A 288,358-nucleotide genomic window follows, 5' to 3' on the forward strand; every position below is an offset into this window, starting at 1 on the left:
GCAGCAGGTTAGCAAGCAAGATGACAAGGATGTCCCCTAAAGAGAGGGGCAATGGCCCGGGAGATTGATGAAATAAAAGGGAATTGATCAAGTAAAAAAAAGATTGAGGATAATATTGAAGATGAGAGTTACGAATTGGAATGAGAGGAAACTAGAATGAGGCTTTTTCTGTGGGATTGGATTTGTAGAGCATCCAGCTGATAACTTTAAATGTCATGTGTCTATATTTGCCTTATACACATAGAATGTCCCTAGCATGTGCACAAATGAGTTCTAGTGTTTACCTCTAGGGAATAAAATTGAGCGGCTGGGGCAGGGGATACAAAATTACTTCTCCTTCTTGTTCCTTTACTGCTTTTTAAATGTTGTGACACATGCTCACAGTGCCTGTACTAGAAGTTTAAATATTTAAACATTTAAAAAAACTATTAAATATATATATATATATATTTTAATTGGCTCTATTTCAAATCAGAGCATTAGAAGTAGCAGAGACCTTAGAGATTTCCCAGGCCAAATTCCTAAGCCCTCAGCGTTATAGAACCATCTGGAGTAGTCTGTTACAGTGGAAAGAGAGAGGACTCAGATTCACATTCTGATTCTATCACATGGTATTGCAGTGTCCTTGGACAGGGCACTTGCCTCTCTGAGTCTCAGTTTTTCCAGCTTCTCTCACTATAGCGCAGAATACGAAACAAGGGCTCTGGGGTCAGCCTGCTTGAGGATAAGTCAGCTTCACCTTTTCTCTATGTGATATAGTTTGGATGTTTGATCCCTCAAATCTCATATTGAAATTTGATCCCCTGATAGGAGGTGAGTCCTGGTGGGAGGTGTTGGGTCATGCAGGGAACCTTTCAAAAGGGCTTGGTGCCCTTTTGCTGAAAAGAGCCTCGCACCCGCTTCTTGCTCTCTTATTCCCTCATGCAATGTGACATGGCTGGTCCCCTTTGCTCTGTGTCATGGATAAACTTTCTGAGTTCTTCACCAAGACCAAAGAGGCAGCAGATGTGGCAATTCTAAGTAAAGCACAGAAGCAGGCTGCCCTGAGGACCACCAAGTGTGTTGGGGTATGGGCGGCCTCAGGGCCAGCACCTGGCCAAAGGCAAAAGAGGCAACAGAATAAGTAGAGGATTGAGGAGCTCTGTAACATATGTAAACCTAAGCATGAATGCCTGAGAACTTCGGGGGAGCTGTGCGCCTGTTTAATTCTCCTATTGACCACAGTGAGACATTGAAATAAAAAAATAAAGCCAGGTGCATTAATCACAGCATTTTGGGAGGCCAAGGCAAGAGGATCACTTGAGGCCAGGAGTTCAAGGGTAGTTTGCACAACACAGCAAGAACTCATGTCTATGAAAACAAACAGACAAATAAATAAGCATATTAAAAAACAATGTGGCTGTGTACCCAGATTGCCTTCACCATGACCAACTAGTCTGCTCCATTTAGAGTCCTGGAAAGAGGGAACCATGTGCAGAAAGAAGACAGAAGCACTACTTAGTATCCCTGTGTAGGATGACAGGAGTCGGGGTCAATTCCTCCTTGCAATCATGAGTGGGTGGGGTTGGGCAATTAACTTTGAAGGGGAAGTAAACGCTGATCTCCTAGAGGTATCTTTTTGGTTTTCTTTTTTTCTTTTTTTTTTTTGAGAAGGACTCTCACTTTGTCACCCTCAGTAGAGTACTCTGCCATCATAGCTCACAGCAACCTCAAACTCTTGGGCACAAGTGATCCTCTTGCCTCAGCCTTCCAAGTGGCTGGGACAGGCATCCGCCATAACACTGGCTATTTTTTTAAAGACGGGGGTCTTGTTCTTGCTCAGGCTGTTCTTGAACTCCTGAGCTCAGGTAATCCACCTGCCTCAGCTTCCCACAGCACTAGGATTACAGGGGTGAATCACCACACCTGGCCTTCATAGAGGTGTTATAATGATATCACTACACACTGGTGCCTAATAAGTGCTCAATAAACACTAGCTACTGTTAAATAAAAAATAAAAATGTTTTGTCACCCATAAAATGTTATACAAATATTTATATTATATAATTTTTTTAAGCACTAACATTATTAGATCCTGGTTCTTGAGGCTCAGAAATCCAGACCACTTTGCAATAAGCCACCCTGTGCTTATTTCATGCACTATTACTTTAAATTGAACCCTTTTTCAATAAACTGCATTATATATACTTGTTCATAAACAATATTTTTGTGCATGGGTGCTGTGTATCTTTCAGATATTTCCATAATACACACACACAATGTAACATAGAAACATAGATTTTTCTTTTAAAGAGCAAAGCTTCAGCAGTTTCTCTTGAATTTTATTCTGTCATTTGACTACATTATATTTCTGATATTCAATTTGCACTGAGTACATTATGGACTTCTCTGGGGAACAGAAAAAAATTTTCAAGCAAATATAAAATGCTTTGATAAATCAAAACAGGAGAATGAGATTTCTGTTAAAAATGTTCCAATCTATTTTGAGAATTGAAATAAAGCTCTGTCTTTAACATAATAAAGCTGTTAACTGAAAGGCTAAACAAAATAATAACTTATTTCTTACAGAAATAAGACATAGGGATCATTTTAAAAGATTAGTTATATGAAATATAAGGAAAATCTTGCTATAAACTAATAGTTAAGATACTTAAAAGTGGTTAAGTCTGTACCAATTTAAGTTGGCAATAACTGTAAATTTTTTGGAATCTATATGCAACCACTTTTGAACTAGCCATCATGTCTCTTATGCTGAAAAGTCAATCATGTTCTAAATATCATAAAATCTTACCTTACCTCTATGAGAACAGGGGCCTTAGCTGGCCCATTCACAGCTGTATTCTCAGCAACTAAAATAATATCAGCCACAGCAGGGCTCATTAAATGCTTGTTAAATGAATGAGCAATATATGTAGACATTCAGTGATTTAAGAAATCCCAATAATTAAAATGTCAAATATAAAAAACAGATAATTGTGGAATGACAATTTAAAAATACAAAATGATTCTGTGGACTTGCAAATTTGGTCCAGGTCAAAGTGCAGTGAGACAGAGATCTGAAAATCTCAGCCCAGCTCACCAACCAGCAGTGTTCAGCAAACCACAGAACTATGCCATTTCACTTCTCTGAGTTTCAGTTTTTTCTTCACCACTAAAATGATCAAGGGCTGGGGGATGTAGGGATGGCTGAAACTAATGGTTCCAAGGGTGCTTATAGTTCTAAAATTCTACAACATGAAATAAAGCCCTACTCCTAAGGCTTTTATTGGTTTGTATGTTACTCATTTTTACTTGAGATAAAAACAAAGAAACTTGTAGCTAAATCGCTCACAATTGGCAATGTGGTAGACACTGTGGGATGTCCTTCAAAACTTGTTCTCCCTTTCTTTCTGTGCACAGAACTAAGCTACATTTCCCATTCTCCTTTGCAGTAATGTGTGGTCATGTGTCCATGTTCTAAGGAATTAAGTGTCAGCCAAAGGTGTGCACTAGTTCCAACGCTGGCTCATAAAATCTCACATGTATTTACCTTCAAATTCTTGCCCTTCTAGCTCTCTAGAATAATGTTCTTCCCCACCAACACACACTCCCAGAGTGACTTTCAGTGACATGTGTTGAATATGGTGGAGCCACCATCAGTCTGAATTCCTAAACTACTTCATGTAGTAGAATGCCTTTTCCCTCTCTTACCCCAGAAAATTCGGAAGACAATTCTCCATGGGTCTCCCATTTTTCTGCACATCCTTTGAGTAAAAGCATTGAATATCTTTGTTCTGGACTATCTTTTAAAGGATTCTTATATAATAAAAAGCCTTGACATGTAGATAGAGTCTGCCTTAGAGTCAAATATCTAATTTGTTTATTGTCCGGAATAATAAAAAATAATATCTTTCTCTGGGGCAAAATATTCTTGAAGCTCATTATAAAAATTCTGGGTTTGCCAAACTCAAGTATCACCAGGGACACCCCATATCACCCCTGTGAAACTTGAGGGATATGAGGAACTGATACAAACATGAAACTTATGTCCATTGCTGTGTCAAGTAATAAACTCATTTGTCTCTGACCCACGAGTTTCGTGTCTTCTGCCAACTTCCTTGAAACTGTGGCAGACTAACATGAAGTAGGCTTGCAAGTAGGAGTACATCTCAAACATTCACAATTCTTGACACTCACTCACTTTTCCACCCACAAAAATCCCTGGACTCTTTTGTGAACAGCTCGCTACATTTTGGGTCTGTTTTTATAACCAGAACAGCACGAGTCACATTCCTACTTTTAAAATTAATAAGATATTAGAATAAATTACCTTATATTTGTCAATTAAGAAGAGGAAAATAAAGGATATCAGTCTAATAAATGAGTTACTTGAATTAAATGAAGATTTAAAAAATATATATATCAAAGGGTACTGCTATGTTTTAAATATGTGTGTATCTTCAGCATTCATATGTTGAAACTTAATCCCCAAAGCAATAGTATTAAGAAGTGGGACCGGGCGGTGCCTGTGGCTCAGTCGGTAAGGTGCCAGCCCCATATACCGAGGGTGGCGGGTTCAAACCCGGCCCTGGCTGAACTGCAACCAAAAAATAGCTGGGTGTTGTGGCGGGCACCTGTAGTCCCAGCTACTCAGGAGGCTGAGGCAAGATAATCGCTGCAGCCCAGGAGTTGGAGGTTGCTGTGAGCTGTGTGATGCCACGGCACTCTACCAAGGGCCATAAAGTGAGACTCTGTCTCTACAAAAAAAAAAAAAAAAAAGAAGTGGGACCTTCAGAAGATAGTTAGGTCATAAGGGCTACGCTCTGATGAATGAAATTAGTCCCTTTATGAAAGAGAGCCTGTTTGATCCTTTTTGCCCTTTTGTCCTTCACCATGTGGAAGGATATAGAAATGAGGTGTCATCTTGAAAGCAGAGATCCGATCAGATGCCAGATCTATTGATGCCTTAATCTTGTACTTTCCAGCTTCCAGAACTGTGAGAAATAAATTTCTATTGTGTATAAATTATCCAGTGTGAGGTGTTTTGTTGTAGCAGTCCCAGTGGACTAAGACATGTACATTAGTCCTATAAGATATCTGGTGAAAAATAATTCCTCATGTTCAGATATTTTGATATACATGCACCGTTTGATATCTCATCCTCCTCCCTGGAGAGTCACAATGCACATTAGTTTATTAAAGATCCTAAGAAATCCTATGGTAAAGAAAATTATTCACATTATTTAATCAGCATAATTTCCTACACTTTTTGGGTAAACTCCTATCAATATTCTATGAAATGAGTGTTCCAAGGAACATACAAAAGGAAGTGCAGGTTAGATCCCTGCTTAGGTCCCTTTGTGCATCTGTGATCCAAATACCCAAAAATAAGAAACACATCTATTCATTTATTAGACAAATGTGAATATACTCATATGCTTCCTAAGTTAAATGTATAAACTAATCACTGGGGAATCCAGTTAAACATGTAGATTCTGATTCAAAAATCTTACACAAGGCCTGCCCTCCGATTCTGCAGTTCTAAGGAGTTCCCAGCTGATAGCCATGTTGAAGGTTCACAGACCGTCTTTCGAGTAGTGAGTTTCTAAACAACACAAAATATAAAAAAATAAGATAGTCACCCTGGTGATGATTGCTTTAAGACATACAGTAACATACAGATAGGGATATGTTATTACAGATAAGTTTTAATTATATATTTAAAGAAACATGGTTCCAATTTGTTGCTTCACATTGGTGATGATTTCAGAATTTCTCAGTGCTGCCCAATAAATTCAGGAACATTTTTATTTAGCAGAAAACTGACTGGGAATCAGTTTGGGATTCTGCACTATTATGAAGCCTGTTCCCAATTTACGCATTTGAGAGTCTTCCATAAAGATACTGGAAAATAGTTTGTGATTCAACCCAGAAGAAGTTATTAATCTGGTCAGATCGTTATCTATGTGCTTTGGACTCGAGATGACTAAAACTTTTTCTCTCCAGGAAAAAAGGTTGTTTTCTTTCTTTTTTTTTTTCCCCCTTTTGTTTTCTCCTAGCTCAGATTTGAACTTTCCCCACCTACATTTCCAGAATCATCTTCCCCACTTTACACTAACAGTATTGTAGCATACTTTTTTTTTTTTTGGAGTTTTGGCCGGGGCTGGGCTTGAACCTGCCACCCCTGGTATATGGGGTCGGCGCCCTACTCCTTGAGCCACAGGTGCTGCCCTTGCAGCATACTTTTTTTCAAGAAAATCTAAAGACATGTGAGGTCAGGTAGAAAGGTTTTAAGGAGACAAGCTTCCAGGAGCATACAAACATCATATTAATGAAATTACTTCCAATAATAAAAATGAGAGAAAGTTTGGCATGTGCTAATTAAAGAGTTTGATACCACATATGTGTGAAGTTATTTCCAATTATGAGATTTGAGTCCAATAATGAATTCTTTGAACCTGTTTCCAAAGTAACATATTTGGTTATATATAAAATTTCATACCAATCCCTAAATAAAAATAATTTGCAACCTTCATGATACGTGAGAGGAAAAATGGTCAAAGATTGCATGCTCTCAATGAAAAAGTTTAAAACATTCACAACTGTAAGCAGCTGGGGAAAATTCATGATGTAAAATTAAATGAAATAAAAATAAAAGGAAGTGTATCTTTCCTATAAGTAGACAACAAGAAAATGAAGGAATTTTAGTATGTGGGGACATAAAATCATGAGTAAATGTCCCTTACACTTAGATTGCTGTTAATACCATATTTCCACTATTACTGTGCATTGCATTATTTAAAATAAGTTTATTAAGATAGTTCTTGCTAATGGATCTGTGAAAACACAGTTACCAGTTCTAACAATGGGACTTGGAAAATATCGTATTTGTCCTTGGTGTGTGTCACACTTTATGGGGGCAAGACATGATTGCAAGAGTGACTTTACCTAACAATTGCAATCAGTGTAACCTGGCTTATTGTACCCTCAATGAATCCCCAACAATAAAAATAAATAAATAAATAAATAAATAAAATAATGTTATGAAAAAATAAATAAAATAAAATAAAAAAGAAAAGTAAATGCAAAGAAAGACATTGAACTGGGAATGCTTATTATAAAGGAATTATTAAAAAAAAGAAAATATCGTATTTATTTTTTATTTATTTATTTGAGACAGAGTCTCACTATGTCATCCCCGGTAGAGTGATATGGCGTCACAGCTCACAGCAACCTCAGACTCTTGGGCTTAAGCAATTTTCTTGCCTCAGCCTCTCAAGTAGCTGGTACTACAGGTGCCCGCCACAATGCCCGGCTATTTTTTTGTTGCAGTTGTCATTATTGTTTAGCTGGTCTGGGCCAGGTTCAAACCTGCCAGCCTGGGTATATGTGGCCCGTGCCCTATCCACTGAGCTACGGGTGCTGCCTGTTGTTATTGTTTTTAATGTGTTGGAGTAGAAGAAATGTTTATTGATTGAAACTTTGTCAACTTTTTGTCTGTAATGTGTAAGATTAAGCTATACACAAGGAAAAGTTAAGAAGCCTAGCAGGAGACAGATGGCATACCCAACTGAACAGCTGAGGGGAGTTTAATAGACTATTTACAAAGGTAAAGGTTTAGAGTCATCAGCAAGAAATACGGCAGCTCTAGGGTGAGGGGCTAGCAGGGAGCTGTTGTCATACTTGGGCCAAAAGGGGCAAGGAAGAAGATGGAGCAGTCCAAGGAGTCCAGGTTTGGCTGCTGAATGGAAAAGTCCCTGAAAGGAGGCAAGCAGCTAATATACAGCATCCTGACAGGGGCAGCCTAAGGAACAGATAACCCAACCTCACATTCCTGATGCATCCTAATCATAGATCCCATCCAAAGCCTAAGGACTGGGCACCTGGTTGATGCAGGTCAGACTCCCAGGCCCAGGGCTGAAACAGAGAAGGGTGACATGTAGATAGGAAGAGACATGAGAGTGATAAACAGAACAAGGGAGAGGATATGTGCATTTATTCAGGGGTTCACATAGGGTTCAGGTTAAGGGCTTGAGGTTAATGCTAAGGAAGAAAAACAGGGCTAAACATGCAGAGCATGTTATATACATGCTTATTTCTCTTTATGTGCAAGAGTGGCCATGCTGTGTCTGCTTGTTTGAAGTAAAATGTTCCAAGACATCCCCCACACTCCTTTGCATTAATAGCCAATGAATTTCAAGGAGAATCTTATCAGACCTTTATTTAAATCTCTTCTGATCATTGTACTGTTGGTGGGATTGCAAACTAATACAGCTTCTTTGGAAAGAAGTCCAGAGAATCCTCAAAGAACTCAAACAGACCTTCCATTTGATCCGCAATCCCATTACTAGGTATCTACCCAAAAGAAAAAGAATAATTTTATTACAAGGAAATTTGCATTAGATTGTTTATTGCAGCTCAATTTAGAATTGCCAGGATGTGGAATCGACCCAAGTGCCCATCAACCCATGAATGGATTAATAAACTGTGATGTATGTATACTATAGAATACCATTCGGCCATAGGAAAAGATGGACCCTTTACATCTTTTGTATTAATCTGGGTAAAGGTGGAGAACATTCTTTAGTAGAGTATCACAAGAATGGAAAAGCAAGTGTCCACTGTATTCAATGCTAATATAAAACCAGTTAACAAACTAATACATGCCTGCACAAGAGGAAAACTTAATTTAATTCAGGTTGTGGGGAGGGGGAAGGAAGAAGAAAGAGTGGAAAGAGGAGAAAGGAGGGAAATGATGGGTGTGCTCTCATCTAATGGGCACAATGGAAAGGTATATGGCAAACCTCCTGGGTGAGGAGCACAACTACAATAAGGACGTTACCTATCAAATACAAACATTGTAACTTAATCGTTTTTACTCTTGTATTAATCCAAAATAAAAAATAAACTTAAAAAAAATAAATCTCTTCTGATCACACTTTCTTGTGGTAGATTTTACATATGCGTGTATATATGTATATATATATAATTAATAAATCACCCTTATGCCTTCATGGAGATTTTTTTGACTTCCAAATTCTCCCTCCAAAAACCTCCCTTCCTTCCTTCCTTTCTTCTTTTTCCTTCCTTTTTTTTTTTTTTTTTTTGCTAGAAGTGTAAGGTTTTTTTTTAAAATTTCAGATTAATAAATACAATATTTTAAATTTCCTTTGGGAGGTTACCTCACCCCCAATCTCAGATCAGGTGGTTTAAGATGTGATCCATGCTTAGGATACCAAAGCCCTGAATTTCCTTAGCCATATTGACTTGTTCAGAGTTGGGTACATGAGCCAGGTCTTCCCTAACATCAAAAAATTACATCCCTCTGGGCACAATGATTAAGTTAGAGATGAGCATAAACCCAAGTTAATCCAATCATAGTTAGTTCTAGGAAGGTGTACCAGTGTCATTTCTGCTGGGGTGACTAAATCTATAGGGCACCAAACTGTAGTTTAAGACTTCAGCCAATGAATGTAATGCTGAGAAAGTTGAGAAACTGAGGCCTGATAACGTTGATTAAGTCCTTGGATCAAAATTTGCCTAAAGAGATGGGTACTGATCTTTCAGGCATATTAGCCAATTTATTCTTCTATTTACTTATATGAGCTTGAATTAGGTTTGCTATCACATGCAATAAGGGAGTTCTAAAAAATATATTTCCTTGCCACATTTAGTCTTACCACCTAGTTCTTCTGAAAAAATCTCCCTATTGATCTCTCTTTTGATCTAGCACTATCCTGTTAAAAAACATTTAGCAATAAATCTTCAGTGCTTAGCTTGACAGGCACAATCTGGCTTCTGCCTTAACTTGGCCGGCTTAGGCATGTGGCTTAACAGCATGAGGCCAACTGGAAGGAGAAAAGTTAGGACTTGGATGGGAAGTGGTCAGGGTGCCATGCATGGCCTGCCTGGGAGAGGGCATTTGTGATGTCTGGGAATAGTGCCCTGTGGTAATTTCTAAAATTGGAACTAAATAAAATGTAGAAGATTAGAGACAAAAAAATATTTTAGAGACATAATTCTGGGAAATCTTGATCATCAAAATGTGTCAAGATACTACAGCTCAAGGGCAAAATGAGTTTCCCTCAGTCCTTTGGTTCTTGAACCTGAATGGAGGCAGCCAGCCAGCCATGTGGTTGGGTCACTAGAGCTACCCTGGAGAGCACCCATACTAAGCCCCACCTGGCTGGCAGGGGAACGAGACCACTGCTAAATGCACAAATTCTGTTGATATTCATTCAAGCAGTCAGATGGTCCTGAGCCTGCCCCTACGAGATTTCAGTTGCTTCACCTGGAGAAGACACAGTCCTGGAAACAAGGTAGTTGCTAACAGGGGCAACCCACCTTCCAACAGTGGGGTGGTATTGTGTGCATTGGCTTAGAGACTACCCTAGACCTGGTCTTAAGTCCCACATTCACCACTAGCTAGATGTATGTATTTAAACATCCTTAGGCAGATGTTTAAATTATCTGTGCCTCAGTATTTTCACATGCAAAATAGTTATTTCCTAAGAAGTTAATTGTGATGATTCAATGATAAATATGTATAAAGTACTTAGCACAGAGTTGGTTACTCTGTAAATGCTGTTTCTTATTACAGTCTTGCACTGCTGAGAAGCTGGAAACACCATGTCTTCTACTTAGCAAGTTCTCCCCATACACATTTTCTCCCTCATTTTTTCCCACTGAACTTCTACCCATCCATTAAGATCTAATTCGTAAGTCACCACTTTCATGACACCTTCCTCTCAACTAGATGGAAACTCTCCTTTAGCTTGCTCTTTGTAACAGATAGAAACTGCACATAGGGCAGCAATTCTTCATCCTGGCTGCATATTAGAACCACTTAGAAATCTATTAAAAATATTGACACCTGGGCCCCAATCCCAGAAATTCTGATTTAATTGGTCTGGGGTGAGGCTTAAGCATCAATATAGTTAAAAAGCTCCCCAGGTGATTCTAATGTGCAGCCAAGATTTAGAACTATTGATGGGCGAATAAGCATGTTCTTAAATAAAGTTTATCAATGAATTCAAGCTAAGATATTAATGGCTTAAAGTTTTAATAGACTAACCTTTAGAATACTTGCATTTTTATTAAAAGCAATGCAATACTATGCTCCAAGAATACAAAGGTAAATAAGATTTTTTAAATGCGTAGGTTAAAGGAAGGAATCACAATTTAGCTAGGAAGATGCATATAGAATTATAAGTATAGAACATGATATTTGAGTGGTTCCCTAGAAATGTATCAAAAATATTTTAGGAGCACAAACAGGAAAAGCACACTTATTTGGAGGTGGAAAAAAAACAAGAGGAAAAGGACTTCAAAACATGGATGACATTGAGCTGAATGTTGAAAGGTGACAACAGGTTTGCAAGGTCAAGGACCAGAAGGTTTTCCAGGTCATATGTGGACGTGTCAAAGCTTATGGCTCTTTCCAATTCAGATGCCTTCTTAACCCAAAGAATAAATTGTTAATAGAGGGAACTGCAAACATGGTGAGAGGATATCTTGAGGCAGGAGGGCTATTTCCAAAATCACACTTAAATTAGATGACTGGCTACAATGGACTAATTTCTAGCTTGAGTTAGTTTTTGAAAAATGAAAGAGGTAGGGGTAGTAGCTCCTGTGTGTAATCGTAACGCTCTGGGGAGGCAAAGGTGGGAAAATGGTTTGAGCCCAGGCATTTAAGCTATGATGAAAAACAAACAAAAAGAATGAAAGAATTGCATTCTAAAACCAGTTTATGGAAGGATGGATGTGACAGGGTTCAGGGATAACTGAACCAGGAACTGAATACCCCTAAGGTTTTGTTCTTCCACTGTCCAGAAGTTGTTTGTCTCTAGATGTCAACGTCATTGTCTTGTTTTGTTCACGCTGTCATGGCTGATGTCAGTTCCTAGAGCCACAGATTCTCACCTTGCCCATCTTTGGAAGCATTTTGAGGATCTGAATTAGACCTTGTCTATTCCTAGACCAAGCACAAAGGATGAGGATGCCCATTTTGAGTCAGGTGCCCATTTCTGGCCAATCAGTCTGATCAAGGAAGCAGAGACTATGGACAATTGTCGGCCTCCATTCAAGTAAGTCCTGTTATTGAAATAAGTGCTCTTAGAAGACATGAGGTGAGTGCTACTTGTAAAAGAATGGAAAAGTGTTGGGCAGATCTTAGAGATAAATCTCTACCATAATATATCTCTTGGCCACCCATCTAGCTCTCTCAATGCTCTCTTCTTCCCATTTAACACATTGACTGCCATCCATAAAAACCAAACTTTTCCTTAGGACCATGGTATTTCATTAGGAAAATAGAATAAAATCTTTAAAAATAAAATGGTTCTCTTTAAGTTAATGAAAAATTTTTGGCAGGGTTTTGCCCAGGGGGCCACCCTTCATGTAACATGTATGCTACAACATGGTAGCATCACTTGCCTGCTCACCACAGGCTCCCAACATGTGTTATATATTCTTCATGAGGCCCTGAGCTCAAAACTAGCATGAGTTAAATATAACTCACAAGGAAGTTGATGTATTAAATAATTTCTCAAATGCCTCTATGGGTGACTGATTATAAAAATAGCTCAAATTATCCACTTTTCCCTCTATCCATGCCCTTCTGTATGAGACTTTACAAATGACTTCCATAAAGAGGTGGAGTCTACTTCCCCACCGCTTGAATATGGACCAGAATTGTGACTTCTATGGCCATTAAAATGGAGCAGAAGTGACAGCAGGATAGTTCTGACCCTTCTTTGAGAAGTCTCATGTTCTTCTGCTCTTTCTTTTAAAATCCTGTCACCAATTTTAGAAAAAGACCAGAACAGTCTGATGGAGGATTCATCCTGTAGACAGAACCAGATTGTTTTAGGTAAGTCCATTCAAGACCAGCCAGCCACCAGGCAAACCACCAACTAAGTCACAGACACATGAATAAAGCTCAGCCAAGATCAGCCAAGCCCAGCCAAGACTAGAAGAACTGCCCAACAGAGGCACAAACTCATAAGCTAAGCAAATGGTGGTTCATTTAAGCTACTAGACTTTGTGGTTGCATGGTAGCAGAATTTTTGTGGAAATACATAACCAATATAGCCATAAAATGCTATAATCCACATATAACCACTGATACAATCAGCCCACCTCAATGCTAAAAGCTTGATGTTCCGTATCACAGGGTGATTTCTGCTCCTGTTCATTAGATGCAAATGTGACGTTTTTGAAAGTAATATTTAATGATGACAGAAAATCAGGATAAGACAAATCCAAACTTTTACCTTAGAAATGGGAAAAAGGGACACTGTATGGAGAGCAATGATCCATGCCACTGATCCTTGCTCCAAAGTGCTCCAATTTGCTTTTGGACTTGCCCTTAGGCCCTATGCATGTGTGCCCTTTGCAGGAGGGTGATTCCAGCCTCCTTAAAAAAAAAAAAAAGTGCAAAAACTATCCTGCTGGCCAGGGATAATAAGATAAATGATGGCTTTAGTGGGTCTCATTGGCATCTATGTGTTGAATCATTTCCCTGGCAATATATTTAGTTCTTTAATTGGCCAATCTGGTAGCTCAAGTTCTGCCAGCTGGGTGATTTTCTTCAGCAGCAACCTTGAGAGACGGGAAAGAGGCTTGGAAAAATTTAAACTTTAGCCATCCAGTTTACCTACAGCTGGTGCAGGAAATCCCAGTGGGCTAGGAATTTGCTTGGGGCATAAATAATTACAGGCTGCTGTATTCGGGTTTGGAATTTCTCCTACAACATCACAACTGCCTAGTCACCAAGCACCTGATATTTGAACTAAACGTAATTCTCATTCTTTTTTCTCCTTTCCTGTATCTGCTTAGGTCTTAAGAAAATTAGGTCTTCGCCTCGAGTTTTGTGAATGGGAGAGTGGGTAGAGAAGGGAGGCAAAGCTAATCTGACCCCAACCCCAGGTAATTCTTGGGAGAAGCCCAGAAGATCAGCCTTCCTAGTTGCCCTGGCTTTTCCCAGTATCCCAATTCAGCTTAGGCTGAGACATAGACTTTTGTAATTTGCCAGTACATAAATGCCAGACATTCGGTGGTATAGGACTGCTCCTGAAGGACAGAATGAATTTGCTTAATAAAACTCTTTCTTTCTGCTTTCAGCATAGGCAAAACATGTCTTCCCCTTGCAGTACCACACTGAATGCCTTGAGAGGTAGCCCCGAGACTCCACTACCGTAGCATTTTTCTAACACGCTCTCCAAAACTTCAGCCTTGATGGGCATGTGGTTTGAATTTCAAGAGACCACAGTTTACACAGTGGTTCTCAACCTTCCTAATGCCGTGACCCTTTAATACAGTTCCTCATGTTGTGGTGACACCCAACCATAAAATTCTTTTTGTTGCTACTTCATAACTGTAATTTTGCTACTGTTATGAATTGTACTGTAAATATCTGATATGCAGGATGTATTTAGGCAACCCCCGTGAAAGGGTCGTTCGACTCCCAAAGGGGTCACGACCCACAGGTTGAGAACCGCTGGTTTACAGTGTAATGAATCACACCAAATCTGCCTTAACTACTCAGTATTCCTACTATAATCACGGAAGACTGTTTTGAGAAAGGGTACTCTTTCTAGAACATAAGCATTCTGGACAAACAAAACAAATGCCTGATGATTACAACTCCATATCAGTGTTCTTGTGTTGTCTCTCTGGGTAGCTTGGTAGGGTCTGTGTGCAGTGCTGCCTTGCTTGAGAGAGATTCTGAGGCCATGTCTGGACTGTGAGAGAAAGAATGCCATGATTAGTTATGTCTGCAAAGTCAAGAGATAGAAAGTAACGAGATACATGTTGTGTTTTGCCATTCTTGTTCTATCCCAGTTAAGCTTAGAGACCAGTTCTATTATGTGGCCTTTTCTTTATGAAATAAGAATTTGAGAATTTGATAAGCATTTGAGATAAAATTTGAGAACACTCTAACATGAAAAATAATCACCTTAACTTCCTGGTAGAATATCTTCACTTTTCAAAAAGTAGTTCACGTGTATATATAAATCAACATTGTCCACAGAGCATATTGTTTACACTCCAAATGTTATAGTCACCCTCAATTAAAATTGTTGCATACTTAAGGTTATGTGTCTTTTTCTTTTTAAACACAAATTCAGATAATAGGTGAACATTTTATATTCTATAAAAAATAATACCGACCTTTTGAGGCTCAGATATAAAATACCTACTCTACCTGTTTCTCAGTCTTGTGAAAATGTTAAAATACTATCAAAAGTTATTTTTACTGCTTTTCACTTTGAACACTCTAATACTCTATGTAAATTACTTTTACCACCATGTACTTTCAAAAAAATTTTGTTCAGCTACTTAGCATTCATCCTTTTTCCCAGAGTGCTCCAATCTCCTTTGAGGGTTGTCTCCAAACACTGTGAGTGTGACCAGGGCAGAATAGTGATTACATCATCCCCATCCACAAAAAATAGGGCAACAGTGGAGGCATGAGATCCTGCTTCCACTTGTTCTCTGAAATTGCTAATACACGTATGAGGCATGTGAGAAAGTTCACAGAATTTGATGCTTGTTCCCAAGAGACTGGCTCTATAGCAAAAGTCCACTTTAGGAGCAGATGTGGTTGTAGCTTAGTAGGGGCTGTGACGGTGGCAGCATCCTGATCCTGACTTGACCATCGCTGGGGGTGCTATATTACCCCTCCTAATGCCTGGCCTCCTTGTCTTTTGCTTTCCAAGTCACATTTTCAGTCTAACAGTGAAACTTTTTCTATACATTGTCTTCTATGAATCCCTTCCCCATTTTATATTCTAATGCATTTACTGCTCAACTCGGCAATAATTTCTATTACAAACGGAACCCCCAGTAATGCAGGAGTAATGAACATGGACCCTGTGTCAGGGTCTTACATATTAGGCCTGCAATGTTATCAGGTCTTCACTAAATAATTGTTCAATAAAAGAAAGACTGGAATACAACTGGATCTCTATACTATTATTGCTGATGCCAGTGCAGGTCCAGACAATATCTGAGTTCAAGGGAGGAAAGACCATGCCAGCTAGTTCTGTCCTCTTTGATGAGAGAACCAAAAATCTTCCCTAGAAACTGTTACCCAGCAAACGTTTTTTACTCCTTCTTTAATCCCTCTTGCCAGCCATTAGGTGGGGAAACCACACATCTCACTTGGAGCTGCTGGCTATCTTGCCACCAAAAGATATGAGATTCTATAAGTAAGGAGAAAATGAATGAATTAATATTGGGTAGATAGCTAATGATGTCTGTGAGAAAAAAACTAATAAAAATGACAAGAATTCTGGCCCTCTGAGAGTTAAAACCTGTTACGGTTTGGATGTGGTGTGTTTGTCCTCACTAAAACTCCTGTGGAAATTTCATCCCCATCAGAGGTTGGGCCTTGGTGGAAGGTGTTTGGGTTATCGGTGTGGATCCCTCATTAATGTTTTAGTATCATTCTCAAGGTAGTGAGTTCTCCCTCTCACAGGATGGGATTAGTACCAATCAGAGTGAGTTATTACATGGCCAGAATGCCTGTTGGGTTTCTCCCTCTTCACACATGTCTATTTCCTCTTTCACCTTCTCCATCACATTCTGACACAGCATGAAAGTCCTCACCAGAAGCCAAGGTGATTCCCTCAGATATCTCAGCCCGCAGAACTGTAAGCTAAGTAACCCCCCCCACCACCTTTTTTTAAAATAAATTATCCAGTTTCAGGCATTCAATAGTAGCAATACGAAGGAGACTAAGAGAGAGACTATGGGAATTTGGACCATGATGAAAACAGGAACACTTCTAGTGAACATGCCCTTGGTCGCCATGGCCCACCATCTCTGTCTCCGACCAAGTACAGATGTCTCTGAGGTGACCTGCTAAGTCTGAAGATGGATCCTTACTTTCATATACAACATGTAAGCTCTGATTGGAGAGGAGGATTTATTTATTTGGAGGAATCAGACGTACTATAGCTGGCCATAGTTTTATAAGCCTAGAAGTTTCTACCTGAAGGCAATGATGGTCCTAAACTGTCCAGAACAAAAGTCTCCAGTCTGTGATGTATTTTGTTGTTGATGATGCAGCCAACTTTCCTGCTGAATCCTTCTCTGACTTACAAGGGCCACTGCAAAGTCCTGACCTGGCCCTGGCTCAGCCCTCTATGATATAACATTCCATGAGACCCCGCTAACCCAGCAATGCCCCTTGCCATGATGACCTTTTTCCATGCTCCCTGCTTTTGACCACAAGAACTAAACACTCCCATTCTCTGCCCCACTAAGGCTCCAAACACTGGGCCTGAGGAGTAGCTAATTGGTTTTTTACAAGCCTAAAATAATCCAGACATTTAAATATTGATGTTCATTTCTGGGTAGCTATAAACACAAAAGGGGGCAAAGAGCATGTTTAACTGCTTCTTCTCATTCAATAGCACCATAATAATGTTCTTTAGTCAATAAGCCCAGCTTTATAAAGAGGTAAGTCATTTGAATGAAAAAGATGCTCCAGTGTGCTCTGTGTCATGATAGAGTTGTCCATCCACTTGGTGTTGTCTACTCTGTTCATCCAGTAGCTCCCCCCAACCCATTTGTCACATTTTTTGACACAGGAGGAAGGCTGTAGAAACCCTGAGTCCTAGGCTGAAGAAAGAATAAAGAAAACCATATTTAATTCCCAAGGAAGCATTTCCCAGTAGCCAATGAAGGAGAGACCCTGACATGCAACTCCAGACCAAGACTGAAAGACTATGGTGCCACTGCCTTCCTCTCCTCAAAGCACAGAGGTGAGGGGACACACGGCGCCAGGGGTAGTCCACTGAGCCACCATGTGCAAGAAGGACCCACAGTGTCATTTCTATCCCTCTCTCAGTCCTGTTTGTGTCCTTCAATAGCAGCCTCCTATGCTGTCCAGTCAGATCCTCAAAATGCACTTGCCTGTGTATCGCTTACATTTGCCTTTTGTTTCTTGTGTTATTATATATTATTTGTTGAAAACATACACCAACAAGCAGACAATAATTTGTCCCAAAGCTGATAGTTCCGTTTTCACTTGTGTTCGACTGTTATCATTAAAGGCTTATAATCCATCCACAGGATCTGCTTTCCTTCTAAACCAGGATCAAGAAATACTATCAATTGGCCAGGGGTGTGGTGGCTCATGCCTGTAATCCTAGCACTCTGGATCATGTGAGCTCAGAAGTTCAAGACCAGTCTGAGCAAGAGTGAAACCCCAACTCTACTAAAAAAAAAAAAAAAAAAAAAAAAATTAGCTGGACGTTGTGGTGAGTGTCTATAGTCGCAGCTACTCTGGAGGCTGAGGGAGGAGGATCATTGGAACCCAGGAGTTTAAGGTTACTGGGAGCTAAGCTGACCTCATGGCACTCAAGCCTGGGGCAACAAAGTGAGATTGTCTCAAAAACAAAAAAGAGGGTGGCGCCTGTGGCTCAGTCGGTAAGGCACCAGCCCCATATACCGAGGGTGGCGGGTTCAAACCCAGCCCTGGCTGAACTGCAAACCAAAAAATAGCTGGGCGTTGTGGCGGGCGCCTGTAGACCCAGCTACTCAGGAGGCTGAGGCAAGAGAATCGCTTCAGCCCAGGAGTTGGAGGTTGCTGTGAGCTGTGTGATGCCATGGCACTCTACCGAGAGCGATAAAGTGAGACTCTGTCTCTACAAAAAAAAAAAAAAAAAAAAGAGATATATATACAGTGACAGTCTTAATGAAAACAGTATTCTTTGGTTCCATTAGTATTTTAATACAGGCCACAGAATCACAGTTTGCTAATTTGTGCATAATTGAAAGTTGGTCTATTTCTCACAAATTTTGTGTTATCTTATTGTTATAAAGGATTTTATATTATTACATTTTAGGTTCTACACTTCATAAGGGCAGTGTCTTTATTACTTTGGGATCCTACAGTCATGCATTTATTGCTATTACCAATCAGACATAGATAGAACATATAGTTTTTTTCCTTTTTGTACTAACTGGTAAACATTCACCTAAGTTGACAGCATAGAAAAAAAGAAATCACTAAATTTATTTTAATAGCCCAGAAAATTTCATCATCTTCATTAATTTTTATAGTATTTCTACCTAAACACTCGGTCTATTTTGTAAGAAATGCTCAAGTCTTTTTAGATTTCTGCTTTTGCTCCCTCTCTATTCTTCGCCAGGATGGCTTCCGGGTATATTCTAGTAGTTGGGGCTTGATGGCTTTGGGTGGTAGTGGGGAGATAGGCCCTCAAGACAGCACAGTCTACTCTGGATCTTCATGGAGTCTATTCCAGAAGATCCCTGGGCTGGGGAACTAATGACTATAGATGATAGCTTTCCTTCCAGGAAGTTCTCATGGGAACTGATCCTAGAACCTGGGACTAGGGTAGGTAATTGTCAGTCGTCTCTTTCTGTTTGATCTGGAGCTAGTCATCTCCCTTGTGTCTTACTCCTGTATTTCTCTTTACTGGTACTGAGGACTCCCAGTAGATCTGGGCCCAGCCAATCTACTTGGCAAGTCTTCAACTGTTGACCCTAACATAGTAACTACCCTCCTTCTAGAAAGTTCCTGCCAGACTCTCCCTTAACTTTCAAACCCTCTTTGGATATTCTAGATCTCATTTATGCTTCAGAGAAGCAGATAATGGTTCAGAAGATCAGCCTGTGCCTCTCCTTGGAGTGTATGTGAGTTTACTTTCCAGTGGCCATTCTTGGTTTCTGAGTGCAGTCTACAAGGCTCTATTCACACAGAACCCCAAGTGGAAAGGTGAAGAGAAGCCACTTTCTTCCCCTTTCTCTTCAACTTAGCACATTTCATTGAATCTAAGATGCCATCGATTTTAAGATATACCATTATTCTATGCGCTCTCAAAACAATCATAAGAGGAAGCTATGACACATCTTGATATATCTTGATTTCAAAGACAGAAAAGTATGAAAATATATGTATATTAAATGAGTGAAATGATTTATATGTCTAACATACATTTCTACCCAAAAAACATTGGCCCCAAGAAGAAAGATGGCAGCCTGACCACGACTAGCCTTCCTTTCTCCTGTTTTCTCCTCCCCACAATCCCTCAGGCCACAGAGAAAAGGCTTTGGGCTTTCCATTTCTTTCATTGTATCTTCCTGCTGTCCCAGGCAGCATGCTTCACTGCCTAGCTTCTTGGAAGAAACTCATCTAGTCAGCCGTGCCCAGCTCATGATAAGGTGATTCTGGAAACTCCTTTCTGTTTGGACAAAGACTAGGTTTCAAGACTACATTGACTTGTGACAAAATCCCCTTTGGGACATGAGAAATTGAATATTAGCTTTTCCCCCCTCATTTTCTTTTTTTTTCTTTTTTTTTTTGTAGAGACAGAGTCTCACCTTACCGCCTTCAGTAGAGTGCCATGATGTACACAGGACTCACAGCAACCTCTAGATCTTGGGCTTCCGCGATTCTCCTGCCTCAGCCTCCCAAGCAGCAGGGATTACAGGCGCCCGCCACAACGCCCGGCTATTTTTTGGTTGCAGTTCAGCCGGGGCTGGGTTTGAACCCGCCACCCTCCGTATATGGGGCTGGCGCCTCACTCACTGAGCCACAGGCACCCTGAGGCATGGTTATTAGATGCTTCTGACTGGAAAGTTCAGTTTAAGAAATACAAAACAAACAAAAAATCGAAGCACATTAAAATATTACGAAAACTTATCCTTTTCATTTTTATTTTCCCACTAGACCCAATGTGGAACAGTGGGCAAAACTGGCATACAGTAAATTCTAGCTGAGAAATGTAGGATGAAAATATTTCTACTTTTTCTTCTAGTTTGCTTTTTTAAGTACCTCTGGAGGTAAAATTTATGTCATTGACATTCTTAATAATTTTCCACGAAAAAACTAAATTGGGCCTTGTTTTTAAAGAACCAATAGGAGAGTAATTGACATCTTTGTTATTTTCAAATTGATAGTATCTCTCCAGCTAAAAATAACCCTGAAGCTCTATATACTTTTGTATTTCTTTGTGTTGCAATCTTTGGACGAGGAGTGAACATTTGGTTCTTTTTGTTATTCTAGTTTTAATATCTGATAGGCAGAAAAGAGATTACATGTGAAAATTGTTATTATCTTGTATAAATATGACTTTTTTATTATTAATTCGGAGCAGGCCAAAAGAAAAAATCCAGGAGCAGGCCTTGTTGTAACTTAAGGGGTTTTATGCTATTCCTGAGGATTTTTCTTCCTGCCATTCTTAAAAAAAGAAAGTTTACTGAGATGCCTTGTGAACTAACAGGAGTGGCTTCTCTGGACATTCATCTTTATGCAGGACTTAGCTGTCTTCACAGGGAACAAGTGCGTCATAAGGGCCTGGCTCCTTGTAGGTCTGAAAAAACAGATGACAAAATTTAAATATAAATTTAAAGCAATTGGTAGGTCAATAGTTGATAGTACTATAATAAAAGTATTTAAAAGAGACCATAATATGATTTAATTGACTTGTAAATAAGTAGCTGAAAGAAGTGAAAAAACTTTCAGAAACACGGAATTTTTCCTTCACAGTTTTTTTTCACCAAAGCCTATTTCTCATATTTTTAGTTGCTATGTTTTAAGTATTTAATTGTGCCCTAAAATATGATTTTTAGGGAAATTGTCATATATCTTTATGCATTTTGAGGGCTGATTTTTACCATATTTGGGCAAAAGTGTGTGTGTGGGTTTGCAATGTAGCCCTAAATGTAAGCCTGACTTTAATGTGAAAGCCATCAAGAGTAGAAGCAAATGAGTATGGCTGAAATACACTTTATAGATGTTCCTTTTGTAAACTGATGATGAGTTAACTTATTATCAGTTTTGCAAACTGATCTTTAGGATCCTAAAATAAATGCAAAGTTTTAGTTAAAAGATGTTGTAGGTATGGGAGGAAGTACTTGAAGGGAAACAATCTTTTTATAGTAACCAACTGTTAATGGCTTGCTCTAGCTGCAAGTATGGGTCAATATTTCCTCATCGTTTTTTTCTTCTGTTTGTAGTAGGTCCTGTGCCTTACTCTGAGAAGCATTTCTCACCAGCATGTTAATAGAACGCAGCACACAAAAAAGGGCCAGTGAATCTGTTTGTTACAGTCTACTTACTAAAGCTATGGCTACAATACTCCAGTGCTGAAGTCAGTGAAAAGCCATCATCCAAACATAATCCAAGGAAAATGCAAGCTTATACAGCACAAAGATGCTTTGTTTAAGAATAGCAGAAATTTCCAGCAACTATCTGGAAAAAAAAAAATACAGGATGGGCGGGAATATAATCAAATAACAAAACAAACCCAAACTAAAAAGAGAATCTTTACAAAATAGCACAAGGACACTTTGTTTTTAAGTGCACACAATGAATTTTAAAGATCTTTGTTCAGAGGGAAATAAAGTATTATGAAGGACTGACACATTTGATGGATGGATGGTTTCTGAAAAACCACATTATCAATTACTTTTTCCTTGTTTGGCTCCAGTCCAGTAATTTTTATTTGAACAAGCCACATGCTAGCATGGTTTTGATTGCAGGAAGTGACTGGTTGCTGTTAAAGGATACTATTTCACTGATGAGCTTATCTCCTCCTCCCCCCCACCCCTTTCTGATGGGACTCTGATATGAAAGGCACAGCTTCAGCTGTTATAAACAGAGTCAGGGATTGTTTGATAGACCCACCCGTGTTTTGCTTTCAGCCTTCTGTGGTACAATCCAGACAATGTATTCGGCAGGGCTTCAGAAAACAAACACTTGAATTTGGCTTATTTCTGTTCTCAAGTTTGATAGGAAATTTTGATTTCTCTAAAGTATAGGTCTCTCATAAATCTAAGTTTGTTAGTAAATGCCAGTTATGAATATTATGTTCTTTTTTGCTTACTATCTCAAGTGAACCTTAGGAGGAAAAGGATCTCTATGAATAGTCAACCTTTTAAAATGTATCAGGAATCTTCTCGAACAATACAGGGCCTTGTTCTAGTTTGGCTTTTTAAATTTTTATCTTATCAAAACAAGTATCTTAGAACAGCCTTTATTAGTGTAAATATAAGAAATACAACTAATTAAGCTATATTAGTGAGTACTCTCAGTTTTCCTTTGTAATTAAGGAAAGATTTGGAAGCAGTCATCACTGGTCAGGAAATTATGAAATCAACTGCTGACACTCATAGGGATGTGTGTATGTGTATTTGCTACTCATGATAACTTCCTTTATGATCAAAGTTTTTGCATGCTACCATGCCTGAAACTTGAAGTATTTCTAAATTCCTAGGATACCATGATAAATACAGGCTTCGGATAGTTACTTAAGTATGTTTCACAGTTCTATATTTTAAAGACTAATTTTAGTGAATATTTCTCTGTTGAGAATTAAAAAGATAAAAGCTTAGAGAATGGGCCATTTGTTTATTCATCAGAACATGACAACAATTTGAATATATTAGAATTTAATCATGTTCGATGGAGGAAATACAAATTTAGCAACCATTTGTTGACTCACTGGTTTATATCAAAATTCTTCCAAAGAAGATCTCATAGCATAGATACTGTATAAAAAAATGTATTATTAACCACAGTTTATTCTCTGAAAATAAAATGAAGAAAACAAAAAACATTCTGTATCAAAATTATATATCTAACTGTTTTATTCCTTTCTGGTGTAAAAGAAGATGTTTTGGAAAACAGCAAAAAACCAAAACCAAAACCAAAAATCCTTCTGGAGAAAAAGTCCTGGGTTGGAATCTTATTTTGTAATCTGCTGCTTGGGTGAACTTGGACAAGTTAGGGAACCTGCCTGTGACTCCATGAACTAACCTGCAAAAGGAGATGGGAGATTAAGGTATTATGTTCAGTCATTTTTATATAAGAATCCTAGCTACTGATGGGGCTGATTATGTAATGTATAATCAAATATATACAGGTCCTTTGCAAGATATAACAGAACTGTGTGTGGCCACGTTCATGATAGAAATAAGAGCCTTTCCAGCACTCAGCCTTTATTCTTACAATGTCAAGACCAAAATTACATGTCATTTTTTAATCACTATTTAAATTTCTAGTTAAATTGGTTAGTACTCTACTTGGCAATTCTTCCACCCCAACCTTGCTTTTATATATATTTGGTTTTAATAATTAGTAAAGTTCTAGTTCTGCATTCAGTAGCTTTACAGATAATAAAAATTTAATTAAACTTACTTTGATGCAACTTTGATTATAAATCTTCCTAACCATTGCATAAATAATTCAAAAATGTATGCAACTAACATACTTTATTCAACAAAATCTCAAGTTTTCCCCATTGTCAAAAGCTACGTGTTATTTGCAGTTATGATAGGCTCTTGTAAACATTCTGCTCTAGAACTAATAGAAAATGTACCATTACCATACCTTTTGCCAGTGGAGTTGTTACTATGTTTTTATAGCTTAGAGGAGATCGCTGAATCTGGCTAATTTTCACTACATGATTCACATGTTTACTGTTCTCAGAACAAGTTGCTAGAATGATTCTGCCTAGAAATCTAAATGTTGTATTAATAAAAATGTTTCTAAATTCAATTTTCGATAAATATCTATCAATTCTTTTACATGTTCAATGTCTTATTAAAATAAATTTATGACAAGTGTCATCATGATAATTTTCCAAATGATTAATTATGTCTTAAAAATTTCAAAGACTCTCCAAGGATTTAAAAATACACTGGTTTCTTTCAAGAAAGTGTTAAGTACAAGATTTCTTAACCTTACACAGGAAAAAACAATCTATACTGCTATTTACATCCTTGATGAAAATTATTCTTGGAGATTTTAAGCTTATTTTCAGCTGATTTCAGCTCTCCTTTTAAAAATCTTAATTTTCCTTTAAGTTTTCACTGGACAAATTACAAAAGGTGCCTCAGTTTGGATTACAAATCAATAATGAAGAATAAATGAGTTATTTTTTCCCTTATCTCTTTCATATAGATGTTGCAAAAATTAATCAGGTTTGGAAATCTACCCTAAGCTATAAAAATGCTACACGGCATCAGCTATACTGGGAAAAAGTAAGCCAATCACACCAGTTATAGATTTCGCATGAGGTGAGAGGGAGAGTTACCAGGCTGCATGGTAGCTTGGTGGCCTCTGCATTGGAGCAGTTCAAAGGGGACGATATAATCAATGAACAAGGACAGTTAAAATTCTACTTTCTTTGTGTGCTCCTCTGACTTAATCCCCTTCATCACCCCAATCTTCAATAAAAATGTTCATCAAATACAGCTTGTGTCCACGGTATAGAAAAGTAATGACTGTCCGGAAATGGTAGCCTGGCATGGAAAATGGACAGATGAGCAAGAATCATACAAGGGAAATGAGGCTTTCATCAGAAATAAGAAATGACAGAGAAATAGAGATATCCTCCCCCTATTCTCCTCAAGATTTCCTGGACCTACGGAAAAGATGTTGGGTTTCTGCCTGCACATGAGGTGATGATAAGTCATTCTTTTTTTTTTTTTTTTTGTAGAGACAGAGTCTCACTGTACTGCCCTCGGGTAGAGTGCTATGACGTCACAGCTCACAGCAACCTCTAACTCTTGGGCTTATGCGATTCTCTTGCCTCAGCCTCCCAAGCAGCTGGGACTACAGGCACCCACCACAACACCCAGCTATTTTTTTGTTGCAGTTTGGCCGGGGCTGGGTTTGAACCCGCCACCCTCGGCATATGGGGCCGGCACCCTACTCACAGAGCCACAGGCACCACCCGATGATAAGTCATTCTTATTTAAAGTTATAAAAACAAGGAATCTAGTCAGGCTGGAAGATGAAAACATCCAATTCCCTGACATACATTATACTGATAACACCTTTCTATATATTTTCCACATGCAAATATTCTAGAGTATTAAATTATGTGTGTTATATATGGCTATACATTTAGATTGCAGAGTTGGTATGTACCTCCATTTATACATACACCTGAGCCAAGCCCATTACTTTGCTCTGAGTTACGGTTTCCACATTTGCCAGATGATCACAATAATACCTGTTCTTCCACCTAACAGGGTTTCGGGAGGAAGGAAGAGGGAACCTGGACACAAAGCATATGATTATTGTGAGGCATTCAAAGGCTCTTGTGGAATAAAAAGTGGAATGTGAAAGCTCAAGCTTGATGTCCAACTTGTTTGGTTACTGATTGTACAATTTTCAAGAGGCCATTGGGTTCTCTGAACCTCAGTTTCCTCGTCTGTAAAGTGGGGATTATAATATTGACCCTGCTTATCTCTTGACGTCTTTCCATATCATTAGATGTAATAATATGTAACAGCACTATGTAAATGCTCATACTCCATGCAGAAATAAGGCATCAGATAGTCTCTCTTGGAGACATATTTAATAAAAATCATAATAAAAGCATTCCAATTTTATTCTATGTAAAACCAAGTGGCAGAGACAGAGGGTGTTTCCATGAATGAAAATTTCCCAGAATATCATAGTCTTTTCTAAAAGTAGTAGTGCACTGGACTAAATATTACACTGTGAATGATGGCTCATTCCCATTATTTGACAAGGATTGCTATTAAAGGAAGTCATGTGATTTACCAGAATTGTTCCAGGCTACATAATATTGAGGACAAGTCCTGAATTGAATTATAGCAGTGGGAGTCCACATACTCGCATTAAGCATATAGCCCTTTATGTTTAGATCACTCTGTAAGACAATCAATTTTCAACAAAATGCTTTTGCAGCCTCATACCCCCAAATAATCTTCATCCCAGGAGTTCATTTCTTTGGGAGTATTAAAAGGGGAGAAAAGAAAACATCATCAAGCTTAGTAGGTGATCCTGTATCAAAATCCATTCCATTATGAGCAGTTCATCTCTGAGATGATAAAACATTTTTAGAACCACAAATGTTTGCATTTAGGGGAAAAGGGTTTAGAGATCATACTCACTTCCCTTATGGATGAGATCGAGAAGGTCAAAGGGACTAACCAAAGGTAACCAAATCATGGTAGATTCTGAACTGATCCCCAGTTTGGGTGAAAATAAAACTCAACTTTCAGAAATTATTTTCTTGTATAAAGCAGTGTGGCATTTAGTTATACTTTCCTACAGTGACCCCATTCCCACACCAGCAGTGTTTCTCCTGTAGTATCTGCCCTGCAGGCTGTTGGGATCGTTAGCAAGAGTGGGAGCCTCTGTGAATGCACAGCAAGAGCAGCTGCATGGGTGTGAGCCCTGCTTTAGTTGGCAGTCAAAGGACTAGAGCATCAGCACTGTTTGATCTCTTCTGAACTCCCTTATCCAGCCTTTAGGAACTGTGAGGGAGGAGGGCGGGAGGGAGCAGGACTTGCCTGTTGTAGCCATGGAAATCTCAGTTTCAGCTTTTGCCCAGTAGTAGCTGCAACACAGTCACCTCCCAGTTTCCCTTCCACCCCCATTTTAGCAATAAAACATCTGTTCCAAAAGGAGGAAACCAGGGAGGTGGGTAGGGTCGTGCTTAAATCATATACTTTAATTGAATATTCACTTGTGGCATTCAGGGTTATGCAAGGTATTAAATGAAAAGGAGTTCTGATCTTTGCTTCAGTACTTACAGGCTTTATAACCTAAGTGAATAGTTTCTGAACCTCAGCTGACCAATCTTTAAAGTGGGAATAATGATACTTTGTTTGCTTAAAGGGAGAGGAAGGGAATAGAAAAGCCTCTGAAGTGTCCTTCTAGATTCAAATAAGTTGAAGATAATGTAAGCTTTTCTCAAGCAAGGGAGTCATTTTTAATAGTGCATTTCTTAGATATGATTTGCTTTATCAGCTTAAAGTATAAATCAATTCACTGCTCCTTTTAGCTATTCAAGACAATTGTTCAGACAAGTATAAAGTCTAGGGTTTTCCTCAGGTCCCCATAATTATTTCTGACATTATGGGGAAATAAGGTGAAGACAAAGGGTCCTTCCTATAAAGACCTTTCTTATCCTCACACACTCAACCATTTATCCTAAACTGTCCCATCTCCATTAGTACTTAGATGACTAAGCCAAAAGGGGATTCCTATCTTTAATCAAGAGTTATTTCTGAATGAGAGAGACCCATACTTCCCACTTCTGAGCCACAGCTAGTAAGTTTGGTTCACTGGTTCAGTCTCCTGTTGACATTAGGTGAGTTCTAGATACTTTCTTCCCTGCACACACACACTACCATGCCTGCGAAGGAACCAAAAGACCTCAACAATGTTCTTTCTTGCCCGAAGTTAATTAGGGAGCATTCGAGGGGTTCAAATAAAGTAGCACTTCAATAAAGACAGTTATTTTCTCCTGGAAGCCTCTTTAATGCTTATTAACATTTTTGTACCTCGTAGGCAAGTCAAGTCCACTCCCCCCCCCAACCCAAAAGCCGTGTGTACCCACTTGCCTTTTATCCACCAAGTTAAGAAGGGACATCCAAGCACAAAGATGGCTTGGCAATCTCTACTACTCAATAGAGGCAGCTGGCAAAGACAAAGCTCTGTTTCACCAGACAAGTTTACAAATTTTGTATTCTGACACTGATATACTAAGTCTTTTAAAATAAGGAGTAGGCTGTACAGTTATCGCCATCTCATCATAGATGACAGGGTAGTGGCAACTTGAGTTTACTGAACAAATCAGCTGCTGATCTAGAAATGGATCTGCATGTCCTTGATTCTCTACGATCATTGCTGTTCTTATTGTATATTCAAAACAGAACTTGACATTTCAGAATTTTACTCAAATTAAAATTGGCAGTGGTAATGCCGAAGGGAGATGTGTGTGGGAAGGGTACAATGTGTCTCCATACTCTTCATCACTGTTCCCAAATAAGAACAATAGATTATTCTTTAATATGAAGAAGGATACTTTCTTAATCTTAGGTCAAGTGTGAATGTGGGCACTTTAGGACCACTCTGACATTTGTAATGATCCTGTTTCTCTGCTTATGAGCCTTTCTCCCTCCACAATAGCCTTCCTTTACATTCAGGATAGGAAATGAATGCCTTTATAGGCATAAGAAGTTCAGTGTGACCAAGACCCATGGATACCATGAACAAGTCTTTTAAAAATCCTCATATTCACCAATACGTCCTAAAATGGGACCTTTGCAGCCACCTGAAAATTGCTTCTCAGTGATTTTTGCCTTCGGTGGCTCTTTCTTGGCTTTTAGGCGTGGTTTTAAATGTCACTTCCTCTGAGACCTCTCATCTGAACTAATTTCACCCCTCCAGTCACGACTGCATATAATTCGATGTGTTTAACTGTTTGTTTCCCTCCATCAGAATATAAGCCCCAACAGGGAAGAAACTGGTTACACTATTTATTATTGTATCCGAGTCTGATCAGGAGAGAAAAACAGTAATTTGAATAAAGAAAGTTCAATATAAAAAATTATTGCCATCAACAGAGGGATTGGTAAGAGGTAAAGAGAACTCTAAAGAACATAGAAAGCAGATATAAAGTGCAAGTAACCAGGCTCAACGGTAAGGCACCAGCCACCTGCACTGGAGCTGGTGGGTTTGAGTCCAGCCCCGGCCTGCCAAACAACAATGACAACAACAACCAAAAAAATAGCCAGGTGTTGTGGTAGGCATCTGTAGTCCCAGCTACTTGGGAGACTGAAGCAAGAGAATCTCTTGAGCCCGAGAGTTTGAGGTTTTGTAAGCTGTGACACCATGGCACTCTATCCAGGGTAACATAGTTAGACTCTGTCTCAAAAAAAAAAAAAAGCAAGTAACTCTCCCTAAGGCTGAGAAGAGGACCCCAAAAAAGAGTCCCCCAAACTCAGACACTCTAGGCTAGCTGTGATCCAGATCTTCCTGGAGAAGACACAACTGTAGCTATGAATATCAGATGGACGCTGCTGGAAATCTGCCTTCTGAAATTTGCTAGAATCTACACTCCAGAACTTGTTGGGAATCCATTCTCTGGGGTTTCAGAGAAAGCTATTCAGGGAGATACTTCATTAGAGGTACTTGCTCCCAAACCAACTAACTGGTTTTAAAGGTGCTGACTGCAGGGGGCTGCTGTTTGCTACCTTTGCTGTCGGACCCCATCATAAACACGAGAACTGGGAAGCAAAACCCTTTTCTCCTGCAATGTCTCTTCAGTGTCATCTATAGATAAAGTTTTTGTATCAGCTGAAAAATATTTAAGGGGCAGGCAAAGAGGTTGAATTTGGAACTAAGAGCTGATAAATCAATAATAGTCAAATTTATTGCTACATTTCCATATGCTGGCACGTAGTAGATATTAAACAAATATTCGAATTAATAAATGATTTACATCACTTTTCACTTCAAAATTGGATGTTCCAAGCCTGCTTCCAACATGAATGCTGTTGCTGAGCCTCTCTCATATGAAAACTCTAGAGCCCTCCACTCTGTGCTGATGATAAGACAGGCCCCCAAATATCATCACACCTTGGCTCAACAGTTTGTGAGAAGTTCAATGAAAGATGCACAGAAAGGAGAGGAGAAAATTTGTTTCTCAGTGATTTTTGCCTTGGATGGCTCTTTCTGGGGTTGACCCACAAGCTCTACCTACTGTCTATGTTGGGGCCAGGGCTGGGTCACCAGTTGCTTCATTTGGCATATTTCTGAGATACTGTGTGAGTAATGTAGATCTGCCACAATGAGCAAAATGTGAAACATATCCAAGGGCTGTACTTTAAAATTATACTTAATAAAAAATAAACAAACATCCTGATTTCCTTAGCTACTTTTCAGGTGACATAAACTATCAAGAGAAATTAGAAGAGAGGCCTTTGCTACAAGATATTTGATATTTCTTAACACAGTAAAGTTTTCCCTTTGTCCATTGACCCTTTCAATAGCTTTTCAGGTTCTATACTTAGAATTCTCATTTTCTGTCCTGGAAAAAACTACAGAATTTCAATAAATGTGACCCAAATGATGTAGAAGCTTTCTAGATGGATACAATGTAGTGCTCATTAATTAATGCTATCAAGAAATATTTACTGAGCATCAACTATCAGACAAAGATAATGCCGGACATCATTCTGTGCAATTGTAGTGCAACTGTGAACACAACCAAGTCTATTCTTATGGAACCTGCTAACATTCTGGCTAAAATAGAGAACATGGAACTTCCTACAGAGGCACCATGGATAATATAACCAACAACTGAAAAATTCCAGTAGGAGTAAATAGCCAACCTTAGAATAAAACGTGATGGTTGTTGGTGTTTAGAAAAATTCAGTGTTCTACTATAGAAATTGTATTACTCAAGTCTTCTTTTGATAGAACAGTGCTGTCCAATAGATACATGTGACTCACATAAAGTAATTTTAAATTTTCTAGGAACCAGGCTAAAAAGCAAAAAGCAGCTGGATGCAGTGGTATCTCTCTGTAGTCTTAGTTACAGGGGAGGGTAAAGTGGGAGAACTGCTTGAGCCTAGGAGTTTGAGGCCAGCTTTGCAAAATAAGGAGGCAATTTGCGAGAAGAGGAAATTCTCTCACAAATTAATATAAAGAAACAGATAAAATTAATTTTAGTAACATATTTTGTTCAATTGATTCAAAATATCTCAACATACAATCATTATAAGTTATCGAGCCATGTCACTTTCTTTTTAAATATCAAGTCTTCAAAATCTCATACAGATGTGTACTTACAGGATATCTCATTTTGGACTGGCCACATTTCAAGTGCTCAATAGCCACATGTGGCTTAAGTATGGGACAGGAGAGGTTTAGAAAACTGCCAAAGTAGTTCTCCGTCCTCTTATTTGGGGGTCGGAGAAGAAAATATTTGCTGAATTGAAACATTCTGTGAACTGTAGTTCCAGGTTTGTAGCATGAAAATAGAAGCAGGTGAAGACCACCATAGCCTTTCTTTGCACAGCCCTCCACAGCGGCCGGAACGGAGAGGTTAAGTTATTGATTCATCTAGTGAAAAGATATCATTAAAAACAGTTAGTTTTCAACTAACGCTGAATCAAAAGCACTATCTCACCCAACATCTCAAGTTAGAGTAGGCAAAGGACGCTTAAAAATAAATGTCTAAAACCCAGTCCCAGACCGTTATGTTAGCCGATCTTCTTTTTTACTTTTCTCTAGTTAGCAGATCCTCTTTTTTATTTTCTCCATCCCCAAAGGCAAGAAGCTCGCTAGCGGCCTCCCCTAGAACTGAAGAGCTGCCTCCAGCTAGACTGGGACTAAGGATGGAGGGGCTGACAGTGTGGCCTCCCCTATTTCTCGGGCCCGCTACCTAGGGATGCTGCCTTTCTCCTCCCCTCGGCCCAGATCCCTCCTTTCCCAGCCTCTGCCCCACCATCTCTCCTGGCCCGCGTGGCCCCCTGCTCTGTTACAACAGGGCTAAAATTGGCTTGTTCTTCCAAAAAGCGGGAAAAGAGGGGCAGTTTTCTTACTGATATAGGGGAGGGAACATCCCGGCGCGCGCACGGGTCAGGCACCCTTTGGGGCTGCTCTGGTGAGGACCAACTGTCTGCGGAGTTTGGGTGGCCCCCTCCTCCAAGTTTCTTTGGAAATAGAGAGACCCCTGCCCTCAGGCTTTCGGCATCACCCGAAGACCCCACAATTACGCCCCCACGACCCAGAGCTGGAGCGTCTGGACAGCTTTTCTAACGTTACCTGGGGGGAGAAGGCCCCGCTTCGGGGTTAAATGGCAATCACAGCCCCCTAGAGGTTCGGAAGGACGTGCTCCCGGCCCAACTCCGCGGCCTCAGCCCCGGCCGTCATCTCCTCGCTCCATCTACGGCTCTAACCAAGACCAGGGGCCCGAGTCGGCGTTCACACGGAAAATTATGCCGGCTCCAGCGGCGCGTAAAATTGATGTGAACCGAACGAAGTGGGATCAGCGTGATCCTCCCTCTCTTGTCTCAACAGGGGTTTTGGAGCGTTACACAAGGCCGAGCTTGTCTCTTTAAGGAGACATTGGACCCTAATTAGTCCGCATTCCTGGCGCGGCTGCCGAACTAGGGGCCAAGGGTGTTTGGGTTAGGAGGGGGATGGGTGGAAGGACCAGACTCCGAAGATCTTCTAACCAGCCCCCAGGCTCACCGCCTCCTCCATCCTCTTTATTTTGCCGCCACCAACACCTAGTTCTGAAGATGCAGCCGGGGCAGCGGCAACGGCGCAGCAGCCGCAACCCTAAGCCCCACGTTACTTTGATTGACAGCTGAACAAATGTTTCCTCGGTTCGAACGCTCGCGCTAAGGAACGTCAGCCAAAGCGAAGCTCCGCCTTGGGCGGGCCATCTCCGCCCCGCCTCCTCTAACTCCATTTCGTTTCTTCATTGGTCGGAGTCACGGGCGACGCCCGGCCCCCACGTGGGATTCAGCCCGGTTGGCTCCTCCCCTCTGGCTTGCCATTTGTCAGCAGTGAAATGATGGGCAGTAACACAGAACGGCGATTAATGTTCAGCCATCTCTGATTGGTTGCTGGAGACGCCTACAGAGACTAGAGTGGGCGGGGCACTTGGAGAGCACGCCGGAACCGTGGCGCAGCCCGACGGTGATTGTAGTCAATCTGGCCGTATTCTCAGCCACGGTCGCCAGGAGCGTACTACAACTCCCGGGATGCTCCGGGTTCCCTCCACGGACGGTTGTGAATATGTATCAGAATGTTAATGATTAGCTGCTGCTAAATTTGGTCAAAGAAGTCACCTACACAGAACGTGTTGTTAGAGCTGTTCTGAGCGGGTGTTTGGGCTGTTGGCTGCTTTCTTCCCCCTCTCACACACTTGTATATTATTTTGAGGTGGTGTTCGCAGAGTTTGAAAGGAGAGAGAATTAAAAAAAAAGCCGCAAGCGTTTTCACTCTTTTATTTTTATAATCCCCTTCAATTTGGGGTTAAAAAAAAGACAAGAAAACAGGAAGGAAGAAAAATAAGGAAATGAGATGTGGTAAAAGAAGCTAAAAGGTGCCTTTTAAAAGATCGTTGCTGTGAAGTGAAAAATCTCCAGAGAAACCAAAAGCACCGCCGAGACCTCTTCCGAACCAAAGGAGTTTGTGTTTGCTTTTAGGGAAGAAGAAAGATCATTCATTCGGAGGAATAACAACCAATTAAAAGACAAATAAAAAAAAGTTTGGAGTGGGACGAGAGCGAGAGAGCGGCGCTGCCGGCGGGCGGTGGGGCAAGGAGCTCTCACTTTCCGGGCCGGCTGAGCGGCGGCCGCGGTGCTGGGTTCCGCGGGCGCGCCTCGGCGGAGCGAACGGCGGAGCGTTGCCGCGGGAGACGCGAGCCGGACAATGCCCGCGGCGGGCCAGTGACGCCCGCGGGGAATGCGGAGCTGCCCGGCCGCCGGCACTCAGCCGCCGCCGCGCGTTCCTGCCGCCCGCGTCACGCGAGACCCGGCGGGGGCCGGGACCGTCCGAGCCACCCCTCAGACCCTGCCGGCCGCCGCCGCCGCCGCCTCCTCCTCCTCGGGGCCATTAAAGCCAATGAGCCGCGCGCTTCTGCTTAGCGCAGCCAACTAAATCGGTTTGGATGATTCGCGACCTGAGCAAGATGTACCCGCAGACTAGACACCCGGTGAGTGCGGGAGGCGCGGGGTCGCCGGGCGCCCGGGGATTCCCCGTGTCGCCCCCCACCCCGTGCGCGGAGTTGTGTCTTTAGGCGGAGGGGCGTGGAGAGCGGCCCGAAATCGGCGCCCAGCTCCGGGAGCCAACCGCCCGCCATCGGCTCCCCTACCCCTCGCCTGCCCCCCCGACCCCGGCGCGGCGGCACTCTCAGAGGGGGGTGCGGGAGGCAATTGAGTTGTAGCCATTTTCTTATTGTTGTCTTTGAAGCTCCTGAAAGCCAAGTGGTGCCGTTTGCGTTCCCCGCGCCGCGACTGGGGGGGGGGCGGGGGTGGCAAGCTATGAAGGAGGCGCGACTCTACGCCGGGGCAGGGAGGGCGCCCTCCGCGGCGGCGCTGCTGGGTTGGCTGCGGCTGCTAAGTGCGGGGCGCCGGCCCCTTGCGCCGCGGGTCCCGGGGGCGAGCGTGCGAGCGCAGCAGCGACCCGGGAGGGTGGCGGCCGCGCCCCCTCCCCCTGCCTGACCGCAGCCCGACGCCATGGCGCGGGTACCCCCGACCAGCCAGTTTCGATTCCGGGTGAGGAGGGAGTGGGCGCGGCGCGCCGGTCCCTGAGCACCCGCCGTTGGCCGGGGGCGGGAGCCGGGACTCGAACCCGCGGAGTCCAGGGCCGCGGGCGGGAGCACGCTGGGGCCCAGGCCACCCCAAAGCCAGCCCGGACTTGGGCTGTGGGGCGAGGGGAGCGGGCGGGAGGCTGGAGGAGACTTTTAATCGCTTTTTGCCTGCGTGCGCGGTGACCACCCCCTGCTCCCCCTCCCCCGCTCACACCGCGTGGTATGTTTTCTTCATTTCTCTGCTACGCCTGTGATGTGGGCTAATTAAATATTTTATTGTTGTTCTTTAGGCACCGCATCAGCCTGCTCAACCCTTTAAATTTACAATTTCCGAATCCTGTGATCGGATTAAGGAAGAGTTTCAGTTTTTACAGGCTCAGTACCACAGGTAACGATATTGACTTTAGCTGATCCTCCTGTTTGCTTAGCTCTTGTCTCTCACATACACATGCAAACACCCCCCCCCCTTTTGAGCTACCCCCACCCTCCGTGGGCAAAAGGGGCAAGTAGAGGCCTTTTTTTCTTTAGGCAGGTGTAAAGAAATTACGCATTTCTATCTTCTCCCGTAAACTGAAAAAAAAGGCAAAATAATCGAAACTGGGGAGAGACTTGGAAAACGCTGAGGCCAAACTTGAGATACTGATTTATTACGGCCAGGAGAATGGAAGGTTGGGAAGATTCTGGGGCCTTTTGACTTCCTTGGTTCTTTATTACTCCGGGCATGATTCCTTCTCACTTCTTTCTGCCATTCCACTGAAGAGCTGAAAGCCCTGGCAAGTCCGAGGGAGCGTTTTTCATTACTTTTGTGCTGAAAAAATGTTTTTGTCTTAGGGGCGATTATTAGCCTTAGAGTGCCTGTGAAACATTTTTCTTTGACTTTTTCCAATGCATAATTTTTATTTCACAAATGTAAGAACCAAAACAAGCCACTGAATCCTATCGGCACTTTGCCCCTGGGTGATGGTATTCAACTTGTCTGAATGTTTGGAGGGGGGAAAAAACAAGACATCATTCATAAGACAGGCAAGATTCACATTTTCATTAATCTTTTCCTAGCACGTTAAAGAAACAAACTCCCTTGTGACCTTTTGGGGTACTTATTTGTGCTGGTTTATGTAGTCATTATTAACGTTTATTTCCTTGCTTTATTAAGTGAATTTAGTGAATACTAATTCTGGATGAAGTTCTGTAATTAAATTGACTAGAGGGTTTATTTCCTTAAAACTTAAAAAAAAAAAAAAAAAAGCAAAACCTAAGGATCACACATTAGATCCTTATTGAAAGGGCAAGTCCAGGCTGGTTATAATTACCCCTTCCTCTGTCTCTTTCCATAAGGACGGTGGTATTTAAGATTGTATTACAGATTTGGATTGTTGTTTGTAGGGGAGGTTTAGAGGAGAGAATGTATGTTTGGAGTTTAAGGACGTAAGTTATGGTCTGCACTATACTTAGATTATTTTATATCTTGAACAGTCTGAAACTGGAATGTGAGAAACTGGCCAGTGAGAAGACAGAGATGCAGCGGCATTATGTCATGGTAAGAAAAACGGTGTCACAGATTCCAAGTGCCTATTAGTTTGGGATAAGAAAAACAAGAATACATTGAAATTGCTGGAGGCTCCAGGATAGATCACAGTCACTCTGCTCATGCAGTTGAGGTTGTGGGAGTGTATAGCAACCTGTAATTCTAGAATGTTATAACTTGTCTTTGACAAGCAGCTTTTGATTTGAATTTTCAGAAAGTTCAGCCACATTGGGTATGGTTTTCTCTGCTTTGTTTTTACAGATTGAAAAATAAAAACAACCTCATTTATGTTTTGTTTAGTCAAAAGCAAAGCGTTTTTGTGTTAGTGGCTTTCTTTGTTGTTACGTTGCGGTTGCTCCAAACAATTTTAGCCACATAATTTTTCTGTATATTGTTAAATTTTAATGTGTCTTAGTTCTTTGAAACAATGATGAGTAAGAAGACACCAGACCTTTTTTCATATTTTTAACTCACTCTTTGTGTTACTATTACATTTATATTTGTGTGCTTGTTTTCAATCTGTAGTGTTGGGTTAGTTTGAGGAGTGTTACAGTCTCCTGTGTAACAGATTTGTTATGCCAGAATTCCTACAATGCCAGTTTTACTGCATGGTTAAAAAAATCCAGTCTGCTTTTATGGAAGTATTATGGAACGTATTTTTAATTGTTCAGAGAGGCTCCAGAGTAACTCAATTCATTCATTTTGCTTTGAGTATGTGAATGTGAGCAGTATGCTAAAAATGAGAAACTGCATTAAGTAGCATCACCTTTCTCAACTGTTCTTTGAAAATGTCAGCATTTGTATGAGACCTTTTTTTTGCCATTAACTTGCCCGCTGTGCCTAGGAATTGGAGTCCCTATGGTACAGAATTTTCAGACTCTTGATTCTTGTGCTTAGGGTTTATAAGGACAACTGCAGGTGTTAAGACTACTGTGTTTCAACTGAATTTTTTCTAAGTTTTGTGAGTTATTTTCTTAGAATCTGTCTTAAAGTGGCTTCTGGTTTATTAGACTTCAGATGATGATTTGGTATGCCTCTTAACTCATTGGCTTAGATATTATGCTTATTTTGGTTGAGGAGAGCTTTTATGTTTGTTTTAAATATACTTGGTGCATTTTGAACAAACTAGGGAAATTGATGAAACGCACAAATTTAATTGCTTTTCCTTCTTTGACAGTATTATGAAATGTCCTATGGATTGAATATAGAAATGCATAAGCAGGTAAGTTATTATTTCTTTGTAACCGTTTTAAATGACAGTAATAATTGCTGCACTTTTTTGTAGTTTTATTGTGCACATTGTTGTGACTACCTGTGCTTAAAAAGACAAGACAACTGAGAAATGCCATTGTTTTCATGTGTGTCTCCTCATTTTTCATGTTATTCTAGTTTTAATAATTTTAAAATATTTCAAGAAGTCTGCATATTAAACTTCGTACACTTCCAAAAGCAGGAAGCTAAATTTTAAAATAATCTTGTTTTGCTTTTGAAAGAGTTGCTTATGTATTTTTAACATTTCAAACTTGTCTCATGAAAGAGTTTTCTTGGAATATATTAAAAAGTAAAACTAAATTGTGTGGAGATTTTATTGGCTTGGTGTGAAAGAATGGATAAAGGGTGAGCTGGGAGGATCAAAATGACATCTGTGGAGCTACAAAAGAAATTCATGTAAAATCCTTGTGCTTGTCTCTTGAGGCTACTTATTTGGGTCTTACCAGGAACTGTAACTGTTACTTCCAAAATTTGTACAGAATAAATGAGCTTGATGGGAGGATGTGATACAGTTCAACACGGGACCTTGAAATCTAGCAATTCGTTCAGGGAAAAAAGAGAGAAAGAAAAAAGATTAATTAGAAAGCATTAAGAGGTATAAATTCAAACTGCTGTTTTTTTTTTTTTGTTGTTGTTGTTTGTTTGTTTTTGCAAGAGACAAAATAAAATGGATTGGCTGTGTTTCCTAGACAGAAGAATAGCCTATATATGTTCATGTACATATGCATATGTACATGTATAAAAAATACTTTTGGCAATAATAATTCCTCTAGGAACAGTTTATTTTTAGTGATCTCTTAGTGGAGTGCTTTAGTTCTCATCAACCATTTCGGAATAGGTGTGTGTCTGTGTTTGCCCGCTGGGAAAGAGACAAGGGAAAACTCACTGCTTTCATCCCTTATTTACGTTCAAGGTGGATATCATTACTTTCTAAGTTGAAATAGTATGATAGGCTGTTACTAGTTACAGATTCCTTTTTTGGGTATAGTTATTCACCACAGGCCCAGAACACAGCCCGATAGTAGATCTTTAAAAGGTGACTCTTAGACAATAAAGGCCACTTGATGGCTAGTACTGGAAAACAAGTTGGAAAAAATGAGTCTTTACTTAGACTGATGATTTTTTTATTTCAGATACTATTTTACTTTGTATACAATTTGGTTACGTCAATATTAGCATTACAATATATACTGTGAATCCTGTCAAATTCTTATTTTGGCATCTTTGTCATTTCTTTTTAGATTAGTAATATAAATGTCTCCTGCTTAAACAAAATCCATTCACGCTTACAGATGGACACCTTATAGAAATAAGTTACATGAGTGATACTGTTTGTTAATTATCCTTATTACATTTAAAATTAGATCTGGATCTTGTTCATATTTTCTTGTCCTCACCCTACCTTCTGAGATTAATTAGTGGCTTTTTAAAGATTAGATGAGATGATTAATGTCCCTTTATTTTTCCTCCTTCTGTATGTTTTTTACCCTAAACACATGGTTTCCAGTTCTCCTTGTACCATCTACATTTCTAAGATGCACATAGCTTTTATTTGGCTGTATATATTTTTTGGGGGGGAGGGGCTATGTGAGATCCCTTAATTTTACACATTTTATACCTCTATAATTCTGTCATCTTCTTGTCCAGTTGGCCTCAAATGCCATCCACTTAAAATTGAGAAGAGTACTTTTTCCCTTTTTTTCTCTTGCTTTTAAATTCAATCATATCAAGAATCCTGAGGGCAGTTTATCACATTATGAAATACAGACAGCCCTGCAAACCACCTACTTATTATATTTTCTTTTCTTTCTCCCCCTTAAGCACAGAGGCATATCTGTCTTTATTTGTTTTCCTAGGCAGACGGCCTTAGTTCCTCTTAGTCTCTCTTCCAGATGCACTCTCTGGATACCCTTGTAATGGAAAGCAGCAATAATGCAGGGAAGTTGCCCTGCGGCATAATTGGGCCTAGTTCTCAAGATCGGGTTAGGCTTATTCACTTATTAGATTTGTGTCTCAAAGGGTTCAAGAGTAGGAGTCCCCGGAGTCCTTGGAAGTACCCTAGTAATTGGTAGCCCTGATATTTGAAACCTTTGTGTATTTTTTGGTAAATGCTCTTGTTCTTGGCTGTTGCCAGCCACAGTATTTATTTTTAGAGAAATTTTTCATTGGAACAGAAAATGATGGTTGCGATCATGACTCTGTGACTTAGCAAATTGATAAAAGGATAAAAGTATGAAGCAATGACAAACGGGGTAGGGGTCAGTGTTTCTCCCTCCTCCCATTTCTGTGTGATGCTCATCATCACTCACCCTGTGTTGATGCTGATGGAGAACTATAAAGTGAAACCTATGGGGAATTTGTCATTCCAAAATGAAAGCTAATGTAATTAGTACCAATTAAAGTACATTTAGTAAATTGGATTTAATCTTAATTAAGCCTGCATAATGTTGCCAATTTTTAACAATTATGTTTGAGAACATAATTAATTTAAATTTTGGTAACTGAGTAAATAGCATTAGTCTGGTAGAATTAGTGGATTTTTTTTAAAGTGGAATTTGGTGACATGACATGGAATTGAAGCATAAAATATGAGTCTAATTTCTGGTAATCTTTAGTAGGATTGATAGAGGTGAGCAGATGAAGTTGGAAAAAAAAAGTTAGGATGGAGCGTTCTAGGCTATAGTGGGAATTAATGTTTTGCTACTGTGTCAAGTTCTAGCACAAAAGTAAAGATGGTACAAATAGGACATGATTAGAAAGGACACCCATTTTAGTATGATGCCTTCAAAATGGAATTCAAAAAAATGAAAGAATATTGGCCTTTATTCACTAAGGATTAGGGTATGGAAATTTGTTATTTTTGTTTTGGATAGAACAGTTGGCCTAGGGTTTAGTTGTTACTTTTTTTTTTTTTGCTGATTATTTAAAAATACAGCCTGGCTTCTAAATGGGTCAGTGATCACAGGCAGTATGGGGTGATGTATGCGGTTGACACCATTACTAAATACTGCTTATTCCCATCCTTCACCTGTAATGCTGTAATTAGAGAAGTCCTCCCTGATAGAATCTGACAGCAGTAGTTATCACTCTAAAACGTGAATATTGGATGTGGATTAGGAGCAGTAGGTATGTGAATTCAATCTGTAAGAACTATACATGGAGGCGAATATACTAGATTTTGAAAAGAGGAGAATGAGAACATTCTATGTATATTCTGTAACTGAAAGTCTCTTTGCTTTTACAAAAATATAGCTTTAGTATTTGAATTTCAGAAATCATTAGAAAATTTTTGAAATCTGCAACACAGTCTTAAAGTGACTACTGCACATGTATGTATAAAATGTTCATGTGTACATATTTATATATGTGCATGTGTATATATAGTATTTTTTTTTTAATCAAAGCAAGAAAACTGTTTCACTCCAAGCCATGTAAATTTTATCATGAGATTAGGGCCACCACCATTTGAGTGCTACTAAAATATTAATTGAATAGAAATGAAAGGGCCTTGCCAACTGATAGGATATCATAATCATAGCCTCTTTGGTCGATGGTAAATGATGATAAATGACATTAGGAACCTTTTAGCAAACTGTAATAACTACAAGGAGGGAAGCAGTATGGATTTGCATTATATCTGATACCCTCCAGTACCAAGTGGATTGCCAATACTGCTTGTTTAGCATTTTCTAAGGGCAATAGGATATTGATTTCTGACTTACAAGGAACAGCTCTATTTTCACCATTGAAAAGTATTGCAGGTTGTTAAGAAGAAATTGACTTGAAGAGGCCGACTGCTGCCCATCATGGAGCAAATAAAGCAAAACTGCCGAAGCATGGTGGAGCAGCGAGACAGGCCCTCAGCAATTTGTTGCTATTAATTTACCATGCTCGACAGCAAATCAATCGGCATCTACTTCATCTGTTGGAGAAAATGCTGTCCAGGGCAGATAAAAAGCTCGGCATGGTACAGAGAATAGACTGGATTGGCCAAAAGGAGGCTGCAGTTAATGTGTAAATAAGTGGAATCAAGGCCACTGTTGCAGAGGAAGCTGTTGTTAATTAGGTTGGTGCTTTTTAGTGAACTATTTTAGAAAGCAGCCTAGGATTTGGAGAGTAAGAAGAGATTTATTTTGAGGTTAAAGTAATATATGACTGCATGACATTCTAGCCTAAAGTTTACTTGATTCTAGGGTGCAATAAATTTATCTGGGGACACTGCTTGCAATGGGATTTGTTTAAAGTTCTGTTTAGACCAGATTTCCCTGAAGGTAACTTTTTTTGAACGTTACCAGTTTCTTGTACATCTTCTATCTTACTGTCTGTGCTTAGATTTGGAAGAGTAGATCCAGTAGTGGGTGTTTGAGTATGTAGTCAAAAATGTATCTATTGTATTCTTTCTTGGTGGCTGCTCCCCCCCCCCCCCCCCCCCCGAGATATGGGCGTGATTGAACTCTTATATAATAATGAAAGGGAACCATAATCAAAGGTGGGATATTCTAACTAATCAACTAATGGACCAATGAAAATTTTGCTGATAGAACTTTCTTTTGAATCTAAAGGGGCTGAACAATGGTGGATACTGCTGGCCTAGAAAATCTCAAAGAGCGATTATAAGTAAAATTTTGATGACTACCTAGACTTCAGATGCATTTAGGAGATTGTGTGTGTGGGGTCCTTGTGTTTTGTTTTTAATGACAGTTTAAAGCCACCTTTTCTAACTTTGAATTGCGTATGAGCTGGTGATACTTTATAATTTTAAAGCCAAATGGAGTTTCTTTTTCTTTTTTTTTTTTTTTTCTTTAACCTTTGCTTCTCTGATTTGGACATTTGGGATAGAAGGACAACTTCACTTTACTCCTATTGGTTAAAGTTAAATGTATGTAGATTTTAAATTATATTATTATTTTTTTAACTGTCAGAGGGTCTGGCATCAGGGCAGTTGATAACCAGGTGGCAGGACCCAGTGAGGTGTCTTTTGACTTGTTATAGCACCTACAAGAGACACACATCAGGAGGATGAAATTTAACCTTTTAGGTGTATGTATTTGTTAGAGTGAGTGTTTTCTGAATACTGTGAGTTTTTCCTTTGTCCCTTTTCACTTGTTGGCTTTTTGTCTTTATTTTGAGGTACCAAAGGGGACTGTCTGTAGATTTTTTCATTTAAAGCAGTGATTGTTGAGTGGAATTGGAAATTCCTTCTGATGGAAGTAAACGTTTATTATGTGTGTATCTGGCATGTACTTACGACTAATGTGGGCACATCGCCAAAATTCTTAACCTTATTTCTCACAGTGATCCTAAAAGATAATCTGTCCAATCAAAAGGTGATTGATTAAACAGGGTCAGATCTGCACTAGGTGATAAAGCTAATAGGTGGTGGATTCTGGACTTTGTATAAAAATTTACCTGGGAGACTGTCTCCTATGAGATAGGTCTGCCCTGAGATAGAGATTCAGACCCCACCTCATCCTGGGAGGCTACGATCTCTGTGAGTTTGTCCTTCAGTCTCTAAACTTTAGGCTCATACCTGGAACTGCTTAAGGGTGGTGGGGGTTCTCAGCAACTGTCTAGAGTCCAGGGCTGCAAGGCTTAGCCTGGGTTTTCCATCCAGACTACTTTCAGTGGGTGAGAAAGTAAGGGTCACTTTCACTTGGAGTCTCCCACATGTGGGCTAAGAGAGTAGCTTGCTTATCAAGATGGAATGTGTTTCCTCCCTAGGCAACCTATTTCACATTTGCTTACAAACTTGCTTTTCTGTTTAACTTTTATCTTTTCTTTGTGGCTTGTAAGACTAAAAGCCTGAAGACAAGGGCCTGTTTGTTAATCACCATCTTGAGAGTTTTTGAAGGGGGAAGCTGAGAGGGGAAAATGTGATGTTTTGTGGCCTCTTTGTAGTTCACAAAAAGGTTCTTAGATGCAGGAAATCACACACAACTCAAAACTTTTAAATGAAGGCAGATGTTTTGCTTTTACTGTTAAAAGAATTTCTGTGCAGCATTCAGACAAAGGGATAGTTTCTTCTCACTGCCCCTTAATCCCTGCTGGATATTTTGATGGGCAAAGTTCTTAGCACCTAGGTAGTATTATTTCAAGTTGAGCTGGGACTAATGGACCAGATGAATGAAACTTGTTTATTTAGGTGTTAGTAGAACCCCGGTGAAGGAGATGGTACAGGCACCAGCCCACTGTTCTTCACATTCTTCATTTGGTCTTTCCTTTCCTAGAATTTTATTTATTTTCTTTTTCTTTTGCACTATAGAATAAATAGAGGAAACCAGTTGGGATTAAATGTTAGACATTGCATTTCTTGTTAGATGTTGCATTTAGAATTTGTGTTTATTTTTAATGAAGAAGTTGTATTATCTTTGATGTGACTCAGTAGTCTGTTTTATCATTCCAGAACTATACTAAAGTATTCAGTGGCTAGAAAAAGAGTGAAAGGGATGTGATTTCTAGAAGGCACGCTCCTTGATTCCTCTCCATACCCTCTTAAAAAAAACAAAACAAAACAACTCACTAGCATTCCAGCAATCATGGCCGATCTAGAGGCCTTATACATGCTAAGTTATCATTTTTGTACATGGAGCTGTTGGAGAGAAGCAGGAAGCAGCACATACAGGTGTGGGCAGCTGAGTACGCTGATAATGACAATTTGCAAGGCTAGGACTTGTTTGAAGTAAGTATACTGCAAATAGAGGCTATGAAATTATTACTGGGGGGAGGAGGAGCTCAGAAGTTGTAGTCAAAAGTGAAAGTTAGAGCTGTTTTGACTTTGCCTTAGTAACAGCTGTCAGTGGTTGTTTTCTGTCTGTAAAGAGGGATTTAGCTGGCATTCTGCACCACAAATCTATATACCCTCTCTGTTTTCACTGGAATTGACCCAGTGTTTATGCCAAGCTGTTGCTATTTCTGTATCACTGAGCCAAAATTTACCCTTAGAGAGCTGCAGAGTGTAACCCTTATTCCATGCAAAGGGACTAATGGGCAAGGTGTGGCTTTTCTTAGCTGGCTCATCAAAGAAGCAAAAGGCATTCATTAAGGTGTCTTGGGTCACCTTGTCAATCTTTTTGAGGATTTGCCCACAAATACCTCAGGAGTTGTGTATAGAGGGGGCTTCTCCATTTTGTGGAATGAAGGGATGACTTTAATCTCAGCACAGGACCAGGCCCCTCCACAATCTGGACATGCCATGGTGCACTTGGACCTTTGCAGGGCCCTGTTGCTTGCAGCAGCCTAGGGAACTGAGAGGTTGGAGGAAGGGGAAGGGATATTGGCTTTCTTAGCATGCATTTTTACTCATTATTGTAATTAGGATTTGTTTATTCTTATTTTCTAACTGTCTTTTACTTCTGAAGGTTTGTGGATGATTTCGGTTACAGAATCTGAAAATGGAAGGAAATGTAACTGGAAAGAATAGTTGTAGTGGAAATCATAAGCGTTAGTACTCCGTAACACCCTTTCTTTGCAGAGAGCTTAAGACATTTTATATGTTTTCCTTAATCTCTCTGATGTTCTGTAAAGCAGGTAGCAAGCTTGGATCCATGTATTTATTTAAATAGCTTCTGTCAGTGGAGTACCCGACAGTTTGCCAAGCAGTGTCATTTCACTGGCCTCCTTTAACAGATGACACTGAGGCTTAAGGGCTTAAGAGACTAGCCCAGTGTCACAGTCAGGGAGGATCAGCACTCGGGTAGGGAAACCAGAGTTCACTCAGGTCAGCGAATGCACTGGAGGTCGCATAGTGAGTGTTGCTGGCAGAAGAGGAAATAGTAGGTTTTTTCTTGACTTCCCTTCCAGGGCTCCCTTCGCTGACCACACTGTTTGCAAACAGCAAATAAATGCTTCTTTTTGTGATGGCTTTTGGCTTTTTGCAACATGACAGGCATGGTGATGCTAGTGGCAGTCCAAGAGTGTTACACTGTCATCTCTCTTGAGTGATCTGATCTTTCTGTGTTTAAGTACAGCTCCAGCTCCTCCCTCTTCTTACCTCTACTCTTGTAGTGCCCATGTCCTGCTCAAAGGGAGTCTAGGATCACTGAATTAAAATATAAAGCCAAGATCCACTTTTAGCATTGTGCTTAATAAAACTGGCTGTCCCTCATTCCTAAGCTATGCTATGCAAGCAGGCTATACTAGCTACATTCTTGTTTATTGTCTGTCTCCCTTTCCTGCTAGAATGTTAGCTCCGTGAGAGCAGGAGCTTTTATTTTCTGATGTTGAGAACTGTTCCTGTCTCATAGTAGGTGCTGATGCTCTTGGTATGCTTGGTGAATGAGGGAATACTCGCAGTTTTAGCTAGCTAAGAATATTGTGATTTTTTTATATTTTTAAAGGGTATATTTGGATTGCGGGATAGATAACAAATCTGAACCTGCAAGCATACTAGTAGGCCTGTGTATATAGGTTAAGTTTGTAGAAAAATGACACATAGGAAGAGGAAGTAAAACTAACTGAACCTGGCATACCTTTCAGGAACGAGTCAGAGTAAAGACAAGGTAAGTGTTTTAGCATGTTGAGTCTGCCTTTTTTTTTTCTTCTTTTTTTTCTGTAGAGACAGAGTCTCACTTTATGGCCCTCCAACTCCTGGGCATAAGTGATTCTCTTGTCTCAGCCTCCGGAGTAGGTGGGACTATAGGTGCCCACCACAACGCCCGGCTATTTTTTGGTTGCAGTTCGTGCAGGGCTGCGTTCGAACCTGCCACCCAGTATATAGGGCCGGTGCCTTACCGACTGGGCCACAGGCACCGCCCTGAGTCTGCCTTTTTAAATAGGAAAAACGTGACTTCTTTCCAACTACATTTGAAATTCAGTTGGAATATCTCTGTATCATTAAATCAGTATGTATCTGAAGAATTCTTTTACTATTAATAGCTCTGTGTACGTGCGATTTGAATGATGGTGAGGAGATACTGATCTTAAGTATACTTTGTAGTGTGTTTAGCTAAGTTCCCTCCAGATCAGTAAAAAAATGACAAGCTTTGAGTTCTTAAGGGACAAGGAACTTTGAAAAAAAATCTTAGTTTTTGTATTTGAGGAGATAGTATAATGTTGAAAGTAAAATATTAACAGTAAGCAAGTTTAGTTTATTGTGCAGGTATTATTTCACTTATTCTTACAGTAACTTTAGGAGATTGCAATATTATTTTTATTTCCATTTTACATATGAGGCTGGGACAGAGCCTAAATAACTTGATTGAGATCAGCCAGCAAAATAGATCCTTGGTTTGACTCAAGGTCAGAACACTGGTATAATTATTTCTGCGTTATTCCAAATGCTATGTTTGGAATACTTTACTACCAGCATCATCTCTTTACCTCCCCCCAAATATTTGACTGAGTCTAGTGCCTCAGGTTCTAGTTTTGGCCTTCATAACAGCCAGCTTTGTGGTATTGCCCAGTACCTTACTTTCTTAGGGTAGTACTTTTCTCTCAGGTTAAAATTAGCTAATTAGTTCCCCCAGTCTCTTTTAGCTTTGACCTAAAATGACTGTGATTGGTTTATTGCCTTCTGTGATCCAGTGAACAGAAATTGAGACTTCCTATCAGTTTCTTTTTTAGTCTCAGAAAGTCCCTTTTAACACTTATTTTCAGAGTTCTTAAAATCCAAAATTACCTAATGGAGCTAGGAGTAGAAGTGTATATTTATAAAGTACTTTATATTTTACAAGGTAATTTCTCATCTATTTTTTTCATGTAAGCCCTAATAATGTTGATAAAGCATTCTCCCCATCCTATGGATTAACATAATGAGACACAAATGTTAAATGACAAAGTTTCACAGTTAATTAGTAGTTGGTCCATAAGTCACTGATTTTCTTCAGACCAGCATTCAGGCCAAAGTTATGTTGACACAAAAGTAGAGCAGTTATCAGAAAATGTGTAACATGAAAAAATATATAAAATAAACTATAATTCCCACTAGTATTTTATATTATGTAATGTTAATTTTGTATATATAAAATGATTAGGTTTTGTATATTTCCTTTGGCATATATTAGAATTTTAATCACATGATTTCTGACATTGTATGGATTTTAATGTGATTCAATAATTTTCTTCCAAGATGTGTGAGTAGATATGTAGTTGTCTATTACCTGTGGTTAAATTAGCTCTTGGGGTTAGTTACCCTTCCAGAATCCATTGTAGGTGGTCAGTTTCTCTAGCTCAGATAGAAAGCATGTCTGTAAACTGTGACTTACAATGAACTTGATATCTGAAATCCTTAGGGCTTTCTTACCTTGTCCCTTCAGAGATCCTTTAGTTAAGGAAGTTAAATTCATTACACAGAAATGATTTAATCATAAATAAAAGAAGGGAGATGTTTAATTTTGGCCTTTTTGAGCTTTGAATCAAGGGCGTAGCAGAGATCAGGTTTCTTCACTAAATGTTCCAAAATGGAAGAATGTGTTTCATTCATGGCTGTACTGTTAGCACCTAAAATGATCCCTGGAACATGGTATAGGAAATGAATAAATGAATGATGGAACAGCTAATGGCATGGTTTAATTTTTATATTTCACTGCATTTTCTCCAGCATGTCACATTCTCAGTGTCATCTGCCTTCATTTAAACCTTGTTTCCCAGGCCTTAAGGTGGACCTGGCTATTAAAAAGTCCTAGGTAGGCAATCAGAGGTTGAGAATTCTTACCCAGTCTGCCACAGGTCCTTGAGCTGGTAGTTGGCATTTTTGAAATTTAGAAGTGGAGTTCATGCCAGCTGGTTTATTTCTAAGATATCTTTAAACTCTTAACATCATATGATTTTAAAATGAGCATCCCTATTTTCATTGCTTGGTACTAGAGGCATACCATTATATTTAGTTTTTAAGGTAATTTTTTATAAGAGGAAATACAACTGTTTTAGTTTTCTTTGAAGAACTTTGAGCAGTGTTAGGCTGTTGTAGATAGCTAAAATAATCTCAATATTACCAATGTTTCACAATCTAGAATCATCTGCAGTGTTGCTTTTTTGATAGTTAGGGCCTCATTTACTGGTCTTTCTGCAGACACAGAGGGGGTCACTGACTACATGGAGTTACAGATATTTCTATATGTATGTATCGGGCAAATGTTGGTTGTAATAATAAGTTAAGCAGTTAGGTTTTGTTGAGCACCTACTGAATACCAGGTGATGCACTAAATGCTACAGATGCATTAATTTGTTTGATTTATAAACCTTTGGGGGATTATCTTCGTCGTATATGAGGAAACTAAGGAGAAAAGAAGCTAAGACATTTCCCAGAGTTATATAGCTGGTAAGTTACAGAGTGGGGACTCAAGCCCAGGTATTGTGGCTTCAAAGCCCACAATCTGAACCATTGTTAATAAGTGCATCATAAGTCACTGTTTTATTAATAAGGTAAGATTTATGTTTGTTTTTGCTTTTTAAATCCCCGTAGTCTGCTGCTGTTTTGCACACAGTGAACTTAATGTTATAATTAATAACAGGTCTCAAGGAGTCTTAACTTGGGTTGGGTAGGTTTTTTTTTTTTTTTTTTTTTAAAGCACACTAGGTTAGTGGACCCATTGGTACATCTTTTATCACAGATTGTGCTATTAGTCCATTGCCTGATTGACCATAGGCTTCCAGATACTTTTGTGTTTCTGTCTATGAGATTTCCAAAACAGGCAGTGTACCTTCTTTTCTAACAACATGGGAATGTCAAGAGGACTGTAAACTTTTTGAGTGCCTCCCTGGGGTGGGAATATGCATCAAATTCTTGGATGAATTTGAAAGGATCTGTATAGTCCTTGAATTCATAAGCACAATTGTCTACCTTTTTCAGGGGGGAGCAGAATCCATTGCATTTACTGATCCAGTGAGGAAGCTGAGACCCAAATTAAAGAGCTACATGAGTAGTCTCAGACCAGGGCAGCTCCTTTTGCTCCAGTATCTTCCAGTTGTCACAACTTGGGAGCTCCTCCTGATACCTAGTAGGTAGAGGTTAGGATGCTGCAGAATACCTTATATGCATAGGACAACCCCTATATAACAAAGAATTATCATGCCTGGGTGGCGCCTGTGGCTCAAGGAGTAGGGCGCCGGTCCCATATGCCGGAGGTGGCGGGTTCAAACCCAGCCCCGGCCAAAAAAATAAAATAAATTCACTGTTTAAAAAAAAAAAAAGAATTATCATGCCTACAGTTTCAGTAGTGCTAAGGTTGTGAAACTCTGCTTCAGAAAGAGGAAAATATTGTTAAATTCTGTTGCCTTTTTATCGCCAGGTGAGTTATACATTTGGGCATTGTTACCTCTTAGAGACAGGCCAAGAATCAGCACCATTTTCCTTCTCTAGTCAAATCAGCATGAGAGAATTCTTCAAACCATAGTTGTCTTTTCAGATTTTTTTCTTTCTTTTTTTATGATGATAAGCAGAGTAGGGCTAGTGGTAAGTTGTTTTTAAGTCTGAATGGGAATATTTCGTGGTCTTTTGTAATCATCTTTTTTCTGATGAAGAAGTAAGGGTCCTTTCAGGTGAGAGAGACCTTTCATAATTAAGTTCAGCTCCTTGTTGGAAATCAGCTTGATTTCCACCAAAAATATCTAAAACGTTGCGATGCTGTTGTTATACAAGACAAGATTTTTCATTGGAGGTACTGGACTGGGAGAGATTTTATTGATTAAGTGATTGAGACAGAGTCTCACTTTATTGCCCTCGGTAGAGTACCCTGGCATCATAGTTCACAGCAACCTCAAACTCTTGGGCTCAAGTGATCTTCTTGCCTCAGTCTCCCAAGTAGCAGGGACTATTGGCACCTGCCACAGTGCCCACTATTTTTATAGACAGAGTCTTACTGTTGCTTAGGCTGGTCTAGAATTCCTGAGCTTAAGCAATCCACCCACCTTGGCCTCCCAGAGTTGCTAGGATTATAGGCATGAGTCACCATGCCTGGCTGGGAGAGATTTCTTTATGTGAGACCTATTTGTCTTGACTGCCCATTCAATAGGAACTAGAATTCACCTTACTCCTTGTCTAAATTTTTCAGAAATAATTGCCTTCATTAGCTTTCCTTTGTCTATGCTGAGCATTCTCAATCATTTCAGCCATTCTCCTGTGACATTGGTTTAAGATATGTATTATAGACGGGGCCTCCTCAGAATTCAGCATGACACCTTGGCCTCATCCATCTCAATGGAGGGATAAGGGCAGATAACACTACAAAATAGTTCCCTTCACTTATTTATCCTTTTGGTTAGTACAAAGTACAGTGTACTTGTCTTCGTCCAGTTCTAATCACTTAACCTTCGTCTAGGTTAAACAAAAAAAGTTTTTTGGAGTTTTTAAGTGGTCTGTGTCCAAAACATGAGTTTTTTTTTGTTGTTGTTGTTTTGTTTTTGAATGCATGAACACTGATGGGTGAACCTTAGTTTTACTTGGGTTTACTTTTTTCCCCTTCAAATTCCACTGTGCTGTGAATTTTAAAACAATTATCCCTAGCCCTACTCTGCTTATCATCATGAGAAAAGGTAGAAAAAATCTAAAAAGACAACTATGGTTTGAAGGATTCTCTCATGCTGATTTGAGAGACTTGAGTGACTATTTTTGTAAAGACTTTTGATTTGGGGGGACAGAACTGTTTTGAAATGTGGCTTTTTACCTTTAAGTATGTCTACCTTGGTTAACCTCAAAAGAAATTATAGTTGACCTAAAGTGGCCAATGGTGGCAATTCCATGGTAACTGACCTGATTGAACATTTTGGGGGTAAGTTGTGGAAGAGAAAATGCTTGTTTGGGCTTCTTAATGGATAAATGGTGTTCTAAAAATTCCATCCTGTGCTTCTAAAGGTGCCAGGAGTATGGAAGTAATAATTTGGCAGCTCTACCTCCTGTCAGATTTAGGAGAAGCAGAGTTAGGCTTAGTGCATTTATGTACACAAACCTTTCTTTCATAATATGAAAGCCTGATAGGCTCATAGCAAGGACATACTTTAACTAGATCTAAGCAGAAGATTTTCTTACAGTCTAAGCAAGAATTTTTAGGTTATTTTATATCCAGTTTAGGATTCATATTTGTGAGATGGTACTCGTGCCTGCTTCCCAAATTGGATTTATAAATCCCACTTCTTCTCGGATACTTGATTTTACATTTTGGGGTCATGATTTTGCTGCTTTCTTTTTGTCTGTTCAAGGCTGACCCCCAAAATTAACTCTAAATTTAAATATTTAGCTTCTCAAATTGAAATATTTAGAACTATACTTACAGAGGTTAAGAAGATTATGAGCTAAATACTTAAACATGAAAAATAACTTAGTCCTTATGAAGTTGTTTGTTTTATTTTTCACTAGAAGGGGCTTGGTTAAGAGACAGTAGAGCTGGACACCACCCAAGGAAGGCAAAGGCTATAATGGCTTTTATTCTTTCATTGAACAAATGTTAATTAAACTCATACAATGTTCAGAGAGCTTTGAGGTCTAGGTTGCTATGAAAGGTACAGGCTTGCCTCTATGGAGAAGCTAATCTTTTTACATCATTTGGACCAGTGTGAACAATACAAGGTAGTGTGTAGTGATAAAACTTTTATGACACAGGTAGAAAAAAAGGGAGTCTTTTTGGCTCTTGGGTGATTAAGGATATTGTTACAGAGGAGGTGGGAACATTTTAGTGAAACGTGGTGGGGAGCACTTAGACAGGATAAAGGAAATGGGGGGAGGACAGGGAGAATTCCAAGTGGAAGCCACAGAGAAAGGAAGCTGCTGTGCATGTTTGGGCTGTGCTGTTTCCAGCTTTGTTAAGGGATAGATGAGAGGATACTTGGGAAGATGGGTTTGGGATGTATTGTAGAAGGTCTTGATAATGCTAGTTGTGGTGTTTGGGATGTTGAAGAAAAAGAAAAGGAAGATTAGATAGCAGGGCAGGAGCTATATTATTCTGTCCTGTTTTTTTTTTTTTCCTAGTGCCTCATGTAGTTTATTGGTAGTTATTATCCACATTTCTATAAATATAAACATTCTAAGTGACCATCACTAGTGCAGGTACATTTAACATATGAAAGCTCCACAGGAAGCTACTTCATTTTGTTTGTAACAAGAATCAAGATTCCAAAAACTCAGTTGTGCCACTAAAATAACCAAAATCCTACTAGCAAAGTGAATCTCTTCTGGTGATTTTCAGAACTGTTGGCTTTACACATACAAAGTATGCTGATTTAATAATATCATACAGGTAAGAATAAGATAAAGGTCTTTCCTCCTCATTGAGTTTTTACAATTCCAATGTAAACAGCACCAATGAATCTTCATAAACAGCTTTGCTACTATCCCCTTCATTTTCTGTCATCTGTGGTACTGTACCATTTCTTCCTTCATATAGTCAGGACTGGACAGTTATGTAACAGTCTTAAATTTGTAAACAAAAACTTAAAGCTCAGAACACACATTACATTTTCATTCCACAGCACATTCAGTGTTCTTTATAAAGCTTTTGCTCCTCCCAACACATTACAAAAATATATGAAAAACCATTTATCTGTTTTCATCCAGCAAATATTAACAAATATCTCTTAACTGGAATATTTTAGAGATCATATAATTCCATCCTCTTGACTGAATTCATCAATTGCTTTCTTCATAAATCCATATGCATTTATTAGTTTACATGCCCCTATTCACTACATAAGTAAATTATTTTAGGTTCTTCAAGTGAAAGTGCTTCTGACAAACTATTTCTATAATTGCCCTAAATCCCCCAAAGAAGTTGTTTTAAACCTGTGTAGAAAAATGCATAGCTATTTCTAAAAAGACTACACACCAAAACATGCTTTGTCAGGATAACTAAACCATGCACTTGAATATACCCCAAATATCTTATTTTCATTAAGGTTAGGCCAACTTAAACAATGAGAATCAAGATATATCATTAAATTATTTGATTCTGGAAAAACATCAAAAATCATTTGGCCAAATTTAAAAAAGTAACACCCTTCCTCGTCCCTTATACAAGGGTTGTTTGGACCAATGTGATCAATATAACTGCATTTATATTAATCTACCTTAACATTTCCACTCACTAGCATTTTACCATAACATACAAATCCTCATATCCAATTCCCTTGCAAAGGTTTCCCCGCAAAAGATATAAGCACAAAACAGTAGGCAGATACTCTCCAAAGTTTTATTTCACTAACTTCAGGTCAAATTTCCACAACTGTGTTCTGGTCAATTTATTATCCTTGCTTGGCTTCCCAAAAAGGTAGTACCAAAAGACTTGTAGGTCAGGGAGAAAAGACCACTTTAAGAAGCCCTGTGTTTATTCATCTTCCCCAAGGCAACAGAGTTGAGCATCTGATTGTTCAACAAAACAAAGCTTTAATAGCATCCAGGAGGGCAGACGGGCAAACCAGACTGTAGACACTCTTCAATTTGTCAAAATCAAACCAGAAAAAACCTACTCCACAGATATAAAAGGCTGATATTCATCTTTTCTTTTTCTGCTGTCGCAACATTTTTCTTCTTTTAATTATCATATCATGTAGTTTCTCAAGTCCTTCATTTAGTCCATCTCCTATGATTGCACAGGTAGGCTGCAAATGCCAAGGAGTTGATGAACTCAGTTCACGCATTGCTAACAATTTCTCAATTTCTGAAAGAGACAACGAGTTTCTCAAGTCTTGTTTGTTAGCAACTATAAGTACAGGGACTCCCTGATTTTCTGATATCCTAGTTATTTTATGAAGTTCAGTTTTGGCTTCTTCCATCCTCTCGACATCAACAGAGTCCACAACAAACACAATGCCATCTGTGCATCTGGTATATGACTTCCACAGTGGCCTTAATTTCTCCTGACCACTTACATCCCAGAAGTGAAAAGTGACTGTTTTAGAATTTCCTAAGGTTACCTTAATTTTCTCAGTGTTAAACCCTTTGGTAGGTACAGTATTTACAAATTCATTGAACTGCAGCCTGTATAAAACAGTTGTCTTTCCAGCACAGTCCAAACCCAGAATAACAAGGTGGAAGGACTGAAATGAAGGCAAGCTGGACAGGATAGAAGTCTGATCTGACAGTCCATTCCCCATTTCCAGCTGCAGTAAGTGTCCCAAATTGAAATGCTTTCTTCTTATTGCTTTAGAACTTCTCTTCCTAGGTGATCAGCTATAAGACTTCTGGCAAACCGTCCTTGCCTCGTTCGAGCTCAACGTCTCTCAGCCGCTTGAGAGCCGCGCTGACACCTGTCCGTGGACCAGGCCTGGGCGGTAGGGGGACACAAGTCACCCCTGCCAGGGGCGCCCTGCGAGCGCCGCGAGCCAGCTATTCTGTCTTGTTAATTCATCCAGCAGCTGGTATGAGGCCTACGAGCAAATGTTCGGTGAATGTTGGTTGAAATGGTTTGAGTAGAGGGGGACATGACTAGGGAGGAAAAGAGTTGAGGAAGTGAAGTCTGAACTAGATAGGGGCACAACAGTAGGACTGCAAAGGAGAAACCCCTGTGACCTAGCAGTTCATTGGATTAGGAGATTGGAGATGCATAGGAGAAAAGACCTAAGGTGTTGACCTCTGCAAGGAGGTGAAATAATGATACCATTTATTAACAGAAGAAGGGATGTCTATGGCAGAGAACTTGGTGTTGATTGTGCTGCGGGTGTAGTGACTAGGGAGAAGGGAGTGAAAGAAGGGAGAGGAAAGAATTGAGTTTGTTGCTTTTTTTGCCTTCATACTATATAACCTTTCTTTCATCTCTCCTGCTAAATCAGTCCTTCTGCCAACAACGTCAAGGATTCTTTTCAACAAGACCTCTATTTGTGCCTCTATTCTATACCCAGACCACAGCTGACTTTGCCAGGTAGATCTTTGTGGGCAATGGTTTTAGGAAATTCTCATTTTAAGGAAGGCATTTGGCATTTGTGCGCATATGGGAGAGTTGCCGTGAATCACTTTGCTTGGTTACTGCCAGTGGAGTTTGTTAATTATTTGAATTTTGACATTTTTCCTCTTTAAAGGATTTTTAACATTATACATTTGTATAGAATCCTCTAACTTCCTCCATTATTAAAATTTTTTGCTACAGTCATTCTTTTCTTCCTTCTGTTTCTTTTTAATTCTTGTATCATTTGGCCAACACCTCCAGACAGGTTGGTGATTCCGTGCCCTTTTTTGTGTTGAGAAATTTCATGTAAACATAAGGCTGAGTATGTAATTGTTTTGAGAAACAACTTTGTTTCAAAAGAAATAATTATTCTTATTGTTCATTATGTTGCTGATGAAACAAACACTGAAATTATAATAGAAGCTCCAGTCAGTGTGAATTATTTGTGTGTGGTTAATTTTCTTCTTTCCTCCCCCCCCAATGTGAGGCACATTCTGTATTTTAAACCTTTACTCCTTAAGACACTTGTCTTAAGCTACCTTGGTTGAGTATGAGAAGAGAAATGATAGCAAGGAAAGTTAAATAAACATGAAATTAAAAAGGCCATAAAGAGTACATTTTGGTAAACCAAAATATCACTTGGTGGCATAAAGCCACAGATACATTCCAAAAAAAAAAAAAAAATGCGGAAATGTGGTTTTGCTGTTTGTCTTGCAGTCTGTTTCAACTGTCAGAAACATACGTTGCTTTATGGGATTTTTTTTTTCAAGTCTGACCACAGGTTTTAATTTCCTTCATTCCACCCACACCTCCTACCACACCCCCATGTATCTAGTGCTAATTTATGGGCAATTTGAATGTAATGATATAATCATCATCCAGCAAAAGGGTCACGTTTGTGGCAAAAGTTTCTTTCTTGGGTGTGCTAATTCTGTGCTTTTGGAAACTCCAAAATCAGAACACAGCAATTGTCCTTATTCTTGGACTTTTCAGTCCAAGATTTAGGTCTTTAAGAGGTGGTTTTGAAATGTTTTTTTTTCCCCAGAAAAATATAATATTAAAGAAAATGAATATTAAATAATGTTTTAGAAAGCATAAAAATCACTGAGGGTTTCTATCACTGAACCCTAACTGCTGCCCCAAAGCTAAGGTACCACTGTATCTCTACCATAGAGATTATGCTCCCCCTCATTGAAAAATACTGGTTGAGGGTAATACATAAAATAAATAGTACAAAAAAGTATATGGTAATATGAAACCATAGATCTTTAAAATGAATTTTGATTTTTGGTAACTTGGTGGTTTCTTCAACTCCTTATGGGCAATAAAATCCTAAGTATTTTTTAGAATCTAGTCCTAATTCAGCCAGTAATTTCCTGTGACCTTGGTAAATCATTTAACTTCAGAGTCTCAGTTCGTCATCCATAAAATAAAGGGTAGGACTAGATCAGCACTTTCTATAACATGCAGGTTCTCAGGCCCTCTAGTCTGGGACCTGGGCATTACTATTTTATTTTTCTTTCTTTCTTTTTTTTTTTTTTTTTATTAAATCATAGCTGTGTACATTGATATGATCAAGGGGCATCATTCACTAGCTTCACAGACTGTTTGACACACTTTCATCACACTGGTTAACATAGCCTTCCTGGCATTCTCTCAGTTACTGTGCCAAGACACTTACATTCCACATATACCCTTATAAGATGCACCACTGGTGTAATCCCACCAATCCCCTTCCCTCTACCCACCTCTCCCCTCCCTCCCCTCCCTTTGCCTCTTTCCTCCGTTCCCCCCTTCCACCTATTCTTAGGTTGTAACTGGGTTATAGCTTTCATGTGAAAACTCTAAATTAGTTTCATAGTAGGGTTGAGTACATTGGGTACTTTTTCTTCCATTCTTGAGATACTTTACTAAGAAGAATGTTCCAGCTCCATCCATGTAAACATGAAAGAGGTAAAGTCTCCATCTTTCTTTGAGGCTGCATAATATTCCATGCATGGTGTACATATACCACCATTTATTAATCCATTCGTGGATCGATGGGCACTTGGGCTTTTTCCATGACTTAGCAATTATGAATTGGTCTGCAATAAACATTCTGGTACAAATATCTTTGTTATGATGAGATTTTTGGTCTTCTGGGTATATGCCCAGTAGAGGGATTACAGGATTGAATGGCAGATCTATTTTTAGATCTCTAAGTGTTCTCCATATCTCTTTCCAAAAGGAATGTATTAATTTGCATTCCCACCAGCAGGGCAAAAGTGTTCCCTTTTCTCCACATCCGCGCCAACATCTCTGGTCTTGGGATTTTGTGATATAGGCTAGTCTCACTGGAGTTAGATGATATCTCAAAGTAGTTTTGATTTGCATTTCTCTGATGATTAAAGATGATGAGCATTTTTTCATATGTCTGAAGGCTGCGCGCCTGTCTTCTTCAGAGAAGTTTCTCTTCAAATCCCTTGCCCAGCCTGCGATGGGATCCCTTGTTCTTTTCTTGCTAATGCGTTTGAGTTCTCTGTGGATTCTGGTTATTAAACCTTTGTCGGAGACATAACCTGCAAATATCTTCTCCCATTGTGAGGGCTGTTTGCTTGCTTTACTTACTGTGTTCTTAGCTGTGCAGAAGCTTTTTAGTTTGATCAAGTCCCAGTAGTGTATTTTTGAAGCTGCTTCAATTGCCCGGGGGGGTCCTCCTCATCAAATACTGGCCCAGACCGATTTCTTCAAGGGTTTTCCCTGCACTCTCCTCTAGTATTTTTATTGTTTCATGTCTTAAGTTTAAATGTTTAATCCAATGAGAGTCTATCTTAGTTAATGGTGAAAGGTGTGGGTCCAGTTTCAGTCTTCTGCAGGTTGCTAGCCAGTTCACCCAGCACCATTTGTTAAATAGGGAATCTTTTCCCCACTGAATGTTTTTAATTGGCTTGTCAAAGATTAAATAATGGTAAGTATCTGGATTCATCTCTTGGCTTTCTATTCTGTTCCAGACATCTACTTCTCTGTTTTTGTGCCAATACCATGCTGTTTTGATCACTATCGATCTGTAGTATAGTCTGAGATCTGGTAGCATAATTCCTCCTGCTTTGTTTTTATTTCTGAGTAATGTCTTGGCTATTCGAGGTTTTTTCTGATTCCATATAAAACGAAGTATTGTTTTTTTCAAGATCTTTAAAGTATGACAGTGGAGCTTTAATAGGGATTGCATTGAAATTATATATCACTTTGGGTAGTATGGACATTTTAACAATGTTGATTCTTCCCAGTCATGAGCTACGGTATGTTTTTCCATTTGTTAACATTCTCAGCTATTTCTTTTCTTAGAGTTTCATAGTTCTCTTTATAGAGATCTTTCACGTCCTTTGTTAGATAAATTCCCAAATATTTCATCTTCTTTGGCACTACCGTGAATGGGATAGAGTCCTTAACTGTTTTTTTCAACTTGACTATTGTTGGTATATATTTAGGCTACTGATTTATGAATGTTGATTTTGTAACCTGAGATGCTGCTTGATCCTTGATGCTTCCTTGATCCTTGATGCTTCCTTGATCACTTCTAAGAGTTTTGTAGTAGAGTCCCTAGTGTTTTCCAGATATACAGTCATATCATCTGCGAAGAGCGAAAGTTTGATCTCTTCTGACCCTGTATGGATACCCTTGATTGCCTTTTCTTCCCTAATTGCAGTGGCTAAAACTTCCATTACAGTGTTAAAAAGCAATAGAGACAATGGGCAGCCTGGTCTGGTTCCTGATCTGAGTGGAAATGATTCCAATTTAACTCCATTCAATATGATACTGGCTCTGGGTTTGCTGTAGAGTCTCTTATCAGTTTAAGAAATGTCCCTTCTATACCGATTTTCTACTATTTTCTAAAATAGTGGTTCTCAACCTTCCTAATGCTGCTACCCTTTAATACAGTTCCTCATGTTATGGTGACCCCCCAACCATAAAATTATTTTTGTTGCTACTTCATAACTAATTTTGCTACTGTTATGAATCATAATGTAAATTTAGGCGACCCCTGTGAAAGGGTCGTTCAACCCCCAAAGGGGTCGCGACCCACAGGTTGAGAACCACTGTTCTAAAAGCTCTCAAGGTGATTCCATGCACAGGAGGGTTGAGGACCAGTGAACTAGAGTAGTGCTTCTCAATTCTTAATGCGCATACAGACCACTGGGGAGCATGTTGAAATTAGATTAATTTGGGAGGTCTGGGTTGGTGCTTGATATTTTCCATAAAAAGCTCAGGTGATAATTGATGTTACTGGTCTACTGACCACATTTTGAGTAGCAAGAAGCCCGAAGTGTCCAGATTTTCTTCCGTTTCTATGTTATTTCTCATCTGCATGCTATAGTTTATGTAGTTCTTAGAAGTCCATGTGCTGCTTGGATGAGGCCCCAGATTTAGACGTTAAGATTGGTAGTATGGTATCTGCAAAACCTCTCATTGCTTATGTTCCTGAGTTTTGGGTATTTGGAACAATTCTGCATATTGAAATAATTTTAATAGAACCTTGCTTTAGGTAGCCTGACAACTCTGGCTGGTGGCGGGTGGGTTGTTAACATTTCTACAGAAAAGAGGGTTGGTTTTAATTTTTCCTTCCTTTAATCACATAGACCCCACTTTTACAGATATTTACACTTTCAAGTTGTCTCCTTTCTTACCTTCAATAGGTACTCTCCCCATATTAACCTCTAATTCCTGAGTAATATTTTGGGGTAAATGGGTAAAAAACAATCACAAAGTGCATTTTGTTTTCATTTTGTTTCTCACTTGAGCACATAAGTTTAAAGCAAGCAGAACTCCCCCAACTTATTATAGAAATAATATTTTGTTCTGGAAGAAGCTCAAACATTTTGGCTATAACATTTGTTTAACCCTATACTTTAACCCTACCTACTCTTTGGAAATTGTTTTTAGAAATAAGATAAAAAATAAAAATACTAGTTAAAATTTGTGGTCCTTTGTTTTTGTTGGCTGCAGCATAGCTTCAGATTAACAGGCATCATGACCTAGTGGGAAGACCCCTGAATGGGTGTTTCGAAGAACTGATTTCTGGACCTTCACTTATTCTTACGTAGAGTTTTATAACTTGTTAGTAAACCCAGGAGGAGATTAAGGTATGTTCCTTTCTTAGCCCTGAGTTGGAGAATTTTCTTGCTTTGGAGGAACATACCCATCACCTAGTCTAAAAGTCTAAGGCAATAAGAAATTATAGTTTGCAATTTAAGAATGTTGCTTTGGAGCAGTGCTGCTCAGAGTGTGGTCCATGGATTGGTGCAGCTCTGTGAACTATTTGGTAAAGATGAAGGATGAAATAAGGCACTCGGACCGTAATGAAGGATGAAATAAGGCACTTGGACCAGAATATAAATCAACAACACTTCTTCATTCATGGTGAAACAAAACAAAACCCCCCCACGGAGCCTAACTAATGAGTAGTTGATTCACATTCTGGCTTAAGCCCATTACCTTCTTACTGATTGGTAGCAGTTTGGGAACTGGCTACTTTCTGTAGCACTGCTTTAAAATATTAAGCAAAGGGTTTTCAGTGTTTTGTAAGTTAGGAATTGACTCAAGTTGAAGTTCATATAATAAAGGAAAGTATATAGTATAACTTAAAAAGAATTAATTTGAAGGCAAGTTAGGGTAAAGATAAGCATCAAATTCAAGGTGGTATGGACATGTGTAAGAGAGAGAGTCAAGTCAAGGCAGTTGACTCAGATTCACAACTAAGAAGTTCCAAGAAGCACTGCAGTTTATGCTTTTGGTTAATGCAAAATTTGTTTACATTTTTCTGAGTACTTCGAAATTGTTCTCTAATAAGAGTGATTTTTATTTCATTTTTGATCATCTACCTAACGGAAAGAATGTATTTCTGTAAGTCTCAAATAACTTTTATTCCATAGTCTTATATTTTAGGACTGTGTTATTATCAGAGAGGCTTTAAAAGTAAGCCTGACTCCCCACCCCCTGCCTTGTGATACTCTTTACTACTATATATAAAATTTACTGCATCCAGGGCAAGTATCTGTTTACCAAGAAAAGAGGAAGAGAGATCCTTTACCAATAGCAAAACATAAGTACTGAGGATGTTTTTTCTTGGTCACAGTGCAAGGAAGTAGAGAAACAGCAAATTTTCTGGGACTGGGCCTGTGACCTTACTCCTTCCAACAATGGGAGGCACTTGCCCTCTTAGCCTCCATTTCCCCCCTTAGATCTGTTCTCAGTCATCTCATGAGCCTTGCAGACCTTCCCCTGAGTAGTATAAATTAGTGAGGGATGCTTTCTTAATTGAGATACAGTAAGAGCCCTAAGCTTGAATCAATACCTAACAGTACAGCTACTCAATTTGTAGCACTATCTAATCTTAAAAGAACTGATTAGCTTAAGGACTTTTATTTGTAATTCTACTCTCATAAATATTTCTGCCAATTGAATCTGGGGTAGCTGTTCTTCCCATTTCATGATTATTGAAACAAGAGCCCAGAAGCACTTGGGGGTTTGCTTAAAGTCATAGTTTAGTTAGATTAGTAACTATGGAGTCACACTGGGATTTAGGACTGCAGGGTTGTGTTATTTATAGTATCTGTGTGCTTTTCAGAATATTTTGTCAACTTAAGTCTAAGTTCTTCCCACGACTTTCCATAACTGTCCCTTAAACAAACTTTGACCCAAGCTCTTGATTTTCCTATTTTAGTGCATGGTAGCACCTTCACTAAAATATCCATTCCTTATATGCTGGGATCATGGATTCTTTACTCCTCTGGTTGTCTAAATCTAGTGAAGCCACACCTGCTGATGGTTCTCGTGTAGTCTGTCACCACCACACCTGCTGATGGTTCTCCTTGTGTAGTGTGTCACCATCACCTGTCACTCTGGGAGTTGTGTTGGCCTCCAGGCATTTTGCCCACAGTCTTTGCTTTCACAGGGGCTCAGGGTACACTTCTATATCTGACTTTTGGTGTTTGGTCATTATTCAGGGCCCTACTCTACTCTTGGCAATTTCACCATTATTCCCAGCATGGCTCTTGTCTGTTCATTTCCTAGGTAATCTCATTCACACTGTTGAGTAGATAGATGAATCTCATTTTTTTCTGCAATCCAGACTTCTCTTCTGAGAGTATGGTATGTCTTCATTTCCCCTGAATGTCTCTTAGTTACTTAAACTCAGCAGGTCCTAAAATGACATCCTCCTCCACAAGCCTGCTCAGCAACCCCTAGCAGAGGAAATGGCAGCACTGTCCACCCAGTTTCTCAGAAACCTGCTGGGCAACAAGTGATTATTGCCCCTCCCTCTTATTCATTAACCACACCTAGTAGTCAATCATGAGGTCTTCTGGAATCTACTCCCAGTTAATCTTGCCTTTGTTTACTTCTCTCCAGCTATCTAACCACTTTACTCTTCTTTGACTTTATCCGTAAAATGGGGACAAGAGTGTAATTCTCTTAAAACTGTTCCGAGTAAACTCTCTGTGAATGTGTGAGGGTGGTGATCGTGATCATGATAGGAGCATATTTATAATGAGTAATGCAGTAGTCTTCTGACTGGTCTAACCTGGATGCAGACCATCTTGGTCCACTAGGCTCTTCTGGATCTATTCTCTGGCCTCCTTTTGTGCTACCACTGCCCCTTTTGCTTTTTTGTTCTTTGAATCTGAATGGTCCATGCTGGTGCAGCAAACTGACCTGCTTTGGAATGGCCTAGCCTTTTACCTTGACCCCCTCTCCTCTGTCTGTCAGACTCATTTCACCCTCAGTTACTCAGGGAAACAGTCCTCTGCTAAGCATTTTAAAATACCATGCATTCTATATTTGTTTCAGTGTCTGTTTTCCCTGATTATGAATTCTGTAAATCTGTCTTGTTAACCCTAATGTTTTCTCAGGCTGTGATGAAGTACCTGGCAGAGTAGTAGACAATTACTGATAATTGTGAGATTAATATGGCACACATATTACTGACTCTTCACGCCAGAGTTTCCTCTCCCACCCCTACCTTTCTGGGGCTTCTCTGGGTACCACCCAGTGCACTTGCCACATGATGTCTGTTATTGTGTTAATTTCTAAATTTGGTCTTCTCTCCTACTAGCTTATAAACACCTCAAGAGTTCAGGCCAACTCTGCGTTTACTGCTCTTTCTGCCACAGTTTCTAGCTGAGAGTTAAGAGCCAATACCTGAAAAATGTCTTATTGCATTTCCTAAGTCTGAGGGCACTTTGGGAATTCATTTTGTTCCTATTCTGAAATTATCTTTCATCCTCCGTCTTTCCTCTTGTGGTATGTCTTGTGGTTATAAATCTGTTCTTTACTTCCACAGTCGTTGAAATAAAATCAGTGAAAGGGATGGAGGACAGAAATGCATTATGGTGTCTTGACTTGTCTTGTATTTAACATCACTTCCCTAGAAATTGTCCTTGGTAGGTCCTTGCCACCTTCCAACTAAAGTTCAAACTCCTCCTTAGTGTGGTAGTAAAGACCTTCCACAGTCTGACTCCAGTGAACCCTTTCTGTTCATATTTTCCACTGTTTTTTATTGTGTGCATCCTGTGCTCTAGCTTAATGGTTTTCAATCCTGCCTGCACATTAGAATCATCTGGGGGCCTTTAAAATAAAATAGTGAAACCTGGGTCCTCCCCTGGACGATTGTGAGTTAGTGGGCCTGGGTGTTGGTGTTTGTGAAAGGTCTGAAGCTGTGGCTAGAAACCCCTGATCAGCTGGCTGGCTCAGTGTTTACCACAGAATATCAACTCAGAGTTTTGAAGAGAAAAAGTCCAGTAGTCAAAGAAGTTTTAGTAATATTGCCTTTAATTTGCTACTTTCCAAAGATGTGGAACACTATATATGAAAGGTCCTGAGATGTTCCAACAGAAAGGAAGGCTGTTTAACTTTCTTCAAGGTGTGTGAGGTCCTCTGATCAGGGACGCCTTTATGTGTATAATACTTATTAATAATGTCTGCAAACTTTTGTGTAGAAGGTGTTCTGGGAGATGGTATTTTCAGCTATACCTCAACTTTTAAATCACTTTTTTATTTGTTTTTCTCAGGTCATCTCATCCAAGCCAGATATTTCCACCTTAGAGTTCTCGCTTAGACCCTCCATTTCATCTTCTTCATAGCACTTCTCACTATCTGAAATTCTTCTTCATATGTTGTGTGTTTGCTTCTGTCTCCCTACCCTTGTGATGTGAGCTCCAAGACGTCAAGGAGTTACTAGTCTTGTTCACCCTTGTGTCTCCATTCAGCACCTCAAATTGTCCTAACAGTACATGTTTAATAAATATTTGTTGAATGGACAAAAGCTGGTACATACATTCATGGTTTGGGCTTTTTCTAAGGTGCATGTGTTTAAATATTTTAAACTACTTGTACAATTTAATTTTAAAAGAAACTTGAAAATTTAAAAGTAAAATTTAAAAGTGAATAGAAATGTAGGATCACAAATGATGACAATACTTTCCTCTATTTATAATTTCCTCAACCTGTCTATTAAAGGTATTAAAAAAGAAGAAAATAAGCAGAAGTAGGAGTGAGCCTAGTTATAGGGAAAATGCAATTATTTTTATGATTATGGAGAGCTCTCAGTCTGGTACATGATTTTTTCTTTCTAATTTCATAGCCAGCCTGATCCAGGTAGCTTCCCTTCACCACCCCACCACCCCTTTTCAGGGATCACATTTGTGTGAGGATTCAGTGAATGGTGGAAGATTTTTGTGTAGGGGGCACAACCCCAATGACCAAAAAGGAAAAAAAAGAAACCTGGAAAGAATACTTGAAGTAAAATTTTACTTATTATTAGAACCATCCTATTATGAGAGTATTCAGATAAGTTTGTCAAGATGGAGGGAAGACATATTGTGTATCATGACCCATATGTGGGGTCCTAAGTCAGATTGCCTAGTGCCCACAGATGAAGGAACAAATGATGATGTAGCATGTCTTGGACCTTGTTTGGAAGGGATTTGAATGGTTTGTTCTCTTTAGGTGTCCTCATGCTACAGCTGTCCTGAGCTACAGCTCTGACTGCTGTAAATTTTTAGCAGGCTAAATAAGTATGAACTGGTCTGCACATACTGTAGCATCTATAATTCCTGATACCTACTATACCTTGAATTATTAGGAATTGCTCTTTTATTTCCTGTGAGCCCAGCTCTGTTGCATGAGTAGGGCCTTTCCTTGGGCTTTTAAAATTATCAGTTGGTTTACTCAGGACAGATACCATTGTAAAGATTTCTCATGAACTCTTAAGAGATTTTTCATGAACTCTTCCCATGATTGTGCAGTGTGCTCTTCCTGTGCCGTCTAATCAAGGTTCAGTGAGTCAGGTGATCAGCATTGTGTGGGTCAGGTGTAAGTAATCTCAGGAAGGAGGTGGAGCTGCATCTTCTTTATCGCATTTTACAATAATCGTAATAACCTATCCTGCTAAGGTTTCAGAATGAAATCTTTAATCATTTACTCACCAGTCAGGAATTGTCTGGAATGAGTTGCATTTCCTTTTCTTGCCCACTGTGATTATTTATTCTTTTTTGAACAGCATGGTGTGCTAAATGTCAGAAAAGATGTGTGATGGGAAGTTAAATAAACCAAATCAGGATATAAGCAGGTTTTCCAGATGGATATTTCTTTATGCTTGATACATTGCTGTGCTCTAACTTTAGGCATACCCTATTTTTGTCCTTTCCTTTATTGTACTTCAGAGATACCTGTGTTTTTATTACAAATTGAAGGTTGTGGTAAACCTGTGTTGAGACATTTTCCCAATAGCACATCATCATCTCATGTCTCTGTGTAACATTTTGATAATTCTTATAACAAACTTCCTCATTATATCTGTTAATGGTGTTGATGTTACTAGTATGAATGTTTTGGGGCACCATGAACCATACCTATAGAAGATGGTGAGGTGCTGTGTGTCTTCTTACTGTTGCACTGACTGGCCATTCCCTTGCTTCAAGGATCCCTTTCATGGTTTCCTCTCCTTCAGGTAAGGCCATGCTAAAATTGGAAGGATGCAGGGGAAAAAATGCTGAGGAATGTGAGGTAAATAGAGATTTAATGAAAAATAGATATACCAGAAGTAATCACGCAAGGAAGCTTTAGCCTAATCTAAGCAGAAAGACCAAAAATACAGCATAGCTCTCAATGTAAAAGGTTGTTTGTTGCTTTTCTGAAAATGGGTATCCTTGATGAGAACTTGGTCAAGACCATAATCTCTTTTATTCCTTTGTGCAAATGCCCTCAGTAGAGCACTGTGGCATCGCAGCTCACAGCAACCTCCATTTCCTGGGCTTAAGCAATTCTCTTGCCTCAGCCTCCTGAGTAGCTGGGCTACAGGTGCCTGCCAGAATACCCGGCTAATTTTTTTTTTTGCTGTTTGGCTGGGGCCAGGTTCGAACCTGCCACCCTTGGTATGTGGGGCCGGCGCCCTACCCATTCAGCCACAAGTGCTGCACATGCACAGAGCTTTTGCTATAATGCTTTGTGAAATAAGTCTTGATATCTGAAATAAGTCTTGAATCTGTTCTTTAAGAAGTTGATAGATGGCCTATTAAATTGCTTCTTATAATTGTTTTACTCTAGGCAGTAGTAAATATTTTTTACAAAGTAAGCACCTGAACTTAGGCATCTGGTTTACCAGCTTGCTAGCAATTCTGCCAATACCTTTGGTACGAACCTCTACATCTTCTTGTTCCACTGTGGTTTTACAAAGAAATTTAAATTAGTTTTATCCATTATATATTTTTATCTCTTTTATAAAGTTGATTTTTGAAAACAGGATGAAAGCTAAGTTGTTAGTTCAGAGAAACAGTACTACTTGGATATTTTTCTTCATATTCAGTCTGGATTTTTATTAAGTCAGAGAATTTCTCATTAGTTCTTTAATCTAGGGTCAGATGGGATCACTTCCAGAAGTTGTAGTTTATTTAAAAAATTTGGAACAAATCAATGAGCAAATCAAGATAATTTATTTAAAAATGCCTGTGGCTCAGTTGGTAAGGCGCCGGCCCCATATACCGAGGGTGGCGGGTTCAAACCCAGCCCCGGCCAAACTGCAACCAAAAAATAGCCGGGCGTTGTGGCGGGCGCCTGTAGTCCCAGCTACTCGGGAGACTGAGGCAAGAGAATCGCTTAAGCCCAGGACTTGGAGGTTGCTGTGAGCTGTGTGAGGCCACGGCACTCTACCGAGGGCCATAAAGTGAGACTCTGTCTGTACAAAAAAAAAAAAAAAAAAAAATGATAGTCTTGGTTTTGCAGTGATGAAGTGAGAGAGAAGTATTTTTTCTAAAAACGAATTTCAGGCAAAATAAGCAGGCATTTTTGTCACTTTTTAAAAGTGTTTATATGAAATGGGTATATGTGAATATATACCCATTGACAAACATTTAATAAATAGATTTATCTTTTTAAAATAAATTGGCATAGAAACTAAATTTGCTGTAGAAAACTAATGGTGAAAAGTTATTCTTGAAGAATGTTTTCCTGAAACTAATTGCTCTTTTTTTAAGTTGGCTGCTGAAATGGTTTCCTAATAATGTTTTATTCTGTTTTATGCCAACAAAACATATGTAGTAATATTCCTATTTTGATGAGAGTCTGAAAACCTCCCCAAACTCTTTTTTAAACCAACAATTACTCTTGATACTTCTCTTAGATTACTAAAATAAAGCTTTCTCTCAAGTTCATTACATTGTTATAATAAAATTTGTGGGTTTTTAAAGGAAAGCATATAAGCAGAAATAATCTAAATAAAAATTAGATTTTTATTAAATTAGATCTACATAAGGGAATGTAATTAAATTCAAGTATGGGCTTAACTAGTTTTTTTTGTCTTATTTGAGTGACTAGTGTAATTTATTATAAGTGATATGTATTTGATATTGTGTCCTTTAGTATTTACTTTTTAGTCTAATGATTGAGTTAGGGCCTCCTTTTCAAAGCATGATTATTGACTTCCCATGATGTGAGATGGTTAATAAATTTTCCAGTGATTCTTGAGTGTTAAGTGTGAAGAAAACAGGGATGAAAGATTCTTCTTGGTGTTTTGTTTGTTTGTTTTCTTACTAACTGGTCATGTTAGTAGTCTACTGTCCATCACCAGTTTAGAGTTAGCTTGTTGATATTCATGTGTCAGGTATTGAGTGCATAGCTAAAGTATTTTCATAAAATATCTTATTTGTTAAGTTATCCTTTTCTAAGATATTTTGTCCAAACTGAGTTTCTTTTGTAGCAGGGATGGTCATCATTTTTATTGGAGACTAGTGTAAAAGATGGGAAATTATAGAGAGAGGAAATAGGATGGTAGTGAGTTGAGGGTACAAAAATAATATGTGTATCTTTTTTTTTAAATATCCTGTGGGAAGGGGAATAGAAGTGTCAAATACAAGTGTTAATGTATTTGACAAAGTACGGCTGCCAAAGTGACCTTTGTGTTATATTTTGACATGAACAGTTGTCCTTTTATTGGGGCCATTCATGCTATTTTGGAATATCATAGGTATCTAAAGGCAATAGGTTAGCAGTGTCCATAAAGCATGGGATGCTATTATAACATCTAGTAACCCTAACAGCAATATTTCAGAATTGCTGCCTGTTTAAATGGGCTATCTGTGAATGTACTTGCTCAGGGATGCATGACCCACATCACCTATAAATTTGATTGGAAGCTACAGTGCTGGCATAGGCTGATGGATAGCAGATTAGAGCTCTGATTAACCATGTGATTCGTATACTGGGAATATATTGTCTAAGCACGTTTCATCAAATGCAATCAGAATTTCAAGTGGTCAGATGAAATTCTAATGTGTATTGTGGCTTTTCCTCCCCTAGTGCTTTTCCTCCTAGGTTGTTTTTTTCCCCCACTTTTTTCCCCAAAGCTGAAAAATACTTCTTTGATGAATCTGCTCCTTACCCTAAAGCTGTCTGTCTGTTATTCATCAGAAAGCAGGTCGCAGTTCAGTGAGCAGAAGAAAAGATTTTAATAGAAGCTGTGCCAACGGCTGTAATGCATCATTTTAGGACCCTAATTACATTACAATGACAAATATCAATGGTGACAACAGCAATAACCTACATCCTTTAATGGCTGTGCTGGAAAAGGAGTTTGGGCCCCACGCCATTAGATTAGACTCAGTTTCAAAACATAGGCCATTGGAAGAGTGTGTGTCCACAGTGTTACTGGCTGATGGCTGGAGCCTAGGGGAAAAGGCCTGTAAATAAATGATGTCTCCCTAAAGCTGGGTCCTGTGGGACAAAAGAGGCAAAATTAGATGACCATGGAAGCAGCAGTGTTTCCGAGGCAACTTTAGCTTTCAAAGTGAGGAATGACCTGCTTAATTTTATGAAATCACACACATGTCCTACCCCCCTGCTGCCAATTAGCCTGACCATGAAAATCCATTGGCATGACAACTTCAAGAAATTAAGAAGTCTTTTAAACAAAAGACCTTTAAAGAAAAAGTTTGAAAGATTCTTACCCTCCTTTTTCTGTTTTTTTTTTTTTTTTTTTTTTTTTTTTTTTTTTTGTGTTAAGGTACATGAGTTAATAAAAAAGTTTTTCTTTTTTATTTAGTTTTAAGAAAATGTAGTGTTTTTTTTTTTTTTCTTTCTTAATAGTCAGACTTAAAATAGCTGAGGTTCAAAATTTTGGTCTTTTATTTTGCCAGATGAATAACTTCCTGAGAGTAGTTTTTATTGCCTTAGATTATGTAGGCAAACTAAAGAACTCAGTTTTCTTATGTGCCCACACATTTTTCAACCCTCCTAGCAAGGGACTATTTTATTTATGTAAACAACATAATGAGGAAAATATGCTTGGCAGATGGTTCTAAGCATTAGAATCATCAGTTTGGTCTGCCCCAAAGTGTCTCATTATCTTTTATTCGCTCCCCCTCCACCTCTCCCTGCAAAAAGCTTAACAACCAAAAGCCTTTCAGACTCAGTGCTTTCAGCTTAGTGAATGCTACTCTATTTTCCTAGCTCACCCTGGAATTTCACTCCATAACCACTGTGGTATGTTCGTCCAGGTGGTTTGGTGATTCCCATTGCAGCTTTTCATGGTGGTTTAAGCATTCTTAAAGGATGGCTAAATGCTCCATGGGGCCAGTGCAGTAAATTAAATCAGGTCAGCACAGTTGGGTCCTTATTCACTGCTGCTTATTGGTACTGGGTTTTTGTCCATCCTGTTAGGAATGTAGGCTGGAATACAAAGCTTAGGTTTTAAACTTCATGGTGAATTTGTGTTTTCTTTTGGCTGGCAAAGTTTTTAAGGTGCTGGCATTTAAAAGATTGCATAGTTACAAAGTCAAGAGGGTTGCTGATGAAAGAAGGAAGTCTAGATTGCACAAGTAGAGTGTCACTGTCATTCTGGTAATGACTTAGCAAGAAAAAGAGCATTTTTGTCTTCTCATAAAATGAAGAACTGACCCTGGATGGAATGTATTTTAAGATTGTTTCAAGCATAGTATTGCTTTTATGTTTTCTGCCTTTCCCCATTCTCACCTTTCCTTTCCTTCTCACCTGATCATTAAAATGTGAGCTATTTTGTTATGTATGTGTATGCAAAACAGTGTTTACGTATCGCAAAGTATACAAGGTACTATCTGAAAATAAAAATTAAGATGAACATTGGTAAAGCTCTGGGTAGCTTTTTAAAGAAAATATACATTGTTGGTTTTCCTTTTTTCCTTTTTTAAAAACTTATAGCATCCTATTGGTATTAAATTTGTATACTTCCAAAAATTATTAGAGAATAGATTGTTATCTGACATTGTTGGGACTTTTGTCACTAGAAAGATAAGTTCCCCAGGACAGTCTCCAGATACATACAGAATGTTTTCTGCTAAGTGTAAGATTTTAGTATGTCTCAACTTCTATACGTCCCTATACGATGGGACAGATTTGGAAACTTCTACAGTGAAAGAAAACATCTGATTTCCCTACAATTTATATTTAAGAATTTGAATTAGGTAAATTATTTGGATTGGTTGGGTGCAGTTATTTCAGGTGGTTGGGAATGTGAGTGTAAAATTCCCGTGCCAGTGTTTTCCATGCAAAGACCACAAATATAAAAATTCAGAGTTATTAATTGAAGGAGTTAGGTTATAGGGGAGAATGTATTTTTTACTTATCTAAATTCTTGAAAGACTTAGGAGACTTAGGGTTTTGTGCAAAACAAAATCGCAATGGACAAGGGTCCTGGTCAAAGCTTTTGAAAACTGATTTCCAGTCATGAAAATTAATATTTTTGATTGCCCTGGTGCTTGAAGGTTAACTTCTAAAGATGAAAGTTGGTTAATAAATTGTGCTGTTAATGTGGTACTGTTTTCACTACCTCTTTTTGATGGACTTGCTGATGAGATAGTTTCCCTCTTCCTTAGGAAATACACTAGCCAGATTAAAAAGTGTGTTTTAATATCATCCTGTTAATATTTTGGGAATCCGTAACCAGCTGACTGTTCTCTTTATTGCTTTCCATTCTTTTTGTTTGTTTGTTTTCTTTTCTCTTTTGCAGGCAGAGATTGTCAAGAGGCTGAACGCTATCTGTGCACAAGTCATTCCTTTCCTGTCCCAAGAGGTAAGGTGGTTGATTTCAGATACTGGACCAGAAGTTACCCATTTTAGTAGTTTTGCAGAAAAGAGATTGTGGAGCTGACTCTCTGGCATTGTCAGTCTCTTGGTGTTTGTATTTTACATTTCTAACAAGCAGTTCATTCCAACTTCTCCAACATTCCAACTTCTATAACTTATTACCATTCTGTGGAATATAATGTAAATGTTTATATAATGAAATACTGTCTAACGGGCTAAGCAAAATTCAGTTGTTAGAATATTTTGTATGATGTAGTGTTGCTCACAATTATGCTTCTTTGTCATAATGGCACCCAATAGAGTAGCTTGAAAAACTGCTAAGAAAACAAGAGCTTATTCTATATTTTTGTGCCAGGCATTGAGAGTTGGCAGAAGACCTATCAAATAGCCAAGCTTACATAGTAAACAAACTAATGTAACTTTTGACTGGCCATTTTAAAAAAGTTAATTATTATAGATTAAGTCTTTATATTGCTTGTGCTTTTGGGAAAAGACATGCAAAATTGGATTCAGTGAATTCATTTTTCTGAGTGTCAGTTTTCTCAAAATTAGGCTTTGGTGGCAGGGGCCTTTACCCATTGCCGAGGCCTGGTATGCAACTCACTGATTTTCTCTTGCTCACCACCAGGTGAAGTGTGCACTGTCAGTAATGCACACAGATGGGAATGAGGAGATGCATTTCTAGTGTTTGGTGAAATTACCCCCCATTCCGCTTGCTTGCTTTTGGTAGGTAAAAAGTTTAGAGGAGAATACTGGAAAAAGATAAGTTTTGCTTATACATTACTGAATCTTTCATTTGTTCAGTTGTATGATCAGTTGTATGAAGGAAGATGGTAGTGGAATATCTGCATGCCTTGTAGCCATAGTGTTGTTCTGTGGACTGAGAAGGCACAGAGGGGCTTTCCTCTCACCCTTTCAGTTCTGTTGAGTGTGTTGTGTCACTGCTTTTCGGAGGAGCAGCTCTTTACCTGCCTACCAAAGGGCATGTGCTGATTTAGCACACAGCCAAGCCAGTATTTGAATATGTATTATAGATGTGAAGATTGTATATGTAACTTATTATTTGGTCTGCAGTGTCAGATTGGAGTAAACCATACGTACCCTTCAGTAGTATGTAGTAAGTTTTACTTGTGACTAGATTAGTTGGCTTGGTGAATCTAAGGGTATATAGGGTGTAATTTGCATTTCTTTAGGAAGCTTGGTTGCCCTTCACCTGATCCACACCAGCTGATCCATACCAGTATGTATTTATTACTTTAAACAGCCCTGTGTTATGGAGATGGAAAATGGGAAGAATGTGTAATCACAGAGCTGTAAGCAGGCTGGGGGATTATACCCTTAAGGTGGCAGGGAATAGTTTGAGTTATCTCTAGGGTGGTATCAGAGTTGGCCTTTGTAGGCACAGACCCTTGTATATATTCTCTGGGGCAGCTTTTTCCCATGGCATTTCTGAGGGATCTGTAGGTTGTGTTAAGAAGTGGAAGGAGGTCTTGACGTTGGTGAGATGCTGATTTGCCAATAAATCATTTTCCCACATGAGTTATGTGGTATGTGTGAGCAGACCCAGTAGGAACAGGATATGTAATAGTAGTGGTGCTGTGCAAGACTGGGCTGGAATTAATTAGCTAAGGAAGTTGTATATACCCTGTAGAGGAAAGCCACAGGCAGACAGATACTGGCAACTCCTTTCTGCTTTAGGCTGGGAGGATGAGTGTCATACTGTTCACCACTTAACTATTCATGTCTCTTACACTGATGTTTTGATCGAAACCCTTGATTCATATGCAATGAACTATGTTATGGTTCTCTCAGTATTAATTATGTATATATCTTTTCTTTGGGCTTAACTTACTCTTTTTCAGGTTTCTTTGGGGGGTGTGTGTGTGTGTGTGTGTGTGTGTATCTTTTAATGTGTGAGCCACGAACATGTTTGCTCTCGTCAAATCAGGGCCTCTCTGGTGTTTTATCTGAACATTGCCCACCTTGTTTCCTATTCTGGGCATTCTCTGAGCATCAGACTCCTTGCTTCTTCCCTGAGGCCAGATGGACCATAATCTGGAGGGAGGGGAAAGAGCAGGTTATTAGAGGAAGACGAATTCTATTTCCTGTCTCTTCAGAGGCATGGAAAATCACTCTTGCATGGCTGTGAGCATCACTGTGTGCCAGAACTGAAGGCTCTTAATCTGATCTTTTAACACTGGCTCTCTGTGTGATAGCCTTACTGCCAAAACGGCAGCTGCAGCATTAGAATTTATTTTAAAAATACTTTTATTTAAAAAGTAAAAGATTCTATGTAGAAAAGAGAAAAATATTCCATGAAAACTAGTACATAAGCTGTAGGACAGTATGGTTGGAGGGATTGTGAACGTCTGAAGTCAGGCTTTTTGGAGTTTGACAGGAACCAGAGGTAAATTTACCCCCATTTAGGTGAAATCTCTTTTTAATTTAGCCCCCTAGTTTTGATTAATATACTTGCTGAACATTGCTTATGTTTAGTTTACTACATTATCTAAACTTTAAAAGAAGAACATGTATATAAAATACTAAAATGATAATTAAATTTAGTTTTAACTGGAAGACTTTGCTTTTTTAAGAAATGAGTTGTATAATTGTAGCTCAGAAATACTTGAAGTGTGTCTGTATATAAAAATCACGAAAAAAGTATTTTCTTATTTTTCTAAAACATTTTTTAAAAATTGCAGCTAATATACATGTTTATGATGTGCCATTGCACTCACAACTGCGTTCAGAGTCCTAGGCATTTTACAAAAATATTGCGAACTTGTCATTAAAAGTGAGTAACTATCTCTTAGGGTTCTTAGAATTTCATAGGATCCTAATATCAGAATTTAGAGAAACCTCATGAAATCCTCTTACGTCTGACCTGCTCTTTTTGTCTCACTCACTTTTGGACTTTTAGGAATGGGTAAGACTGATATATATATTCTAATGCTCTCAAATTTCATCTTCAAAAGGCAAATATCAAGGTAGTAAGTGGGAAGTTCTTTTCTTTCCCAATTTGGGTCTTATTTACAGGGGAAGAACTATAAATAATCAACTCTTGAGTTGGCAGTTCCATAAACAAGAGATGCCAGGACGATGACAGTTGGATCTGGGTTGAGTCCTGGCCTCCCTGTTACAAATTATGCTTATTCTAAGCTGAGTGACCTTTAGCAGTAGTTTGCCTCTCTCAGCCTCAGTTTCCTCATTTGTATGATGAGGTTAATAATAGCGTGGAGTGCAGCTTAGCACAGAGTGAACACCTTCAGCACCTTCAGTGGAAATGGAGCTCTCAGTTTCTTCTTGGGTGGGCATAGAACCAGCCCTCCCTCTCTTTTCTGATTTTATTTTAAAAGAATGTGAATTAGCCGGGCGCAGTGGCTCACTCCTGTAATCCCAGCACTGTGGGAGGCTGAGGAGGGATAATCGCTTGAGCTCAGGAGTTCGAGACTCGCCTGAGCAACAGTGAGACCTCGACTCATGAAAAAAAATGGAAAAACCCAGCCGGGCGCCCCAGCGAGCCCCTGTAATCCCAGCGGCTTCCGGAGGCTGAGGCAGCGGGGTGCCTGCAGCCCGAGTCTGAGGTTGTGGTGAGCTGCCACGCCCACTGCACTCTGCTCAGGGGCATAGGGCGGGACCCTTTCTCAACAACAACAACAACAACAAAGAACGTGAATTGATTCTCTAATGTCCTTAGAAAGGAAAAAAGTATTAAATTAATACTGAACCTAGGCTGGGTGTGGTGGCTCATCCTGCTGTAATTGGAGCACTTTAGGAGATTGAGGCAGGAAGATGGCTTGAGGGTGGGAGTTTGAGATCAGCATGAGCAAGAGTGAGACCCGGTCTCTACAAAAAATAGAAAAATTAGCTGAGCATGGTAGCATGGGCCTGTTGTTCCAGCTCCCACAGAGGTGGAAGCAGAATAATCACTTGAGCCTAGGGGTTGGAGGTTGCAGTGAGCTATGACAATGACATTGTACTCTAGGCTGGCAAAGCAATACCTTGTCTTAAGAAAAAACAAAACCAAACTCTGGATTCTGAAGTATATCTAATAAACTATCTTAGTGGATCTGCCTGCCCATGCTCCCCTCTCCCCCCACCTCGGCAGTTTCTGTATGATACAGCTTGTAAAGTCTTAGACCTTATGGGTTCTCAGTAACACTGAAGGTTGCCAGTAAATTCTGTTTTGCTTCTGGTGTCCCAATAACAGCCATCCCCACCCCACTTCCAGGAACATTCCTATATAAGGGAGATTTTAATGTGGATAAGAAACTTTGTGTCACTATTATGCCCTGACAATAAAGGGCAGCATTTCTGCTAATTTGGAATTGGATCTGCTCTGCTTCTTCACTGGCTTTGTGTTGGGAAAGTTGCTCTTTCCACGCCTTGGTGTTCCTATGGAATGGAGAGAATAACTTCATCTTTATAATCTGTACTATATGTATTAAAATGTAAAGCAGTTAGCACAGTAAATACTGTTTTCCCTGCCCCTTTCTTTCCTATTACACTTGCAGGTAAATGGATTGTATTTTGTTATTTTGAGTCCTAAGACATTTAGGGAGGAATGACTTGGTAGGAACTGAGAAGAGTTAAAGGTAATTTTTCAGATGAGGCTGGCTAGCAGTCTTCCTGTGGAGATAGCTGAGACTTGGAGCTTTGGTGGCTGCTTCCAGCAGTGTCCATCTAGCTCCACATCATTTATCTTTTAGAAGCAGGGGAATATTTTATTCTTTTGGCAAGCCAATCAGTATTTATCTTAACCTATTAGATTCTGTGTTAAATATTGGGCACTAAGTTGAGGACCTTTTGGAGGACAGTTGTAGTTTCTTGTACTCTTATTTCCCTATAAAGTTCATTTCTAAAATAGTATGTGTTCTATGGTAATCAAGAAGGTGTTCATGAGACCTTTGAAAACCTCAGACTCTTAATAGGCTGTAGGTCAGTAGGGGAAACTTTTATTGCATTATAGATGAAAATGTATAGTCTCATTTTTCAAAAGCGTGTTGTTCCAATACCAAAGAACAGAACTCATTGGAAGAGGCAGTGCTAGGCAATAGGCAATGTGATAAGAGCTGGAGGTTGGCCAGACTCAGGACCAAATCCTGGCTTAGCCATTTGCTTTCTTTCTAACGTTGTGCAAAATACTTAGCTTTTTGGTCTGCAGTTTCCTTACCCTTATAATGGGATACTTGTCCTGCAGGGCTGTAGTATGAGAGTTAGTGATGATAAAAGGACCTAGCTGAATATTTGGCTGCTTTAACTGAGATTAAAGGAACAGTAGGTTAATCAAGATAAAAACTTGTTTCTCTCTCACAAAACAGCATATAGAAATGTGTGGCTGATTTGGTGACTGTAGAATATCCTCAATTAAGGTTTCTTTTGCATTGATACCCGTTATCACTAGCACCATCTTGTCCTGCTCCAGCTGGTGAGAAGGAGAAAAGAGAGGACAAGTTCTTTTCCTTTTGAGGGCATGATGCAGAAGATGCTTACATTTTTGCTTCCTTTACTATGGCCAACACCTAGTTACCTGCCCACAGCTAGCTGCAAAGGAGATATGGAAATGTAGTCTTAGCCTAGTGACCGTTATTTGCCCCTAAAACTTATGCTAATGTAATAGAAGGGAAATTGGGGAACAATTAGCAGCATATGTCTGGATGAACTCTGCATTGCATCCAGACATGGTGCTATATGCGTAAGGTATAAATAATGGCTACTATTATCAACTGTGTAGCTTTACATGACAGATTCTAGCTCCAACTATATATAACTAGCACATCTTGTATTTTTCACATAAAATATAAAATAATGTATAGTTATTGTTAATAGAAACCTCTTCCTTACCATCCAAATTTTGGAGACAAGTCACCCACCAGGAATTATTTATCATTCATACATTCACAGGGCATGGAAAGGAACCCACGTGAATAGTTATGGGCTCTGTGGACTGTCTATATTTTGAGTTATCATAGTTATGCCCGTATTAAAAAATACAAAGCATAAAGATTCTTCAAGACTTCTCTCAATTGAAGAATGAAGTATGGCCTATCATATTATATAGATTTGCTGGAAAGAAGATTCTGCTTGAAGCTAGAAAAGTTAAGGCAAATCCCTTTCTTGTTAGTGGTCTTTGTTTCATCTCACATCTAAAACATACTCTTGTGAATATATTGTCCTCAAATTGGAGACAAAATTTTTGACAGTCTCCCTCCCTATGAAATCATGGAAGATGTGTATGTTACTGTTGGCTTTGTGGCATTTTGTATCTCTAAAAACTTAGCTTAACTTGATTGTTTTGCAGCTTCAGACTTGATCTGAAGTATGGTTCCTTAATGACCAGGGGCTTCCTAATGCTCATTTATTAAACCCATGGTCATTTTTACCTTTGGAGAAATGGCATTCATTGTTAACCTTGTCAGCAGAAACAACTTGTTTGTAGTCATTCAGTGCCAAGGATAATGGAAGTTCCCCTCCTCCCCCACTCCTGTAATTCCATGGAGAGGTTTTTTTTTTCTTTTTTTCTTTTTTCTTCTTAAAGAAGTTATTTAAAACACAATTACTTAAAACAGAAGCAGAGATGCATAGAGGCTGAGGGAATAGCCCTGTAGGCTAGTCCTCACCATGACCGTGTGGATTACAACTAATAGGGCCCAGACTTAAAAGTGAAGAGAGCTGTTTTTTCCTTGTATCAGTTATTTATTTTAAGAAAAGAATCGTTTAATAAATAAGAATTCAAATCATTCTTTTTATAAGATTTAACAATAGTTCTCTGATTTTTGGAATTTTTAGAGTACAAAGGGAAATTAGGGGTGAAAAATTTAAGCCTTCTATTTTTATTATTATGTTTACCTAGAGAAAAGGGACTGTTCAGACTTGAAGGCTTTCTGGTGTAAATTTAAACCTAAAACTTGATTCTTATTGCCTTGTTGGTACACCAAGTAGTATTTGGGACCAAGTAGCATTTTGGCACAAATACTACATTGCATTGAAATGGTAGAAAGTAATAAATAATTACATAATAGTGATAATGCGAGTTTATTTGAATTGCAATTCCAGTAGGCTAGAATAGCTAGTGATGATCAAGTGATAAATAAATTTGTTTTTTCGGTGCCATGAATTTGGTTCTTGTAGTCTGATAGAAAGTAACACACACACACACACACCCCGTACTATGTTATTATGAAACATGGGTGTATCTCAGATGCTGTTTATTTGGGCACCTTGGGTTACAGTGGTGCTGAATTGCTCTCTACCACATTTTGCATGTATTAAGAAATAGAAGTTGGAAAATGTGATCAGTCACTTTAATTTTGTGCCTGAGGGAAGAAATGAACAAAATACAGTGGGTATATGCACTGGTGGCAGTATTATCACCTAATAATGGCACCAGGTTTACTCATTTATTAACTTTGGAAGGAATCAGTGGCTTGTGGTAACATGGTTTGATGTAGGAGAGCCTGGCTGAAATCAGAGATCCCCTGATAAGCATGTAGTGGCGCTCCTAAGACTATCTTCACACAGCATTCATTAAGTGCCAGCAGCCTGCACAGGGCACATCTGCTTCCCAGTGGGGCCGTTTCTTCAGTCTTTGTAATGTGTTATGAAAACACTTGCATATTGAAAGAATGTCCTGAAGTGAATAATATACACGGATTGGGGCTTCAAAGGATTTGGTCCAGTTTTCTGATCTTCACATTAGGTATGGGCATGGGTAACTTTTCATTTAAAATTTTTTTTTTTCTCATAATATGGGACAAACCATCAGAGAGAATAATCCTGTTCCATCATCCTTAGTTAGCTTGTTGTACGTGACCATGTGTTTTGGTGACAATTAGCTGTTTGGTCAGATCCATGTGGTAGCATCATGGCCTGTTTGACCTGAGGAAGTGAAAGATGATTCTCCGTAGGTAGAACTTTTTTCTATGGGTTTAAGCTTGGACCTCCATCCAAAGTCACCAATGCCAATACTTGTCTGTATATGTCTTAAAAAATTAATGTGTGACGGGCTACGCCTGTGGCTCAAGGAGTAGGGCACCAGTCCCATATGCCGGAGGTGGCGGGTTCAAACCCAGCCCTGGCCAAAAAAAAAAAAAAAAAAAAAAAAATTAATGTGTGTTTGAGGAACTGACTCATTTCTTTGACTTTCAGTTAGGTAGTGATTAGGTTATTACTGGAGCTAAGCCTTAAAGTATTTTGATTGTATAGAGCTGCATTGTGCAATACAGTAGAGGCTGGGTAGATTTAAATTAAAGCTAAAGTAAAATTAAAAATTAAGTTTCTGAGTCACTCTAGCCACATTTCAGGTACTCAGTATCTACCCATAAGTGGCTAGTCGCTGTCATATTATTAGCACAGATGTAGAACGTTCCCCATTGCCAGAGTTCTGTTGGGCAGCACTGAGCTTTAAGATCTTGCTGGACATACCGGTGAATGATGCTCTGTCCCATATGAGAATGAAGGTAAGGTCAAATGGCAGGAAAAACTTGGGCAGCATTTCCCAAAGTGTGCTTTAATCCCGTGTTATACAGCTAAAATTGTTTTGGCCGCCGTGTATATATATGTTTACCCCCTTAAGCTTTGCAACTCTGAGAAGTCCTGTAGTTTGCTTCATTAAAACTGTGGGGTTTTCATCTATTGTTTGTGTTTGCTTTTTAGTTAATACTTAATTTCTTATGGGACTAACATGTCTTTAGAATACTGTTTAGGAAAGGCTGACTGACAGGTATTGGGGTAAATTTAAAGTTGATTTTTGCCAATAAACTCCATAGAGATGCTGAAAAAGTTGTAGTACGATTTTAGCCTGACTTACCAGAAGTGGAGTGACAATTTAACTTGAATTTGACAAGGAATATTGTGTTCCGGACATAAGGTGCACAACCACAACCAGGACAGTAGTTGGAAGGATGAGTGGCCTAGAGCCAGTGACACAGAGAAAGTGTTGAGTGACCTGAGGGTGTTCAACTTGAAAGAGAGAAAATTGAAAACACACCTTATGCTATTTTCAAATACTTCAGTTGAAATTCTCAATCTGTAGAGGAAAATTCAGAGACAAAACTGGATCTAGTGGGAAGAAGTTTTAGGGAGGTAGATTTTAACTTACTGTTATGGCTCATTGTCCCAAAATAGAAAAAGGTTTGTCTATGAGGTAGTGAGTTCCCTTTTCTCAGGAGGTGATCAAGCAGACTGACTGATGAGGGTGTGAGAGGGGAGATTTCATCCATTGGATAGAGTAGTGACCCTTGGCCTGTGGTTGCTACCGTACTTCTACCATCTTGATCTTCTCACCCCAGACAGCATTTAGAAATCTGATGCATATGGAAATATGAAGAGTCTTTTTATTTGTTGGTAGTTAACAATGCTTGGGGTACGACTGGCATCTGGGTGTCTACAGGCACTTTCTAGTTCATAGTGTTTCTAAGTGACTTTTTATGTACATATGGCTGTTGGTTCCTATTAGTGGATGGGTGTTTGGTCCAAGTTCAGTCTAAAATATCTTTCACCCTAGAATATTTAGCCTTCTGTTATTCCTTCAATATGGTTTTCTTCTCTGCCATCCAACTTCTTATTGTTCCTAGAACCATGTTACTGAAATGCAGGACTGATAGTGCTCAGCTGCTCAAAAATTTTTAATAATGCCTGATTTCCTACCAGGATGAAGTCCAATTTTTGCATGTCATGCAAAGCCCTTCACTGTTTGGCCTCTTTCTGCCTTGCCAGCTTTCATTACCTGCTAATACATGCTTTTCCAGAGTATACCCACTGCCATACTCATGTGTGTTCAAGTATTTGCCTTTATGAATACGACCTCTACTTTAAAGAGTAAAGAGTAAAGGCCCAGTATGGTGGCTCATGCCTGTAATTCTAGCACTTTGGAAGGCCAAGGCAGGAGGATCGCATGAGGCTAAAAGTTCGAGACTAGCCCGAGCAACATAGCGAATACTTCATCTCTACGAAAAATAGAAAAATTAGCATGGCATAGTATTGTATGCCTGTAATCCCAGCTACTCAGGAGGCTGAGGCAATAGGATCACTTCAGTCCCAGGAGTTTTAGGATGCTGTAGTTACGATAACACCACTGTACTCTAGCCCTAGCAACAGAGCAAGAGAAAAAAAAGAAGATTTTTGCTGGCATGTCTTCCCATGCTCAGGAAGATCCTACAAAATTCTACCCTGCCTGTCTCTGATGTGTACCCTATCTGCTCTACTCTTAGCCACATAGACATCTTTTCTCCTCTTTTATAGAGGCAATATCTTTCTCCTTCAGGGAACTTATTCAGTCTCTTTCCTCTGCCTGGAATTCTTTTCTTCTCATTCGTCATCCACAGAACTCCTACAGATCCTTCAGATCTCAGTTGTCAGGTCATTTTCCTTAAAGAATATTCTCTCAGCCCCAAGATTAGATTCTGGTATTTTCCTGATAGCAAAACATCCTATAATTTTCTAATGGAAATTATCATCCAGTTGTAATTATGTAGAACACTGTTTTTCTTAAACTCTGTGAGATCAGGGTCTATGGTTCCTTGCTCTAATCTCAGTGCCTGTCTCCTACAGTGCACAGTAGGTGCTTAATAAATGTTTGCGGGAATGAATTCAAAACCCAAAAACTTCCCTGATACCCCAGGAAATGTGCTGGTGATTTCCTCCCAAAACCTCTCCCGGTATTTTATGTCCTATCTTCCTTTGTTGTTAGATATACTTTATGTCTGTGAGAAGTCAGAGCCATATATCTTACTTGGTGTCTCCACATGTTGGGAATGTTAATTAATGTTCATCATAGGAATCCCAGTTCATTTCATATACATACCTTTGCTACTTACTACTTCACTACCCCATCAATAAGGGGAATATTTAAAAAAAATTCTAAGTTTTAATATTGTTTCTTATTACTGTTTTTATTGGAAGTGCTGCATCTGTTGCCTTGCCCTAAAGTATTGGCATGGCAGATATTGTCATCACAATCCCTTCTGAGAAATGTATATTAAACACTCTACACATTAGTGATTTACTAAGGTCTGTTTCTCAGCAGGCTTTGTTTGACTTACCATGAGCTTATATTGTTTTAATCTCTTGTAGAAAAAAGTGTTTTCAATACTTTTCCTGAATAAATGCCAAAAATAACTTGATGATGATGAAAGTAGGTAGGCGGGTGATTTAATGTACAGAATTTCATTTTACTGACTTTTTTCCCCAACCACGCTTGCATTCCTGAAATCATGGTATTTTTAAAAAGTCATTTTTATTAAGGTATAACTTAAATACCATAAAATACACTCATTTTAAGAGTACAGTTCAATGACTTTTCAATAAATTTAAGAGTTGTGCAACATCACCACAATTTGGGGGGGTGGAATTTGGTTTTATTTTTTAATTTTTTTTTTTTTTTTTTTTTGGTCTCTTTTAAATTCACTTCTCTCCCTTTATTCTTTATCTGGCATATTAATATGACATTAGTGGCATTTTTGTTTGGTGCTTGTGGATCATTCGAACAGGGTACTGTATCTGAGTTTGGAGCCTAAGTAGAGTCAGAAGGGCATGTGCACTATTGCCTTCCCCAGATGGGCTGGGCCTCAGTGGTGGCCACCACTCCTGGTACAGTGGCAGAGGATAAGCAGGAAGTGGGAAAGGAAATAAGATGTGGGTGGAGTGGGAAGAGAGCACCCATAGGGAAGGGGAACAGAAGGCAGACATAGTGGGAAAGCACTCGTAGTTCTAACAAGATGTGAAAAACTTGCTATATTTTTGAGTCAGCTTATTTGTTAAAATCTAAAAATGGAAAAAAGAGGTCTCCTGGGTCAGTTTATGAGAGTACTTTGGGCTTCTTGCTTGAGTGTTCATTTTTCTCTTGTGATCTTTTGCCCGTTCTTCCTGTCTTAATTTTCACACCTTACCTGCTCTGTGGTGTCAGTATTACTGTGTGACTGAGTGAGCAAGGTTAGGGTGTTTCTGGTGCTTTTAGAGCATGCAGGGGAGGAGGTGTTGTTTGCCTTAGGGAGCTTCTGTTCAAAAGGTCCTTAAACAGCAAATGATTCATGGGTTGTAAGCAGAAATAGGGAAGTGGAATTCTGATCTGCAGGTAAAGATCAGATGTTATATTAGCCCGGGGCCATTGCCATCAAAAAGAAGAAGCTGAATTGTGACTTCCATTGTCATTTTAGCTTTTTAGCAAGAGTTTCTTCATCTGATGTCAGAGTTATGGCTCACTGGTAGGTGTTTCTGGTTTTCTCAAAAAAGAAAAAAATTACACTTGATTTTAATGCCAAGCTGGAAAGATATCCCTGTAGCCTAAGGCATATTTGCCCATTTTAGCAATTGGAATCTAGTTTATGAAGTGAGTGTTGAATAGTCTTCATGGTAGAAAGGCCCTGAGTAGATGTATTTTCTGTGTCTCTATCTCTTTGAACAACTGCTCTTTGAATACTTAATATAAAGTAGGTAATATTTCAGTAATATTGGAGAAATGGCAGAGTAAGAATTTAAATACTTGTTGAATGAATGCATGTGTGAATGAATGATGTGCATGTTGGATGTGACTGCATGTGGCGCATGTGGTCCTTTTTTAGCAATTTTTTAGAAATTTTGAGCAGCCATTCTTGAGTATTGGAAAGTAAAACGTGGAAAATCTCATAAAAATTTCTGCCCATAATCTCATTTTGAGTATGAAATAAATCCTAGAGTCCTACATGTTATCTTTTTCTCTGTTTTCCAAGTATTGCTATTCTTTTACTAGGTTTACTGAGATTCAGGTTGTTCTTAAATCTACACATGAGCTCTGTGTTTCTCACATAGTAAATGCTCAGTAAACATTTTACATGGTCAGGCTAGCTTTAGGGAAAGCTAAAGTTACTATTACTGGCTATTTTATTGACTATGTCTCTCTATTCCTACTAGTATTTCACAATCTCTTAGGATTTTTACTGTATTCAGAGCAAGAGAGAAATGCATTTTTTTCACTCTGGCAAGTATTTTATTAAGGAATAAGAGGATGGATGGAGAGATCTAGAAATAGAATTTGGGATTGTTTCTTATACCTATTTTGAAAAAAATAAATTTCAAAGTATATAGTTTAATGCTCAAATTCTGTTAAAAACTTTTAAATGCAGTAATCTATTAACGTTTTTCTTTCCTGTTTATCATAGGCACAAAATACACACTTCTATTAGAAAACCAAATGTGAAAATATCACATTGTAGATAGCTAATTTAAAGCTGTTCGTTTCCCACATCACCTCCCCAGTACCCCTACACACCTCAGAGATGGAAATAGTGGTCACCCTAGTTAATCTTAGTAGCTATATATTTGACAGTTTTGGAATGATGACTAGGTGGTTAAAGGGAAGTTCCACATTTAACTGTTAGCTCTTTGTATGTATTAAGCAGTATGATAATTCAGCTTTAAGTTTACTTCAAATAAATGAAGAAAGTTAGCTAACTTTCTCAACTGAGATCTATCACCAAATAAGACTCTTCAGCCACAGAGGAGTGCTTGTTCATAGTACAGTCCCCTTGGTTCTTCATTCACTAAACCTCGTTGAAGGAAGCCATTAAAGAGACCTATTTTAAACCACATTTAAGGTCTATAAATTAGAGTGCTCAAGTGTGTTTAGTTGAGAATAATAGTTATATTTTGAGGGGCACTTGTTCGTGCACTTGTGTATGTCCAGATGTAAGAGAGTACTGCCATGCAGAGACTTTTGTGCTACTTAAGTTTTCCAATATTACACAAATTACTAACATCAGAGCTCAGTCTTCTTAGAACTGCACTGTGGATGGAGGGATTTTTCTATATTATTTATCCTAGTTTTTCTAAAGAAAAAGAACTTGTAGGTTTTAGTTTTCCTATTATTGCATTTAAAAGAAATACCTGATCTCCTTAACCTTGAGCTGTACATTTTTGATCTCTTAAATATGCAGCCCTTGATGACAAGAATTAAAACATGAACTACACCCGTAGTTCAGTGATTAGGGCGCTGGCCACATACATCAGGGCTGATGGGTTTGAACCCAGCCTGGGCCTGCTAAACAACAGTGACAGCTACAACAACAACAACAACAAAAAATAGCCAGGCATTGTGAGGGTGCCTGTAGTCCCAGCTACTTGGGAGACTGAGACAAGAGAATAGCTTAAGCCCAAGAGTTTGAGGTTGCTGTTAGCTGTGATGCCATGGCCATGGCACTCTACTGAGGGTGACACAGTGAAACTGTCTCAGGAAAAAAAAAAAAGAAAAAGGAATTAAAACATGAATACTTTGCACATTTCTAGAACAAACATAAACCTTGAGTTCTTTATGTCCTTTCAAGGTCTCTGGCTCCTTTCCCAAATATCAGGAGAAAATTTAAAAATAAGAACTTTCAAGAAATAATTTCAAAAAACTCTTTTATGTACATGGCAAAGAGAAAAGGGGGTGGTAGATACAAAGAAAGCAGGTGGGATGAGTTGTGTTTGGTTTGTTAGTGTTAGTGGAAGATCTTTGGTCAAAGTGTACTCCTGACCAGAAAGTGAAATTTAAGCTGTTGTATGGAAGCATCCTTCATGGGCTTTCTCAGCCCAGGGGTGGGGAACTTTCGGCTTTCTGATGTCAAGATTGTTCATTTTTAAGCACAAAGGAGGCAAGAAACTCTTCATCTTTCTCTCCTGCATCTCTCTTAATAAAAGGATTTGTTATGTAAAATTTCGATTCCATCTAAAGGTTGCACTTAAGGACCTATAAGGCTACAGGCCTCAGATTCCCCAGCCCTAATTGGGGCTTGCATTTGGAAATCTGGAGACCACACCAAATACTGTTTTGCATGTAATTGAAGTTAGAGGACATGTTAGGAAAAGCTGTTCTTAATTGAGTAGAAAACAAATAATTGTATTCTGTTTCTGATCTTCATTTATAGCACCAGCAACAAGTGGTGCAGGCTGTGGAACGGGCCAAGCAGGTGACCATGGCAGAACTGAACGCCATCATTGGGGTACGTGGCCTTTCCATTTTAGCTTTGATCTTAGTGTTTGTCATCAGCTCTCTCGCTCTCTCTTTTTAAATTTTGTTCTACCGAAGAGGCAAAAAGCAATAGATACCCACAAAGTGAAATTAAACACTTTGCTTTCAATCTCATGTGAAATTTAATGGCTGCCTCAGACACCTTGGATCACGTTCTCACCAATTTAAGTTGATGTGTTGCTGAAAAATCTCCCCTAAGGAGGCAAGATAGCTCTTTTTCATAATATTTCTTTCCTTGGCCATCAGCTTCTGTTGCTAACCTAGCCCAGAAAAAAGGATACAGATTGCCCTGATATTAAAAAGACCTGTTTTCTTTCCTTTCCCCAAAAGATTATATAGAGAATCTGTCATTTTTAGTGAAATGTGTATTTTCACATCTCCCCTGCTACTGACTCTTCCTCCCTTGTGATGAATGGTTCTTATGGCTTAGTGTCCATTTGAAGTAGAAATAATAGATGAACTATACTGTCTTGCAAAACCAGTGCCCAGTTAGAAAACCTTTCCTGGCAATAGTAGCATTGATGTTGCATAGAAATATTGCTGGAATTCCTGGATTTGGACAATCAGTCCAAATCCATGTATATATTTGTTCTCTCAGTTAAAAATAACGTGTAATCAAATAATATGGTAAAACAAATACTAAAGATGAGAAATCTTAGCTGTGATGAGCACAATGCTCCCCTTTCTATCGTGCAGATAGTTTAAGCAGTTTCTTAGGTTATTCTAATGAAGACACTACAACTGTACATTCCTCTGTCTGCCATCTCCCAAATACTTTTGTGTTTAGGTTATACACAAAAGTCTTTTCTCTTTTTTTCTCTCAATGTATCATACACACTTTCAAATGCTAATTATTTCATTTACTTTCATTAAAATTCAGATTGCGGTGTGAAGATGCATGTAAGGGTCGCCTGATAATCAATCTGAAGTGAAGATATTGGTTCAATTATGCCTCTATCTTTGAACAAGGAAATCAGAACTCTAGGATCACTACTGAGAGTGAGAGCGCTATAGTCTGATTGTAGCTTGTTTTTTAATAGGCTATTTAGAGTTCTATTTTTGTCCCTCTGACCACCAGAAAAGAACTGGTAGCAAATTAGCAGATGTAATAAATGGAAAAGAATAATCTTTATTTCATGCAAAATGCCCCTTGGAAAGAAGAGGCTGAATCAGAACAAGCAATGCAGAATCAGGCATAACATTTGTTGTACATTTTTTGTTCTGAGTGGAGGTAGGAGTGATGTTAGAGAGGGATGCATTTAGTTGACAAAGCCATATCTATGCATGCACCCAGCTGTGTTTGCTTGAAGTGTGTGCACATGTGCAGCCTGTGCATGTGTCGTATTCACATTGGGACTGTAGATATATTTTTTGTTACCAAATCTCCTGTAGTACCTTTCTCACTATACTGTCTGCTGTTGGAGAGAATGTGCACAGTGACATCTGATAGGAGTGCTTGCTCAGTTACTTCTAGCTTAGTGTTTATCATTTGTAGGAACAGCTAAAATACAGATAGCCTTCCTACCTTATGTCTGATTGGCAGCCTTTTTAGGAAAACCATGGGTTTTTTGTTTCTTTTTTGAGTTTTTTAGTGACTATACATTGGAGTGATTAAGCTAAATAAAAAAGATTGTTTTGTTTTGCATGTTGCTTAAAAATGTATGAGGGAAGATCTGAAATCAGAGCAAGTTCCCTTCATCACATCAAATAATTTGTATACTGTTTTATATCTATTTCATTCTATATGCTTTTTTTGAATGGGAGGGCAGATTGCTTTTTTCTCAGGGAAACGGTAATTTATTAGACTGTAGCCAAGATACCCAGAGACATATTATGTATATATGGATTTATTATTAAAATAAAGCTTATTTAATTTTGTGACCTAAAATCTTACTTGAAGAACTAACTTAATAGAGCTGCTGCTATCATAGCAGCATGTACTGTAGTTGGTGGGTCTGGTAGGAGTTCCTACCTATTTGTGCCTGAACAGAAAATGGAGCCAAAAGCACATAATCTGACTTTGATGAAAAATAGATTGCAGAAATAGGAAAACCAACCCAAACTTAAAGGGAACCATGAGCCAGGTGAGAAGAAAGGGACACAATTTGCAACTCAATTGAGTTTTTGCTGTTGAGCTTCTCTTTGTCTTTTTCTACCCTGGTGCCTGTGTCTAGTTTTCAGAGTGGCAATGTTGTGGTATTTTAGATGTACCGTGTGTTGTTCTGTGTCACCTGGGCATGGCTGCATTGCGAGGTGGTGGTATTTTGACCTGCTACCAAAAATGATGAGAGCTTAGTTTTAGATTTTTGTTACTTGATTTTTAGAGTATAGGTGGCAATGATTTGCTGCACTGATGGAATGATAGTTTCCCTCTGAGAGGCAAAAACCCATCTAAGCCCCTGCAGACCTTCATTTATTTATCACTACATAATGTATCTGTTTTATATGTATGCACACCATCCAGACAAGAGCAAATGTGCCCAGATTTAATGAAATCTGATGAAGCACCTTTTTAACTCTGCAATATTATTCTACCTTCATTGGTAAATGAGCCAAAGCAGTGATCCATGCAGTTTAAATGCAAAATGCTGAAGTGAGCCCGAAACCTGGAGAGGCGGCTGTTCTCCTGACAATAAGCTAGTTGTGTTTAATGGAATGAAACACAGTTATAATGATTTCTTTCACAGGTCATGTTCAGTTTAAAACTGTTGATAGATTGAAATAAGTTAAATACCATTTATCTTTTATTTATAAGGAAGAAAACCAGGAAAATTCCTATGTTGTTTTTTATAGTTGATATTTTGTGTGTTGTATTGAAATGGTGGTATTTCATATTTCCTTGATGTTTTTTGAGGGGAATGTTGTGTATCTAGTTTGATTTTGTCATGTGTTCTACTAGCCACTGTGTTTTTAAATTAGAGTCTCTGCAAGATCACACTGTTGGAACAGCACACAAATTGTAGTTTTAAATCAGTAATATGATCTAATTAGAAATGATGTTTTCATTTCCTGTATTATTAAATTGAGTCATCTGACTATCTTAAAATGCTTTTTAAATCCATTACACTATATAATCAGTGCATGCTGTGTGAATGTGGTTATGCTTAATAAAGGAGGCAAACTTGGAACCTCCTAAGAATTTCACCAAAGAAACTACCATTAAGAAAAAAAGTTTTGGTATTGGGAATATTGGAAAAGAAAATGTTTGGCTTCTGAAAATAGAAAATATTGTTCCTTTGGAAACCCTCTAACTCACTTTTTAAAGCTAACTGTTTGAGAAGGAAAAATGATAGAAATGTATGCATTTAAAAAAGTAAACCCCTCCCCCCCAAAAAAAAAAACACCTTAAGAAAAAGGTATGCCATGGTGTTCCAGGAAAATGCAGTATAGCACAAGAAATGCTGAACCTCAATTTTTAGCAGTGACATTTTAATGATAGGAAGTCTGCAAAATTATTTGCCATCAATTGTGAAGGCAATAACAAGCCTTGGTGGTTTTTCACACTCTCTGTGTTAAGTGCTTTCAGAATGACAGCGTAAACTGTGTTAGAGAACTCCAAGGAAGTAAAACTGATTAAAATGTTCATGCTTGAATGGTGCTGATGGAATAGTTCATTTGGACTTTCTCTACCTCCTGCAGCTCAAGCTGAAATATTAAAATTCAGTGGATTTAAATCTCTTTCCTCTCAGCTCAGGAAAAAAACATTACATTTTAATAGGTTTTAAACCCATAATTCATTGGTTTGGAGCAGTACTATTAAATCTATTTAAATATTACTTGTATTACTAAGGAAATGATTTAAATGGCTTTTCCTTTACCATTCTTTGTGTTTGAGTTAGTTTTTTTTTACTTTTTTAAAGACAGTACCTTCAGGGTTTGTCTCCCTCTCTTAACATTTTGTTTATTGTCCTTGTCATATGATTGAACCTTAAATTATATATTTTCCAGATTGACATTCTGACAGAAGGTCTTACAGTGTGACTGTTTTAAAAATCAAGGTCTTACAGTGTGACTGTTTTAAAAATGTATGTACTTTTTTTTCCATTATAGATTTTTAAATTGCAATTTTAAGTTTCAAAGGCATTTGGATAAGCCATTTTAGTTAATTCCTCATCTTCATTATTAGCCATTAGGCAAAAACTGAAAGGTATAAATTTATGTTGGGATATATAAAAACAAAACAGATATGTGCAGGGATACGATTTACAAGAAACACAAAACTGGAAATAAATAAAACTTCAATTTTTTAGCAAAAGCAAAAATTCAATAAATATCCTAGAGCCATGTTTTTATCTCTAACAAAGGACTACCGCCCCCCCAAATGGTATGTTTTGTGGGAGTTCTGCTATTATCCTTTTTGGGTATAGCTGTCCCCATAGTAATGAAGCAGTGTTGTACACGCCCCAGTTCCTTTCTCTCTAGTCCTTGCCACTACACCATGTACTACACCATGTGTCCCGTGGCTTGACAGCACCTTTCCTTGCTAAATGCTTGCTTTCCCCTAGTACTTTGTTGGAAGGCCTTTGTGGGAGCCCACCTTTCACTTAGTTATGCCCAGCCCAAAAGGATGAGGGAATTACAGCCCCACTGGGTAACTGTTTCCACAGAGAAGCAGAATCAGTGGAATGTTCCCTGCCTGTCTCATGGTTAGAGAGTCTTCAGGTGCTTTTTACACTAGCCCACGGAGAGTCTCAGTAGAGTGAGCTCAGCTTCCCACAGTACTGATAGACTGGAGAACACATCTGAGTTTAGTTTCCCTCTTCAACTCGTTCACTTTCCCTAGGCCCATACTCCTATTCTAGGATCATTTCAAGATTACTTGCAGCCAAGCCCCGTCTCTTCTCTTTCTTGGCTGTGAGAGGATGGGGAGCTAAGACAGCCAGGCTTTGATTACATAGGCCTTAGGCTCTTTTATGGAGGCTTCATGGGTGTAGGTAGGTAGTTGTGGTTGCATGATAGCTAGAATCATGGCTTGTTTTCTGATGTAAGTTCTCTGTGTAAAACACATTCTTTAACAGCTCAGCTTTACAACTCAGTTTTCATGTTATTTTTAATATAAACACTTTTCAGTAAACCCACAGTTGAGCTTCCCTTTTTCTATTTCTCCCAACTGATTACTATTGTTATTTTTTAAACATATGTAATACAGAATAAAATAAAAAAGAGTTATGAAATAGATTTGTACTTTATTAGATTGTTATTTCAGCATTGTTATTGTCTTAACTGAACAGTGTGTGTGGAGTTTGAAGGCTTTATGAAATACACCAGCCTCCGGCTGCATCACAGCTTATGTGGTGGGGGTTGGGGAAGGAGACTGGCTTGAAGGTGTACTCTGGGTTTTGCATGTAGGGCTTTGCTCACCTGCAAAGCAGTTTTGCATCACATTTGTCTCATCTTCTGTTGGTATGCCCATCCCTTCACCCTTTAAAAAAAATGGTTCATTTATTGTAAAGCAGGGGACTCCGTTATTGAGTGATATAGTCATAATCTAATCTTTCTGCTACAGTTTGATGAGGCACTAAGAGTAATTTCCATTCTCATAACAAGACTAATATATTTAAGTCATTTTTCAGCTCTGCCTCTACTTTAAAGCTCCCCAAAAAACACTAAATAAGGAACAGGATTTCTTGTTTGTATTAGTGGTGTGTACTCATTTAATTTCTATTACAAAGCTTCTCAGGAAGAAATTTCAGAAGCCAGTCAGTCCACCTCTCTGTAGAACTGGTGCTAACCTGAAGTAACACTGTTTCTCTGTATGGAGAGGCGCTGTCCTTCCTACCATGAATGTACTTCCATAGTAGCCATAGAGTTTAGTATGTAGTGTCAAAAGAATTGCATGTGTCCTGGTGAATGTATCTGGCATAACTTAAGGCATGTGGGCATTGGTTTCCACCGAGAAGAAAGTAGTTTCCCAGATCTATGTGTTTTGCTCAGCAGGCTGAGTCTGTGCTGAGGGGTGGGGAACTATTAACTCAGAGAACCAGGTTCCAGTCAAAGTAGCTTGCATGCTTGCAGATCCAGATTGCTAATATCCTTTTATAAGTTTCCTTGTTTGTCTGTTTTTTGCTTCTACTTTCTCTCTGATGACTTCCTCCTAGTAGTGTTTCTACATACGGCAATACCAATTTGTGTTTAGTCAGAGACCTTTTTCTTTTCTTTTTTTTTTTGTAGAGACAGAGTCTCACTTTATGGTCTTTGGTAGAGTGCCATGGCATCACACAGCTCACAGCAACCTCCCAACTCCTGGGCTTAAGCGATTCTCTTGCCTCAGCCTCCCGAGTAGCTGGGACTACAGGCGCCCGCCACAATGCCCAGCTATTTTTTGGTTGCAGTTCAGCCGGGGCTGAGTTTGAACCCGCCACCCTCGGTGTATGGGGCTGGCGCCTTACTGACTGAGCCACAGGTGCTTCTTTATGGAAAAAGGAAGGGGAGGAGGAAGCATGGCTGTGAGAGACAGGCCTCACTCCAAACAGGCAGCTAATACTTGGGTGAAGTTTTAAGAATTTTTGTGTGTTCTCAAAGTTCCCTAGAAAATCAGATTGGGAATACTTCCACCAGAAATACATTTGTGGTCTTAAGTGTTCTTCTAAGGACCTTTGTGGAAAGGTTAGAAGAATCCTTTATTGCATAGGAAGAATGCTTTATTGATTATATTTACTCATTCATTCATTCATTTAGGAGTTAATTTGAGTACTTTCACCAAATCCTATTAAAGGGGAACATTTTATTTTTATATTGAATGATGTTTTGAAATGTATTCTGAGATTTGATTCTCAAGGTACATTTAAATCATCTCATTAAGGTTTGGGTAGTCATAAGCTTTCTAGTTTTACATTTTACTACACATAATCAACTTTTAATCAGCACATTTTAATTTCAGTAAAACTTTACTTTCCAAGGAAGACAGGGTAAAAAGAAACAGTTCATAGAAGACATGATAAAAATAAAGCTGCATACATTTACAAATTTGTGTGTTTTATATTTGCAGATGTTCTTTCAGATATTTGGAAATAGGAATCAGGAAATACATAGTCATTATTATTATTATTATTATTATTACTATTTTTTTTTTTTTTGAGACAGAGTCTCAAGCTGTCGCCCTCAGGAGAGTGCCATTGCATCACAGCTCACAGCAACCTCAAACTCTTGGGTTTAAGCCTCCCAAGTAGTTAGGACTATAGGCACCCACTACAATGCCCGGCTATTTGTTGTTACAGTTGTCATTGTTGTTTAGCAGGCGCAGGCTGGGTTTGAACCTGCCAACCCCAGTGTATGTGGCTGGTGCTGAAACCACTGCGCTACAGGCACTGAGCCAACACATTCATTATTTATATTCTTTTTAAGTTAGATTTATTGAGACATTATTTACAGAAAGTAAAATTTACGCTTTCTAGTGTATAGTTCTTTGAGTTTTGACAAGAGTTATTGTGTAACTGCCATCACAATTAAAAAGCAGAATACTTCTCTCCCCCAGCCTCAATTTCCTTGTTCTTCTTTGTAGTCAATTATTTTTTCTATCCCAGCCTCTGGCAACCACTGAAAATGTTTTTTCTCCCAAAGTAAACTTTTTTGAGAATGTCATATAAATAGAATTATACATTGTGTAGTCTTTTGGCTTTTCTATAAATTTAGCATAAGGCATTTGAAATTTGCCCTTTTCTTCTATCAGTAGTTAGATTCTTTGTATTGCTAAATGGTACTTTATTGTTTGGACTAACTCATTGAAGGACTGTTGAGTTATCTCCAGTTGGGGAGAATGTAGGTAAAGCCACAAGAAATATTCATCTATAGGCTTTTTTTATAAGTGACTATAAGTTCTATATATGTTAATTCTAATTCTTTGGGGTGGTTAACTAGACATGAGACTTCTGAGTTATGGTAAATGTATTTTTAACTTTCTGAGTAACCAACCTAATGTTTTTCAAAGTGACCATACTATTTTGCAGTCTTAGTACATGTATGAGAGAATATCCTTTGCCAGCACTTGAGGAATTCTTTTAGCCATTCTGATGGCTACATAGTGGTGCTCATTATGGGTTTTTTGTTTTGTTTTGGTGGTTTTTTTTTTTTTTTAGAAACAGAGTCTTGCTCTGTTGCCCCAGCTAGAGTGCAATAGCCTCAGCCTAGCTCACAGCAGTCTCAAATTCCTAGGCTCAAGCAATCCTCCTACCTCAGTCTTCCAAGTAGCTGGGACTACAGGGGTGGGCCAAGAAACCTGGCTAATTTTTCTGTCATTGGTAGAGATGGGGTCTTGCTCTTGTTCATGCTGTTTTGCACTCTGGAGCTCAAGGGATCCATCCACCTGCCTGTCAGTATCCTAGCCTCCCAGAGTGCTGAGATTATAGGCCTGAGCCAGGGGAGCTTGCTCATTGTGTTTTTGTGCATTTCCATAACAACTAAGGATGTTGAATGTGCTTATTTGCCGTGTCTCCATATTCTTTGATAAAGTGTTCAAATCAAATCTTTGCCCCCTTTTTTTTTTTGAGTTTTGAGAATGTTTAATGTTCTGGATATAAATCCTTCATGTATTTTGCAAATATATTTTTCCAGCATGTAGTTTAACATTGATGAAGTCCAATTTATGAACTTTTTTTTTCTTTATAGGTTTTAGGTTTGATGTTTTTTTCTAAGAAATCTTTGCCTAGTGAAAGATTTTTTCCTTTTTTTTTTTTTTGATAGAAGTTTTACATTTAGGCCTATGATCAAATTTAATTTTTGTTTATATTGTGAGATGTGGGTTGAGTTGCTTTTTTTTTCCCAGATGGACATTTCAGTTGTTATAGAACTTAATTGTTGCAAAGACAAATTGGACTGCACTACTGTTGGAAAATCAATTAACCATACATGAAGGGTCTATTTCTAGACTCTGTTCTGTTCTTCTAAACTGTTTGTCTCTTCTTTCACCAGTGCCCCACTGTGTTGAATTACTATAGCTTTTGTTATCAATATTCTTCAGTCCATTTCACACTTATTCTTTCTTGTCCTTGCTTGCCTTTCCAGTGCTCTTCAGAACTTTGGGCTTTTATTGTCAATATCCTAAAGACTGGCTGATGAATAAGGAGAAAGAATCTAAGCTAGATCTAAAAACTTTCTCTCATCAGAAAAGGTGTCTGTTCTGCACCAGACCATTCTCTCAAGATTGAGTGCATCTTCCATCTCCCATTGGCCAAAGCACCATTTTTCCTGCAGCCTCTTCCCAGTAGGGCAGCTTCTTTCTGTATTATCTTCGAATTATCTTTCTCTACTTCATTCTGTACACAGCAGCTAGAGTGATCTTTTTCTAAAATATAAATTAGATTCTGTTGCTCCTCTGCTTAAAACCAGGCCCAAGCATGGTATCAGGCACCTGTAATCCCATCTGGTTGGGAGTTTGAGGTAGGAGGCTTGTTTGAGCCCAGAAGCTCAAGGCCAGCTTGGGCAACAAGGGAAGACCTCATCTCTTAAAACAAAACCTGATGACTGCCCCATTTGCTTAGAAAAACATCTTGAATTTCTAGCAGTGGCTTACAAGATTCTTCCTGAGCTGACCCTTTCCCTTCCTTACTGACTTCATGTAGCGCTCACACTTTTCATTCAACTGTCCTTAAACCACATTGATCTCTTTCTTCTGTCCTTGGGTCACCTCAAACATGTTCTCAGCCGAGGGTTTGTATACTAATTCTGTGCTCTGAAGTGCCCTTTTTCATGTTCTGACACCGTCTTCTTTATACTTCAAAGTCTTAGCTCAGATGTTATCTCCTGAAGAAAGACTTCCCTTGACTATTACTCCCTCTTTATGTAGGGCTTCACCCAGTTCATTCTCTGTCCCATTAGTCTGCTTTATTTTCCTCATAGCACTTACCATTGATTTGTATGTCACTTTCCCTTCCCCGGCCAGTGAGACCTGGGTCCACTTGGATAGCTCGGTGCCTAGAAGGTGGCTCATCATTTTTAATAGATAATTTGTACAATAAATATTCAGTAACTGTTCAATAATAAACCTGCAGTAATTTGTTTATAATATTGTTCAGTAAATGCTTTTTAAATTAATAATTCTGTACTCTGGGTAATTTTCTTATTTGGATTTTCCCCTACATTTTTGAGCCAAGATTAGAGAAGGAAGCATGGACTGGTAGAGAACACACAGTCACTTGTGTGTGTCACTGGGTGTCACTTGTAGTATGATATTAGGAATTTCCTTTGTTTCCTCATTTGTAAAATGCAAGGCTGGAACTGGTAGCTGTGCTACATATACGTATATCTAGTCTAACACTGTATGATTTTTGTAAGCCTGTTTGTTTTGATGATTGCAGAATTTTTATTTTACAACTTGGGATCCTTTTTTGTCACAGTTATTTTTCTAGATTTATCACATTTTTAGGCTTATATTCTTTTCTATAAAAGGGTAACTAAAAATAACAAGGCTTATTGAGTATATATGCTCTGTCAAGTACTATACTGAGCATTTACATACATTATTTTGTTTACTCTTACATCAACCCCCTGTAGAATGAAATATTGTCCCACCTTAACAATAAATGAAACCAAGGCCCAGAAAGAAATAAGTAGTTTTCTGAAGGCCACACAGGAGGAAGTGGCAGAACTGGGATCCAGACTTGTACCGACTTCAGAGCTCACACATTTAACCACTATGCTACCCTTGTCTCTTATTTGTTCTCCTGACTCCAGGTTCTTTTTTCTTTACCACTGGGAACAATATTGTCTTTATCCTGAGATCAGCTGGTAGGATTGCCCAAGGGTTAGTGTTCAGAGCTCAGTGTTGGGAGAAAAATGGAAATCGTGTCTGATGCACATGCTAATGTGACAGTACTAATGAGGTAGCCTAAATTGTCTGAATTATATTAGTTCCATATATTGGTTAGATACTCCTGACTCATACTATGTTTTTTCCCACCTATAGTATCTTATTCTTATGTTTAGGAACCGAAAGTTGTCATAAACACCACTAATAAGAGGCAGGTGTTTTAGCCCTAGATTCTTGGATCTTCTAGGGTTTCACGATTGGGCAGTGGGCAGTCCATTAGCTCCCTGAAGTATTTGCAGAATTGTGTGTGTGTGTGTGTGTGTGTGTGTGTGTGTGTGTGTGTGTTGTGAAGTGGGAGTAGCAATGGAATATCACAGATTTTGGAGAAGAAAGTTATCTTTCAGATTCACAAAGTGTCCTGTGACACAAACAAGTTTAAATCTGTCTCTTATTTAAAGTACTAAAATATTTTGTAGGAGGCTTGTAGACAGCATTTGTCTGTAGTAGTGTAAAGACACATTGCTGAATGGTGGTTCTGAAACCTGGAAATCAGGAGTTTAATATGCCTGTTTTTATTAATAATTATTGCCCAGGGGTCATCGGTGAGAGGGTTTCTTGATTAAGTATTGTTGGTGGTCATCTAATTGCAGGAGAATCACTGGGAGAAGAAGACAACAAAGGACCCCTGCCAGGCCACTACTAGCCAATCAGAGGGGACATAATAAGTTAAAATTCAAGGGAATTGCCGTTATTTTGTGGGAAGTCTTATCTTTGAAATTATTCCATTGCTGTTTGATGAACAGTGTATTTTTTCTCTGCTATCATTTCTCCATTTTGAGAAAAATTGTCTATCCTACTTGTGAATCACAACTATTATATTTCACGGGATATTGCAAACTTAAAAAGAGATGTTAACCTAATGAGTAAGAATTAGAGCTGAAGCACCACACATAAACCTCATAAGAAAAACTAAAAAATGGTACGTTTTTAAATCCTTTTATGGTTAGTCCCTTGTAATTCTCGTGCTTTTTTTGTTTTTCTTAGTAGATTCATTAAAAAGAGGAGAATTTATCTTAGCCCAGGTTGTCTTCTATGACCAGCCAGGACAGTGCCTCTGTGGTCTCAGAGCAGAGTGGCAGTAATGTGTATTTTTATTTCCCCAGGGTGTTTCTGGCTTGACTCAAAGCAATTTGTAGACACAGCTCTGCACAAATTAATATCTGGGAGAAGAAACCGTTGATGGGAATGAGATGGTCTAAGTAGCTATCTACTTGGATTGAAAGCTCAGAAGTTGTTTGTGGGTTTCTTTTGGCTAATAGCTTCAGATCGGTCTATGAGCAGAGATTGATGGCGAGGCAGGAGCTTTGTTTGTTGGTTCTCTTCTGTAGGCAGTGCCTGCCTTCTGTGAAGGCTAGAACATTCCAGATGCTCTTTCCAGTGTTCCATGAGCCATGGGCACATGACTCTATCCAGTTCAGTAAGATACAAGAAGTGTTTTTCTCTTAACAGAAAGACCATAGAGACAAGTTGTCCTCTTTTGTGCATTTTAATAAGATTGTGTGAGGATATGAGGTAACGTGTGGAGCTGTGGCAGCTGTCTTGAGGTAAGGGAATGGGATTTGAAGGAGGCCACAAGAATCAGAAATTGACCCAGAGTCTTGATAAGGCCAATTTACCCAACCTTGAACTTTAGTGAGAAACAAAAATATTATTCAGTCCACTTTTTGTTTAGGTATTATAGACCCTGCAAAAGTTATATTTAACTGAGATACAGTCATGTGCCAAAGGATGATTTTCTGATGATTTTTTTAATGGAACTGAAAAACATTTATTGCGTAGTGACACTTTAGCCTTCATATAACTTTATAAATGTAGTATAGCCTAATTGTAGTCTTTATATCTGTAGTGGTAGTGTTCCATAATGTAGGACAGCGGTTCTCAACCTGTAGGTCATGACCCCTTTGTAACAATGAAAATATATCCTTCATCTCAGAAATTTACATGAGGATTCATAACACTAGCAAAATTACAGTTATGAAGTTACCATAACAGTTATTACAGTTATGAAGTAGCAACGAAAATACTTTCATGGTTGGGGGTCACTACAACATGAGGAACTGTATTAAAGGGTCATGGCATTAGAAAGGTTGAGAACCACTATCTAGGCCTTCTACATTCACTCATGACAGCTTCAGTCCTGCAAGCCTCATTCATAGTTAAGTGCTAAATATAGGTGTATCATTTTATCTTTTATGCTGTATTTTTACTCTCCCTTTCTATGTTTAAATATATTTAGATATACAAATACTTACCATTGTGTCACAGTTGCTTGTAGTATTTAGTACAGTAACTTGCTGAACAGGTTTGTAGCCTAGGAGCAGTAGGCTATATACTTTATAGCTTAGGTATGTAATATGCTTGTACCATCTAGGTTTGTGTAAGTACACTCTACAATGTTTGAACAGTGAGGAAATTGCCTAATGATGCATTTCTCAAAACAAATCCCCATTGTAAAATGGTGCTTGACTATGTATATAATTGCTTATATGTTAATATCATGATGACTTTATTGATATTAAAATATTAGAAACAATCTGAACACCAGTAATTAGGGTACCACTTAAATGAACTCTCATATCCATAGAGTGACATACTATGTAGCCATTACAAATGATATAGTCAAGGAATTACTTAGGGATATGGGAAAATATTCTTGATACGTAATGAGTAAGTGACAGGTTAATGACAAGATAGCTTGATGTTATTTTTGTGAAAAAATGCTTACATCTGCATTGAAAAAGTACTGGATAGACCCACCAACATTGTATTAGTAATTTTTTTGGCTGGTAAGATTATGTTTGACTTTTGATTTATTTCCAGTCTGCTTGTCTTCATTGAACATACAGCTTTCTTAGTCTGAAAAACAAGTTCAGGGTGGCCCCTGTGGCTCAGTCGGTAAGGCGCCGGCCCCATATACCGAGGGTGGCGGGTTCAAACCCAGCCCCGGCCAAACTGCAACCAAAAAATAGCCGGGCGCTGTGGTGGGCGCCTGTAGTCCCAGCTACTCGGGAGGCTGAGGCAAGAGAATCGCTTAAGCCCAGGAGTTGGAGGTTGCTGTGAGCTGTGTGAGGCCACGGCACTCTACCAAGGGCCATAAAGTGAGACTCTGTCTCTACAAAAGAAAAACAAGTTTAAGAAATTATAATGGCCATTCCTCCTCTCTTCTGCCCGGTCTAAGCAAATGGTACAGCCATCTACCTAGTATCTGAGGCTGAATTCTACGAGGTACCCTGAATTTCTTCAGTGTGCTCACTCCTCCTTTTTTTTCCATAACCAAGTCTTTACAATTTAGTCTTCAGAATACCACTCACTTCTTGCTGTTTGCAGCCTATTCTGCCACAACCTAACCTATGTTATCATTCGTTATTTTTTGGTTTGACCCCTTGCATTACCTCTCAGCTTGTCTCCCGCCTTTCTTCGTGCAGGTCTCAGATCCAATCTCCACATAGCATTTTGAACTTGAAAAGTACTTACATATTCTAGCTAAAATGCTTACTAGTTTTTGTATAGGCCAGTGAAATAAAATACAGAATTCAGAAATAGATTCACTCATAACAGGCTGGGTAAACAGATCAGTGAGGAAGAAGACAGACACCAGGAAATAGTATTGGGGAGATAGCTGGTTATTCTTATGGAAAAAATTAATACATCTCATCTCATACAAAAGTCAATCCTAGGAGCCTAAAAAGACAGAAATTTAAAGCTTTCAAATAAAACTTTTATCTTGGTAAAGTAGGGTTTCTTAAAAGGATCACAGAAAGCTCAAGCTTTATTTTATCAATGAAAAGATTGATAGTATTTATTACTCAGTTGAAATGAAAAGCATTTGTTCATCAAAAGACATCTTAAAACTAGAAGACAAACTAGAAACTGGGAGGAGATATTTGCAACACAAACCTCCAACGAATGATTATGATCCAGAACATATACCAGTTAAAGAGCAATGAAAAGATCAGCTCAGAAAACAAAACCAAGAAACCTGACACCAACAGTCTAGAGCTCTTTATTATTCTTAAAAGTCAAAAACCCTTAGTGTGCATGATTTGATTCCCAGACTACTCATATTCTACCAGGCTTCCCCCTTGCTCCCTGGGTTCCCACCAGGCTTCCTCTTTCTTCACTGGTCACAGCAGGTGCCTGTTTTGCTCTGGGTCTTTGCAACTGCTTTCTTTTGCTTCTGATCCTTTTCTTGCAGCTCTCTGCAAGGTGGCATCCTTGGGTCTCCATTCAAAGATCACATCCCCAGAGGAGCTGCCTCCATTTATTCATATGAATGAATGATCACCTGTTACAGGATGATCTCCCTAGATCATCCTGTTGAGAAAGGGAGATCATTGATGGGTCAGGAGGTATGGTACAGCCCCCTCTGGATGGGTGAGTGGGGGGGCTTGTGCTCCATTTCTTGGTGCTTAATGCTGTTTCCACTGACTCTCACCTTGGATCTCACACATGAGGGTTTGACCTGGATTAGTGTACTTCACATTGCAGCCTATGAGACTCAGGAATGTACAGTGAAATAAGTTCAGTGGGTCATACTCTGTATTTTATTAAAGAACAAGATATGGGGCTCAGCACCAAGTAGCACAGTGGTTACAGCGCCAGCCACATACACCGAGGGTGGTGGGTTCAAACTGCCTAGCCCAGGCCAGCTGAACAAAAATCACAACTGCAACAAAAAATTGGCCGGGTGTTGTGGCCGGTGCCTGTAGTCTCAGCTACTTGGGAGGCTGAGGCAAGAGAACCACTTAAGCCCACGAGTTTGAGGTTGCTGTGAGCTGTGACACAACCGCACTCTACCGAGGATGACATAGTAAGACTCTGTCTCAAAAAAATAAAATAAAATGAAAAACAAGATGTGGAAGAGAATAAAAATTAGTGTTTTGCATACAGTAGTATTTGGTATTGTTTATGAAACTTTTTCATGTACATGTATATTTCATGCATATACTCACAGGCACACACAACAGCACATACGTAAGTTGTGGTCAAAGTGTTGGAACGCAACTCATCCACATTACTTCTGAGGTTCATTCTACATGTGTAAAGTTCTAAGATCAAATGCAGGGTTACTAAAGAACCTAAAGTAGATAGGCTTTTTAAATGGCCGCTTTACTTTTTTTATTGTTGTTTGTTTTTTTAGAGGCTGGGTCCTGCTCTGTTGCCCAGGTTGGAGTACAATGGCTATTTACAGGTATGATCATAGTGCGCTACAGCCTCAAACTCCTGGGCTCAAGCAATCCTCTTGCCTCAGCCTCCCAAGAATTTGGGAGTACAGGCATGTTCCAACCAGCCCAGTTCACCTTTACTTTTTAAAGTACTCTGAATAACTAAAGAAAGCTTTCCTGATCATAGTCCCTTAGCTTTATGACTTTAATGACTAAAACTCTATGTAAAAAAAGAAGTAGTGGTATAAGATGTTAAAGTCTCTAAAAAATTTCCTTAAATATCTTAAGCCTTTGGGAAATTATATTAGTAAACTTCAGATCACATAAAATGCTAACAGGATCATTAAAGGAAAAGTTAATAAATTCGGGTTTTTGTAATTTTTTTTTGGTCTTTTTCATGCCACCTTTTCTTTTATGTTTATGTGTTAAACTTCAAATTAAGACAATGGAACCCTTGGCACAGGTCTCATGAGATTTACTTGCTATGCTTGTTATTTGCCTTCCCTTGAGATCAGTCCGAAGATCAGTCCAAGATCTGTAGTTTGTTTAGCTCGAGAAACTTATACTTTCAGTGATAACCTTTCTTTGGTTGCTATAAATGCATGTCTTTCCCTTGCAGTAAATCTCATGTTGTTGTCATGGGGAATGAGTTACAGATAAGCTTAGCTTGAAAAGTTTCTTCCTTCGTTCTTTTTATTTTTGCTTGTTTCTGCATATTCACTGAAACTTTTGTTTTTGCTAGAGATATTTGTTAAAAGAAGAACTTTAACAACTCCCATGTTATTGGCAAGAAGGGCACATCTTTATTTTCCCTGTCCCTCCAATTATAGGGTAGTTGAAGAAATAATAAACATTGTACTTACTCATCACCCAGATTTACCAGTTAACATTTTGTTGTGCTTGCTTTTTATCTATATGTATATGTGCACAAAAATGCACACACTTCTGTTTGAAAGTAGGAGGTAGTCATGATATTTCACCCCTTAACACTCTTGTGAACAAGGGCATCTTCCTGTGTCGGCACAATACTGTCAGCACAACCCTATATCCACTGGTACAGTTCGTAATCTTACGTCTCTCTTTGTCTACAAATGTGTTTGATAGCACTTTTTTCTTCATAGCATTTTTTTCTCCAATCCAGGATTCATATTTAAAAATTGCCTTATTGTCATGTTTCTTTATTCTTTTCTCTAATCTACAGTAGTCCCCCAAAATCACCATTTTGCTTTTTTGTGTTGGCATTTTGATGATTCCAGGCCAATTTTGTGGAATTTTCATAATCCATATTGGTCTGATAGTTTCTGATTATTTTCTCAAATTTAGATTCAGGGTAAGTATCTTTAGTAGGAATACCACCTACAGTGTAGTGTACTTTCAGTCATATCACATTATTGCAAAGCTACGTGATCTCTGGGGTGATAACTTTGACAACAGCTATTTACCCAGAGGTTTTAGCATGTATTGATGAGTCTGTCTCAGATCAATCAATATATTTGGAGTGATGAAGTAGTAAATTTTTAATTATTTCTTTCTTTTTAAATTAATATTCTGTAAAGAGCTTCTCCTGTCTTCTCCCTTCCTTCCTCCCTCTCTATATGAGAATGTGGATTCCTGAGACTTTTTCCCAATAGCAGCCACCATTTATTGAATATTATTTATCAGTCACCATGCTAAGGATTTTTTTTTTTTTTTTTTTTTTTTGTAGAGACAGAGTCTCACTTTATGGCCCTCGGTAGAGTTCCGTGGCCTCACACAGCTCACAGCAACCTCCAACTCCTGGGCTTAAGCGATTCTCTTGCCTCAGCCTCCCGAGTAGCTGGGACTACAGGCTCCCGCCACAACGCCTGGCTATTTTTTGGTTGCAGTTTGGCCGGGGCCGGGCTTGAACCCACCACCCTCGGCATATGGGGCCAGCGCCTTACCGACTGAGACACAGGCGCCGCCCCCATGCTAAGGATTTTTAATGCACAATGTCATGTAATTCTCCCAGCAACTTTGGGAGGTGAATTATATAACTATTCTCATTTTTCATGTGAAGAAAAGAAGGCTCAGAAATATTAAGTGACTGGCTCTTGCTTAAATAGATGGTAAAGATTCTAGACTGGTGGCTTTGATGGCACATCATTGTGATGCTTCCCAAATGTCACCCAACATCTCCTTTCGCAGACTCAGCCCAATACACAGACAGGAGCCAGGTCAGCAGAAATGTTTATACTAAACAGTGTCTCTACACACCCAAGGTCGGGAAGGTACAGCTGGGTCCTGAGCCTCCCCTGTGCTTACTTAGTGCTTTGCTTCAGTCTGTTGGCTCTTCTTTCCTGACTCCTACCAAGGTCTGCTGGGTCCTCCCTTACTTCTTTCTTCCTTGGAAAGATCAAAACACACATGCCCAGTTCACACAGCTTAGCTGGCTGGTGGAGAAGGGTAGGTCATGTGCTTGGGAGCCAGCTGGCCCTGGACTGTGATCTGTTCTCTCATCCTTGGGTCCAAAAGGCCCCACAGAACTATTTTCTTGGGATATCAAGAACTGGGTATGTTGAAAACTTTATTATAATCATTCTTTGCGATGCTGAAATTATCTCATTTTGCTATTGGGTATCCTAAAAATTGGCTTGTTCTCCTTTTCACACTACCCATTAGTTTACACAGCTTTCTTGCTTTCTAACACTACATGGAACATCTTGCATTTTGTTATACTTAGACCAAGCTATGGGCATTAAGAATACTCATTGGTGCTGGGATGTTGCTGCTTCTAAGGAACGTGCATGTTTTTTGAGGATTCTTCTGCTATTGAGAGCTTAGTAACTGAGTTGTGTTTGGGTATGAATAAGAAAACCTCTGCTTGACTTTAAATCCAGAGATGCCCAGAATTCTTAAGGACATGGTGAGGCCACAACTGTGCCCTCACCAGGTCTTGCTTGGTTATTGATCAGTTAATCCTTGGTCATCAAGCAGTTGAGAACCTTCCATTAAAAAGAATTCCTCTTTGGGCAGCGCCTGTGGCCCCATATACCGGAGGTGGCGGGTTCAAATCCAGCCCTGGCCAAAAATTGCAAAAAAATAAAATAAAAAGAATTCCTCTTTTTGCTGACAGAAAGACATTTCAAAGATATTTCTTGTGAACTCAGTTTTCTAGTAGTCCTTTTCTGTCCTTTGTGCCAAACTTGAAACTATACAGAAATAATTCTTTGTTGCAGAAACTCTAGTAGAAAGCTATTAAGAGAATTGAGACTGTGTCTACAACCTCATTGCTGTATATTTTCAGTCATAATTGCTACTTTTTAGAATTAAATTAATTATCTTAATGGAGTACTTGTCTAAGTTTAAAGTTCACTCCATTTTAATGTTTATTTTCTTGAATGGCTCATGAAGGGAACAGAAAGAGGAAATATTTTGTATTGTGGTTTGCAATAAGAGAGGTTTGCTTTCATTTTTTAATGAAATACGGCACCAGAAGTTAACAATCACCTAGGAAGGTTATTGAGAAGGATTTTCCCAAAATACATATTTTTCACAGTAGGTTTTTCTCAGTTATGGTTATAATGGAGCACATTTACTTTAATTAATTGGTGCTACAGTCTGTGCCCTCTTCATTGATTATTTGGCTTGATTGTTTCTTGCAGTCTTTTTTTTTTTTGTTCCTTCTAAAGTCAATATTTTTTAACCTGCTAGTTTGCACTTAATCTAGAGTTGTGATTTATCTTAAAATTGTTTTAGTAACAAATCTGTGTTGTACTGTGTTCTCTGAATATACATTTCCCTTCCTTTGGTCTTTAGGAAGCAAGAGGTTTTATGTATCTCGGTGTGACTGTAAGATGAAGCAGTAAACCTTTGCAGGTTAATTGCTCTGTAATTAACACAGATGGGGCAGAGTTCAGAGGACAGTGTTAACCTGTTGGGAAACATCAGCAAGCCTCACCCTCTGGTAGGGCAGTGCTTTGGGTTATGCTACTCTCAGCTCCTTGAATAATACTCAAACCTTCCACTTTTTCTAGGGAGTCTGCTTTGAATTTTACTTTGTTGATAATAAGACTACATAGAAATAATTTTTTATGAATTCTTGAATGTTATTTGAAATTTGATTAAGGTTTGTTTTTTTTTTTTAATGGAGCAAAGGGTGAAGTTCACTTTAGCCATTGATGACTTAACTGCTTTTATTTAAAGATGGTCTCTAACACATTTTTCCAACTAATCATTTTGAGTTAGAAGTACATCTGCCACTCAAATTCTAAGATAGTTCCTAAGGTGGAAACATGTAAAAAGCCTTAAAAATAACCACTAAATACAGAAAGTGGTCTGATTTATTAATGTAAACCTGTTTTTATTAATGTAAACCAGATTTTTAAAAACCTGTTATAGTATATCAGTATATCTGTCTCACATTTTTATCATGCCTTTTGGTGACTAATTTCATTTTATAGATTTGTATTTATAAAAACACTTGATAAAAATGACCTTTTTTTTCGGGATCTCCTTCGGAGTATGCCTTTTCTGTTTGATATGTTATATTTACCACAGAGGACTTACAAAAACAGGTTTTTTGTATCCTCTCTTTTCTCTCTTAAATTAAAGGCACATTCTGTTAAAGAATATGCTGGCAGTTTGGTTGTTGCCATTCATGAGATTTTTAAAAGTAATTCGTAATTTTAATATAACAAATGAACAATTTAAAACCTCTCTAAATGCAGTGTGGTGTCCTGGTTTGAATTCTAGAATAGAAAAATGGCATAAGTGGAACAACGGGAAGTTAAAGTCTCTAATTTGATTCATAGTAATGTACCGGTGTTATTTTTGATTTCTCATAAATTCTGTGGTTATGTACAATGTTAACATTAGTGGAAGCCAGGTAAAGAATATGTGGGAACTCTTTCTTTAAATGTAGTAGAAACCTACCTTATCAGAAGCTTTAAATGTATGGACCTTTGACAAGAGTTCGAGTTCATTAGTTCAGAGAAAGTTCAGTGGTAGTTATATTTAATCTTATTTAACTCATAATATTAAGAATTAGAAAGTTAAAAGACCAATAATAAAAATAAATTCATCCTTTTTACATGGGGGTACTAAGTTCAAAGTTTGATTGCTAAGATCAGTTCTGCTTATTTTAGATTATTCTACTTACTTTATTTCTTCTGGCTTCATTTTAAAAGATTGAAGCATTATCTGAAAGAAAATAGAGCCAAAATTCATCAGTTTATACAATTCGTCCTAATAATAGTTGTTTCTATCTATTAAATGCAAGAAATATCTAGGCACTGCAGGAATTTTAAAAGAAATAGCTCTAATTAAAGGGGTATAGCATGTCGTACAGCGTGAGTGTGTGTGTGTGTATGTATGGAAAAAAGTTTTATTGACTTGGGTTGTTAAGTGTCATATAAATGGTATTGGGCTCAAGTGCTGTCAGAATTTAAGAGGCAGTGGTAGAGATTAGTTTGAACCAGGGTGATTAGGGATGTCTTCACAGAGAAGGCAGGCAGGAATTTAGCATAGAAGGATGAATAGAATTTAAACATGTGGAGACAAATGAGAGAGGACTCTAGATGAGGAGTTTAGATATCTCATTAAATAGATGGTGTTATGGGCAAAGAGTAATAGCGTGAGGGTGTATCTGTCTGTGTGTGTGTGTGTGTGTAAAGGAGGGGCATCATTGGTCTTTGAAAGTGAAGGCCCCGGATTTAACCTAGTTACAAAGAAGATTGGCTGTGTGAATACCGGGATATGTACATAAGGCAGTGGTGAAGAGGGCAAAAGATGGTTATTTTACTCAAATTTTACAAATATTTATCAAGTGCTAATGTGTACAAGGCGCTGTGTAGGGGCAGCGGAGGACATAAAAAGTGATTCAAATATAGTGGGAATTTTATACCCCCCAAAAGTGCTGCTTCAAGTTCTTTTGATGTTAGATGGACAATTCATCTTAAATAAAATGTTAGAGACAATGGTATTAAGCATGGAACAACAAAATCAGTACTGAGAACAACTGAAGAAGAGGGAGAGAGTTGGAGAATTGAAGGAGCAATGACAGAATGGAAAAAAAGGTGGTGCTTCCTGTGCAGGTGGGGAGAGGTAGACCAGCCTTCAGAAGGAAAAGGACCCTTCCCTCTGACATGGGCAAAGGGAGGAAGAGGGTAAGTTTTATAGCTGTTTTGAGGTAGAATAGAAGCAAGTAAGGATGCCAGGAAATGTTTACTATGAACATCATGTGCAACAGACAGACAAGGAATGTATTTTTTTCCCTTTGAAAAGTTCCTGGGCTAATGGAAAAGTGAAGCAGTTAGTGCTTATTTTTTATTCTGTAAGAGAAAAAGAATAACAGCATTATTAATAATACATCATTGAAGGTATTGGTTTTGGCTGAAGTTGTTTTTTTTTTTTTTAATTGTATAATGAAGTCAATATACAGTAGAACCTCCATAGTTGACCACCTCCCTACACTAACCACCTCCTTAAGTTGACCTAATTTTCATTGACTGGACATGTACCACGTGTATGTACCAGCACAGTACCTAGGCCATAAGGCCTAGTTCCTTATGTTGATCACCTCTGTATGTTGACCAGTTTGTTACCCCCTTGGGTGGTCAACTTACAGAGATTCTACTGTAGTTTTTTGATTATCAAGCTAATGTGTAGATGTTTCCGTGCTTAGACTCAGCTAGGGTTTGCCAGATGTAGACTCACAGAACTAAGAATCTAGGAAAGGAGGTACAAGAGATGTTTATGCAGGTTCTTAGTAATTGCTTGCCTGTTGAACACTTACCCAAGGTAGAAGTGGCTATGTACCCAAACTGTGCATGTGAAATATTAGGGGAATTTAAAGAAGATAGAGAATTGGAACAATTTTCTGGCTATTTCAGTTGAGCAAGATTTTGAAATCAGTTTGCCATATGTTTATCAAAAGTCACTGTTATGTTTTCTTCATAGATGTTATTTTCTACATTTACAAAATATAACTGTGTGCTTATTCTTTTAAACAGTAGAATTAGGAACATATTTTTGGTCACTTCCAGGAAGAACTACCTTATTTAAAAACTATCCATTTAGAAAAAGTTTTGGTAGGACTTGAAGGAGATACTTGGGGGGAGCTATCTGGATATGTACCACCCTTTTCCATTTTACATGTGTAAACGTGCTTTCAAAGTGTTTGTACTTTATTGACTATATTTTAAGTACATGTAGCCAGAAAATAGCAGAAAAGAGCTGATTTGTACTTTGATTTTTATAGTCAAACAAAAGAAGACATGCAGAAGAGGAAGAAAAATGTAATTTGGAGAGGAAGAAAAAAGTTAACTTTTTCTTTTAAGAATTTTAAAAACCACATTTTAGAATCCTTATTACTAGAATAATTTTTTCTTTTTTCTTTCTTTTCCGAAAAGCTATGTTGTGAACTCCTGCTTAGAAAGAAAATGATAGAAGTCTGAAAAGTGATTTATCTAAAGGCAATAACTAAAATTCAGTCACTACAAAAGTTAGTCTAGGAATTACTCAGCACTTGTTCTTCTGTACTATCATTAAGCTGGTTTGAGTTGTAGGGATTCCTGTTGAGGGATATGTCTGACTTCCCATCCTCCCTTCACCACCTCCTCCTCTCTTCCCACTCAGAAGAGGCAACAAGGCCTGCCCACAGCGTTTCCTGTAGCAGGGTCGGATGCAGCCTCTGCTGAGGTCAAGCACTCCCATTCCAGCCTCTTGAGGGCTTTCTGTATGTGTTGCCAGTGTGCTGGTAAAAATGACTTTAAACTCTTGTCAGTGCAGTTACTGGTGCATGCATCACAGTCCCACTCAAATAAACCTGTCACAACATAGAGTCGGCCGCTAGAGAAGAGTACAAGGGCAGGCCTCTAGCTTTTCATTCAAGCATCACTAAACGTGCACAGAGTGCCCAATTATTTCAGCATTATTGAGCAAGCCTACAGGAGGACCCAAGCCTTGCTACATTAGATTTTCTTTAGTAATTTGCTCAAGTACCTCTGAGGACACTTAAAGGGCTTAAAAACGGTGGCTGCAACCAGTTTCCTTTTCTGGGTTGTTAATTCAGGTTTTCTCTTTCAAATTAGCTCTCACTGCATGCTGTGCAGTGGTTCTGGGAGAATTGTTTAACACTAATTTTCTCAATTTTCAGCTTTTTTTGTTCACCATAACTGCTTTAACAGTTATTCACGTATATTTTTCGATTAAGAAGGTATGATAGCCAGGACTTGTTTTCTTTTTTGAGGCTTTATTAAAGAAACCTGAATTTCAACTAAGTTAACTTAGATAATTTCACTATTTAAAAATTAAGTTTCTTATAATACATGTCCAAAAAACCCCAAATTTAAGTTAAGAAAGGCAGCATTTATTCACTATGCATTTCTTTTCCTTCCTACCCCTCCTTAAAAACATATGTTAAGGATAAATCTTTCTTTTTTGAGTGCTGGGTTTTTTTATCATCTGTTTGAGTCTCTTTCTTATTGGGGTGGAGGAATGTAGATATAGGGGACAAATTCAATATCTGTGTCTAATTTTTCACAGCAGCAACAACTCCAGGCCCAGCATTTATCACATGGACATGGATTGCCTGTGCCTCTGACTCCACACCCTTCGGGGCTTCAGCCTCCTGCCATTCCACCCATTGGTAGCAGTGCTGGGCTTCTGGCCCTCTCCAGTGCCCTTGGAGGTCAATCCCACCTTCCAATTAAAGATGAGAAGAAGCACCATGACAATGATCACCAAAGAGGTGAGTGATTCTCTTGGGATGTCAATCTGAGATTAACTACGTGTTGCTAAGGGTTGGTTTTGGATGCCATTATTTATTCTCTTAATTTTAGCAATGACTAAGCAAAGGATTTCCACTGGAAGGTAAAGTTAATTATCGGGAGCAGTCGTTTGCCAAAGGATGATGCCTTAGTGGTTGGCAAGAGTTAATGCACACTCCAGAGGCAAGAGGCCCTGTTTCCTGGTTGTTGTTGCCTTTGGTTCCTTGTTACCATGTGTGTTCCCCAAGTCTAAATTGGTAATAAAATCCTATAGTGCTCTGTTTGAAATAGTGTGTTGGGTGAATAGCTAATTTTGACCAAATTAATTTTGGAGGGAGATTTACTGATAAAGGCTCACTTGTTATATGACTAACTCAATTATTATTTATAGATCAGATGAGACTATATAGGGCAGTAAAAATCTCACAGGTAAGAAAACAATTTCACTTGTCTTAGTAATTGAGAAGGCACCAGATTGTTGATATCTATTGGTATAACTACCTCTTTCACACCAAGTCTGTTTAGAAGCGTTAGATTAATAAACTTCTTCCTATAAGACCAATGCATGTATTTATACAGTTAATTGATTAAAAGGCCAGTTGTGCTCCTTGCAGGTAGATTCCTACCACTACTAAGGTAGATAATGGTGCAGAGACGTATTTGATGTGACTGTATTACTAATATGGTGCTTGTTAATCATTTTTATTAGTTAATAACAAAAGCAAATGAAGACATTTCTCCTATCATTCCTCTGTGGGAATTTACTTAGCATGTGGGTGGTTCATTGGTTTGAAGGGTGTGGTTCATAATTAAAAGCACATAGCTATTACTGTTTCAGTATCATTAACATGAATTATAATCTTGGGTCAGTGATTTTCATCACATAGGCAGAAATTTCCCATCTCTAATGTTAAGAAGCACTGTAATATTTGTTATCTGTTTATCTTAGTGCAGTGGTACAGAGTTGATACATGATTATCAACACTTAACAAGTGGGACAAGTCTGTGAGGAACATAAAAAATACAAATGTCCAGCTTTGGTTTTTCTGAAATGGTATCAAAGGTAGACTGGTATTTATCTGGTAAAGTAGTATCAATAATTAACTTCACAGCAGAGTTCACATCTGTGAAATTTGTTGAACGGACATCAAGTTTGATAAATGTATGACTCTGTGTAAACTAATTAGTACTTTTCTTTTTTTCTTCTTCTTCCCACCATTTTAATCTGCTTGTGTTGCTGCCGTTTTGCCTGTAGACAGAGACTCCATCAAGGTAGGAATCACAATTCACAGAGAAATTGTTTACGAGGGCTGTATATGATTTGAATAAGTCTAGTAATGGATTTTTTCGAGATTTAAGGAATGATTTTGTGGGCTTTAATAAGTAGTGGTTAACTGTGGGTTTTTTTAAATTACTTTTAAATGTTTTGGTTGAAATTTTGGAAAATATGGTCTCATTTTTCTATCAGAAATCAAATTTGTAGAGCAAGGTAGAATTACAAGATCTGGATTACATAGCTCATTTTATTATATTTTGCCATGTGAAAAAAATAATTGCTTTTCTTCACCTACGCAGCGGCTATAAGATGATAGTGAAATAAATCAAATTGGTTTATAAGGAAATGCATTTGTTTCATATTTGGAGAAACAATTCTATCTTCACCAGAAAGAATTTTTTTTTCCTTTGTCACCCTTGGTAGAGTACCGTGATGTCATAGCTTACAGCAACCTCAAACTCCTGGGCTTACGCCTCTCTTGTCTCAGCCTCCCAAGTAGCTGGGACTGCAGGTGCCCACCACAATGCCTGGCTATTTTTAGAGACAGGGTCTCGCTCTGGCTCAGGCTGGTCTGAACCTGTGAGCTCAGGATACCTGCCTCTGCCACCCAAGTGTTAGGATTATAGGCTTGAGCCACTGCACCTGGTCCAAGAATTGTTTTTTTTAATTAAGAATTCTTTTTTTTTTTTTTAATTAACATATTGATTTCCAGTATAGCAAGTTAATTCTCTTTAGGTTTTACTGCCCTCTGTATCTTTATAGACAAGTTGTAGGGAAAGAGGAAAAGTATGTAGGGCCTAATGATTTGGGTATGCTTTTGTAACACCAGAATGAGATGTGCTAAAGATACGTGAATTTATTTAGTAAGCAAATAAGAGAAACCAGCTGCCATGACAGGAAATGAATGAAGTATGAAAATTACCATGATTACTTTTGAGCCAGGCACAATGTAAATATGACATTGTATTATGCATAATTGCAGTGCATATGCCATTGTATTATTTACTGATTAGAAGGAAAGGACACTTTTCAAGCATTGGCCAAATTACAGATGCTGTTGATTTCCTTTTTTATTTTACAATAGTTGAATGTTTTGGAGCATAGTTATATTTCTTGGAATTTTCAATGAAGCTATGATTATATGAAAACTAAAATCTTCCCCTGAAACCACCTGTGCTGTCACTTGTGAAATGCCTTTTTACTCCTGTCCTTTCATAATAAAAGAGAATTGAGATTTTTTTCCTTAGAGCCCTTAAATAAGGAGAATAAAAATTGACTATCTACTTTACTCTTCAAGAATGAATCTTTGTAATTAGGAAGGGCGTCTGCACTCTCATGTATGTCAACATTTATAGTAGGAACTGCGCACATTGCGTTATTTAATTATTCACTTACAGTTTTGTATTTTTTTATAATATGCATATCAATACCTAGATTAAAAGGCATTCTTAATCAGAGTGTAGTAAGTATTTCACTTAGGAAGTAGTAAGTAAATGCAATGACCAGCATTAACTGATAACAGCTCTTGGAAAGTCTGTCTAGTTATTCTGAGGTCATAATGTAAACATTCCCTGCCTTCCTGTTATAAATACATACCTTTAGGCAGGCCAGTGAACTAAACAAAAGCCTCCTCTCATGCCCTACTTGCAGAAGACTGTGAAAATATTTATACTTCAGTGTACACTTTTGTGTCAATTACATTTTTTTATTCCTTTACAAAAGAGTAGGGTGTATTTGAAATCATCTATAATCATTCAGGGTGAACCTGGAAATGAGAGTCTATATAGCCAGAAGCCAGGAGAAAAACAAAGAATTAGAGGCAGATAATTTTGCCTTGATTTATTATGGAACGGTAGCTATAAATAGACATGGGGGGAGGGGGGTGGGCGTCCATTCTCAAATTTGAAGTTAATTTGTGGCAGATCTGGGGCTGTCCTGAGCTCTGCATGGTGAAATAGTCCGCTAATTTTTTGAAATGTGTTCTGTGATACTCCAAGAAGCAGTTAGTTACATGTTCCATCAATTGTCCTCCTCTTAAGTGGTTCCTGGTTAAGAGGGACTTTTTATGACTGTCTGCTGTGTGACTCTAGATGGTTTTTATCAGTCAGAGCGTGCCAGTTGCCTGCTGCTGGAGTTGGGCTTGTATGAAGTAATTTATTCATGCAAGATAATGCTCTTTAACATTTAACAGGTAATGAACGTGACATAAATTTCCTTCTTGCTTTTAATTTTTCCCTTTCCTCTTCTAATGTGCAAACAGGCAGCTCTGGTACTCTAAATAATAAGTAATTTTTGGCCATCTGTCAAAAGGAAATTTCAATACAAATTTAAATTAATGGTGCCTGAAATTTTTTATAGCTCCTCTAAAAGCCTCTAATGTGCAGAAAATTCTGAATCTTCTGGTAGTAATTAGTGTTGCATGTAATGAGGATGTGGGCAGTGTTATACAGCCCCAGTGTAACATTTTGATATGGTAGCAAAATTTTGATTTATACAAGGTTGTGGATGGGTTTAATTGTGAGAAACACTTTAAAATGTTTTCTTGACGTTACAGATTATTAAACAGGGCAGACTTTGAGAATATCATATAAAATAGAAATTTAAACTTTCTGTAAAGATTCCAGTAATTAAGGTGCTTTACCTTTAAATGACAAGTAAAATTAAAGAAATTTACTTGCTGAAGTGTTGAGCCTTCTGACTTCTTTTTCTTTCTCTTCCTGAAAGTTCTGTGGCCTCTAAATCACATGCTATTGGCTTTATTGATCTTGTTTTCTATAGCTTCTGTATCCAGGTTCCTAAGCCTGTTTATTTGTAGACTTGTATCTGAAGTTTTTCAACAAGAGTGGAGAATGTAAATATGGATCTAAAGAAGAAAGTGCTGTAGGAGCCCAAGAATCAATTTTCTTGATTATTGGAAAGTAGAACTGTGTGTGGTATAGGCCCATTGAAGTAAGAAGCCAGGGCACCTGCAGCTGCTCTCACTTGTCACTTGGCTGTCCAGTGTGGCTCAATGTGCACACCAGTAAGTCCTGCAGTTGAGGCCTGAAAACAGCAAGAAATACAGACCACCCTTGAAGATAGGGTGGAAGAGCCCAAAGCTAGCTCTCCAAAAGGCCCCCCACGAGGTTCCCCTTTCTGTTTCCTAGGTGGGTTTTTTTTCACCTATTCTTTCTGGAGTGTTTAGAACATTTCTCTTACCCCTAGAAAAGGCATAGACAAAACCAAAGAAATGTTTCCTAAGGTGATGGAACCTTCCAATTGCTAGTCCCTCACACTGAGGGCAGAGCAGTAAAAAATGGTTGGCTCTAAAGCAGTGACAGAGAAGACATTGCCACTTGCTGCTGAGAGCTTCCCACTTGCTATGGGTTCCGGTTCATGAAGCGTAATCAGCTGCTTTGGGTCACTGGGTTCCTCACATCACTCTCCAGTTTTCATCTAAGTGACTGAATGAGGGTAATGATTCGGAGCTGCAAAGGTCAATTTGCCAAAAACTTTGTAGGAATTCAAGGCTAAGAAATTAGTCTTATTTACCACCTCATTCCCAAATGTCTACATAATTCCAGCATCACATAGCACAAAAACAGGCACCAAAAATCAAGACCAGTTTAAATATAGACAGCAAAATTCACTATCACCAGATACTTATTAGCTTTGTGGCCTCCCCCAGGTTGCTATTATTGTGCGTGCTTTATTACTTTGTAAGTCCTTTTTATGTGTCTACAGGGTCCTCCTGTGTTTTATTCTGAGTGCAATAACATTCTCGTCAGGTCTGTGAGAAATTTGCCATTTTTTATCTGTAATACATAGCAGAAATACAAACATTTTTTCCCACTCCAAGTGGTGGTGTTTTTATTTTTGTTATTTCATTGGAATGCCTTCCCCAAAGTGCTGTATGTATCACCGACGAATATGACCATTTTTAGTAACTTGTGCATTGCCAAATTGATCTCCAAAAGCTTTGTACCAATTTAAAATGCCAAACGCAATATTTGAGTGTATTTCCATCCACACAATCCAACAATATTGAACTTTATAATTTTAGTAATTTTTGTTAGTGTGATGAAGATGGATATTGAGCTTTATTTATTAAATTTACATATAATTATTTTTCAAGCTAAATGCTTTTCTGTAGGTGTGCTTTTTCTCTTTTGTGAATTCTTTGATTTTGTCAAACTGGCTTTCATAATGATCTGTTCATTATTTGTGTTTAAAGGAATGCCTTTTTATTCTAGACCTGTCTATATAATTTGGTGTTTATTCTTCGTAAATGACTAAAACATCATACATTGCTTTTCTCCCTGAGTTACTCTGTTGGCAGTAAAGGTTTATCAGTGGAAAAATTAGAATAAGGTTGTTTTTATGTTCAAATTGAAGTGTATGATTCAGGCCAAGAAAGCACTTTTGCCTCATTAGTTGGGTGTTACAGGGGACAGTGGGGTTTTTAGCCTGAATTAACAGAATGATTACTTCCTATTTGCCACTTCGCTTTGCATGTTGAGAATTAATGGTTAAGGTTCTTTTCCAGGATCTTGTGTAGCCTATGTGACTTTCCCTATAGTGCCACCAGTTTTTATCTGTCTCAAAGAGTATCAGTCTAAAAGGAGTGTGCATTTAATATAATATGTTTAACCCTTGGGACTGTCCCATGTGGGAGAATGGTAGAGAGAAGCCACTTGAGGAAGTAAGGGGCCAGAAAAAGAATAGCCATGTGGCCCAGGCAGTTTTGTTTTTTAACACTTCCTTCCTTTAAACACCCCTTTAAGCTAGGAAGGTTAGCCTTTGGGACAAAGCTTGGTGGGATAAACTTGCATTACTGCAGACTTTGGAAGCACACATTGTAAAAAAACGAAAGTATAAAATGATAAAAGGCTAGATTAAAAAGGGAGAATGAGAGGAAATCCATAAAACACTGAAAAGAGTATCGAAGCAAACAAAACAGTGGACTTCCTTTATCTCCTATTTTCACTTCAGTCATTAGCAATCTAAGAAAGAAACTAAGTAAGGGCAGTGAGTTGGACACTCCAATTTACTCACTCCGACCTATGGAATAATAAGGTTGATCCTTAATATCCACTCCCTCACACTGATATTCTTTGAGCCAACTCTCACTAAATGTATAGTTCCTAATTTAGATTTTACTTATGAAAATAATAGTTGTTATGCTTGCCCTTACTTCATATCTGAGAAAAAGTTCACAGGTGCGAAGGTACTGTCAAAGGTCACATTACATAGTGCTGTCCTCAAAAGACTTTCCTTTGGGTGATCCTGTTTTACATTCATTGTTATTAAAAATTCAACCATACTCTATACAAAGTATGAAGAATTGTGCAAAGGACCTCCATACACCAGCAACTAGGTACAGAGCTACCAATATTTAGCTACATTTTTATCTATTCCTTTTTCTTTGCTCTGAAGTATTTTAAAGCAAATCCCAGGAAGTTTGCATTTTGCTTTTAACACACTTCAATATGTAAAATGAACACATTTCTCTAAGTAATTTGCTTTTTTAGATGACCATAAATCAAACTTGTTTGATTATTTCAAATAATTGGTTTACTGGAAATGGAATTTGAATAGATTCCATTGTACTTTATTGTGATTTTTTTCCAGATCTCTGTTAATTTGAGAGTCTCTCTTGCTTTTTAAAATTTTCGCTGTGCTACTGCCTAACTCTACTCCCTTCTCAAACTAATTCTTGACTTGTGCAGTTCCACAAAGATTAGGATTCTTGCCCTCAAGAAGCTAAAAATTTAGTGGAAGAGAACTTTATTGGGCCAAAGGGAGTCAGGGATAACAACCAGAGGAAATAGATGTAGTTAATACATTTTATATTATTTTTAAGCTGTATGCGGTGGCTCATGTCTGTGATCCTGGCATTCTGGGATGCTGAGGCAGGAGAGTCACTTGAGCTCAGGAGTTTGAGACCATCCTGACCAAGAGCAAGACCCCCATCTCCACTAAAAATAGAAAAACTAGCTGGGCATGGTGTAGTGCTAGCTACTCAGGAGGCTTAGGCAGTAAGATCTGTTGAGCCCAAGAGTTTGAGGTTGCTGTGAGCTAGGCTGATGCCACAGGCACTGTAACCAGGGCTACAGAGGAGGACTCTGTCTTAAAAAAAAAAAAATAGGGCAGCACCTGTGGCTCAAAGGAGTAGGGAGAGTAGGGCGCTGGCCCCATGTACTGGAGGTGGCAGGTTCAAACCCGGCCCCTGGCCCAAAACTGCCCCCCCCCCCAAATATATGTATACATATGTTATGTTTTTAAAGCCTATCTTAAGCAATACATATTTGGATGGAGGATTTGTATTTCAAATACATCATAGTCTGTGTTTAAGGGTTAAATAAAGGATAGAAATGTAGCTCTTTATTGATATTTTTAAATACTTATAAATATTTTCCTGTCCTGATTATTGGTGAAATTCTCTTCACTGCCCATCACCAACAGGTATATGCAAAGGTAGACTTCATTCTTTTATCCTGTTCTCTCAGCATAAGAAAAAGACTTTCCCTGGTGTGATTCATCCTGAAGTGTTCTTGACACCTGGAGGAAGCACACTGATGAGCAGAGTTTAAGACATTCTTCAGGAGCTTGTCCTACGTTCTTTAGCAATCCTCTCTACCACTAGATAGTTGTTTACCAGTGGTCTAGTCACTTAACTTTCATGGATATCAAGGATGTTGGCATTCTTTAAAGCATTTGAAATATATGTATGTAGTTTCTTATGTGTTATTCAGTCCTGTTACACATTTGTTTCAAAAATGTATAATATTTAGAAATACAAATCTTACATCATGCAGTATATTTGCACAATGAAAGTGACCATGCCCTTGGGGTCAAGTAAACACAATGGCAGTTGTATTTCATTTGGGAAGTTGAGTGGTATGGGGTAGTTTGATGTTAAAAACATGCTGTTCAAGCATTTTATGCTGTAACTCTTTCAATTTCCCAAATTAAAGTAGTAATTTGAAATTGTTTTCGCATTACTAGTGCTTTCTAATTCATTGTAAAGGATTTTATTTCTACATGTATTTTATTTCTGAGTTACCTTATCAAAGAATGAACAAAAACTCTATTCTTTGGATTGATCATGCAGTAATTTGTTCAGTATTAATTGATACCTGCCTTTAGGCATGTCAGCTGTCTGAAATGTAACAGGTGCCCTAATTCCAGAAAATGTGTTGTAATTGTTTGTTTGTCGAGCAGATGAATAAATATCTTTAGGGCACAGCTGATGTTTAGGGCATAGCCGGTCCTCAGGTGGTAAGCATGAATGGATTAATGATGTGACTCAAGGAGACACGCTTGTGCTTGTTTTGCTGTAACCTCCTCCATGATTGCTGAAGCAGAACAAATATTAATTAACAGGGGCGGTCTGGTTGTCAGGTCGGCATTCTCCTGCTGATTAGGCAAAGGTTGGTTTAATTCTTTTCCTCTGTAAACCAACCCTCATAGTAGACATTTTCATCCTGATGTTTAATGACGTTGATTTTCTTAATTAGGATGCATTTCATCTCTTGCAAAAGTATCATGCCATAAAGTTTGAATGTAACATTTTAAAAAATTTTAGAGGGGCTCAAGATTTATGTAAATGTTAAAACTGGCACTTGAATTTCAAGAGCATTTGTTTCTGAAAATGTAGATAACTCTTCCAGTAGAATTATTCAAAAGAATTATTCCACTTAGCTTTTTTTGTATTTTTCTAGTAACACTAACCCATTCTTAGACATTTATAAAATCACCCAGAGAAAACTTAATAATCTTACTTCTTGAATTATTTCTATAACAGTTCTCTCCTACTTAAAGGTCTATGGTGGTTTGAAGTAACTCAGTTATCTTCTGGATTCAAAGACTCTTTACACTTGGTGATTACCACTAGTAAGGGCTGTAATTTTGGACTTGAAGAGTTATCTCTAATTATTACCATGGTAATTGCCATGTGCCAAGATTATACAGAATATGGGGTTCATGAAAAGAGTAGTAGAAAGAAAGTGGGCTGAGTGGTCCTTTTTGAATTTTTCTTTTAAATACGTTTGCTGCTGAATGAAATAAAATCATTTCAAGACTAAATAATGCTATGTTAATTTAGCAAATCAAGATTTTAAATGTTTTTTTTTTTTTGTAGAGACAGAGTTTCACTTTATTGCCCTTGGTAGAGTGCCGTGGCGTCACACAGCTCACAGTAACCTCCAACTCCTGGGCTTAGGCGATTCTCCTGCCTCAGCCTCCCGAGTAGCTGGGACTACAGGCGCCCGCCACAACGCCTGGCTATTTTTTGTTGCAGTTTGGCCGGGGCTGGGTTTGAACCCGCCACCCTCAGTATATGGCGCCGGCGCCCTGCTCACTGAGCCACAGGCGCAATACTTAGTTGTTTTTTGAATCTAAATATTAAACAAAATAAGTCACGTTGCTTTAACTTTATCAGATTGTTCATTATTCAGAACCAATTATTTTTATATATAATAAATTCTGCTGCTTTAGATTTGAGGCTGCTAGTATTATGAGACATTCCTATGTATTTGTGATAGTTGTAATTGCTAGGTAAGTGCCTGCCTCTTCTTACTCCTGGGTTATATGGCGCTTCTAGTTTTGCTTCACTAGAAACTAGGGCTCAGCAACATGCATACACATACAGTGTGCTCATGTGCGGTCTGCCTTTCTTGCTTCAAACTGCTTAATATTCCATCTCCTCTGCAATCTCTAAATGTTCATAAAAATCTTACATTTTCTTTCACTACCCTCCCCTTTTATTGAATTGCAGGCAGTGAGGTGGAAGTTAAAGTGTCTTAAGTATTCTTGTTGTAAATGAACTTTCTAAGATATGGTGATAAAGGTGAGTATAAGGAATTCTTTTTCTTAGAAATGGACTCATGATTGAATTGTATCGTATCCTGAAGGATTTTTGAATCTTTTTTTTAAATTGCTACTTTTCCAGTTGCTGACTGTTCCAATTTGAGGGGAAGAGGAGAGGGCTGGTGGGGAGGGGAGGTAAACAACTTAGTGATGCCTCCCAGTGAGAGAAGCCAGTAGGCAATTTAATAACACCTTTTATTTATTTCTCCGTATAGCCATTTTAATTATTCTAGAAATTTTTGAGAATTCTATTTATCTTTTTTCAACTTCTGTTTTCTTGAGTGACATTTGGCCTTTTGAACAACAAAATAAAATTGGAAATGCTAATGTTTTGAGCCAACTAAAGAAGGAAAAATAAAAATGTCACCATGGTAACAGAGCTGCTTTCTAGATGGTTTCCTAAGATATGCCTGAACTAGAAGCAGATGTCTGATTTGAGAATCTTGCCTCCTTCAATGTAAACAAATAACTTCTGGGCAGGTGTTGGAAATAATATGGAAATCCTATTAAGGGGCCCCAGGTTCCTGTCAGTCAGGAAGCCCACGCCACAAAAGGGCTGGTTGTTGCATAAAGGAGCAGAGCAAATTCTCATTAGGCTTGAGCTTTTCCCAGGAAATGATTGTCTCTGTGTGTTCTTTCTCCTGTGAATCTGAATGTAAGCTGTTGCTTCTATTGATCTATTCACTGGCTCTATTCTCCTTCTCTTCATTCCAGATCCTCCCTGGCCCCCACCAGCCTGGATTCTCCCCCTCATTCATCCTTTCCCTTTACATTAATACTTGATCTGTGCTACTGCTCTGAGAGTTGTGACATTTGTGATTTTAACCTCTCAACCTGGGTGGGGATGGGAGAGGAGGGGAAGCTAGTCTTATTCCCTGCCCCTGTTTTACAAAGACTGACTGATTGGAATCAACACAGCAAGCGGCAGCAACAGTCATGAAGACCATTCTTATACATTTACTTGAAGTTATTGTAGTTTTATGAATTAAGCAGAAACTAAAATCATGAAGAAACTGCTTTGGGGGAACTTCTGAAAATGCACATAGTTGTCTGGTAAGCCTGTCTATAGCTGCACTATTCAATATGGTAGCCACTAACCACATGAAGCTATTTAAAGTTAAACTAGTTAAAATGAAATAAAATTTTAAAATCTAGTATAGCCATGGCACCAGCCACATGTGAAGTGTTCAGTAGCCACATATGCCTGTAGAAACTCCCATAGCAGTGGAGATACAGAATATTCCCACCACCACAGAAAGTTCTATGAGATGGCACTGTTCTTTTTTTTTTTTTTTTTATTTTTTTTGTAGAGACAGAGTTTCACTTTATGGCCCTCGGTAGAGTGCCGTGGCATCACACAGCTCACAGCAACCTCCAACTCCTGGGCTTAGGCAATTCTCTTGCCTCAGCCTCCTGAGTAGCTGGGACTACAGGCGCCCGCCACAACGCCCGGCTATTTTTTTTGTTGTTGCAGTTTTGGCCGGGGCTAGGTTTGAACCCGCCACCCTCGGCATATGGGGCCGGCGCCCTGCTCACTGAGCCACAGGCGCCGCCAAGATGGCACTGTTCTTCTGGGAGACTCTGGCCAGATGAGACTTGCTGGTTTTGCTGCCATCTAGTTAAAACTTGACTCCTGATACTCCAAAGCCAGATTGCTCTCAATGCACAGAAAACAAGCCCATGTATGTATTCAGTTTTGTAGATTCTTTTCTGCCCACGAGTGACTGTTATGGTCAGCTGCACTAATATAGTAATCTTCAGTTGTACATCTTTTTTTTTTTTTCTTTTTTCTTTTTTGGTCACAGAACTGGTTGAGCAGTTTAACATAGGTCTTTTCAAAATGGACCCCCAAGAGATACATTTTAATGTTTCTAGGTAGAAAGTTATGGCAGTTTGTGGGGGAAGGAAAAGTGTTTGAAGGCAATGCATAACGGTGCTCTTTATAATACTCAGAAGGTTAAATGTGGATAAACACAAAACAAGGCTTCAGAAAAGCCACACTATTATTATGCAGCATTTCTTGCACTATAGTCCCCAAGACGCACTTCATAAAGCCAATAAAGCGCACACTGGTGGTCTCCTGTTGCCCTAGCAACGGACCATGGGACACAGTGTATGTGAAATGCATGAACATCTGTGAATTAATCTTTTTTAGTTTGTTCTTTTCTTGGCACTGATTGGGCCACTCGGGCTTGTGCCTGTGACACTGCGTGCGGAGGGGTAATCTGCAGCAGTCCCCAGGGGCTTGCCCTAAAGTGGATGGTGGAATGGAAAGTGAAGGGAGATTTATCCCAGTAGTGCATTCAGCAGTGGAAGGATTTAGCCTGACAGTACTCTCTGCAGGACGTTATTAGCTTACTTTCTGGTGCATGGGGAAATGAGTAAAAAATTTTATAGTAAATCTGGGCATTATTGGGTTTATTGGGCTGCCCTGAAAAAATAATCTGCAGAGAAAATTGAAATAATCACTTGTGTTTGTACTACAGTTATCAGGACTTGAAAGCTTTCTGAGTTATTCCACATCCTTGCCCCAGGCCCAGCCCCAACCCCAGCCCTAAGGATTATAACCAAACCATATTGGACTGTCATTACTCTGAGACTCTTGAATAGGATGCACTGGCTAGAATCTGTTTTGATAATAAAACCTGGTAGTAACTAACCTACTCTGACCTTGTTTAGGGAAATTTTTAAGCTGGTGAGATTTTGGCTCTTGGGAGAATAGAGCAAATTATAAGTAAATACACAAGCATTCAGGAACAATACCTCGATTAGTTATTCCTGACCCCTGACCACTTTGATCCTGCCCCCCAGGCCATACCATCCCTTGCTTCCCCTTTTTTTGCTGCCCTCTCCTAGACATTAGCTTGGCTACAGACTTTGTGTCCAGTTCGTCCTTCAGTACCAGATGCTCACTTGTAAATGTTTTACTCACCTTGTTATTTTCAATTCCCTTCTCTTCCTTTTTTTCTCCTCCCTCCATCCTTCCTTAAGGGCCAACCTCCTTCCTTCCTGAGGAGGAATGAAATAAGAATATTACATATGAAATGTTTCACAGTGGATATAATCTACGTGGTATTTAGGTAAAAAAAAAAATTAATGAATGCGTTTAGACAAAAGTCTATGTTACATTATAGCCTGTTTGACTTGTCATTAATATTGAAGGGCGTTTAAGTAGAGAGGGCTACTTGTCAATTCATATGTTTTCCTTTGAATATTAAAAAGGCAGTTATACCTCTAGAGCTGAGAGATTTTCCTGATTTTCTCTTACATAACTAACCAAAAATTACTGTTTTAATGGTTTCTGACTTTGAAACCTATTGATACTGGTGGAAGAACTTCAAAATTGAGCAGTGCAGTCTAAATAAAATATTTAAAGTTAGTAGGTATTGATTGGATAGCTGGAGGGCAGACAGGCCTTACTGACTTTGGGGGTACATAGTAAAGATTCGATACAATCTCTTCCCTCAAATTTTCCTATTAAAGTATGGAACCTGAGATATGCTGCCTTCTGAGTAGAATAAAATATATTAATGGATCATTCCTCTTCATTTCTCAGAGCTTCCGATGAGTCCTGAATTCTTTAAAAATGTGCATATAAAACTAGTTTACGATGACTGGAGGACTAGCTCTGACGGCTGTCTTCCCAGGAAGCTGCCAGGGCTGATGTGCAAATACATGCAAACATGGAACCTTTCGCAAATACTGACAGTAATGCCAGTGGCAATGTTCTGTAGACTTCCAATCTTGAGATACGCCTTTTACTCTAATACAAAAGTATTTTGTAAGAATCAGGAAAACAATTGGACTATAGAGCTAAAAAAAGTATCATCTGACTTGTCAGTAATTTAAACACCCTCAACTGCTTTACATACGGTTTCTGACATAAAAATATTTTGTTTTTGCTCTTCACATTGATGATATTTTCTTCTTTCAAGCATTCTTTTTTTTTTTTTTTAAGTTACTTTCTGGTTACTAGAAGCCAGACTCAGAAATAGAACATTTACAGGGATCATTACAGATCTTTAGAAGGAAGTAGAGTTCTCAAATTGTCTTTTTCATGTTCTGGACTGTTACTTGTTTTTATGAAAGTGCAATTTTTTTTTTATGTCAAAAACTAAAAAGTTTCAGACTCATGGTAAGAATTAAAAATTACATAGTAATAAGTGGCAGTAAACTAGCTGTTGTGAGAAGAGGGAGGGAGTATGAATCTCTGCTATTTCCCTTCATCTGTATGGCTAAAAGCAGTTATTTGGTGATCTTGATGTTCTTGTGTGCTATAGAAGGAAAGAGAATACAATCTGGAAGGGAACAGGTCACGAGCGTTTATTTTGTTCATGTCATATCCCTATGTATTAGTAGAGCAAACAGCAATAATTCTTTTATTTTTTTAACTCGTATTGTGTTTGAAAGTAGAAATAATCCAGGTGTGGGGGCTTACACCTATAATCCTAGCACTCTGGGAGGCCAAGATGGGAGGATCGCTTGAGCTCAGGACTTGGAGATTAGCCTGAGCAGGAGTGAGACCCTGTCTTCACTCAAAATAGAGAAAACTAGCGAGGGTTGGTAGTACATACCTGTAGTCTCAGCTACATGGGAGGCTGAGGCAGAAGAATCACTTGAGCCCAAGAGTTTGAGGTTGCTGTGAGCTATGATGATCCCACTGTATTCTACCCAGGGCAACTGAGTGAGATTCTGTCTCTTAAACAAAAGGAAAAAAAGGTAGAAATATAATCAGCACTTTATTATTATAGATGTGTAGACCTCTAAGAGTGAAAATGCTTAAGGGAAAGTTGTTCTTGGCCATTTTCTTATACACATTATTTCAGTGAAACATTTGGTGCTAGAAGTGTTTTCAGCATTTTAAGACAGATGTACCCAAAACTGTACCTATAACCAGCCTTACTTTTGGTCTACCCCTAACATGCACAATGTCAGTGAAAGAATCCAAATGAAGGCCCTCATGCCATATGCCTAAGTATTTAAAAGTTATAAATCCAGTTAGTAAATATACCTTCATGATGACCTGAAAGACCGGGTTTGAATTTATAATAAAATTAGTAGGCCATTTAGAGTTCATTGCTGAAACTAGTGGGCCCGTGCATATTTTCTTGTAGACACCCTAGTTCTTACTTCAAAGCTCATTGTGTATCCTAATGCCTGACCTCAGGTCAATTTGCATCCAAACCAGCAGCCTGGTCTACCCCTGAGAAACTCCAGGAAGAGAACTGGGTAAACTATGGAAGTGGGCCTTTAGGCAAGGAATTTCAGAGTCCCAGGTATCCAGCTTATGGTATACAGGAGAAAGGCAGAGGCTGTATGAGGCATGTTCACTTGATCCCAAGGGGAGAGGCTTAGCTGGCCAAGGGCCTGGGCCCAAGTCGGGGCCAACTTGCCAGGCTGCTTGGTTTCTGTCAGGTTTTACAAGCTGCACTTTTAAGAGAAAAGCTAGGGTAGTGGGGGCTTGGTACCATTAACATTTTAAAATAAGTTTTTCTTAAATAAATGTCAATTTTTTTTATCAGAATCAGGCCAAGGAATTCAAAAATATGAAATATATACAAGAGCAGCTACTTTTAAACTGTGCTTTGCATCCTGTGTACTCATGTCTAACTAGACTTTTAAAATTCCATAAAAAATCCTAAGTGCATATTATAGCTATGGGAAGTACTTGCAAAAGTAAGGGAGGGAGGTGACTTTTAAAGTTCAATAAGGTAGCAATTAGTGGACAGGGGATCTTTGTAGTCAGAACTTTACAATTAGTTTCACCTCCAACCTTGTCCATAGTAAAGCTTGAGCACTAGTGAAAATGCCAGGCAAAGGGTTAGACCTAAAAGGATTAGTTGTGAAGATTTGGTTTTCTTAGACTAGAGATTATCACTGGGAACTAACTCGGGTCATGATTTCTGTTTTCCTCTGCCTTTGTTCCTTTTATAGCTTCTGTGGTCGGACAGCTGGAAGTGCTGCAGAAATATTTGAAGAACCCTGTTCAGTAGTTTATATGGAAAGTTGTTGAATAATTCACATAACAAATGATTAGACAAGCTCTTGTCCATCTGACTGAATTATTCTACTTGTTTGCCAAAGCAACAAAGGAAGAGAACAGCGTTTCCTCCTCCAGAGGGTATACAGTGGCGGAATTGACCCATCTAGTTATTGGGTTTCAGCCTTTTGTTGACATTGTTGTAAATGAAAGCAGCCCAGACGAGCTCTGAGCAGCTGGGCTGGATAATTGTGAAGGATTCATGCTTGTTGCTGTTACCCCCAGTGTTTGCAGTGGGTTGTTTGCTTTGACTTTTGTTGAACTGTTGACAAAAGCATTAGATACAAATGGGAACAAATAAAGTGGTGAGATGCCAGGAGGGCTTGGCAGGAGTAGTGGTTTTCATTCTGACTTAAATGGGGACAATGTTGGAACTTATGGAGGTGGGAAATGGAAGGTGTATTTTGTGTGTATATAGCCGTTTTCTAACACCAAACTGGAAAATGGTTTGGTGCTTTCATGGCTTGGCTCAAAGAGGTGAGAGAATCAAGGAGGCCACTCTGTCTTATAACCCTCAGAAAGCAACACTGTATTTATCATGCCTATCAGGTAGATTGTTGGCCAGAAATTTTGTAATAGAAATAGTTGATTTCTGGATTCTCCCTCTTTAAATAAATTTTAATAATGGAAGTATTTTTGGATTGGGAAGGCGACAGGCATAACATTGAGGTGGAGAGGATTAAGAATAGTATATGCTAAAATAGTATAGCTAACAAAATGGAAGTCATCTACTGGAACGCTTTTAATTTGGTTTAAACAAAATACTCTTTTGTATATTCAAGTGGGGAGTAGCTCAGCTGTTGTGAAGCCAGAAAATTAATGGCATTTTTAGTGAAATAGCAAAAGCATGTCAACAACAGAGCTGCAGATGATAATGTTGGCATTTTATTCATGAGGAATTATCAATGCAGGTTACTGGACAACATAGTGTGACTGAAAATGATTGAGTGTTGGAGAAGCCTCTGTCCTTCTGCTCTATGATTTCATTTTGCATTTTGTCTTCCCCAGGCTTCATTTGTACGTATATTTGCCCTATCACAAAAAATATAAAGTCATCCTGGCTGTGAGCGTTTTATGGGTATTTTTCCCTTTAGAATGTCTCTAAACGAAAGTTCCCTTTTGAGTATCAGTTCAGACTGTGGAGTTTGTTTTCAGCACACAGATGGTCAGTAAAGGTGGGTGGGCTTCAGGGTAAGGTTCCCCTGAACAGTTTATATAAATAGGTATGTGGTAGTTGTCTAAAAGCCAGAAAAATTCACCTCAGCACAATAGATGGAAACTGTCACAGAATTTGCCTTCCTGGCAAATAAAGGATTTGGAATAAGTAGTGGGGCCACAAAAATTTTTTTAAAAACATGGGCAAGGATAGACAGAAACTATTTAGGTAGTTAAAATGCCCATTGGGACAATGCGTTTCAGTGATAAGAAAATTGAAGACAGTTTGCTAAAAATATAGCGAAATGGTTAGAAAAATTAAGTCATGTCATTGTGTTTGATTTCCAATTTTGGGCCAAAGCATTCTGGGCACTATCATCACTAAAACCTTTTGCTGGTGTTACCTCACGTGTTGGAGCAAGGAAGAGGTTGGGGGTACCTCTTCAGTGCTGTTGTCCAAACTCATCTATTGGATTTCTTTCCTCTCCTAGTGACAAAAAGAATGGATTATATACCTTTGTATAATTGTTCTTTGGTTCCAGTATTTCATGTGACCAAATCTTAAGGAATTGTAGCTAGAAAGAGTAGGAATTAACTGAGGTTATGAAAGTCTTAATCTTTGCAGTATCTGGTAATCAAATTGGGAGGTTGCTATCGGAAGCAGGGGCATGTATTACATTAGCTATGCTCCTAAGTTTACTAAAAGGAAACAAGATGAATTCCCTGCATGTTTCAAACGTCAGGTATTTTGCTTGTTTCAAAACAAGATAGGTGTTAAAGGCTTAGACCTGAAATTCCTATGGAAGAAACTCCTGAAATGACTAGCATTTAATGAGAATAAATGCATTTATGTGATTATGCATTTGATAGTTCTTCCAGGGTTTAGTACTCAAGGGAAAAGAGGTGAGGAAATCGTGCAAGTTATAAAACTTGAAAAGACAACAAACAATAGGCAAGAAGTTTATCATTGTTAACAAGCCAGAAAAAAGAGAGAGACTAACACTCTACCACTGGACTCAACTCTGCATGACTGTACAATTATGATAGACCCTGGACAAAAAAACACAATAAAAGGCTCACACATGAAAGGAATGAATTCAAGAGAAATTTACTTATGCCAAAACAAACCGGATTAGTACACTGTACCTGCAGGCAGTGGCCAGGGCTGTAAGAGTAAGCACATTTTGGAAAATACCTGTTTTGCAGACCCATATGCCTCAGTCCTCCTTTCCCACTACTTGAGCAGCTATTCATGTTTGCTGTGCTTTTAAAGCTGAAATAGCACTCTTGTAAAGGGTGACTCAGGTGGCTCTTTGCATACTGTGTTTAAAACACGTTTCTTAAGATTGGGAAACTGGCACATGTTGGGACCTGTCTACTTTTCTAGATGTGACATTCTGTGAACTCTGGACAGACTATAGGCAGAAGGCGGTGCGGGAAAACTGGAAGCCGATGCTCTAGAGATAGATGGCCTGGGTTCAGAACCTGCCTTCTGCTGTTCACCAATCTCGTGACTTTGGGCAAATTCCTTCTCTGTGTAACATGGTGTAGTAAAAGTTTGTGACAGTGTTTATTGTTACCTTTTATTTACTGTATGATATGGGAAATTTGAAAATGATTTGGTTCAGTTTATCCTTTGGTGGGGTTAATATTTAAATTAATATACATTCCAAGAGCAAACAACAGACTGACAGCAAAAAGAATCCAACTAGAAATGTGCTAGACTCTGGGGAAAATTATTCTGGGATTAAAATTTTGCTGCAGAAAATCTACTAAATGGATCTTGTACATGCAAATGGTTGAGAATTAACTTGAACTGATCTCAGCATATATTTAATTCCACTGGGAATTTTGTGTTTAGGGATAGTTCAACCTTGGCTGAGAATGTGACTTTTTATGTATTTTATAGCAAAACCACTTGCCACTCATAACAGATGAAATTGGAGACCAAACAGAAAGAACCCCATGGGTTCATGTCAGTCTAAATTCTGGTTTTAAAAGACATTACTTGCTACGCTAGCATTATGTGCTTTTGTTGGTAGGAGAATCTAATAACTACCTTGACAAGCACTGAATGAGTGGCCTGAGGACTGCGGTCTCATGGTTTACCTTATGTTTTGCAGAGAGCCTCTTTTATTTTCATGTCAGATTATCTGTAAAATGGACTTCTCCCTCCAGTGCTGTAAAGCATAACAATTTCAGCGTTCCTCTAATTGTGTGGGGAGAGGGAGTATACCCAACAGATGCTCGTTGAGCAGGAGAGACTCTTGCTGCTTTTCATTATTTTACTACTCATACACCTAATCCCTGTCAATAAGGTTGGCTGTTTGGGGAAAGAACACACATCTCTGCACTATAATACTGATTTATTTGTAGCTCCTTTTCTTTGATAACTCCCTTGAGTTATCTTGGGAGTTTCATGAGGCAGCCCGTGGGTATATACGGGCTCTGGCAGAGGTGCATCTAAAGGGAAGAAGGTGTTTGCAACATTCTGGATGCTGAGGGACAGCAGATGAAGCTAAGGACTGTACCCCGTCCCCTGCTCAAGAAATGAATGCTTCTCATAGTGTGACCCATGGCTGCTATGTTTTCAGTTGAAATTAGCCTCAGTTTCTCTATAGAAAAAGTTCATCTGAAAGATTTCATAATGACCTATGCTATTCCATGCCATTGGAATAACACTTTGCCTTACTTTGCTTATTTTTTGTTGGTGTGTATGTATCCTTGGGGTGGTCTGTTCTCTGCTACATAACTGTCTTCCAGAGCTGTAAAATGAGAGAGAGCCAAGAGGATCTAATTTCTAGAGAATTACCTTGTCTGGATATGTAGGGCCATCTTACTGGATGATCTGTTCATGTGAGACAGAACATGGGAACCATCAGGCCATATATAAGGACAGCCCATACTGACCAACCACCAGACCTTTGTTTTTAGAAAAGCAGTATCTCTGTCCAAGGCCCAAGAAGCCTTCATGGGGTCAGCTGTGCTTGAGAATTCTGTTTGTTACTTTTTACTTACTCATCTACCTGGGATACCACTTCTGTGTGCTTGTCTTAGGTTTAGAATTTGATTAAGAGGGATTCACATTTCTCTGGTTATCCAACCTAACAGCAGTTGTGTTTCTTTGTAAAGATTTATTTTATTTAAAAGAGAAAGGGCAAGAAACATACATTTCTCTAGCTTAAAAATCCCTAAGAGGAAGGACTAGATTAGTGAAAACTTTCTACAATCACAGTTAATAGTTCTATTAAGAAACAAGTACAAGTAAGGGCAGGTGGGGTATAGAAGACTTTCAGTCCAGGTACTCAATTAAAAATGCTTTTAAAATGTAATTCCAATCAATGTGGATAGTCTCAGAACATAGCAAGGTGTGTGAAAACATGCTTTAAATGTCAGCAACCAATGAAAAGGGCATGGTTTCAGAAGCCCTGCTATAAATTATGTGCCTTTGGCTCTTTCAAGGATATAGCGGGATACATCATTGAAATATTCAAAACAAATACCAGAGAGAATTGTACAGTCTTTCCATTCTACAAAGAATGAAATTTTTAAAGAGCTAGTTTTGTTTGGCCTAAGATCTTGGAATTTTTTTTATAGTTGTTAACATCATTTGTTTTGGGAGATGCACAAATCAAATCTGATTATAACAAATACCATTACAACAAAAATATTCCTATAACCAAACAATTGTAGACCCCAACCAATGGTCCTCTTACTTAAAACAATATTGAATGTACCCTAATTACATTAAGGTAAAATAATACAAGTTAATCTTAATTGCTTTTTCTTTCATGATTTATTTACGTCTTGGAATCCAGGCAGATGGGTAATAAGTGATTTCAAAAATGTTTGTTGACCTTAGAAGTATGCTGTTGAAAAGTGTAGTTACCTTTTAAAGATTTTTTTTTTTTTTTTTTTGCAGTTTTTGGCCAGGGCTGGGTTTGAACCCACCACCTCCAGCATATGGGACCGGCGCCCTACTCTTTTGGGCCACAGGCGCTGCCCTGTAGTTACCTTTTAGATTGTTTTCTGCATAAGTTCATGTTGAAGTATTTGCTTTCATGGGAAGAATTTAAACCAAGTGTAATGACATTGTCTTGGTTCCCTACATTGCATATTTTAGTTTCTCTTATTTTTGTACTAGAACGTTTATCATGTATTTAATAGAATGGTTTTTCTCTAAAGAAAATATTGAAGTAGTAGCATAATTTGCATTTTACTCGTTGTCAGTCACCAAAGCCACAAGCCACAATTGGCTCAGATATAGCCAATGTGAAACAAAACACAGTCTGGAAATACAGTGAGTGGTCATTGCCACATCTGAGTAATTTTTGATCTGACCCCTAGTGGCAGTTGCTTCCGATCCTGCCTTTACATGCCTTACTCCAGTAGTGTGACTTTGTAGAGCAGTTTTGGTTAGTGACTTCTGTTATTTCCAGGCCCAATTCCTTCATCTTAATTGTCCTCACCTTTTCATACAACATAAACCTCAGGCTTCTCTCTCTCAGAATCAACTCCTCCCTTGTAGAACAAGGTGCCCTTTGGTTTTGTCAGTGTATGAAAATCACTGGAAAGCTGCTAGGTATAGAGTGAAAAGTATGTATTCTGTAGCCACTGCCATAGATTTTTGAGACAGCTCTGCCACCTGCTAGCTTTATGATCATGGAGGAGGAGGAGGAACGCCATGGGTGCATTCAGTCTGGGCTGACCAGCTCTTTATAGCCACCGTTGTTTTGTCATCTTAACAGCCCACTAAGAGCTTACGGACGAAGAAAGTAAGACACAACGAGACTAACTTGCCCATGGGCACCATGGACACCCTGAGCATAAGTGATGAGCTAATAAGAATCTAGTTAGTCTCCAGAGTCCATCCTTGTCATCTCCATTCTGGGGTCAGTTTAAACCCTCTTCTAGATGTACCTTACTTGGGGTGGGGGAAAGTATAGGAGACACAAGGAACCCCAGCAAAGGGCCTGCCACTTGGGAAGGTGCTTAATATTATATCAGCTTCTTCCCCTTTCTGTCAAATTAAAAAAAAAAAATGCAGAATAGGTGGATACTGATTTTGTGTATTTGTAATAGTGCTATTGTTATGTATTCTTTTTGTGTGACTTCTCTGTCGCAAGCCCTTAAAATGTAAACTTATCGTGTGGGGCGGAGAATATATAATACTTCATATTCTGTGAACTTCCCAAAATAGTTGTTCAAGGCCTTTGTACTTGACACCATTTTGGTGTGTCCTGTACACACTTTTGTGTTAAATCTGTCAAATCCAACAGATGTAGTCTTCTCTTCTGCCAGCTCAGAAGCTATTATCTGATTAATTAAAATACATGCAGGTGAAAATCTGACAAAGACTTTGACTTGTAGTTTCATTGGTTTGTTGGAGGTTAATATGAGTACTCTTAGAATAATAGAGCTCCTTAAGTTGGGTTAATCAACTGCCATTTATTGATAATACTTTATAGAATAAGAACTGCTTATCTGTAATCATTTATCTTTTTTTTCCCACTGTGTTGCCCTTGGTAGAGTTCCATGACATCACAGCTCACAGCAGCCTCAAATTCTTTGGGCTTAAGCTATTCTCTTGCCTCACCCTTCTGAATAGCTGGGACTACAGGCATCCGCCACAAGGCCTGGCTATTTTTGGTTGCAGTTGTCATTGTTGTTTAGCAGGCCCGGGCCGGGCTCAAACCCACCTGCCTCAGTATGTGGCCAGTGCCCTACTCACTGAGCCTCAGGGTGCCGAGCCCATTTATCATTTTTAAATGAGTTCAAACTTTCTGTTCTTCCTTAACTGATAAACATATAGTCATGCTTTCAGTGTTTTGGCTTTTGTTCCCTCTCAGCTGTTGTTTAGAGATTTATGGCATTGATTGAGTAGGGACCACTTGTGTACAACACTGTTTTGAGTTTTTCTAGTCCTTCCATTTCCTCCCTCCTCTGCTAATACCTCCTGGCCCATCAGAAAAGGATATCTTACTACCTTTAGAGTAGAACAGATGAAATGGTTGGGTGGCAGTCACAGAGGCAGTCTTTATTTAAGTGCTGTATCAATTTGTGAGGGCAACTTAAAGAATTAAGTTGAGGACTGCATATGGTGGTTAATTTGGAGCCCATGGCTTCACAAAAGCAACTTTGAGATGATTTGTGAATCCACGTGAATCAAATCTCATTTATTCTTCATTTAACCAGCCACCAAGACCATTAGGTAAAACAAAAATAGAGCATAAAATCAAGGTATCCTTTACTTCCTGAATGTATAGTCAGTAATAGTTATTTGTGACTGGGGCTTAATCATTTTCAACATCCCTCTTTCTTTCACTAATCATTGTCAGGGCAATTCTGGTCAGTCCTTTTACTTCTCTTTTAGACAAAATTCTCAGCTTTATGTTAGGGGGCTAAAGTGAGGGGAGAGAGGATATCTTAGAATCCTATACAGGTTTAGTATCCTTTATCCAAAATAGGGACTAGAAGTGTTTTGTTTTGGACTTTTTTTCAGATTTTGGAATATTTGCATTATACTTACCAAACAAATACCCCAAATCTGAAAATCCAAGATCCTAAACACTAATGAGCGCTTTCCTTTAAGCATCATGTCAGCTCTCAAAATTGGATTTTAGAGCATTTCAGGTTTCACATTCTTGAATTTGAGCTATTCAACCTGTACCGCCACTTTGATCTGATTGAGTAACAGGCATCATGCACGATACTTACAGCTAGATTGTCCTGGTAGGGTGGCAGTAAGGGATTGATACTCATTTTATACTCCTGCCGTATTTGAAGGTCTATTAATTGCCATTAATGCGTGTTTTAGATAATCTAATCAATGGGCTTTCCCACTGTTTTTGCTCCTCAGAGTCTTTCTGAGGAGTTTTGCTATCACCGAAACTATTTGGGTTCAGAATTATAACTCGTTGAGTGTGTTTTATTTTATTTTTTTGAATAAAATATATAGAAAGAGAAAAAAGCCAACGAGGGATATAGTAGAAAGAACACTGGACTGGGATTCAGTTGATCTACTGCTGTCATCTGACCTTGTACGTGCCCTCTCTTCTCACTGAGCCTCAGTTTTTTCCTCTGTAAATAGCTCAGATTGCATGAGTGACCACTTAATGTTCCTTTGAGCTTAAGAGTTTATGATGTATTATATGATGAACCCTATAAAGGGTTTATTTAATATTTAAAAAGCCTTAGTGTATTAGTTTGAACTAAATGTTATTCTATACTTTCAGGTATTATGAATAAAATGTTGATGCGCTCTGTCATGTAAATCAAAGATTTATTCAATAATTTTAATTTACTTTTGTTTAAAGGTGTTTACCCCCCAGCCCCCCACCCACCCATCCATGTTTTGTCCATGAATAGATCTGGGTCAATTCACAGTATTTTGTAGACTAGAGATAGATGACTCAGCAAGTTACTCAGTTTTCCCAACTAGAGTCTTTTTAATAACAACAACAATAGCTATTTCATTGGGTTATTACAAGATTAAATGAGAAAATGTGTATAAAATACCTTCTGGAGTACTTGGCCTTACAGGTAGTCGCTGACCTGTATTATAACCAAAGTAGGTTCTGTAGGTTTGTTCCTAAGTTGAATATGTATGTTTGAACAGGTACATTTACCTATTACTTGTAATAGCCTCTGATCCTAAGTTTGAGTCGTACATAAGTTGGATGCTTGTAACTCACAGACTGCCTAATAGTCAATTCTTGGTAAATGTATTATGTATTCAAAATAGTAATTCTGGCTAATTCAAAACACTGCTTTGCATGCTAAAAGTTGTAGTTTCTAGCATTAATTAGCTTGTGGCATCTTCATGATTTTCTGTCTATTTGGGGATGCATCCATGATAGAAATAATAATAATGGCCAGGCTGCTAGAGCACCTTAAGCACATGTCATGGGCCAGGCATTGGGCCATGTGCTTTGCGTACATTATCTCATTTTTAGGGTATCCTTTCCTTTTTCATTAAAATGTTAATTTTAATTACCTTAAGTATTGGACTATGAACAGCAGGGACAAGATGCTGTGGTTAAAAACTTAAAATTTTTTTTTTTTTAATTTGCAGTCATAGTCCTGATAATTTGCTATATAGTCATTTATTTATTAAGTTTTTGAAAGACAACATTTCTGTATTTTGAATTTGTATGTTATCAGAGATAGATTTGTTTTAATCTTTTGGGAAAAAAATTTACATTGAGCCTGTACTGTCTCAAAAAGTTTATATATTGCATCCTCAGTGTTGTCCTGAATTTTGTAGGCTTGTCATTTTTACATCTATAAAAATACAATCAAATTGTGGATGCCCTTTTACTTACAGAATCAGAAGTGGCCAGCACCAGAGGTTCTTTACAGTTATCAAACTCTGAAACTTGAGGAGAAAGAGAACGAGAAAGATTAACCTTGCTAGGTGCTCTTGATGTGGTTTTTCTTTTTTCGAATACTATTTGTGTATAAAGATGAGTATCCAATTAAGTAGCTTGTTAGCAAGCAAGTAGTGACTGATGACAGTTGCTAAACAAATTGCAAACTAACTGTTTTATGTTATAGACAGTCTCTGTGTCTGTTACAGAAATTACTAGGTGTGTGATTGTGAAATATATGAAATGAGGCAGAAAGAAATTGTGCATATTCTTTTCAAACATGTAGGATACCAACGTCCACAGAGAATGATCTTTATCAGGTCATCTGTGTGAATCTTGTCAGTTCACTAATTAGTTTCTTGCTTCCCTTGTTACCCTAACTCTGTGTGATGAGCCTAATGCATCAAGTCCAGGAATAATATGTAGACTTTATATATGTCTTATTGCGTAAATGTCCATGTTTGTTAATAAAATTCCATCATAAGCTTCAATTGGAAGTGATATGCAGACTCAGTTCTAATCCTAGGTTCACCTCTTCTACTATTGAGACCTTAGACAAGTCCCTTTACCTGTTTTTACTTAGTATTTAACCCCAGAATATTTGGACTAGGAGTTCTCTAAGCTTGTGTGTACATCTAAAAATTAAGATTCAATCTGGGGGAAATTATGTATTGATGAAACAAATGAGTCTTAGATATACTTTACTTTGGTGAAAGGAAGTTACTATCAGCTAACTCAACAATGTTGTTTTGTCCTTTATGTTTAGGTGTATGAATGAAAACAGCCTTTAAACATTTGTTACATTTTGATAAAGAGCTTGCTTTGTTTGATAAATAGTTCTTCCAATACAGTGCTATACTGAAAGCAAAGGTCAATTGGATATAGGTTCTTTCTTCATAGAGTGACAGGGTGTACGTACTGAGGTCAGAAGACCCCTAGCTTTCATATTTTGGGTGCTCAAAATATGAGCCATATGTTCATTCACGAACTGGAGATCTAATGGCCACATTGAGGACATTCTGAATACTATTCTAAGCACATACTGACTTTTCTAGCCACCTAACCATAGCTGTTCAATGTTTCAGTGGACACCTTATTAAGAAATACACTCCACACTTTCCAAGGATTCCTTACCTACCTTTAAGATATACAGAGGGTGACAAATACACACACACACACACAAATAGTTTAAGCCAGGAAAAAAGCTGTATTAAAATTGTAATAATATATACCAATAACAAAAGTTGAATACAAGTTACATTGAGCATCTCTTATAATTGCAGAAGTCAAACATGACTTAAGTATTACAATTTTAACGTATTTTTTTCCTGTATTAAAATGTGTATACATTTTTGGACACCCTCCATATATATGAATCTCCCTAAAAGTGATATGCGTGTGTGTATATTAGTTTGTTTTGCATCTAATTTGGCAACAAAACTGAACTTGGCCAAAATTAACTATAGAAATATTAATGTTTGATTATAGACTGCTGTCTCAGACTCTGCTAAAGTAAATGTATCATATTGCTTTTCTAAAATTTTCAAAATGCTGAACTCCAAAGCACATTTGGCTCTGATGGATTTCATGACGTGCGTTCTCTAGGTTTAGCCTTGGAACTTTTATGTTTATCTTATCTCTGTCTCTTGCATTGAAAAGAGGTCAAAGACCTTGCTTGTCCTTTTCATCTTTGAACTTTCTCTGTAGGTACTCCTATGCAGGTACCTATGAGGATGTTGTTATAGTAATACTCTTGAATAGATGAGTGAAGGGAGGGAGGAATTTTCAGGCAACTGCTTCAAGCCAGTTAGCCAGCATTTTCGTATCCAATGTTCTAGGAATAAATGAAGCCATGAAACTCAGTTACCTGATACCTGAAGTTATCAAACAAGTTCGATTCCCTGCATTTAAAATCATGAAATCAAAGTGCACAAGCATCTCAGAATGGTAAGATGACTGACTATTGGGCGGAGTTGCAAGTCACACTATGCCCACAATCATCATCTCACCTTTCTTGGGTCTTACTGAGAAGAGAATACCAAAAACGTGATATGATCATTGTGGTGTTAGTCTTTGGATTGTTAAGAATGTAAGAATATACCGCATTCTCTTGCACTTACATAGACAAGGGGGTGGGCAAACTATGGCCCACAGGCCAAATCTATTTCTAAGTTGTTTTTGTATGGGCTGTGAAGAATCGATTTAAGTTTTTAAAGAGGGTTAAACAAAATGAAGAAAAGAATATGCAACAAAGGTCTTAAGCGGCCTGCAAAATCTAAAATAATTATTATCAAGCCCGTTACAGAAAAAGTATGTCAACCTTTCATATATAGACCATTACTTTGATTCCTAATGTTACTCCTCCTATCTTTAAGATTAATTCTTTCCTTCTTATTATCCTTTGTCTCCAAGACTCTGAAGACTCTGTCGTCATCCCCCATACCCTATCATTCTTACAGCATTTATGTGGTACTTTTTTTTTTCCCATGAAATAATAACTCTAAAAGATGCTTCATATTTCCTTTTTTAAATGGGCTCAAGGGGAAACTTAAATGAAGATGAGATATATTAAGTTGAGCATAAACATGAAGTTGAGAACTATGGAGAGAATTGATAATAGAGCTTCCATGGTGCCTATCCTGCTTTTATGAAGGTACCGTTACTCTGGTCCCTTTATCTTTGAAATTCCTTGATTCACAAATAGTATGCACTTTTTGAATACTAAGAATTAAGTCACAAATGACTCGGGAAAATATTATGTTATAAAGAAACAGTATTTTTACAACAACACATCTAAATTACATAAGGTTAATATTGCTGACATTCTTGTTTTATTTTTATTATGCAAATACATCCTCATTCTTTCAAATGCACATTTTGGCTTGTGAGTATCGTTCACTTTTTTTTAGAGCAATTTTTGTGAAACCCTGGGTAAGTCACAAATGTGTTTTCTAAGGTGAATTCTGTCATGGAACCAATGCAACCCAGAGAGCTTGAAATATCAAAGAAGTGTTTGGGAAGGATGTGGCTAATGAATGCGCACAGAATGTGGATGGTTTGAGAAGTTCTCCTCTGGTGATTTTAATCTTAAAAATGAGCCTCATGGGCAACCTGAGACCAAGGTGGATACTGATGAGCTGAAAGCTATAATGGAAGTGAATCCATTGCAACGTATGTGTGAGTTTGCAATAAGGTTTGATTTTACTATTCCAACGATATTGGACCATTTGAAACAAATCAACAAGGTAAAGAAGGTAGACAGATGAGTTCGTGAATTACATGAGTGAGAAATCATCTCAAAGGTTGCCTTTCTTTGCTGTCACGACATAAAGGCGAACCATTTCTGCACTGTTTTATGTATGATGAAATATGGATCCTTTTTGATAGTCACAAGTGTTTGGTGCAATGGTTGGATAAAGATGAAGTACTGAAGCAGAGTCCAAAACTGAATATTCATCAGAAAAAGCTAATGATGTCTGTGTGTCTGGTGGTCTAGCATTGGTATTATCCACTACAGCTTCATGAAACGTGGTCATTTGATTACAGTGAATGTGTACTGCAACCAGTTGAAGGAAATGATGAAGATGCTTACAGTTAAGCAGCCAAGATTGGTTAATAGAGACAGGCCAGTTCTCTTGCAAGTCAGAGCTGGACCACATGTCTCTTAAACATGTCTCTGTCCTCCACTGTATTCACCAGACCTTGGACCACCTGTCCAGCACTTCTAGGCTTTAGATCACTTCTTTCAAGGAAAAATACTCGATTACAACAAGCTGTGGAAAAGCCTTTTGTGATTTCATTTCCACTTGCTCTCTAGGCTTCTTGCTGCTGGCATAAACAAGCTACCATTATGGTGGTACCTTGCCCTGGTGACAGTGAGACTGCCTCAAAAGAAAAAGAAAGATGGCAAAATCATGTTGATTATTTCGGTGCATACTTTGATTAATTGTACTGATTCTTATTTCAGATATAATAAAACTTTTGAAGTCAGGCATTTCGTATTTAATGACCTAAATATCAATGTAATTTAGGAATCATGAGCCATTCTGTTTTGTCTAAATATTTTAGTTACATCAATGTTGTCTTTTAATTCATGAATTAGTAAAGTATTTGTAATCTCACTGACCTCGTCATATTCTCCATATTTTATATTAGGTATTAGTGAAAATCAGTTTAAGTCTAGAGTCAGAAATCCCATATTCTAATACTAGCTTTACTCCTTTCTGCTTGCGTGACCTTAAGATATCAGAAGTCATAATTCCACAGAAAGACTGAGAACCAGAAGGAGTGAGATTACTTTTTAATTTACTTTATTTTTATCTTTGCTGATGTAGATGACTTAAGGAGTATAATGTATATTCTCAAATGGTTCTATCAGTAATTTCAGTGAATAATCTTTTCTAAAAGCTAATGGTATAAACTGAAAAACATTTATTATATCTCATTAATCTCTGTGTTGGCTGTAGGGGAAGTTCTTCCCTTTAGACTGGGCTTGATATGGGCTAAACATGACTACAGTCAGCTAGGTGGACTTAGAAGGTCTTCATCTTGATTGGCCTGGCTCTCCCTCATCCATCTCTTGCTTTCCTCTAGCAAGCTAGCTAAATAAAGATGGGTTTTTTAGCAGTAGCACAAAGTCCAGAAGCCTCTCTTTTGCATCAAGTTTGCTATTATACTATTGGCCAAAGCAGGTTGTGTGTCCCAAGTCTAGCGTCAGTGTTAACAGGGCATTCTAGGGAAGTGTGAAAATTTGTATTCATCACTGCAGTCAGTTTAACACAGTGGGCTTAGAAATAGAGGAAAGGCTGCCCAAACAAAGTTTGGAGCCTGGTATGTACATCATGGTGGGGCTATGTTGATATGAATGCCTTATGTGATTTCATTTGCATCCTCTTATTCCTTATCACTGTACTAGAACCTTGGCAGCCTCACCATCTTCCTGCTTCATAAGAAATAGCCCATGCACCAGTATGCACCTAGGATGTTTAAAATAACACAAAGAAAATTGTTTCCAAGACAACTTTGATGAAATTTCAGCATTCCCTTGGGTTCTATACCCACGTAAGAAACATTGTTATCTTCATTCATGCTGGGTAATTTGTATACTGCAGTAGTTTGTTTGGAAACATGCCTGTTGTTCTTTAAAATATGCTTAATGCTAGATTAGAGAAGAGTCTTTTTTCTGTTTATGCAAGCTCGTTTCTAAAGCATTTAAAATAAAAAGCTTGGGCATGTATGGTATTTAAAAACCCTTCACATGATGTTTTTAAAACAGATCAATTTCAGCATTAAAATGCTAGGAATTCAGCCAAGGAAAATTCAACTTGAATTGTATAGCTGTAATGATAATGTATTATAACCATCTTCTTTGAAAGTGATTGTAGCAACAGAGTTGAACCTGGTGAATTACATAATTTAAGAGTGTTTGCCAGAACACTGTTGTAGGGGGATTATTCAAGCCTTTTCTAAACCAAAGCAGAATGAAACATAGATTTTATTATAGGTACTTAAATCACAAGAATAGTCATTACAAAATATCTAAAGTTAACTTATTTGAATTGAACAGAAGGTCATATGTCTGAATGTCAGTTATCACACTTAACTACTTGGCAGAATATTAGGATGTAGGAGAGCATGATTTCTGTTTTTAGCTACTTTGGCTTGTATGAAAAATGTCTTGAGTTTGCTTATTACTTACCCAAGAAGTATTTTCAAGTCAGAAATAATTTTGTGATTGAGACATCATTGATTTCAGAAATTGACTCTTAAGTACATACAGTCAGCCTTCTGTTTCCCTGGGTTCCACATCTGTGTATTTAACCAAGCATGGATTGAAAATACTTGAAAAAATAGCAATATAGTAAAAAAATACAGTATAACTATTTACACAGCATTTACATTGTTTTAGTTATAAGTAATCTTAGTAAAGTACAGGCATATGCATAGGTTATGCAGATGCTATGCTATTTTATGTCAACTTAATTATCCTCAGATTTTGGTATCAGGAGGGGAAGGGGTGCCTTGGAACTAATCCTCTACAGATGCTGAGGGATGACTATAATGAAGAATATTTATATATTTATATAGCAATCACATCACTTAAGCATATTGATTTTTTTAGCTTATTTATTTATTTAATTTTTGAGGAAAAGGCTCATGTCTTCTTAGCCCTGTGTTTCAAAGGACTACGTTGCATGAGGAGATTTATGGGTCTGTCACTTCCTGTCTGTTGATGTCTTCTCTGTGTGAAGGGCTTGATGCAGAGAGTATTTTTTGAGGGTCAAATTTGTCATTTTGCAATATACTTTCCCTTTGGAGAAGTGCTGCAGGTTGAATTACACTAGTACTTCCAGAGGTAGAGATAGGAGGTGAGATTTCAGCATAAATAAGAAAGGGTGGAGGGAACTTTGGTATTGACATCCTAGCTTGACACCGAAGCTACTTGGATGTGGTAAGAAAGTCATGAAGAACGAATAGTGGCTGAGACACTTCAGTGACATTGTCATCCTTACTGGAGTGGGGGGGGGCAGAGAAGTCTATAAACATTTCTAGTTGAATCTCCTTGTGAGCAAGAACACACTACTAATGGCTGATGATCAAAGCTTTGAGCCAACTAGTTTCTAAACATTATCAAAACATTTATGTTAGCTTCTGTTGTGGGTTGAATTGTGTCTCTCAAAAAGATGTGATAAAGTTCTCATCTCCAGTGCCTTCACATGTGACCTTATTTGGAAATAGGGTCTTGGCATACATAATCAACTTAAGGTGAAGTCATATTGGGTTGGCCCAAAAGCCAATGACTGATATCCTTATAAGGAGAAAGAAAGATGAGAAGATAGAGAGGAGTCATAGGAAAGAGGGCCCTGGGATAGGAAAGAGGCAGAGAGTGGACTTACACTTCCATAAAGCGAGGAATGCGAAGTATTGCCAGCAATAAGCAGACCATGGAGGAGGCGAGGAAGACTTCTAGAGCCTTCACAGAGAGCATGGCCCCACCAGTGTCTTGATTTCAGACTTCTAGTCTCCACAACCACAAGAGAACGAATTTCTGTTGTTAAGCCATCTAGTTTGTGATAATTTGTGAGGGCAGCCCTAGAAAACTTAATATAGCTCCCAAGAGTGAAGTTTAACTCTCTGTTTTGTTTCATAATCAGTGAAGTACTTGCTGTGTGATGCTAGATACAGTGAGCATCTGCGTGTAATGAACCACAAAACTGTTAACCTGTTAAAAGCTTATGTTTTTTTCTTTCAGTGCCTCCCCTTGTGTAGGCACTATACTTAGGTTTTGAGGATACAACGGTGAGAACAGAGAAATGTCTGCCCTCATGGGACTCACATTTCACTGGAGAAGAGATGAATTAAATTAAATGATCAACAGTGATGATAGGATTGCCTCAGTTTACGTTTATGTAGCCTACATTCTTGTTCTCCTCCTGAATTCTGCTTGACCTTTGGATCCAGCCATGGTGATGTAGGGAGCTTTCCTATGCCCTTTCCTCTCTTGTGGGCTTGGGTTAGCATGGCCACGTATGGTTGTGCAAAAACACAGTTCAGTACATGATGTTCACATAAATAGTGCTTCCTGGAGTTGTGCAGTCTGTATCCTGTGCAGTCATATGTGGTGGCCCCATGGATGCAAATTGTAAAAAATCTCTCATGTGGAGACCTTGAAGCTTTTCCTTCTTTGAGCTTAAAAAAAAAAAAAAAAATTTTTTTTAGTGTTCATTTCATCCTTCATGTTTTAGGGAACTTACAAGTTTATGCATGTTTTATAGAGTTCTTGATGGATTTGAACCCAGATCTATCAGCCCTAATGAAGCAGGCCCCTCTTTTGTCCTCATTTCTTGATGTTGCCTCACTGCTCTGTATATAGGTTGGTTGGTTTCCATAATTAACACAGGTGTCTTTTCCTGTTTTCTCTTTTAACATAAGTTGTTGAAAATCAAAGACTTGTCTTCATGTATCAGCCTTTTGTGACCTTGAATGAGTTACTTCTTCCCGTTGAATTCAGGTTTCCTCCCATATAAAATGCTTCTCAAACTTAATGAGCATAAAAAACACACATTTGGGTTGCAGTGAAGATTCTGATTGAGTTGGTCTTGGGGATGGTGCTGGGATTCCTCATTTCTAATAAGCTCTCAGGAGATGCTGCTGCTACTGCTGCAGGACACGGACCACACTCTGAGTAGCAAGGGCTAGCTGATTTCCCCGGTCCCTCCCAGCTAAAGATGAGAACTCCCCTTCCTTGCTCAGTAGAGCCTGTGTAGCTGCTGGTCTGCACATTCCAGTATTCTCACCATCCCTGAGAACTGTGTGCCAAGGAAAGGTCAAAGTACACTTGGTGCTGGCAGACAGTGCTTGAAAGGACCTGCTGTCTGCTATTCTTGTTTTGTAGCTTGGCCTTTTCCCACCCCAACTCGCCCCCAGACTGAAGCTGAATCCACTCTTTAATGCATAATTAGAATTAGCCTTCAGGTTACGTAGTTCCTCTTGTGGCTCTTTGCCCTGGGTGTCTCCTACTCCTTCATCTCACAGTAATGGTAGAGTTAATACAGCCCTCGTAACTATGATTAAATGCCTCAGTTCTTTTGCTTTACGTGGCGTTCTTGGCCACTTAATTACACTACATTAAATGGTATGTTGTTGCTGTCAGTGCAGTTTGATTGCAATGTGGATAGCATCTTTGGATATTTTGAAAAATGTTTTTATATACAATTTGAGCTTGTAAGTAGAAGTGCTGAGCATGCATAAATGCATTTTAAGAAATTATTTCTTTATTACTGTTTAGTTGAACTGGTGGTGACACTAAATATTGAGGCTTTGATGTTTTATATGGTTTTCTTCCCCACTAATTAACTGCACTAATGAAGTTAATTGTGGAGAAGAATGTTGTATAAAACATCAAAGTCCTGATGTTTAATCACAACTTAAAAAGAAGTTTTATACTCTTCGATTGCCAAATACATTCCAATTAGTTGAAGGAAGGTCAGAAATTCTGTTTTCCCCCTTTTGGTCTTCAAAGCCTTTCCAGACTCTTTTCCAGTTGACCATTGGTTTCTTGAGCCTGAATGTTAATCTGGACAAGCTGACAGTGGCATGTTGAGGACAGAATTCCTGCTCACAAGCTGTAAACCAGTATAACTGAGAGATTCAGTTTCTGCAAATGCAGTGATGTACCAATGGGAAGTAAATGCAGCTTGGAGTAATGTTTTTTTCTTGTACCTCCTAATTTTATTGGGAACTTAGAGCTACTCCACATTTCTATGTTTCTGTATTTTACTCTTCTAAGCCTCTTCTAATGTCTCATGGACATAATTTCCTTAATGAATTCAGACTACAAAGCCAAGGATACCTGTATATTTAAAGGCATATATATATGTGTCTTTTCAAGGTATATGTAAGTGGGGGCTCTGCAAAGTTGTGTGTCAGAATTCCTAAATGACCAGTAGTTGAGCAATGACAACAAGAACTCGTCAGGTCATGTCCCTGTGGTATGTGTTATATTAATCTTTACTTTTTTTTTTTTTTTAAATCAAGCAGAGTTTGCAATAGCAATAATGTAATGCAGATAAGTAATTATTGTAATTGACCTTGGCAGTGAGTATCCTTGGCTTGTACCCTGGTTTGCTTAATACCTGAGGATGGCCAATTATCTCATAATGCCCACTTTATTGAGGTTATTGTTTTAATTATGGCACTCAAAATATATCACTGTGTCAGCATCGTAGTTACACATGGGAACACTGCACTCAACATTCAGAAATGTGTAAAGAGCATCTAGCCTGGTTTGATTGAATTTTTTTCTGTATCCCAACTCCCAGGATTTTGAAATGTGTTTCATCCTGGCATGATCACCTGCAGAGAGATAAAGTCTCTCTCTGATGTATAGCTGAGCTAATTGTGCCCTGGGAAAGGGCTGGAGGTGCCTAGTGCTAATAGGTAGGCAGGCCTAGTTGAGTAGGCTGTGGAGGTTCTCATTCACGGAGGCAGTGGCTTGCTGGTGATCTGACTATGCCTTAGGTTGCAGGTTGTCAACTAGAATCACCTGGGAGCTCTTAAAGTTGCACACATCCTGTCCCATCCCTTCCATCCAGAGAGTCTGACTTAATTATTCTAGGGTGGGTCCTGGATGAGGGGGTGGCTTTTAAGCTTCACAGGTGATTCTGATGATACAGTCAGCCCTGAGAACCAGTGCCCAGTCCTTTGAATCATTTGTTCCCTCCTGGTTTTTCAGTATTCCAGCCATGACTTCATCTCAAATGACAGGACACCTTTTGGGGTCTTTATTGCTGTGTGCCTTACTCTCCCTCTGTTTCCTGTCAGACATACCTGGCTGCTTCACATGCCTGAAATCGCCTTAGTCTGGGTTTGGATCCTGTTAATGCTTATTCTTTCTTCCAAGCAGTTCCAGATCTACCTTTCCTATAGGAAGTCTCAGTGGATAAATCCCATTCTTCATAAACCTGACAGTACTGTTTCTTATTCACACTTTATTATGGTCTTATAATTCAGTTTCAGGTTGATCACATAAATATATTGTTCCCTTTTTTTATGTGTTTTTTTTTAAGATTAGCATTTATTCTTTAGCATCTATAATATTTGGTATACCACTTTGTGGAAATTTAATTTTGGTTCATTTGATCAGTAGTTATGAACCTTCCATTGGTTTTTCCACCTTCTGTGATAACCCTAGAGGAGACTGTTCAAATGCATCATGCATCCTAGGAGTGAGTCCCTAAAAATTAGGAGCATTCTGTGGGAGAGCTAAGACTCTTGCCTTTAAAAAATTAAGAATGAATATGAGATTGCAGATGCATGAAGATGGCATCATTATGTTGACAGACTGGATTGTGTTGTAACTTTGTGCACACATGCACAGATGAAGTGAAGTGAGTCACTCAGACCTCTGTTCTCTCTCTTAAATCCATCCTCTTCTTCCAAAACCTAGTATTCCTTTAACCTGACCCTCCACCATCTCCTTCTAGACCACACAGCAGAGGCACCTCCCTGCTTCCCCCTCCAAGGTTCTGTTGCCAGCCAGGCCCACTTAAACCCACACCAACAGCATGAGTAAAGCAGGGGCACCAAAAGCGAAAGCTCCGCAGATTGGTAATTTTGCGTTTTTAATTTTGGCATACATGTAAGGTTTATATTGTATATTTGCTGTTGTTTTTATCTTTAATTACAGAAGATAGGAAGTACATAATGTCATCTTTTTTGTCTTTGTGGGTGTTTAAAATTCTTCCTCTAATTCTAGCCTTTCTCTAATGGAACTTTTTAAAGATCTCTGAGCAATTTTTTTTTTTTGGCCGGGGCTGGGTTTGAACCCACCACCTCCGGCATATGGGACCGGCACCCTACTCACTGAGCCACAGGTGCCGCCCTCTGAGCAATTTTTATAATGTGTATGTTGTCTCATCACTCGCTTTCTGTGGCACGTAGGCTGAATCAGAGCCCTCTTCACCTACAGGCCTGCATGCCCTGGGCCCCTCTTCCAGGGTTGTCCCTGGTGCTCTCCCATCTTGCTTGACAGACCAGCCAGCTTGCTCTCCTGTTTGTCTGGTATCACTTCCAGCTTTGCCCTTCTTCGTTGCCCATGCGTATGTCAGTCCCTTTGTCCAGAACATGCTGTTAACAGGTTGCCTCCAGCTTTTGCTCAGGGTGTCAGCCAGAATGTTATCTTTTTGAAGAGGCCTTTTCTGACCACACTGTCACTAGACTCAGTCTTGGCATCTTGGTTATCTCCTTTGCAATACATTACCATTCACACTTATTTTATTATTTTTTATTGTTATTAATAACTTAGTTTATTTGTATGTCTTCTAACTAGAACCAGTGCTTTATGAGGGCCTTTTTATTGCGTTTCTAATGCTTTAGGTCTCAGAAGAGTACTTGGCAAATAGTAAGGGCTCAATATAATAACCCTCCTGCTTTATTATTAATAGGGGACTTTGTGGTGTGTGGCCCTCCCCCGCATTAGTTTTGAGGCCCGTGTTCACTTTACAGTCATTTGTCAAATTTCAGTGAGGTGGGAAGACTACAATTCCTAGTCTTTATTTTTTTCAATTTTTTTTTTTTAATTTGAGACAGAGGCTCACCTGGTTGCCCTGGGTGGCGTGCCCTGGTGTCTTAGCTCACAGCAACCTCAGACTCTTGGACTCAAGCGATTCTTTTGCCTTAGACTCCTCAGTAGCTGGGACTACAGGCACCCACCACAAATGCCTGCCTATTTTTAGAGATGAGGTCTCACTCTTGCTCAAGGAACCTATGAGCTCAGGCAGTCTACCTGCCTTGGCCTCCCAGAGTTCTAGGATTACAGGCATGAGCCTCTTCACCCGGCCTCAACTCCTAGTCTTTACTTCTATCCCCATAACTCAAGGTTTCTAGAAGGGACTTTTGAGATAGTTCCTACAAACCTGAGAAAGAGCAGAACTTCTAAAGAGGACACCAAGCCAAGAAGGCAGGAAAATGCCCAGACTTGAAAACATGCAGACTGAAATGTTTCCTTCTTCAAGCTCTTCCCCAGAGTTTTTAGGCTTGAAGAAGTCCCATGACTTTTTTTCAAAGGCAAGGAGACAGGTGCAGCAGCTCTTCAGGCCTCCATCTGCCCAGGTTGGATTGCCACAAAGGCTTGGCCACTGTCTTTTAGACTGATTGCAGAAGTAAGCATGAAAGAATGATATGTTTTGCCACTTCATGTAGTTATTTAATTGTCATGACTCTGTTTGGGTCAGTATAACAAAATACCATAAGCAAATAGCTTAAATGGAAATTTATTTTCTCATAGTTCTGGAGGCTGGGAAGTCCAACAAAATGCCATAAGCAAATAGCTTAAATGGAAATTTATTTTCTCATAGTTCTGGAGGCTGGGAAGTCTAAGATCTAGGAGCTGCTAATTAGGTGTTTGGTGAGAGCCTCTTTCCTGGTTCCTAGGTGGTCCTTCTAGCTGTTCTTCTATGGTGGAAGGGGCAGAGAAGCTCCTTTGTGCATCTTTTATAAGGACACTAATCCCATTCTCGAGGGCTCCACCCTCCTGAACAAATCACTTTAAGGCACTGCCTTCAAGTATCACTCCCTGGGTGGTTAGGTTTCGACTTACGAATTTAGGGGGTTGAGGAGACTGTCATTCAGACCATAGCAATAACAATGTAAGATAAATATCCTTATCTCCATTTTACGGGCATGAAAATTGAGGTCTTCAGGGATTAATTTGCCAAGAGTCACTACAGCTGATAAATGCTAGCCCTGAGGATTGAAACCAGAGCAGTCACTCACTGTAGAGCTCAGGCTTATTCTATTCCATCCTTTAAGCTCTGGACTGTGCAACAGTAGTTGGAAAGCTGGTGTCTTACTTGTCTTTGTGTCCCCAGAGTGTAGCATGTTGCCAGCACAGAGTAGCCATTCAGCTAAAGTTGTAGGATTCCACTGGTATTATAACACAGACTCCTTGTAAAGTCTTTGTTATGCTACAGATAAAGGAGTAAAGCCTCATTTTCTGTCTGCCAAATAGCATTGAAAGTCCTTGGCTGCAACCCACTCTATTCCCAATGGAAAAAAATCTGTGGGTATCTGTTTTAGCAAACTTTGTCAATGGCTCAAATGTCTGTGATACGACATTTGATTAATTCTGTGTTCCTGGATGCTTTCTTGCACGCATCAGTTTGTGGGATCTTCTGCATCTCTATTACTATGCCCTGTAAGCATACAAACTGGAAGAGGCTTGGTTGTTGGCTGCCTTAGCAGAGGGGCTGTCTGTGACGGAATGGTGCACACACGTGTGGAGAAAGACAAGAACCCAAAAATCAGACCTGTGCATTGAATTATTTTTATCTGTATTAATTTGGCAAACACTTAATGAATTGTCCCTGCATTATAAAATGCAGGATGTCCTTGGAACCATATTTAGTATTAAATATCTGAAACATACCATTGAGCTAGTGTTTTTTTTCTTTTTAATAAAATAGTGATTGATCAAATATTGTTTCACCTCATTTCTCTTTGTGGTGAGTGAGAATATTTTCTTCCAGTCCATTTTCAGCATGTTGTTGTTACCACACCATTTAGCTCAATGCCAAATTGCAGTTGGCTCCATTCATTTCTGTTTACTGAGAGGCGCTGTAGTGATTAAATGTCACTGGGTACACTGAGTATACAAAAGTAATTAACCTAAAAGGACATGTTAGAATAAGGGTCAACAACCTCTTTAGCCCATAACACCACCAGCAAGACAGAATATTGACAGAGGTATTGCTGGCAGGACAGCGGGTGAGAGTGGGGGACAGGATGCTAGGGGAGACTGAAAAAGGGGAAGGAGAGCAGGAAAGGTCACAGAAGCAGGAGCCACGGGCCAGTGCTCGCAGTTGTCTGGGATGGATGGCAAGTTGAACAGGGTCGATTATATTTTAGCCCTCTAACCTATGATAATTTGTGGAGGGGGGCAGTGAGTGATAAGATCACAACTCTTACCTTTCAACATTTCAGCACTGGTTGGTAGAATGCTCTGGTTAGAACAGGGTAATTTTGACATATGCTGGGTAGATCATCCTGTTCTTCTCTAGAATTTTAAACATTTTGCCAAAGCCTCTTAGATTGTTAGATCTAGTGTCCTATGAAAGCTACTGCCTAAAATATCTGTAGAATGAAATGATGTTATATCACTGAGTATCTGTATCTCATTTGTTTCATTCCTGAGTGGATTAAAGTCACTGTCAGTCACAACTGATTCTAATGCTTTATGTTGCTTTACATGATTTACCTAAAGCTCTAAGTAGTCATCTATGATTTTAAAATCAACCAATGCAAACAAACCTTCCCTTTCGTCGTTTTAAAACAAGCCCCCTTCCAAGAACAACTCACTTAAATATTAATGATGAACCTTAAGACTGAGGTTTATCTGCCTCATATTTGGCTTTATCTTTTATCACCTGTGTGTGGTAACTTACTACCCAGTTAAAAAAAAAGGTGGGGAGGAAGAACTAAGGATGTTTTTTCTTTTACCACATGTCTCTGGGGGGAATAACATTTCAGGTCTCTAGTGAGTAGCACAGAAAAATTGCTGATGCTTGTATTCTTCTCTGGTGAGTCTGTCAGACAGAATTCCTTCAAATCCTGCCCTGTCAATGGCCAGACCTCAGTAATACTTATTTCTCATGGTCAAAGACACTGAGGAGTGTGTGATGAGAGACAAGGAAAAAGATAACCAGTTGACAACTGCCTCCCTCATATGGAAGATTTATTTGTTTTTGAATAAAGAAAAAAATTGGTGGCCTTGTTAACATTTATTTAACAATAGGTGTTCATTGCATTGCTCTTTGCATGTCCACCCAAAGGCTAACCCTGGCACTGACCTTGAGGGAGGGGCCTGCATCCTGGATTGGTAGGGGTTGGAGTAGTGAAAGGGACCACCTTTGACTCTTCTCTACCCAGTAACATTCTGTTCTTTGTTTCAGTTTTGTTGTTTGCACGGTTTCCTCTTAAAGTCTTTTCAGCATAGTCCTGAAAATTGTCATTAACCTCTCATTTTCAAAATTGCCTCTTTGGAAGGTTGCTCACCTCCTTTAGTATGCCTATGTATACCTGCACATGTGTCTGTCTGTCTGTCTCTCTCTCTCTCTCTCACACACACACACACACCTGTTATGACAGTTATAGTGAGCGCTAAAGATAAAGAAGACATGGTAGTTCGTGCCTTTAAGAAGTCTCAGTGTCATGAAAATAATATGGGAACAAGTAAGAAATATGAATCAAGTTTTGTAATCATTTTTTTTGTTCAGTTACTATTAATGGAGGCAACCACAAAGTGCCGAATTTACTTGGTGATCAAAACAGGCATAGTCCCTGCCTTCAAGGAACTTCTATTAAAGTGGATGAGTCAAGCAAGTAACCAAAATAATGGCCACAATAACAATGCCAGGAAGGAAGCACACAGGGCCTATGATGGATTTATAGGAGGTAGCTCCTTAGATAGCATCACAGATAAGACTTTTTTGAGGATGTGACATTTTAAATATAATAGCCTCTCAGAGCATAGGAAGAGAGAGGGTTCTTGCAGAAGCCTGCATTAAGGCTCTGAGAGGTGGACACGTTTACGGTGTCCAACACTTTGAGAAGGTGACTTTCAGATGAGATTGGAGAAAATAGGCAGGGGCCAGATCAAGCCCACTACTTATTTAAGTGCTAGATGCTTCTCTTAATAGATGTTGAGACTTCAAGAACTTATAGACCTGCATTGTCTAATATGATAACCAAAGCCACATATGGCTTATTAGCAGTAAGATGTGGGTTGTCCACAGTAAGATGCACTATGAGTATAAAATGTACACCAAATTTTGATAAAGACTGAATACCAAAAGAAAGATGTAAAGTGTCTCATTAATAATTTTGATATTGGTTACATGTTGACATTTTTGCGTTAAATATATGATTTAAATTGTACTGTTTCTTTGACATTTTTAAAAATCTGGCTATTAGAAAAAATAAAATGTGATTTTATTTCTGTTTATCAGTGGCATTCTAAAGAACTCACTTAAATATTTTAATTAAGAACCTAATACCAATGGTTACGTAATTTATCATTGAAAACTATTTAACCATTTTGTGATGATATGAAGAAGACTAGGAGTGCCAGATTAGCAACTTAAAACTGTTAGGCAGTCTCCCTTTAAATTGATATGTTGTCATGTTCTTCTATGTTTCTGCTGAATTAGCCTCAAACATTATGTAGCGTATATTTGCATGTATAATGCATAAGACATAAGCATAAGCCATATCAATATCAGATTCTGTGGAGTGAACACTCTGTGGAAGAAAAAAATGTTTAACCTTTTAAATAGATTAAAACAGTTTACCAGAGGGAAAAAATAGCAACATGAAAAGACTTTCTTTCCCAATAAATTTTAATAGTTACTAAAACGAGGATTCTGGTCCATTAAGAGATAACATGCCAAGTCTTAAAGCTTAGTCACTTATTTTCCTTTGGAACTGCTACCTTACTTCAACTTCTTTCAGAGCAGCTGTTAAGAGTGTGTTGATTGTTTAATTCCAAAAAACACAGTACAGAAATCAGTTTAAAGCCAATTCACCTTCCCAGAAAAACCAGGAAGGAAATTTTCGCCCGTCATTCCTGCTGTCTTGTTTTTAGGGCAAACTCATGTACTGCATCATACTTGCCAGTGAGACTTAGTAACATTGGGTTTAAGGCAGTAGTTGTGTAAATAGATTAGGATATATTTTATAGTTACTATATTGAAAAATGACAATCCTAGAAGGTGTCTGGTACATGTGACTATAATTTAGACTGAATCAACATAACAAGACTTAACAGAATTGGTATTAATGAGGTCAGGGAATTCTTGGTGAATGTCAAAAGCACATAGGAGTGTTAGGTTCTTCAGACTTTTAGGAAATCTATTGGATTGAAGGGCATGAAATGGCTTTGGGGAAGTTGGATGGTTTAAAAGATGTATGCAGTACAAAGTTGTGTGCACTTCGTAATTTTTATTACATTTTGTGATGGACTGTGCCATCTCTAATAATCAGGAATTAGGAGTGAGATAACTTGATTAATTTAGCTTGTGATTTGGGTTTTCCTCTCCATCAGTGGTAAGGGGGTAGATTTCCCCTCTTATTCACCTGGTAGCGTCCTTTGTGGCTCGCAGCTTGGGCCACTTGCAGACTGGCTATCAAGAGGGAAGCTGAGCTTCCTACCTAAGAATCAGCCCTATATATTTGGCATCAAAGCTTCAGATTCGCATCAGATTCTAACAGCTCAGCTTGGCCAGCTAAAGTAACTGTATTTAATGAAATTTCTGGGGAAGAGCCAACAACTTTATTCCAGGAAGGGGAAGTAACAGTCTTGAAACCCCAAGAGGACATTAAGATAATGTTCTAATTTAAAATCTATTTTATTGATACCTTATAAATTATTAGGGCATTTTATCCTGCCCAAGTAATACATAATACCATGGCTATGAAAACAAAACATGCATGACTGAATACCCAAGTACTATATTTTCCACAATATGAAGGGAAAAAATTATGTAGGACTTACATATTCTAAGTATTTTGACTTACAGAGCACTGAAAAATATAGTGTATATTTCATCCTTCAGTGTATGTATTTCATGAAATGTTTCATGTGTTCCTGTGCTTAGTGGGTTGAATACTTGTGAGTAAGTTCTTGAGTGAAAATGAAGACTTAAGAAGAAGTTCATTAACTTGTCCAAAGTCATTACATCCTGATACTGAACCCAGGACTATCTGACTCTCATACTCATACAGCATGACCATTATAGGTAGACACTGGCTTGCTTTTTAATTATTCTTCCATCAGTTTCTCTGGTTTGATAATATTTTTATTATCTGCAAAATAAATTTATTATTATTTTTTGAGACAGAGTCTTAACTTTATCACCCTACGTAGAGTGCCATAGCTTCACAGCTCACAGCAACCTCAAACTCTTGGGCTCAAGTGATTGTGTTGTGTCAGCCTCCCGGGTATCTGGGACTACAGGTGCCCGACATGACACCCAGCTATTTTTAGACCAGCCTGATCACTTTTCAGGCTGGTCTCAAACTCTTGAACTCAAGCACTTCACCCGCCTTGGCTGCCCAGAGTGCTAGCATTGCAGGGATCAGACACTGTGCCCAGCCTAATAAATTTATTTTTGACTCAAGTTTCTCTTACTAGGAGAGAAGCAGATAAAAATACTAAAGAATATATTCAGGTAATGTTATAGAAAGTGAAATATTTATTAAGAATAGACTCATTACTTCATATGGAGATTATGTTAAATCTTCCTTTAACAAGGGCAGGTCTTCATCAAAGTCCCACTTATTATTGAAGGTGAGTTTTGATTGATGTTAATTTGTAAAAAAGCAACTTTTGTGAAGTTTATATACAGTTTGTGCTCTTAATGACCTTCTTAAACAGGTTATATTAAAAAAGTTATTGTAGTGAGCAGTAAACTGATACCAGTGATTGGCTAAGACCCCTACCATATTTAAATTTTTCACCACCAGCATCCTATAAATTTTAAGTTAATTTACATAAATTTTCAAGTGTTGAGTCCCTTTGTGCATTTTGACCAAATAATTTTCATCTTAAAGTTTTTATATTTAATTTTTTCCAATTGAGATATTCTCTGTTTATCTCTTATAAATGAGATAGTTATATGTTAAAATGTTTTTTCTGTTATAAAGAGCTGTATAAATGCAAATAGAAACATTTGCCATAGTATGGTACAATAAAATTAACCAGAAATGCTGCTGGGATATGGTACTATGTTCATTTTGTGTACATAGGTTTGTTTGTTCAGGGTATTACTTTTACTTCAGAACTTGCTGAAAGTATTTTTAAAATTTGCTTTGAAGACTAGTGAACATGATTGACTCTGCATAAGTCATGATTGTAGAGCTCATCCTCCTGAAGGTCAGTTTTTCTAGTAGGAGGAATGTGTGGAGTCCCTGCTTATCTTTGTCAATACCTTTGACTTTCTGAATTCAAGAAAATCGCCAGTTTTCATTTCAATTTTAGGCATAGGTCTTTTGTTTTTCTGAAGGGTTGCAGAGAAATTGAGATTAAGGGCTTTAGTTATGGGATCAGTAAAGATCTACAGTGGTCATTGTCCACCTGTATCTCTGTTCTCCCTGCTCTCACTGTCATAAACAAACTCAGTTGAAATTGTCCTTGACTCAGACTGCTGAGAATTTCTGTGCTGAATGACCTGTAGTTTGAATAACAATACAATATATCATCTAAACTGAGCTGTTCTTGAGAGTGAAGGGAAGTTCGGACAACAGGTGTAGAAAGGGTAAACCAGGACCTGCAGTCACCCTAGCCAGATTTTCATGGTGCCCTCTGCCACCTCATTATCTCTTTCATCAGTTTGAGAATTGATTTGCCCTTTGTTACCAAGTAGATAAGGTTTCTGAAGGCCACAGCTGATGAGCATAGCAAATGAGTTTTAGGCTTCTTGATCATGCTTGCCTGCTTGACCTTTAACATGTTCTTCCTGGTCATTATCTTATAAGTGGCTGGGAAAGTCTGAGCACTGCACCTTGGCCAATGGAAAGCAGAATTAGCATGATGTGCATTTGAAATCAAATTGGAAAGTCCATTGTGGTGGTGGTATTTATAGCCCTGTCTCAGTGCTATATTGAACCATAACCTTGTTGTGATTGTCAAAAGAAGTGTTTTGGTTAATAACTGCTTATTAAACCCTATCATTATGAACCACCTGAATATGGATGGTGAGGGGAAACAGTATGCAAATGTCTGGAATAGTCCTTAGATGAGGTTTAAAATAGAAAATCCCTTAGAGCTCACCACTCATCATCCCAGTCTCTGTAGTAAACAAAATGGGCTGGACTGCAGGTTAGAGCATGGAATGAGTTGCTGTTGCTGAGGGGTGAGGCTGTATGTCTGGAACTGTGGCTTCTCCTTTATGTGGATTATATTTCTATGTCCTTAAAGCAGCCCTAAGTGAGTGAGGACTGGGTGCTGTTATCCCAGACTAAGCAATATCCCTGCAGCTATACAGCTATTAAGCGAAGGACTCAAGACTTAAACCCAAGCAGTCTGACTCCAGAGAGATGCTCTTGCCTGCTATTAAAATCTATGCTCCCTGTTATTAAAATTAGCTAATTATAACAACATTACCTTCTTTGAGGAAAAAGTGGTTACTTTATGGGATTGGTCATCTTTTATCTTGAGGTGGCTGGGGAGTAAAGGTAGAGAGAGGGCCTGTGCTGTCCCTTTCAAGTTGCTTAGAATTATCAGTTTTCTATCTGACTTCAAACTAGGGTCTGGAATTTTCTTATTTTAAAATGAGAATCTGGGGCAGCGCCTGTGGCTGAGTGAGTAGGGCGCCGGCCCCATATGCCAAGGGTGGCAGGTTCGGACCCAGCCCCGGCCAAACTGCAACAGAAAAATGGCCGGGTGTTGTGGCGGGCGCCTGTAGTCCCAGCTGCTCTGGAGGCTGAGGCAAGAGAATCCAGAGAGAATCGCGTAAGCCCAAGAGTTAGAGGTTGCTGCAAGCTATGTGATATCATGGCACTCTACCCGAGGGCGGTACAGTGAGACTCTGTCTCTACAAAAAAAAAAAAAAAATGAGAATCTGATTTGTTAAATTAGGAATATCTGTCTTTAAAGTTTAGTTAGGCTTTCAATACAATAAGACTTAAAAAAAATTATTATTTTTTCCTTGTTTTTTTCTCATTTGTTTTTCCCCCTTTTTCTTTAACTGAATACATCTACCCTGTTCTTTTTTTAATGTGCCAGTATGAGTATTTACTTTTTCATAATACAGAGCTTTACTAAACATTCACATTCATGATATTTTGCCTTCTAGGGATCAGCCGTTCAGCCATTGCTTATGACTATGATTCTTGATTCATAACAGATTTGCTAAGATACACACAACACATGCATGCACAGTAATGACCAAAGACTTGTGTTTAGAGTTATAAGAGAAATAAAAATGCTTTTCTAGTAAAAGTATGATTTTATCAGTATTTATTTAATTCCTCCTGTGCACATGCCCAGCAGAGATCCAAATGGACTTCTGGTGACAGAATGGTGGACTTCTGAGATTCATGACGAGAGTCAGTGCCAACTCCAATTTGATTCCAGAGCAATTACGTTATTAGAACCTTGCTGATTGCCCTAGTACCATTGTGCAGCTTAACCTTTAATGCTAGTGATAATTAACTACTTTATCATTCTACCAGGAAACTCCAACATGTAACTCTGTTCTACAGTAAAATTTAAAAGTGCTGCCTGCACAACCAAAAGCAGCCAGTTTAAGAAAAATAAAGCTATTTTGTTGTACATGTGTGCTAGTAAATAAGTATAAAAATCTACATAGGCATTACTATTTAGTATTAATTTTCAGAAATTCATCATTGTTTAGAGATTTTGAGCAATGTGTAAATAACTTTCAGGAGAGTATATCAGAATCATAGTATTCAGATAGTTGTTTATCACCTGCATACAGTTTTTCTTCTTTTTGTAAAATGTCAAATTAGTTGGATTGAAGACAGCTAGAGGTAGGTAAAGGAATAAAGGTGAAGAAGGTGCTAAGCTTGTCATATTACCAATTTCAAGGATACCACTGCAAACTCTTACTTTAGGGATTATTCATCCAAGTGACCCTCTAAAAAAAATGTATCATCTGAATTTTGGATTAAGGTTGAGAAGTACAGAGGGGATATTCAGTTCTTTGTGTTCAAGAACATTTCTGGGCAGTTCTTTAATGCTCACTGTGTTGGGTGCCCCCACTCTCTGTGAACCCGCCACCTGAAGTGGGAATGGCCTTGTAAACATAGTGATAAATTTATTGCGAGTATTTCACTTAATGGGACAACAAAATGTTAAGGGAACAAAGAGGAATGAGACGTTAAGTCTTTCAGAAAGCATCTGAGGAATCTCTGAAAGGTGACATTAGAGCCAGTTCTTAAGAAGGGCGAGCTGGATTTCAAAAGATGGATCTTAAGAGAATGGGCATTGCCATAGTCAGGAGAAAAGGCTAGAGGTGCGATGAAAATACGTGGAGCTTTCGGGAACACCAGCACACAATGCCCTTGTAGGAGACAAGGCCAGGGCTCTAGGCTGGGGTGTGGAATGAGGACTTAGGAAAACAGCCATTTTCCCTCTGCCGACAGTAGGAAACTGTCCTTGTGGAGGAGGAGTGAGAAGTGGCCAAATCTCTCTTTGGGAAATATGAATTCAGAAGTGAGGGTAGATTGTACAGGGGAGAAAATAGAAATGGGGTTCTGGCACAAAATAGGTAGTAGCGCACAAGTGATGTTTTCACACCTTGTTGCAGTGATCATAAAAACCTCCTGTGTTGGGTTGTGTTCTAAAAGTGAAGCAGAAGCGTCGAACCAAGCATTGTGGCTTGGGAATAAGGTTGGGAACCAGTGGAAACATACAAAACTCAAGACGTAGGTCACTTTATAGAACTGTTTGGCTTGTAATATTTTGCTTTCATCTTCAGCCTTACTAAATAAGCCTGTGGTATTTTTTGCAACTAACTTTAAGGTTAAATGTTTAATGGGCATAGTTATAGAGTTCGGTATATACAGTTTCCAGAGTATTCATATAAAATTGGCTAGCACAGCAGGCAAAGGTTTAGAGACCCCCCACCGCACCCCCCGCCCCAAGCTCCAGTAGTGGGCACCTACTCACTGGGTAGGTGAGTCCTTTCTCCCCGACTAAGCTCCTACCTGTGTACCTTGGGAACCGAACACTTATGTCTTGGTAGCTGTACAAATCAAGATGTAGAAAATGTCTCAATTTTCCTCTAATGGTGTGCTTTGAACATGTAGAGATGCCCCAAAAGAAACTGGCATTATGGTTCAGGGAAATAAAATGGAGCCAGATATTCTGGATGTTGTACTGTCTCCCATAGTTCCCTAAGAGGCCCTTGTAGACTTTGTATATCTTTATAAATGTTAATTATTAACAACAGATAAATATAAAGCAAATAATAATCTCAAAGAGTTAGACATACAAGAAACAAAGTTATACATGAGGAAGATTATTGATTTGGATGTCAAAGATGTTTTGGTGGAAATTCTTTGTTCTTCCTAGAACTTTTTCCTTAGACATTTTATCTTTAGGTATTCTTTCTACTGCTCTTTCTTACCCTGGGCTAGGTTAATTTCACACTTGGGAGCCCTGCCCTGGTGCCCTGCCTTAGTGGCTTTGCTACTCAGGCCTTTGCTGTCTGCTCTTCAACAGGGCAGCCCTGCTCAACCCAGTTCCCCTCACACTTAGCTGTTACTTAGGTCTTCCTTCTTGTCTGCCTGTAACATGCTAGCCACAGTTAATCCCAGTTTTCATTGGTGATTTCTTCACTTCTCATCCATGACTTTAAACTCTTGCACCATCTAAATGTGCCAGTTACCATGTGGCCTTTATGGCAGGCATACTCTCTGTGCTTCAGATAGGTAGGTCACCATGTGGCCTGAGCTGACTGTGATCCCAAGGGGCCTGCCCTGTCTTTCTCTACTCCCTGGCCTTATGGGGTTCCTGGATTTCTAGAACTTAAAAAAGAGCAGGCTTGTGAAAAAAACTGTCAGAAAGGAATAATGTTCATTTTTGCAGTTGTTTTTCTTGCCACTCTGCCATAGGCCCTTAAACTGTGGGGCCGGGCAAAACCTGTAAATATGACCTTCATGTCATATGACCACCATTTTTGATTGCTCAAATTCCCAAAGACTACCTCTCCTTTTCCATTGAAGAATTACTGTTTATCTCTTACGCTCAACTGTATTCATAGTTCTCTGTAGAAGCTTGAAATACTGGCTTCCCAGCTTTCTAACAGTGCTTCAGCTGTATCATGCAAACATGTCTTTGGGACCAAACTCCTTCTATTCTGAGCTTATACTCTCCCTGCCACCCTTTTTTATTCCACTCTTCACACTATCCCATCTCTTTGCTTCCTCTTACCTTGTTAATTTTTTCCCCATTCCTTTCCTCCTTGTCTTTTTTTCCTTATCTTTCTCTGTACCTTTCATCTCCTCCCATTCTCCTGTCTCCTCTTAACAGTTTTGCAGTTGTGTACTAAAGAACAAAAAGGAAAGAGTCTTAAGTAACTAAAAAAGTCACTCTATTAAAGGGGTGATAGTTTCTCAACCCTGTTTCACTTCTAATTCCAGAGCTCTTCAGTATCCCCATCAGCCAGTTTCCGAGGTGCTGAGAAGCACAGAAACTCCACAGACTACTCCTCGGAGAGCAAAAAGCAGAAAACTGAAGAAAAGGAAATTGCAGCTCGTTATGTAAGTTCATTGCCTTGCTTTTATTAGCAACCATTTTGCCCTTTGTCTATTACCAGCCAACACTAGAACACAGGATGACAACATCCTTAAACATATTTATTGCCTTTATAGCTCTATCTCCATTGGTGAGCTGAAGTCCAATGTGTATACAGGTGCATGTATATGTGAGAGAGTAGAGTGCTTCATCTGGTAGCTAATAAAAGACATGGACAAGTTATTATTTCTATAACAGTGGTTCTCAGCCTTCCTAATGCCGCGGCCCTTTAATACAGTTCCTGTGGGTCACAACCCACAGGTCGAAAACTGCTGTTCTATAGTATATTTTCTCCCTCCATATATTTCAAAGTAGTCTAATTTTGTGTTTAGCTGGAAATGTTAAGGAAAATGTAAAATCATAGAAAATTTGTTAAAAAGCCTAGATGGATTCATATGCGTCAAGTTTGGTAGAATATAATTTCTAAAGATATCCAGATTGTCCCTAGCATGGCACAAAGCTCATTTGTGTTGGTTTCTGGGCAGGTCCCTGAGTGAAAAGGGACAAGTTGGATGGGAGTGGTATGGACACAGGTAGGCTCTGCTCATCTTCCTTTGCTGGGGGGCTTAGGAGGGCTGCAGACCCCATGAAAAGCTGGAAATCTGGATTTTTACCTGCTAATTTTAACATTGTGTCTACTAACTCAGTTTTTAAAAATACTGATAGACCAAACCACACCCATCTGTAGGCTGGATTTATCCTGGGCATGCCAGTTTATAGCCTCTACTCTAAAGTAGAGTAAACAAGCCATCAGTTCCAATTTTTTAAACTCAAGGTTGTAACATTATCATGTGGATTAAAGAAGAAAATAGTATGTTTAAAGTGTTTTAACATTGTTTGGTACAGTTCATTTTCATAAGATGAGGAAGAAATCTGAACTTACCTAGGGGAAATATGACTAAAGATGTGGTATTTTGTGGGGAGAGGAGGTAATGCTTCTCGCTTCTCAATGCAGGACAGCGATGGTGAGAAGAGTGATGACAACTTGGTGGTTGATGTTTCCAATGAGGTATGTTTGTGGCTACTTTAATTTCTTGCTCTTATCCAGCTGTAACAAAGACCAGTGTCCAAACAATTAATATTTAAAATGTTTTCTTAATTTCTTAAAGGGACTCACTTTTTATTTACATAAAAAATTGTTTATTACTGATTGTGTAAGTTACTGGTCCTTTTTTGTTGCGGTTCTTTTCTGTGAAGTATTTTAAGTGTCCTTCTTCTGTCACAGTGAATGTATACCAGATATCTGTGGTCAGCCTGCAGATTTTATTGACAAGTAATTTGCAGATTGATGGGGGTTTGGTTTCAATAAGTACTATAAATATTGTAGCATTTTCTTGGGCAGTTTCAGTGAATCTTATCTATTCCAGAACATTTTGCACTGCTAAGCTATTAAATGCTTTTAGGCTAGAGATGTTCACAGTCAAGGACCCCAGCATTGTGAATGTGCTGTGCTGCATTACTACCCATGATGTTCCTTTGTAGGATCCATCTTCCCCTCGAGGGAGCCCAGCACATTCCCCAAGAGAGAATGGCCTGGACAAGACACGCCTGCTCAAGAAAGATGCCCCAATTAGTCCGGCCTCTATTGCATCTTCCAGCAGTACTCCTTCCTCCAAATCCAAAGAACTTAGCCTTGTAAGTAGCTCTTTACCATCTTTCTGAGTGGTGCCCATTTTAAGATGATGTTTGGGTTTGATTTTGATCTTAATTTTTTTTTAATTTTTCACATTTTTCTCTAAGACTTTTATGTTTATGTTTGGTATTTAATTGCAATATTATGCTTGGAACAGAATAAGTTTACTAACTTGTCAGTTACAGGTATTTGTTTTGTGATACTTTTTGCTATGATAGGAGAGGGATCTTTCTTAGTAAAGATGAAAAATGTACACTGAGGTTACAGAGATGGATTTGTTGCCTGTGGTTTATGGTAAATTTAGTTTGGGGCTTAGATATGATTTTGTTGCTAGCTTTGTTTGAATTACCAAGCTACATATGACTGTAATAATTTTCCCTTCCTATCTAAAAAGTAATCTGTCATTTACAAGCATCTACCTTGACTCAGACCACAAATCACAAATGCAAAATGAGTCAGGATAATCTCTCTGCACCTTCTTCCTCTGTGGCTATCTAGTTAATTGCATTTTTGCATGGTACATCTTCTTTTATACTCAACCAGTTATTTTCTTGTAACACAGCATCTTAAAAAAAGGCAAACTAGTTTTCAAATAACTTCTGGAATTCACAGTTAAAGGAAAGGAAACCTCTCAATTTGTCTGCAAATTAAGAGGGAGCTCGATTAAGTTTTTTCCTTGTTGTTTTTTCTCTTGGCCTTCTGGCCTTCTTTTAATGACACCTGCTGTGTACTGAGTACTCCTGATAATTCAGGGTTGGATCCTTTTTCTAATGGGACCTTTTTGACCAGGAAGCCTCTTGTGATGTGAGCAATCTACCAGGAGCCCAACATTAAGCTGTTCAGTCTTTACTAAAGACAGTCACAGTCAGAGAATCAAGGTTCGTCATCCTCATTCTTCATCTGTCCGACTTGGACCAGTTTCCTAGAAATGAAAGGCCCACGCTGAAGAACCTCTTTTCTTTCTCTTCTTTTTCTTCTCCTTTTTTCCTTTTCTTTTTTTCCCCCTTCTTTATCTTTTCCATGTTTAGCATTATTATTAAAAGCATATTCTAATTGTTGTTGTATTTCTTTATATCTCTTATTAGAATGAAAAATCTACTACTCCTGTTTCAAAGTCTAATACCCCTACTCCACGAAGTGATGCGCCCACCCCAGGCAGTAACTCCACTCCCGGATTAAGGCCTGTACCTGGAAAACCACCGGGAGTTGACCCCTTGGGTGAGTAAGAAAAATTTATTTCTATATATTTGTGGTTCTGTTTTCAAAGATTGTAAAGCAATTTAAAGAGTGCGATAAAGTAAAAGTAATGACAGTATTGAATGCTTGTTAGGCAGAGTTGCTTAACCTGAACCAAGTGTCTGATACCAATCCTGTCTGACACATGGTGGGTGGTCAGTAAAATAATGTGAATGAATGAAGTCTTAAGAAGCTTTGAATTACTTTTGGAAAATGTTAAAATACGCATGCTCGCTTCGGCAGCACATATACTAAAAGTGGAATGACACAGAGATTAGCATGGCCCCTGCGCAAGGATGATATGCAAATTCGTGAAGTGTTCCTTATTTTTAAAGTAATTCTACTCCAATTATAAAAATTGTTTGACATGTAAAAAAAAATGTTAAAATATGGTCATTGAATCATGGATTCTATTTTTAACATATCTAAGAATGTCTTCAATAGCATTACCTATGTTCTTGGTCGTTCTTTCTCTTCCTTCCATTTGGGTGTGCAGCCTCGAGCCTAAGGACCCCAATGGCAGTACCTTGTCCATATCCAACCCCATTTGGGATTGTGCCCCATGCTGGGATGAATGGAGAGCTGACCAGCCCCGGAGCTGCCTATGCTGGGTTGCACAACATCTCCCCCCAGATGAGTGCAGCTGCCGCTGCTGCTGCTGCTGCCGCCGCCTACGGGAGATCACCCGTGGTACGTTTTGGGCTATTACAAAAATATTTCAGAGCACAGAGAGTTGTCGTCTATCTACGTGTGTATTTATAAATTAAGCCACATGTAATTGTGCCTTCAGATTCATCTTTTATAAGGTGAGGGAGTTTTTATGTCTTTAAAAAAAAATCAATATTTTGGAAATTTTAAACCTACAAAATTATCACATAGTATAATGAATATAATGAACCCTCTGTTTCTATCATGAGCTTCAGTAATTAGTATAATTTTTTTCATGTACGTTCCACCTCTCAGTACACTACCATCTAAATGCCTTGTCATTTCAGCAATAAATACTTCTGTATATATCTCAATCTAAAATCTTATTTTTAAAGAATATCGTCTCCCAGATTTTAGAATAGATTTTTTTATGAGTGAAGTGGGTTAATGTGTAACTGTGCATGTTTTTGTTACTTGGCTTGGATTCTAGGTGGGATTTGATCCACATCATCACATGCGTGTGCCAGCAATACCTCCAAACCTGACAGGCATTCCAGGAGGAAAACCGTGAGTACTTTGTGTCTCTGTGTTGTTTGCATGCTAAACTCTGGTCCCTTGCTGGCCCATTAGACTTCCATCACTGCTAGATGGTACCTGGGGGAGGGGCGGTCTTCCTGTGGTTTGCATTTTTTACCTTACAAAGTATTTTTCTTTTATCACAAGAAAACAGGTAATGAAGTAGGGGGTTTTGTATGTTTAGTTTAGAATCTTGAGCTTTAATGTGGGAATGCAAATGACAGAGGGATCTCCAGCAGCAGGCATGGCTTCTGTGCGTCTGTTGCTGATTTCAAGGCAACTCTTCGTTCAAAAAGTTTTATTATATGCAAACTTGGGTGCTCAACATTTGAATATATTGGAAGCAGATACTCTAAACTTCAAAGGCAGAAAGGAAATAAGTGTATTTATGCTCAGTTCTGTTTTCAGAAAAGGCAACTTGCTCGATTGGCTTCCTATACTAGATGCTCTGGGCATCCATAGTATGTCTTCACATCCTCCTTGAGTTATGAAGTACGAAATGTGACGCATCAGTTCTGCAGCCTCCTTGTACATTCTGATCTCTGTATCTCATTCCAAATCCTTTATTTTTAATACACCCTTTTATTACTAACGAACCACAGCTCTTTGCTTATTGCCTTTATCTTCCCAGACATGAAGACTTTTACTGTAGAGTAACAGTGGCATTTCCTTTTAAATCTCTGGCTTTCTCTCTCCTCTCTTTTGGGAAGCAGACCCGCCTTGCCTTGTTAGTCACATGTATATGTTTGTTCGTAGCTCTTTTAGTGGGTTTTCCCTCTATCACTGTATATTGTATGCATGCCACCTCCCAGTCGCCAATGCTATCCACACTTGACCCTCAAGAGTAGCTAAATGCCCTGTCTTTCAGAGGCTTTCCTGCCTTGAAGCATTTGCTCTTGTTAGTCCTTCTTCCTGTAACACCTTTTCGGTGTCTTACCATCTGTCTTAGTCCCCTAAGACATCATCTTATCAGAGTATTCTTCCCTGACAGACTTCCATGAAATATCCTCCCTATTCTTCTTCCCTACTCCCCTTCCTTTTTAATGCTTATTTGTTGCCATTTTCTTCCTCTCCACACCTGACTATACGAGACCAGAGCAGAACTTTCTGCTATTCGGTTATAGAAGTTACTCCACTGCTTAGAATAGCACCTGGTTCCTGGCCCTCACAATATATATTTGTTCAGTAAATGAATGAGTGAGCATATGCCACCTCCCCCTTCTCTGACTTCTCATTGCTTGTTTATTCACTACCTCACACTCAGGCACTTAATTATCACCCTCATGCTTCCTGTGTATCCTCTTTTTCTCCCTGTGTTCCCTGTCTCCTTAGGGTTGAACATGCCTGACCTTGATCCTTTCTTTACTTTCATCTCATCAATCAGATTCTTGGTTCCTCCTTTCAAAACTTAGTTCTCTGCAGACTTACCCAAAACTTCCTCATTGCATCAAACAGTGCAGGTTCCATAGCCAAGTTGTTCAGTAAATATTTGACTGATTAATAAGAGAAACAAGGCAAATTAGATTTTGAGTTCCTTGAGAGTTGAAGGTATAAATATCAATTAGCATAAAATTCTGTGTACCTGTGTGTGTTCTGCAAATAGTTGTTGACTGACAAGTCTTATTGACCAAGAAGTCTGTTGTATTTGAAGGTGAAAGTTGAGTGTATTTTAAACAGTGACTAAATAACAAGGTCATAGGGATTGATCAAATAATGAATCATATACCTATGAATTCTATATGAGCTTATAGGTGAGATTAGAAGCCCTTTAGGGAAGAAGTACCATCCCCTTTTCATAGTTAATCACTTAGGTAACCAGCAGTTGCATCCAGAGATACCAAATAACTACTGGAGAGAATGAAGTGATACTTTCTGCCTCAGCTCTGAGGCCACAAAAAGTATAAGTGTATAGGTGTTATTTAAAGAAGCAATGACAGTCTTGGTTTAACAGCAGTTCCCAACCTGAAGAGTCGCGACCCACAGGAACTGTATAAAAGGGCCGCAGCATTAGGAAGGTTGAGAACCACTGGTTTAGGGGTTTTGGCCATTTAAACTACTGGTCTGATTCAGGATGTGCTTCTGGGCGATGAGCTGAGCTCCTTTTCTTCCTCCAGTCTTGGCTTTTGGGTTAAGATCCTATTGGGTAGGCTAAGGGATTGGACTGTTATTTTGAATTTTGTACATGGGAATGATATGTTTGAATTTAATGCCATTGGCAGATGACACCTCACTAGGAATACCAAAATTCAATGGTCAACAGAGTATGGGTTCAGAAGTGTGGCAGATCCGTGTTTGAATTTTGACTCTTACAAGTGGCCCACAGGGAAGAGTGCATGTCTTCATGCACAATTTCTTAACTTTGTGAGCTCAGCTTGGCTCTCTACTCATCTCTGAACCAGGGATGTGAGGACGATAGGATGGGGTAAATTACATCCATGTTTTCTGTCATTGGTGTGTCTTTATGTAATAAGATCTCAAGACATACAAATTTACATTCATTTATATGCATATAGATTTTTGTAACAAAAATGATTATAATGACTATGTGGGTCTCCAGATCATAGGAAACTTTGCCTTGTGGATATTTGTTGAACAGAAAACTTTAAAGTATGCTAAAACATAATAAATCCTCTGACAGCCTCCCTCACCACACCTACTCACAAAGTAAGTGCCTTTCTCCAGGCAGACTTAGAACAGTTGTGTATCTCTTTCCTAATTATTGTTAACAAATAAATTGCTAGATATTATCAAAAATTATAATTAAATGCTTGTTAAAAACTAATGAATAAAGTAGCATTTATTTGACGGTTTGCATTGGATCCTCTTGTTTCTTCAGGTAAATTAGCAAAGGTTCCACTCCATATGTAATTGGAATGACAATGTAGTTTGATTTCAGCATATGCCAAAAGTGGACTCTCTCCCTCAATGACTACTAAAATGAGACTTCAGTGTATGATGTACAACTAATTGATGAAAACCACAGTACTAATTGTGTGGGCTATGACGTGAATGCAGCAAAAACAAAAAGCTCTCAGGTTAACGGGTTGCAGGCTGCTCACAGTTCATAAATCTTTCTCTGTTGTATTTGTTTGTTTTGATAAAGCAAGATTTTCATAATGAAAGTAATACTTGATACATGGTAAAAACCATCAAGAACTGTTGATTGTCTAACTTGTGTGTGTTCCTATGCTGCTTAGAACCTGGCTTTCTACAATACCACAAAAGCAAAATACCCAGACTTTTTATTTGTAAATTCAAGGTCTAGTTCCATTTTGTGAGATACTGAAAATTTGGAGAAGGTGTTCTGAATCATTAGAGAGATGTGTACAGCATAGCAGAACGAGCTTCTTAAACAGAGTGAAATGAATTGTAGGTGGGAAGGCCAAGGACCTTTTTCAGATACTCTGGGTATTCATTGAATGATGATCAGTTAGAATAATTACTTAAGTGTACATGTTTGAAAAAGAGGAAATTGCAGGTGCTGGGATTGCCCAAAAAACTGTTCTGTCAGAAGTCCAAACTTAAAATTTTCTTCTACTTTTCTTGGCACCATTTTTGCTAGAGAGCCATTCTTCACTCTTAGCAGTTTCTCCTGTGGTGTGAGTGTGTCAAGGGGAGTGAAGATGACTGTATTTCTATGACTCCCTGTATCCTCTCGCTTCAGCTCCATGTTTCTCGTTATTTGTTTGATGTCTCAGCTAGGCATCTTCAGTGTGTTTCTTGGCCTTGTCTAGAGTCTTCCTTCCAATTTGCCCCACCCTTGTCCCCCCCTTTTTGTAAACTACTAGTACCTTGTTTCTTGTTTCCTGAGAGCAGAAACTCAGTTATTACTATTGGTTTTCCCTGCTCACAGTTTATTGATTAAGTCCTACAGAATTGTATACCCAATATTTCTTCTAGCTTGCCGTCCTCGCTTTTGCTTAGTTTAGGTCCCCTGAACCAGATTATTATAATAATTGTTTATTATTCCTCTTGTCCATCCTACTTCTTGCTACCAAGTTTATTTTATGAATGGCTTTGCCCAGTAATGTCATACTTGTTCTTCCCAACAGAAAACCCTTCAGCAAATTCTGGGAGGGTCTCAGCTTAGCATTCTCAGCCCTCTCTTTTGTAGCATTATGTTGATATAAAGAAATAGATATTGTTTATTTTGTCAGACTGTGCTTGGGTAGATCCTCCACTCACTAATTGAGGGGTTGTTACTACATAAATGAATTCTTGAATTAAAACCAGTCCAGGGGTTTCCTAGATCATTTCCCCTTACCTTTTTGCAGTCCTGTTCTCTTGTATTCTGACCACCTGAAATGTTTTTTCCATGTTCCTCCCTCTTTGGTAAAATACTTCTATTCTTTAAAACCCATCTCTGGTACCATGTTTCTCGTGAAACATAAACTTCATTTTTTTCTTTTTAAATCACGTAGTCATTTCTGTACTTAGTCTCAGCATACTTAAATTATAAACCAGTTGTGGGCAGGGCCAGATATCTCACCTAATTTTGTAAACTTAGCTTGACATTAATGTTAGAATATGTGGATAGGAGATCTTAGTACATACTGTTGTATTTAATTTGACAGAGAATAGTCTTTGATTGCTAGAAATGTTGACTTTCTTTACATATTCCAGGACTCTTTGCTAGTTACAAGGAAAGGGCCATATTATGTTCTTAATAAAAAAGCAGGCTCTTGGAAATTACTTGGACTCTTTAAAAGAAAGCTCCAAGAACATGATAGGTGCTCACAGAGTGGTTATGGCTGAGTTATAGAATGTCCTATTGAAGACTTTGAAGAAATTGTGTGCCTGGTTTCTTAAAAATTTAAATTCTCCAGGCTCTTTAAAAACCATTTAGTGATTCTGGAGGGGAGTACAGGATTGTCTTTTCAAATAAATTATCATTAAGAATGTATAAGACCATCTAAACTTGGAATAACCTTTCATTCCTTTAAGATTTAGTCTTCATGACCTCTTAATTGCTAAATCAATTACCCTTTTTCTCAGTTGTCATCCCCTAGAATTTCACCCTTTATAAGCATTGCTACCTTCCACTCCTTACCTAGACTGAAACCTGGCCTTGTCCTGTGGTTGCCTCTTTTAACTGCAGCCCTCTAAGGGTGGCCTTTCACTTCCTTTACTGGCCTCAAGGCCTGTAGTGGAATTGTTAAGGGCTGTAGTTTTCACCATCCCTAGGCTCTTCTAAAAGATAACTCTTGTACCCTTTTGTGAAAATCCTGCTCCTTTTCATGCTTGTACCATTTGAGTACCCCCACTTGGCCTTCCTTTCCTGGGCTATTTCTCCATATGTTAGACTTGACACGTGGTTTTAAGAGTCTTTTAGTTAGGGCCTGCCATTATCCTGGTTGACTCTGATACTCCTTAAGAATATCCCCCCAATAAGTTCATTTTGGATCTTGGACCATCTTGTCTCTAGTGAACATCTGCCCTTTTTGACTACAATTATCTATGACTTAATAAGCTCATAAAGAAGAACTTGTTATCACCCCTAACTGTATCACCTCCAGAATCCAAACATTCATACAGTGCAACCTCTGTACCTCCACCCAACTAAACTGATCTTTGAATTCCAAATTCTGTTTCTGGTTGTTCCTATTCCTAAGCCACTGCCTTCTCCCTGGATAACTGCAATAGCCCCCTAACTAGTTATTCTTTATTCTGCCACCTACAATTTATTCTTTACCCAGCAACCAAATTATTTGAAAACATTAACTGAATCGTGTCTTAAGTCTTAAATTCCCGTTCTGCTTAATTTCCACACTCATCACAGCCTACAAGGCCCTTTTTAGTCTGGGCCCTGCCTGTCCCTTTACTCACACAGTGCATTCCGGCTTCCTCACTTGTTCTGCTTCAAGGCCTTTGCACTTAACTGTTCCTTCTCACTGACACGTTACACACACACATATACTCAAGGCCTGTGTCCTTCCTCCATGTCTCAGCTCCCTATGCTGCGTCCTCAGACCGATCCCAGACCATTGCTCTTGGCATGTGCCTACTACTCTCTTCTGTCTGCAACCATGTGTAACAACGTTTACCACTGTCTGAAGTTATTTACCTATTTATATGTTAATCTCCTTCACCCCGATATAGACTATTATAAGGATAGGGACTTCTTTTATCTGCCTGATAAATCCCTTGTGTTTTCCTGTCATGTAAGGTGCACTGTCTGTGCATTCACTAAATTTACCAAATTCAATCCCACTTCACAGCACCTATCTTACAAATTGTTGAAGATATTCTATTCCCTGGGTACTTTGCACAAGGGTGCCCAAAACGAGTATAACTCTTGGCAGCAAAGAAAGTCTTCTGTTATGAACTGAATGAAGTGTAAAACCTGCAGAGTTGGTAGTATCAGTTGATTTATCCAAAGTGATTGAATAATGTATGTTTTCTTTTTTAAATATTGCATTGTATTTAAGTTGTGTTAAGTTGAAGGCTAATCCATGCTGCTAATTGGTTATAGTTCTCCTTGAAAGAGGCAGTTTGTACTTTGAAACATTATTGGGCTCTGAGCATCCTACAGCTTTGACAATGCATCCTTTCACAATCTACATCTCTGATGGCTTCTCTTTTTTCCCAGATATATAAGCTACTTCATAAGTTGCTTCTGTGGCATTATCCAGGTCATACCACTGCTTGTAAGAATTGTCTTTCTCTTTGCTTTGCTTTTGTTTTTTATCTTTTAATTTCTACAATACAACCTTGTGCCTCTCCCTTTAATTTAAAATGTTTGTGCTCCTTCTGAGTGTTATCACAAAGCAAGGAAATCATCTTACCTTTAGCAGAAACAAGATAATACTGCAATTCCCAATCATTAAAAAAAAACCATTTTCTCCCTTCAGTGTTCTCTAGGTCTTATTTGACATGATGGGCTTTTAAGCAGACACAATTAAAAAATACTATTGAGCTGTGCATCTATTCATAAATTCCACTTTAAATAGAAACACAGTGCACTGTTGACAAAAGGTGATAGCGCAGACTGGTGTACTTGGCCCTCATAAGCTCTCACCAAGCAGCTTTATACAGTAGTGGCGCCAGTCAGGCAGGGGAAGTTAGAACTAAATCATGAGCATAGCAGCTGTCAGTTTAACCCTCGTGTCTTACTAATGTTCTAATTTTGCAGGTCTGGGAGGATTATTTCATCAAAACTTAATTTGGTATTTTAAGTACATTCGTTTTAGAAATTAAAGATAAATATAAAAGGCAAAAATTTGTTAATAAAAATAAAAGGTTTTGTTCTGTAAAACTTTGAGTCAAAAGGCTACACTTAAGGACTTAGAGGGCCACAAGTTCCCCACCCCTGACCTAGAACATATGAGACATTTATTAAATATTATCCATTTTAAATAAATGGATAATAAACATGGCCTCTTACTGTTGCCTTCATATTTGCCATACTCTTTATCAGCATTCTGTCTTTAGATGATTTACACTCATTCTGTATTTGGTAGCCCCATTGGCTATTTCCCTGTCCTCTTCACTGTCAAATTCTCACAGTACTGTGGAACTTCTGTTGTTCATAGCACTGACCATCTGACATTTTGATAGTTACACTGAGTGAGCCTCTCACTAATGACTGTGCTCCCCACCATGGGTCCTAACTTCCAGAGAACAGGGTATGTGATGTGGGTTTCTTTCTTCCCCCATCCTTAGCATAGTGCTCGGCATGCTAAGATACTTGAGAAATCCTTGGTAACCGGATGAACCTCCTAGTGAACTGTCCTAAGTTGGCCATCTTCCCCCTCTTTCCACTTCATTGCCTCTACTGATAATTTACCTCCCCGACCGCTCTTGCTGGAAATTCCTGAAATGTCAGCATTCTCTTGGCTCCCACATCTGGTGCACTTCTCGCTGCATAGTCTGCTCCAGGATTTTTTTTTTTTCTTGGCTCTAGCTATATCTCTTTGTGAATGATTTCTAATCTGACCTCTCTCCAGAATCATAGCTGTTTGGATTTCCATCTGCCCTCAAGTTTAAGAAAACCAGATTCTTTACCTATTCACATGTACCCCTGAGTTATGGGTCCTGGTCTTCTTCACTGGGTAGTGTGGTCTGCCTAGTTACCTGGGTTCTGAGCCCTAAAGTCCTCCTTAGCATCTCTCTTTCAGGTCACATGTCCAGTGTGTCTTTAGGTCCTGTTGGTTTGACTCAAGTAATATCCTCCATGCGTTGGCTTCCTAGCTTCCTGCCTCCTTCTGCCTGAGCAAGTCAGACCTACCACTTTCTTTTACAGCTCTCTGTCATCTGCAGAGAAAGCAAAAGCTCTCTACTGCCTATACCCACATCTTCACAGCCACAGTGCCTAGCTAGTCTTTTCTGGAAACATTCTGGTGGTTGATGAGGGCCCTCAGCAATGGGCTGAATTTGGATGAATGTGACCAGCCTATAGATTTTTTACCTTACGGAATCCTAAACTGTTTTAATTTGATCTTAAAGCTTCCCAACAGTTTGATTCAAGTTCCTATTCTTTGTGTATCTTCAAGTATTTTCTTCTAGGTATGTCTTTTGTAAACTTATTCCCATAAGCAGAGCACATTCCCAAGCTCCATGCCAACACAGAATTTCCAAAAGTGGTTATTGCCCATGATAGCCCTCAGAACAGGCCACGCTGCCTCCCACCCGCCACCGGCATCTCCTGCTTCCAGAAACCCAGCATCCATCACGGCAGCCTGACTAATCCTTGCCTAACTTCAGTGCTCTTAAAATAAAGATGAGCCTATTGAGGGAATACTCTGACTTAAGCTCATTTTAGAAACAAATGCTTCCACAACCTGAGGCCTTTCCCTGAAAATGAGCTAGAGATGGAAGTAGCTGCTGATAGGTACTCCACCACAGGTGAGCATCTGGGACTGCTGCCCAAAATGCTTTTTCCAGTTCTCATTCCATTTGGTTCTACTAGGATTTGTAATTGTTAAGTCTGATCAAGATATTAACATAAGGTTTTATTTATTTATTCATGTATTTATTTATTTATTCATTTATTTATTTTTGTGAACATCAGCCATTTCCACATCTAATCCTAGAGACCTTGGCTTACTTATCTCTGTTAGTTAAGTCACTTGCTTAACTCAACTGGTATAGAGGCAAAATCTCATTGCAGGCCTATGATTCACTCAAATTGAAAGGCAGTATTTACAGGGTGCCCCTGAAAGGGTAGGGACTGTATTTGACATTGATTATCTTATTTAATTCTCTTTGAGGTATAGGAAGCATTCTTTTCTTTTTAGACATTAGAACCAAAGTTCACAGAAGGTAAATAACTGCTATTGTCACATAGCAGCTTAGAAAGAGTCAGCCGTAGATTTAGCTGTGTTCTCTAAAAACCTGGGTTTTTTCTCCACCGTGTGGGTAAATTTGACTTGCAAAGTAACACTGAAAATATTTTATTTCTCATCTCATTACACTGAAAAGTTAAATAACTTTAGTTACATTCCCCTCTTCCTATCTTTTCTCCACTCCCTTGCCTTAGAGCATACTCCTTCCATGTTAGTGCAGATGGTCAGATGCAGCCTGTCCCTTTTCCTCCCGACGCCCTCATTGGACCCGGAATCCCCCGACATGCTCGCCAGATCAACACCCTCAACCACGGGGAGGTGGTGTGTGCAGTGACCATCAGCAACCCCACGAGACACGTGTACACGGGTGGGAAGGGCTGTGTCAAGGTCTGGGACATCAGCCACCCTGGCAATAAGAGTCCTGTCTCTCAGCTCGACTGTCTGGTAAGTGAACATGGATGAACAAAACTTAGAATTTCATTCAGAAAACAGGAAGGAATGGCAGGGAACTGGATATATGAGCAACACTACAAGTAATAATCCCAGGTGGGTAGTTGGTCATATGTGGTTTGTGGTCTTTCACTTGGAGGCGTGTCCTCTTTCAATTCCTTGAGGCAGAATGATCCAGTTCTTCACATGTGGCTCATGCACCAGTACAGTTTTCATTAACCCTGCCTCCCATGGGTAAAGGCAAATCACTTGTTTTCCTCTCTGATAGTTAAGAAAATTAAGAACCCACACAACAGTTTCAGATTTCATCATCTGTCACATGTAAAGAGTAACACTACTTCACGTTTCAAACACTAGCCAGCCCCATTGCTGCTTTGTTGGCTTTATCTCGAGTTGCATGGGAAATTCAGTGTGGTTTCTTACCTTTTATTAGTAGTAGAATGTTTCCTGTAACATGAGGCTAGATCAATTTAACATAGTTAAATGTACGTAAGAGTCTTGTGACCTCACGAGTTGGGAGGATTTTTCTTTCCTGTTAACTTAAGATTCCTTGATTGGGTCCTGCCTCTGAATAGTGAAGCTTTCATCATACCCTTGATGTCCTTTCATCATATAATGCAGGTCCAGGCAGAAGGAACAGACGGCTGGCTAGATGTCTTTACCCTCCTGACACCTTCTTGACAGTAGTAATAGGACCTTTCAATAGCAGAGCCAAGTCTGAGTATACCGGACTTTACGGTGTGGGTGCTGCAGGACTGTGTGGTCACCTGCACTAGTATCCTCATGTGTTTATCTGTATGTGCACATGACACAGGCAGTTGGTTAATTTGGTTGTGGTGGGAGTGGGTCTAGATCTTTGCAATTTGGTACTAATTAAGATTAAATATCTCAGTACTCAGTTTTGTAGATCAAGTTTAAGTACTTCCCTAATTTCATGTAATTTTCTAGCATTAATCTACTTTATCATTGTCATAAGTATAAATGGCTCATTAAACCAGGAGGGAACACAATACTTTTATGGATTTCTGCTTTCGTGTTAATGCTGTTTTCCTTTCCTCATGAGTAATCTCTTGATGGTTTTTGTCTCTACAGAACAGGGATAACTACATCCGTTCCTGCAGATTGCTCCCTGATGGGCGTACCCTAATTGTAGGAGGGGAAGCCAGTACTCTGTCCATTTGGGACCTGGCAGCTCCAACCCCACGCATCAAGGCAGAGTTGACATCCTCAGCCCCTGCCTGCTATGCCCTGGCCATCAGCCCCGACTCAAAGGTCTGCTTCTCGTGCTGCAGTGATGGCAACATTGCCGTGTGGGATCTGCACAACCAGACTTTGGTGAGGTATGTAGGTCAGCAGGACCCGTTTACTGGGTTATGAAGAGGAGCTGATTTTACCACAGTGTGCCAGAGAGAGAGAGAGAATTCTGTGTGCGTAGATGAAATATAATTATCTTACTAAAAATCATTAAAGAATTGTCCATTTTAAGATGCCACAAATTATTATTATAAAATCATTTCTTTTGACTATTTGAACTCCATAAAAAGAGAAGTTCTTTTATTTGAAATGTAATTAAGTATCACCAATTTCTCTTTTTAAAAAAATTCTATCAGTTTGATGTACGTGAGGTTTCCATGACCTCATTAGACATCTGTAACTTGCCATCTGTGCTTGCTTTTGATTGTTGTTAATCAATGCTCATTGAGAAGATTCACAGTGCATGGTACTATTTCAGGGGCCATATTTGTCTGACATGTCCATTTTTTCAGCAGATATTTAGCAACTGCCCTGGGTCCAGGCACCGTGTTGGGTGCTGTTCATCCTGAAATCTCTAGATTATCTCGTCCCACTTTTAAGGGTGAATAGACGTAGCTTAATATGGGAGATTTTCAAAGGTCAGTGTTGGCGAGCAAAGCCCTGAAAGAAATCTCCAATTATCAACACCTAAAAGATCAGCAAGCAGTGATCAGCTACACGGTATAAGGAGGTTGTAATTAGATCTAGCTACAAGTCGAGTGTGTAAAAAGAGGCCTGTCTATTAGATTGGAGGACTGAACTAAGATTCCAAAACAAATAATCCTATCTTTACACATCACATGTATTGCTTATGGGTAAGGTTGTATGAGGAGCTGCTTCTAAACCCTTTCTTCCCCCAGTGACCTTTGTAAATTTTACCAGGAGTGATTCCTGGGGCAGTGCCTTACTTGAGAACATGGCCTTCCGTCCTACACAGCCACCCACTGGCACGTTCCCGCTCATTGGCTAGACTTGATCTGCTGCTTCCTGTGCTATCCCCAGTCCTTTGTAGAAGGGAAAATTAAATTTTCTATTTGCTTCATCTCACAGTGGTAGAGTAGGTCTCAGAGTATCTTTGATTAGTTCATATATGTGTAGGTGGATGTTTTCTTTTGTTAATTTATTTAGAGATTTCCATCCATAAAATGAATCATGAAGAACTTCCTAAATATTAAAAAATTAAAAGTGCAAGAAATTTAGCATCTCAATTAAACTTTCATCTCTTCACGTATGCTTTATTGTTACTTTGAATGATTAGAAAACATAATAAATCAAAATGAAATCTGCAAATTAGGCCTGCATTAAAACTGAGTCATCAAGGGATTTTAAATTGAGTTCAACGAAAAACAAACTTTTCAAGGGCTTTCCTTCCATTTTGACATTTTCAGGCAATTCCAGGGCCACACAGACGGAGCCAGCTGTATTGACATTTCTAATGATGGCACCAAGCTCTGGACGGGCGGCTTGGACAACACAGTCAGGTCCTGGGACCTACGAGAAGGGCGCCAGCTGCAGCAGCACGACTTCACCTCCCAGGTACTGCCCTGACATTTTAGAGGCATAGTTTTAGGAAACATAGGACACACTAAAAGAGGGGGCCGTTCACTTACCATGTGATGATTTCACTTTTGACTGTAGATTAATTACTTTGACATCACACTACTTTAGGATCACCCATTTGGCTTTGGTTTCTTTCTGCACAATTCAAATTATATTGATTTCCTTCATAATTTAAATAAAGACAGTACTCCGGGTTAAAAGAAGCACCTATTTTAATTCTAGATCTTTTCTCTGGGCTACTGTCCAACTGGAGAGTGGCTCGCTGTGGGGATGGAGAACAGTAATGTGGAGGTGTTGCATGTCACCAAGCCAGACAAATACCAGCTACATCTTCACGAGAGCTGTGTGCTGTCACTGAAGTTTGCCCACTGTGGTAAGTAAGCTCCTTTGGTTCACTTTCTGTCTACCAGAGTTGTTCTTTCCACCTTCCAGTGGATTCGCTCCAAGTCAGGTCCTTTAGCTGGCTAATGCTGCTCTCTTCAGAACTGTATGACTACTTCCTTATACACCCCTCCTTCTGTAATACCCTGTAATTTTCTGGCCTTACTCCATTTTGTCCTTATCATAAGCATAAATGCTCATTAAATCCAAGAAGGTGGGCTTTATTTTTGGAATGAAAAGAAACTCTTGTTACTTATAAATGGATGAGTACTCTGAATAGTTTAGTGCTCTGTAAAGCCAATCTTGAGTGTCTGACAAAGTAACACAAACACTGCCTTTTTCAAAACTTTTCCTATAGGCAAATGGTTTGTAAGCACTGGAAAAGACAACCTTCTGAATGCCTGGAGAACACCTTACGGGGCCAGTATATTCCAGGTAACAGTCAACTTGTCAGTAAGGACTCTCTGTGTGCCTGCTGCATGGCAGATGTTTAACCAAACTCTGTGTACTCTCAGATTAACAGTGTACATAAGTGGCCTGGGAAGTCAGAGCTAGTAATTATTCCCATTGTGAGAGAAGCAAACTACAGCAGGGAAGCTAAAGGTCACAGCATAAGCCCCGGGGCTGGGGAAAGTCTCCGTGGTTCTCTGAGGCTGGAGCCAGGGCTGTCCAGTGCACTCTTCGCCACTTCTTCATCCTCAGTCCCTTTTGACATGTTAGAATGGAGGGTTTGTCTTGTATGAATCGTGTGTATGTGTGATAATGTGTGTCTTAAATTTTTTTATTTTAAACATTGAGCATTTTGCTAAAATATATTATTAGTATTATCTTTTGATTTTTTTTTCCCCCCCAAAGAAGGTGTTACGGAAAAGTTTGATAAATCCTAGTTAATTTTATAAGTTTTATTCTACCTGTTGACTCTGTGGAACTTCATTTCTTTTGTGAAATTATTTGTAGAAGGACCATACTGTAGACAGAGCACATTAAACATGCGCCCACAGTCTTCTCACTCTTACGGTGTGTGAGAATTTCATAGGCAAACTGAAGACTTGCCTTTTTTAACCTTCTATATTTAGAATATTGTTTTCTAGTGTTCTTTCAAAAAAAAAAAATAGATTTGCTGTTTCCTTGACCAAGAGGCATTAAGTCTGAAATAAGTATTTGACTGGAAATGCGAAAGCTAATCAGTAAGTCAAAAATAGCTGATTGTTGCTATCATGAAGTTATAGTTTAATAAAGGATTTTTCATGTTGTGGATCAGTACCTTTTTTAGATGGTCCCAACTTTTCCTTTTTAAATAAATTTGGGTTTGGCGCCTGTGCCTCAAGCAGCTGAGGCACCAGCCACATACACCTGAGCTGGCGGGTTCAAATCCAGCCTGGGGCCCGCCAAACAACAATGATGGCTGCAACAAAAAAGTAGCCAGGTGCTGTGGCGGGTGCCTGTAAGTCCCAGCTACTTGGGAGGTGGAGGCAGGAGAATCACTTAAGCCCAGGAGTTGAAGGTTGCTGTGAGCTATGATGCCACGGTACTCTACCCAAGGCAACAGCTTGAGGCTCTGTCTAAAAAAAAAAAAATTGTTTTAAATATTAGAGTGTATCTTTTATAGTAACTGTAAATGTGTATCTTATTATATACTAGATTGTGAATTCAAATTATTTACTACCAATTGTGGTTTTTAAAAGTTAGAGAAAAACTGGGATTATGTTAGCAACTACATGTCAGACACATATGTTAAAATTTTTTTTAGATGAGTGCAGTTCAATTAAAGTTACCGTTGACTCTTTCTTAGTATAGTTGAACATGATGTACAAACTCTGTAAGTATGGTACATTTTTCCTTTTTTTTTTTTTTGTAGAGACAGAGTCTCACTGTACCGCCCTCGGGTAGAGTGCCGTGGCGTCACATAGCTCACAGCAACCTCCAACTCTTGGGCTTACGCGATTCTCTTGCCTCAGCCTCCCAAGCAGCTGGGACTACAGGCGCCCGCCACAACACCCGGCTATTTGTTTTTGTTGTTGCAGTTTGGCCGGGGCTGGGTTTGGACCCGCCACCCTCGGCATATGGGGCCGGTGCCCTACTCCCTGAGCCACAGGCGCCGCCCCAACATTTTTCTTCCAACTACCGAGCTTCTTTCTCTTCCAAGTACATATCTTTTATATTTCTGCAGTGAGAACATTTGAGTTTTTATTAGGAATAGCTTTACTTTTTTTTTTATTTTTTTGAGTGTAGCATTTTCAGTATTATTTCTCATACATTAATCTCACCTGAACTGTGTTATGTCCCTCTGAGGTGGTAGACAGGTAACACATCTCCACCTGTTTGCCACTGTAAGGAAACAGGCTTAGACACACAGGTTGAGGCACCTGTCCAGGGTCCCAGAGCTCAACCTAAATCCAAGCTGTCTAACTGAAGTTGAGGGCTTTTCACAGTCATAGCACCCTCCTCTCTACTGTCCGGAGAACTTGGTTTGAATTCGGGCCCTGCTTTACCAGCAGAGGTGCTTATTCATTGACTTGCCCACCTACCTGATGTCCCCAGTGCAAGAGCATCCTGATTCACCTGGTCAGGTGACCTCCAGAGTACATTTCATCCCGCGCTGCCATATTAAGGAAGCACCATGCCTGCCTTTCCCCCATGGTGGCTCCTATTGGTCAGCAAGCATGTTACATTTGCATTTGCCCTCATTCCTCCATGCCTGCCTCTTAGTACTTACAGGATTTTCTTTCATTATTTAACATTTTTGATTGTTTCTTTCCTAGTCCAAAGAATCCTCATCGGTGCTTAGCTGTGACATCTCCGTGGATGACAAATACATTGTCACTGGCTCTGGGGATAAGAAGGCCACGGTTTATGAAGTTATTTATTAAGGACAAATCTTCATGCAAACTGGACTCCTTCTCCTTGTAGCACTTTGCTCTATCATCCTTTTTGTTTACCCCCTGCCCTCACATCTAAAACCAAGGATTTCAAATACTCATTGCGGTTGTGAAGTTTAATCCCCTTCCTTGACCCCACTTACTACTTGCTGTTGAATTGTGAATACTCATTAAAACCTGTGATACCAAATCTTTAGCTATCTATTTGGAAGAACATGGAATAATAAGCATTCTTAACAGTGAACGGAATCTTTAATTATGTATTATATCTGTAATATATTTATTTTGTTTAAAGAAGGCTTTCTAACAATGACTGACTAAATAAAGCTGTCTGCTCCTGCATTGATAATGAAGGTGCATTGTATTTGATACCCCTCCCCCCTTTCTTTGGCAAAGGAGGGGAAAAGGAGGTTTAAAATAATTGATTAAAAATGTCACTAAATGTAGACTAATGACTGTATAGAGATGTGAAATGTATAATTACACATGGAAGCAATATGTTGCTGTGTTGTTATTAGGTTTTTTGTTTTTGTTTTCTACTTACTTTAAAAACATTTGGAAATTTGGCTGAACGGTTAGAACATGACAGGCCAAGTCATACTCATTTCTAAATAGACAACTTTAACCAATGTATCTATAGCTTTAGATTATATTCGATAAAAGTCATTGGACTTCATCTTTTTTCTTTAACTTGTTGACAAGTGTCTTTGTAATATGTTTTTAATTCCCTTTTTTATTGTATTATAGACAGATGAACAAATTAAATTTGGCCTCAGAGAGAACTTAATCCCTTCTGGATATTTTTGCCATGTTTCTTTGCAAAGGGAGATATATATCTTTGGGCAGTTTTGTTATTACAGAAATTATGGCTATTTTGTGGCATGCTCTTTGGGAGCTGCACAGATACGGGGAGGACTCCCACGCTGGGCAAGTCAAGTCTTTTACAAAACAAGGACAGCAGAGGAGGGTTTGCAGAGACCTCCCTCTGAAAAACACAAAGAACGGACTCTCCTGGGATGAGAACTTGCTTTCTTTACCTCCGGTTCTTTCCATGTCTTAGTTGGATGTCCCTGAAATGGACACAGGCTGTGCCATTGTGCCAGAAACATTGTGTTATCTTTTATGTTGTTGTTGTTGCTGTTAAACTATAATATGTGACTCCTTTTTTATTATTATTTTTTTTGTTTGAATGCTTTAAAAATCTTTTAAGTCTGTGGATCTGCTGATGTACAGTGCCTTTGCTGCTATGGATCAAAATCAAAAGAACCGTGTAGATAAACTTTATTGTATAAGTAGAAAATTACTTAATTTCATACTAGAAATGGATGGATGCTGCAAGTTGAAATGGACTGTCCATTGACGTTTCTAATGTGGTAGCAGAAAAAAAATGGTGTCTTAAGTGCTTAGTGTTTGATGTCATTAACAGTTTCGTAAAACTCTACAGTGTAGAAAGATTTTGATACTAAACTGTGCATTGTACATAGTTCTAATGCATTGTATTGACCACCAGTACTTCTATAATGGTAGATTGTTTGTGCATTCAGACTTTTAAGCATTAAACATACATAACTTCTAGTATGCTTATTTTTCTAATTCTTTGTTTTTTACTGGCTTTTGTTTGTTTTTTGTGTTCGGGTTAGGCCATATTTTAATATTTTCACATATTAAAAATAAGTAGTTTTATTTAATGGAGATTGGCTTTAAATGAGGTTTTCTGTTATTTCTATTTCTGTTATAGTTTTGTTTTCACTGTAGATGACCTAGAAAAGACAGGTGACAGAGAAACTAGCAGCTACCAAATATTTATTGAATGTCTCTTTGATTTGTAAAATACTATTAGAAAATGGTCATGTCCCTCAACCTTGATGCTTTAGAACTGCACTGTTGAATATGGTCACTACTAGACATTTGTAGTTATTTAAATTCAACTTTGTTGAAATTAGAAGTCTAGTTTACTGGTCACAGTAACTACATTTTAAATAGTTACTGCAAACATTTTAGAACATTTCCGTCACTGTAGATAGTTCCCTGGGACCAACAGTGCTTTTACGTTAGACTGCATAGACCATTGCCAGTCATTTGGGTCTGAGAAACAATTCTGCTATAATGTGCTGAAGTGCTTAGACCAAGATCCTTGGGCTGCTGCTACTTGAGTATGTGAAGATTCAGCATAAAGGAGACTATGAATTAAGAATTCTAAAGTCCTGGGGCTCAAAATCTGATACTGTTAAGCATCTGTTGCATAGAAGGGTAGGGATTGGGAGCCCCACAATGATGTGGGGTGATCAGCTGTAAGAAAAACTGACTCTTCAAGTGTTTAGTAAATTGAGTTCAGCAGGGCTCAACAGTTGGATTAAAACAGCACTTCTAATGTGAGTACCATGAATGGGCTACATCAAACGACAATAGGCAAGTCAGCCAAGGCCGGCTGAAAAATTGGAAACCATAGAAAATACAGAGGTAAGTGATCTTCAAAGGTGTGTCTCTAGGCAGCATTGTGGGGGCTTTGTTGGACTGGGAGAGGATAATGTTGGCTATCTCCTATGTATGGAACACTGTGCTGGCTTCTGTTCTGTTAGTCACCTGTACATGATAATTTCAGATTTTTCTACAGCTTGTGTTCCTAGATGGTTCCAAAGATTTAGAAAGCTAAAGGGAAAAAGCAGGTCTGAGGAAGGCACTAATACTTGAATGTATCTATACACACGAGAAAGCTGACGGCATGTTGAAGGTAAGGGGGTAGTAGCCAGCCAAGTAAGGCACAAAGAGCAGAGCTGGCCTGTGGACTGACATGGTGGACCACACATCCTAACTGGAGCATCTGTTCTGGGGGTGGCTTTGGACGCTGTGTGCCCTTTCCCAGAGCAGAGCTTGTGTTCACCTTTCTTCCTCTGATGCTCAGCTTGGCACCAGGCTTATATATGCTGAATAAGATGGTGGAGGGTGGTAAGCATAGAAATGTAGTAAATTATTTCAATTTTTAAAGTATTCTTCCATCAATTTGTATATGTTGTTACTAAAAACTTAAAAGGTGATAGTGTTTTGGAGTAAAATATTGTTGGCACAAAAAGTATAGCACTTACACAGTGTTTACACTGCAAGGAGAGACCTGCCTTCAGGAGTTGGAATTCCTGTTGGTGTGATGGGTCAAATCTGTGATGCCTCTTCAGCTTTCTTCAGAGAAATCCAAAGTACTGGGTATTGAACTGGATAAAAAAAATTGAGATGGATGCATAAATAGACTCGTTAACAAGTGGACACCTATCTCCTCTTATCTCTAAGGTTTTATTAGATTAAATTTGTATATCTATATATAAATCTCAGGCCTGGCTTGATTTGCACAGAAGTCTTGTTGTTCTTGATGTTGTAATTATAATTTTGAAAGTAATTGCCTAAACTCTGTTCTTAGGCTTACCACAATTATTTTTCAAGTATGGTCTTGCAGAGTCTGAAGAACAACAAAAATGGAAATCACTCTGAACCAGGGAAAACTCACTTTGAATGAGAGCACAGAGTGGTACAGAACATGGACTTAAATAGAACTTTCAAGACAATAGAAGGAAACCCAGATTGAAGAAGCCATCAACACCTAGGACTGCTGATTAAATGGAGAGTGGTAAACTCCAAGACCACGGAGTTTTTTTGTTTTTTTTTTTTTTTCTTTTTTTGTAGAGACAGAGTCTCACTTTATGGCCCTCGGTAGAGTACCGTGGCCTCACCCAGCTCACAGCAACCTCCAACTCCTGGGCTCAAGCGATTCTCCTGCCTCAGCCTCCCAAGTAGCTGGGACTACAGGCGCCCGCCACAACGCCTGGCTATTTTTTGGTTGCAGTTTGGCCGGGGCCGGATTTGAACCCGCCACCCTCGGTATATGGGGCCGGCGCCCTATGGACTGAGCCACAGGCGCCACCCGACCACAGAATTTTTATAGATACACATCCCACTTTGGGCCACTGCTTAGCAAGGTGGTTTCATAGTCGGTGAGTCTGCAAGAGACACAGCCTTGTTCTGAAATAGTGTATATTGAAATGTAGGTGCAGCAGCCCTTTAACACCTGCGAGTGGTTGGAATTACACAGCCATAGGATATTGAGAAACTTAGTTTCATACTATCACACACAGCCACAGAATTTGGGATCCCACAGCCAGGAGCAAGGAAAACTGATGTCCCTCAGTCAGAAGATGGCATTCTGGATAGAGATGCCATGCACATGCCAGCCTTGCAGGCAGATAGACCTTCAATGATACCCTAAGCCCTGCCTTCTTTGTTCTAGACATTCTTGCAGTGGTGCCACCTAAGAAACAAAATATCCAGCTTATGGTATTTGTCAATTATTATTTTTGGCAATTTTAAGGAAAATTTGTCCTGAGATTCCTTGTCCAGCATTGAGTAAGCAATTTACAAGACTAGAAAGATGTCAGTGCAAAAAAATTATTACTTTGATACTTTTACTTTTTTTTTCCTCTTTTTTCTTGCTCTTGCTCAGGCTGTCTTGAATTCCTGAGCTCAAACAATCCCATCTGCCTTGGCCTCCCAGAGTGCTAGGATTACAGGCGTGAACCACCATGCCTGGCATTATTAAAAAATTTTAAAAGGTCGTAGTGCTTTGCAGTAAAAAAATATCCTTGGCACAAAACATGTAGCAATCTAGCACATACATTGTGAGGAAGGACCTGCCTCCAGGATTTGGGATTCCTTCTTTCTGAAGCTACCTAGCTCCTGCAACTTCCAGAGTGGCTTTCAACAAGAAGTCTGGGTCCTGTGCTGGTCAGTATCTCACTGGGGCCTCAGCAGTGAAAAAGCAGCTCATAACCACCCCACTCTTTTGAGCTAATTGCATTTATTTGCCTTTTCTTTCAAACTTACTTTCAGAACTGACCACGGAATGGCTGCTTTTTGGTGACTAAAGCATGTCAGAAAACATTTCATGAGTTAGAGCAGTGGTCCCCAACCTTTTTGGCATCAGTGATGGAGGAATGGCTGTAAATATAGATGATGCTTCACTGGCTTACCTGCCACTCACCTGCTCTGCAGCTCAGTTACTAACAGGCCATGGAGCAAGCAGTACCTGGGGTGTTGGAGACCACAGTGTTAGAGCATTTTAACAGCGATGTAAAAGACCACTCTCCCATTATAAGCTGCTGTTTTTATTTTAGTTTTGGCAGCAGGTAACAGAATCCTGTGTGCCCCAGATAGGAATTAGCAAGGGAGCACTTCTCCCTTAGTGCTTAGTTACTTCTCCCCAGGGAAAGGAAATTCTCAGCTGGGACCTTAGGTATTTGGCCTGCACAGAAGGAGAATTCCCACAGGGCTTCCTTTAGAGGAAAATTATGAGCACAAGTGTTTTTATGAGTTGTCTCATTTTATCTCACTACAGGCCTAAACAGTGGACACTAGACTCTTGAATTTACACAAAAGGGCACTAAGGATCAGAAAATAAGAGATTTATTTACATCCATCTCTCCTGTGGGGACAAGCCATCTTGGAACCCAAGGCTCCTGACTTACAATGCAGAATTCTGTGCCATCTGCCCAGCATGGCAGGTTGGAACAGAAATGGAAAGGGAGGGTTCAGGACGTTGCCACCTTGTTACGTTGTCCCTCAGTTTCACACAAATCAGCTGGCAGGAGGTATCATCATCACAGAACCTTTGAAAACCTGTGAAGTCAATCACGGATCTGTCATAGATCTTTGCTGTGCGTGCCTTTTGTGGACTGAACGCCGTACAGACAGTGCACATACTCAGCTTTTGTGTAAGTAGATGTCTCCTGTGTCTGGCCCTTGGCATCTTACTGCCAGAGAGAGGCAGGGAGCCCACCCCATGTACTTCACCTGGTGGATTGATGAGAACATTGAGAATTAACAAGCTCTGTGTTATTTTGGAAGATGACTTAAACTCATACATCCCATACTTTATTTTACTTGGGCCTGGCAGAATACACACGCATACACATACATACACAAAGGTACTTGCCAGGTATGTAGGTTTTGAGAAGTTAGGCAGCAAAGCCATTGGACTGTTAGGCCGGGTCTAACTACACTTATGCCCCAGTGTTTTCAAGTGGCCCAGCATTTCTCCCTAGACTCCCAATCGTCAGTACACTCTTCCATTGCCTTTTCTAAGAAAAAAAAAAAAAAACATACTTGGTACTCTGGCCATATTAGAAAGCATGAGGTGGAGTAGGGATTTTTTTTTCCTCCCAGAAGACAGGGAAGTTGCAGAATGAGCAAGTTAGTGGTGGGAATGGAGCCAAGGGTGGATGGAATGCTGTAAGCGTGATCGTGAGAGCTCCAGGAAAGGAAACCGGCTGAGCTTGGGTCCTTCCTCCCAAGCGGTTGGCAGCACAGGAACTGGGAGAGACCCTGAAGGCTGGAGTGAGACCCCAGGCCACACTGCTTCAATCACAGCAGAGCTTAATTTAGGATGACTTTCTATTGAAGAACTGTCCAGCAACTGTCTAAGCTAAGCCTCTTTGAGAAGAGTTTAGCTTAAAACTAAAACCTACTGACTTAGGCACCTGTTAGGTCAAGTTTTAGTACAGCTGAGAATATAGTATCACTCTCCGAAGTCTGTTATCCTTCCTATATAAGTGAAAACGAGACTTCTTCTCCGAATTAATTGAAATCAACTGTTAGACCTTGTTCTTATTAAATCTCTGTCAGGTATTTAGAGCCCCCATAGTTTCTCTTCTGAGCAGACAATCAGCATTAATGAAACGTACTTTTAGGTGTTGTGGCCAAGTCAGAAAAGTCAGAGTAGTAGTTTTCCACCAGCGTGTGCATCTTCAGACATCAGAGTTTCGGAATGCACAAAAACAGCTTCGTGGGCTCAAGAAGGGTGTAGTTTGAGGACAGAGGCCTTGATTTTTCAGATGCTTGTTTCTGAGTGATGATCTTAAAGCATAAAATGCCCAGAATGAGAATTGTAGTGGCTGCTCAAGCTGACTAAAGGTGAAAAGAACTAGCTCCAATCCCTGAGGGGTAGACTCTGGTGTACTTGGGTCACTTTGCTTGCACCTTGAGTGGTTCAACCTCAGGCGGTTGGCCTGGGCTTTGCAGACAGCCTGTGTGCAGCGCTGGCTTTGAGCAGGAGCTCCTGCCAACTAGACTTCAACTTAGTCCTTCCAGCTTTGGCAGTCAGTATTTTCACCTCCCAGCACTTTGTGTATGAGTGTGTTTGAATATACATTTTTCTTGCAAAAAGTTCGTTTTTGTGCAAATTACAGAGCTCAGCACTGTGATGTCTTTTTCATATTTACATGGATTGTATAAACTCACATAAACTTAGAACCTGACCACAGACCTGCAGGGGCGAATAAGGTAAGGCAAATTGGTGTTGCTTAAGCTTATAAAAGGTTTATCTATTTAAATTTTTAAAAATTTTCCCCTTTTGATTGTCAATGATTTTGTTATGTCATAATTCATCTCAGTCATCTGGCATTTTCAGGAAGTGAAAAATACCATGTTATTTAATTTTCCAGATAGTTGACATTTTCTCCTTGAAGAGCTAAAACTTAAAACTTTTTGACTGAGAAATGTCCAAATATATTAAACTTTCCTCTGCCCTTAATTCTTGTACTGTAAACTTTCTGATAGAAGAAAGTTACAAAAACTATTATTTAGTTGTGTTCTATGTAACCATAATGATTTTCATCACTAATGATCAGAACAAATGGAATATATTTATCCCTTATCATGCGACCACAATGCTAAGTGTATTACTCTCATAAAATCATTTTTGTCCTTACAACAACCCTGTGAAGTAAAGGTATGGGTCTTCAAAATTTACTTGGAATCTTTGGTCCACATGTACTTAGAAATGCAGATTTTGTTTTTATTTCATTTTCTTTTTTAAGAGACAGATGTCTGTCACTTAGGCTAGCAGATTGTCTTTAGATTTTAGTAAAAAGATAAATATATAGCACATACACCAAATACCGTATCCCATTCATCAGTACCCGTAATCAAACACATGAGTATTTCTGGGGCAGAATCGCTGAATGTTCATGTTAAGTGAATTGAATAATGTCTGTAAGCATCTACAGCTCCTTTTAGGTTGGTTTTATTGGTAAATGCATCATGAAACTTTGGGGGGTTTTTTGAATTTATTTTTAATTTTGGAAGTGAAGATATTTGTGAACCTGTGTTCTTGCTCCCATTTTGCAGATGAGGAATCAGATTCACAAAGATTAGGTGACGTGATCAAGAGGAGGTGGTAGAGGCTTACTCTGATGTCAGAGCTTCTGCCCACGGTCAGTATGTGCTTTCAATGACTGGAATGAGCCTGCTGAGAATATTTTGGTTTCCTCTTCTGTATTGTCTCATGCCCACATACTATTTCCATATGTTCTTTGCATCTCTTCTAATCAGTTACCAAAAATTACTATCTCACTATGCCTAAGCAAAATTCCAAACTTAAAAAAGAGGGCAGCACCTGTTGCTCAGTGAGTAGGGCACCGGCCCCATATACCAAGGGTGGCAGGTTTGAACCCAGCCCTGGCCAAACTGCAACAAAAAAATAGCTGGGAATTGTGGCGGGCGCCTATAGTCCCAGCTAATCGGGAAGCCGAGGCAAGAGAATCACCTAAGCCCAAGAGCTGGAGGTTGCTGTGAGCTGTGACGCCACAGCACAAAGTGAACGTCAAAGTGAACGTCTGTCTCTTAAAAAAAAAAAAGTGGCATGGACTTCCCTACAGACAGTGTGTTCGCAGCCTGAGATTCTTGCTTTTTGATTCAATTCTATTTTGTATGGTCTAAAAGTCTAAACTTTAGACAAGGCATTGATAAAAAGTGGATACTTTAATGTGATGAAAACATCAGCAGAAACCACGGGGCATCAAGAATATCTTTCGAATGTTCTGATTAGAAGTGTCCTTATCGGGCAGCACCTGTGGCTCAAAGGAGTAGGGCGCTGGCCCCATATACCAGAGGTAGTGGGTTCAAACCCCGCCAGGGCCAAAAACTGCAATAAGTAAATAAATAAATAAATAAATGTTCTAATCTATGTTTTTTTCTCTCCTAAACTTCAAAATACAATTATTATTTTTTTTTATCTTGTATTAATCTTTGGTAGAATTGTGAGTTTTGTTCTGGTTACCTGTCTTTTTCTGAAAATGCTGTTTGTACGACGCACAATATTCTTGTTTGAGAGATGGGTCACACGGGAAGCTTTCCTTTGACTCCTTTCCTTTGACTCATAAAGGCCCAGCCACAGTGGTTAAAACAGAATTGTTACAGTCATGTTAAAATTTCACTAAGAAAATGGGGTGGGAGGCTGCTCAGAAGACAGACTGATGGGCTTCAAGGCAAAGGACACAGATTGCTCAAAAGCCTAAGCGCCACTGTTTTAGAGACACAAAGGCATTTTGTTCTATTCAAGTTTGGGGGCGGTCTGCTTATGTACTCCGAGGGGTTCTTATCACACACCTGTGTTAAAGAAGGCTGATTCTCTCCACTGTCAGGGAGGGAACTCTTAGGGAATTTAGAGAGATGACTATGTAGGGTTTTAATTAAGATCTCACCACAGAACTTGGAGCAGCTAAGTTACTGTCTGAACTGCTTTTCTGGGGAAAACAAGGCTAACAAGGCTGGCAGAGCCAGTACAGGATGCCTAGCTATTTAGATGAGTCCATAATTGGTTCCCTACAGGAGAATTGGGCAGATAAGACTGTTTTAAGTGGGGTCAACTTTTAGAGATGTTACAAAAATATGATCCTATTCTTCTATGGTCCCTGAAAAATCTCTCCTGAAATCTTCAACAGTCTTGGGAGTTATCACTTATGTCTGGGATTGAATGCTGCCCCCTTGCTCACTTCACCTTCTCTTTGGAGATAACGGTGGTGTGCAGATGCATGGCTGGCACAGCTGGCAGTCGGGCACTTTAGCGCTTCCCTGATAAATCCCACTCCTCTCAAGCTGTTAGATAAGATGGCATTCTTAGTGGGTATTTTTTCTTTTTTCTTGGAGGTATTTTTTGACTAACCTTTATGTATAAAAGTTGCCATGTAAAATGTGACAATAAGCAAGCGGGATGGCAACTGTGTTAAAGAAAAAATTGCACAGCTTTGTACAATGCAGAGTAAGGGTGAGGGGTACTTTAAAAAGGGAAATTTTATTTTCATTCTAATTTTTCAAAAAAGGACTTTACCTCAATTTTAAGCAAACCACATACCATCCGATGTGTGTGCCTACTAATATTAAAGTCAGTGTTAGGCCCAGGTCTCTGGCTTGGACAGCTGGGTTACTGGTGGTGTCATCTGAGATAGGAGGAGCATCTGAAGTGAGGGGGAGGGAATGGCATTACTGAGACGGACACAGGAAGAGGTCTCAAAGGAAAGTGAACATACAAGTCCAGAACCAAGTTAGAAGCACCTAGGCTGAGGAGATAGTGGCCAAGATTTCTGTGACAGTAGATGTTATGGGAATAGAGATGTCCTAACAATATGTGGCAAGGGGAGGAGAGGCTTGGACAAAATCCCTAGAGTTTAGAGGGGCAGATCCAAGAGAAAACAGAGCTGAACCGAAAGGGCCTGCTATTGGCCCTGCCTCCCAGATGGTGACAGTGATCCTCACTTTCTGGTATTCTCACGTGTGTGTCGCCCTCCTTCGTTTACCAGGATTGGTCCGTGTAGCCAATGGAACACAGCGGGAGGGATGGCATGGCAGGTTATATTAGTTATAAAAGACACTGTATTATTATTAGTAAAGCATCACAAGAATGGAGAAGCATGAGTCCTATGTACTCAATTTTGATATGAGGACAATTAATGACAAGGTTATGGGGGGGCGAGGCAGAAAGAGGGACGGAGGGAGGGGGGTAGGGCCTTGGTGTGTGTCACACTTTATGGGGGCAAGACATGATTGCAAGAGGGACTTTACCTAACAATTGCAATCAGTGTAACCTGGCTTATTGTACCCTCAATGAATCCCCAACAATAAAAATAAATAAATAAAAGACACTGTAGCTGCTGTTTTGCCGTCTTTCCCTCTGATCACTCACTCTGGGGAAGCCACCTGGCATGTTGTCAGTGTCCTATGGAGAGCTCCATGTGTTAAGGAACCCAGGCCATTAGCAAACCACCATGTGAATGAGCTTGGAAGTATGAAATCTCATTTATTTAAGACTTCAACTATGTAAGATTTGCACGGAAGACTGGGAAAAGTTTAATAGCTTAAACTCACACAGCTACTAAGTGGCCAAGCCAAGTTGGAAACCCCAACTTCAATATGCTGGCTTCTTACATCACCTATTCTTTCTCAAAATTTTCACCCTAAGATGTATTAAAAATATGACTTGTCTTTCACTTAACCAACATTTCATATACCATTCTTTCTGCACTTTATACAGTTTGAGGTTATGTAGCTTTTTTCCAATACAAACTTTATACCTTTATTTCCGCATGTTTGTAAAACCTGTTGAAGTAATCTGTAACTAAACCCAAACAATAAATTTCTTCCCTAATACAGTCTCAGGTACCCTTAGTGAGCAGCGTTTTCACAGAGGAGGGCAAACTTCCGTAGCAAGCTGGTCTCCACCTCCCCATTCATGTTAGAGTCCTGCTAGTTCACCAAGCAACTGCTCTCCTATGGATCATTCCTTCATTGAACAAGGGTAGATTGAGCACATAGTACTAGTATGTGCTACAACTGTGTTTGGGGCTGAAAAGCATATTACAAGGCCCAGGAGTCACTCACACTTCTGTCAGGTATCATATCACATAGGTATCCTTCTACCCAAACCCCTACCTAACAATTTGGTGCTGAAACACTGAGACCTGTGCTTTCGAGTAAACCTGCACAGCAAATTTCTTCTGGTCTGAAGTCATGTGTTGATGAGCATATCACGGAGGAGAGAATCAAAAGCTTTGTGAAATTCAAGCTCTATTACATCTATTTCATCCCTCTGATCGTACCAGGCCTGTCACTCTGTTTTAGAAGGAAATTAGATGGTTCTGACAAGACTGTTCTTCACAAAGCGATGTTGATTATTACCTGGTAGTCTGTGATCCTAGGGGTGTTTGCAAATTGATTTTTTTCTTTTTTTGATGATTTGTTCTAGTATTTTCCAGGTGTGAAAACTAAACTGACTGCTCTATGATTTTCAGGGCTGTCCCTTTCTCTGTTTCAAATATATATATCTTTTCTCTACTTTTTACTGGTTTTTAGTGGCGTCACTGATCCCTGTCAATTTTTTTAAATTGCTTTTGAAAAACATTGCTAACCTTGCTTCAAAGTTCTCTAAGTGGAAACACTTAAAGGCAGCAAGGACTTGAACATCCACAGTTAATTTTAAAAATGAAAACATGGTAACAGAGCACTGTAATCTGGATTTTCTTGCCAATTAGTAAACTCCAGAAAGAGCTAGGCCACCATCCATAGCTCTAAGGATAGCCTTAAATGATAGCCAGACGGGTGGCGCCTGTGGCTCAGTGAGTAGGGCGCCGGCCCCATATGCCGAGGGTGGCGGGTTCAAACCCAGCCCTGGCCAAACTGCAACAAAAAAATAGCCGGGCTTTATGGCCGGCGCCTGTGGTCCCAGCTGCTCGGGAGGCTGAGGCAAGAGAATCGCGTAAGCCCAAGAGTTAGAGGTTGCTGTGAGCCGTGTGACGCCACGGCACTCTACCGGAGGGCGGTACAGTGAGACTCTGTCTCTACAAAAAAAAAAAGAAAGATAGCCAGACTATACAAGATAGCCATTTTTTTTTCTTTTTGAGACATAGTCTCACTTTGTGGCCCCTGGTAGAATGCCATGGCATTATAGCTCATAGCAACCTCAGACTCTTGGGCTCAAGTGATTCTCTTGCCTCAACCTCCCAAGTAGCTGGGACTACAGGCACCCCCCACAATGTCTGGCTTTTTTTAGAGATGTGGTCTTGATCTAGCTTAGGCTGGTCTGGAACTCGTGAGGTTAAGTAATCCACCCACCTCGGCCTCCCAGAGTGCTGGAATTATAGGCCTGAGCCACTGCACCAGGCCTAAGATTGCCATTCTTACAGGGGTGTAACAATACGTAAATGTTTAGCAAAATATTTAAAGATGTTTAAGGCAAATTGATTCCAACGTGTCCTACCTTAGCAAGCTTGCTTTGTAAAAGATATTCACAGGCTATAGGGTAATACACACTTTTGAAATGTAAAGAGATTTGTTTAGCCCTCCAAAGAGAATAATCAATGGGATCAGTTTATAGCCTTTTTCCTACCATTACGATAAATTCAATATTGTATTAGAAGCGTAGTTGAACTCTCCTTCTAACCAACTTATTATGAAAATGCGATCTGCAACCAGTTTAGACTGTTAGTGCATGGAAATCATCTAAAGATGACAACTTTTGATGTGCTAAACTCACTGCATGAAAACCCAGAGAACAGCTGTGAAATGCCTGTGACCGAAAGTATCTGGGGATAAAAACTAGGTGAATACACCTAGATTGACTCCAGATAGAAAAATGATGGGATTTTCTTCATTCTCTAGTTTCTTTCTTGGCACCATTGTAGGCTCATTGGTACGCTTAGCTTTGGAGTCTAAAAGCAATAGTTCAGTAAAGAGAGCTCTGTAGCTCCAAGGCAGACAACCATTTTTCAATTGCAGAAGCACTTAATTCTTTCTCACTTTAAGTGTGAAAGCCATTTGGGTGATAGCCCAGGCAGGGTATTGCAGACCGGGAGTGAAAAACTCTTGGCCTCTGAAAAGAAACAGTAGGGGGGAAAATGTTCAGTTACCATTTACTAAGAGACCAAGGGGGGGGAGAGGGATATATATGTATATATATTGCATTTAGAAAAAAAATTGCTTTTGGCAACTGTGCTTAAGATTCTGAAATTTGGAAGTTAAACATGGGAAAATGTTATAAACAGGTTGCAGCGTATTTGTCTATCACTCTCTTTTTGAAGTGGCAATCTGGGTGACTGGAAAGTATGAACACATCTCTATTCTGGTGCAGCTTGCTGAGAACTGCAAGTTACAGAACGAAGCCTGCCTGTTGGGCTGCTGCTTATAAATAGAAGGAATCTGGTTTGTGCCATAGATGGGGAGCTTCCATTTGATTTTTTGCATATGTGTGAAGGCAGCTAGTGTGTATTTGACAGGACAGCTCCGCTCTTGCCAGCCAGCAAGTAGTGACAGAAGGAAGAAAAGGGCCCAGCAAATAGCCATTCTGTGAATGCGCTCCTTGAGGAGCTGGGATGTTTCCTGCGTAATCCTCATGCTTGGGTCTGGACTTGGGGGCTGCAGGACATCTCAGAGTTCTCTCATGGCAGCTGTGGGGGTTCTGGAATATGCCCAGAGCTGTTTGGCCATGACTCCCCTTCCCAAATGATGGGCATTCTCTTCCTCCTTTGTTGATTATGGTAGTCGTTTTATAAGAGGATAGTCTTACAGAAATTCACATAGGAATGTAATATGAGAAAAGAGATTACAGTACAGCCATTATGGAAAACAGTGAAGTTTCCTCAAAAAATTAAAAATAGAACTACCATATGATTCAGCAATCCCACTACTGGGTATCTATCCAAATGCAATGCAATCAATATGTCAAAGAGATGTCTGCACTCCTGTGTTCACTGCAGCGCTATTCACAGTAGCCAAGATACGAAATCAACCTTAGTGTCCATCAGCGGATGAATGGGAGAAAGACAACGTAGTGTGACCCTCCACTGAGGAAATGACAATGACATGTATTGCTGGGGCATCTTTTATCTTGTTAATGGCTAACGTATTATACCAGATTGGTTCTGGTTGGAAGTTCTGTTTTTTTTTGGGAGGGGGGGTTGTTTGCTTTTTTGAAACAAAAACAACCTCTAAATACTAAAAAAAGAAAATGTGTGTGTGTGTATAATATATATACATATGTACTATATAGATATAAATATATATATATTCCACATACAATAGAATACTATTTAAACACAAGAAAGAAATCTTGTTATTTGCAGCAACATGTATAAACTTGGAGGTTATTACACTAAGTGAAATAAGACAGATACAGAAAAATACACCGAGATGCACTTCCCTGGGGCCTAAATACTGCAAGACATCACTTATATGTAGAATCTAAAAGACTCGAACTCATAGAAGCAAAGAGTAGAATGATGCTTACCAGGCACTGGGGTGGGGGGATTGGGAGATATTGGTCAAAGGGTACAAAATTTCTCTGAGGAGGAATGAGTTCAAGAGATCTATTGTACAACATTCTAACTATAGTTAATAGCAATGTATTATCGTATTCTTGAAAATGGCCGAGAGTAGGTTTTTAAAGTTTTCTCACCACACACAATAAGTGTATAAGGTAATGCAGCTATTATGAGCTTGATTTGACCATTTCATAGTGTATATGTATATTAAGATACATAATGTATCTTGTGTACACTATGTGACATAGTATTGTATGTCACAAATACATGCAATTTTTATTTGTCAGTTTACTAAAGAAATGTTAAGAACAGAAAAGGGATAACAGTACCTGCTGAGTAGGTTACTGCATTTTACTGACTCTCCATAGAAATACAATTAGATAGGTGGTGCGAGCCCTGCTTAAGTTCATAGAAATGGAGGCTCAGGGAAGCAAAGTGATGGGCCCGGGGCCTATAACCAGTAAGAAGTGTGACTGGAGCTTGACCACTCAGGATCAGCTGCTGCACCTTTTCCTCCCTTGGGGGAAAAGGGCACCTATGAGTTGCATCATGAGCCTGATTATCTGAGGAGGCCAGGGAGCCTTTGCCGTGTGGCTTGGGGGTTCTCATGTCTCTGCCCTTCTCCTGAGGAGCGGCAATGGTCAGCTGCCCATGGGCAAATCTGTTGGGAGGCCACATATTGTAGTTCAGCACCAGGCCAACTTTGCAGCAGGGATTATCAGCCATTTTTTAATACTATGTGAGCCCTTACTCATTTCTCTGAGGATTGTGGTAGTCTAGCTGTCATTTGAGCCCTTAGAGTGCCAAGGCTTGTGGTGTTCATCTGGCCATATTTCTCACAGTGACCGCTGTGTCTCTCCCTCTCTCCTTTCCTCATCACTCATAACCTATAGACGTTTTTCTTATGCTTAATGTTTAAATAAACCAAAAACATCTTGATGGCTTGATAATTTAGGATCACCATCTTAAGGATGTTTTAAAGCAAGTTTTGGCAACAAATTCCTTACCAACTTGCTCACAAAAAAGAATATGTCCTTTTGTATCAAAGCTGTTGCATGACTTCTGGTGGAGAATTCATAGCAGCTTCATTGGCTTAGTTTGGTTGAATACGCCAAAGCACTGGATCCCAATAATGGGAACAAGGATAGGGTCATGTTTCTGATGGAGCTTTCACCAGACTGGAACAACACACCAAGGAACAGACAAGCAAACAAATGAATAAACAAGTGCAATGAGGACATTTATAAAAATAATTGTAAAGAAAGTCTTTTGTCTAAGTTTATTTTCACAACTGCGTCTATGTATTTTAGGAATGTCCTTTCATGAATTGATGGAAATTACTGATGGGTGATGTTGATTTTCAATGTCCTATTTCACCTCCTCCCTCTGCAAATGATTAATTCCATATAGATTCTCAAATCCGAAAAGTGTCTGCTGTTCCCCACAATCTCTACGACCCTACATCTGCATGCTCCAAACTCATCAGAGGAGAGATTCTAGGAAGGGTAAAACAGAGGCAATTGGAGAGAAGAAAATGGTCTCATTTGCTATAGAAAAAAATAGAAGAGGACATACACATTGGATCAACATTTTATTAAAGAATTTGCTTTCACAAATACATATTTAATATTTACATATTTATAGAAAATCTTGGATTTCAGGTGAAGATTTTTCATTGGTGCTCTTGTGCTTATATTTTGTTTTGTTTTGTTTTTTTTTGAGAATAGTAAAGTCAGAGGTTTTAATTTCTAGGGGGTGTGGGAGGTAGTATCATGTTCTTTGCTCGTCCGTTTTCTAGTTTCATGTTCTTTACTCATCTGTTTTCCCTTTTTTGTCTCTTGTCATTCCCCTTCTCCTTCTCTTTATTAAGCTAAGACCAGGCAAGAGGGGCCCTGCCCTAGCCTCATCCTTTAGAGAGCCCTACATATCATACAGAGACACAAGTGAACTAATTAAAGAACATGTGGGCACCTCTGGCACTTGAGATCTAGTGTTTAGTCAGGGCCAGTGTTTTAGGGTTACTGTATGATATGTAGGGCTCCCTAAAGGATGAGGCTAGGGCAGGACCCCTCTTCCTGGTCTTAGCTTAATAATGAGAAAGAGAAGGGGAATGACAAGAGACAAAAAAGGGAAAACAGATGACCCTAAAACCTCCACCCTTAAGACTGACATCGTTTAGCCCCCAAGGAAGCACTTCTGTCCACCCTGATGCCACAAATGCTGCTTACATCAGAGATGAACACTACTTTGAAGTGCAGGAAAAGATTTGAGTGGCAGAAGCGCTTAGGTAAGAGAAAAGACAAATTAATTCTCAAATCATTTTTGTCCAATAGCATGAATATGATAGCATCTTGTGTGATGGAGTATCATTTCCTGGTTGTGCTGAGCATCCACTCCCCTAAGTCTCTTGGTGTTTCCACAGGTGCTTACAGATTAGTGCAGCCACCAGAACACTAGCACATACAGTCTGAGGAACATTCTGTACAATTAAGTAATCCAAACTACTTTAAAAAAAATATAACCTTTTTGTAATTTTTAAAATTAAACCAAGTTAGTTGAGGGTACAATTTTTAGGTTACATTGTTCTCACTTCCAGGGTAAAGTTCCATTTGTAGAAGAGCCCCTCACCCAGGGGGCGTGTTATACACCTTCACAAGGTGCACATTAAGCGAGATCCCAACTCATGCCCTTCCTCCTTCTGCTAAACATCTAAATTAGTGGTTCTCAACCTTCCTAATGCTGCAGCCCTTTAATACAGTTCTTGTGGGTCATGACCCATAGGTTGAGAATCACTGTTCTAAATCCATGCAGTTGTGGATCTAGATATGATGTGAGGAGTTCTAGTTTTCTGAACATGGGCCTAGATATTCCTTTAAGAGATGGTGAAGAGTGTGATATGACAATTTGTATATTAAAATGAAAATATTTTGTAATGTCTGTGGTACAAATAATCTATTATGTAAAACCCAATGTTTGAACATGATATATAAATTTTATTGACAACTCTAGTTGCCACAACTTTAGTGAGTAAATGTTCTCCAAATAGAAATTAGTAATAGAAAAAAAAAACAACTACCTCAGAACAGTAATATTTTAGGAAAAGTATCTATTTTGGTGTTACTGCCAGTAGAATATAAAATATTTGAAAGTGTTGATTACAACATAATTGTGTTTTGCTAAAACAAAGGCAAGAAAAAAATTGGGCTATATTTGTGAATTGATAAGAGTTACTTAATTACTTACCAAATTTCACTGGCCCATCCAAGAAAACACTCAGACAAACTCAACACAATCAAATCCCGTCATCTTTGGGAGTTTGTTTTCTTTCAGTCATGCAAAATCCACAACTTTAAACAAAGGTTTTCATTTTTTATCATTATATATATAACATATATATTTCTCAAGGAAGAGGACAGAGTGGCTATTTAGCAGTGTGTCTGTTTTACATCTCATCGTTATGTATCTGTGGCGAGTGGGTGTCCATGTGCACCCTCGCCACATGCCGCCCGCCTTCTTTCCTCCTTTCATTGCTCGTATTTCTTCTCTCCTCCCCTCTCCTTTGTATTTCTCTCTTCTCCCCTTTGTCCTTATAACTCTTACTCTGTGATCTTCAGAGGTTAATAATGTGATATTTCTTTATTTTTGTTAAATCAAATTCATCTCTGAGTCCCCGTATCTCTCAGATGTCAAGAAATGCCCACCTCAATGATTACTGAGTAGGGCATGAGGATGGGATTCTCTTACTCTTTCTTAGAGCCATATAAGAAGTCAGAAAACTTACATAGGAGTCAGGAGACCACCCTCTCTGCACTGACCTCCACCTCAGAGCAGTGACTCACTAGAAGGGTGCAGTTCTGCAGCTTCCTGTGACTCTAGGACTCAGTCTCCGTTGTTGCTACCATTGGGAGCCTGGTGGCTGGAGCCCAGATTCTTGGAGACGCCATACCCTTAACCTCCTGAGGTCCTGCCACTCTCCAGGGTGCCTGGAGAGGTAGGGAGGGTCCCACTGTCTGAGGACTATGACTGCCCCCAGCCCTTTCCCAGTCTGGGGGAATTACCTCTGCTTACTTTAGCTACTTTCCCATTTGTCCTTCCTTCCCATCCCTAGAATAATTCCCTCGGGAATCCTATGCTTCTGGAAAAATAAGCCTGGGAGTCAAATTGTCTAAAGGTAATTTCTGCTTTTGTGGATCACAGACTACTCCAAAGCAAGGAAGTGAACACAAAATCTGTGGGGAAGAGGGGGAAGAAAAATACAAGAAGGACAAAATAATATTTAAAAAAATTACCATACGCAATTGGACTTGGGGCATGACGAGAAGAGGGCAGTGTCTGCTTAATCGTGGAGACCTAGGTGGTGGGGGGAGAGAGAAAAACAAGGCCCAGCTAATTACGATTGATTTTAGATTTTAAGGGAAATTTCGCGTTTTTCCCAGGCTTTCCATTTAGCTCAATGGAAAATGGATGGAAAAAGCCACTCAAGGTAATACTTTTGGCCAGAAAGGAAGTCAGAACATTTCCCTGGTGTATTCCCTATCTATCTCTTGGGAATTAGTGTTTGCTACAAACTCCAGACTCTCCCCCGGAACACCTGCTTGCTGCCTCATACATTCTCATCATACTGACAAAGTTAAACATGCTCACAGGTGAGCTCCTGACTTACTCCTTATATTCACTTATTCTTTTCACAAATATTTGTTGAAGGCCTCCAGTTGCAAGGCACTGTATTCGATTCATTGGTGCATAAAAGAGATGTGGTGTTGTTCTATGGCACTTACAGCCTAGTGGGGGTAGACATTTAATAAACAAGAAAACAAATATAAATTACAAATTGTGCTAGGAGAGTAAACCAGTAGAGAGAATGACCAGGAAGCTGAAAGAACCTAACACACACGTGTGTACAGCAGAACGAAAGGAATTAGGAGGATTTTTGTCCTCTTCATAAAAGGCTCAGAAGAACTTCTTAACTGTATGTAAATTTTAAAGAATATCATTTGAAAAAGTACTCTTTTTTTCATTTACACTAAGGAGTTGAGCTAGCATCAAAACTTGGAAGCTTTAGGAGGATCCACGTTAGATCAACAGGATGAAGAACTTGTGCTGTGAAAAAATGGAACGGGCTGTTTGGAGGTCAATCGGCTCATGAGTTCTTTTGATTAAAAATAGCCATATTTATTGCTCAGTAATAAAAAGGAGTAAGTATGCACCGACATGGAGTCTCAAACACATAATGGTGAGTGACACAAGCCTGACACATAAGAATATATATGGTGTGATTCCATTTACTTGAAATTCTGTGTTTGGCTAAATTAATCTCTGGGGAATAATTGGGACAATGATTGCCTGGGGCGGGGGGGCAGGACAGTGAGGCTGGGATGAGGAAGGGGTGTGAGGGAATTTTCTGAAGCAGGGGGCATGTTCTTCATATATCTATAGCAATTTGGCTCAGGCAAGCACATGTGTTGTGAGTGCTTAGTGGTTCATTTAATGGGTGTGCATTTCTTTTTTTTTTCTTTTTTTTATAATTATTTTACTTTTTTATTGTTAAGTCATAGCTGTGTACATTAGTGCAATCAAGGGGTACAATGTGCTGGTTTCATATACAATCTGAAATATTCTCATCAAACTGTTCAACATAGCCTTCATGGCATTTTCTTATTGTATGTAGACATTTGTAATGGGTGTGCATTTCACTACACACACAATTTACCTAAAAATAAAGAAGGAAGAAAGGGAGGGATAAGGGGGTGAGTAAAGGGGGAAGGAGTAGGGAGGAAGGTAAGAGAGAGGGAAGGGAAGGGGAAGGGAGGAAGGAAGGGAGAGATGGAGGGAAGGAAGGAGAGAAGGAAAAGGGAAGGAGGGGAGAAGGGAAAGAACCAAAACAAAATACTGAACTTTAGTTGAGGCTATGTATGCTGGAGTTTTAGAGGTGAAGTGTGCTGATGTCTGCAATTACTTTAAAATGCAATAGAACCTCTATAAGTTGACTACCCAAAGGATTGTAACAAATTGGTCAAGATATGGAGGTTGTCAACATAAGGAACTAGGCCTACTGTACTGATACATCTATGTAGTGCATGTTTGGTGTATGAAAATTAGATCAACTTAAGGACATAGTCAATGCAGGGAGGTGGTCAAGTCTGGAGGTTCTACTACAGAGGAAAAAGTAAGCTGAACTGACGAATGGATACATATACACGGATAACAAGGCAAATGTCATCAATTGTCAACAACTGTAGAATCTAGATAGTAGATAAGTGGGAATTCATCATATAATTGTTTAGTTTTACTGGTGTTTCAACTTTTTCTCAATAAAATGTTAAGTTAAAAATTGTCACTCTTTATTGAGGACCTGCTACAATCTATTAGTCACTGCATTGTGCATTTTAGATACATTACATCTAATGCTAAAGAAAATAATTTAAGGTAGTTTTTTTCCTAATTATAGATTATCAAATTTATAAATTGTAAATTAGGAAATTGAAGGTAAGACAAACTAAGTAGCTTGTCGAAGACCATATGATTAAGTGGCATTCCTATCTCTTTCAATCTGCCACTGTGCTGGCCTACATGGTGCCCACTAATTACAAGCAGCCCTTGAGCCTTTGTGTGTGGCTAGTGCAACCAAAGAACTGAATTTATAATTTAATTAATATTTAAATTAGAAAACTGATGCTGCATTCAGTTATTAGAATACTCAGTTTAGGCTTGGTGCTCAGTGGCTAGGGTGCTAGCCACATACACTGGAGCTGGTGGGTTCAAATCCAGCCCGGGCCTGCCAAACAATGACAACTACAACCAAAAAATAACCAGGCGTTGTGGTGGGCATCTGTAGTCCCAGCTACTTGGGATGCTGAAGCAAGAGAATCACTTAAGCCCAAGAGTTTGAGGTGATTGTGAGCTGTGATGTCATGGCATTCTATCGAGGGTGACATAGTGAGACTCTGTCTTAAAAAATAAAAAAGAACACTCAGTTTAGCTACTGGAAAAGTTTTAAGTATGTTTTAACAACATGGATAAGTTTTCAGCAGTAAATTTTATGAAGTCTAAATACTCTTTTCCAATGAAAACTTAATGTGTTCTAAACTGTAATGTGTCCTAAGTGGGAAATAGCCATATTTAGAAGACCTAAGAAAAAAGGAATGTAAAATATCTCATTAATAATTTTTATATTGATGATATGTTGCAATGATATTTTTTTGGATATATTAGGTTAAATTTCAAAATATTAAAATTAGTTTCATCTCTTTTTTTACCTTTAAAAAATTGTTAACATTACATATGTGACTTATATAAGATTTCTATTGGGCAGAATTGATCTATACTCTTTCAGGAATACTCAGCATGGATAATGTGCACAGGTAGGCAAGTGCAAGTTATGGGGAGTGGGGTGGGGTGGGATGGAGTGGTGAATGCACTAAGTCACTAAAACTCTTTTTAACCAAAATCCTCATATATTTTATGTAGTGTTTATTATGCTCCAGGAACAATTTTCAAGACATGATTTTTATTTATTCATTTAATCTTTATCACAATCCTATAAAGTAGATACTATTATTATTCCCATTTTACAGATGAGATGACTGAGGTACAGAGACACCTATGCAGATGTTAGTGGCAGCTAAATCAAAACCAAGGAATTACTGCAAATGAGATTTACTAAGAATTTGAAACTTACTCTTTCAGAACTTTCTTTAAATAGCTTTAATTTACAGGTTTGGTTTTAATCACTCAGACTCTCAAAAATGTGTTCATCCTCCTAGGGCCCTAAACCTATTTTTGTGTATAAGCAGCCTCCTGACTTAAGCATCCCCTCATAACAACTTAAGGCGTTATTCAAACAATGTAGATGGAACTAGGTAATTGGGCAACAGGAGTACCCTGTAGCTGAGCAGATGGATTATGGGAGAGGTCCTCTTTGAGAATTCATCATTTCCTTTCAGTAGAAAAGGTAGTTAAATCTCTCTAGAATCGCACCACACCCTGTGGTCATTGACTTAGCAATGGAACTGTCCTTGTAGGAAGCTCTGGCTTCCCTGTGGCAGAGATGCTGATGGAAGTCTCGGGAACAGCTGTGTTGCTCTTTCTGCATGTCTTCATAAAAGGAGAGAAAGCGACCACAGCATTCATAGGCAAGTAATTTTCTAAGTTTTAAGCTTTGTTCATCTTGAAGAAAACTTGGATTGGCTCGTGTCCTAGAAACCACAACAAAGAAACTCAGGTGAGACGCCAAAAGTTACTTGAGGCTGGATAAGGTGGCTCACACCTATAATCCTAACACTGGGAGGCTGAGGCCAATGGATTGCTTGAGCTCAGGAGTTTGGGACTAGCCTGAGCAAGAGTGACACACCTTCCCACCTCCTATAAAAAATATAAAAACACTAGGGGGTTGTGGCAGGTGCCTGTAGTCCCAGCTACTTGGGAGGCTGAAGCAACAGGATTGCTTGAGCCCAAGAGTTTAAGGTTGCTGTGAGCTATGATGCTACCAGGGCACTCTGCCCAAGGTGACAGAGTGAGATTCTGTCTCCAAAAAAAAAGAAAAGCTGAGCATCCTCAATAGGTAGGTTAAATTGGTTTTCTGTGCCAGAGTTCAAGGCTTTCCCTTCTTTTATGACTATGTCTTAAAGTTCAGGTCAGTACTGATGCCAGTTATATAGTCCACATCTATTTCCAGAAGGCACTGCCTGCTATGGTTATTAGACCAGCATGCTGTGTGCTGCTAACACATTGACAAATCCTTCAAACAGTGAAAGAAGAAACTTCATAAATCCCGGAAAATGCCACCATAATATCATTTCTGTGAGGATAGAAGGTGATAGCATGGAAAAGCCTTGACAAGCAGAACACTCTGAGGATGATAAATTTTAACTCCTCAATTCTCCTAAAAGTACAGAAGGTGCCCAATATAAATATCTAAAGGGTGTTAGGTTCTGGGACCACAAAATTAAAATATGCAGGCTTGTTAATCACCAGTGACAAATAGTGGGAGGACTTTGCATTTTGTTTATTCTAGACCACTGCTACTTAAAGTGTGGTCTCAACCTGAAGTGGCAGCAGCACCAGGGAACTCCACAGAAATGGAAATTCACAGGCCTCACCCCAAGGCTGCTGAATCAGAATCACAGATTGGTGATCAAAAACCTGTATATTTTTCAACAACTTATACTTATTAATCAAAGAAAAAATTTTGCCCACTAGATCTTCTAATATGAAACAATTAGTATTCATTCATTCATGCAGATAAAAGGTTAAGAAGATCCAAGTTCCTAATCTTGAGCAGCAGGCTAGTAAAGCTCTACAGCAGAGGATGGGAGGAGAGAGGAGGGTATTGTCACAGACAGGGGAGGTCTTCATAAAGGAAGTCCTGCCTAAACTGAGTATTGAAAAGTGAGAAACCAGGGTGGTGCCTGTGGCTCAAGGAGTAGGGCGCCAGTCCCATATGCCGGAGGTGGAGGGTTCAAACCCAGCCCCGGCCAAAAGCCACAAAAAAAAGAAAAGAAAAGTGAGAAACTAGCAGCGCCGGTGGCTCAAGGAGTAGGGCACTGGTCCCATATACCAGGGGTGGTGGGTTCAAGCCCGGCCCTGGCCAAAAACTGCAAAAAAAAAAAAAAAAAAAGTGAGAAACTGACTAGGTGAGGAGCAACATAAAAGTATAGGAAGATGGGAGAGAGCATATTGTAAAGCTTGTAACACAAAGATAAGGTGTGATTTGAGAAATGTAGCAGAAAAGAGATTGCAGAGGAGGCTGAAGCCTTGAAAAATCTGTATGTTGAAGAGGTATCTTCGCTCTAATGTTTATTGCAACACTATTCACAATACCCCAGATTCGGAATCAACCTAAGTGCTTATTAAGAGATAAATGGATAAAATAAATTACAGTTTGAATACACAGTGAAATACTATTCAGCTCTAAAAACATGGGAAATTCTTCTTTGTCCTTTTTGGCAACATGTATAAACCTGGAGGATATTAAGCGAAATAAGCCAGGCACAGAAAGAAAAATATTAAATGATCTCACTTATATTTGGAATCTAAAAAAGTTAAACTCATATAAGTAGAGAATAGAATGATGGTCACCAGAGGTTGTGGGCTGGGGCCAGCGGGGATGGGATGATGCTGTTCAAAGGATACAAAGTTTCTGTTAGACAAGAGGAATATGGTGTAGAGATGCACTGCACAGCTGTTAATAATGGACTTTAAGTTAATAACATTGTATATTTCAAAATTGCTAAGAGTAGATTTTAAATGGTTTGTCACAAAAAGATGATAAGCGAGTGAGGTGATAGATATGGTAATTAGTTTGATTTAATCATTCCACAATGTCAACATTTATCAGAACATCGCATTACTACCTCATACGTATATATAATTATTTGTTAGTTAAGCAAACAATCTGCATTTTGACAAAATCTCTAGGCCAGTGGTTCCTATGCTATCTGTGGAGAAAGCTTTGCTTTTGTTTTAATGTATCACTGACCCACTGATTTGTCAAATGTCCTATTGAGCAAGACAAATCCAGTCATCCTCACTGGCCTGGTGCAGCTACGTCCAGTTGCTATAGCATTTTAAAATACTTCATCTTGTATACCTTTCTAATGGGAGGCTGGGAACAAAGAGTCCGTGGACAGTCCCTGGACCACCATTGAATGGCATTTACCTCCCCAGTTCACCGGCCTTTTGATCCAGAATGTTGCTGCCTGGAACTCACGGATTTTTGCCATGGAACACCACTGAGCCTTGCAGAGGATAAAAACATGGACATCCGATTTAATCAGAAACCAGTTCTTCCTTCTAGACTGGCCAGACGGCTACTAAATACACTTCCAAACGACCCTTTTCAGCAGAAATAGATCAAGTAAAGTTTTAGTCATGGATGGCTTACCTCTTATTACATTAAGATGGTAAATTACAAAGATTTGTTCTTCATGTATTACTGTGGTGCTTCATGAAACTCACAGTTGCCATGAGTACATAGATATTAGGGAGCAAAGGAAATTTATTTTCACGTCTCTCTTCCAAATAGCACTGAGTTTATGATTTTCTGCTAAAAGGCTGTGTTGCGGAATTTGGCCAGTCAGATGACATTTGGAGTACATCAAATTCTAATTGATGAATAAACACAGGGTGACTATTTCTATCCCAGACTTAAATTATGGAATTGCCTTTGTCACAGGAGATTGAGGTGTTATAAATTTTGCTTTAATCTGCATTCCATTTGGCTGCCCTCATGCCTTGGCCACATCCTTTTACATCTTGTTAAAATACATTAAGGCTTATTAGACCCCTTGTTTATATTAGGAATTCACTAAGAGAAGGTGTCAATGATGTAAACATTACATAAAAGTAAAGGCTGCAGAGATAAAAACAGTGGTTAATGGAGCTTCTTTGCTAGTGGGAAATGAATTCTGATATTAACCAGAACTGGTTCTGACTCTAAGATGCTCCCCACTTACAAAGAGGGTCAAACAGCCTTTTAGCAATGTTTGGAAAAAAATCTGTGATTGTTTACATGAAAGTATTTCAAACTTTTCCTCTGCTCTGGATTGTCTACAGCCAAGTGGGTGGGTGCATTAGGATTTATACAAAATCTCTTTATCAGGTAAAATAAAAGAAATGTTTATGATTTCCCTGAAATGTATTTGCTTTTTCCATGGCGTTCAAGAATACTGTTAACCCCCTAAAAGGAGCCATTTAAGAATAGCTGTTTAACCTAGAGCATAAACAGTAGCAAAAGCCCTTTGGTATTTTCTAATGTCTACAAAATGAATCCCTGTACTTTCCTCAGTTATTTAACTTCTTTTCAAAGAAGGAACCTAATGTGTGAATTGTATCCAGTTCTTAAGGCAAATCATTATGAATGGTTTCTCATCTTGGTTTCTTGAATTCACATATGTATCAAGCAAGTAATGTCCTAAAAAATGCAAATTATAATTACAACAAAATGACCATTTTACAGTCGCCAGAGTGGCCAAAAAAAGAAAAAAGAAAAGAAAAAAACAAAGGAAAAGGAAAAATGAAAAGGCGGCTCGGTGCCTGTAGCTCAGCCGCTAGGGTACCAGCCACATACACCAGAGCTTGCAGGTTTGAACTAAGCCCACACCTGCCAAACAACAATAACTACAACCAAAAATAGCCAGGCTTGTGGTTGGCCTGTAGTCCAAGCTGCTTGGGAGGCTGAGGCAAGAGAATCGCTTTAAGCCCAAGAGTTAGAGGTTGCTATGAGCTACGACGCCACATCACTCTACAGAGGGTGAATATTCTCATTAGTATAGTTTCTAACAGCAAAAATCACAATAGGAAATCCAAATGACCAATTCATAAAAGAAAAAATGAATTTATTTTGTTACATTTATACAACAGAATATCCTGCCCCAGCAAAAGTAAATAAAACATCATTATGTTCGTCATCATGGATCAATTTTAAAAACATAATATTAGATAAAAAACAAGTTCCAAAAGAATGCATGTAAGAGAGTCCATTTAAATAAAGTTACACAGTGTGCAAAACTAAGAGATTCTATATGTGAGATAAAATGATTATATAATACAAGTGGATTATTAATACAAAATAAAATGGTGGTCATCTTTTGGGAGAAGGGGGGCAATTGACAGAGGCTAGGCTCACAGTGGAGTTTGAAGGAACTGGTCATGTTCTATTTCTGAAGCTGGGTGGTAAGAACAGGGTGCATTTTAAAAATTAGTTTTGTTACATGTAGTTTGCAAGCATGAAATTTTTTACAGTGTAACAAATATACATGGGAAAAAAAGAGTATGTCCTAAAAGGAATCATGTGAAGCCTGTGTCTGTTTCCTAGGTCCCAGTAAGGTAGTGTTTAAATTTTCAGTGGCTTAAAGAAGCAAAGTTTAATTTTCTCTAATACTACATGCCCAGTGAGTGACTTCAGGGGCCTCTAGTTAGTGTGGCAATTAAGTGACCCAGACTCACAGAACTTCTATGGAAAAGAGTTTCTTTGACTACTGTCTATGGAAAAAAATTATAGCCAGTTCATCACAGGGGTGGGGCAGAAAAGGAGGGGATTAGTCAAAGCTGGCTCCTCAGGTTTTTATCTGTAAAGGATATGTCACTTTCACTCAAGTTACATTGGCCAAGTAAAGCCCTAAGTGTCTGCTAACATCAAAGGGGTTAGGGAACTGCAATCGTAGTATGTCTTAGAAAAGAACTTGAGTATTTGTGAACAAACCTAACAGCTATTATGACTACCACATAATTAACCATAATCAAATTTTTTATTTCATTGCTGCTACTTCTATCCCAAGTTCCAGAAGAACACACATTTATGGTAATTTACCATTTCAACTCTTTTCTGAATTGAAAGGACTTTTTTTTGAGACAGTCTCACTCTGCTAGAGTGTCATAGCTCACAACAATCTCAAACTCCTGGGCTCAAGTGATCCTCTTGTCTGGCCTTCCCAAGTAGGTGGGACTACAGATGCCTGCTACGATGCCCAGATAATTTTTTCTATTTTTAGTAGAGATGGAGTCTTGCTTTTGCTTAAGCTGGTCTTGAACTTCTAAGCCCAAGGGATCCACCCACCTCAGCCTCCTGGAGTGCTAGGATTACAGGCATGAGCCATTGTGCCAGGCTGAAAAGAATTCTTTCTTGGCGGTCTTAAGAGCGAATCCCATCTGAAGATCCAACACTCTTACTCCAAACAAAATACGCCCTTGTGGAGTAAAAGCCTCTAATTAGGATAAATGTTCACGGTTTTTCTCTGTTATCTGTGGAGGTGAAAGGCTCACTGTTCAACTACCCAGAATTGGGAAAAGGTATGTGGTGAGGAGAGAATGGCTGGAAAGATAACCAGCATAAATCCAAGCTTAATGGAAAACACAACCATGGGAGGTTACAAATTCATAGCCAGGATCTCCCCATCTTTCTTTCTCCTAGAAGGATGCTAGCCCCTCAGCTGTATTGGACACACCTGCACCCAGACAATTTCGAGAGTGAGAAAACACACAGCAATCATCTACCCAGAGACTGACGCTTTGCTCCCTGGCCCATCTCCTTGTCCGAGGCATGCTGGAAGTCTACTCAGGTTGGGGCCAGGGGTCTTGGTATGGAATAATGGAACATGGTGAACACAGTGTGCAGGCCTGACCCTACAACGAGCAGCACAATATTTCATACTTTCTCATGTCTCTTGTGTTTTGGTCAAATGTAGAAAAGCCACTCTGAGGAGACACTAGGTGTTACGTAAGCCTGGGTCCTTAAATCACCACATTGAAGGTTGGCCACTAAAAACCCAATTGCACAACAATTTGAGTAGGAAATAAGCCTTTATTTAGTGAAGACAGTGAGACTGTGGGGTTGTTAGCTTTAACAGCTAGTATTATTGACCATAAAAAATATAAAGGGTCACAGCCCTTTCTTCAAAGCTACTGCTGGCAAGGAACTCTCTACTGGGTAGGAGTCAGATAATTCTCTATGATAAAAACTCCTGGTGTGTAAGAGAGGCTTATCATCTTTTCTCACTATCCTTAAAGTGAGTAGGCAAACCAGGCTTTCCCATGTGTTGAGTTATCATTCAGAATTAGTATAATTTGAGCACATATAAATGATTCAACTGATTTTTAAAATGTATCCCACTTAGACTTTTTGGATGTCTAAAAATTTTCAATATTGGTTTACCTTTGCAAATGATATAATAAGAGCTGGGTATTTTTAGCAGAAATTGTGATATGCTTTAGGAAATGATATAATAATTCTATGAAAGTCTGGACAGGCTACTTTTTATGCTTCAGGGCAGATTAGGCATCATAAACCTATTGGGTGAAAAGAAGACACAGGCTACAAATGTTATTTTACGTATGTGGAATATGAGGAAAGAAATGCCCACAGAGAAAAAGGCTGGAGACCAAAGTAGAGGAGCAGATGGAAATGATGGTCAGCAAGGGAGTTGTTCAGGGAAAAAAAAAAAAAAAAACGGGGTGGCTATTAAAAAAAGGATAAAATGCAAATTGTAGTCATAGTAATAGAACTGTAAGGTGACAATTTTTTGCCTGTGATATAGGTTTTGTGACCCTAAGTGTTCTTTCTTACAGAGAGGGGAGGAATAAGCTTGTGCTTGATGCAGGACACATAATGACATTGGGAAAACTACAGTGGTTGGGTGGCCTCTCAAGAGGAGTTAGTTACACATCAGCAGAAGCATGTGATGTATTTGGCCCTTGCCACTTAGATCTTTGCCTTCTTGCTTTTCATGTAAAGTAGTCCGGTGGCCTCATGAGTCAGAAATCTAAAATTTTGATTACATCCCTTTGTATAGGTATAGCCTTGGGCAAAACATATAACCCCTTACGGAGTCCATGTCTACTTCTGACAAATGAGGACTCCAAGACATTTTGTGAGATACAAATGACATGTAACACATGAAAACCACTAGAGCAGGGTCTGGCCTGTTACTAGCATTCAATCACATGGGTCCCTTCATTCCATCCTCTAGTTGATATGAAGTTCCTTGAGGGAAGGAATCAGGGCACATTCATTGTGCATTGCCCTAAGGACTTGGTACGTTGCAGATACTAGTCCAATGTATATTAAATGCACAAATGAAAAGGGTTGGTGACTTTGGGGTTAACCACTGGACCCTAGTAAATTAAAATATTGATCCTTTTCGTGAAATTTCCCTTAAGATATGTGTATTATGTAAGATTTAGTTTGCACAGCATTTAACAGAGACCTAAAGGAGAGCAGCTGAAAAGGTACAAGTCCATTTCCCGCTCACGTCAAAGCCTCAGTGTAGGCAAGCAGGGCTGGTATGGGGGCTCCATTGGGAGTCCCAGTGGCCTCTGACTTCGTTGTGCAGGATGGAGAAAGGGCAGGAAGAAGCGGTACGCTGACGCGGCCTCTCATGACAGAAGCAGCTGCACTCATCTTCCCTCAAGTCCCTTAGCCAAAGTTCCAGCTGCAACAGAGGCTGGGTATGTGTTGTTTATTCCAGGTGGACATGCGGCTTCCATCAGTTTGGGAAAGGAGACCAGATATAACAATTTGAAGTTCCTTCCACGGGTTTTCTTCGGTAACATTGCTGAGAACAGTGGAATAACTGCTAGTATCCCAGGGTGGCCCCGGGGGATGGTAACCACCTCCTAGTGATGGAGGAAAGTCTATCTGAGTCCCGGATAAAGGCTGGCCACTTGACAGTCTTGAATTGTGCATTTATGTGTGAGAAATAGATTCGTTTCTTAAAAACTCCTATTATTTTGGATCTTTGTTGCTCACAATTAAACTTACATCCTAAATAACCCCTTACAGAGTCCATGTCTACTTCTGACAAATGAGGACTCCAAGACATTTTGTGAGATACATATTGCCTAAATAAAGCAATCAGACTGGCGTACCTGTTGGCCATGTGGATTCTTGAGAGATGAGGTGGGTCAATTTCGCTTTTCTGCGCATGCGCAGGCTCAGCCCGCTGCATTACCTGGCGCACGGCGCGGGTCCTCTCCCCCAGCTCCGCTGCAGCTGCCCCGACTGGCAGGAAACCGTTGTTCTCTCCACCCAGCTGTGACTTCATTCTATTAGGCTGAAATGTAAATCAGGGGTGAGTTAATAAACCGAATTGTACCCTAGTGGCCTCCAATTTATTCTCTTCTCACTCACAGGGTTGGGCCCTGTAGACTTGTGCTTTATACTAGCAGTACAAATTGTACAAGACTCCTTTCAAAAAAAGAAAAAAATCAAGCCAATCAGAAGTAATAATATGATCAAGCTCACTTCTTTCTCGCTGTAGGATATCACGGTATGTGAAAATTCAGAGGTGTTTAGAGTGATGATGCCTCTGCAGAAAGATTTATTTATCCCCTTACAAATAATTTTCTGAACACCTGATAATTTGCCAAAAACTTAAATACCTGTAAGTAGGGACGTTTCTGTACACATTTCTAGAACTGTGCTTAAATTCTGTCTGTTCAAAAGTTCACGTGATCTACCTGTTACAAAAAGTGAGAGATACAGGCCCAAACACCCATCCAGGATCTGAATAAAATAGATGGAATTTTATCAATGTAACATTTTTTTCAATGTTGTTGCTTTGCCATTAATAGTATGAAGAACCTGAAGGAATAGTAAAGAAATAATTTCTAAAGAAATAGTAAAGGAATTAAAATAATGTTCCATTTTACACATGATCAAGCCTTCCATGTTTCTTCCCCATTACATTTTATCATAGTTCTGACGCATCTTTTTTTTTTTTTTAACATTTTAGAGTTCATGCCTTGTGTACTTTATAGTTTTACAGCGTGTATATTTTTAATGTCATTTTAAAAAAAATCTCAACTCCAGGCATTTTTTCTTCTTATGCCATAGCTGTGACACTACAGAAGGTTGGTACTCAAATAATTATGATCCCTTAAGGCAAGACCTCCAGCTTTTGAAGTAGGCCAGACTTCATGCCTAACAGCTTTAACCTCTAATAACAGAGGGCTAGAAAAGGAGTCCATGATGAGAAGACAGCCTTTCATCTTAAAAAGGGCTGCTTTAATTATCTATTTTCTTGCCTTTCTTAGTAGGAAGAAAATTTTCTGGGTTTAAATGTAGCATCTTTCTTTACTCACAAATTTATGGAGTAAATTTTCATGAACAGTCAATTAAATAACTCATCAGCTTTGCAGGCCCAGTTCCATTTGTACCTCAGGCTGCAGCTTCATGGGGGAGGAGAGGCCCTGGCAGGCATCCAAGTCCACAATCCCAGCTAGAAAACCAAAGTTTGAGAAATGTTGAGTACCATCCCTATGGGACTATGCCACCACAGAGTGCCATTTAGTACCACTACCAGGGCCCTAGTTCACATTTATTATCTCCTCCATCTTGGGGGACACTACCTCCTCCAGAGAAGCAGGGAATCAGCAAATCTTTTTATCAGCACTCTAAATGCAAGTCTATAGAAAGAAATTCTATGAGCAGAGAGAAAAGCATACTTAGATACAGACAATACATAATTCTGTAAACTGGTATCTCTTACCCTTGTAGGCTGTTTCTGCCTGGAATTTCCTATGGCGCATTCTCACTCTTTGCCCCAGAGAAGTGGTAAGTTCCCTTTTCAAGTATCTTCCTCTGAACCTGACTTGGGGTGTATGTGTGGGGTTACTCTGTAACCAGGTCCGAGAGCTCTAACCTAGCCACAGTCCCCTTGGGACTCCTCCAAGACTTCACTGGGATTAATACCTAATCGGGAGTTTTGCTTTTCTGTTTTCTGGTTCCCCACATTGGCTGCTGAACTCCACTTGAAGGAGGAAAACAGAGAAAACACCCCTCAGATTCATGCCTGAAGCATTGCCTCGCATTTACTTCTTGCCTCTGTGTTGGTGACCCATCCCTTTACTTCCATTTTCTCTTCATGCCAGACAAAGCAGACACCAGAAAAGTTCAAACAGTTCCTCTCTGTTTCAGAAATCACCAGCAGAACTCCATGTAACCACAGACCAGGTGCTTCCAGCCTGCATGCTTCTGCATGACAGACCCTTGCAGATGAGTTCTGGTGATCACTTTCTGTTCTGCCTTTTGTTTTGCTCCTGTGTGAACCGTAGATGCTTGGCGGAGGCAGGACAGTGGAGCAGAACAGAGAGGACTGAAGTCGAAGTGGACAACAGTTCAATCCTCCTGGCTTGTGAGCTTAGTGTCAGCGTGACTTTCAGATGTCCTTTAACCTCACTGAGACTCAGTTTCTTCATCTGCAAAATGGACATACAAAAGCCCCCTTTGAATCAGAAAGAGCCAAAGAGCCAAAAAAAAAAACTTCCCCACGCCCTCACAGACTTAGTCTCCACGTAATTTTATAAGGATTAACCACAAGTGTTCTGTTTAACAGCTAAAAGCCACACTCACTTGAGAAAGCAGAAATGGAAGCAAGTATCAAAACCTACAGATTTTCCAATAACATGTTGCTGTGAAATTTAGTTGAATTGATTGATAGAAAAGAGCTCAGCAGGCCAGGCGAGATGGCTCATGCCTGTAATCCTAACATGTGGAGGCTGAGGCGGGAGGATTACTTGAGGTCAGGACTTTGAGAACAGCCTGAGCAAAAGCGACACCCTGTCTCTACAAAAAATAGAAAAATTACCGAGGCGTGGCAGTGAACACTTCTAGTACTTGGAAGCTGAGGTGAGAGGATCACTTGAGCCCAGGAGTTTGAGGTTGCAGTGAGAGTGAGCTAGATGATGCCATGACACTGCACTAGCCCTGGTGACAGAGCAAAATCCTGTCTCAAAAAAAGAAAGAAAAGAAAAGAAAAAAGCAAAAAAGAGAGCCCAGCATAGTCTCACAGAGGCTTATACGGTTAGTTCTTTTCCCTTTCTGCTTACAGCAGTCCTCTACTCAGCCTGGTGGATATTTTGGTCTCTAGATTCTGGGAAGAAGTGGAGGTAAACAGATCATATCCTCATTGCAAGACATTTGGCCCTGTTGAGTTTTCTTTTACAGAGCAGGCTTGTTGGTGTGTGTTCCCTTAAAACAAAAACAGTAAGGCTAAATACCACTTATCTGATTCTGTTCAGGAGTGATGGCTAAAGGTGCCTCAGGTGAGGCTTCTCTAAACCTTGAAGTCTCCTTACTGATTGTGACGGGAGATGGCACAGCCCGAGTTTGCCTGAGGTGCCTGACAAGCTGAGGAAGAGGTTCCCAGGGCATGTATGTGGTCAGTGGAACAGCCACATAACCACACTGTGGTTGAGGCTGCAACAGTGCAGGTGGGTGGGTTTGGTTGGCGAGGGGAGAGCTGAGGCTGCTATTAAAATGAATTTTTTTCTTTAGACAGGCTTCCCATTTCTTTGGTGTGTGGTTTTGGAGCAGAAAAGAGGTGGGAACCGGCTTCTGCTCAGCCTCCATCGCTCCTGTGTCTGTCAGATGGGGCATTCTTCCTTCGTGTGAGAATTGATGTGTTTGGTATTAATTCTGATACTACGGCTGCCACAGAGAGATTGATGGCTGACCTTTTATTCATTCATCCTGTGTGCACATTTACTAAGTGCTTATTATGTGCCACATACTGTTTTTTAAGCGCCCTGCAGTCCTTAACTCATTTATTCTTCATAGCATCTCCATGAGGGGACACTGTTTTTATTCCCCCACTGTGCCAAGGAAGAAACTGAGGCAGAAGGAGGCAGAGCTTGCTTAGTGCTCTTCCATCACTAGGAATCATGTCTGTTTTGTGCTACTTGAAGGTAGCAATTTCTAGAGAATTTTCCCTAAATTTTCTAGCCTGAGCAATTTGCTCATTAAGCAATTAGCGTCTTTGTTTCACACAATAGCAGACAATTGAACAGTAGGGAAGGTTACCATGGTGGGGGCAGGGGCCGGCATTACTCATATTAGACTCCCTATGGCATGGAACAGGTGGCTTGGATGATGGTGTTATAGACGACTCCTATGATTTTCAGATCTTTTCTCAGTTCCCGACCTTATGTCCAGGGTTCTGTAAAATATTTCACACTTCCTTCCAAAGCAAAGGCATCCATATGCATGGATGACTTTTAAAAAGAGTCTTGAAAGCCCATTTAATTCAATACAATTGTGGGGCAAATTCTAAATATCCTGTTTTATCTTCTGGCATGGTTAAAACAAGTAAAGGAAGATTATTAAAAAAAATGGAAGTAAGCATTCAATTACTTGATTGGCAATCAGGAATAATTTGGGGAAGATAGCAACAGTGCTCACATTGCTTTGGGGATCCATTCCTACCCTTTGACCCCAGAAGAATCTGGTTCAGATTTGACTGCCAGTGTAACTAGGGCAGGATGCCCAGAGCTAGGTTCCGGTTGCACTGCAATGGTGTTATCAAAGCACCTGAGATCTTCAATGGAAAGATGAGCTAGGATTACTGTCAGGGGCTGGCAGACAATATTGGAAAATAGGAGTGAAGAAAGGTTGTGGAGGGCAGGTGAAATTGATGAAGGTGCGTGGCTCTAAATCGGCTGTTAATCCCAAATGCTGTCACTTGTGCTCTTTGTTACAGTAGATGGCACAGGTGAAGTGCCGCAGGGGAGCTGGGCTGGAAGGCACTGGACTCACTTTTCTGTGAGGCAAGGAAATGCTCAGTTATCTCTGGCAACTGACATTTTTAAGAGTGGCAGAGGAGCAGGGCCTGATTCTCTGCTTTGTTCTTACTCCTTGACCTAGTTAATGTGTTTTCCCACAAAGCCTTGATCTTTAGAAACTCTGTCCATTTGGCCTCTTCGGGCAGGTTAGTCCACCGCAGGTGGGCCATGTGAGTATTTCATTTATCCCAGGCAGTCTAAGGGGCTCTTCCCTTCTGTTTCTCTCTTTCCCCTCTTTACACCTTCAATGTGCATCTCTGAGGCTTCCCCAATATTCTGTTTCCTCCTTGAGGAACAGGGTATAATCTTTCTCTTTCGTGCTTCCTGCATTATATTTACCCCTGCATTTATCTTTATTATTTGTGTTCATGTCTTACCTCCACCAAAAGCTCCTTGAGGGTAGGATTCATGTTTTTTCCATCGTCACTGCCTCCGTATCGCCCTGCATAGTGCCTTGTACAAAGTGGATGCTTAATAACTTCTTGTTGAATTGAAGTAGATTAAAAATCTGCCATAGTCCAGATTGAACTGAGACCAGCGAATGTTTTTGAAAATGTGTGGATTTGTGTGGTGGGCCGAGGCAGAAATAGATGAGCCCTCTGAGGGAAAACATTTGCAAGTTGGATTTCTACACCAAGCCTGTCTAGATTGATTTCCTCCCTAAACAATTTATTCTTTTCATTATTTTCTCCTGTATGGGGTCTCTGTTCTGCTTGCTTTTTTACAGATTAAGAAAATGGCATTCTTTTTCTGGCATTCTCTTTGCATTGTAACAGAGCTTGGTTTATCAGCAGAGGGGAAGGGCTCTCTAGGCTCCAGCAGTGAGGCCACCTCTCCTCCCCTCCCCTCCCCTCCCCTCTTGTCCTTTGCTCTCTGTTAGGCTTAGCCTGGAATCCAGCGCTAACCTCCTTCCCCTGTGAGGGAGAATCTCATCTGGCTACCGGGCTTGGACTTGGGTGGCGCCAGGAGGAGAAGGGATAATGTAAGCAAGAAGTTTCCTTTAATACCGGCTGCTTGAGGATTAGCCTCACCAGCCCCAAGGCCAAGCTCGCCTTTGCTATTTTAAAATAATAATCTGTGCTCACTTTTGTGTATCTTAAGGACAGAGAGCAAAAGTTCAAAAATGAAAAGTGAATACGGAGATCCTTCTGCCTGCTGTATGTTTTCATTTTATGTGGGGCCATTTGTTTTAAAATTTAAGGAATGTTCTTTATCTGCAATAGCTTCCTGACTGAAGTATTAGACAATCTCTGGATCTTAATGCTAATTCCCACCTTTACCTTCTCAAGTGAATCTGGCTTTTGGCTGTTGAACACATTCTTGAGGTAAATCTCAAAAAAAAAAAAAAATATATATATATATATTTGAGATTTATATGTGTATGTATATATAAGTATATATGTATATATTTTTTGAGATTTATATGTATATTTATATATGTATATATAAGAAGGCAAAATCTGAGGGCCCAGGGAGGGAATTTCTTTGTGGTTCCCGGTGACCTGGCTAGGCCATCTGGGCTGTGAAAGACCCAGGAGGAGACAGGCCCTTGGAACTTAGGGGCTGCAGGGTGGCACCTGTGGCTCAGTGAGTTGGGTGCCGGCCCCATATGCCGAGGGTGGCGGGTTCAAACCCAGCCCCGGCCAAACTGCAACAAAAAAATAGCCGGGCGTTGTGGCAGGCGCCTGTAGTCCCAGCTGCTCGGGAGGCTGAGGCAAGAGAATCACGTAAGCCCAAGAGCTGGAGGTTGCTGTGAGCCGTGTGTCGCCACGGCACTCTATCGTGGGCAATAAAGTGAAACTCTGTCTCTACAAAAAAAAAAAGAAGGAAGTTAGGGGCTGCAGTGATCCAGCACATCTCATTCAGGCCGCAGGGCCATTAAACACAAGGAAGGAGGCATGAAGTATCCCTTCGTCCTCCAGGTCGACGTGGGTATTTCAGGCCGCGATGTTCTTTGATGTCTAAGAATTTTCATCTTTTCTAGTCTCTGATCACTGATCACAACCAAGATCCAGTGAGTGAAAGAAAAAGAATCTCACCAATTTCTAAGTATGGGCCAGACACTGGAAAAGAATGTGTATGAATCATCAAGACCAAAGAACACCACTTCAACAGTAAGTAACCAGCGAGTTTAGTGAGCGTCATTTGCAACATAAACAAAGCACAGGCTTGTGGTCTTTCATTTAGCATACTTTGCAGCTTGATTCACTGGAATTAATTTTCCCCTGCCCTGGGATGTCAACACTGGCAGGTCATAACACTTTAGGCATTCCAAGGTCACTTTAGGTTGCAAACACAATCTCAGTTCATTAATAAGAATGTCACGGTAATGATAATCAAAACGTTGAACATGACAGCATTCGATCATTTCCATTTCTTCTGCTCTGCCCTGCTTCAGGCACTGTCCTCTGGCTGACTCTTTGTCAACCTTCCCCCCTGCCCACACATCCTTTCCCCTTTCTGGTTCCTTGCGGGAGCCAAAGGTGGGAGGAGGAGTGATAAGGGGACGTTATGGTTTTCATAAGGTTAGGCAGCTGTGCTCTCTTGGCCTCAAGCTGCCATACCTAGTTGTGTTACAGATGATGAAAACAGACCCTTTCTCAGTGCCTGCTTTCATGGGCTATTTGAAGTCCCCTGCTGAGCTCTTCCTCCTGCAGTTTCCTTTATATTTGTGGATTTAGCTAAGCTTCACGTGGCCATTCCTCCCTTAGTCTGTGGACATCCAGTGATACTGTTGGTGAAGTCCAGATGCCTTATGCTGAGGTCTTCTCACCCTTCGGTGTAACCCAAGGTCAGATAAGCAGCATCTCTTTCTGGCATAACTCACACCAGTCCCCGGGATGCTTTGCCCAACAAGCCCTGGGAGTGCAGGGTGCCCCCACCAGAGAGCACGCTGCTGACACCATTGCTGAGGGGATGAGGCAGCTCTTTGCTCCTTGGACAGTTTTTTTCTGCCCAGAGGAAGACAAACCTCGAACAATACTTTACTCTGGCTTTCTTAGTCATAACTCAGGAACCAGTCCTCTACCAAATGCAGGACACATATTTTAAAATGTTCTGAGGGCTTTTGAAACCCTCCCACCAGCTTGTCACCCTATACCCTTGGGGATAGAAGGTAGCACACCCATCATTCTCCCATAAAAAGAAGGATGGGGGTTCACAGTATAGCAACACCTTGCAAACAAACAAACCAAAAGCCCTTGCCCATTTTCTTTTCCACGCTTTGATCTCCTTCTGTAATTTTGATCTAGGTAGAAGGTTCAAGATTCACGGGACAGAATGTTCAGGCCATGGTTTTTTTTTTTTTTTTTTTTTGGTCCATTTGTATATGGAAGTGAAGTTCATATCTTATTCTCACTGTGATATATGATATCTATTGTTTTATCCCATCAAAGCTGAGGCTAAAAGAATTCAGTTCTAACATGCTGCTGCATATCCTGGGGGTGCCAGAAACTGTATACACAATTTAAGCAATGTTATCTATGTATTACTTTTCAAAGTTGAATTGAATTGAGGCAGCAATGTGTCATATGATGTTCGCTCAAAAGATGGTGCTAATCATAAGAATACGAGCATCACCATGTGACAGGCAAGACAGCCAAAGAAAATGGCGGAAGCACGACTGTTGTGTGAGGAGTGCAAGACTGCTTTGAAGTGGTATTTGAAATTTGAGAATGTTGTGGAGATACAGTGACAATGAAGCCATCAGTATGGGGGACCTTAAAGGATGTGGTGTACCATAGAAAACTGGCGGTGCTTTGGGAGGAAATTGAAATAGCGTGCGCAGTGGTGCAAGTGGACACTCTGGTCAGTGTTGTTGAAGCTGTAATCTGCCATAAACAGAAGTGTCTGGATGCTGATGGTAAAAACTTGGAGCACCTCTGGGAACTGCAGAAGGTAAAAGTGACTTGCATTCATCTTCTGAGTATATTGAGTATTATAATTTTAATACAGTTTTTTCCTTTCTTAACGTGTATACATTTTTTGGCACCCTCTGTACATTACCCAAAGGAGCTTTTATTAGATGGCTATGTGCCTTTAATCTACCTCTTCCTCAAAATAATAGGTAAGCCATTTGGGCTTCCCAACTGTAGAAGCTACAGAAGAACAAGTCTTTTTTATTAAGAGACTGAGGGAATGCCAGTATCTCTATCCAATACTTGGAGATAGAGGTAGGGAGGGCAGTGGACAGATATGAGAATTTCTGCTCATTGTTGTGAAAAGAGGAGTAAAAAACTAGTAGATAGAGGGCTTCCCCCTGCCCTGCCTCAGTGTTTATATGTACAGGATGAGGTAGGAAGGGAGAAGCCCATTCATGGGCATTTAGAGGGAAATCACTAGATTCCTTCTCTCATCAACAAGTTTGCAAGTTCTACTACAGCGTATTTTCCCTTATGGTCTATATTGGCTATCTACTAATGTAATAATGGTACATTACCAACAACTAGTGTTGTATATAACAAACAATATCTATTACTCATCTTTTGGGGTTGGTTGGGGGTCAACCAGATGGCTCTACTGATCTGGCTGGGTTCATTCACTTGAATGAAGATTGGGTGGGTGTGGGCTGATCAGACTGACTTTAGCTGGAGTGACAGAGGAGATGAAGCTGTGTTCTGTATATATCTTCTCCTATAATAGGCTAGCTTGCCAGATAGAGACACAAAAGTGGGTAGAAATATGTAAGGACTTTGAGGTCTAGGCTTGGAATAGGCGAACCTTATTTCTACCGGGATGTCTTGTTAGTTTTTATTTGCTAAATTTGGCAACACTACATTTCAGTTTATTGGTCCAAACATATCATGTAGCTGTACTAAGAGTAAAGGAGTGAGATCGTACTATTCACTATAAAAGGATGCTCAAAGTTACATGGCAAGGGGCAAGGATCTAGAGACACAGCAATGTGACCAATCTAGAGCATGAACTGTTTTATGACCTTCTGTTTTCTGGCTGAGGACCATCACATTCATAGGGACCCTCCCTAGGTTCTCTTCCCTTGCATTACTAGCAGCAGTCATTGGCTTTATTTTGAGGGCCAGAGTTATTGCTTACTGGATATGTTGAGAACCATGCAGAGAAGCTAAGAGAGTATAGTCCCTTGTTAAACTTACTTTTGCCCTCATAGCAGCTTTGCAATACACAGGACTTTTCTTTTTTCTTTTTCTTTTTTTGAGACGGAGTCTCACTTTATCACTTTATCACCGTGGGTAGGGTGCTGTGGCGTCACAGCTCACAGCAACCTCAAACTCTTGGGCTCAACTGATCCTCTTTCCGCAGCTTCCCAAGTAGCCGGGACTACAGGCACCTACCACGACGCCTGGCTATTTTTAGAGATGAGGTCTCACTCTGGTTCAGGCTGGTCTCAAACTTGCGAGCTGAGGCAATCCACCCAACTCAGCCTCCGAGAGTGCTAGGATTACAGGAGTGAGCCACCATGCCCAGCCTTAATACAAAGGATTCAAATTCCTATTTTGACTACATCAGTAGTGCTCAACCTTTTTGACACGAAGGACTCTTTTCATGTAAAGTAGTTTTTCCATGAACCAGAAGGGAGGCGGTGGTTTTGAAGAGTCTTCAAGCAACTGATTTACTATGGTCTCTGTGCAGGTGAACCTCTCAGCTAATGACAATCTGTATTTGCAGGCACTCCCCAGGGTTAGCATTACCACCTCAGCTCCACCTCAGATCATCAGGCATTAGATGCTCGTAAGGAGCTAGCGGCCTAGATCTCACGCATGCGCAGTTTGCAGTGGGGGGGGTCACCCTTCCTGAGAACCCAATGCTACAGCTGATCTGACGCGAGAGGGAGCTCAGGTGGTGATGTGAGTGATGGGGGAAGGCTGTAAATATAGAAGTAGCTTTACCAGCTCACCAGCCATTCACCTACTGGCTTCCCTGTTCCTAACAGCCCACAGACTGGTGTTGGTCTGGAGCCTCAGGGTTGGGAACCACAGGACTACATGACAAATTTATTCACTTTTTGGCCCCTCGTGGTTCTGAAGAGTCAAAACTGTAAATGTTAACTCTGAAAATATTAGGGTGTTATGGTGTCCAAATCAAGTGTGAGAGAAACACAACATGAACAGGAAGATGAAGGTAGAGAGCCAGGAAGAAGGTGGCAAACGGAACATAGCTCCTGGTTAATCATCTCATTCACCTGGTGACATTTTAAGTTCCAAAATTCTCCTTGAGGACTGGGGAACTCCTGGTCCATATTGACTTCAGTGATGGCAATCCAGTGCCTTATCTGGTTCCTTTGCAGGTGTAAATACAAGTTAGGATGAGTGGTGTACATGACAGAAGGAAGGTTGATGGGAAAAACCATCCTGTGTGAAAATTAATTGCATGTAAATTTTTTTTTTTTTTTTTTTTGAGACAGAGTCTCAAGCTGTCACCCTGGGTAGAGTGCTGTGGCATCACAACTCACAACAACCTCAAACTCTTGGGCTTAAGTAATTCTCTTGCCTCAACCTCCCAAGTAGCTGGGACTACAGGTGCCTGCCACAACGCCTAGCTATTTTTTGGTTGTAGTTGTCGTTGTTTGGCAGGCCCAGGCTGGATTCGAACTTGCCACCTCCAGTGAATGTGGCTGGTGTCCTAGCTGCTGAGCTATAGGCACCGAGCCTGCATGTAAATATTATTTAATATCTTTTTTCTCAATCATGTGTTCATTGTATAACCAAGATTCCTAGACATTAGGGGTAATAAATAAAAACATTGTATTTGATTCATCTTATATTCTCTTATTTGCCTTCTGGAGTTGCGGATCTCCCCGGAATCTCCATGGATAGAAATCAAGTCACTGTTATAATTACTACAGAATATTCAGAATTTGCCTCCTGCTTTTGTTAAATGAAGTAACCTTAAAAAATTTTGAACTATAAATATTTGTTTCATGAAAAGAATAAGATTTGAGTTTTGGAAGAATAGAGAACAGATATTAGCATAACTTAATTTTTATTGCCTTTGAAGTAGAAAATATTCATTGACTGGAGGGTGAATTGTTGTATTTCTCTGAAAAAATATAGTTTACTTTGAACAAGGGCTGAGGATGTATTTTTTTTTTGACAAATAGTTTTAAGAAGACTATTTTTAAATGCAAAATCCTGAGAACAACCTGCATATTCCTTTAGTAAGTTCACTGCCATCTATGTCCTTTCGTTTCCTTTGTGCTCCTTAGGAATCCTTTATCTACTTAGGATTTTTTCCTACTTTGAATTGAAAGACTCAGTGGAAAAATCCACTTTTTCTGTGTTAAACCCTTACTTACTTCTTTAAAATGCATATTTAAGAGTTTCATTCTGTGCAGCTTAGATTTATGACCCTAAACACTTAAAGTCAACAGTGTATCAAGTCTAGTATGGTTGATGGAGCAGAGAGAATATTTAGTGCAAAGTACTGAAATTTTACTAGCCTTAGCAATAAAGGGTAAAGATCTATATTCATTTAGAAACTAATATTAGAAAACAGTGTCTTGTAATTTCATAGCTTATCATCTCAGTTGATTCTCATCAATAACTCTGTATAATATAGGCAGGGGAGATTTTCCTATTCTATCAATGATGAGAAAAGATTCAGCGAATCTTCCAGTGCCAGCCTGCTGGTATACTGAAGAGCTAGATAAGAACTCAGGTTTTCTGGATTCAAGTCTTGACTTTTGCATGACAGCATTGTGATTTCCAAGACAGAAGTGACTAATTAGGCCTGGACATATGAAAATGAATGCGACATTATTCTACTTTCAACCTCCATGAGATCAAGGTTGGCTAATGGGTACAGACGTACAGTTATTATAGGTCAAAGGAATAAGTTCTACTGGGTGGTTAGAGTTGACAGTAATTTATTGTATATTTCAAGATACAGGCAGTCCCCCAATTACAAACATCTGTTTTAAAACTCGCACTTCCAAATGGAGGCTATTATAGTAAGTCCCTGAGTCACAAACATCTGACTTATGTATGACTTGCACTTACAAAGGGAGGCTATTACAGGTACATTTACCTATAATGTACCTGTTCCAACTTACAAACAAATTAAACTTAAGAACAAACCTATGAAACCTATCTTGTTTGTAACCTGGGGACTGCCTGGAGCTAGAAGAGATGATTTGAAATGTTGCTGAAGAAATGGTAAATCTTTGAGATGACAGATATCCTAAATAACTCTTCTTTGATCTTTACACGTTGTATGCATTATCATAATATTAACATATATCCTGCAAATAGATACAATTGTTTTATATCAAGAAAAGAATAGATGAATGAGATGCCTCCCCTGTTTTCAAGGGCTATTCAGGAGATTCATCTAAGGAATAGGAAAGCCAAGAAATATTTGCAATACAATGTGGAAAGAATAATTATAAGCTATAGAATGAGGCACAATGGGAAGAAGGGCCTAATTCTTTTTTTTTTTTATTGTTAAATCATAGCTGTGTACATTTGTGCAATCAAGGGGTACAATGTGCTGGTTTCATATACAATCTGAAATATTCTCATCAAACTGTTCAACGTAGCCTTCATGGCATTTTCTTAGTTATTGTATGTAGACATTTGTATTCTGCATTTCTGAGGAGTGGGACTGGGGAGGAATTCATGCTCTTACGTTTAGGAAGAATTTTGGTCTACAGCATTGTTTCTCTTCCCATGAGGTCTGTATGTGAAAAAGGAAGCAATCTTTCTAAGGTCATGAGACTGAGTGATTGAGTAATTAAGTTTACGGTATTAAATCTGTGACTGTAACTGATCAAGGAAGTGCTTGGTGGTTGGGTGCAGTGACTCATGCCTGTAATCTCAGTCAGCACTTTGGGAGGCCAGTGCAGGAGGATTGCTTGAGGCCACAAGTTTGAGATCAGCCTGGGCAACACAGTAAGATCTCGTCTCAAAAAAAAAAATAAAAATAAAAAAATTATCTGTGCACAGTGATGCATGCCTATAGTCCCAGCTACTCAGGAAGCTGAGTTGGGAGGATCACTTGAACTCAGGAATTCGAGGTCACAGTTAACTACCATCAGGGCCACTGAATTCTAGTCTGGGTGACAGATCAAGGCCCTGTCTCAAAAAGTAAAAAAAGTGGGGGCATGGTGGCTCACGGCTATATTCCTAGCCCTCTAGGGGGCTGAGGTGGATGGATTCCCTGAGTTCAGGAGTTCAAGTCCAGCCCTAGCAAGAGTGAGACTGTGTCTACTAAAAATAGAAAAAAATAACCAGGCATTGTGGTAGGCACCTGTAGTCACAGCTATTGGGGAGACTGAGGCAGGAGGATACCTTGAGCCTAGGAGTTTGAGGTTGTTGTGAGCTATTACGCCACAGCACTCTACCCAGTGAGTCAGATTCTGCATTGTTGTTTTATTAATTCAGAGTACTTTTGATAAAAATAAAATTGATACTGTTATGGATGAGGTAAATCATTTATGTATCCTATCTATATAATCTATCCATCTCTTTCTCACTCAATATGAGAAATATCTATCCCAATTAGTTCTATTTCATAATTTCTTCTTTTACTGTTAGAGTAGAATCACGGATATCTAAAATTTTTTTATGCAAAGGATCAGAATAAGAGTTGAAGTTGAAAATGGATATATTGATTTTTTTTTTTTTTTTTTAGAAGACAGCAGAGAAAGGAAAAGCCTTGTGAAAAAGGGGGAATATAATACCGTGTCCTAAAATAATGTTTACTCTCCTAATGTTTACTCTTCTTGTTTTTAAGTTTTCTCTATCTCATTGACTACTTCTACTCAATTTTTTCTTTTTTGATAGCCTGTTTTTGCTCTGTCTAGCCCTTACTTTTTATTGATTTCTATGATTTCTTTGGCAGGTGAGAATTGTACCACTGAACCACCCACCACAATTCCTATGGTTATTTTAAAGGCCCTCATTCCTTTTCGTTTCCATATTTCCCTTCCTTCCCCATTCTCTACACTCTTCTAGGGTGAGCTTATCCCCTTCTTTGGCACAATTCCCATTTATTGTGGATTTTCACTGACTCTGCAAGCATTTACTGAATGCCTCCTATGTGCCAAGCATTCTTCTAAGAGCTGGAGATGCTGTTATAGCTTAAATTATTTAGTGATTTTATGCTTGTGAATTTTATTTTCAATTGGCAGCAATCACCACAGAAATTCAAATATTATTGTATCAATTTACATTAACATAAAATTTGCGTTCTGAAGATGATGAATGTTTAGGAAAGAGTGAGTAACTGGTTAGTGACCTGAGCCAGCAGACGTTTCTTACCTCCCTTAACTTGGAATAAACTTTGTTTATTCCTGGTATTAAGGTAGCATGATTGATGAGAAAATAATTTTCCCTTTTGACACGTATTACACTGGAGGATGCAACTGGGAAGTCCTTTATGATGACAGCTATTAATGGCAGAAAACCTGTTTGAGGCAGATGCCAAGAGAAAAGAACCGGGAAGTATCATCTTACCCTGGTTGGTCTACTTGGCCTCATACACATGTTGCTGATTACTCTGGATCACAGTGAGCTAGATTCCTGGATTTTGGATTATCTCGATTGACTTCTTTCTTGGACTAGAGTTATTTGGTAATGTTAATAGGGACTTTTCAGAGGAATAACTAGGAAAAATACCATAAAACCATTCATGCAGTTGAAAGCAAACAACTTTGGTGTTATTTGTATTGGGCAGAGACTGTGCCCTATTTTGGGTTATATACAAGGACATTCTTGGCTTCCAGCAAATTCTAGCCCTAATATAATTTGTAAAATTATTTGGTTTGGAAAGATGCAGAAAAGCACATTTTAAATGGTCGTGAGGCTTTTATTTCCAAACCATTGAAAAGTTCGTAAGTCAACATAAAGCTACATTCCATCAGGGCAGTTATTTATCTGTTTTGACTGTGTGACTTTTCCTCCTGGAAAAGTTCATCTAAATCAAAATAAATAGTCAATGTCTTTTCATAGACTGTTTAGACTTTCCAGGTATTTTATAATACTTTTTATTATCATGTTTTATAAGACTCTTTTTCCTTTTGAATTCAAGATACCCAAGGGCTTTCCTTTAAAACTACTCTGTGAAGGCAACTGGTGGCCTGTCACACACAAAGAGCATTTAACTTTATGAAGCTCTAGCATTTCTTTCTTACATCCGTGTTCTCCACGGTTTTACAATGCCAATTCTTACTAATTATCTTCAACTGTGTAACTCTGTCTCTTAAGGTGCCCTTTGGTATTGAAACCTAGAGGCCAATTTCTCAGTGAGACCCAACCCTGGTGGTGGGTTTTGTTATAGGAAGCTAGTTTTTATCCCCACTATTTTTTGTTTTTGTTTTTGGCTTGGTCAAGAAGTTGCCAGTTAAATTGAAGACATACGTATTTTTTTCTTGTTAACTTGCCTTTTATCATAAGAATGTTGGTTGTGGCCAATATGATAGAAGGAAAGGGGTTACACCTTTCTGCCCCCACACTATAAATACTACACTTTATATGGTACCCACTGACTATTTTATTTCATCATGTCTTAAGAATGAGTGGGTTAAGACATCCCCCCAGTTGCTTCAAATGTGACAATTGGCCACCTCAAGCAAAAATAACTAGAGAAATAATTTTGCAGAAAATTAAGGAAACAAGTAATGTCTATGTATGTCAGTCCAAGAAATAGCCTTGATATTCTGATTGAGGGTCCCTATCTGTACCGTACAATAATCACCTCAAAATCCTAGTCTTCTATTCTCCTATTACAACCACAGAACGGAGGGAGGAGGGAAGCATTGTGCTGGTTTTCTGTGTGTTGAATGGAGGGGATGAGATAAAGGACTGTGAAGATGCTGCACCTTGCTGGTGCGGTTTGCCTCTTTCTTTACGCTAATTGGCTTCTGAATGCTTTTGCTCCAACTCTTAATTATTAATAGAAACATCCTACCTGGTGCTTTAGAAATGCGAAGATTCTTTTTATTGTTGTTGTTAAGTAGTTTTTAAAAGAAAGAAGGAAAGAAACTTAATTTGAAGTTTAGTTTCAATATGCTTGAATTTTAATCTCACATTTCTTAGCTGAGGCACATTTTTTTCTTTTGGATCAGAAAGCACTCCTGGCTGCTATCGATAGTAAGAAATACCGTCCTGAGACAGATGTCTGTTTCCTCTGCCAGGCTGGTGTGGAAGCCGACCCATGTCTCCTCCCCCATCTGCATAGCGGGGGAAGGAGAAAGGAGGTATCAAGCATTCCACCCAAAACATTTTTTCTCACCCTAATGCTCTCACCACATCCAATGTCTTTTTTAAAATAGCAGTAAAATGGCTCTGAAAGTAGATGACGTCAGCCTGAGGTAGGTGCCTACGGGCTCTGAACTTGCAAAACCAATACTGAGAGAGGGACGAAATTTGAACTAGGTCAGACGTGGATGTGAATCTCAGTTCTAATAGCTTATTAAGCAGCTTTGTCTTTGGATAGTTATGGAGCTGGATAAGACCTTTCCCGAGATCTTGGGATTTCAATTAAGGATTATAATTGAAGACGGTGGGTGGTGAATGCACATACTTTGCAAAGCAAGGTACCTGGCATTTCTCTGTAGACTTAATTAGGAAGAGGTCAAACTAGTCTTTTCGCAGTTTACCCCCATTGCCCAGCCCCATTCTACCCTGTTTCCCCAAAAATAAGACAGTGTCTTATTTTAAAGTGTGCTCCCAAAGATGCGCTAGGTCTTATTTTCAGGGGATGTCTTATCTTTCCTGTAAGTAGGTCTTATTTTCGGAGGATGTCTTATTTTCAGGGAAACAGGTTATCTACAAGAAAGTTAGATGGTAAAGTAGAGAAAGGAAGTGTTCCTTGAAGGGTGTGAACTGGGTTAACAAATGCCAGACTGTTTCTCTCATATTCCTTTCTTGACCTCAATCTCTGGAAAACCATTGCTAGAGACAGGGGCCATCTGATAGAAAGGAAAATTGACATTTTATGGTCCTGCTGTTTGCTCAATGACCTAGAGCAGAGCTCACCAAACTTTTCCTGTAAAGAGCCCCAAAGTAGCCCTGTGCAGTGGCTCACACCTGTAATCCCAGCAACCTGGGAGGCTGATGCTGGTAGATCACTTAAGCACAGGAGTTTGAGACCAACCTGAACTACAGCAAGACCCTGTTTCTAGAAAGTAGCCAGGCATTGTGTTATTAGGAGCTACTTAAGAGGCTAAGGAAAGAGAATAGCTTGAGCCCAGGAGTTTGAGGTTGCTGTGAGCTATTGACACCATGGGGCACTCTACCTAGGGTGACCAAGCGAGACTCTGCCTCAAACAAACAAACAACAACAACAACAACAACTAAGAAAAAAAAAAGAAAAGGAAAACAAAAAAACCACATAATAGATTCTGTAGGTATTGTAGGACCATAGGTCCTTGTCACAACTATTTAACTCTGTTGTAGAGCCATGTAGATAGTGCATAAATATGGCTGTATTCCAGTAAAATTTTATCTTCAGAAACAGACCTGTCAGATTGGCCTGCGGGTTGTAGTTGCTGATCCCTGACTTGAAGATTTAGCCTTTAGTTCTTTGGGTTGGATCACAAGTGAATTCCTGGAAGACTGTCTCATGGGAATCTGGGGAAAATAATAACTAGAGGATTCGCTTATGGGTTTGTCAGGAAAAAAATTGTAGAAGTTTGAAATGAACAAAAAAAGATAACTCTGTCTTTTTTAATGGAAAGCTAGACATTGTCTACAACTCTCCCCATGGTTATAGGATTCTCTGAGGTCTGCATCTTTCATTTTCTTTAAGTTACTTTATAATTCTGGAAATTGCAGGAAAAGGATAGCAATGCAGATTATTCCTGTCTATGGAGAAGCAAATTCTTTTTATTTGAGTATTTTGGATGTTTCTTTAAGCTTGTTCTAACATCTCATTTGTTCCTTCATTAGTAAATGAGTTAAAACTAATCTTGATGCATGTTCATTTTCTATTTGTGTGAGAGTCATGATTTTATTCTTTCAAAAGCAATTATTCTTTAATAGCCCCCAAAGGAGGCAGGGCATTAGAGAAAGTGTTTTGGATACCTCCTGTGCATTACTTCGAAATTTCCTTGGCCACCTACCTCTCACTGTAGTCATTACTGTGGTTTCCTACAGGTTCAGCAAGGTGGGGCCTGGCCCACCAATGGGTATAACCTTTCCTTCCTGCTGATATAGTAACCACAAACTTTTTTACATTCAACTTGGAATTGTGGGGAGTTAATATGAATGGGGCCACTCTTAGTCAACCAGGGATGAGAGATGATAAAGAAAAGCTTTCTACTTTCCTCAGCTCACTCCCTTCTACCCCATCTACCCTGGCTCTGAGATGCATTTCTTAAAGGCCTATAGTCCATCATGACAGAATGATCACCCCTGTCTTTCACTGGCGGGGGTGGGGGGGCATGTTTTGTAAAGCTGCGCACCTTTTTTGTTTTGTTTTTTTTGAGACTGAATCTCATTTTTTCACCCTTGGTAGAGTGCTGTGATGTCATAGCTCACAGCAACCTCAGACTCCTGGGCTCAAGCGATTCTCTTGCCTTAGCTTCTCTAGTAGCTGGGATTACAGTTGCCTGCCAAAAGGCACAGCTATTTTTAGAGGCGGGGTCTCACTCTAGCTCAGGCTGGTCTCAAACTCGTGAGCTCAGTTGATCTGCAGGCCTAGGCCTAAAGGTGAGACTTTAAACTTGTTCTAACATCTCATTCAGATTATAGGCATGAGTCACCACACCCAGCCTAAAGACATGACTTTTATGTCTATGTTTCGTTTTGTTTTTATCTCCCTCACCTGCTCTCTTGCTTCCTGGATTATAACCCCAAGTAAATTATCTGCATTCAAGTCTCTATCTCAGGCCCTACTTTTAACCTACTCCAAGGTAAGATGTGGAAAGACCTGCACTTGAATTGTTTGCTGAGACAAACATTCTCTGTGTTTCCTGGAAACCAAGTTAACCCTAAGCAGGACAGCTGGCAGTGAACTCTATTAGAAAACACTGTCCTGGAGGAATATTTGATGGGGCCCTAACAAAAAGAGAGGCCAGGGAGTGAGGTGGAACAGTGGAGAGCAGCTTGGAATTGTATCCCTGGCCCTGGGGAAATGGTGCAATGGGGAGGAGCTAGTGAACCCCACAAAGGAAACAGAATTCAAATAACTGCTTTGCATGAGCTATGAGACATATAAAAAAGCAGTATCAACAGCATCAGCTAGGGAATTCCTTTATTATTTATTCTTGCTACTGCTCTGTACCATGGAGAAACGAGAGCCACCAGAATAAGAAAGGGAGGAGGGGGTTTAAGGAGAGGAAAAGCAGAGACCACTCCACCTCCACTCTTCACCTACTGTCTGAAAAATTAAGGTTTCAGATTAAGAGTTACAGGAGGGGAGAAGTTCTTAATTTTGATTAAGAGGTGGAAGTTTTGATTTGGACTGGATTGGACTTCTCAACACTTGGAAATGAAACTCTTTTTACTCCCTGGAAACAACTGGAAAGCTGTAGAATCTGTCTCAGGTATTGTCAAGGGACAGGAGAGGAAAAGCTAATAGTATTTAAGGGGACTTCCCTGAGTTTGTCTATTCAGTAAACCAATTATAGCAGTTACTAGCTTCTCTGGTTTTATTTTTCTTATCTTTAAAATGGGGGTACTAAATGTACAGTTTATTTGTAAAGATTCAATGAAATTCTGGGTGTGGGATATGTTGACTGACAAAAAGAGAATGAAGGCATGGATTTCCTCCTGCAATGGCTGTTTTTAACTTCAGACCATTGGACACATATTCTTACTCCTTGACTGTTCTCAGCTCAGATTAATGACCATCAGCAAATGTTGCCTCCTCCCAACCTTCCAGACACTCCTCTTTAAATATTGTCCTAACTGGGAATATCTTTTGCTCAGGTAAGTAAATTGGGCATATAGGATATTTTGATAGTGGCTTGGATAACATTGTTTCAATTTCCATTTTATATCCATCAGGGCAACCCAGTACTTTCCCGTTATCTGTTCCTGATACTTCTCTTTACAATTTCACTTTTGTCACCTAAGAACATTAAGACACATTTCCACCAAGCTTAGCAACATTATTAGCAAGGAACATGGGGTTGAGATGCACATTTTTTATTCTCAAATGCTTTGCCCGGAACAATTGAAATCCTGGGAGCATACACATAAATTTCTGCTTAATGTCATAAGATGTTATTTGTCACTCAATCAAAATAAAGATGTCATTTCTTAGGATGAATTTACAAAATTGCCAGAACTTAATTTTCTTGAGTGAAGCAAAAGATGCCTTCCTCTGTGCTGCACCATGCTTCTGACATAAGCTTCGTTCTTTATTATTATTATTTTTTTTTATATTGCTGAGAAATAGGTGTCAACAGAGAATTCTGTCTGGTGGACTGTGGTCAAACGTGACTTAAGAACATTTTCCAAAAACTCAACTATCAACAGGGGCATGTGTTTCCCCACCCTCACCCCTGCCATTGTCTCTTATACCTGAATATACTGTGCAAAAATTTTCCCCCAAAGAAAATAGTCACATTTGGAGAATTGTTAAAAAAAAATTTCTTCTGTGATATTGGTGATTATACCAATTGCCCATAAAAAATGTACAGAGGAACTGTGCACATACTGTCTTTAATTCCATGAATATGCAGTCTCATTAACACCAGCAATAGCACATCTCCTACCAGGCTTGATCCAGATATGTGCCTGTTTCCTCTGAAGCAGAGAGGAAGTCCAGGAAGTGACATGTCTATTTGGATGACTATGTGAAGGCATATTTAGTGGCAAATAATTATGGGTCTTGGCAAAATACCCAATTCACAAAAATTTGGCACAGGTGCATTTTTGTTATTATTTTAGCATTCTTCTTTGTATCCTGGACCTAACCCCACTTGCATTCTGCCCCAAGCTGCTCATGGTGCCTTGCTGTCTGTAGGGCTTACTTTGTAGGATATTTTGATGGTGGTTTGGATAACACTGGTTATCCTAATCCTAAGATGGACTGTGCTTGGCCACATGGTAGTGTATTCTTGGTTAGGAATTGCTACTAATAACAGCCGGGTGCAGTGACTTATGCTTGTAATCCTAGCACTCTGGGAGGCTGAGGTGGGTGGATTGCCTGAGTTCACAAGTTCCAGACCAGCCTGAGCCAGCACGAGACCCCCATCTCTAAAGATAGCTGGGCATTGTGGTGGGCACCTGTAGTCCCAGCTACCTGGGAGGCTGAGGCAAGAGAATTGCTTGAGCCCAAGAGTTTGAGGTTGCTATGAGCTATAATGCCATGGCATTCTGTTGAGGGCGACAAAGTGAGACTGTGTCTCAAAAAAGAAAAATAAATAAATAAATAAATAAAATAGAAATAAATACATAATGAAATAGCTCTAATGAGGCCAGATGTGTGTTTCACACCTATAATCCTAGCACTCTGAGAGGCCAACACAGGAAGAGCAGTTGAGGCCAGGAGTTCTGATCACTAACAGATCAACCCTAGCAAGAGCCATACCTTGTTTCCATAAAAAAATACAAAAATTAGCCATGCACTGTGGTGGGCATCTGTAGTTCCAGCTACTCAGGAGGCTGAGGTAAGAAGATTGTGTGAGCTGAGGAGTTTGAGGTTGTCGTGAGCTATGACACCACTGCACTCCAGCCTGGGCAACAGAGAATGACTCTGATGGAAAAAAAGAAATAGCTAATAATTAGAATATATTTTACTCTTACTGTTAAACAGTTAATTATTTTTCATATGTTTCTTGCAAAGTATAGAAAATATATGCTTTCTGTAAAATATTGAATGGTTACAGAAGGGGACATGGTAAAATTTGAGCAACCCCTCTTCTCTTCCACTTCTCAGTCACGTACTTTTTTCCAGAAGTTATCACTTTTAAGAATCCGTGTCAGTGGCTATTATTTCTGACTTTCTCCCTTCAGTTAATTTAATGTGTGTTAGATGCCTCCTAGAAAATTGATGAACACATGTAGAAAGATACCTCTTGAATGTTTATATTTAAATGAATATTGGAACAGGTTTGATGCAGGGTAAAGAGCTTTGCTCTCTGAATTCTGGCTTCTTTTGAAATCTTTCAATTAATTATAACAGGCCAATGTTTCCTCAGTTACTGAGTCTAACTGTAAAGCTAACTATCATACACTTTGGCTTTGCAGATCATAACATTGGGTATCAGACTTTAAGAAAGACTATTTTAAAGAGTTTCCCTGTATTCTATGCTAGAAGAAAGATCCAACTGGGAAAATAATAAGATAAAGAATCTAAACTAAAACCAAAATGAAAGGCTGTGTGCTGTGGGAAGCATTCAAATAATTTTTTAATGAACTGGTTCCTTTGACTTATTTTAAGATCTATATGTAGGGGGGAAATAAATTCATGACAGGAATAGAATAGATGGAAAAAAATTAAACAAGATTCTGCCCCATTAGTTATGACTGACAAGGAAATGATAATAGCCAAAACGCAAATGGAGTTTGTTAGCAGAAGGAGATAATGATAATGAGACTTTTACAAATATATCAGGGAAGAAGTAGATAAAAGTTTTTGAAAAGTTCAGTAATCAGTAGAGATGGGCATAACATAAATGATTCTAAAACGGCTGAGATATTGGTGTTTAAATTCTGTCACTACAAGAAGAAATGAAGAAGGGAAGTTTAAAGCGCTAATGGATAATGAAGAAAATTGCAAACATAGCTACTAAAAATGCAGATTCGTGACTGTCCCGTACTTGGAAAATTTGAACTTAGATATATCAGCACATCTGGTTGACATGCCTCCTCTTGGGTAATTTGAGAATTAGCTAATGTGTTTACCAAACCACTTATGATGCATAATTTTTATAAGATAATTGTGCTGATTTAACATGAACTAAACATCTAAATGCATTGCAGTCTGGAGCTGCCAATTTTCAAGGAAGGAGAGCAGAGAAACTCAAATAACAAATATCCAAAGGCACACTTTCTAAGATTTCATTCTTCAGATTGGACCCTTCCCACTTTAGCTCAGAAGGTGAACCAGTAGTCAGATATCCCTTATCTGATTAACATAAACTAAGAGAATGCAGTCATCCTCTACATCTCAGTTCCTCCTCATCTTTTTAGCAAAAAAACGATGTCTTATTACTAAAGTCAGAGAAATAATATGGTAGATTGGTCTCCAAAGCACGTCTCCACAGTAGGATCTATTGAGAGATGAGAGAAAAAGAATAGATTATATGCTTCTTGTAATATTCTAATTCTATTAACATATTTTCTAAAACTTGAATTTAATTACGCTTACAAATATTATCTTTCTTTTGGAGTGTTCCATGAAAGAGGAGATGTTGGTAGGGGTTCGACCATTTGCTTGTTTTTAGCATCTTGTAACCCCCCCCTTTTTTTTCTTTTGAGACTGAGTTTTACTTCGTTGCCCTTGGTAGGTGCTGTGGTGTCACAGCTCATAGCAACCTCAAACTCTTGGGCTTAAGTGATTCTCTTCCCTCAGCCTCCCAAGTAGCTAGGACTACAGGCACCCACCACAAAGCCTGGCTATTTTTTTTTATTATAGTTGTCATGGTTGTTTAGCAGGCCTGGGCTGGGCTCGGTGTATGCGGTCAGCACCCTACTCACTGAGCTATGGGTGCTGAGCCATCTTGTAATCTTTTATAACTGACTTTTTAAGTGGTTTTATGGAAGGTATTATCTTGTTTACATCTCAACCTTCAGATGAAAGTAGACTAAAAAGAATCTTACAAAGATACCACAGGTAAAATATGTTAATAACAATGATATAATCACAGGCAAGAATCAAGAAAATGGCAGAATAGACATTTTTACCCACCCCTAGTATGAGTTCATCTTTAGCCACTAAAGAAGTAAAAACGGTGATAAGGTAATTATCTAATTCTTGGATGTAGAACTTGGAAATTATCAAAAAGGCTTTTTTTTTTTTTCTCCTTTTTGAGACAGGGTCTTGCTTTGTTGTCCAGGCTAGAGTGCAGTGTCATCATCACAGCTCACTACAACCTCCCAGTTCTTGAACTCAACCCATCTTCTTGCCTCAGACTCCCAAGTAGCTGAGACTAGAGAGGTATGCCACCATGCCTTGCTAATTTTTCCTCTATTTTTGTAGAGACAGGCTCTTGTTTTTGCTCAGGCTGTTCTTAGACTCCTGGCCTCAAGCAATCCTTCCACCTTGGCCTCCCAAGAACTAGGATCACAGGCATGAGCCACCACACCTGGCCAAAAAAGGCTTTTTGATATGTGAATTTACACCCACACTTGATCTTAGCCAAAAGGCCGAGAAGCAATGTGAATTTACACCCAGAAGAAAGGTATTACACACTGATAATATGAACTTATCATGATTTGTAGAATGTTTATGAGTAATTTTACTTCACTTTATCTCACCCTTTGAATTTTCTAAATTTATTGCATTTATAAGATGTATAAATACTTATGTTTTGGGACTACTTGGTAAAAATTTATTGATGGGTTACAGAATTAAAAATGCTTGCAGATCACTATATGTGAGAACATGCATTAAAAATAGATGATATAGTGATTCTCTAGAGAGGGCTCTATCAAAGCTCAGATGTGTTTATTATCTGTGTGTCATATTTAGGTACACATTTCATGATACACAGTTTGAGTTGCTATGTTCCTGTGCCTTTTAATGAATTCTTCTACAAGTTGGTCATAGCATTTTCTCTGTTCTTCCATGGCATGGAAGTAAATGGAGATCAACCAAAAGCAAAGATAGTTTACTCAGAACTTGTGATAGTAAGGGGGTCAGCTACCATCACTTGAGTTTTGGGAGACACTCAAAGGCAGACAGAGTGGGAAAGCTTTATAGTGGAACAAAAGGAAGCTTCAGGTATGTGCTGGTTGAGGTTCATTGGGACAGGGGAGCTGTGGACAGGCCACTTAGCAGTGGGACATCTATGGGATTGGTTAGGGGTGAATAGTTGGCTTTGTCTGGTTGGTCCTAAGTTGGAAATGGGGACAAAAATTGGGGAAGCTTTCAGCTGTTAGTCCTGGCTATTTGGGGAAGATTGTTACGAAGTTATTATTTAGCTTCCTGGATTGTTATTAGAAATAGCGTCTGACTTCCTACAAATCTAACTTATAGCAGACTGGCTTCTTGTAAAGTTGGTTTCCTGGGCAATTGTTGCAGGTTTTGGTCAGAATTCTATTTTCATGTGTATGGTCTGGCCATTGTCTGTTTGTATATTTAGTATCTCAATGCCTACTTGATTTTATCATGGTTCATCTCCACTTAAAAATGCCTTTGGTGATGTCACCCTAATACTATCTGTTTTGACAATTTATTGAAAATTATACAAAAGTGAGTTAAAATAATCAGAATACTTTCCCTTTCCACCATCTGAATGTTGCAAAATGAAGACAAAGGTGCTGGAATCACTTTTCTGGGTGCTGTGGGTGCCTATTAATACTTTTTGGCCTTTGGGAGAGTGGATCTACAGCATCTATGTAGGGAGAAGCTGTGCTCCTGAGGGTCTCTGGGGGGGGGGTCTTTCTAAAACTGAGTTTAAGAACAAGTATGCTAAAACAGTTCCACTTGGAATGTATGCCACTCAGAGGTGTCTGACTTCAACTGTAAGATGTTCATTCCAAAAGCTGGAGTTCTTCTCATTTTCTTAGAATGAATATAGAAAATCGACATTAAAAACTACATTCCTTAATAAGAAAGAAGAACATTTCTTAAAGTCTATCAAAATCACCACACAAGTTTGTTCCTAAAGTAGTTATTAAATTTTATTAAATATATTAAAAGTTTTGAGGCTGGGCATGGTGGCTCACACCTATATTCCTAGAACTTTAGGAAACCAAGGTAGGTGGATTGCCCTTGCTTGGGAGTTTGAGACCAGACAGAGCAAGAGTGAGACCCCATCTCTTCTAAAAATAGAAGAACTAGCTGGGTGTTATGGCGGGCACCTATAGTCCCAGCTACTCAAGAGGGTGGGCTCAAGAGATTGAGGTTGCTGTGAGCTAAGATGCCAGAGCACTCTACCTAGGCCACAGAGTCAGACTCTTTCTTAAAAAAAAAAAAGTTTGAGTAACACTTGGTCATTATAGGGAACTTAGAATAAACAGAACAGAGAAAAGAAAGTAAAAAGATTGCCCAGAGTTCTAAAACCCAAAGGAATAAAGGAACTTGGTATTTTTTGGGGGTATTTCCTTCCAGTCTTTTTCCCCCCTAGTTAAGGAATTTTAAAATAACACATAAACAGACATATGCTGCTTTTGTAAGTGGCTTTTTTCTTCTTCTTCTTTTCTTTTTCCTTATTCATTACATCATACGGAGTGTTCTGTTTAAAAAGAAAAAAAAAAAAAGAATTCTATAAAGCCTTTCCTGTGACTCTGTCCCATTCCTCTTATACTCCTTATCTGGCTTAAGTGAGAAAGTAAGAGGAGAAGGTAGCACTTTTAACTCATCTACTGGAAAGCCACACTGACTTCTGCTTCTGTGTTTAGTTCCTCAACCTTCCTGTGTAAACACAGGAAGAATTAAGGGAAAATGACATGATTAACAATTTATCTATATAAGTGAACAAAGATATGTACATATGCTTTTAAGGTTTCTGTGTTCTATTCCCTCTTCCAGCATTTCCACAGTGGCATTGACCATGAAGTTGACTAGCCTGACATTACACAAAAGGAAAAATAGAGTTGTGCATTGACTCAAAAAGGGTATCAAAATACTTCTATTATTTGGGACAACATAATATGCTTATTATAAGTAAAAACATTTTGTTATTTAATTCAAACATGACGTGATGTCATTGAACATAGTATAAATTTTGTTTCTGTTGGCACTTTTAATTCATGTACTCCCCCAGCCTCTTTTTTTCTCCTTGGGGTTATTTCTAGCTACTCTGAGATGTGGAGGAGGGGTAAGGAGGAATTTAGAAATTAGAAATGTTGAATATACTGTAGTTGCTATGAGTTTTTCCATCAACCATAGAGACTTCTCAATACTCAGGAGCTTTTCACAGATAAATATCCTCAATCTCCAAGGGTGGCCAGCATCCATCAGTAGTCGTGAGGAAGGATTCAGGCTTCTCTATGGGGCAGGTATTTCCGTAACAGCTTCTCTCTGAAAGAGAGGGTTTAGGTAATGATTACTAAAACTCAGTAGAGAGTTTACGGTAGGGCAGAATGAGGGTGGGTTGTGGATCAAGTATTATACTCTAATTTTGTTATGCAGTATAACACAAGAGACTTAACTGCTAAAGCGTTAAGTGGGGAGACAGAACTAGGGGGAAGAGGTTCTGAAAGTCGGAGATGTGAATTTCATAGAAATTTTGATCTTTTGTTATGCACAGATTCAAAAGGGAATTCTAAGTTATGTTTGTCACCCAAGAGTCAACAAACATCTGACCTCTATCCATTCTGAGTGGTCACTCTTAATACCAAAAGGCAAATGTCAACTTAAGGCAATAACTGAAAATGTGTTCCGCAGAGCCCGTGCCTCCTTGCTTCTCTGATGTTCTCTTTCTCTTCTTTGCTTTCCACAATGAACAGCTGGCTCTTTATGGGAGCCCTCTGCCCCACCTCAATTCTCTTTTGCCTTCATCTCCTGCATCTCCCAGAATAGACCACGCCTCAGGACAGAAATAATGATATTCAGAGAACTCTTTTGTACTTTGCCAAAATTTTTTTTATTTTTTTAGAGACAGAGTCTCACTTTGTCACCCTCAGCAGAGTGCCCTGGCATCACAGCTCACAGCAACCTCCAACTCCTGGGCTTAGGCGATTCTCTTGCCTCAGCCTCCTGAGTAGCTGGGACTACAGGCACCCGCCACAACACCTGGCTATTTTTTTGTTGCAGTTTGGCCGGGGCCGGGTTTGAACCCACCACCCTCGGTATATGGGGCTGGCGCCCTACCTACTGAACCACAAGCACTGCCCTGTACTCTGCGAATTTTACAGTCTATCCACTTGCTGAATATCACAGCTTCTTCACTTCTGCCGATTTCTGTTGGCTTTGCAGAGGTCTTGAGAGCTGAGATAATAAGAGCACAACTTTTGATTCTGAACTATAGTTAGAATTTATCTAATTTTTTACACTTTTTGTGGTCTATTTGAGAATTTTTCTTTCCTCTTTCTCAATATGTTTACCTTGTTTAACATGAACTAATAATCTTGACTTTGATCATGTGATTAGAGTCTTACATGACTCTTGTTCTGGGAATGTAAAGTACAAGGCTTCCCTGCACTGACAGACCATGACGGGTGTCCTGCCCAGGTAATTTCTCACTTTATTAAGCTACAAGAAGTTCTAAAATGCTGCTCTAGCCTGGTAATTCTAAAAAGAGGCTTCATGAATATTCAGGAAGTTTGCCCTACTACTATAACACTGATCATAAGTATTTTACATGTTAGAATATTATTAACATCTTTTACTCAGGTTATATTCCATTATATCCATGTTATGTAATTTGTTAAGTATTTCAAACCATAGCTAATATTTAGGTTGTGGCCAATTAAATTATTATAGATAAGACTACTATGAACATCTTGGTACATAGTACATTTAAATTTAAGGTTAAAATAGTGTGTGTCACACTTTATGGGGGCAAGACATGATTGCGAGAGGGACTTTACCTAACAATTGCAATCAGTGTAACCTGGCTTATTGTACCCTCAATGAATCCCCAACAACAAAAAAAAAGAAAAAAAAAAGTTTTCTATAAAAAAGAGGCTCTACAAACACATGGTCTTTCTTTTTCTTTTTATTGATTTTTTAAAATCTGCATAATGTACTTTTTGGTGTGTTATTAAAATTAATCCAATTAACATTCACTTCATGATAATACCAAAGGATAATGAATATTTATTCTCTCTACCCTGTGTCCCTATTTGTTTGTGTTAATTTTTAATAGAACATGTTGCTGAAACTTAATATCTTGTTTACTCAATTAAAGGTACATACTTTTAATTGAAAATTAGTCAGTTGATATGGGCAGTTTAATGGTGAAATGTTAATTTGAAGAAATAAATTGAATAATATGATAACTTTCTTGAATATATTTTCTATACTGTTTACAAACAGATGATATATTAATTTTTTTCAAAAGATTACACCAGTGAGTAATTTTAAAATATGAACAATTTATGTAAAAATAGAAAAAGACTATCTTTTAAATCATCTTCAACATAAAATTATTATTACTTCAAAATTTTTTATATACATGAACACTTCTAGCAAAAGTGCTTAATATCTCTATATTTCTTTTCAAAAATCAGTTTGTGTTTTGAGAAATCTGGGAATTGAGTCTAGAGAATGGCAAAGTAAATAATTCCTACGTTTTAATTTGACATCTGATCAAATATTTAAAGATTATCTGTGTTGTATGGAGTACAAAGAAATACAAGGTAAGTTCATATTATTCAAAGAATAATGTAGATGAAATAGGCAAATTGTGAACATATAAAAAGTTAATTAATTTATATGAACTTCAATTTAATGGAGAAGTAAACCATATGAGTGTTAAAAGTCATACTTTATAAATATCAATATATGAATCAAATTTTTGTGATGAAATATGATTCTGTAAACACCCTATTTTGGGAGTGGAATAGGGAATATGTCAGAACTCCTGGGGAAAAAAAAGGATTTTTATTCTATCAAAACTTTCCTAATTAATGGAGAACTCATGGAAAGATTGTATAGAAAAAGCTTTTCTATATAGTGATGAAGGGTGTCCCACCCAAACACTTTCATTTCATCAAGCCATAGAAGGTTCTAAAATGTTGCTCTAATCTGGTCAGGAGTTTCCCCAAAATATTCAGGAAGATTATCTTATAACACTGACCAAAAGTATTTTATGATCTCTGGTTTCTCCAGATCACTTTGAAGCACATGGGTAAGCGAATAATAAAAACGGTAGACTGTCTTTACAGACATAGAGAAATATGGGAGAGGTTATTGCAATTTAAGCAAAAGTAACATGAAATGTATGAAACAAAAGTATATAACCCTAAAAGACAAACCCTGTTTTCAATGAGTGGGATGGTTTGAATCCTCTGAGAAGCACATACCAAGACAGAATGAGACATTCTAGATATACTTTGGGGAATATGTCTGTGAATGATAAAACAGATAGGGAACAGATAAAGGTGGAGGGGACCTTCAGACCATAATAAAGGGTTGCCATCTATAAAAGGAGGAAAAGAGGGAAAGATCAGTTTGGAATATTCTCAGACTATGTCTCTTAGAAAATCTCAACCAAGCACAGAGTCAAATCAAGGCAGAAGTGGACTATCCCAACTCCAACCATAAGGAAAAAGGACATTTTAAAATCAGATATACATTATTCACAATGATTTTGTAGTTGCAAAAGGTTATAAAGGGAAAGAAAAAATATTTTTGAAATAGGTAATTGGGATTTCAATTTCTGGCAATATATGGCAGATGAGTGATATAAAAACAATAATAACAAAATCTTGGTCTATAAAACAGGTAAAACTGATTAATGAAATGTAACGAATGTATTTTTAGATAAAGGGCTGAAAATTTAAGAAAGTAAAGGAAATATAGGGATCAAAAATGAAGAGGAACCCAAGAAACTGAGCTGAATATGAGAGTTAACTTTTATCTGCCTTGGGGTAGAGGTGGGGTGCTGGTTCTGAACACTGTGGGCAAATACATTTTACTGAAAAAAATAAAAGAAGAAAATAAAAGCTGAATCACTCGTCTATGCAAGGAGCAGAATTAGAAGAGAAACTGACTTTATCCTGAATTCCTACATATAGGAGCCAAACAAGAATTGCTCAAATGACAGTTTTGTATGAAGGAACAAAATAAACAAAAAATGAAAACAAGTCTCAAAGCTGCCTGCCAGCCCAGGGAGAGAAAAAAAAAAAATCTTTTTGACTTGGGCTCAAGGTGGGTAGGGAATGTGCTTTCATAATTATAGGTTTACACTCACATTGGTTTTTACATTGCTTATATGGTTTTATAATCTGCAAGCCAGGAATTTATCATAAAAATTGATCTGTGTCCAGTAATAATCTTTTGGTGGTCTGAGAGAAGCAAATGTAAAATATTTGTAGAGGAACATAATATTAACCGATCTCCTTAGCAATCCCACCTATAAAGATGATATACAAGTTTATAATCCAAAATTATAAAACACACATTGAAAGAACACACCAAAAACAAAAGTTAAGAATTAGCAGATTTGACTAATAGCTGAATTAAACTCTCAAGAATTTGAGGGAATAGAATTAACAAAGGGAGACTTTAAAATAACTAAAATAGAATTCAGACCATGATATTTCTTGATAAAACATTGTGAAATATAGGGAAACATCGACTTCAAATGAACAATCTTAAAAGTAGCCAGAAAGAAAAGATACATTACTTAAAAGGGAATGACAATCAGCAAATTTGAAAGCACCGGTAGAAGACATTCAAAATAAGTATTCTTATAGTTTCATGTCTTAAGTTTAAGTCCTTTAACCAGTGAGAGTCAATTTTTGTTAGAGGAGAAAGGTGTGGGTCCAAGTCAAATCTATCAAGTATAGAACACAAATGTCTTAACACTGCGATTAAGTAAATGAGGTGAAAGCTATGTTAATTAGTAGGATGTAAGCACTCTAATTTGTAAAAATAATCAACACATTGAATCCCACAAAGGCAAAAAGTATTCATGATCTATGTATATATAACTTAATAAAAAAAATTCTACCAAAGGACATAAAATAAAACTTCAATAAATGAGGAAAAAAAACAAGTATTGCAAATTTAAAGAACAAAATAAGAAATAAATACAAATATAACAATAAATAAATGTTAACAGCTTAAATTTGATAAAGTTAATGACTTTTCTGATTGCATTAAAAATACCAAATTCAGTAAATGTTGCTTACAAATGACATTTATTTGAGAAAGAAACTCATTCTGTTGCCCAGGCTAGAGTGCCATGATGTCAGCCTAGCTCACAGCAACCTCAGACTCCTGGGTTCAAGTGATCCTCCTGCCTCACCCTCCAGAGTACCAGCACCCATCTCAATGCCCAGCTAATTTTTCTATTTTTAGTAGAGACGGGGGGGGGGGGGATCTCACTCTAGCTCAGGCTGGTCTTGCACTCTTGAGTTCAAGGGATTCACCCACCTGAGCCTCTCAGAGTGCTAATATTACAGGCATGAGCCACGGAACCCCACACAACTAACTTTTAAAACAGAGATTTGGGGGAAGGCCAAATGGGAAGGAATGGGAAAAGTTATATCACAGGAATGTTAACCCAAAGAAAGCAAGTATAGATGGCTATAATTAACTCAGACAAAATAAGCATCAAGGCCAAAATCATCTATGTAATGCTATTTTAATTAACCATGGATTATATCATTCTGTATTGTATTCACTTGTGATAGAGTCCCCCAAATTTCACTCATTTATTTAATATTTAATTGAGACTATTCAGAGTAAGGTGGGATGCCTTTGAGCAAAACAGTGACATGATATGACTCTTGTTTTAAAAGACTCACTTGGGTTGTGGTGCAGAGTGTAGACTGTTAGGAGAGCACAGAAAGAAGTAAAAAGACCAGCTTGCATGCACATAGTGCTTCTGTAGTTCAGACGAAAGGTGATCGTAGCTTGAACCACTAAAGATGATGAGAAGAACTTGAATTCTCAGTAATTTTTTTTTTATTAAATCATAGCTGTGTACATTAATACAATCATGGGGCACCATACACTGGTTTTATAGACCATTTGGCATATTTTCATCCCACTGGTTAACATAGCCTTCCTGGCATTTTCTTAGTTATTGTGTTACAACATTTATATTCTACATAAAGTAGAATCTATGTGATTTGGTGGAAAAAGTATGAAGAATAATAACCCCATGCTTCTGAGTTTGAAAACTGAAAAAATGGCCAGGCATAGTAGCTCATGCTTATAATCCTAGCACTGCGGGAGGCCAACGCGGGAGGATTGCCTGAGCTCCCGAGTTTGAGAACAGCCTGAGCAAGAGTGAGACCCTCATCTCTAAAAAAGTGTAGCCAGGAGTTGAGGTGGGCACCTGTAGTTTCAGCTACTTGGGAGGTTGAGGCAAGAGAATCACTTGAGCATAAGAGCAAACCCAGGGTGATTGAGTAAGACTCTGTCTCAAAAAAACCCCCCAAAACATAAAATTGTCCTAAAATCCACATACTTTGGCTTTCTGAAGGTAGGTATGGCCGTGGGGCCCACCAGCCTTGTTTCAGTAAGGCCTGAGCATTGGATGGTACTTGGGATACTGGAGTGGTCCTGAATTTAGTGATATGCCAGGAAATAAAAGAACTTCTTGGGTTATGCTGCTCTACGTGTCAAGGACTTATACTTCCCAGATTTGTAACTGGCTGACAGTTATGTTAGGGAACCAGAAATAAGCCTGTCCTGACTTCCATGATTCCTTTAAGCTGCTGCAAGCACCTTAGACACATGCCTCAGCAGTTGTCAGGGTGAAGCCCCCTTCCCCCGGCTTCCTGTGACGCCTGATCCTCCTCTGGACTCACCCTGCTTCACTCCAGCTCTTCTCTTCTGCTTCCCATCTTCCAGGCTTTAGGCTTTTCTCCTCAGATCCCACAGAGAAGATACTGCTGTGCTCCCTCATGTGACCTTGACATATCCATTGATTGACTTTATTTGTTTTCCTGGCTCTTTTTACAATGGTTTTTATTGTTCCTTTATATCATGTGTTTCCTCAGTTACATAGCCCTCTCTAGGTTGTTTCAGGAACAACCTCTAAAGTTCAGGAATCTATCTAAAGTATTACTGAGATTTGGGCTGAGAGAACGCTGTGCTCAAAATAACCTGACATTGGGACTGGGCAGAAAGGGATGCTTATTCTATAGTATCCTAATTAGTGTGAATTTTCCGTGGATATAGAAATAAGTAATTTCTTGAAGTGTAAAAAAATCTAAAAAAATATAAAGAAGAAAATAAAAACCACTCGTAAATCATAAAGTGTCCCTCATTTGGTGGGTATCCCACTTCTAACATTAAGAGGTGTCTTTTGTTAATTTTTTGGTGCTTGGTGTCAACAGTTCCTACTTAACATTTCTATGCTTGTAAGTTACTAAAGGACTAGATTATTAAAAGAATTTAATTATACAACATACTCTACGTACAGTTTGCCTTTTCTTTAACATAAGTAAGTATTTCCCCAGTTCACACAATCTTTATAAACATAATCAGCATATGTATAGCCTTCAAACTTCATATTTCATTCACTATTTTTTTTTTTTCCTTTTGTAGAGACAGAGTCTCACTTTATGGCCCTCGGTAGAGTGCCGTGGCATCACACAGCTCACAGCAACCTCCAACTCCTGGGCTTAAGCGATTCTCTTGCCTCAGTCTCCCGAGTAGCTGGGACTACAGGCGCCCACCACAACGCCCAGCTATTTTTTGATTGCAGTTCAGCCGGGGCCGGGCTTGAACCCGCCACCCTCGGTATATGGGGCCGGCACCTTACAGACTGAGCCACAGGCACCGCCCCTCATTCACTATTTTTTATTTGTGCTATCTTTTTCCTGGAAGGCTTGTATTCTTCCTGATAAAACAATGACATTTGCTAGAATGATTTATTTCTTTGGATCACATTTTCTAAAGTGAAGGTTTTACATGTCTATTTTCCTTTAAAACAAAAAAAAAAAGAATTACAAACACTGAGATTCTTAAGGGCAATATAATTTTTCCTTCGTGAAAGGATTCAATTTTTTGAGTCTCCTATTATGAGTGAATTTACTTTGGAGATTTTTTTTTTTTTTTTTAATTTCAGTGTGCTTGTTCATTCTTCTTTGTTCTAAGTACTCCTTTTTTGTTGATTTTCTTCTTTCTCCTGCAGTGCTGGCTGTTTTTGATGTTGTTTGTAGAGACGGCGTCTTACTCTGGCTGACTGCTGCTCATATGGGTTTTTGAACCTCTGAGCTCAGGCAATCCACCCGCCTCAGCCTCCCACAGCGCTGGGACTACAGGCGTGAGCCACCACGCCCGGCCTACTTTGGAGATTTTTAAAGATTCATGGTCTTATTAATTTAATGGAATAACAAGGAAATTGGCAAGTCCTTTAGTAATAAGACTTACAATACTACAGGAAGTGCAGAAAAACAAAATTTCCTTCACTTTCCATTTGTAGGAATGGTAAAAATCACCATCAAAAATCATTTGATGGTTATGAGGTTATGGATGAATGATTGAATCTCTCTATTCTTCCTAACATGTAAAATAGAGTAATAATTATATAATACCTTCCTCAGTGGGCTGTGGTAAGATAAGGGTTAAATATATTATGCCCAGTGGCCAGCTTGAGTCATTAAATTTTAGATATTGTTATTATTCCTACTGGTGGAGATGACAAAAAATGGTAGTTAATATTGCGGACTCTGATATAAGGCTAATTGTTTAAACCTGGACTGCCACTTATTCCGTTGCTTGGGAAAGTCACACGACCTCTTATCCCTCAGTTTTCTCATCTGTAAGAAGGATGTAATATCATCTGGTATTTTCATGAGGATTAATATCTTCATATATAGAAAGTACTGAGAACAATGTGTAACACATACTTATTGCTATATAAGCTATTATTTAAAATAAATGAAATAAAATGAATAATGCAAATTTTAAGCAAAGTAATTATAGAACAAAAGTCAATCATGTCGCTCTTGTATCCTTACATATGCCAGTATTTCTTTTTCTCTGAAGTGTTCAGGAACAAGCAGAACTGCATAATCTGAAATTGTTAGCCTGAAGGGTCCTCAACTTGACCAGTATCTAAGGAGGCACTTGTTGTATTGATAGGGTGGGAAGTTAATGCTTCAGAATCATCACCATCCAGATGAGTCAGCTGATACCTACTCTTGGGTTCTTCAGCAGAGCCCAAGAACAGGAGAGAAGTGTCCTGAATGGCCTTTTTCTACATGTTTATGGGATGATTACCATCCTTTCAAGTATAGAAAAGTAGTTGTGGATAAGAGAGATGGATATGCTTTTAGAGATACAATGTCTTGGACTATCCCTGGGTAAAAAGGAGTTCACAAAGAAATGAAAATATAAACAATGCTACCCTATTCTCCTTACACTAAATGTTCATAAAGAATGACTCAATAGGCTAAAAAGACTTTCAAGCATATGAAAACTATTTTCCACAAGGCAAATGAGCATTTTGATTTTCTCCTTAGGTTTTAGAAGTATTAAGAGTTCTTTAAATGAGGTCCGAAGTGCAGCAAAACATAATCATCCAACTTGGAGGGCAGCCATGGAATGGGATGTCTGAATAAATATTACCATCTAGCATCATTTATCTCAGGCTTTAGTGGGGATTGACCAAAGTTGGGGAGGAATTTTTTGCCAAAACCTAAGGTTAAACCTGAAGAGAAGTCAGTATTGCTCAGGGCCCATTGTTTCCCTATTATGAGCCTGATTTAATTTCACAGACTATTTTAAAAAGTTATACTTCGAATGGGGGTAGGCAGAGTTGGGTTTAAACATCTATAGTTTGAAAATTCTGGAAATATGGTAGTGTAGATATGAATATACTTTTGTTGCTGGCCTTTAGATTAGTATATAATTCTGCTTACAAATTAGGGCCATTAACAAGGACTTGCAGTAGAGGCAATTGATTGTTTAATGTGAGACTGTGGATACCTTCATCAGCCTACGACAGAGGACACAGGCCATAATTCTGAACATGTAATGGAAAGCTTGAAAAAACTGAGTAACTTAACAGACTTGAATCGAGCATAAACAATGAAGTGGTTTGAAAGGGTTGGTCTCCCCAAAATGTCACGTTCCATGGAAGAATGCTTTCTCTATTTGATCTGTCACTAGAGCTCTCAAAACATGACACTTCTTGAACACAATATACTTTGATGATAAACTAGATTAACTTTCCCAGTATAAGTGAAAGGCCACCTGTTGCCAGAATGGCCATATTCCTCGTTGGCTGTCTTGTAGCTGTCATCACTTCAATGCAATCTGCAGCCGACATGCTGGAATATAATGAATATGTCAGGAGTTGGAGGTCAGCCATCCAAGTACACGAAAACTTGGCTCGCCTACAGTGTCAGCATGGAGGCCTCCCCTATCATCTTGTGCAAAGGATTTCTGCACCACTTGATTTGTTTGCACAGGGCTTGTTGCTGTTGGATGAGGTGCATTTCTGAGAGGCTTTTTGACAGCCCATTCACATATTTTCAGTGTGGAAAAATAGAGCTTCCGGTTTCAAGCTCTTCAAATAATAGGTGTTGTAAAATGCCGTGGGAGCTGATGGCAGTGGGGGTCTGTTGTTGGTTTTTCAGTAGAAACATCCACAGAGACTGTTAGAAGTGTTTTGGTTGGAGTGGTGAGGAGGATTGGTGGGAAGATTGGAGCTACTGAAGAGATTTTAGTGGTGCTCAGTTGCCACCTTCCCCTACCCAGGCTCAACTTTCAGTGGTGCTGGGTCAGGTGGGCCACAAATTCTACATACAGAAACATGTAAGATAGTACATCATACATATTTATATGTTATACACTTATTACATAGAGAGTGTAATATGTGTCAGTTTTGCAGGTCATGGTACTGAGGAACAATATGAGGATTTTGTTCACTTAAGACATACCTATTCATTACCTCTTTCTTCTGAAAGATCTCCTTTAGCTAAAAGCACCAGGAAGAGGCCTTCTGAAGTCTTGGTCAGAATGATTAAAGAATCCTGAATATTTCTATTGGCTGAAAGCAAGAGAGCTTAAAAGCACGTTAAATGCTGTCCTCAAACCCTTAAAGACCAATTCAAAGGAGAATTCTGTTCTTGGCTTTCAGTGGGGCAGAGAATTCTCAGCCTTGACATTTTGTATCAGGTAACTCTTCTATTGTTGGGGACAGTCCTGTGCATTTTAGGATATCAAGCAGCATCCTGCGTCTCTACCCAGTCGATGCCAGTAGTGCCTTCCCAGTCATAATAATTAAGATGTCTCCAGATATTCCATGCTGAATATCCCGAGTATTTCTTGGGGTGTTCTGTGGGGCAAAATGGCCCTGGACTGGGAACTGCTGATTTAGGAATACTAAAATCCTAAAAGTAATAGGATTGCAATATCATAAAGAAGAAAATCATATGCATAACTCCATCCTCCCAACTTTACCTCTTCGGTTTGCACATCAAAATATCATCTGAGAAGGAGTGGGAGGTTTATTGCACTCTATACCATAATTCATAGTCATATATCTTAACAGTGTGGGTTTGGATGGCCGAGGGTGTAAAATGATCTTCTGGCTGATTTTGGTAATAACAGTAAAATGTGTAGCTCTCATTTATTGAGGAATCGAGCCTTGTGCTGAATCACTTCTGTGTTATTTCACTTGATCTTTACAACAAATATAGATGTTAACTACAAGTATGTTATTCTTCAGTGCGAGTACACTGAAGTTTGGTGCATTAAAATGCTTTTCCTAGTTTGTACCCTTCATAGAGGCAGAGCTTGTACTTGTTTGTTTGTTTATCTAGACAGAGTCTCACTCTGTTGCCCAGGCTAGAGGGCTATGGAGCCAACCTCGCTCACAACAACCTCAAACTCTTGGGTTCGAGTGGTCCTCCTGCCTTAGCCTCCTGAGTAGCTGGGACTATAGGCACCAACAAAATGCCTGGCTAATTTTCTATTTTTAGTAGAGGTGGAGTCTGGCTCTTGTTCAAGCTGGTGTCAAACTCCAGAGCTCAAGCAATGCTCCCTCTTGGCCTCCCAGAGTGCCAGGATTACAAGAGTGAGCCACTGTGCCTGGCCCCCAGAGCTTATATTTAAATCCAGGCAGTCCTACCCAGAGCCTGTATGTTGAAGTGTTTATACATAGCTCTCCCTCTGTGGACTAAACCACAGTAGCAGGAACCTGCTCCCATGGACTGAACTGTTACTGGTCTTCAACAGCTGACGCTGAGCAGATTTCTTTCTCGCACTTTCACATAATTTAGGCCTCAGTGAGTCACATCCTATAATCGTTTTATGAGAACAAAGTGGCAAATAGCTAATTTAAAATTATCCCTGTCAAAAGAAGATAAGAAAATTGCGTGTGGGTTTGATAAAAAACATTTTATATCTCTCCTAAAACACTTGTTAAGTTTTATTGAGCTGCGACCTTATAAACTTAGACCTATAATGTATTGGCAAGCTGCATGCTCACTACAAATCCAAATCCCTACTCAGTACTCCCTTTGCGTTAATTAACTCAGTGTTTAATTTTTGTTATTTGTTTCTCTCATTTCTAACATTTTCTACATATGGTGACAAGGAGAAATATCTAACTGCTACATTACATTTTTTTCTTCTCTTTCCCTGCTAGAAAAGGTTTAAAAATGGGTGAAATGATCGAAAATCAAGATTGAACCAAACCAAACAAAAGGAAAACAAACACTAATTAATCCACAGCCTGGAAAGTGAACTCCCAAATTTGCCCTCATCTGTATTTTTTTTGTCTAAAGCCAGGGCTCCTTTCCCCCCTCCTTTGTTGTTTATGCATCCTTTTAGTCACCCCTTCAGTTTATCTTCATTTATCCTACTACTATTCCCCTGAATTGAACATAAAAGTAACATAAAGAAGAGTATTTTCTCTTAGTTATTTTTTTTTTTTAAATCTGTTCCTTAGGCTATTTCTCCACTAGTATTTAGTAGACATTCAGAAAATATTTACTGTCTTACAGAGCACAGTCGACAAATATTAGGAAACATCAAGGCAGAAGGTATATATAAAACTTAGCTATATGGAGAATAGGCTATACTAGCATTAAATGGTGGAAGACAGGAAGGACAGTGAATTGTTAATAGCACTAATTCCTTTTTAAGAACTCTTTATCTTGGAGAATTTTGAACATATGCAAAAGTAGGAAGAATAGTCGTTTGATCCCCTATACACAGTACTTCATTACTCAGCTCCAAAAGTCATCAAACCATAGCCAGTCTTGTTTCATATTAGCTATTGGAATGAAATGAATTGTCACCAAATTTAACCTCTTAAAACAATATGCATTTACTATTTCACAGTTTCTGTAGAGGATGTCTTCATATCAGGCTTACATGGGTCTCCCACAAGGCTGCAGTCACCTCAAGATTCACCTGGGAAGGATCTATTAAGTGGTTGTTGGCAGGATTCAGTAACTCATAGACTGTTGCCACAGACCTCCCTCTGTCCCCTTCTACATGGACAGCTCTGTAGGGCATCTGACAACATGGCAGCTTGCTTCTCCAGGGTACCAGCAAGAAAGAGAGCAAGTGAGGGTGGACAAGAAGGGAAGTTACAGTCTCACAAAAGTGGAACTCCATCATCCTTGCCATTTCTATTCCTTAGAAAAAAGCCACTAGGTCCAGCCCACACAGAAGGGAGGGCATTATATGCCAGGAGGCGGAAATCTTTAGGTACCATCTTAGAAGTCTGCTACCATTTACTTGGACCTTCCAACATTATTTTGATGCTAATTCAAGATTTCATATAATCTCTTCTGTAAATATTTCAACATGTATTCCTAAACAATAAGGGCTCTTTCAAAAAACACATAATCATAGTACCATTCTTATACCTAAAATTTAATAATAATTCTCAAGTATTATCAAATACTCAGTGTCCAAATTTTCAATTGTCTTATGAATATCATATCACATTGAAATTGATTAATATAGTTTAAAGTATCTCTTAAGTCTCTTAATTTATTGCTTCCCCCTTTTCCTTTGTAATTTATTTGTTGGAGAAACTGGCTTGTTTGACCTATGATTTCCCACAGTTGGGATCTTGCTGACTGAAGCCCAGTGGTGATAATTCATCATGTCCTTTAGATTTCCTTTTAAATTGATAAGCATTAATTTTTAAACTAATACTTTTCACATATTGAAATCAGGATGTCACTTCTCATCAAGCACATGTTGTAATCTCTCAGGTGACAGTTATACTGTTGTCATTGCCTCTGTGTGCATAAACTTATGTTGACTATATTGTTACCATTTAATTATGTGCCTTGTTGCTATTACCTGTGTTAATTGCTTCATAATTTTTTTCAGAAAAGATGACACTATGATTATGCATTGAAAGAAAAAATCACCACATATGTAGAAAAACACAGAAACAAAACAGAAGGTATAAATTTGATTAATTCACGACTGGACCACCATAACCCCTTACTATATGAGACAACAAACCGAGTAAGAACATTTGAAGAAGGAACATGTGTCCTGATGTCTGAAGAGATCAAGGAAGTACCAGTGTCAATACTTGCCAACTGAGTGTCAGTCAGCCCTGTGGAAGAAATTCCATGGTTAATAGTGGAGCACTCTTTCAAGTCATATTCAAGATATGTATTCTCTTTCACTAAAACAGTATAGAAAAACACAAAAATCAGTGAGTATAAAAGTGATTCCTGCTGGATTTTTTTTTTAATTCCTTCTTTTTCCAGGATAGTATGTATTGGCTTTGGGGAATATTAAGTGAAAACTGTAGCAAACAACATTGCAAACTCAACATTAACCTAATTAATACACATGGAAAAGACTAGGAAGAATCTTTTTTTTTTTTTTTTTTATTGTTGGGGATTCATTGAGGGTACAATAAGCCAGTTACACTGATTACAATTGTTAGGTAAAGTCCCTCTTGCAATCATTTCTTGCCCCCATAAAGTGTGACACACACTAAGGCCCCACCCCCCTCCCTCCATCCCTCTTTCTGCTTCCCCCCCATGACCTTAATTGTCATTAATTGTCCTCATATCAAGATTGAGTACATAGGATTCATGCTTCTCCATTCTTGTGATGCTTTACTAAGAATAATGTCTTCCACTTCCATCCAGGTTAATACAAAGGATGTAAAGTCTCCATTTTTTTTAATGGCTGAATAGTATTCCATGGTATACATATACCACAGCTTGTTAATCCATTCCTGGGTTGGTGGGCATTTAGGCTGTTTCCACATTTTGGCGATTGTAAATTGAGCTGCAATAAACAGTCTAGTACAAGTGTCCTTATGATAAAAGGATTTCTTTCCTTCTGGGTAGATGCCCAGTAATGGGATTGCAGGATCGAATGGGAGGTCTAGGTTGAGTGCTTTGAGGTTTCTCCATACTTCCTTCCAGAAAGGTTGTACTAGTTTGCAGTCCCACCAGCAATGTAAAAGTGTTCCCTTCTCTCCACATCCACGCCAGCATGTGCAGTTTTGAGATTTTGTGATATGGGCCATTCTCACTGGGGTTAGATGATATCTCAGGGATGTTTTGATTTGCATTTCTCTAATATATAGAGATGATGAACATTTTTTCATGTGTTTGTTAGCCATTCGTCTGTCGTCTTTAGAGAAAGTTCTATTCATGTCTCTTGCCCATTGATATAAGGGATTGTTGGCTTTTTTCATGTGGATTAATTTGAGTTCTCTATAGATCCTGGTTATCAAGCTTTTGTCTGATTGAAAATATGCAAATATCCTTTCCCATTGTGTGGGTTGTCTCTTTGCTTTGGTTATTGTCTCCTTAGCTGTACAGAAGCTTTTCAGTTTAATGAAGTCCCATTTGTTTATTTTTGTTGTTGTTGCAATTGCCATGGCAGTCCTCTTCATGAAGTCTTCCCCCAGGCCAATATCTTCCAGTGTTTTGCCTATGCTTTCTTTGAGGATTTTTATTGTTTCATGCCTTAAATTTAAGTCCTTTATCCATCTTGAATCAATTTTTGTGAGTGGGGAAAGGTGTGGGTCCAGTTTCAGTCTTTTACATGTAGACATCCAGTTCTCCCAACACCATTTATTGAATAGGGAGTTTTTCCCCCAAGGTAAGTTCTTGTTTGGTTTATCGAAGATTAGGTGGTTGTAAGATGTTAGTTTCATTTCTTGGTGTTCAATTCGATTCCAAGTGTCTATGTCTCTGTTTTTGTGCCAGTACCATGCTGTCTTGAGCACTATGGCTTTGTAGTACAGACTAAAATCTGGTATGCTGATGCCCCCAGCTTTATTTTTGTTACTAAGAACTGCCTTAGCTATACGGGGTTTTTTCTGGTTCCATACAAAACGCAGAATCATTTTTTCCAAATCTTGAAAGTACGATGTAGGTACTTTGATAGGAATGGCATTGAATAGGTAGATTGCTTTGGGAAGTATACACATTTTAACAATGTTGATTTTTCCCATCCATGAGCATGGTATGTTCTTCCATTTGTTAATATCCTCTGCTATTTCCTTTCTGAGGAGTTCATAGTTTTCTTTATAGAGGTCCTTCACCTCCTTCGTTAGGTATATTCCTAGGTATTTCATTTTCTTTGAAACTATGGTGAAGGGAGTTGTGTCCTTAATTAGCTTCTCATCTTGACTGTTATTGGTGTATACAAAGGCTACTGACTTGTGGACATTGATTTTATATCCTGAAACATTACTGTATTTTTTGATGACTTCTAGGAGTCTTGTGATTGAGTCTTTGGGGTTCTCTAAGTATAAGATCATGTCGTCAGCAAAGAGGGAGAGTTTGACCTCCTCTGCTCCCATTTGGATTCCCTTTATTTCCTTGTCTTGCCTAATTGTATTGGCTAGAACTTCCAGCACTATGTTGAATAGTAAAGGTGACAGAGGACAACCTTGTCTGGTTCCAGTTCTAAGAGGAAAAGCTTTCAGTTTAACTCCATTCAGTAAAATATTGGCTGTGGGTTTGTCATAGATAGCTTCAATCAGTTTTAGAAATGTGCCACCTATGCCTATACTCTTCAGTGTTCTAATTAGAAAAGGATGCTGGATTTTATCAAATGCTTTTTCTGCATCTATTGAGAGGATCATGTGGTCTTTATTTTTGCCTCTGTTAATATGGTGGATAACGTTTATGGACTTGCGTATGTTAAACCAGCCTTGCATCCCTGGGATGAAGCCTACTTAATCATGATGAATGACTTTTTTGATGATAAGCTGTAATCTATTGGCTAGGATTTTGTTGAGAATTTTTGCGTCTATGTTCATGAGTGAGATTGGTCTGAAATTCTCCTTTTTGTTTGGGTCTTTTCCTGGTTTTGGTATCAGGGTGATGTTTGCTTCATAGAATGTGTTGGGGAAGATTCCTTCTTCCTCAATTTTTTGGAATAATTTCTGCAGTACAGGAATAAGCTCTTCCTTGAAGGTTTGATAGAATTCTGGAGTGAAGCCATCTGGACCAGGGCATTTTTTAGTTGGAAGCTTTTTTATTGTTTCTTTGATCTCAGTGCTTGAAATTGGTCTGTTCAGGAGGTCTATTTCTTCCTGGCTAAGTCTAGGGAGAGGGTGTGATTCCAAATATTGATCCATTTCCTTCACATTGTCAAATTTCTGGGCATAGAGTTTCTGGTAGTATTCAGAGATGATCTCTTGTATCTCTGTGGGATCAGTTGTTATTTCCCCTTTATCGTTTCTGATTGAGGTTACTAGAGATTTTACTTTTCTATTTCTAGTAAGTCTGGCCAATGGTTTATCTATTTTATTAATTTTTTCAAAAAACCAACTCCTTGTTTCATTAATTTTCTGAATGATTCTTTTGTTTTCAATTTCATTGATCTCTGATTTGATTTTGGATATTTCTTTTCTTCTACTGAGTTTAGGCTTAGATTGTTCTTCTTTTTCCAATTCCATAAGATCTCTTGTGAGACTGTTGATGTGCTCTCTTTCTGTTTTTCGAATGTAGGCATCTAAAGCGATGAATTTTCCTCTCAAAACTGCTTTTGCAGTATCCCACAGGTTTTGGTAGCTTGTGTCTTCATTGTTGTTATGCTCAAGGAAGTTAATGATTTCCTGTTTTATTTCTTCCTGCACCCATCTGTTGTTCAACAGAAGATTGTTTAATTTCCATGCCTTCGGGTGGGGTTGAGCATTTTTGTTAGAGTTGAGTTCCACCTTTAGTGCCTTATGGTCTGAAAAGATACAAGGTAAAATTTCAATTCTTTTGATTCTGTTGATATTTGTTTTGTGTCCCAGGATATGATCAATTTTGGAGAATGTTCCATGGGGTGATGCGAAGAATGTATATTCTTTATCTTTGGGATGGAGTGTTCTATATGCGTCTATCAAGCATAGTTGTTCTAGGGTCTCATTTAAATCTCTTATATCTTTGTTTAATTTCTGTTTAGAGGATCTGTCCAACTCTGTAAGAGGTGTGTTAAAGTCCCCTGTTATGATGGTATTATCAGATATCATATTGCTCAGACTGAGTAAGGTCTGCTTCAAGAATCTGGGAGCATTTAAATTGGGTGCATAAATATTTAGAATTGAAATGTCTTCTTGTTGTAGTTTTCCCTTGACCAATATAAAGTGACCATCTTTGTCTTTTTTGACTTTAGTTGCTTTAAATCCACATGTATCTGAAAATAAGATTGCAACTCCTCTTTTCTTCTGAATTCCATTTGCCTGAAAAATTGTCTTCCATCCCTTGACTCGGAGCTTTAATTTGTCTTTTGAAGCCAGGTGTGTTTCTTGCAGACAGCAAATGGATGGCTTGTGTTTTTTCATCCAGTCAGCCAATCTATGTCTCTTCAGTGGGGAATTCAAGCCATTAACATTTATTGAGATAATTGATAAGTGTGGTAGTATTCTATTCGTCTTATTTGGTGAGAGTCCATTGCTTAGTTTTATCTTTTGCATCAGTGTGGAGGTTAGGCTCTGTCCTTTGATTTCTGAGTTCTTACTTTGCTGCTGATCCATTGTGGTGGTCAGTGTGCAGAACAGGTTGAAGTATTTCCTGTAGAGCTGGTCTTGTTGTGGCGAATTTCCTCAATGTTTGTATATCCGTAAATGATTTGATTTCTCCATCAATTTTGAAGCTTAGCTTAGCAGGGTACAGAATTCTGGGCTGAAAATTGTTCTGTTTAAGTAGATTAAAGGTAGATGACCATTGTCTTCTTGCTTGGAAAGTTTCATTAGAGAAGTCTGCGGTCACTCTGATGGATTTGCCCCTGTAGGTCAACTGGCGCTTACTCCTGGCAGCTTGCAGAATCTTTTCTTTTGTCTTGACTTTGGACAGGTTCATCACAATGTGTCTTGGAGAAGCTCGGTTAGAGTTGAGGTGACCTGGGGTCCGATATCCCTCTGAAAGCAGTGTGTCAGAATCTTTGGTGATGTTTGGGAAATTTTCTTTTATAATATTCTCTAGTATGGCTTCCATTCCTCTGGGGCATTCTTCTTCCCCTTCTGGAATTCCTATAACTCGTATGTTGGAACGCTTCATAAAGTCCCATAATTCTGACAGTGAACGTTCTGCTTTCTCTCTCTTCTTTTCTGCCTCTTTTACTATCTGAGTTATCTCAAAAACTTTGTCTTCTACCTCTGAAATTCTTTCTTCTGCATGGTCTAACCTGTTGCTGATACTTTCCATTGCATCTTTAAGTTCCCTGATTGACTGTTTCATTTCCTTCAGCTCTGCTATATCCTTTTTATATTCTTCATATCGTTCATCTCTGATTTGATTCTGTTTTTGGATTTCCTATTGGTTATTTTCCACTTTATTAGCAGTTTCCTTCATTGTTTCCATCATTTCTTTCATTGTTTTCAACATGTGTATTCTAAATTCCCTTTCTGTCATTCCTAACATTTCTGTATAGGTGGAATCCTCTGCAGTAGCTACCTCATGGACCCTTGGCGGGGTCGTTCTGGACTGGTTCTTCATGTTGCCTGGAGTTTTCTGCTGATTCTTCCTCATGGGTGATTTCTTTTATCTGTTTCCTTGCCCTAATTTTCCTTTCACTTCCTCTTGCTCTTTAAGATCTTGTGCCTGTGGACTAAGGGTTACAGGACCAGAAGGGTGAGAAGATGGAAGAGCAAAAAAGGGATGAAAGAAAGGAGGACCGAGTGATAAGAAAAAAAAAAAAAAAAAAAGAAAGAAAGATAGAGAAAGGAGAGGGGGTGGGGATAAGGAATATTGACAAAAAGAAGAGAGGCACAGAAAGAGGGAGACAGGGCAATATAGGTGTACAGTAGGGTACTTTGACACAAACTTAAAAAACCCCACCTTCTGGGGGTGCCCCAGTTGGGTGGTTCCCTTGAGGTCAGCAGCTCTTTGCTGACCTGATCAGACACAGTACCCCACCTCCACCAAGTAGAGAGGAAAGACAAAAATGCTATAAATCAAACCAAAACAAGCAAACAGAAAACTTTACGGGGATACAATGGGGTGAAAAACCAAATGATAGCGGTAGAAACACTAGCAAAAATGAAGTTGTAGTTATTAAAAAGGCAGCAATGGGAAATTATAATTAAACTAGAAAAATTGAGAAAGAAAAAGGGATCTGTATGGAAAAGATTGAAATTAAAAAACAAAAGAACATCAACAACGTCAAAATAAACAAACAAACAAAAAAAAAAAAAAGAAAAAAATACACAACCAAAAACAAAGCAGTTTGTATATGTTATTGAATATTGTCTGGGCAACACGTGGTCTTATGGGGTATGAGATGTTAGTCACAGTTCTGATACGACTGGAGGCAGCTGATTTCTCAAACCCCAGCAGGTAGACACCCTAAATCTCTCTTCAGCCCACTTAAAAGGCACTTTGAACTTGTAAACTTGCTGAGCAGAAGCTTTCCCAGCTTTCTTGCTGGAATCACTGCTGAAGTGGCTATCCACTTACCCAGGGTGCCAAAACCGGTCTCACTCTGCCCCTGAGGGTTAGGGCTGCAAGGCGGCTCAGACCCCACCCTTAGGCTACTTGGTTGCTGGGTTACCAGCTCCCACCCGTTTCTAGCTCTGCGACCCTGAGGGCGGAGCTTGCCGGGGCAGATCACTGACAATGGATCCGTGTGACCCACCGCTAAACACTATTAGCTCCGTCTGGCTCAGCGGCTCAGACTGGGGCCCTAGACAACGGCCAAAGTTCTCGGCACTCCCGCTCAGGCCTTCCCCAAGGCAGTTCAACTCAGTGCCAAGTCCAAGGACATCAAAACAGTTCACAGGTAAGGCCTTTCTGGTTTGCAGTCTCGCTGCTACTGAACTTACAGTTGTGGGCGGGTTTAGACGGATTGAACACACGCGACCACTTTCTGGTTTTCCACTGTTTTAGTCCTCCTCTTGGGGTCCAGAAGTCTCTCGCTGACTCCCTGTAGCCTCATAGGAGTGATGATAGGCAGTTCCCACCAGCCAGAGATGCCTGGAGTCCTATCTCCCCCGACTCACGGTGCCCAGATGCAAGGAAGCTGTTACTCGGCTGCCATCTTGCTCCGCCTCCGACTAGGAAGAATCTTATCAAATTGTTGCCCATTATAAGATTCTAAGACACTAATTTTTTACTTATATTTTATCTTTTTTTTTTTGAATGCTTTGTAATGAACAAGAATGCCTTTCAAAATCATAAAAAAAAGCTCCCACAAAACCCAGTAAATATTCTTTTTGTAAAAGTATCATGTCAGAAAATTGATATGCTGGATTTCGGGATGACTTCTGTGAGAGAAGTTGTGGCCGTCCTCAGGCTTGCAGGCTAGGGGTGAATTATATTTCTTGATTGCGGAGGCCCTCTGCGATCTTTCTGTGGACTGACCTTACCTCCTTACTGCGTTGGGAGAGCCCATCTGTCCCTGACTGTGGAACTGTTTGATACTGACTCATGAGGGATCTTCTCCAATCCTTAATTTTGTTTCAGATTACTCAGGAACAGTGATGAGCTTGGAAAAACTTTTTGGATTCTTTATGTGAAGCACTCTTTGTAGTACCTGAATCAACAGCATTTCAGCTAACATTTTCTTTGTGGTACCTTAACCAATGGCATTTCAGCTAACATTTTCTTCTTTGTAGAGGCACAATAGTTTGTAAAAATAAGTTTTAGGAAATTCTTTCAACAAGTATAAAATAAAAAAATCTAAAATGATAAGGCATTTTTATCATTTTTAATTGGGGATTTTTTCCCTTTGTGGTTAGTAAAAAGAAAAAACTTAAAGAAACTTCATCCTTTAGAAGCAAGATTAGCAAATTTGGAGATTTCTTTCTTCTCTCATTGGATATTTCTTTTTATCGATATTCCCACATTTCCTCGACACCAGACACTTTAAATTGCTAGGTACAATCATGATCTTAGTAACAGCTTTTCAGAAAAAAGAAATGCCTATAAAATTACACAATTTGTTTCCCTGACAGGCATATTTTCTTTGGTTTGTGTCTAAGCTGTTTTGCATCTAAACTCCTGAGTCTGGACACTATCTGTTGTGCTATAGTGACTTCCCCACTGCCTCCTATATCCCGTGTTTTATAATCTCTTCCTCTTTAGCATGTTTGGGAACAAAAGACTGATTTCAAGACATATTACAGTATCCCTGGCTTCTTGATTAGTACCCAGGTGTATAAAAAATCATCATAACCTTTTTTCCTCTTAAATGAATTAATATAGATGGACATTCAACAGTTTTTAGGAGTCAGATGAGGATTTCTGATGGATGCACAATTGTATCAGAGTGACAGTCATTTGAGATTCAAGACTAGACATCATTGAACCTTCATGGTTTTGAGAAGCACGTGCCTGTTCTGAGAGATTTGGCAATTTCTGCTGTCTTTGTGCTGCATAGAGTGTGACAATATTGTGCAAAGACAATGATTATTTGTTTCTCTGTTAAATTTTAATATGTTCTATTCGAAGACATTTTAAATAACAATTGAGATTCAAATTTAAAATAAGATTCAAGGACATACCATGCTAGCAAGGCTTATATTCAGTTTAGGTGAGACTCAGATGAGTCTCTAACCTTCTACACACATGCTAAATTTGCACATGTGCAAGCACTGACATCTAAGGCACAATTTCCTCCTCTGCCAAGTTTCTTTTGGCACTGATTATAAATTACATATGAATTTGAGATATGTTCAAATGTGAAAAGTTCTACATCTCAGACTTGATGAACTATAGTAATAAGTAACATTTATTGAGAGTGTATGATACGCTAGAAACTTGTATTATTTCATTTAATAGTCATATGAATCACTCCATAAAATAATGCTTTTGTTATCCCCATTTTCCTGATGAAGAAAACTGAGTCTTAGGGAGCTTAATTCATTCACCCGGATAGAACTGAGTACAAGCTTGAGTTTGAAAACACATATTATCTTTCCTTCTCCAATTTCATCCCAGGAAAGCCTTACTTTTTATGTGCTATTCAATAGAACATTCTGTGATGACAGTGTTCTCCATCTGTGCTGTCCACTTTGGTAGCACTAACTGCCTTGAAGTGAGGTCAGTGTGACAGAGGAACTAAACTTTTATTTATTTATTTATTTTTTTCAGTTTTTGGCCGGGGTCAAACTGGTGGATTCAGTTTGAATCCACCACGTCTGGTGTATGGGGCCTGTGCTTACACCTTTGAGGAACTAAACTTTTATTCTATTTAATTTTAATTAATTTAATTTTAAATAGGCATACGTGGCTGGGGGCACCCATACTGGATAGCATAGCACTGAAATAAAGGTCACTATATTCTCAGGAAAATACCAAAGAGTTAAGGGACACAGAGTTCACTTTTTGCTCTTGCAAAAAGTCTTATCTATGTAAGTGCAAATATCCTGAAGGATAATTACTTCTCTAGAAATTCGACTATTTTCATGGCCTTTTGAAAGCTGGTCTGTAGATGTTGGCTGAAACAAAAAAAGACAGCTAGTAAAAGGATCTTACCCTTGCAAGGGGTTTTTACTGATGATGTAGAGATGTTCCTCACGGGGTTCTTCTTAGGTCTGCTGTGATCTTATTTTTGTTGGTGTTGTCATTAATACTTTACATTTTCAAAATCCTTTATGTAGTATATTTTACCGACCGATTTCTAATTATTTCATAAAACTTTTCCGGACATTGTATAAGGTAATCAGCATTGGTATTTGTATTCTCATTTTATGGATGGAGAAATTTAGTCTCAGGGAGGTTGTATGATTTGCTTACAGTCCCATGGATAATGAGTGACTTACTTGGAATGGGTGTGTAGATCTTCTCACTTCCAGTCTCTTGTGTTTTCCATTACAAGGAGCTGTTTCTACATCTTTTGGATTTGAGCATATTTTATTTAAAAACAAACAAATACTAAACAAACTCTACTGATAGAAACACAGATGTTGGGTAGAGATGATTCCTTGCAAGCTGGTGAAATGAGGTGTTATTTAACGAAGCTTTACCAATGGTTTGGGTCCCCTTCAATGTGCTCACGCTGGGTGACATCGTGTTTCCAGGTTGTCTAATTTTAAGCTCAGAGGCTGTGGTGAAGGATCAGTTGCAGTGGCTCTAATTTTCGTATTCTTCCGTGTGGCCATATAAGCAAGTGTTAGGTTTGTACTTTGTAGAGAAAATGAATACATCATAATCCCAGTTCCTCCCTGGGTATTTTGGTTGGCTTTAAGACCATTCCTTTTGTAATTAAGTGGGAAAGAGAAAACAGATGGTCACCTTGTCCAATCTTGTTTTCAAGTTAAATACACACAGCCTTCTTTCCTAAGTAGGATAATTCCTTTTTAATGGTAACACGTTAAAATACAGAAACAATGGTGGCTGTGGATATGGTCCAATGAATGTAATGTGTATGTGTACTGTCCTTGGAAAACAAGGTCCTTGATTTTTATGGACATGACACTTGTAATCTTCTATGCTGTCTAGAACAGTAATTATTTAGGTTCCCTGTTCTTTAGCGTGATCAGGGTTATACCTTCTGTACGTTTAGTCCAAGCCCAGGCATGGAGCGATAATATTTATCTGTACACAGTATGTGCCATTCAGCTGGAGATTAAAGGCACAGTGGGAGAGTTTCCCAGATGGTCCCACTGAATCCATATTTTATTTATTTTAGATATTGAGAAGGATCTAGAGAGGTGAAGGAATTGAATGAATAATTCCTCAATACTGGAATTATTTCTTACCAATTTATTATGAAAGTTGTAGGTTCTTCTCAGATTTTTCTTCATGTCTTAGAGAAAATAGAACAACTATTATCAGTTTTATTTTTCCAAAATTTAAATAATAGTGAGAGTCCATTAGATGATGCCAATTGGGCATGCTACAGCTCTCTAGGGAGTGCATCTCGGTCAAGTTCTTTATTAAAATCATGGGCCCCCATGATTTTATCTCCAATTCACATGGATTTTATAATTTTACAAAGCTAGTTTCCTGGCTTTTTTTTTTTTTTTTTTCTCGAGAGGGGTGAAGAAATGAGAAATTGTCTTTGCCAATTCTAAAGTCTCTCTTCCACTCCCCTCTGCAAACGTCTCCTTCTTACTTCCTTGCCCTTTTAATGTTACACTTACTGGAACATCCACGCTGTACAGACAGAGAGAAAACCTTGATCCAGACTCTATTAGAAAAACACAAGATTTTTTGTGTCTGCTTTTCTAGCAGTCAACAGTGATGTATTGAGTGCCTACTGTGTGCTTAGAATTGTGTTAGGATTCTCCCTCCTGCCCTAAAGCAGGACACAGTGATTGTGAGAACCACCTGGAAGGCTTCCATTTAAAGTCCAAGATTATGTATAAAATGTGTGCCTTTCCTCTCAGATTTCTGAAGTCTTTTGCTCTCTGTGTATGTGTTGGCTTAGGGGGAAATTGTCTTTTTCTTTGTTTATTTCATTTTACTGGAAGTAAAGTAAAAATACCAATAGCTTGGTATTTTTGTGAAATCTCTTTTAAAGTGGTCAGTGGTCTGGTTAGTTTGCAATGGATTTGTAGTTAGTATAAATGCTTCCTGGCTTCTTGTCTAAAAATATATAATTTGAGAGATCAGCTCATCTGTATATACCTTAAAAATGTGCCTACATACAGTAAGAGCAGACTTAGTTTGACTGAAAAATCCTTTTAATTAGAACATCCCATACCACTCCCCAAATCTCACACTCAAATGCTGGTTAGCAGAGGAAACAAGAAGCGCTATAGATGTACAAAGCTATTTGATAATCATTTTGTAGTCTATGAACATACAGAACACATATAAGTCTGAATTTAAAAAAACAACCTGAATTTTAACATTGCTGGGCAAATGTTATTAGCTCCAGAAATGGAGACCTAGAGGTCAATTTGTTGTGTTTAATTAAATTTATATTAATGAATTAATTGTCCAAGAAGAGAATCTGGATCATACATAGTATCAGTTCCACTGTGAATGAGGCTACACTGCCAAACCAAATGACTTTTCCACCAGATCTTGTTTACCTCTACGGTTCTTAAGGAAGGTCCTCTTTGCATTATTCAATACTTTTGGCTTATTTATTATTCTCAGAGGAAATGCTGCACACAACCACAAATATTTCAAATGTCACTGTTATCATTGAAATTATTCATTCAGACTGTAAATGAAATCGGGAATGTTTTTGCCATTTAAAATTTCTAGAAGTGAACAAAATACTGGGTCTTTAAGGTTAAGCAGTTGTGGTAAAAGCACAGTCATTTGATGCTTATTTTGTTAATGAACGTGAATGCTGAATATATTTTACAGATTTCTATTTTCTTCTTCCTTTTGTTAAACTTATGATTATCAGGTTTCAAAAGGAGATTATAAGAACATATCTTAGGAATCCTTGATTGAGTGAAATGTATCTTCTTTAATGCATTGGTCTATGTGATATTGAAGTTTAGAAGTTATATTTTATTGGAATTGTTTTTAATAGTTTTAACTTGTTAATCTGGGACAGCTTAATGAGTTCAACTTTACATGACATTTATTAATAATAATATGTAAGACAAATTATTTTCAAGTTCTTCAGAACTGGTTTCTAAGACTTAGCTCTCTTTAAAAATGTTTTCACCCTTGGCCTTTAGACTTGATCTTTAAGTTCTAAAATGAGATTTTTCTTTTCCTTGTTTCCTAGCTTCCTACTTTCTTTGTGTGTGGGGGGGATTTGAAGATGGTCACAGAAATTCATTGTTTCTCCTCTGCATTTTGAAGATGATTATCTGTGCATTAAGCTCCTGGATTATTAGAGTAATAATAATAGTACATGGTATTTAGTTGAAAAGATGCTATAAATTAAGAAAAATCTAATTCTGATTTCTTTTTTAAATGCTATTAAATTCGGTGTAGTCAGAAAAATATCTGTGGAGTATTCTGTGGATGACGGATGATGGCTGCCAACTGATTTTTGGCATTGACACCTTAATTTCCTTTTTGTTTCCCCATTACCTTCCCTATGTTTCAAAGACTATCACCTTGTAGTTACCACTTGCTGCTCCTCCCCTCACGCAAGCATACATTCTCTCATCTTCTGTACTGAATATTACAGTTTGTCATTATGCTCAATGTTTAAATAAAAATTATTATGACTATTGTCCACCTGAAAATTAAAATCTGCTATGGAAGGTTTACAACTTGAAATCAATTTTTGTATTCTTCTAGAAAAATTAGTATGGAAATTTCTGGAATGACTTCCTATTCCCTATTTGAATTAAAATGATACTACAATCAATCTAGGAAAGGAAACCATCCTTGAATTTCATAGGATTGGAAGTGTAATCTTATTGAAAGGGAAAATTTCTAATTCTTAAATTGGAAGCATCCCAGCTCTCCATGTGATCATCCTGAGCACTGCATCTTTGGAGACAAGGGCAGCATTCACTGCTGTGCCTGCCACATGTAAGTGCTCAATAAATATTTGTTACATTAAAATTTAAAAGTTCATCTACTCCTAAAGCCATAGAAAGCTTCTCTGATTCTTCTTTTGCCATTTTAATAGCACAGTGATTTATTTCCACTATGAAAAGAAAGGTTTCTGTCTGAATGTAGCTCAAAATTTGATTATAGTGGTGGAGTGAAAGTAAAGACTGAAAAAGAAAGAGAGGAAAAAAAAGAGAAAAAAGAGAGAGGAAGAAAAGAGAAGAGAGGAAGGAAGGAAACGAAGGCAGTCTGCATCCACACTTGGTTGCTGTCCTGAGATTAAGCCCGACCACATGAAAACCCAAAGGAAGCAAGCATCATTTAACATTCAACTTGCAATTCATTTTATGACTCTATCATTATGCCAGCTCATTTGTCTGCAATTTAAAATGTGTTATAAAGTCAAAACTTAGAAGTAAAATTCTTTCACTTCCTGATACTAGAGTGAGCGTGGTGCATCTGCCTGTGTTGGATCATTTCTAAGCATTTCTCAAAGGTTAGCTCCACTTTGCCTGAAAGATCGTGTTTTGAACCATAGAAAACTGTTTCATCAAAATTTTATTAGATCACAATTTCTTTTTTTTTTAATTCCTTATTGGCAGATATTGCTATTCGAATGGTTTGACAATAGTCACCTTGCCCTATTAATTTTATTTCTAAAATGTCTCTTGACATTTACCCTCTTTTATCCATCCCTCCAGGCGTGCACTTGGCTTATGTCCTTGACACCTCTCACTGGGCCTGTCCCTAGGCCCTGGGTTGCCTCTGTCCCAATCATTCCTCAGTTAATTATTTCTTTAGGATATCTGCAGGATTATTTTCTCAAGAAATAAGATTAATGATGAATATTTTTTTCTTCCAAAGCCTTTAGTGGTTATCATTTGTTTACATATAAAGTGTGGGCCACTTGGCAAACATTCAAGATCTTTTATCATTTACCTCCCAAAATACCTTCCCAGGCTTCACTTCTCCTTCATTCCTCCATGTATATTATATATTTCTGTACCAATGAAGTATACAGATGCAGTTTTTTTTTTCCCCTGCTAATGCCCTTCCTTGGCTTATCCAGTTTTGGAAATCCTAGCTCGACTCAAATACCACTCCCCTAATGAAACCTTAAGCATATTCCCCAGCTGTTCTCTGTGTGGAGTAAATTAATATAATATTAGAGATGGAAAAAGGTCTACCCTTCAATCAGCCTCCCTCCAGGGATCATCCTGATGTTAGAGAGGCAATTTAGTTTTCAATGAAAGAAACAAATTAGAGTAAATAACAGAAGTATTTATTGGCTCATGTAACAGAAAATCTAGTCATTGAGCTGGCTGAATTCAGGGCCAGCTAATGTTCTCAGGGATCTGTCCTTAGTTACATTTCTTGGCTCTGATTTTTTTCACATTGATGTCAGTCATACACAGACCTTATACTCATACATGAGAGGAAAGTGGTTCTCAGAAGCCCCAGATTTACTTGATATTTTTAGTGCTTAGTCTCAGAAGGAGAGAAATCCTTTGACAACACTTGTATCAACTCACCATAGGACTTGGATTGTTGGGGTTTGTGGGTTTTGTCTATCCTGGGCCCTATCATTATTTCTGGGAGGTTTGGGCTTTCTGATTGGCTAGTCTAGGTTATAAACTAAGCCCCAGGATGAAAGCCATGGAGCCACCTAATGCACAGGAGCAGAATAATCACGTAGAGTAAGAGACAGTCTCTATTATTCATTGCATTCTCCTATCGAGTACTGTCATTTGCTCTCTGTTATAGCTGTTCATTTGTTATCTCACCTTTTACTCCTAAGCTTCTTGAGGGCAGGTATCAACACACATGTAATAAACATCGAATTCATTAAATGTAAGCTGTGAAGATGACGAATGAAGTATCATCCCAAGTTGCTATTTAATGGGGCTGATGTTCTTTCAGACCTTTTCAAAGCCTCATTAATGAGACTTGATACTTCCCCGTGATTAAAGGAAATTGGAGTTCACAGAAAATGGTGGATAGTATTAATTTTATGATAGAATCAATTTATTTAAAATATCAAGCCCCAAATACTTCTTGCTATGACTTGACTAACAAAAACCATTATATATTAAAATTTTTCTCCTTAGAAAACTTCCTACTTTTAGTAGAAAAATTTTGATGTAATTTATTACGATTGCTAAAACCACAACATTTAAAGCTTGTATTTTTACATTTCTCATAATTTGGCAGTTTTATTTTATAGTCTTAGAAAGTATGGAGTCTTGCCAAGTAGAGTTTTAAAATAATTTAAAATGGAAAATTAAAGAATAGTTCCTTTTTTCTTTTCTTAGTAACTTTAGATAATCTAAGAAAATGACCCTACTTTGCATTCTTTGCTCTAAATAGCCTGCGTGTTTGATTGTAGCATCATACCAATAAAATAAGTAGTTTAAATAAAACAATTGATCACCAGTGGCCGTGACATGGACAGTGTCATATTGTGAACACCTAATTCGTATGTTTCTTCAAATGAGCTTTTAATAAAGCAATTTCCAAGCTTGTTTTTATCAAGGCTGTTTTCTAGAGGTTGTTTATACAACAAACAGGTCAAACATTCTGGATATGGAACCAGACTTAATTTAGTAAGAAATAACTCTGCCACTGAGCTCTGGGTATCCTAGGACAAGTTCACTCCATGAACCACAGTTTACTGATCTATAAAATGGCACTAATATCTGGTTGAGAGAACTGTGAAGATTAAAGGGGGCAATAGTTGTATACAAAGTATATAGCACACTATAAGGATTCAGTAAAATGTAAGGGCTGTTATCCCTGGCTGTTACTGTCCTACTATTGCTACTAATTGCTTTCTAGAAAGACCAAAACTGAAATCACTGGGGAGAGAATATTTGATGGGTACTAAGTACTCATATTTGATGTGGAAAATGTGTGCGGCATAAATGTTGGCATTTAAACAACTGCTGATGAAATACCCTGCTTTTGGCCTCTGATGGACTGATGTCCTTGCTGCTTTGTCCTTGCCCCCTTGACTGAAGCTACCAGTGTTTCGTGACAAAAGGCTCCTCCTTCATAGATGGACAAATGGGCCAGTCCCAGTGTGGCTTCTCATCGCCTGCAAAATAGAAGCCTCTTACTCCATTTGAGATTAAATTTAATCTTTTTGGGAAATGTGGAGCTGCTGTACTCCAGTTCCAAAAATCTAAAGGATGTGAGGCGAAGCAGGGGATAGCATACAGGGGGGCTTCTAAATAGACATCTCAGGGTTCCACTGAGGCCGCAAATCCTGGCTCTCTGTTGTGATCAGCGTTTATTAGGACGACCACAGCTGGCTTAACCTCATCGTTGCCAGGATCACGGATTAAGCACAGTGTCTCCCATAAAGAACATTTCTGTTTAATGTGTGCACGCACGGCAGGTGTTCCTTCTTACACCGGCCTCCATCCACCGCTCTTTGCTGTTTAAAGTAATTTTAGAAAATTTTTTATTTTTCAATAATTCCAGACTAGAAAGAAATGAAATGTCACAAGACTGGTGAAGAGAGCTCCTATACGGACTTGATCCGGATTCATCAATTTTGTTTGGAAGAAACACGTGCTGAAGATTTTAACTTATCATTAATGATGGCAACAGGCAATGTTCCAAAGTTCATTATAGATCAGGAATACTGAGATAAACGTGCAAGCAGATGTAGAGCTGGCTTTTTCCATGGCAGTGGAGGAACGGCAACTGAACCTCCACTTGACAGAATTTATTTACTGCCTCTAGATCAGAATTACTTTGCATTGCTGTGATGACTCACTAATGTTTAACATTTTGCCACATATCTTTTATCATTCCTGTTTCCTCTAATTACATTTTTCTGAACCCTTTGAAGGTAATTGGTATGCATCATGCCCCTATGCCTTTTAATACCTTTGATGTGCAGTGAATTGTCTAAGAAAACAGGTTCTCTCACATAACTCTAGCAGATTTTTAAATTAAGGAATGTTAACATTGATACAATACTTTTCTCTAATCCACAGCCCATGTTTTTGTCAGTTGTCCTAATAATATCCTTGATAGCGTTTTTCATTCTCTAGAGCTAAATTTAGTCCAGGGTCACATATTTCATGTAGTTATCATGTCTCATTATTCTCCTTTATATATTTTTAGGAAATTTGAAGTTTGTCTATGTTGGAAATTCAGTGTCAAAGATGGTGGCATTTCTATAATGTATATGTGTGTGTGTTGCTTCATTTATGATAATATCTTCAACTATTATGTCAAAAGCCGACTTTTTTAGAGTGCATTTCGACTCCAAAGTAATACTGAGGGGAAAATAGCCGGCATAAATCAGAACATCAAAGTAAGTCCCACCATGCCTACAGTGTACAAATAGCTGTTGATGAGTTTGCCATGCTTACTGAACTGAATAAGTATAAAAGCTTTTCGTGTGCATTCCTATTTTCAGGCCCAATACAGTACGTTAACCTCAGAATATCAAATTGAATCAGAGGTTCTGAGAAGAGCAGCCTGCAAAGCCGTTAGAGTGACACTCTTCATTACACCATCCAGATTCAGGTTTCAGACAACCGTAACCAGGGCTTTCCCAACCTCTCACCTAAGTCACATATGCACAGCCACCCAAATCAGCCCCTGCCTTCTTGCACAAGCTTCCGGACCTATTAAAATGTGAAATCCACCCAGTCCCGGAAGGCTGAGTCCAAAATTATGAAGAATCTTTTCGGGATGACATTTTTTTCCTGGCGAGCCTCAAACAAACAGCCCCTGCAAGGCGGCTTGCCACACAGTATGTCAGCACATATTATGCAGCCTGGTGCTGAGTGGATGTGTCAGCTGCCCATTAGACCACACTAAAATAGAATTGCTGGGAGCCTGAAGCATGAAGCATGATATTAGATAAAGTGATGAAATTTCACTCGATTAAAGAGCCGGGTCAAGGACAGTTGCCTCGGGAAATGCCTTTTTTCCTTGAATATTCTCGCAACTTTGATGAATTTATCGTTTTCTTATTTTTCATTATCGTCTGGGGCTTTATGAACAATAAAATGTGTCCTCAGCAGGCACTGACATATTGGAGTGATCAGAATCATAGGTTATGTTGATTCAAAGAAAGAAAGAAAGTGGGGGAAAGAGATGAGATTGACATTGCTGCAGGTCAAAAGCCCTTGGAAATGTTGGATTGATTTGTTTAGACAGTTGTTTGATTTCTGTCTCTCTCTGTCTCTTTAGTTCTTCACCCCCCCCAAGTAGAAGGATAGGAAAAAAGAACAGAGAAGAGTAATCTTTTTTATTTTTGGCCAATTGAACAACAGGAACAGAAGCATATGGCTTGGCAGAAATTTTTATTTTTATTTATTTGATTTATAAGGGCAGGAGAGAAATGTTTCTTGCAAAAGGCTTCTTTTATCAAAAGGACTTGCAGGCTGAAAGTAAATGACTGCATACCTGCATTGCTTCTTAAACTCTTGGTTGGAAAATCACATCTGGCCAAAGTAAAGCTGTCTGGCTGCTCCTTATAGTAGGCAAAAGAAAAAAAAAACCCTCATTTTGGTTCTTTAATACTTTGACTTAATTCATTAATAATAAAATTTGAAAAGAAAGAAAGGAAAGGTGAACATTCAGCACTTTTGTTTCACCCTTAGAGCTTAATAATTCTTCAATTCTTTCATGCCTGATCCTGCCAGTGAGGGCAGACCTCTGAAGTCAGCCCGACATTTCAGGACAACCAGGTGGCACCAAGGCCAGTTAACAGGATGATGTTGAATTCTAATTCAGTCAGTCCTTCTTTGGGTCAGAAAATCCAGGTGCTTTAGGCAAATGTGCTGACCTAGAGTACTGAGAGCACTTTGGAGGTTTAAGGTTTCAGTGGCACATGGGGGTCATTACAAACACGAATTCCAGGAGTGACTGGTAGCCTTCCATCTGTGGATTCCTCATGCAATATTTTAACTTTGGTGCTCCAGTTTCATCCTATGCACGTAAGCTACTTGAGTTTTTAGACCCCTTTTTCTCTCTTCATAATAGATATAGGGATATTAACATATTATAGTTCTTCTGACTTATAAGACTATAATAAAGATGAAATAGGTCATCTATTTATAGATATGTTAAGTCATTGAGAGGAAAGCTATTACCTAAATTCTGTATTATAATTTTATGTTTTAGTAACAATGTCATATTTTAATACTGGAGGGAAAAAATATGTGTATGACCTGTGAGGTATAATTACCTGCAATGTGAAACATAAATGCACTCAAAATTTAGATCTTATTTTTTGGCAAATTCTTTAGGTATAACATTAATGTTTATATACATCAAACTTCTTTTTTATAATAGCACCCACTGAGTGAGAGTCGATGTCTAAGGAAGAAATAAATAACAGCCTGGTGGGACAGACAGGAAAAGCAGACAGATTTGTTGAGTATAACGTGGGCGCCGCAGTTTTCTCATAACTGATAGGACAAAAGTAAGAGAGCAAAAAATGTTTCTTTTAATTATGGGGAAAAAAAGCACCGGTACTCGCTGCACAGAAATGTTAGACAATCGCTTTCAGATGTGATCAACTGTCATCTAATTTTTCTTTTCTTTTATTCCCCTGGAGCTGAGAGAGTTTTGTTTTTTGTTTCTCAAAATATTGAAGTGGTTTGAAAGATTGGAAGGCAGTTGTGCTAAATTTTCTATTATTAGCATGAAAGTGATAACGGCTTTCTTACCCCTTGGGAGAAGAGGCAGCAGTTGGAAGCGGAGGGCTGCACAGCGCCGTAGTCACACACTTTTCCCCAACTCCGAAGACAGAGTAAGACTATTTGCCTGAGATAAAATGATGAGTCTGCTACTTTTGCTCAGTGGGAAGTGAGGGTTAAAGATATACACGAATCACTAAGTAAAAGCGAGCACCATGAAATAGGGGGAGTTTTAAGCCCTTCCTTCCCTCTTAAGGGTGAGTTGGGTTCCTGTTTGTCAGAGGCCAGGACTGCTGGCTGCAACTCTCTGTCTTCTTTAGGCCCCCAAAGGCACCAGCTCACATGTATATTTTTCACTAGTCACTTGCCTGGAGATCTCTGTTGCTTTGTTTGTGTCATTTTATTTTGGCCTAACAAAATCCTTCCCTAAGTCACAGGATGGGGAAGGCGCATATCAGGCGTCGTCTGGCAAGGTGAGGATGCATCGCTTGTTCAGATGTGGGAGAAGGCATTTGATACACACTTCCCTTCTCTTCACCAAACACCTGGGCAGCATCGGGCAGAATTCTATTCTATTTATGGTCATCATTTCATTATGATGAACATGGTAGGTTTTATCTTGAGCAACAATAAAAAAAATTACTTTGAAACCTCTCCTTGACACTTCTCATGAGTCCAATAAATAGATGAATATGGTCATCAAAAATTGTTCTCCTTTTCTCCACAATAAACCCAGTAAATATTCCCTTCAAAGAAGAGTTTGGCTTCCCAGGTGGATGGTGAAATCTCTTGGGCTGTATGAAGGCTGTAGATGCAGTTCCCAAGCAGCTCAGAGCCTTGTTTTAGAGGATGGGTGCTTTTTTTTTTTTTATACTTTCCCAGGAGGCCGTGATTAGCCCAGAGCTCATTTGGTGCAATAATGAAACAGGAAATTTTCTATAAGTGACTGCAACATAGCCTGAGTTGAGAGTTTGCTAATTTGGGAGAATCAGGTCATTCTCATATGTGCTGGGGGAAGTGTGTGCTCCCCAGAGACGGGGATTAGAAAAATAAATTCTCCTGACAAGTGGGGAATGTCTACTACAGAATATTCCCAAACCTTGCCAGAGGGGAAGATTTTGTCTTCTTGAGCAAATTGTCGTAGCATTTTTTTTTCATGTTCTCTTCTTTTTTAAAATGTTGTGTTTTTATTTTGTCTATTTTAACACAAGAGAACTGGAAAGGTCAAAATGTGCTGATGTGCAGTCTTCTAATCTGAAGGGTTCATCAGCACGCCAGTTCTAAACAATGATTTCTGTCACTTCGCCCGGCACGAAGGGGGAGACACATTTCTTTTTCTTCCTGACACCTTCAGTGACATGACACGCAAATGATGGGCTATGTAATGATTTAGCCAAGCCTGATCTTTCTGCCTGAGGCACTTGCTGCACTGAAAGCCTCAGTGGGTCTTTATTTATTTGTTATCTTTGAGATCTCTTAAGTAGAGAAACTAGGATATGTAAAATTTGCCTACTTTTAATCCTTTAAACAGGGATTTCACTTTTCATGTTATTGAGCGATAAGACCAGTATTACTAAGCTTATTCCCAAGAAGCCCAAGTGGTGGTGTTTTAGTGAGAGGGAAATTTCATAAATATTTTAATTGTCATTCTTTTCCTCTAATTCTTGGAGTTTTTGCATGACCTCTCCTTTATCAGGCCACTGTATGGAGGAGAAATTGCATGTCATTCAGTCTTAGGGTTGACCCATCAGTCTTGTCACTTTGACTGATTATTTTCTTTCCTGGGCACTAGAAACCACATGTTTTCCAATAGTTTCAGCTAAATTCATTCTTCTCTGGTTCACTGTGTCACACGTGCTATGATGTCCCTGGGATCCTGCTTGAAGCCAATGCTGGACTTCTTAAGAGCACTTGAGTACCTCTTAAATGACATAGGAATTTCTCTACACCATGGACGTGATGATTCTTTTAGGACAGGGACATGCCTATGTTTTGTTTTTTTCCTTCCTACCAGGTCTATTCAGGCTGGATTTAATATAGAGATGGATGAGTGGATGGAAGGGAAAATGAGATAGGTCTCATAGATCCTGGTTTTATTTATTTATTTAGAGACAGAATCTCACTCTGTCACCACAGCTACAGTGCCACAACCTCAGTCTAGCTCGCAGCTACTGTAAACTCCTGGGTTCCAGAGATCCTCCTGCCTCAGCCTCCTGAGAGCCGGGTACCTGCCACAATGTCAGGTTTATTTTTCTAGTTTTAGTGGAGACAGGGATCTCACTTGCTCAGGCTGGTCTTGAATTCCTGATCTCATGCAATCCTCCCCTTTCAGCCTCCCAGAGTGCTCGGATTACAGGCATGAGCTACTGTGGCTGGCCTAGATCAAAGTTTTAAATTAACCATAGCCACATGGGATATTAACAATTAACTACATTTGAAATGGCCAAATGTAAGAGAAGAGAAATTTGTCAGTCTCCAAGATCCAATGGCATTTAAATGTCACTCAGAACAAAGTAATGAAGTATCTGGTTGGTCCTGAAACTCATCACAAAGTGTGGAAATAAAGAGGATGAAAAAATACCTGAAATAGATTTTGTTTAGGAAGGCCTTAAACGATCTGGGTGTGGTCAAATACAGTTCTTGGTAGACCAGTCTGAAAGACGTTAGTTTTGCCTAATGTCACTTACTACCTGAATCAACTGAGATTGAATTTTAGAGCCTGAGTAGTGTAGGAAAGAAGAGAAATGGGAACTGGTATTCATTTAGAATGAGGGGGGAACTGTTAGGGGCAGATGTGGCAATTTTTAATGGGGTTGTCAGGGAAAGCATCATTGAGAAAACGACATTTGATTAAGGGCTTGAAGGAGATGACCAAGTTGTAGAATCTTCTGGGATAGAGTAATAGGAAGTTAGAGCCATGAGGTAGGAGCATATGTGGTGAGTTTGAAGAAAACTGACAAGAGCAAATTTCATGAAATGTTGCTATAGAGAGGGTATATAGAGAGATGTGGAGTAAGAAGGGGGTCCTCTTCACAATTCTTGACTCTGATGGGCATGACCCATACAGAGGGAGAAATTCCCGGTGAAGGGAGAAGCGTGGAGAGCAGAAATTTCAGGAGTCAAGTTTGGGCAAGAGAAGGGAGATAGAGTCTAGTACCCAGGTGGATGGTTGGCTTTAGGGAAGAGCTTACATGGTTCACCTATGGTGGCAGAAGGAATAACATTTGGATACTGCTCCCAGGAAGAAAGGAGATTTGGTGTCAGGAGCTTTGGCAGCTCTTTGTGTGTGTGTGTGACATCATCTCCTAAAAGTAAGGATGGAGAATATGTGTTGGAGGTTTGAAGAAAAAGAAAGAGTCAGTCATGAAATATCATCTAGGGCAGTGGTTCTTAAAGTCTGGGTCAGACCAGCAGGGTTAGCATTACACTGGAACTTGTCAGACATGCAGTTTCTCAGACTCCCCCCAAATCAACGGGATCAGAGACTTTAGGGGTCCAGGCCAGCAATCTGAGTTTTCCCATGTCCCCTGGATGATTCTGTGATCTCAAATTTGAGAACCATCAGTTTATGGTAACAGGAGAGTGATTGGATTATAGAAATGTTTATGATTAATAGACTTTGAGGATGGTGTTCATGAGTTTAAAGTGAGATCACTTAGCAAGATTATGTGGCTTTCTCTGGACACAACGAGCTCTGCTGGTACACAGACTGAGCCAAGTTGGTTTAACATGGCCTCAGGGTTTTCCAGGTGAGAACAATGAAACAAGATGGTTAATAATATGTGCAAGGGTGTAATATGATGGACCGTCAATCTAAGGTAGGTGGGGTCGGAAAGTCAAGGACCATGAAAAGATTATACAATCAATGGCTAAGAGGTCCTAGTGAGAGAGAGTGAGCTGGAGAGACAGGTGCTAGAAATTGTGGTTATGGATAGCTTTGCCACTAATGACTAGTCTGGGGGGTGTGGCCTTTGGAATGAGTGGCTGAGGCAGAGAGGAGAATGTGAATTGGAGGGGAGGGAATCAAGAAACCGAAGAGCTTAGAAAATTGAGAGGATCATAAATATGGATATCCAAATTACCAAATATTAGTATGTTGAAGTGATAGTAAGTTAGCCGCTAAAATCTTCAGGGAATTAGGAAAGTGGCTTGTGAGTCTGTAGGTGACAGCAATGAGTTAGAACGGTGACTGATGCAGACTAATGATGTGACACTTGAAAAAGAGGACCGCATTGGCCTTGTTTGTTCTGTGATGGGAAGGAGGATGGCTTTGTGGCAGCATGGAACAAAGGCTCCTGCCCCTGCCTCCAGGACTGGTGCTTCTAGAACCTTGCAAGGTAACATAGCTACTGCTTCACACTAGATTTCTGGGGAAAAGAGCGCAGTTTTCTGAGACGAGAGACTGTCCATTTGTAGCACTGTTTTTCCACCTTTTTTATCTCATGGTGCACTTGGACCTGTAGTTAGACTTTCATGGCATGCTTAAATCATGCTGATGGAAAAAAAAAGAGTAAAGAAAAATATACTTATGGTGTTTTGAACTTCTTTCAAAAATAATTTAATTAATGATCTTTAAAATTTTTTCTGGCACACTGGTTGAAAAATCACTGGTTTAGAGTGGAAAAATGGAAAAAAACTTCTGAGAAGAGCTGTGAGGAGCCTTGGATTCCAGAAGGTAGTGCAGGAGGGTTTCAGGGATGGGGACGAGCTATAGAGAATGTGGAGAGAGAACAAGGGTCTAGGAAGAGGAGAGTTGATGGGGTCCCAGGCTTTCGTGGGACTGATATAAATAAGAGGAAAAGGCACAGTGATGTTTGCCTAGATGTTCTCAGTGTACACATTGAGGGGAAGGCTGGGTGTGTGGCAGAGCACTGAGCTGGGGGTGGGGTGTCCTGCCAGGAGTATTCTGAGGCCCTCTCTTGACCCCTGATGATGGAGATGAGGGGGCAGGGATGGCAGTCTATCCTGGCTACCTGGAAAACTGGGAGAGGTGTGGGGGCCATCTTCGGCTGGGTGTGTGGATGGCTCTCTAATCAGTAGAGCTGAAAGTGCCTATTGGAAAATGGTGTTGGAAATGGGTCGGCAAGAAAAGTCAAGGTTGCTCTAATTTCAGTGCCACCAACCATGCCCGCCTCAAAAGTTATAGGGTGGTCGCAACACGTCCGCTTTTTATTCCTGTCATTTGTAAGCCTTAGAAATAAAAAAGAAAAAAAGGGTTTGCCCTGAAGAATCAAAAACCAGTTGAATTTGTGTCCATTTATGCTTTCATTGTTGTGAGGTCCCATGGCTGCACCCCCAAGCACATTCATTGGTATAACTTCTAGCAGGAGAGGCCACTTTAATCTGTGTTGGTGCTCCATTCATGCTCCCCACATGTCCCAAAGGAAGAGGCATCTGCTTTGTAGAGGAGCTCTTAGGAGCCAGCGTGGTATAGTGGCTTGAACGTAGGCCCTGGGTGAGAAGAGTGAGGCAGGGAAGCAGTAACGCATTTTTTTCCTGGAGATGCACACCTGGAACGCAGATGAAGGTCTATTCAAAGCCAGTTGTCTTTGATGCAAATACTTTCAGAACAGCTAGCTCCAGTGGAAACCTCTTCAACTCCGGCAAGACTTCCAATTCCAAGGTGATGGAGCTGTGCACACTCTGTTTTCACACTGTGAGCCATTGCTGTCTGTGGAAATGCTTGAATGCAGTTGGAATTCTTGTAATGGGCCCTTAGTGGTGTAATATGTATGCAGAGTGACAAGCCTTAATGCACTCTGTGCTTGCTCCCTCTCAGCAAGGCCTAATGTGTGGCAAGGGAGGGGACTGATGCAAAAATTAATAGTGATGAATCAAGATTGATTCTGGAAGAATTTAAAGAGAAGTTTGGCACTCTGAAGGAAAGAGGTAATGGAGGAAACTCTGGACAGCTGCTGGAAATGTTCAGTATCTGCAGAGAGCTGCAGGGTTGAGAGAAAGAGATTTGCTTCTCTAAGGCTTGTACCAAGCAAGAAAACAATACTGTATGATTCCAACTATATGACATTCTGGAAAAGACACATCTATGGAGATAGTAAAAAGAGCAGTGGTTGCCAGGGGGTGTGAGGTGTGTGTGGGAGGCTTGAATAGATAGAGCACAGGGGACTCGGGGAGTAATGGAAGTGCTCTGACACTGCGCTGGCGGATACATGGCGTGGCGCATTTGCCCAAATCCATAGAATGTACAACACCAAGAGTGAGCCCTGAAATACACTATGGACGTGGCTGACTATGATGCAGCAGCGTGGGTTTATCAGCTGTAACCAATATGCCTCTCTAGTCAGGAATGTTGGTCCTGCAGGAGGGCATGGGTGTGTGGTGGCAGGGAATATATGGGAAATCTGTCTTCCTCTCAATTTTGCTATGAGCCCAGAACTGTTGTTAAAAAAAAAAAAAAGTCATAAATCTCCCATAAAACAACCACCAAAACATCCTTTTGCTCTTTAAGGAGGTCTTACTTTTTTTTTTTTTTGTGACAGGGTCTCACACTGTTGCCCCAGCTAGAGTGCAGTAGCATCATCATAGCTCACTGCAACCTCAAAACTTAAGCAATCCTCCTGCCTCAACCTCCTGAGTAGCTGGGGCTACAGGTTTGCATCACCATGCCTGGCTAATTTTTTCAAACTCCTAACCTCAAGGGATCCTCTGGCCTTGGCCTCCCACATTGCTAGAATTACAGGCCTGAGCCATGCACAGCAGGACTTACTTTCGAAGTGGAATGCAAAAGCCCCCATCACCCACTTCTTTTCCACTGCTGTATTAACCATTCCAATTTCTTTTCCAGATAATTTCCATGTGTAAAAAATATCCCTTTTAAAAAACACAAATGAAATCAAATTTTATAATTTGATTATTCTGTAATTTCATTTTTGACTTAATGTGTTTTGAACATGAAGATTTGCTGTTATCTTTTACCTTTTTTTTTTTTTTCTGTTTTACATTCTATGGTATAGCGATGACAACATTTATATAACCTGTCCCCGTTAATGAACGTTTAGATGGATTTCATGTGGGGGCTGTTGCAAGAAAACTGCAGTGAACATCCTTATACAGATATGTTTCTGTGCACTAAGACACGTCTGTCTGTGGGTTAATGCCCCGAAAATGGAATTCTTAAAGAATTCACACATTATTTTTAGTTTCACAAATAAGGCATTTCATTTTAGGTTATAAGTGTTCTGACAAATCGATAAGTAAAAGGTGGGTAAGAAAATATAAAGGAAAAGGTAAGTGGCAGGGAAAAAAATACAATTGGTTAAGAAGCAGATGAAAAGATACACGATCTTATCACTAAAGAAATGGAAGTTAAAACAAGATACCATTTTACCCATAAAATTGATAAATATTTATGAGTTTGATCCCACATGGCATGGGTGAGAGGGTGGGAACCCAGCACACGCGTGCCTTCCCGAGTGTAAACCCTCTCACTTGTTTTGGAAGGCGCGAAGGCGAGCATTTTGCCAGCATTTTTTCCATTTCCTAATGCCCTGCAACTTGGCCTTGAGCTACGCTCTGCTTGCTTAATCAGAGGAAGATCTTCTTTAGGCACCAATTATAGTTTATTTTTCAGTTTGGGAAACTGTCTGACTTACCTCATTAGGAATCAATTCACCAGTTTAACGCTGAAGGCAATTTTGTTTTATTTATTTAATGAACGTTTGTTATGCATCTGCTATGTGCCTCTGGGAGCACAGTGAGGACCACAGCAGTGACCCACAGTGGGTGTGACAGACAAGGCTCTCACAGAATTTTTATTCTGACACAGGAAGGCAATCAACAAGCAAACATACAGATATGTGATCTGTACAGCAGGAGGTGACAAGTGCTGCCGTGGAATCAGAGCAGGTGAAGGGATGGAGGTGACGGGGGGATATTTAGGTCAGTGGCCAGAGTATCTCTCCAAAGAGATGACATTTAAGATGAGCGTTAAATGACAAGGGATTGCTGGCTATGCTAAGACCCTGAAAGGGTCCTCCAAGCAGAGAGTGCAGCATGGGCAAAAGGCCTGGGACAGAAAGAAGGACCAGCATATGGTTTGAAATGTGTCAAAATTCATATATTCAAGGCTTAACCCTCAATGTGACTCATATTCGGAGATAAAGCCTTTAAAGTATTAATTAAAGCTGTATGGGGTCATAGGATGGGATCCTATTCCAACTGAACTAGTGTCCTTATAAGAAGAGGAAGAGACACCAGGACTATGTGTACACAGAGGAAAGACCAAGCAAAGCCGCAGAGAGGCCTTAGGAGAAACCGGCCCTACAAACTGATGCCTTGATCTGGAACTTGTAGCCACCTGAACTGTGAGAAAGTAAGCACGTGTGTTTTTAGCTATCCAGTCTGTGATATTTTGTTGTGGAAATCTGAACTAAGGCAACCAGTGTGGCTGAAGCCCCACTGGGAGGTGAGAGAAGACATAGAGTTTGAGATATAAAAGGCCAGGATGTCAGGGGCTTTGAGAGCTGGGATAAAGAGGCTGGATTTGGTTCTAAGAGTGATGGGAAGATGGGGGTAGAGCAGGGGTTAGGTTTAAAAATCTCACTCCATTTGCCATGAGGAGGATGAAATGACATGGGCAAATGGGAAGCAGGAAATACAGTGGGGAGGCCTCATGGAGGTCCGGGAGGGAGGACAGGTAGTGGTGGTGGCCAGAGGGTCAAGACAGAGATAGAGGTGGACAGATCTGGGAAATGATTTTCTGTGATGGAGGGAAGCCCAGGGGACTTCTGTGAGGACGAAAACCCCCAGTGTACCCAGGAAGGGAAAATGGGAGAGATCTGTTCTGAAGCTCACAATAAGGGGTGCATTGTCTATAGAGAATTTAGAGACAATAATAGTCATGGCCTCTGCTTTTTATCATCATCCTGGTCTGATGATTCCGGACAACGTCAGCCATATAATATTCCTCAAGGAGAACATGAGTGTCTCCCACCATTTTCCAGCACCTACCATCCCCTACCCCCTCGACCCAGACACTGGGAGAGATAGGGTGACCCCAGTAACTGCACGTGCCAGTGCAGGGAGGCTAAATGAATTTCAGCTCAGATTCTCACTTGTTAGGCTGACGACTTCCTGCTCCTGTGGGAAGGAGGATGAAGATGGGAGTGGAGAAAGAAACAGACCCTTTCCTGCTGGTACTTCCCACGTGGTGAGACAATGACGCACAAGTAGAGGAAGAGGAGGTCAGGTGTTCCTGAATTTTCCTCACCTTTCTATTCTCTCTCAAAACCTTGGACTAATGCTCAGGCCTGTGGTCGCCAAGCACGTGGCTGTGCCTAGAGAGAAGGGGCCGTTACCTGTCAGGGCTGTCCTGCTCCTCTGGGTGACTGTTGGACACCTGACATAACCCTGAGGAGCACCTCCTGGCACTTGTGAGCTGTGCAGTTCAGCTTTTACCCCTGCAGGAAATGAAGGGTCATATGTGTAAAAGGACATTAGATTACTTTAAAGCCAAGTTGAATTATAGAGTGAATTCTTACTTCCAACTATATACACAAGCACATTAGCCAAAACAGCTTACCTGAGATTATGGAATGGATCCATACAATGCAATTTTGACTGCCAAATATCAACAGTAGATCACTCCTCCCACTAACAAAGTTTTACAGGAAATTAGAACTCCAAAATGAATTCAAAATGGAAATTCCCTTCTCCCTTATCAACCAAAGAAACACAATTCTAAAATGCCTTCCTCCTCCACTTCCCATTCTGCACAGAGTCAGAGTCTCACCCAATGGTGAGATTGCTCCATCTTCCAGGAAAGTGCTGCACCGCTGAGTCCTCCCAAGAATGGATCCATCCAACCCCAGACCTCCAGTGTGTCTCAGGTTCCCAACGCGTCAAAAAGCCGCCCTGACTCATAAGGTGATTGATCAAAGCATCAGATCCAAAGAAACACCATGTATATGTGATCCCCATAGCAAAAGCATTTCATAAATAGAAGCATCATTCCCCCGCCTCTAACCAGCAATGGATCAGAGCAGAGGGTTGGTGTTATTATGTGGAGGAAGTAGCACAGAGGAAAAAAAAATGTATGAAGGGGAAAAATCATCTCATCTTTGGATTTGCCTGTATGCCAGTTACTCTGTGCCAGCTGTCTGGAATATACAACATGTTCACTTAAACTCCAGTTGGAAAAATTTTCCATCATGAGGTTCAACATACTGCCATATGCTCCTCCCCGAGCTTTACATAAGGCCAAAGCTTCCTCGCCTGAGCCGCGGCTGAGAACTTTCTCTTTCAGAATCCTGAAGAGAAGTGAAGACCTCTGCTGGCCGTGTGCTTCTCCCCCCACCAACTTGCAGGAGCTATGGATTTCTTCACCTCATTGTGGTTGACAGAACACCCCCTAAACCTATGTCTCAGGGGTCTCTGAGAAATAATGATCCCCCTAATTTTTCCCTCTTCTCAATTTTCATCTTAAGTCCTAAAGCTTTAAATAAATTTAGCCACCCAACAGGCAGCACAAAAGTCCCTTGTTAGCCACCCATGTCCTGGTACATCTACTAAGAGTATCCAACCTTTTTTCTTCTCTGTTGCACGTTGGAAGAATAAGAGTTGTCTTAGCCACACAGTAAATACACAAATGCAAATAGTAAAAAAGCTAAAAAAGCTGATGAGCAAAATAAAAAGGGTTGCCCATAATTTTTGAGATATCTGACACCACAGGTAAGCAAAACAGTCCTTCCGTAATCCATATGAGCCATGGGCCATAGGTTCGACATCCCTGAGTGGACAAAGGACAAAATCTGAATAAGTAACCTTTGTCTTACTCTACAAAAACTCGAATTTTTCAACATTTGAATGTCCCTAGGCCCTTTTGAGTTAAATCTTCCTTAGCTCTACTAAAGCTCTGATCTTTCCGGGGCCTTGGGTCTATGGAAGGCTCTGTGAGACCTTGAACTCCTTGAGAAGTTAGATGGCCCAGGACAACTGCACTGATGCCAGATGAGAAATGTCTATCTCTGCTCCAGATCAGATCCTTGCTCATTCATTTTGAGGTTCCAAATAAACAACAAGTCTGTTGTGATAATTCCACCTGTGGCTGCCTACAGTAGGATGCCTACCACAGATGCAGATAACTCTCAATTACCAGGGATTGCGATTGCTAAATCCAGATGTCTCGGCATTGCTCTCCTGGACCAGCCTTAACTGTTTGCCCCGTATGAGGATTGGAAAGGAGGGAAGAGTGTGGCCTGCCTCTCACTCCTCACAACACATGGAACTACAAAGCAGAGCATGTGAGAAGTGGGAAAAGAGGCTGAGGGCTTGAATTCTGCTTCAGAGGCAGGGCAATTCTGCCACTTAAACGTGGTCACATGAATGACTGGTCCTCTGCCCAAAATGGCTCCTTGGGTGAGGATTAAAAACTTGCCTAAAAGAGGCAGGTTGTGGACCCCAGCCAGGTGTGGGTCTATCTTAGTCTGTTTCTGTTGCTATAAAGAAATATCTGAGGCTGGGTAACTTACAAGGAAAGCAGTTTCTTTGGCTCATGGTTCTGCAGGCTGTATAATAAGCATGGTGTCAACATTTGCTTTAGATGAAGGCTTTCTGGCTGCTTCCACTCATGGCAGAGGGCCAGGAAGCAAGCACCTGCAGATTACATGGGGTGAGGGGAAGCAAGAGTGGGAGGGAGGCACCAGGCTCTTTTTAATCATCAGCTTTTGTGGGGGCTAAGACAGGAAGAACTCACATCATGAGGAGAGAATGGCCCTAAGAGGGATCTGCCCACATAACCCAAACACCTCCTACCAGGCCCAGCCTCCAACAGTGGGAGTCAAATTTCAACAGGAGACTTGGTGGGGGCCAAACCAACCAACCTTATCAGTGTCCCTCCCAGGTGTTCCTCAGCAGGAATTTGAAAGAGAATGCTGGTCTTGTTTCAGAGTGCAAGATGAAGCAACCCCACCTATTAGTAAAACGTGAGCTGTGTGTACTAAGATCTGACTATTTAAATTGGCCACTACTTTTTCCTTGGAAAAGAGTAAATTGGGGGGAGAGAGAGAACGTGCAAGTGAGAGAGAGCCTGTTTATTATACTCCTTCCTCCTCTGTGCTCATATCAGATTGAGAGGCACGAGCAGTACGTTAGCCAGAGTTCCAATACAGAAAGAGAACCCATAGGTTATATGTGTGCATGTATGACAGATTTATGTGATGGTGGAGACTGGCTAGGTGAGTCTATAATCTGTAGGGTGGGCCATCAGGGAGTGAAGCTATGACCTCTAGCCGATGCTACAGTTCATAGTGGGGGTGGGGTGGGGAGATTTTTGCTTCTTCAGGGAAATCTCAGTTTTGCTCTTCAAGCTTTCCGACTTGTGGGATGAAACCCAGCCAGGTTACCCAAGATAATCTCCCTCACTTAAAGTCAACTGATTATAGATGTTAATCACATCTATAAAATACCTTCTCAGAAACACCCTGATGAGCGTTTGATTGAATAACTGGGTGCTGTAGTCTAGCCAAGTTGATCTATAAAACTGGCACAAATAGTGGGAAGAAACATCTCCCTTTCTCTGATAGCTAGATGAGTGTGAAGGAAGGGCATTTTAGACACTGGGAATAGAATATGCAAAGAGGAATTGAAAGAAACACAGCATGAAGAAGGAAAAGGCTTATACAGGGGAATT

At 39.1% G+C, this 288,358-nt stretch overlaps 2 protein-coding genes and 1 non-coding gene across 19 annotated transcripts; 2 read left to right on the plus strand and 1 right to left on the minus strand.

Annotated features, from left to right (window-relative positions):
- The first annotated feature begins 33,481 nt into the window (after nucleotides 1-33,481).
- Nucleotides 33,482-183,957, plus strand: TLE4 (TLE family member 4, transcriptional corepressor). Of its 17 annotated transcripts, none has more exons than XM_053575846.1 (21): nucleotides 33,482-34,463; nucleotides 35,351-35,448; nucleotides 36,534-36,597; nucleotides 37,763-37,807; nucleotides 72,175-72,237; nucleotides 87,131-87,205; nucleotides 103,179-103,229; nucleotides 111,709-111,913; nucleotides 113,188-113,204; nucleotides 162,286-162,405; nucleotides 163,395-163,448; nucleotides 163,922-164,074; nucleotides 165,158-165,290; nucleotides 165,805-165,998; nucleotides 166,447-166,523; nucleotides 176,011-176,260; nucleotides 177,359-177,606; nucleotides 178,948-179,095; nucleotides 179,342-179,492; nucleotides 179,859-179,935; nucleotides 182,263-183,957. In XM_053575846.1, the coding sequence occupies exons 1-21, from the start codon at nucleotides 34,419-34,421 to the stop codon at nucleotides 182,368-182,370; spliced, it is 2,376 nt and encodes a 791-aa protein (XP_053431821.1). In that variant the 5' UTR covers nucleotides 33,482-34,418; the 3' UTR covers nucleotides 182,371-183,957. The 17 variants fall into 17 exon arrangements, with proteins under 17 accessions (XP_053431821.1, XP_053431828.1, XP_053431845.1 ...); XM_053575853.1 differs by having other exon boundaries at nucleotides 111,712-111,913; XM_053575861.1 differs by lacking the exon at nucleotides 33,482-34,463 and adding an exon at nucleotides 34,830-35,025.
- On the minus strand, nucleotides 53,247-54,975 carry LOC128574932 (ADP-ribosylation factor-like protein 4A). The gene has a single exon (XM_053576007.1). The coding sequence runs from the start codon at nucleotides 54,874-54,876 to the stop codon at nucleotides 54,274-54,276; it is 603 nt and encodes a 200-aa protein (XP_053431982.1). The 5' UTR covers nucleotides 54,877-54,975; the 3' UTR covers nucleotides 53,247-54,273.
- LOC128580050 (U6 spliceosomal RNA) lies at nucleotides 165,536-165,639 on the plus strand. The gene has a single exon (XR_008378410.1). It is a non-coding gene; the product is annotated as a U6 spliceosomal RNA (small nuclear RNA).
- Nucleotides 183,958-288,358: the final 104,401 nt, after the last annotated feature.

Source organism: Nycticebus coucang, chromosome 2 (assembly GCF_027406575.1).
Source record: "Nycticebus coucang isolate mNycCou1 chromosome 2, mNycCou1.pri, whole genome shotgun sequence".
Classification (NCBI taxonomy): Eukaryota; Metazoa; Chordata; class Mammalia; order Primates; family Lorisidae; genus Nycticebus; species Nycticebus coucang.

What these genes read in the sequence shown, in the direction of transcription:
- TLE4 (XM_053575846.1), top strand. Translation starts at nt 34,419, where the DNA reads ATGATTCGCGACCTGAGCAAGATGTACCCGCAGACTAGACACCCG. An exon ending in AGTACAATGGCTATTTACAG is followed by an intron (nt 103,230 to 111,708) that starts GTATGATCATAG and finishes AATTTTTCACAG; the next exon opens with CAGCAACAACTCCAGGCCCA. An exon ending in AATCCAAAGAACTTAGCCTT is followed by an intron (nt 164,075 to 165,157) that starts GTAAGTAGCTCT and finishes ATCTCTTATTAG; the next exon opens with AATGAAAAATCTACTACTCC.
- LOC128574932 (XM_053576007.1), bottom strand. Translation starts at nt 54,876, where the DNA reads ATGGGGAATGGACTGTCAGATCAGACTTCTATCCTGTCCAGCTTGCCT.